General features: G+C 41.3%; 9 protein-coding genes across 14 annotated transcripts; 6 read left to right on the top strand and 3 right to left on the bottom strand.

Annotated features, from left to right (window-relative positions):
• Nucleotides 1-5628: 5628 nt before the first annotated feature.
• On the top strand, nucleotides 5629-14775 carry LOC114570686 (lysozyme C). The gene is made up of 4 exons (XM_028601127.1): nucleotides 5629-5805; nucleotides 13038-13196; nucleotides 14195-14273; nucleotides 14354-14775. The coding sequence occupies exons 1-4, from the start codon at nucleotides 5679-5681 to the stop codon at nucleotides 14418-14420; spliced, it is 432 nt and encodes a 143-aa protein (XP_028456928.1). The 5' UTR covers nucleotides 5629-5678; the 3' UTR covers nucleotides 14421-14775.
• Nucleotides 14776-23269: 8494 nt separating this feature from the next.
• On the bottom strand, nucleotides 23270-93975 carry mbd2 (methyl-CpG binding domain protein 2). 2 transcript variants are annotated; one of them, XM_028602639.1, is made up of 7 exons: nucleotides 93456-93975; nucleotides 76555-76714; nucleotides 61439-61579; nucleotides 56999-57089; nucleotides 56730-56907; nucleotides 45146-45273; nucleotides 23270-24039 (listed from the first exon to the last, which is right to left on the bottom strand). In XM_028602639.1, exons 1-6 carry the CDS (start codon nucleotides 93566-93568, stop codon nucleotides 45156-45158), a joined length of 801 nt encoding a protein of 266 aa, XP_028458440.1. In that variant the 5' UTR covers nucleotides 93569-93975; the 3' UTR covers nucleotides 23270-24039; nucleotides 45146-45155. The 2 variants fall into 2 exon arrangements, with proteins under 2 accessions (XP_028458440.1, XP_028458441.1); XM_028602640.1 differs by having other exon boundaries at nucleotides 45141-45273.
• Nucleotides 93976-99469: 5494 nt separating this feature from the next.
• c16h18orf54 (chromosome 16 C18orf54 homolog) lies at nucleotides 99470-119150 on the top strand. Of its 4 annotated transcripts, XR_003694601.1 has the most exons (16): nucleotides 99571-99739; nucleotides 100837-100963; nucleotides 101880-102036; nucleotides 102127-102294; nucleotides 102410-102560; nucleotides 102675-102744; nucleotides 102968-103208; nucleotides 105086-105150; nucleotides 105309-105417; nucleotides 105513-105593; nucleotides 107834-107924; nucleotides 108014-108074; nucleotides 109117-109302; nucleotides 112510-112565; nucleotides 114198-114400; nucleotides 119046-119150. XR_003694601.1 is itself a non-coding variant. In XM_028601590.1 (15 exons), the coding sequence occupies exons 2-15, from the start codon at nucleotides 100838-100840 to the stop codon at nucleotides 114346-114348; spliced, it is 1713 nt and encodes a 570-aa protein (XP_028457391.1). In that variant the 5' UTR covers nucleotides 99470-99557; nucleotide 100837; the 3' UTR covers nucleotides 114349-115915. The 4 variants fall into 4 exon arrangements, 3 of the variants coding, with proteins under 3 accessions (XP_028457391.1, XP_028457390.1, XP_028457392.1); XM_028601590.1 differs by lacking the exons at nucleotides 99571-99739; nucleotides 119046-119150 and adding an exon at nucleotides 99470-99557 and having other exon boundaries at nucleotides 114198-115915; XM_028601589.1 differs by lacking the exon at nucleotides 119046-119150 and having other exon boundaries at nucleotides 114198-115915.
• Nucleotides 119151-119585: 435 nt separating this feature from the next.
• Nucleotides 119586-123820, bottom strand: spag16 (sperm associated antigen 16). Its single transcript, XM_028602140.1, has 3 exons — nucleotides 122860-123820; nucleotides 122321-122425; nucleotides 119586-120339 (listed from the first exon to the last, which is right to left on the bottom strand). Exons 1-3 carry the CDS (start codon nucleotides 123811-123813, stop codon nucleotides 119692-119694), a joined length of 1707 nt encoding a protein of 568 aa, XP_028457941.1. The 5' UTR covers nucleotides 123814-123820; the 3' UTR covers nucleotides 119586-119691.
• Nucleotides 123821-135151: 11331 nt separating this feature from the next.
• Nucleotides 135152-135896, top strand: LOC114570953 (myosin light chain 1, cardiac muscle-like). Of its 2 annotated transcripts, XM_028601619.1 has the most exons (2): nucleotides 135152-135166; nucleotides 135209-135896. In XM_028601619.1, the coding sequence occupies exons 1-2, from the start codon at nucleotides 135152-135154 to the stop codon at nucleotides 135743-135745; spliced, it is 552 nt and encodes a 183-aa protein (XP_028457420.1). In that variant the 3' UTR covers nucleotides 135746-135896. The 2 variants fall into 2 exon arrangements, with proteins under 2 accessions (XP_028457420.1, XP_028457419.1); XM_028601618.1 differs by having other exon boundaries at nucleotides 135152-135896.
• A 3420-nt stretch (nucleotides 135897-139316) lies between these two features.
• Nucleotides 139317-164827, top strand: wdr91 (WD repeat domain 91). The gene is made up of 18 exons (XM_028601603.1): nucleotides 139317-139568; nucleotides 141219-141355; nucleotides 142726-142905; nucleotides 143749-143956; nucleotides 144896-144978; nucleotides 145386-145495; nucleotides 154797-154968; nucleotides 155314-155511; nucleotides 157350-157543; nucleotides 158576-158630; nucleotides 159050-159145; nucleotides 159362-159456; nucleotides 160194-160341; nucleotides 161738-161846; nucleotides 163214-163326; nucleotides 163608-163715; nucleotides 163969-164058; nucleotides 164485-164827. The coding sequence occupies exons 2-18, from the start codon at nucleotides 141233-141235 to the stop codon at nucleotides 164647-164649; spliced, it is 2247 nt and encodes a 748-aa protein (XP_028457404.1). The 5' UTR covers nucleotides 139317-139568; nucleotides 141219-141232; the 3' UTR covers nucleotides 164650-164827.
• Nucleotides 164828-166159: 1332 nt separating this feature from the next.
• Nucleotides 166160-168520, top strand: ccdc82 (coiled-coil domain containing 82). Its single transcript, XM_028602013.1, has 2 exons — nucleotides 166160-167149; nucleotides 167565-168520. Exons 1-2 carry the CDS (start codon nucleotides 166583-166585, stop codon nucleotides 167766-167768), a joined length of 771 nt encoding a protein of 256 aa, XP_028457814.1. The 5' UTR covers nucleotides 166160-166582; the 3' UTR covers nucleotides 167769-168520.
• An 11783-nt stretch (nucleotides 168521-180303) lies between these two features.
• On the top strand, nucleotides 180304-186952 carry thap1 (THAP domain containing, apoptosis associated protein 1). The gene is made up of 3 exons (XM_028602329.1): nucleotides 180304-180555; nucleotides 181679-181865; nucleotides 186386-186952. Exons 1-3 carry the CDS (start codon nucleotides 180485-180487, stop codon nucleotides 186782-186784), a joined length of 657 nt encoding a protein of 218 aa, XP_028458130.1. The 5' UTR covers nucleotides 180304-180484; the 3' UTR covers nucleotides 186785-186952.
• Nucleotides 186953-203810: 16858 nt separating this feature from the next.
• LOC114571273 (NACHT, LRR and PYD domains-containing protein 12-like) lies at nucleotides 203811-251557 on the bottom strand. The gene is made up of 9 exons (XM_028602150.1): nucleotides 251433-251557; nucleotides 250961-251073; nucleotides 241129-242929; nucleotides 239531-239704; nucleotides 235188-235361; nucleotides 232720-232893; nucleotides 231980-232153; nucleotides 206585-206758; nucleotides 203811-203907 (listed from the first exon to the last, which is right to left on the bottom strand). Exons 1-9 carry the CDS (start codon nucleotides 251555-251557, stop codon nucleotides 203895-203897), a joined length of 2922 nt encoding a protein of 973 aa, XP_028457951.1. The 3' UTR covers nucleotides 203811-203894.
• Nucleotides 251558-288358: the final 36801 nt, after the last annotated feature.

The following is a 288358-nucleotide window of genomic DNA, read 5'->3' on the forward strand; positions in this document are numbered from 1 at the left end:
TCCTGCTGTGACATGAACTACAACGACTACCTTCAAAGTCACTGTTCCACTATCGTTAATGCGACTATTATCGCCATCACACCCCCAACCGGCCCCGTCAGACACCGCCTACCAAGAGTCTGGGTCTGCCGAGGTTTCTTCCTAAAAGGGAGTTTTTCCTTGCCACTGTCGCAATAGACACTGCTAATGCTTGCTCTTGAGGGAATTACTGTAGTTGTTGGGGTTTTGGAATTTATAGAGTGTGGTCTAGACCTACTCTATCTGTAAAGTGTCTCGAGATAACTCTGTTATGATTTGATACTATAAATAAAATTGAATTGAATAGCCATTGAATAACCATCGCTTTGGCGCCCCTATGCACCGCATATAGCGCATACTCACTTTTAGCGCCACTGGTTTGGTTGCTATGTCAATTGTCTTCGACCCAGCACACTTCCTGGGGGTCTGATGTAAATGCGTCTACCACTTTTATTTCTAATCCAAAACTGATTAATTTTCCAAATGGCAGGTTTTTTTGGCGCCCATTTCATTTTTATACCAGATTTGAAGAACGAGCAGCACTCTCCCCCACAGTTTGAGTGGCCAGTTGGTATTCTAAAACCCACTGGATTCCAAACTGAATGAGTAGGTCTTCACTATTTGAAGTGTAACTTATCCAGGCTAACTGATTCCTTCTCTCCTCTATGCTGCCTGTTTATACCGGGTTAGTAAAAAACACAGGCTGGAGTTCAGTGAGCACTTGGCACTGTCCAGTCAGCCCAGTTCAACATCCACACTGGTTTACACAAAAACCCTGTGCTGGCACATCTTGACCCAAATTCAATCTAGCTGACCGTGTTAGGCTCAAAGGGGGCACTAATAAAAATAGTATTTAATAGACCTTCTGTTCAGTTCAAAACTTCACAGAGTGCATGTCAATATTCCTTTTTTACTTATTAGACCAATGTAACCACAATGTCTCTGTTGCATGTTATTTACCATTTCAAGGTTCAAGGTTTGTTGTCATTGCACAGGGTTGCACAACGAAAACCAGTCCTTGTCCCTTAATGCAACAAAAACACTGGTGAAGCTCTTGGCAGAGAGTCTGGATCAACAGAAGAACGTTCCTTCACCTTCTGCTCTCTGTGTGTTCCTGTTCTCAAATTAAAATTCCGTTAACTTATCAAATGGCATGGACACGCAGACTGGCGGTGTTTCAGGATGTCAAACAGTAACGTTACACATCTCACTTTAGTTTATTTCATTTTGTTAACATAAGCGCTATTAATGTTAAATATCAGCCAAAATGAAAAGTATTTCATTAAGAAAGTCTTTCTTTTCAAAGCATACAAAGTCATAAGTTATTTAGAAGCAGTGATGGTGCTACTGTAGGTACGTGTCCTGCGTTGTTTTCTCTACCATTATAACACTTTTACAGTAAGAAAACTATGCTCAGAGTTCTCTATGATGTTTTGCGGTCATTTATGGTTGCACTGGCTTCTCTGTTTTTGACCAAAGCCATGGCTATGCTCTTAATGACTGTTTAACCAATGGATGTAGTCTCTCCATAGGTTTTTAAAGAGCCAAAATATAGCTCAAAGTGGGTGGCTACCAATGACTCCGGCCCTCGCCAACTTGGCAGTGCCTAACGTTGGCTTACTCTTGGATAATAAAATAGGCAACAAGGTGGAGTATGGATGGAGTTGAGCCGAATGAAGCCTACAGTCTGTTTGCCTCCTGTGAACTACAATTTTTTCAAACTGGTCCCTATTTTCCTATATTTTTGTGTTTAAGTGACTGATGGGAACAACAATCCTTGAAATAGGTCCAGTATTAAGTGTGAACGCTGTAACCGGTAGTCACAGACCAGGCTGCAATGTAACCCTATGGGGCAAATTAAATGTTCAGCGTCAGTATAGTCCACTAAAAGTGCCGTTTTTGACACTAAAAAGGCTCAGATTATTATTCGAAGGGTCTGACAACATCATAGAAAGGATCACTACAGAGATAGGCCTTTTTAAAACCTCTTTAAGACCTTTCTGTTTAAACTACATATAGCTCTGAGGTCGCTAGCACTAAACCCACCAGATTCCATTTAAAAAAACAATACTTTTAGCGTGTATAGAGCGAAAATATTTGTAAATGTTAATTGGTTTATTTCAACCAAAACTAGAGTTGTGATGGTTGGAAAGGTGGAAAGACGACCCAAAATGGCTTTTCATAGTTTTATTTTGTTTCTGTCAACTTTGAATGAAATCTATTTTACGTTGCTAAAATTTATTGACCACGCATGTTTTTATGTTTAAAAAAGAAATTGGATCTTACTCTTTAAAGCTTTAGTGCATAACTTTTAGATATTAACAAATGTCTGTAAAATTCCAGCCATTACCAAATGAGTTGCTACAAAGCTAATTAAGACTCCACACAACTCTCTCTGTATTTCTTAGTATGCCTATGTTTAGAAGATTGTGTTGTTATGGAAGTTTCCTTTGCAGCAGGGGGGGAAATTTCAGAGTTTAGTAAATTGAAACAAATAAGACAGACTGAGACTAAAACCAAGTTGGGTTTTTGTATTTTATTAAAAAAGATATATTTGCAAATAGGATCAACATGATTTCACAAAAGGCCGCAGCCCAGTGTGGAGTCAGGTTCTCAAATGAGTGAACAAGAACACCATGCTTATATGCATCTTCAGAGTGACAGCACATACGCACTTGGCTTAGTATGACGCTACAATTTTGACAGGCAATCTGATACACATGAAGACAATCAGAGAAATACAAGAGACATCTTGGAGTCAGCTCACCTCCTCCTCCCTGTATGACTTTCACCCCCCAGTTACATCTTAACTGGCATGAGAAAACTAGAGATAGTTTTAGGGTGACCTTGTACCTTTATCGGTTCAGGTTCACATAATGTTCCAGACTGGATGTCTCACAAAGTTAGAATCAAAATCTGCATGTGGGAATGAGAGACTCTTTCAGCATTTGTGAGAGCAGTAAAGTAGAAATAAAACATAAAAATATAAGGAATTGTGCTTAAATGTAATTTTGCCATTACAGTGTCATCTGGCAACTTTCGCATGCAGAAACTCATGTGAAAATAATTACCTCTTCTGAAGAGTCCATATTTCTTTAATCCTTTGTGTCCTGCTTGGCTACAAGCAACTGCTTGAAGGAGGAGTAGGGGCTGTGCGCAATCACGGAAGGCTTGTATGATGTGGACGCACCAACAGTTTTGTTGTCATTACTTAGAATTCCTCATGGGGGAGACAGAAACTACACACTATAGCTTTAACAGAAAGGTTGACCTCCTTAGAAACCCTTTCCAAAATGTTGTCAGACACTTGGAATAATAATCTGAGTCCGTCAGCGGCAAAAGGAGCACTTTTGTGAACATAAATACAAGCTGCACAATTGCCCTATTAACTTACATTGTAGCTTGTTTCGCCGCTGCAGTGAGCTTAATACTGGACCAATGTCAAAGATTCACTTAAACACAAAAACATAGGAAAATAGGGTACAGGTTGAAAAAAACAGTAGTCACCCTTTAATTATGCACATCTTTAAATCTGAATATAATTTAAACGGATTAGTTAAAAAAAAAAAAAAAAAAAAAACAGGGCTGAAACATGTTTATTTCTATGGAAAAGTTGGGGTCTATGGGGATTGACTCACTTTCTCCCTTTTGAAGCTAGCCTTAGGTAGCCAACATAACTTTACAACCGGTTCACACTTCCTGTCTCCTAAATGGCCGTGGCCTCGTTTAAAAGTGTAGGCCTAGTGAACTTTGTGTGGATGGATACAAAGTAATATTTGTATAATGTATTAATATTTTCTTTTTCCAACATTAAGATATTAACAAAGCTAAAAAGACATATTCAGCATCACAGAGATTAGTTTTGTTAGGGAGCTCACAAACGTGTGTTGGCGTTAGCTTCTGTGTTGCCAGATCTCGCGACAATTGAGTTGATTTTAAGAAAGTGCTGTAATTTGTTCCAGGAGAAACAGAGTTATTATTTTCTCCTGATGTGTCCGTCTGAAAAATGCCATTTTAGTGTCAGAATGTTCAGGAGATATGTGGCTTGTGAAAAATGGCTCCAATATATACTTTGAATATGGGGTCAAAGATAATCGCTCATAATCTGTGTTTAAGTTCACTTTTCCCATTTGAATCAATATACTACTGACCTGGACCTGCTGCTAGTCTCCTAAAGAGGCGTGGTAGTGGAGGAGCCCACGGGACACTGATACAGGACCTCTCTGAGTTGGGGCATCTCGCTTCTAAACCGTCTCTGGTAGTAATTACAGCTCAGGATATATTACATAATATACGTAATATTGATGTATTTGTCACACATATGTAAGGACTTGTGAAGATAATAAAAAAAAAAAATATACAATTTCATTAATTTGTATTATGTACTGTATATGATTCAGATTGCTCAGTTGGCCGGTGGCAATTTGAAATAAAATGAAGCCCATCCACAGCAGACAAAACTACAAATATATTGGCTGCGGATGTTTTTTGGAGTTGCTATGGCAACAAGTGGCAGCTCCCGCTAGCATAGCTTAAGCTCACCGGCCCAACCAATAATCACTTATGTAATTACAATTTGGCACATCTAAACAAAATTAACAATTACTATAAACAGTCCTACCCCTAAGAACCTTAGCTAAGGTTAGCAAACAAGTTGTTACAGAATAGACAAATCACAAAATGGTGGTGTGTGATTTGCTGTCGTGTCGTGTGATTTGTTGTCGTGTCGTGTGATTTGCTGTCGTGGTTTGCACTTTACGCCCACTGTAAAATAGTTTATATTTTGTTTTTCACAACAACAGACAACGGCAAAATACAACAAATGCAAATTTGTCAAACAAGCCATTATGCTGTATTTCTTAACACTGTGACTGAGGTTTTTTATAGCACAAAACAATGATAACATCTAGTGAATAAATGTTGATTAAAGCAGCGGTTATAGTCCTAAAAGTACCAACAACAAAAAAAGCAATACAGTTCCTCTGCTGCAGTCTGACTGACAGAGAAAAAAAATAGGTAGTGCAGACATGGCAGTGTTTCTGTGTGGAGTTTGCATGTTCTCCCCGTGCTTGCGTGGGTTTCCTCTGGGTGCTCCAGTTTCTTCCCACCATAACGACATGCAGGCAACTAGGACTGCAGTTAAAAATTAGCCGACTGGCTAACACTGGCGCATTTACAGAAATGTTGATTAATGTGCATTGTCCTAATCAAATAAATAAATAAATCAATGAAAGATGTTTTCAATTGATATTGGTTTAAAATTTGTGTCCATGTACATAAATCAATAGATTAAAATTCTTTACTATTTAACGAACGGCCGTGAGACTGGGTTGCGAGACTGGGTTGTTATTTAAAAAAAAAAATTAAAACTGTCAAAAAAATTAAAACTGTCAAAAAAAATAATAATTTGTGCCAGAGCTCTACCTGGACTTCACCTTGTCCTTCAGTCACACTGTTAACACTCTGTTTAAAAAAACAGACAGCTGCTCAAAGTTCAAACTGAATGAAAAGTGGAATTTCCACCTCTTTCAACAGATTTGTTGGAATTGGATGACATTCAAAGAAAACAAGGAGTTTGTGTTTGAATAAGCCACAGGGGTGTCAGCTGAGCTGAGAGAAGGACATTTAGCAGCAGCTGTGGAACCAACAGAGAGTCCATCATGAGGTGTCTTGTGTTTCTGCTCTTTGTGGCTTTGGCCAACGCCAAGCTCTACCAGCGCTGTGAATGGGCCCGAGTGCTGAAGGCTAATGGGATGGACGGCTACCGCAGCATAAGCCTGGCTGATTGTGAGTATGAGCCTGTCCGTCTGCAGATACTGTGTCTGGAGCAGAAAATATTAATCATTTACATGCATCTTTATTATTATGGTGCTAAATAACATCAGTTTTAAGGGCTAGGGTTCGAGCCCTTTCCCAATTCCCAGTTTGTGCATCCCTGATTCCTCTCCTCCTTTCCTTTCGTCGTAGTCCCACCCACAGTAAGTAAGTAAGTAAAGCATTGATATATATATATATATATATATATATATATATATATATATATATATATATATATATATATATATATATATATATATAACATATCGGACATTTACAATAACTTCAAATGCACCACGAGACTGTAGTTTACCAGTTTAATTGAACGCACCGTCTGTGTTGTTTTTCCGACGGCAGCTGCAGATTGTTAGCCTAGAAATCTAGACGCATCCTTGTGGCAGTTGGCTTGTCAGGCTAGCAGATTGTTACATAATCCTCTACAGTAAAACACAGTCAAACTTTACATCGTTTAGCGTTAGCTGTCAGCATTTCAACAGTGTTTAATCCAGCTACTAGCTAGCCGTAGGATAACGTTAGCTGCTGTCGAGTATAGTGTTAACTAGTGTCACATGCAGCGGTGTTTGTGTTGCCTGTATCGTCCGTTTCAGAGCATCAGAGAGAAGAGTAGACATATCAGGGGCACCAGATTGCGGTAGCCAGGGTTGGCAGGAAGAAGTAAGTAGTAAGTAGCTAAACATTCTCGTCTCCCTCCATTTTACAGTCGAATGGTGGCTAGAACGGCTCCGGGTCAAACGTCAATATGGAATGGATTAATATTAATATATATATATATATATATATATATATATATATATATATATATATATATATATATATATATATATACACACACACATACACACACACACACACACACACACACACACATACATATACACAGTACAGGCCAAAAGTTTGGACACACCTTCTCATTCAATGTGTTTCTTTATTTTCATGACTATTTACATTGTAGATTCTCACTGAAGGCATCAAAACTATGAATGAACACATATGGAATTATGTACTTAACAAAAAAGTGTAAAATAACTGAAAACATGTCTTATATTCTAGTTTCTTTAAAGTAGCCACCCTTTGCTCTGATTACTGCTTTGCACCCTCTTGGCATTCTCTTGATGAGCTTCAAGAGGTAGTCACCTGAAATGGTTTTCCAACAGTCTTGAAGGAGTTCCCAGAAATGCTTAGCACTTGTTGGCCCTTTTGCCTTCACTCTGCGGTCCAGCTCACCCCAAGGCATCTCGATTGGGTTCAGGTCCGATGACGGTGGAGGCCAGGTCATCTGGTGCAGCACTCCATCACTCTCCTTCTTGGTCAAATAGCCCTTACACAGCCTGGAGGTGTGTTTGGGGTCATTGTCCTGTTGAAAAATAAATGATGGTCCAACTAAACACAAACCGGATGGGATGGCATGTCGCTGCAGGATACTGTGGTAGCCATGCTGGTTCAGTATGCCTTCAATTTTGAATAAATCCCCAACAGTGTCACCAGCAAAGCACCCCCACACCATCACACCTCCTCCTCCATGCTTCACGGTGGGAACCAGGCACGAAGAATCCATCCGTTCACCTTTTCTGCGTCGCACAAAGACACAGCAGTTGGAAGCAAAGATCTCAAATTTGGACTCATAAAACCAAAGCACAGATTTCCACTGGTCTAATGTCCATTCCTTGTGTTTCTTGGCCCAAACAAATCTCTTCTGCTTGTTGCCTCTCCTTAGCAGTGGTTTCCTAGCAGCTACTTGACCATGAAGGCCTGATTTGCGCAGTCTCCTCTTAACAGTTGTTCTAGAGATGTGTCTGCTGCTAGAACTCTGTGTGGCATTCATCTGCTCTCTAATCTGAGCTGCTGTTAATTTGCAATTTCTGAGGCTGGTGACTCGGATGAATTTATCCTCAGCAGCAGAGGTGACTCTTGGTCTTCCTTTCCTGGGGCGGTCCTCATGTGAGCCAGTTTCGTTGTAGCGCTTGATGGTTTTTGCGACTGCACTTGGGGACACATTCAAAGTTTTCGCAATTTTCCTGACTGACTGACCTTCATTTGTTAAAGTAATGATGGCCACTCGTTTCTCTTTACTTAGCTGATTGGTTCTTGCCATAATATGAATTGTCCAATAAGGCTGTCGGCTGTGTATCAACCTGACTTCTGTACAACACAACTGATGGTCCCAACCCCATTAATAAGGGAAAAAATTCCACTAATTAACCCTGACAAGGCACACCTGTGAAGTGAAAACCATTTCAGGTGACTATCTCATGAAGCTCATTGAGAGAACACCAAGGGTTTGCAGTGCTATCAAAAAAGCAAAGGGTGGCTACTTTGAGGAATCTAAAATATAAGACATGTTTTCAGTTATTTCACACTTTTTTGTTAAGTACATAATTCCATTTGTGTTCATTCATAGTTTTGATGCCTTCAGTGAGAATCTACAATGTAAATAGTCATGAAAATAAAGAAAACGCATTGAATGAGAAGGTGTGTCCAAACTTTTGACCTGTACATACACAGTGTATATATATATATATATATATATATATATATATATATATATATATATATATATATAAAAAAAAATATGTCATGTATACTTTTTCGCACATATATTTATGCCATAAATTTGAAAAGCCTGTCGTTCCAACAAAATGTATTGTAGGTTAGAAATTTCAATGTTTTTTCACGTTCAAAGCAAGCCATTGGTTTCCATTCATTTTAATACATTAAGGAAATCAATTAGCAGACTCTTGCTTAAATTGTTAATTCGATCAGAGTAAATTCATTTTGTATATTTGAATTTAGAATTTCCTTTGATTGCGTTATGCTTTATCACATTATGTTTTGTCATGTCTTGTTTTCTGTACTGATTAAACCAACATGATACGTGTTACAGCTTATGCTAAGCTAAATTAGCCAGATGCTGCCAGAGCTTCATATTTAGCATAAAGACATGCGAGTGGTGTCAATCTTTTGATCCAACTCTCACCCATCACTATGCAACAATAATGTGAAGAAAATTTAGTTGATGAGGTCATGAACCAGTTCAAATTCACAACAAAAGAAGGGAACCCACACATAGTTTAGGATTAAATTGAAACCAATTTAAATATTACTATAAAATAGGATAAAACGTGTATTTCAGTTGTGTAGTGAGTGCAGGGGTCTCATTTATAAACATGGCGTACGCACAAAACGGGGCTGAAAATGTGCGTATGCCACTTCCCACGCAAAGGTTGTGATTTATAAAAAAAATTGACGGGAGAATGTGCAGTCCTCCACGTAAACTCTGACCCATGAATACGCACATCTTGGAGACAAAATAGGAATTGGTGACGCGCAGATGGTGAACTGAAGTCAGACTGCAGAAAGTAAATGGGAATAAGATTACTTAGAATATTTTCTAGTATTGTGGCCTCACGCACATTCTTTCACTCCATATAATCCACGTTACCACAAAGATGAAATCCAGCAGTGTTATGTGCACTTGTACTGAGTGATAACTGTTCCATAAACACCTCCAACTCAACTCTTAAATAAAAATTTGTTCTTAATATTTAATCGGCGCTGTCTCACTGTCACATTGTCCGCTACGGAGTGCAGGAGGAGGAGATGGCCCGACTGCATGGCATACAGGATAGCATCAAATACCCTAGAATTAGATAACTGCAGAACACAGTGTAAAAAACTGTGCATATATCATCAAATATCAAAGTCTGAAAATACAGCCGTTAAGCTCTCTCGCAATCGTTACCCTTAATGTCCTCGTTATCAGTCCAAGTTTTATAAATCTGACTTTTTTTCGGCATACACCATTTTGGGCTTTTGGGCGTACGTACACTTATAGTAAAGATCCTCCACACAGTTTTATAAATGAGCCCCCAAAAGGTCTGTACTATGAATCAAGATCAACATGCCCTGGATTTATTTCCGTTTCCGGCTTCACCTACCGCGGTCCCGCATAAGCTGTGTCACAACGTTGGTTAACAACTAGTTCAGTCAACTCAGGGTTTCCCAATCCAGCGGTGTGCACGTTCACATCAAAGAGGCGGGGTTTGCACAGTATGACCAATCACAAACATCTACCAGAGCCGCATGTTTTATATAAGAAGAGCAAATTATAATTCTACATAAATATGAAGAACACAGACTCGGTTTTACAGGGAAAACGCAATACAGTCGCTGCTTCCTTAAAAAGGAAGGAAAGCTGGCAAAAAAAAAAAAAGACGCTGTAGATGTGTAAATCACAACTCTTATCAATATCACTTCCCCATTGGTCAGGACCAAGATCTGACCATATTTACACTTGTGCTTTCCATAAACTGTCGTTGCTTTAGCCTTTTATTTCAGTTGCAACCCTGGCAGTGGGAAGCGATCGTGAGAGCAAATAAAAAATATAAAAACATAATTCAAACTGATGTGCGCATTGGCGACACACGGCTCAAGAAGCCGATATGTAATTCCCTCCCGTTAAAATATATATATTTCATAAAAATACCCATCGGGGAATGTTAACGCGGTTGTCGGTTGACTTTTATGAGCGCACCTCTCTCATGGCGATTGAACCCGATAACAACTTATCCACCTACATACAGAAAATCCTGGGTTGAACCTGAAGTTAGCTCGTTAACACCAAATCTTGCTTCGTAGTACAGGCCTCAGGTCAGGCCCGTATTAAGACAATGTGGTGCCCCTGGGCACTATACCTCAAAGGGCCCCGCCCCCCGTCCACTACCCCCTTTACTCCTGCTGTCCTCCTGGCAAAAATATTAATTTCTCAAATGTAATTTAACAATTTGTCCAACTAAATACATGTAGGCATATGAGCAGTGAGCACTATATTCAAATGTCTCAATTCAAAATGTCAAATTCAAAAAGCATAGCACAAAATCTATATACATCAGTACATCAGCACAGCAGACAAAAACAAAGCATTTTCATTATGCAAAGAGAAACCAACACTTGCTTTCCCCCTGCCCAACATTTACATAGGCTACACAACTGACCTGAGATCAGGTAGTCTTCTGAATCTAGGTCGTGCAGATCTCTGCTATTCCATTACAAAATTCACTTCTGAAACTTTTTTATGCGAGAAATCAACTATGTAAGGCTCAAATATGGGCCGTTTTACAAAAATGGATGGCTAATTGTAAATTTTGTCCGACTGTGTGTCGGAGTTCAGCGCCGGTGCTGCCTGTGTTGTTGCCTCGCCGCCCAGCCTGCCTTCCTTTACACACCCCAGCCTGCTCTGAGGTACTTGGAGCTCCATCATGACTGGCAGCCCACAGCACTCCATACCCGCGCAAAGTCACCGGTTTTAGGATAATGACTACTAAACGCTGGTGCTCTGACAGAGCTCCAGGGCCTGCAGCTCCCCTCTTCCTGCTAGCTAAATGCCCGGTGTGTGTGAGTGAGAGCACGGTCAGCGAGCCAGCAATCTGTTACCACAGGTTCCAGTTAATCTTTTAATGTGTGTAATTATAATGTGTTGAGTTATTTAAACAAACGATTGGGGAAATAAACCACACTTGTCCCTGAGTCTCATTGATAGAGCCTGCGGCTGGATGGAGCTCTATCAATGAGAGCTAGCTCCTCCTAGAATTCCTCTGAAATTCACAAATATTCATTAACTTGAAATCGGACACCGTGTTAGCTTTATAAGACATTTAGGGAGATCTTGTATAAGTGGCGTGATGAAATTCAAACTGTAAATATACAGAAATTACGCCAGCAATGAAGCTAACTATCCCCCAAATTATACATTTGCACGTACCTGTGGACCAACTCAACTTTGACAGATTGGGGAGGGGGAGTGATAGTGGTCATGTAATATTGATTTATTTATAGTTTATTATTATTATTATTGTGAAATTAGTGTTCATAAATGAGTAATGTATGGTCTTTCAACAATTTCAAGTGAATAATATAGCTATTTGCAGAAAATATTGTTAAAGCTTGTGTCTTGTGGTGTCCCCCCACTGGTTGTGAAAGGTTGGTGCCCCTGGTCACTGGCCCAAGTGCCCTTATGGATAATCCGGGCCTGCCTCAGGTGAGTGTGTGGAAACCAAAACAGAACCCAGAACCCAGAACCCAAAAGCCAAACCCAAGCCAAGCCAAGCCCAAACCAACCATAAATAAACCCTGCTGGCTGCGTGGACACAGAGATCTCAACTGCTCAGCTCCAGCCATCTTAAATAGGAAACAGGAGACAATCAGGCAGAGTGAATTCAGGTGTGGCTGATCCTCATTCCACAGCTTGCCACTCGGACTGCCTCCTAATCACCTACAGGGAAGGGGTCATCACAATGTCATGGTGACTGATTACACATCTCTAGCTAGTTTTTAATTTGAAAAATGATCTGCTAATTGAGCGTAAAGGTTTATTTTTGATCTTGGAAAAAGATGAAAGTAGGTAGATAATAATCTTAAAGATTCAACCACATCTCAATCTTTAGTAGCGGACGAGTTGTGATGGAGTTGGCTTGTTTTGATGCCCAACATTGAGTATGTTTACATGTACACCGACATTCCACTATTATTCTGAATATGACAATATTCTGAATTTGATACAACTCACGTAAACATCATATTCCAGTTGGCTATTCCGAATAAGGCCTTTTTCCGATAGCTGATTAAGACATGTGGGATATTCTGGTATTAAAAAAGGTTTTAGAGGCATTCTTTGGACATACATACACAGTGCATTCGGAATATGCGTCTCAATCTGGGTTTTTACTGCAGTTTGTGACAGTTTACGGCCTCTTGCCTGTATATGGCTTATAGTCAGCTCTGTGCATTGCTATGGTTGCTGTACACAAACCAACCAGCCAACAGTTTACAAGGCTGCAGACCCGATAAGAAGGGAAAACACAGCTACTTTTAAACATTGTCAAAGACTTGGATATCAACAAGTTTTTGGATCATCGCTAAGCCGACCTTTTGAAGAAGCTCGTTGAAGGAATGAAAGAGGGACGCTCGAATTTTACACAGCTACGTGTAAACGGGAATATTAGTGGAATATTCACTTTCATTAGCCATGTAAACCGCTTAGTCGGAATATCGTCTTTTTCAGAATAAGGGCAAAAAACGGAATATTATGTGCATGTAAATGTAGTCATTGACCTTCAGACAGGGGATGTCCAATGTTGATCTTTTAAGGGGTCTTTGTGTGTGGGTCTGTTCTGTTACCTCTGCAGGGGTTTGTCTGAGCAAGTGGGAGTCGAGTTACAGCACCACAGCCATCAACCACAACACAGACGGATCCACTGACTATGGCATCTTCCAGATCAACAGCCGCTGGTGGTGTAACGATGGCCTCACGCCCACAAAGAACGCATGCAACATTAATTGCAGAGGTCAGTGATGAACCACCAAAACCTCAACTACCCTATTTTGCCATGTTTATGACACTAGTCCTGTTGTTTCCTGATCAAGCAGCGACTTTCATGCCTGAAAAGTGAAGCCATGGCTTTAACCTGCATTCTATCTAATTTTCAGCAGGGAGCGAAGTTTATTTCTATAGAAGTCTATGGGGAAATGAGCCTACTTCTCACTTGGATCTATTACCTTAGTAAACATTTTCCCAACGAGTTTATGGTCTCAAATGCTAGTTTCAAGTCTTCCTTAAAACAGCATGATGTCCCTTTCGGAAATTATAGTCCCATTAGTCTCGCTTTGCCAGACCGTCTGTCTGGCTAGTCAACATATTATTTCAGGATGGAAGAAAAATGTTCTCTGGTTTATTGGCAGTTCTTTAAGCCAATCACAATCATCTTGGGCGGCGCTAAGCGCCTGACAGGAACGGAGCAGAGACACGCTCAGTGGAAAATGCCTGTTAGTCGTGCAAAACTCAGATTGGACAGATAGTCTAGCTAACACTGTCTGGATTTACCCTGCAGAGATCTGAGGAGCAGTTAACCATAGTCCTCATAAATCCACCAGAGTTTAAAATTCCAACACAAAGAAAGCGGAAGTTAACGGACATCCGGGCGAAAAGAGCACGATTCAGCGGAATTTCCGGCAGCACCGTAGCAATCCCGGAAGTAGAACGTCGTGGATAAAGACTATAGTCCCATTGACGATAAAGTAGGGGATGCTTTAGGAGCATGACTACACACTGACCTGTCAATTATGATAGAGGCTTAGCAAAAGAGGACTTGTGTGGACAGGTGAATGAGAGGCTTTTGAGAAAAGCACTATGCAATTACAGTCCATTTTCTAAGTGAAGCTAATATTACTGAACTTTTGAGAGACCTGATTGTTTACTCATTATGAAGCACGTACTGTACTGTCACATTAATGTCCACTTTTAAAATTACTGTTCATATCCAGATTGTATTTTAATTTTTCACAGAGCTTCTGACCGACAATGTCGGAGTGGCGATAAATTGTGCCAAGCGCGTCGTTAGGGATCCCGCTGGCATCAGCGCCTGGTAAGATCTGATGATGATGTGACTGTTATGTGTTCACGAACCTGTGGAGAGATGGGTAATGTCCCTCTGTCTGGTTTCAGGGTGGGCTGGCGCAACCACTGCCAGAACCGCGACCTGAGCTCCTATTTGGCAGGATGTGGTCTTTAAAGAACAGGTGGAACCAGGACACTGTCATCGGCATAATACAATTCTACAATATTTAGCTGCAGTGGATTGAATCGTTTTGGTTGGTAGCTTGATATGTTTGATCTACCAGGAGTAAAACACAGTTAGTGAAGCTACAGATTAGTTCTTATTAAACCAGGCAATTCTATTGTTTACTTTCACTGTATTTAGTTTATAGTTGACATAATGTAACAGATCAAATCAGTGAAGAGAAATGTGGTGATTTCAGCCAGTATCTGTTGTTGTCTGTTGCTCATTTTAAAACCAAATTAAAATGTTGATTTCCACTAATGACAGTTGTTTATTCATTCATTCATTAAAATTAATGTTAAAACAATCGAGAGGCACTTGAGGTTATTTCTTATTCTGCTATATTTAAAACAAAGTTTTAAACTGATCTGCTGCTTTTAAACAGCTGGGCATGAAGCAGTTAAATTTTTTAAGGCTATGACTTAAGATTATTGTCATTTTTACTATTGATGGTTTCTCGCATTTAGATTCTCAGTCTATTGAAAAGGACCATGAACTGTGAAGATGACCAACCTGTCTCTACTTCATACCACTGTACAAAAGTGAAACCAAAATATTGCGGATACGGGCGCCCCCCACCTTGTAATTTTGGATCCAGAGTCCGTCAATCATGACATTTCACTCAGTTTTTAAAGCATCAAATAAATTAAAACCATCAAATAAATGAAAACCAAACTTATCAAAAAAAATTACACTTGGAAAAACAGCAGCTGTGATCCTAAATGACAGAAACCATCTTTGGGAAAAAATGGACGTTTCTCAATCTGCGTTCTTGTATGGACTTGTGTTCTTGTGTCCCTGTGAAACGTCATCTTCTGTACTGTCCCAATACACAAGTTCGCATTTCACAACAATTATACGGAAATGCTCTTGACACACGCACGCACGCACGCACGCACGCACGCACGCACGCACGCACGCACGCACGCACGCATATTGCCACAGAGTTATTTGCACTCTTGTGATTGAGAAACAGCGGCGCAAACTTTTATTTTTTTTATTTTGACAGGGTAGTGCGAGTGAACTTGGAACGTCTGGCTCTGGCGGAGCTTTTCTGGCACGGCTGTGGAGGTTGGGGGGCATTGAACCCTACTGGGCAAGGTTCAAAGCTTCCATTGCTAAAGCTGAGGTGGGGAGCTGTGGTCTCTGGGTCTTAGGTGCCTCAAGGGGGGCGGTAACCCTCGAACACTGTGGTGGACACCGGTGGTCAGGGATGCCGTGCCACTAAAAAAGGAGTTATGAGTGCATTTAGAGTAAAAATCCATTTCAATATTACGAGACAAAAACGGTGAGTATTCATGTAAAACAAGAAGTAGCAAAAAACATAAAAATATGCATGAAACCAAAGAGGATCTTATGAGCAGGAGCTAAACATGAAACTGTACACTCCCTGCTCAACGGCAAACAGCAGACAGACACTTAAAGACTAGCTGGTGAACATGGTGGAGCATTTAACAGATATTTCCCTCAGGAGTTGGTGGAGACCAAAACAGAGCTAAGAGAGAGAGGATAATGGACTTACATTCATCAAGTGTTGCTCTTTGTCTGTTGGATGTATTGAATAGGTAACGTATTGCTAACAAGCCATAGCAATTTAATCAATTAATGTGTAATACAAAAATAAATAAATACATTACAGTAGCTAGATAGAGGTAGAGGTGGTGGATGGGTCAAACAACACAGGAGACTGGGGTTTGTGTCCCGTTCTTGTTCGGCGTGTCACTTAATTGTACATTTTTTGACCCCACTTATGATCTTACCTAACCCTAACTAAGTGGTTTTGCTCTGCACATTAATTAAAAATGACAGCAAGGGGTCCCAACCCAGAGCGTTAAAACGCGACACCAAGGGGTCCTGATCAAGCGTCAGTATTTGACAAGTTGGAAGAGAGAATGTATTGTGAGGGTAGAAACCAGGGGCTGATGCATAGACTCTAAGTGAAGCCAAAGCATCTTGATCTCTCCCTGGTGGCTGACTGCAGTATAGGTCATAAATCCACCCCCTCTATGTTAGTGAATGGGACATGGACCAACCAAAAGTACACCTCAAATTATTTTTCCTGAAGAGGATTTTTGTCATTTTAGGTAGTTCTTATCACCATGTTCAAGTGTTTCATTCTCTGATAAGTTTGGTTTTTATTAGTTATTTTATGCTATAAAAAACGAGGTGATTGACAGCTGTGATTGACCCGCTATTGGTTGGACAAGTGTATGTGCGGGACTCCACTGCCCCATAACATGACTGGCTCCAAAATTACAACATGGCAGCGCCTGTATCCAGGATATCTTGGCTTCACTTTTGTAGAGTGGGAGGGAAAGTGAGAAACATACAGAATGCACTGGGGTTTAGGTTCCCCAGTAAAGTAGATCCTGGCAGCCTTGACTCTACCCCTGTAGTCCATGGTCATTAAGTCACAACCACTTTTGGGCGATCAAATCAAATCCATGAAGAATCTAATCAATCCAATCCAAACATAGTTACAGTATGCCATGCTCATTCATTCAGATATGTGTCATTACAGATGTCACTCTTGACAGCCATTTCACTGGGACTTTGATTAAACCTAATTCTAACCTTAACCCCAATGCCACCTACACATGATCAGCTGCCAAACCGCGGGTAGGGCACAGAGCAGAGAGGCAAAGCACAGCGTGGGAAAGTTCTGGAAGTGGCTGCGCCTTGAAAGGTCAGCGACAACTAGGTCAAAGTTGAAATCATTAGAACTTTGAGCAGCAATTCCAAGCGATGCGTTGGGCGGCACCTCTCTCCCCATAGAAAAACAATGGGTTTTGGATTTTACCGCGGATCATGTGTAGGCTTAATCCTTGTGTTGTCTTCCCATCAACCATGCACTTGTTGACCCGGTCTGTTTTGCTTTTTTATAAAGCATAAAGTATAAATGATGAACCAATTCTATTTCGCACCTTCTAGCCAACTTTATTCCAACTCATTACTACTAGTTTTACACCTATTTTTGGAATTTATGGTCAATAAATCTCATTTACTGTAGCCTACATTAAATTATACCTAATGTTGGAGTAAAATAAGCAGACATTATGATTTATTTTCACTATAGTGAAGATCAGATGAATATATGTTGATGGATTATCACACAGACCTTGAAAAAAAAGACAACACAAGTCTTAGCAGCTTTTTGAAGTAGTAAGGACCGGTCAACACTTTCAAGGGCTCTCAAGGTCCTACATGTAATTGGAAAAAGAAAAAAAAAACTAACTCAAGGTAGCTTATTTCAGAGCTTTCAACTTCTTATCTTCTCATCTTATGGTCCTTCTCAGCAGATATAGTTTATTACAGTTCAGTTGTCATAAGAATTACATGCATATTCTGTATGGAGAAGGCCCTTTCCGAACAATGCTCCTATATATTACACATTATAAACTGACAATTATCAGAATCAGATTAGATACTGGCCAGGGGTGGACTGGGACCAAAAATCGGCCCTGGCATTTTGGCCCAGACCGCCCCACTATATAAGATCACAAATCCCATCCGTCCTTGTGCTCCCCTGAATATGTATACCAACTACTACTCCTTAAAACTACTAACGCCATGTAATGAGTAAGTAAGAATCAGTGAGAGTTGACACATTAAATATTTCAAAAAAGTGCCATTTATTCATACAATAAAACGATATACTGCTCATGAATCATAAAACAAGCTATATATATATATATATATATATATATATATATATATATATATATATATTATCATTTGACGACTGAAGAGGCCCTGCGCTTTGACTTTAAGAGGTCTAGCATGAGTTTTTGTCTGCCATTGCAGATAGAAAAGCTACAATTCTCATTAAGAAAGTTTGCATGATGTGCAACGTTTATCCAGGCAGTTTTTATCAAGGGGTTAAGTGTTTTAAGTGGAGTTGTGCTTACCGCAGGTTCTACCCTCACTCCCTCATCTCTGTCCCTCTCCTCCATTAGTCTCCTCACTGTGCTAGCCACTACCGCCGGCCCCCGACACCACCACCACTATCATCAGCCACGGGAGCTGATGAAAGTCCTTTTACTGCCGAAAACATGTCTGTCAATTTGATACATTTTGTCGGCCTGTTTCTTTTTCTCACGCAGCGTCCCTGCACCTCCTTTGCGTTTCTTCTCCATGATCTCTAGCACTATTCTAGCCTGGCAGGTGCATGCAGGCAGAAATCCCAAAGAGGGTGCTGTGTAAAGATATGCTGTCCTCTTCACTGTCTTGGTTAACGTTATCCTCACCTAGCGCCACTTCACAACTAGCTGCTGCTGCTGTAGCGACATATTCATCGCTTTGGACTGTTGTTCTTCATGTCTGTATCTCCAACAGTAGCCGTAAAAAAGTTTGTCATCTTTGGCAGCGTTGCCAAATACTTATTGGCGTCTTTTCGCTTTTTTCTTTTATTTGAGCTGCTTGGGTAACTTCATTTAATTTTTTGTCTTGTTCCTGTCGCTGTGTGTTTATCTTTCGCGTTACGGACTAGTCCATTTCATTGTGAAAGTAGGGGGTGTATGTGTAGGGACAGAAAACCTAGCTTATGTGATATTTTTGACTAAAGTGTTTTGGGCCAGCCCAGTGTCAATTGAAAAAACAACGGGCCGCCGATCTAGGCCTACCGCTTTTATGGGCCGGTTCATGGGTCGGCAACAAAAAACAACAAAAGTGTCGGCGGTTGGCCCAAAAAGCATGTCGGCCCACCGGGAAAGTGCCCGGTATGCCAGATGGCCAGTCCGCCCTTGATACTGGCTACTCTTCTGATTGGTCACACCAGCAAAGCAGTTTAACCTTGACCACCCCAATCTCCTACTTATGTATAAGGCGTTTGGTATTTTTGCAGAATTCTCATTGCTCTTTGGACTATAAGCGGAGCCTTTAAAGCACGTAGAACTGCATGATCATTTGTCATAAATTGTCAATTCCGTGATGTAAGTTTCTGTGACTGAGGTGTACCGAATGGGAGCAAATCTCAGCAGCCGGGTTCCAAAAATGTGGTAGAAAGCCTGAGACTTGAAGAGTGGGGGCTGTTATAGCGGCAGATTAATGACACAGTCATGGCGATAATTAATGTAATTTGGGCGTGAATATAAAAGCTTTATCATGACCAACTAAAACATCATTACCGGCAGCAGCTTCGTGTCTCCAGTTTAACCTCAGCCGGTGTTTTCTGATGCAGAGCACGAACAGAGCTGCTGTTACAAGATTGAAACAGGAATCCCTGAGAGAGAGAGAGAGAGAGAGAGAGAGAGAGAGAGAGAGAGAGAGCATCTGGCAATGAAGCAGGAATTTAAATGTGTAGTTGCAGTGATCAGAAACTGGCATCATAGAGCCATTAGCAGATGCAAATGAGGGCAGAGCTGCAGGCTGGTTTGTCTCACTCTGTCTTTAACACACAAAAGCACCGCACACAACACATAGTCACACATTCAGACACAGTCCTGAATGTGGACTGGGAACAGTTTGTGCCAAGTATCTGGCAGAACAAACAACATAGTGATGATTTAGCTATTCTTAGAGTGTAACCAGTTTACTGCAGCTAGAGCTGTAAAGTGTGTCCTAAAGGTGGTGCTGGAGAGAGAGAGAGAGAGAGAGAGAGAGAGAGAGAGAGAGAGACAGACGTGCGCCAAGCTTTCAGGAGAGGAAGAATGTTTTTGAAATGTTTGCAACAAGCAGCTAATCAAACAGTATCATTTGGACAGAGCAGGCATAAAATATAATAAAAATCTAGGCTATATATATATATATATATATATATATATATAGATCCTACACTTAAATTATGACTGAGATGCTTGCTCACTAACGTTTAATCGCAAAACTTTTTTTTACTCTTAAGTCAATTCTTAGCAGTGTTCTTGTGATTCTCAGAGGCTTGATAAATACAGGCCTATGTTAGGATGTTAGGATTTGTGCAGGCTTGGACCCAAAAATGTAGAGAGTTAGGACGAGGAGGCAGTGTAAGGTTTTGAAGGTTTATTAAATTAAAATGGCTACAACAAAAAGTGTCCTGAAGCAAGCAGGTAAAAAACTGGCAAAAGGAAAATCCCAAAACACTAGGAACAAAACTACACAGTTCAGTTCAGTCACTTTATTATCCCAAATGGGAAACTTGATATGCAGTCAGGAGTGCAAGATAAAAAGAAACGCATTCAAACATACAAATACACAAGACAACAATATAAAGACATGAGTACAAAAATGTTTCCTGTATGTAACACACACCCACAACACAATGTATCACCACTGGAGCAATCTCTAAAAAATTCTACATTACATGTGCAAATTAAGCCAAGTTATTGCACATGGGACAAAGGAGTTTTTACTAGTATTGCTCTTGAACCGGGGTACTCTAAATCTGCGACCTGAGGGGAGTGTTAGGAACTCAGAGTGAAGGGGGTGGTTTGTGCAGTCTAATGGTGTTTTTCCATTATATGGTACCTGCTCGCCTCGATTCTACTCACCTTTTTTGGTTTTCTATTATAAAAAAAGGTCCCTGATACCTGCCAACAGGTACTTTGACGTGGAAACCTGCAGACTACTGATCGGTCGGAGAGAATCGTCACTATTCACTGCGTCATCATTGCTGGCGACAGACGGGGGTGTCCTGAACAAATGGCTGCGTTGCTATGACGACCATACAACATCACGCTCTCCTCGCGCACAAGGCGGTACTAAATCTGCAATGGAAAAAGGAGGACGGGGCACCGCGTCAAAGCCGAGCCGAGTAGAGCTGGTACTAGCAGTGGGTAAGGGCCTAAATATATTGCTGGGGGGGGCTAAAACCAATCACCTTGTCAGCCACCTTTACAATATGGCGGAGGTACAAACGTTGCTGTCCCTTCTTACAGACTGCATCACAGATGACTTAAAACTTCAGGTTTTTAAATCAATAACCAGATACTTATACTGTTCAACAAACTCAATTCCAGTTCCTTTAATGAAAGTCTGAGATGGTGGGAGGGATGATTTCCTAAAATCAATTACCACATCCTTGGTTTTTGTGGCGTTTAATTGGACAAACTCATCTACCACTGGCCCACGCTCAGATTCATCTTTACGGAGCAGGCTAATGATGACCATAACTGACTAACTAACTGACTTAGTAATGAAATTGTCAAATGATAATTTAGTTGCTTCTTGTAAATATATATAAATGTTACTGATTGTGTTATATGGGCTTATGGTATTGTCTCGTATCGCAGTTGTTCTTGTGGTACTTTTTCACATCAAGGAACCCTGAACTGACACAAATTAGACTGCAGACCCCCCATCTGATAAGACTTGGTCCCAGGGTCCCCTACCTGATAGACTTTTTAGCTTTTGGATGTTTTATTACAGAAAGTGAATGAAACCCATGTCAAATAGTCATCTTTTTTCACCTGGGTCGAACATTGGGAGAGTTAGCGTAGAGTAGCGTTATCAGCTGATCCAGGTTTGTATCTTTTAAGTTACCCCACTAATAATGCCCAAAATGATACCAAACTTCTACACTATTACAAATAGGTTATGTACTCATAAAACGATGGATTGGAAAGTTTGTAAGTACACCAGAAGTTTATGTAAATAACACTTGCCTGCTGGCTTCTTGTCTCTGCTGCTGTTGCTGCTGCTGTTACTACCAGGCAGTAAGAGTGCTTAGGGCTGTCTACAAATTACAACACCAAAAAGAGATACAGCAAAAATATTTATTAATTTAACTTTTTTTTTTTTTAAGTAAGTGCTGTAGTATATATAGCGGGAGACAAGTAATAATAGAGGTAAGTTTGGAGACATTACCTTATTTAATCATTAAATTAATAAATATTTTTGTTGTATCTCTTTTCGGTGTTGTAATTTGTAGACGGTCCCTAAGCACTCTTACTTCCCAGTAGCAGCAGCAGCAGCAGAGAGCAGAAGCCAACAGGCAAGTGTTATTTACATAAACTTCTGGTGTACTTACAAACTTTCCAATCCATCGTTTTATGAGTACATAACCTATTTGTACTAGTGTAGAAGTTTGGTATCATTTCGGGCATTATTAGTGGGGTCATTTACGAGATACAAACGTGGGTCCATTAGCCCCTGCGCTAATAAGCTATTCAGCTGATAACGCTACTCTACACTAACTCTCCCAATGTTAGACCCAGGTGAAAAAAGCTTCTGGGGGTGTGTTTGGCTCGAGGTCATGGTGCAAAGGACCCTAGGGTGAAATTACTCCGAACCATCACTTTAATTTGCACTTGTTGCCCTGTGTGTGCTGATGAGCTCATCTGTTGACATTTCCGAATGCATTCCTACAGTTGCTAAATAAAAGCTTTCCACACAAACAAACGTACATGTCTCATTAGTATGAGAAAAAAATTTGATTTTAACTGGGTCAGGCTCGGGTCGGGCTCGGACACAAATTTTTTAATGCCTGTCAGGCTCGGGTCTTGTCCGGTCACGGCTCTGGTGGACGCGGGCCGGGCTCGGACAGAAAAATTCGGCCCGATCCGGACTCTATTCTGGATGCTCGCTTACCCTCTTGGTAAATCCTGTTTTTGGTTTACTTCCTGTATTTGGGTCGGATTGCATTCGAGAACCAAGCGGGCCAGAGTTGGGATGAGCCTTCACACCGCCCCAAACCAACAGGACTATCCGACCAAACACTCCAGGGTTAGTTTTAAATGGACCAAACAAGGTAGGTGTGAAAGCTACTTTAAGTGTATTGCCCAAAATGTTGACCTGTCCGCAGTGTGTAGAACACTGATTGTCAACATCATCAGTAACCCAGTCATCTATCAGCAGATTTAAAATTTTAAAAAAGCACCAACGAGCAATTGTGAATATAGTCATTTATTTACTCCAGTCCAAGAAATGTACACGTATGTTCTCTCAAGGTATAAAATTTGTCTTAAATAAGCAATTGTTCTATTTCATATGCACGTACATTCTCATTATTATTCAATTAAAACCCCGTAAGACTTTAAAAGTGACGACAATCTGACACCACAAACAACCAAAACCACCAAAGAGCACAAGAAGAGTTAGCAAAAGCCGTCCAGCAGTTTCTGACTTTAGGTTCGATGAGGGCGTTGCTCTTCAGTATAAAAAAAAAAAAAATATTTCATCAGCTTTTTTTTATCAAAAAGAAAGAAAACTAATACCTAACAAGAAAAGCGCTGGTTGTAAAGTTTGTACGGATGATGAATCCCAAAGGATTAAAGGCTTCGGTTGTTGCTTTGGGCTGGTAGATACCCGACTTATTGCTGGTTCCTATGTTGCCGTTTTGGCTCCGCTGGTGTTGCTGGTGTTTTTGTCATTGCTTGATGCCAGTATTGCTGTGGTCGCTGCTCCCATTGAGGCCGCTGCTGCTGCTGCTCTGGTAAATCCCTTTTCGTTTGCAAATGCTGAGAGATGTCCAGCGTGGTATCATCCTGAAAATAGTTTCCTTAACGGGACGGTTGGCGCAATCGCCCACCGAGACAACGGATCAGTGCAGGAGAGGTTCAGTCTGTGGGTGGTCTGTTGTTGTTGGTTTTTTTTGGTTCGTCGTCTGGATTAAGAGGAAGAGGATTATAAACCTAAAGGTAGGTTGAACAGAGGAACTCTGGAGAGAGACGGAGAGAGATAAAGAGTTATTGTCACTGGTAACAGTTTACAGACTTGGAGTTTGTTGTAGAGCTGGGCAATATGGAGAAAATCAAATATCCCGATATCTTTGACCAAATACCTCGATATTGTGGTGATATTGTAGGGTTGACAATTGGTGCTTTCACAAAATATGCACACAATGACATTTTTTATAAATAATCATCAATTATGTTGATATAATAACTATGTGGGTAAAGGCAAATAATGGAATAGCTAGAACAGCCTGGTAAGTTCAGAAAATGACATCCCTCTACTGTAATGCAGCCTTTAAAACCAGGAAAAGACACCACTTGTCTCATATCAGGATATTACGATATCCAAAATTTAAGACGATATCTAGCCTCATATATCGATGTCTATACAATATCGATATATTGCCCAGCCCTAGTTTGTTGCCACAGAGAACACGGGAGACTGTTAGAACAACTCTATTTCCCCCTCTAACTTCTAACTGAACTGGTTCTTTCAAACAGGTTTCTGTTTTAGTTTGACAAAAAAAAAAAAAAAAAAAAAAAAAAAAACGTAAGATCTTAGCTTGTTCTGGAGCTTTCAACAGTAGCACATGGAGACTGCTCAGCTGTCATTTAGGCTACATTTACATTGCTTTGAATATCTACTGCTGCGTTTACACCTGTCATTCGCCCTGCTCCGGTGTTTCTGAGCCCCTAAACCGGGGACATTTTTAATCCTCCATGTCCTCTTTGGTTAAGTAGCAACCAGAGGTGGAAAGAGTACTATTACTTTTATGAACTTTTACTTAAGTACAAGTCAAAGTCATTTAAAATGTACTCAGAGTCAAAGTTACTAACTTTCTTTTTAACAGCATTAAATATCTGATAATCTTTTTTATCTCAGTAATGATGTGATTTCAACATTGTCGTTACTTAGAATTCCTCATGGGGGCGACACAAACTACGCACTATAGCTTTAAGGTTAGAATAAGGTTCAGGGGCTAGGGAATGGATGATGTGAGAAAGAGCCCTTGCAAGTACCAACACGTGTCCATGTGTTAATGAGCACTCAGGTCCACACTGATCTGTGTCCCACTCACAGATAATGTGTAAAAATAATTGTGAGGCTCCTGGCAGAGACCTTCTGAACAGAACCCCGCCTCCTACCTCCTTCCTCTATTAAACCCAAATTGACTCGTTAAGCTTAACTTAATAAAACCCACTTAATAAAAACTATCTACAAAACAAACGGTCTCTCTGCAGTATTTCCTCTCTCCTGCAGGAACAATAAACATCTGCTTCTGGACAAAAAAATCTAATTAATGTGGAGAGCCTCCATGCTAATCATTAGCTTCTCCATTAACCCCTAGACACCTCCTCCCTACTGCTGCATTAACGAGGAGGGCGGGGCTACAATAATTAGGAGTGCTCGTCTGCCGAGGCCTTTTGCCTACGCAGAAAACATTTTAATTATACATAAAACACCAGAGTGAAGCACTCAAACAGCAGGGGAGCAGGAGTGATATCTTCCTTGTCCTCTCAGCTGTACCGCACATTCTCAGTCCCATATTACTGACCCACTAACTGTGTTTCTATGTTAAATCTGCCTTACAAAGCAAAAAAAAACTACTGTTTTTTTCAACCTGGACCCTATTTTCCTATGTTTTTGTGTGTGAGTGACTGATGGGAACTAGCCTAGAAATCTAGACCACCCTAGCGGCAGCAAATGTAGTTTGCAGCCAGGGTCAGTCTAGCAACTCTCCCTTGGCTTGCGACCTGGAAAACCCAAACTCTAATCAGGCCAATCACATCGTGTATAGAGTCGGTGGGCGGGGCTTAACATAATGACGGCAGAGTTGCGACGGTTCCGCGTGAATTCCCTGCTACTTGAAAACAAAGAAGATGGCTGCTGCTGCTGGCGAACAGCAGTCTTTCGAATCGTCTTTGGCTGCGACTCTGGAGGACTTGGAGTTCAGCTTTTCTTTGAGAAAAGAACAAAGAACGGCACTGAAGTCATTCTTAAAAAAGGAAGATGTGTTTGCCGACTGGATACGGCAAAAGTTGAATCTATCATCTAGCGTTGCTCTGGTTGGTTGTAGAGCTATCCTATTGCGTGCAGAGGGAATTTGAAAGACAACCGTTTATCCCGCCCCTTGGATTGAGCCCTGCCAATAGTGAGTTCCCAGACCCAACATCTGGATGTGGATCTGGCTTGGTCCAGTGTTATGCATGAACTCTGTAATGGGCAGACACAGAACAAGCTGCAATGTAACCCTATGGGGCAAATGTGCATTGTCAATTTTGTCCTTTTTGCCACTGACAGGCTGAGATTATTGTGTCTAACAACATTATGAAAGGATCCCTACAGAGATAGTCCTTTAAAACCTCTTTGAGACCTTTCTGTTTAACCAGAAACAGCTCTGAAGTCGCTAGCGCTCAACCCACCAGACTCCATTTAAAAAAAGCAATACTTTTAGCGTGTCTAGAGCCAACATATTTTCACATGTAAATCGGTAAACTATGTGTTTATTTCAACCAAATATAGTTGTGATGATAATAAAATTGCAGATTTGAAAAAACAAATCTAAGGTTGTGGAAGACTGAGTTTGTCGCGCAACTATTCAAAGGAGGGGAATATTCCCTCAGTGTAAAGAGCTTTCATAGTTTCAACACCATTGCTGTTCCACAATTCAAATGAAGTTGTAAAAGTGGAAAGACACCCCATATGGGCTTTTCATGTATTTTACGATGCTAAAATTACTGTTTATTTACATGGAGTCTGGTGGGTTTAGTGATGTTTTAAAAAAAAGGATCTTACTCTTCAACAGAAAGGTCGACCTCCTTAGAAATCCTTTCCGCTGCTGACTGCAGCAATCTCGCTTAATACTGGACCAATGTCAAAGATTGTTGTTCTCATCAGTCACTTAGACACAAAAACATAGGAACATAGGGTGCAGGAAAAAAAAAACTTTACGATCAAATGCCGGAATGGAGAAAATGAAAAAAAGAGTATGGTTTCCTTCAGTCTACTCGGAAATCCTGGACAGGGTCTGTCCGAGGTTTCTGCCTGTTTATAGGAAGTTTTTCCTTGCCACTGTCGCCCCAAATGCTTGCTCTTTTTAGGGATCCCGACCCCATGCCTAATGCATACTGATGCTGTATGTACATTCAGCAAGGCATCATTCCACCGATCCCAAATCCTTCTCCCAAGCAGATTTTAGAATAACTAGGGACAGTGGCGCTGTCAGGATTCTATTTCATTGTACACACAAAAACCGCCCACCCACTGAAGCGGTTTACTGCGCCAGAAACCAGCTGTTTTCAGATATTTGATGTGTATGAGAGTGTGCTCCTAGCGTACTCTTTACTGAAGCGTTTCGTAAGAGAGAGAGAGACAGAGAGAGAGAGAGAGAGAGAGAGAGAGAGAGAGAGGTGGATGCGCTCAGAGCAGACAGCTGTCGGCGAGCCTGTACAGAGATATGAATAACCTGATTTCTCTGTGTCATGTAAACATATCCCGAATATGATCAACAACGGGACGAGCCTCGTAACCGCAATATTCATGTCCATGTCCATGTCACACACATGATTCAAACGACGTGCTAGAGCTCCATCCGTGGGTCTAGCGATACTCAGCGTCCAGCAACCAGTTTATCTGCGGACCGAGTCATAAACATGAACATTGTGATTAATAGTGGATGGGTTGTTGGTGAAATAATGTATAATTAATGAGAAAACCATTACTGTGAACAGAGCAGAACAGAGCCGCTGTCGGCTGCTGCTCCGGTGCATTGTCATCATGAGATGTGTTGCATGTCTCACAGAAATAAAATGTATGCACAGCGATTGGTTGGGGGACAGAGGAGCAAAAAGAGAATTACTTTGCCATCCAAACTGTTGCCTCATTGCGGACGATATTTAACCCTCCTGTTGTCCTCGGGTCAAATTTGATCCATTTTCTAAAAGTTTCTACATCAGAAATTTGGGTTTCTTTCCACCAAATTGTCCAAAAACATAACATGGATGGTTCCATCCAACCATCACTCTCCACAAGTAAAAATAAATGATCAGTTCACTACTTTCATTGAATTTGGGTTTTGCAGGAGAGTTTTTAATTTTATAGTGTTTTACTTTTTTTTTTTTATTTATCAAAGAACTTTGGAAAAAAGTGACAAAAACATCGGAAATTTGTGACAAAAGTCGAAAAAAAAGTGACAAAAACAATGAAATATTTTGAAAAAAGTGACAAAAACGTCCAAAAATCTTTTTAATTAGAAATTTTGACCCAGAAAAAAAGAAAAAAATGGCATTGACGATGGGAAGACAACACAAGGGTTAAGAGACTGTGCAACAATTGGGTTTTCCTTTGCATAATGTAGAGGCAAAGGTAGCGAAGAATAAATAATGCATCTAATTGTGACATTTTATAATCCATTATTGTGCCATTTGAATCCCTTCTTTTAATTTGAATACACCCGTAATGTGCCATTTTCCTTTGTTGTGCCATTTTTAATCCTTACTCTTTTCCATTTCAAATCTTTGTTGTCATCATTTTTGAATATCCTTTTGTGCCTTTTTTAGATGCTGATTATGCTATTTTGAATCCCTTTTTTCTTCCATTTTGAATCCTTTATTAGGCCATTTTAGTCACCCTCTTTCCATTTAGAATCCCTTCTATTCTGTTTTAAATATTCCATTGTGCAGTGTGAATCCCTTCCATATGTACATTTTGATGACCTCATTCTTTCCATTCTGAATCCTCCATTGTGCCATTGTGAATCCCTAAGTCTTCCACTAGGAGAATGCAGATGTTGCTTAATTCCACCAAACACACTTTATGATAAACTCTTTGTTTCACTGTTTTAGTGTTTGATTGTCTTACTGTTTTCAGTGTATTAACGTGTCGGTATCTGAATGCTTTCTTCCTTCAGTGCTCCAGTGTTTTCATGTTTCAGTCTGATAATCCTCAACTCGGTCTTAATTACTCCCTAATAATTAGAAAATCCTGATAATCTGCTGCATAATCGAGGCAATTCAGCTGACTGACAGTGCCCGCAAGCACACACACACACACACACACACACACACATACACACACACACACACACACGTCATTAACTAATAACACACACTCTAACAACAAGCCCACGCCGAGATTCCCATCAGCATTCACAACAAGTCACACACACACACACACACACACACACACACACACACACACACACACACACACACACACACACACACACACACAGCAATTATCAGCCTTGTGAATGACTTTGAAGCAGATAATTCTCTGTGTCTCAACATCCACTAATTACCAGCAGCTGAAAAATGCCATAGGAGTCTAAATCAGCCTCTCTGGAAATTAAAAGATACACAGCTAATAATCTCACACACACACACACACACACACAGGCTATTATGTTTATGTGTCTGTATCAAACGGCAAGTCTTTTCTCAGTCAGCAGTGTGAATCTTTAGTCTCGATCAGATAAAAACCCCCGCCTGCACATTTAAAGGAACAGCGCAACATTTAGTGAAAGCCTTTTCCCTGTCATCCCCAGAGGCAGATGAGAAGATGGATATCAGTGTCATCTCTGCGCGTGACCTCCACTTATGAATCAGAATAGTGGTGGGGAAAGGTGGAGCTTTTAGGACTGAACCTTTTATTTCCCCTTTTGCACTCGCAGTCAGGTATTCAGCCACGGAATAAAAATGAAAGATGTTCCAAAGTCAGCAGGATTCCTCATCTGGGGACCATTAATGTCTATATAAAATGTCATGGCAATCCATCCAATAAGTGTTCACATATGGACGTCTGGACCAAAGTGGTAAACCAACCAACCCACATTGCCATTCCCAGAGCCATGCTTGTACTTAAAGGGTAACTACCACTAACTTTTTTTTTTTCTATGTTCCTATATTTTTGTGTCTAAGTGACTGATGGGAACAACAATCTTTGACATTGGTCCAATTCAATTCAATTTTATTTATAGTATCAAATCATAACAAGAGTTATCTCGAGACACTTTACAGATAGAGTAGGTCTAGACCACACTCTATAAGTTCCAAAACCCCAACAATTACAGTAATTCCCCCAAGAGCAAACATTATCAGTGGCTGTAGCGACAGCGGCGAGGAAAAACTCCCTTTTAGGAAGAAACCTCGGAAGACCCAGACTCTCGGTAGGCGGTGTCTGACCGGGCCGGTTGGGGGTGTGATGAACAGTGGCAAATAATAATCACATTAGAGATAATGGAACAGTGACTTCGAGGTCGTGTCATAGCAGGGCACATTGTGTCATACTGAGTAGTGCAGTCTCCAGTACCGGATCCTACTGTGTGCGTATGAACATCACAGCAGGGCCTTGCGGGATGTAACGTGGCACTGCAGAGCATGGGTGGGTGCGGCAGATGCAGCAGGACGCATCAGTACGTATTAAGCGAGATCGCTGCAGTCAGCAGCAGCCAAACAAGTCACAATATAAGTTAATAGGGCAATTATCCAACTTGTTTTTACTTTGACAAAAGTGCTTGTTTTGCCGCTGACAGACTCAGATTATGTGTCTGACAACATTATGGAAAGGAATTCTAAGGAGGTCGACCTTTCTGTTAAAGAGTAAGATCCTTTCAATAAAACATCACTAAACCCACCAGACTCCATGTAAATAAACTGTAGTATCGTAAAATAGACTTCATTCAAAGTCGACAGAAACTTTTCCAACCATCACAACTCTAGTGTTGGTTGAAATAAACACATAGTTTACCGATTTACATGTAAAAATATTTTGGCTCTATACATGCTAAATGGAGTCTGGTGGGTTTAGCGCTAGCAAACTCAGAGCTGTTTCTGGTTAAACAGAAAGGTCTCAAAGAGGTTTTAAAGGTCTATCTCTGTAGGGATCCTTTCATAATGTTGTCAGACATTTAGAATAATAATCTGATCCTGGCAGTGGTAAAATAAAGCACTTTTAGTGGACCAAACTGACGCTGAACATTTGAATTGCCCCATAGGGTTACATTGCCACCCAGTCTGTGGCTGGCAGTTACAGCGTTCATGCTTAATACTGGACCAATTCCAAAGGTTGTTGTTCCCATCAGTCACTTAGACACAAAAACATAGGAAAATAGGGTGCAGGTTAAAAAAAAAACGGTAGTTACCCTTTAAGTACTTAAGTACCATTTTGAGGTACTTTAGAATAAGTATTTATAAGTAAGTATATTTTCTTTTTTTGAACTTTAAAATGTCACAATTCAAAAATAACCAAATGTAGCTCAGCGTATATTCTTTCAGGAAGATTTCTAATAACTTCAATCACCTCTCTAAAAAAAATAAATAAAAATAATCAGCTGTTTTGAGGTGTTCACTTTTCAGTAAACCAACCAGAATTGGCCACGAAATTCATGAGCCAATCACAGCATGACATCCTGCTTTAAATGTCTTCTCTGCTGCTTTCAGTTGACATTTCAGGCAAACGTGCAACCCTCCTCCTCCCCTTCCACCTCCAGTCATCCTCACCCACGGCGCCCTGAGCCCCCTTCCGGCAGAAAGCTCCTTCGGTCCGGTATTCGGATTCCTTCGCCACCATCACCAGTGTCTGGACTCCATTGGGGGGGATATGTCTTGGCTTCTCTACCCCTTAAAAAATTATTTTTATAACGATGGAGTGTAATCTCCAAAGACTCTGTACACTTCATATTATGCAGATGTACAATAATCTGCCACGAAGTCTTTCGTGATTGAAATGTAATAGATCTTTATTAAACAATGTTTGTTTATGCTATGTGTTTTTGTAAAAAATTAACATCAACGTACACAACGTATAACATTTTTTAGCATGCCCTTTTTTTACGAGTAATGGAGTATTTCCCGTGGTACTGCTACTTTAGTAAAAGATCTGAGCAAGTCTAGTGGAACTGAAAACTTTTAACAAGATTTTAACAACACAGCAAACATGTTGGACTTGTTTCCCCTTCTCGTTTTAGTTTTGCAGTGTAGAAAAAGCATTGTTGTGTGACTGCAGCCCGCTGTACCCCGTTTCCAAGGAAGAGCCAAAAATGAAGTCAAAGAGGAGAAAGAGAACTCATTTAGCCACTAAAAACAAACAGAAATAAATAAGCAAGAAGCAGCAACAAGAGTCACAGCAGCAGGGAACAAAGTGTACGGTCTTTCGGCAACTATTTTAAATTGTTGTTTCAACAGCTAGAACACAGCCCGGGACACACACACAAACACACACACACACACACACACACACACACACACACACACACGCAGGCTGGCTGGCTGGCTGGCTGGCCGCTGCCCTCTCTCTTTGGTCCAGCTATAAAAACCCATTAGTAATCGCTCCTCGACTCTCGGCGGCTCTTTTCGCCCAAACGACTTCCATCCAGCCAATCTCCATAAATCTGCATTAATGGGCGATTTTCCCTACCCGGAAAACAAATGGGCTTTAAAAAACGTCTCCTTATCTGTCGGCTTTTAGAGGAAACATCAGAGAGAAAGGCACACACACACACACACACACACCATCCATCTCAACACACACACACACACACACACACACACACACACACACACACACACACACACACACACACAGCAGCTTGGACATGACAAACAAATGCTGATATTTAACCATTCTTAGAGCTTACCAGTAGTAGAGCTAATAGCGTGCTTTAGGAAAGGTTAAAGGACCTTAACTGTGTTTGTTTTTTTCAATCAGCCCAGTAAATCCTATATGCATCCTGGTACATTACAGACAACCTGGCGAAAAGACGATTACACTTCCTATGTAACAACTGTTGCCAGTGTTTTCCCCGCTTTGTGGAAGAAAAGCGTCCTTTCCCAAGAAAATGTTAAGATTTTCAATTTTAAAAAATTTAATTTTTCCAGTATATTCTGTGGCTCTTTGTGGGAATTTGTCTCTTTGTGGTGTTTTTGTGTCTCTCTGTGGTCGTGTTGTGTCTCTTTTTGGTCATTTCTGGATTCTTTGGCGTTGTTTTGGGTCTCTGTGGTTATTTGACGTCTCTTTGTAGTCGGTTTGTGCCACTATCCTGGAAAAGCTAGAGCCGATCATAAATAAATAACACTCAAAAAGCTTCAAGACAAAACTTAAAGCTAAAGAAGTCCAACTACAATCATTAGATCTAAGAAAAGTCTTTCAGTTACACTAAGTAACTTAAGTGCTGCCCAAAACGGCTTGGGTGCTGTGCCTAAACCTTACAGTGGCAGGGAAAACCCTGGTTGTGCTGTATCACTTTGAGGCAGAATATACTGAGGAGGAAATAGAGGCAAGCAGAGCGGGACAGTTAATGGACAAGATGAGGGGACACTGCTACCACATCATCTGATTAGAGTGTTTTTGCTGCTAGGAATGGGACATGTTGGAGTTGTTGTTGGAGAAGTCCGTGTGAGGCAGAGATTCAGTGGGTGGACCTACTGTCCGTGTGTGATGTGCCATCCGGATTCCACACTCTGAGCGCTCTCTTGTAACTACACAGTAAGGTTTACATAAGCTGCTTTCCGACCGGAGGGATTTTTGCAGTTCCTGGAACATAACGTTCCTAGAACCCTTTTTTTCTCCTGTTTCGACTGGACCAATTTGGGGATTTTTAAGTTCCTCTGACCGCAGTACCTGTAACTCTTTCAGCTCCTACTTCAGGGCAGGGACTTTTCAGCGATCACGGAAAGCTTGTATCATGTGGACGCGCGACAGTGTTGTTGTCATTACTTAGAATTCCTTATTGGGGCGACAGAAACTACGCACTGTAGATTTAAATGGAATTGTCAATTGGATTTCTTTTGGAGGAAAATGACGTCTAATGTCTAAGTTAATGTGTTAACTGGTAAAATTGTTAATAGATTAATAGATAGGGCTGGGTATCTTTCAAAATATGTCGATACCAGTACTGATGCCAGTATTGTGACTTCGATACCGGTTCCCTAAACTATACTTTTTTCGGGCACAAATCTTTTTATTTATTTTTCAGCTCCTACTAGGTGAGCCCTGACTCTGTGTAACGTATAGTTTTTTCCTGCGTGTCTCTACGACGTGTAACGCTAAAAAGCCAATCAGTAGCATAATTAGATCTCGGTAGAAGCATGCTGCGTGCTTATTGGCTCACTGACGCTGATGAGATTTAATTTCTTTTAACATCCCTGTTCCCCAGAGGATGAACCTGTGTTATTTAATGGCCCCAATGACCTTTCCTGTATCGCCAACCTCAGGACAAACTGCACTCTGCTGTCTCAGCAAATTCTGGAGTCAGACTGATTCAGGCTGTTAGATAACACTTTTTTCCCTTTCTTTAAAAGGTCCTATGGCATGAAAATTTCACTTTGAGGTTTTTTAACATTAATATGAGTTCCCCCAGCCTGCCTATGGTCCCCCAGTGGCTAGAAATGGTGATAGGTGTAAACCGAGCCCACCCATGAGAGAGAGAGACATCATGACTTTCAAACGAGCAAAGTGGCAGTTGGTCAAGGCCACACCCCCACCCTCAACCTTGCCCCCCCTCTCTCCTCCTCAATAGCTACATAACAACAAGCCTACATCACTCCCCATACCCTCAAACGGACCAAGATGGTAGCGAAGCTGATTTAGCCTCTTATTTCACATTAGTGTTACAGTAGTGATAGACACACAAAACAGAAAACACCAACAACTTTTCATGCAACAACAGTAAACTGCAGAGGTGTCAAGTAACGAAGTACAAATACTTCGTTACCTTACTTAAGTAGAAATTTTGGGTATCTATACTTTACTGGAGTAATTATTTTACAGGATACTTTTTAATTCCACTCCTTATATTTTCACGCAATTATCTGTACTTTCTACTCCCTACATTTTAAAAATAGCCTCGTTACTCATATTTCAGTTCGGCTTGTTTTCATTCCAGCTCGTCAGTCATCGTTCAAAAAAACACACACAAAAACCTATCCCAATCGCACCATTGGTAGAGAGTGAATTTGATTGTGGTTGGATGAGAAGAATAAACATAGCTATTCCGACACCCTATTGGTTTGTACGCGATCCATAACACCTGTACAGACCCGGTGCTAATACGCCACCGGTGCCTTAACGACCGTTATCTACCGGACCGAATAGCAACACGGATTTCGGTGCCTTAGGTGCCTGCGCGATGCTCCGAAAACGGACGTTAGAGGGAACTGAACATCGCCGCACGGGACACTAACACTACAGTTGGAAGCAGGTTAGCCTAGCGTTAGCTAGAAGATGGAGTAAACATGATAAAATGCTGAGAGCTAAACGGTGTAAAAGTGTGTCTATATTTCACTGGAGAGGAGTCTGACACCAGACTGTAGCTGCCGTTGTCTGAAAAACACAGAAGAGATGTAGCCTACGTGTCACCTTTTTCAGCCCTTCTGAGTTTGCAGGTATGATTTTAATATACTGTAACATTATTATAGTCATATGATTTTGTCCCCGCGTTTTAGAATTAAGCTGTTGTCCTTAATGGCATTTCCCCCCATTACATCAGGGGTCTTGAACGTTTTTTAAGCCAAGGATCCCTTAACTTAAAGTGAGATGTAGCAGGGACCCCCTACATATTGTATGAAATTAGGTTGCATATTAAACTGGGCCTACAATAACTGTTAGGGTAACCTAAAGCCTTCTTACATACGTTTTTTCATAAGCTATTAAAATATTAATTCTTGGCATGATTTTATAAATCATATTTTAATGTTACATACTGTATGTGACATACTGTATGTGGCACAGTAAATCTAGGATTAACTGTATCTGTGGGCTGATATCTTAGTGACTACCTTACCTATAGGCCAGTAAGCCTATCATAAGTGGGAATTTATATTTGCTAATAATATGTTGGAATTATGTTAAGGCATTTTATTTTTATTTTTTTTAAAGACTCAAAAATGTACAATAATTTGGAGGCCCCCTTGCAATGACTCTGAGGACCCCCTGTTGAAGATCTCTGCCTTACATTACTTTTACTTTTATACTTTAAGTAGTTTTGAAACCAGTACTTTTACACTTTTACTTAAGTAAAAAGCTTGAGTTGATACTTCAACTTCTACAAAAGTCTTTTCAAACCCTAGTATCTATACTTCTACTTGAGTAATGAATGTGAATACTTTTGACACCTCTGGTGAACTGTAATTGGGCCCGTGTACTTTTTCGTTCATTTGATTTACGATTTTGAAACGAAAAGAGTGGCAGGCAGGTTTCTAATTAGCCAATGCTAAAAAGTATGGAAGTACTAGTTTCTCCTGCCTTCTATCAATATTCCTCGGTAATTGTCTCTTGGTGTAGTTTGCTAACGTAGACACGACATGTAAATTAACTGTTTGCCTGCTAGCTAAGTCAACGGTCAACACCTTTTATATTGTAACGTGAAAGCTCAGGCTGCATTAGCTTCAGCTAAGCCACAGCAGCAACTTGCACTGCCCCATTAAAATGCGTAGTGGTTTTACTGTATCTAGACATCTGTATGTGTGTTCGACCTTTGTGTCAAAAGTATTCACAATCATTACTCAAGTAGAAGTATAGATACTAGGGTTTAAAAAGACTTTTGTATAAGTTGAAGTATCAACTCATTTTTTACTCAAGTAAAAGTGTAAAAGTACTGGTTTCAAAACTACTTAAAGTATAAAAGTAAAAGTAATGTAAGGGGGAAAAAATGCCAAAAAGTGCAAAAGCTTAGCAAACCCCACCTCCACAAAAAAGGCCATAATGACTATAAGGTTATATTAAAAACATACGTGCAAACTCAGAAGGGCTGAAAAAGGTGACACATCTCTTTTGTGTTTTTCAGACAACGGCAGCTACAGTCTGGTGTTAGAATCCTCTCCAGTGAAATACAGACACACTTTTACACCGTTTAGCTGTCAGCATTTTAACCGTGTTTACTCCAGCTGCTAGCTAACGGTAGGCTAACGTTACCTGTTGTCGAGTGTAGTGTTTACTAGCATCCCGTGCGGCGATGTTTCAGTTCCCTCTAACGTCCGTTTTCGGAGCATCAGAGAGAAGCGCAGTCATTTAAGTGTCACCTAAATAAGGCACCAAAATCCGCGTTGCTATTCGGTCCGGTAGATAACGGTCGTTAAGGCACCGGAGTCGTCTTAGCACCGGGTCTGTGCAGGTGCGATGGATCGTGTACAAACCAATAGGGTGTCGGAATGGTATATGTTTACACTTCTCATCCAACCACAATCAAATCCACTCTCGTGGATTTTTGGCGTGATTTATCTGGATAGGGTTTTTTTTTTGTGTGTGTTTTTTTGAACGATGACAAAGCGGAATGAAAACAAGCCGAACTGAAATAGGAGTAACGAGGCTATTTTTAAAATGTAAGGAGTAGAAAGTACAGATAATTGCGTGAAAATGTAATGAGTAGAAGTAAAAAGTCTGCTGTAAAATAATTACTCCAGTAAAGTATAGACAGCCAAAATTTATAAAGTATTTGTACTTCGTTACTTGACATCTCTGCCTTTTGAAATACTTAGATTAGGTGTATTACTGTGCAGGTAATATCCGAGGAGCATCTCGCATGATTGTGAATTCTACTGTACCAGACGGAGAGACCATTTAAAGGCTCAGGAACCCTTTGCGGGTGTTTTGGATTAATTAGCTGATTAGAGTGGGACACTTTGAGTCTAATATTGAACCTTTTCACAATATTCAAATTTTCTGAGGGTTTTCATAAACTGTAAGCCATAATCATCAAAATTATAACAAATACAGGCTTGAAATATCTCGCTTTGCATGTAATAAGTCTATATAATATATTAGTTTTACCTTTTATGTTGAATTACTGAAATAAATGAACTTTTGCACGATATTCTAATTTTTTGAGTTTCACCGGATGCTTCTGGTTCACCTGTTAATAAAGCAAAATCGCCCCTTTGTACATTTGGTTGTCATGGAGACTGAATTCTTGCTGTTAGTATGAAAGTCCATAACGAAACAACACACCATTCTGATTTTGAGGGCTAAATTAAATGTAATATGGCTCGTTTTCCGTTTGGACACATTGTCATCAATATTAACAAGCTTTAAAATGACCCGTTTTTCAAATTTGGATATTGTTTCAAAATCGGAAATCTAATGTGAAACAAGAGGCAGCTTCGCTACCAGGCTGGCTTTTTTTTTTCTTCAAAAAACTTAATTATTCAAGTACAGATACATAAACACATTGAATACATTAAATTCATACATACACGAAAAAGGGGCGCATGAAATTACATTAAAGAGGTGTTAATTGTAGATGTTCAGAGTCTGGATGGCTTTCTTATTTGTCAATCATTTTAAAGTTTCAAAATATAATTTCATATAATTTTTAAATTGGTGAATATTCGGTTTTCTTTCAGATCATTTACATTTATGGATATAACATTTTCAAATAAAATTAAAAGATTCAAAATGAAAACATGGCATTTATCCAAATTATTTCCTTCATAGTAAAAAATGCTACCAGGCTGTCTTGGTCCGTTCGAGCGTATGGGGAGTGACGTAAGTAAAGAAAAATGGCTGACTTGGATGCGGAACCACTAAGGTCTATATAAAAGAGACTTCAGATACAGTATTAGGGGACCACTAAGGTCTATATAAAAGAGACTTCAGATACAGTATTAGGGGACCACTAAGGTCTATATAAAAGAGACTTCAGATACAGTATTAGGGGACCACTAAGGTCTATATAAAAGAGACTTCAGATACAGTATTAGGAGACCACTTAGGTCTATATAAAAGAGACTTCAGATACAGTATTAGGGGACCACTAAGGTCTATATAAAAGAGACTTCAGATACAGTATTAGGAGACCACTTAGGTCTATATAAAAGAGACTTCAGATACAGTATTAGAGGACCACTAAGGTCTATATAAAAGAGACTTCAGATACAGTATTAGGGGACCACTAAGGTCTATATAAAAGAGACTTCAGATACAGTATTAGGAGACCACTTAGGTCTATATAAAAGAGACTTCAGATACAGTATTAGAGGACCACTAAGGTCTATATAAAAGAGACTTCAGATACAGTATTAGGGGACCACTAAGGTCTATATAAAAGAGACTTCAGATACAGTATTAGGGGACCACTAAGGCCTATATAAAAGAGACTTCAGATACAGTATTAGGGGACCACTAAGGTCTATATAAAAGAGACTTCAGATACAGTATTAGGGGACCACTAAGGTCTATATAAAAGAGACTTCAGATACAGTATTAGGGGACCACTAAGGTCTATATAAAAGAGACTTCAGATACAGTATTAGGGGACCACTAAGGTCTATATAAAATAGACATCAGATACAGTATTAGGAGACCACTAAGGCCTATGTAAAAGAGACTTCAGATACAGTATTAGAGGACCACTAAGGTCTATATAAAAGATACTTCAGATACAGTATTAGGGGACCACTAAGGTCTATATAAAAGAGACTTCAGAAACAGTATTAGGGGACCACTAAGGTCTATATAAAAGAGACTTCAGAAACAGTATTAGGGGACCACTAAGGTCTATATAAAAGAGACTTCAGATACAGTATTAGGAGACCACTAAGGTCTATATAAAAGAGACTTCAGATACAGTATTAGGGGACCACTAAGGTCTATATAAAAGAGACTTCAGATACAGTATTAGGAGACCACTTAGGTCTATATAAAAGAGACTTCAGATACAGTATTAGGGGACCACTAAGGTCTATATAAAAGAGACTTCAGATACAGTATTAGGAGACCACTTAGGTCTATATAAAAGAGACTTCAGATACAGTATTAGAGGACCACTAAGGTCTATATAAAAGAGACTTCAGATACAGTATTAGGGGACCACTAAGGTCTATATAAAAGAGACTTCAGATACAGTATTAGGAGACCACTTAGGTCTATATAAAAGAGACTTCAGATACAGTATTAGAGGACCACTAAGGTCTATATAAAAGAGACTTCAGATACAGTATTAGGGGACCACTAAGGTCTATATAAAAGAGACTTCAGATACAGTATTAGGGGACCACTAAGGCCTATATAAAAGAGACTTCAGATACAGTATTAGGGGACCACTAAGGTCTATATAAAAGAGACTTCAGATACAGTATTAGGGGACCACTAAGGTCTATATAAAAGAGACTTCAGATACAGTATTAGGGGACCACTAAGGTCTATATAAAAGAGACTTCAGATACAGTATTAGGGGACCACTAAGGTCTATATAAAATAGACATCAGATACAGTATTAGGAGACCACTAAGGCCTATGTAAAAGAGACTTCAGATACAGTATTAGAGGACCACTAAGGTCTATATAAAAGATACTTCAGATACAGTATTAGGGGACCACTAAGGTCTATATAAAAGAGACTTCAGAAACAGTATTAGGGGACCACTAAGGTCTATATAAAAGAGACTTCAGAAACAGTATTAGGGGACCACTAAGGTCTATATAAAAGAGACTTCAGATACAGTATTAGGAGACCACTAAGGTCTATATAAAAGAGACTTCAGATACAGTATTAGGGGACCACTAAGGTCTATATAAAAGAGACTTCAGATACAGTATTAGGGGACCACTAAGGTATATAAAAGAGATTTCAGATACAGTATTAGGGGACCACTTAGGTCTATATAAAAGAGACTTCAGATACAGTATTAGGGGACAACTAAGGCCTATATAAAAGAGACTTCAGATACAGTATTAGGGGACCACTAAGGTCTATAAAAGAGACTTCAGATACAGTATTAGGGGACCACTAAGGTCTATATAAAAGAGACTTCAGAAACAGTATTAGGGGACCACTAAGGTCTATATAAAAGAGACTTCAGAAACAGTATTAGGGGACCACTAAGGTCTATATAAAAGAGACTTCAGATACAGTATTAGGAGACCACTAAGGTCTATATAAAAGAGACTTCAGATACAGTATTAGGGGACCACTAAGGTCTATATAAAAGAGACTTCAGATACAGTATTAGGGGACCACTAAGGTCTATATAAAAGAGACTTCAGATACAGTATTAGGGGACCACTAAGGTATATAAAAGAGATTTCAGATACAGTATTAGGGGACCACTTAGGTCTATATAAAAGATACTTCAGATACAGTATTAGGGGACCACTAAGGTCTATATAAAAGAGACTTCAGATACAGTATTAAGGGACCACTAAGGTCTATATAAAAGAGACTTCAGATACAGTATTAGGGGACCACTAAGGTATATAAAAGAGATTTCAGATACAGTATTAGGGGACCACTTAGGTCTATATAAAAGATACTTCAGATACAGTATTAGGGGACAACTAAGGTCTATATAAAAGAGACTTCAGATACAGTATTAGGGGACCACTAAGGTCTATATAAAAGAGACTTCAGATACAGTATTAGGGGACCACTAAGGTCTATATAAAAGAGACTTCAGAAACAGTATTAGGGGACCACTAAGGTCTATATAAAAGAGACTTCAGATACAGTATTAGGGGACCACTAAGGTCTATATAAAAGAGATTTCAGATACAGTATTAGGGGACCACTTAGGTCTATATAAAAGATACTTCAGATACAGTATTAGGGGACCACTAAGGTCTATATAAAAGAGACTTCAGATACAGTATTAGGGGACCACTAAGGTCTATATAAAAGAGACTTCAGATACAGTATTAGGGGACCACTAAGGTATATAAAAGAGATTTCAGATACAGTATTAGGGGACCACTTAGGTCTATATAAAAGATACTTCAGATACAGTATTAGGGGACAACTAAGGTCTATATAAAAGAGACTTCAGATACAGTATTAGGGGACCACTAAGGTCTATATAAAAGAGACTTCAGATACAGTATTAGGGGACCACTAAGGTCTATATAAAAGAGACTTCAGATACAGTATTAGGGGACCACTAAGGTCTATATAAAAGAGACTTCAGATACAGTATTAGGGGACCACTAAGGTCTATATAAAAGCATCCAAAGAGCCCCATGTCATGGGACCTTTAAAAAAAAGTCTAAAGATATTAAACTCTGCAGTACAACTTATTTACACTGTAAATAAACTGTACTGTGTCTCTGGTCTAGTTTGCTGCTCTGTTGACACAGCAACCCTGACCTGGCTAAACAGCTGGGGAAATAGACAGATGATGGATGGATGTGTGGACTTGTGAAAGTAAATGTTTTTTTAATTTGGTTTTGTTTACAGGCTCTGCACAGTGAAATATAACCAATAACCAAACAAACACACACACACACACACACACACACACACACGTCATTAACCAATAACACACACTCTAACAACAAGCCCACAGACCATCAATCACTCACAAATACAGACACACACACACACACACACACACACACACACAAACACACACACACATACACACAAAAGTCGGCTAGTCTGCTGCATGGCTGAGTTTCAATCAGATGCCGAGAATCCCATCAGCATTCACAACAAGTCACACTCACTCACTCACACACACACACACACACACACACACACACACACACAGGGTTTCTGACAGAGGAGACTGGTTCTGACATCTGAAGCTGCGATCTGTAACTTGCCTCGCGTTTAAACGGCAGCACATAGTCATTAGTCTCTTTCACACAAGGATTCTGCAATAGAGCCCAATGAAGGTCTGCTATTATGCAGGTTTTGTTTACTCGCACAAAACCAAAGCAAAGTGTGTGATTTCACATAGCATGCCGGGAGCAACAGAGGCGCGACGTGTAACACAACAGCGTTGGTGTCTAGTGTGTGTCTGTGTGTGTGTGAGCCGATCAGCTCTGCTATTTAACCACGCGAAACCAACCGGACACATAAACCGCCAACTTTATGCATTATAGTAGCACACACAGCATTACTCAGGAAAGAGAAGGACAAAGATGGCCGCAGCGCCCGCGCGTGTATGTGTGTGTGTTTGAGAGAGGGAGAGAGAAAGAGGAAGAAAAGGTGGACCATTGCACGCAACGTTTCTGTAAATTATGACTCATTTTGGCTGCTCGGAATGCTGCTTTGTCACTATTTGACCTGCCTGTGGCTGTGTCGACTCGGGGATTTGTAGTTATTTATTTTGAGCGTGTGAAATAACAGCAGTTGTTGAAAACATATCCAACAAAATAGAAAAAAAGGGTGAAAAAAGAGAAAGAGATAACATAATTCAATTCATTAGTGAATTTCCTTGATTTGCAATGCGCGAAAAGGAGTAGGAAAAAGTATAAACTCATTTAATCCTACCCCTTAAGGGAAGTGCACGTAAAGCGTTACATCTCTGTGACTACCTCCGCTGTCTGTCACCCCATATAGGGCTGCACATTATGTGGAATATATATATATATATATATATATATATATATATATATAAATATATATATATATATATAAAAAAGTTGTTGAATATTGCGATAACAGTATTACTTGCGATAAATAAACGGATGTTAAAGTGTACTCAGTTCTGCATTTCTGCTGCTTTTAGTATTCTGCTAAAATACAACAATTGCTTCTTGAATTTAAAGCAAATAAAATGAATTTCCAACACTTTTATTTAAAGTGCTCATATTATGCTCACTTTCAGGTTCATAATTGTATTTAGAGGTTGTACCAGAATAGGTTTACGTGGTTTTATTTTCAAAAAACACCATCTTTTTGTTGTACTGCACATTGCTGCAGCTCCTCTTTTCACCCTGTGTGTTGAGCTCTCTGTTTTAGCTACAGAGTGAGGCATCGCACTTCTGTTCCATCTTTGTTGGGAGTCGCACAGGTGCATTACCTAGGTAAGGACTACTAGCCAGTCAGAGCAGAGTATGAGGGCGTGCCATGCAGCAGCTAGGCGAGCATTATAACCCGTCGATATATCGGTCGGGCTCTAATTAGTAGTTCTGTAGTTTTATAGTAAAGTAATTCAGTAGTTTGGATTAGTACTTGTTGTAGTTGGTCAGCAGTGGAAATGTCACTGAACATGCAGCTAACCTGAGGGTAAAAACATAACATCCTAAAGTGAGTTTATACGCTGTAGAGTACCAGTAACTACGTCCACATACAGTACTTATGCACTACAGCGCTGCACACATAAAAAACCAACCCCCCTATGTTTCAAATATCCAGGGACTCAATCTGTCTGAGCCAGAAGCTGCTGTGTGTGGTGGTTAAGGAAACGTGAGTGGTGTGTTGTTAGTTACTGTGATAATGATGTGCACCGCATCTCACCTGAAAGCAGGTTGTGTCACTATGACAACTGGCTTATGTTAGCTGTCATCTCTCTAAACATATATGCACCTCATCTGCACATTTGAGAAGGGATCTTTTACATTTCTTTCACTCTGAGACACTGTAATATGATCATTATTTTTTTTTTTTACTTTTCTTCTAAAGGAGTTAAACTTGCTCAACACGGAAATGTCAAAAATCTTTAGGAACCCCTGTATGCCCTGTGAAGATGCCAGTTGAAGAAGAATAAGCTGCATTAACCCCACCCCCCCAAGCTTCTGAGGTAGGGCTGGGCAATATATCGATATTATATCGATATATGAGGCTAGATCTTGTCTTAGATTTTGGATATTGTAAATCAGAATCAGAAAGGAGTTTATTGCCACAGTAGTAACCCTACGTGGAATTTGCCTTGGTGATTGGTGCATACATACAAACAAACATATTAAACATTAATAAGAATAAACAATAAATGACAAAACAACAAAACAAATATCTACAAAATTGCTGTTTAAGTAGTTTACGCGCTGTGTGCAATGGGCAGACGTATAGTAGTGTTGTCTTTTCCTGGTTTTAAAGGCTACAATGGGATTTTCTGAACTTACCGGATTGTTCCAGCCCTTCTATTATTTGCCTTTACCCACTTAGTTTTTATATGCATGGTACTGATGATTATCTAAAATCTCATTGTGTAAATCTTTGTGAAAGCACCGATAGTCAACCCTATGATATCGCTGCAATATCGGCATCAACGTGTTCAGTCAAAAGCATTGTGATATTTGATTTTCTCCATTTCGCCCGGCCCTGTGCGGAGGTTTGATCTATGAACCTAAACACATAATGAGATTTTTCAGATTGTTTTTCTTTCTGCTGCTTATTTTAGACATGACTTTATGAAAACACAGTTCATCTACCTCACCTGTCTGTCTTCAAACCGTCTTCCCCTGTAACAGCTCTCTGGTGTTTTCGGCGGCCCGCGCCAAACCGTCAGCCATCAGCGCCTCCTCCAGACTTCTCCTGGCCTGGTACACTTTCAGCTCCTGCTCCCTGCACACACAGAGGTGGGAGAGGAGGTCTTATTATGGGTCCTATTCATGCAACTCAAACATCCGATCTTCCTGAACGCAACACGATTGAACAGAAAACTTAAATAACACAAACTACAACCCTTAAACTCCAGAAGAAAATAACATAAACCCCAACAATGACTCCTTTCTTTATTGTATGTAAAGTTTATTCTGAGGGTGGTGCTAGAGGAAAGGGAATGGTGTCATTTAAAGAGCCCCTATTATGCTTTTTTAAATTTTCACTGTCAAGCACTTCCCCAAAGTTGAAGAATAGAATCTGTTTTATGTCTGTGGTACAATCTGAAAGAGACTCAATGACACGAAAGCTGACTGGCTGCAATGCAAGTTGCATGTTGGTCTCATTTGTAGTCATAATACAGCGAAATTATATTTGGAATAGAGAAAGAAAGAACTACAACACCACAGAATAAAAAAGAGAGCATTAGAAGTAGCGTTGCACGGACTTGGGAAAATTAAGACAAGATTTTTCCGACTCTTTTAATTTGAATTTCCCAATAAATGACATACAGCGGAGGCCATGGTGAACGAAGCATAAATAGGACAGTATGTCAATTCCCCTTAGGAATGTCCCTTACCCACCCGCAAAGCAACCCAGATCAGGTCCAAACCAGACGACACAGACACATGCACACCAGTGAGGACATAGGACATCCAAAAGATAAAAATAAAATACATGAACAAATTAAAATAAAGGAAGGGGGGCAGCTGACGTCGAGTGAAGCAGTCTAGAAGGAACTCAGTCCTCCTCCAAGTAAGGAGATAAGCTGAGGGAATCAACGAGTTCTAGGAAAGGGTTTCCATGTCTCTAGGAGTGTCAAGATAGAGCCTTTAAGTGAAAATCTAAGCTTCTGAAGCTTCAAATTGTTGAGCACCTCTTTAATGGGGGAGACGACAGAGATGTTCCCGCCTCAGTGCAACAGGGAGATCCTTTTTAAGAGTTTTTAAGACTCCGCAGAAACCCTGTTTAAAATAACATAAGTGTATTTTGCTTTGGAATAAACTGTCGGTTGGACTGACCACCGGCCTAAGGGCTCACCCTCTGTTTGACCCAAAACAAAAAAAAAGGAAAAAAGAAAGCGGATGTACACATTTTGAGTTGTTAAGAATGTAAGCAGGTTTTTAGACAGACACAGAGAAGATGTCCGATGCCTTAATAAATAAACAGCCAGATATACAACGAGACGCGGTCATACAAAACAACATTTGCCTCTGTATAATAACATAAAAAGGAAAGCATGTAAAGGATAAATACATGAAAAATTAATGCAGTAAAAAGTGTCATCAAAAACTAAAATAGAAAGATTGTAGGGATACTACAAGACAAAACAAAAAATCGAAAGGAAAACGCTAATAAATTGAATGAAATGAGAGATGAGGGCAAAAAAAGAGAGAGAGGGAGAGATGTGTAAGTTTAAAGTAGCAGAGGAAGAGAGAGGAGGGAGAGGAGAGGAATGAGAGCGATTTAGGATGACAAGCACATTTAACCGGAGAGAGGGAGAGGAGAGAAGAGGGAGAGAATTGGAAATTAATGGAGGGGAGAGATAAGAAAAGGAGGAGGAGGAGGAGGAGGAGAGGGGGGAGGAAGGCTGGAGGGAGGGAGGATATAACAGAAAAAGAAGACACCGGTAGGAAGAGGAGGATGGGGATGTAATGGAAAGCGAAAAAGATTGAGACGGAAAAACAAAGGAAGGAGAGAGACAATATTGCATTTTTGGAAGGATGGAGCAATGGCAGAGGGGGTGGGGAAGAGGTGGATGGAAATATTGAAGGAGGCAAGAAATGAGTGAATGAAAGAAAAACATAAGGAGGGAGGAAAGGAAAGAATAGAAGCTAAGGAGAAAAGAAATGACTGAAGGGAGGATGGACAGAGGGGGAGAAGGAAAGCAAGGAAATAATGGGAGAGAAGAACAGAATATAAAAGGAGTTAAGAAAATGCGAAAGAGTAAAAAGGGAAGGAAGGAAAAATCACTGGAGATGAAAAGGGGAGGCAAAGGGAGGGAGAAAGACAGAGTAAAGTAGGAGAGAAAAGAAAAGGAAGGACTGGAGAGGAGAGGAAGGATGTAGTAATGTATTCCAGTGATTCTGCTGTAATGGCTTTGGCCAGCTGTTCTTTGCTACTGGACACACACACACACACACACACACACACACACACACACACACACACACACACACACACACACACACACACACACACACACACACACACACACACAGACAGACAGAGTTGGTGTGTGTCCCCACAGTGCCACCTCCTGTCAGGTCCGTGGTTTACAGGGACTCTGATCTGAGGACTGATCTTCTTCATCGTATCCTTCTTCTTTTATGAAATGTAAGCATTTATTTATCTTTGTTAAAATCTGAAACCTCAGATGCTGAAGAGCCATAGTGAGAAAAGCAACATAACTTTTTCTTCATTGAGAACAAATTGGGAATTAGAGCTTAACAAGAAGTTTAGTGAAAAAGAATGGCTAACTGTGTATGGAATTAACCTCACCTTTAACTATAAACATTAAAGTTAAGGAAACTAATTATAAATTTCTGTATAAATACTATATAACTCCAGTGAAGCTTAATATGCTTGATCATATAAATTCTCCTATGTGTAGGAAATGTGGAACTGAATCAGGAACATTCATGCATTTATTCTGGTTTTGGAAAAGCTGTTTATTCCTTTTGGGAGAAGATTCATAAAGCAATTCAAGATATGTGTAACTGTACTTTTGAGTTATGCCCTATGTTATATTTGTTGAATTATGATGTGGAAAATGTGTGTTTACAATGTTTTCCAATTTTGCCAAAAAATGTATACTTACTACATAGATTTCCCAGTCAGGACCCACATTGGATCAATGGCTGGAGCAGATAATAGACTTGTTGCCCATTGAACAAATTACAAGTAAACGGCATTCAAGACTGCAAGATTTCTTATCCACATGGTCCTTAGTGCTGAATTATATAAAGACTATAAAATGATGAATTCACATTGAATAATGGATAACCCACAGACTGTGGTAGCGTAGGATTATTATTATTTCTTTTTTTTGTCTTTATTGTTTGGTGTGGTTGTATTTTGGAGTATGTCTTGTATGTTTAGTTTTTTTGTGTGTTAGATTGTGAATTAAAAAAGAAAAAGAAACGAAAAGCAACATTGACAGTTTAAAATGATTGAAAATACATTTGAAATTCCTAAACCTGCAAACACAAGCCATATCATCACCTTTTAAGTTAATACGGTGAACTTGTAAGCAAACAGTTGCTTATTTACATCCAGCAGTTACAAAGAAATATTACCATTCATTTGGAGTCATATTTGTGTCCAATATTTCCTTTTCTTTTACCTCTGTTTTTGGTCTCCACCAACTCCTGTGGGAAATAGCTGGCTCTGTAGCTGCTAAATGCTCCACTATGTTCACCAGCTAGCCACTAATGTTATCTGTCTGCTGTTTGGTGCTGAGCAGGTAGTGTATGTATCATTTTTAGAGCTTTTTTGCTAAAAAAAAAAAAAAAAAAAAAAAAAAAAAAAAAAAACATTTTTTGAAATTTTTCTCAATATTTTCAACATTCCTTTACCATGTTTTTTGTTTTTCTTCAAATGCAATAAAATTGAATGAAACACTCAAGTACAATGAAAATAGTGAACTGATCATTTATTTTACTTGTGAAGAGAGTTGTACAGAACCACCCACGTTATTATTTTGACAATTTGGTTGAAAGAAACCCAAATTTCTGATATAGAAATTTTCAAAACGGGTCAAATTTGACCCGAGGACAACAGGAGGGTTAACCCTCGTGTTTCCTCCCATCAGGCCACACTGAGTGAAATCAATGGCTGCCGGGGAAAAAGAGAATCAATCTAGAAGCTGATTGGATGGTGGAGGTAAATGTGATCTGTAGCTAATGCGCTTGTCCTTTAACAGCAAGTGTTACACAAGTGTGTTTAACAGGTGAAATGGATGTATCTGCAGATGGTGATCAGTTTTAGCTGATGACTGATTTAGCGAGCGTTACCTGTCTACCTGGATGTTGTTTTTGAATCACATGTTTGGTTGTTGATTTCCCTGCTTAGGGGGGCTGCTTTTCTTCATCCTCCCCCTCTTCCATGCTTCATTACTCCCCATCTCTCATCGTCTGTCTCCTCTCTCATCATCCTCTCATTCTCCAATCTCTCTGTAGCTTACTACTCCCACTACCCAGCATGCATCAGTCTTTTGCACTCATCTAATCAGTCTGAGGCTGGAGAGGGAGACGCTCGATTTACCCACTTCAAGGTTTTACCAGAGGGTGGAAAAATTAAAATAAAAAATGGCGTTTTAAATGTCTGACATGTTTCTCTGCTATTAAACAGTTTGTGCACACAACATTGCTCAGCACACACACTTCATCACTTTTTAACTGAACAATGATGGAGAGTATTCCTTTAGGTGGACACCCTAAAGGCCCAAACGCACTGAAAGCAATAATTGACGCGCCTCATTTGACGTGCCTCAATTGATGCTTCTATGGCGCACCGCAGGCATCAGATTTGAAGCGCCGGCACCACAGAACCAGCAGTCATTTAGAAAAGGTCGCTATTTAGGCAAATGTTTTGTATGTTACAGATATCCCTATCAGTGGGGGCAGCAGACTTGGCAATCATCACAGATGGACAGGGCAAAACATTATAAATATGTAGTTATAGTGCTTGCTCTTCATCCCCCAACCGCATAAATCGCTCATTATTTCGACTTATTTTTTTGAACGTCATCACAATTATTATCTTAATCTTATCTGGTTCTCCATCCTCCACCCGCATTAATCGCTCATTATTTCAACTTATTTATAAACGCCACCATCATTATCATTGGGCTTTGTAAAGTCACACTCTCAGCTGCCGTGACATTTTACAATGGTGTCGGCCGACGGAATTATGAGCGTGATTCACACGATCATTAACATCCTGTACTCTCGTGTTTCACCGTACAAAAATACATATGAATAGAAGCCAGTTTGTATAGCGGATCTCCGTGGTGTGCTCCACTGTGGCGCTGCGCTCATTAACAATGAACACACCGACCTCAGTCAGTGAGACAGCAGAGAGACAGAAAGATGGACGTGCACAACAGTTTTGGGCTGTAATGCACCTGTACATACATTAATTAATATGAATTTTAATTTGGATCACATCATTACATAGCGTATCACAGTAACTCTCTCAAAACATGCAGTGCGGCTGTAGAAAAAAAAACGCTTTGGTGCTGGATCCTTTTGACGCTCCAAAATTGTTAAAGCCTGAGCAAGAACAATCTTTGCTGAGTTTTGTCGGTGGCCATGATGTTGTGGCCCTCCTCCCCAAGGTGTTCTAGAAAAGTTAGATTTTCCAGCTCTCTTCGTTAGTGGTGAAGGAGTTGGCTAAGGCGAACGCTAGCGATGCTAAGCCGACGTCACGCCCAAATGTTAGCGATTGGTTATGGCAAATCCAGAGTGGCTCTGGGCAGATCCAATAGTTTTAAACTTCAACAGAGTACCCGCCTTCAAGGAAGTTAAGTCTTGTCAATAGAGAGTGGCAAGACACTCTGTACAAATGTACAAGAGTCTGGTAGGACCAGGCTATTGAAAAATAATGATACTAAGTAAAAAAAAAAATAATACAAAAATTCTCCACTTGCCCCAAAGTGGGCAGTCTTTTCTTTCAAAGCTTGGGTTTCTACTAGAGGCAGCAGGATAGCCCACTGACTTTCATTTGGGAGACTAGAAGTCGTATCTCTGTCAGGGCGTGGCAAAATCCAGTTTGTGAGGGAGAATGGGGTTTGAATCCCGGTCAGGGATCATCCAGTGACTGCCTACCTCAACTATGAGCAATAACTCTAGGGGCCATGTATATATTATTTGTTTATTTATAGCTTTCACCTATCATCTTACATAATGTAGGAAGTGGGTTGGTCTGACAATAATCATTGTCTCTTTATGTACCTGTGCACCTGCATGGCAGAAGCTAGAGAGGGTGTGAGTTTGGGTTTTTGCATTTTCTGTTGACTGCCAGTTTCACTGCAATTTCACTGTATCTCACTGCTACTGGATTTTTGTCGTTTTTCTTGTTTTTAAATTGACAATAAACCCATATCCCGAAGTGGAACTGGATTATTCAAATGGCGCATCATACAGATGTTGATTGTTCCCTGACTCAGCCGCTCAGGCGCTTACGGAAGTTTCAAAAAAGTCGCTACACCCCTCAAAGAATCAAACTCGAGAATCGATAACAACCGGAGTCGAAAGAAAGAATTGGGATTGGAATCAAAACAATGCCCCAGCCTAATGATGAGTCGTATTTGGGGTGATCCATACATCTTCATACATGATGCGAATCTGGCAGTGCTGCTGGTGAAGGAGAGATGCAGGCTTGTTAGTAGTTAGTATACGTCCTTGACTGCGGGATGAGTCATCAACATTTTTTTAATTGTTTTCCAGGAAATGACAAAGTCGAAAATTATTTGTGCCTGATACTGGCATATAGGTGATGATCAGTGCAATATATACTGTATGTCATGAAAAAAAACCATAAACATTTATTTTTAGTTCATGGGAACTTTACTTTACGCTTTCAGCCAATGTAAAGTCAGACACCGCTTACCAAGAGTATGGGTCTGTCCGAGGTTTCTTCCCCAGAGGGAGTTTTTCCTCGCCATTGTCGCCATTAATTAATTTTTAAAAAAATATTGCGATTAGACAATTATGTAATAATTGTTACAGGCCTAACTGGATGTACAGTACCCGTCATGTGAGACAGTCTGCTCCCGGATTTCAAAACAGACCATATGGGCGGCTCGTTTGGAATACGATGTCTCATTTTACTAAAATGGTTTACCGAAAATGTGTTTCTGAAAACATTGTAAGCGAGAAACAGACTGCTGAATCTGTCTTCATTTCAGTTTGACGACGGTTAGTTTAAAAGATGTTCCGTGAGCTTTTGAGAGGCTGCGCTCCAAGCTGCCCGCTCGTCATTTGCATAAAGTAGCCTGGATTCGACTTTATGCAAATAAGGAGTGTGCGACCCGAAGCCCCGCCTCTCCAAAGTCCCCGCAACGCAATCAGAATGCATTGCACGGCTGCTCCCATAGAAATGAATGGGACGCGTGGAAATGACGCTGGCAGTGGACACGTACTATTACAAAGCAATATCCACCTAAAGTTTGCTAACATTAACCCTAACATTAGCCACCATAAGCTAATGGCCATACCAGACCAAGTACAGCCTGGGCAACAAACTCCCTGTGTTCTTAATTGAATTGAAAAATACTTGGTCAATAAATCTTTCAAAAGTTACATAGTCTCACTTTAACAGGTTAAAAGTTTAAGAACGTAGCAGCGCCAAAGACATCTGATGCAACATCATGGAATGTATCAACATGAATACTTCCATTTCCCCAAATCACAACACACATTGCAAAGGATCAAAGTTGACCGTAAGAATGTCGAGTAGGAAACATATAAATAAATAACCCTTAAAAAAAAACCAGATACATTCTTTCATGTACAAAGAAAGAAAGACGTATAGAGGAAAAAAAAATTAACCAGTAGTTTCTACCTTCTCTATCTATCTTCTATCTTTCTATATCCAAAGAGTGCCAAGGGGCAGCAGCTGGAACCACATTAGCTAGCTTATAATCAAATTGGCACTGTTACAAGAATGCCAAATTAGCTATTAGTAGCTCCAGATTGCAATGTACCCATCGATGCAGATAACTATTACTGAGACGCTAAAGAGAAAAATTAAAACCCTGATGATTCTCAGGCAAGTTCGGGAGTAGTGTCTTCTTTTCTAGTAATGCTAAGCAGATTTATGGATTATCAAGCTTCAAAGTTATCATCGGAAAGTCATGCTGATCCGGTCATCCGTGAGGAACTCGCAGTTGAGCCACTGCTCCTTTGCATCGAAAGCCAGTCGAGCCCCCTGGGCACCACCCTAGGGTGTTCCAGGCCTCGGGGAAGACCCAGGACTAGGTGGAGGGGATTATATCTCCACCCTGTCCTGGGAATGCGGGTCCCCTGCTGGAGCTGCTGCCCTGCGACCCAACCTTGGAGTCATGCTGCATCTATGATATCCTGTTCAGATGATGATATGTGTAATGTGTATGTTCAGATTTGACTGAGTTATGACTCCAGGAAAGAGTACAAATTCAAACTCAAGTTGAGGCAATTGGACACTGGTTTTAAAGTATTTGAATTACCTCCATGAGCTGTCTCTTTTAGACCTCGCAGAAGCCGAAACAGAAACACTATCTCCTCGTCTTCTTTTCGGTTAAAAATGTTGATCGCAGCAACAATGTACACATCACCTCCTGCTGAATTGTAGGGGTGGGGAATAAATTGAAAATCCTATGTATCGGGATTTGTTTTGGGACAATTTTTGAAATTGATTCTTTTCCCTAGAATCAATATTATTTTGTTCCATTGATTCAACTAAATATTTGTTTCTGTTTATACAGTACTGCTGACGCCGAATACATCATATCTCTTTCCAGCAAAACAGAGCGAAAGCAGAAAATGCAGAAATCCCATGTCACAAATGAAATAAATGTCAGACTGACTGACTGACATGTGATGTGCATTATTCTTAGAAAACAATTCATTTTTTAGAAATGTCTCATGATATATTGTCTCTAAAAGTGTATTATTCAACTTTTGTTTTTGGGAAAGAAGGAAAAGAAAATCGCAATACTCAATACTATCGAATCGCAATAAATTAAAATCGCAATACAAATCAAATTGGCACCCATGTGTGGTGAAAGAATCAAATCAGGACCAAAGCATATTATACCAGCTCTAGTGAATTGAGTGTTGAAGTTACAACAAATAGTTGTACAAATGTAAATCAATACTATTCTAATGCTGAAATTACTATTCAAATGTGACTTTTTTTATGAATATGTTGGCTAACGTTTGCTAATCTCCCTCTTCTCACCTTGGCCTACCCGCATGTGTCACTCATGTCACGTCTTATGAACAATAACTTAGAGGGAGTGAGAAACACATTACTGATCTAACGTTACGTACAGAGTTTAAAATCGACATCCACCGAGCCAAAGTGCTTATGTTAACAATAGTTAGCTCGTTGTTGTTTTCTAACTGCGTCGCGATGTATAGTAACGTTAGCTTAGCTGGGAGCTTCATGGAGACAGCTAAAGTTAATGTTAGCTGCCCTACAGCTGTCAAAGTAATACATGAAGTTTGACTTCATGTATTACCTTCTAACAGCTGTATTCTCAGTAACATGACAATCTGCAAGAAACAGGTTGTTTATAAATCACTAAAATAGTAGTGACAGCACTGTTTGGCTTAGTTATCAATGCCATTAGCATTGTTTGTTACTTACCTAGTTTATGACAAATCGTTTCGGTTGTGCTTTCTAACATGATGACATCGTGCTAACCGAGCACCGTTAGCCTTTACAACAGAGTCGCTTCACTAGCCACACTTGTTAGATAATGTTTCATTATAGAGTTCTGTGTTGATCTGTTGAAAAAGAGTGTAAACAAAGTTGCGTGCAGGACCCCTCAAGGCCAGGCTAATGTTGGAAGTCCCTCTAGTGGACAGAATGTGTAACAACAACCACATGCTTGTAGTGGCATTGGCAATGGATAAGCCGGAATAGTGTAGCACATATAATTTAACAGGCTGCAATTGAGCATTAAATATTCAAATATTATTTGAATATTTAAAAAAATATCAAATGGAATTCAAATGTTATTATAGAGGAAGATTGACAGCTCTAATCGAGACTATCTCCCCACAGAGTTACATATCCATATGTACGGGTAACTGACCCACTAGGGCAGTTGACGTGAATATCTCTTTAAAGGTGCCCTACCACACAAAACCGTTTTTACTTGCATTTTTTGAAATATGTTAGGTCCATATGTGTTTGTGTTATGTTGTGAAAGTGAAAATGAACTGCTACCTCCTCTTTCAGCTCTAGCCACTGAAAAGAAATAAGCGGAGAAATCAGGCCAATTACAAAAGCTAGTCAGCCTGACATCATATTGCCTGAGCACATTACTATTCATGAGCTCGCCCAGTTGCGCTGGGTAAAGGATGCTGATAGCCAGGCTCTCATTGGCTAGCTGTTAACCAATCAGAGTCAAGCAGCTTAGCTCGTTGACTATTAATGAGTCTTCCTGCAGGCTTTCTATACCACGCTAGAATGGCTTGAAACAAGGTAACCAAGGCATTTTTTCCACAAGAAATGTTAAAGAGTCCATGGTAGAACGTCAGACATTACCACAAAGTAATGAAATACGTGTGGCAGGGCACCTTTAAGACACACCACTACTTGGCCCATGCTTGGGCATAAAAGGCCCAGGTGTGCACGGGTTTACCGTTTTACATTTATTGGAATGGCATCCGAGCGGCCTTGCCCTGGAGAGATAGTCTCTTCACTCAGAGAACCAAGGTTACCTTGTAACCAGTGTTGCCACAGTTACTTTGAAAAAGTAACGTAGTTACTTTACAGATTAGTTGATTTTAAAAGTAGTTTAGCTACTTTACAGATTACTTGATTTTAAAAGTAACGAAGTTAGATTACAAGTTACTTTATTAGTTACATGCAGCAGCTGCTGACAACACCCCCACAGCCTCAACATAAAAATGACAACCGGTTTACTGTGAGCCAGCTCGGCATTGCCAGTAGTAGGATCTGGTTTATTATGGCACGAAAGAGAGCGAGTCAACCGTGTTTAAGGGCAGCATTTCCCCTACAACATAGGCCTACTGCCCGACCAACTTCTTCAACTCTCCCCCACTTACTGGTTTTGCACCGAAGTCCAGCTTTTGTTGTTTGGGTGGGTGGGGGGACCTCCTCCTCTCTGCTTCGCTCCACCTGCTGGGACTTGCTCTGTAAGTTTGACTGCAGTGCTGTGAATCCCAATGGTTCTTCAGATTTGACGTAGTGTTTTTGTAGCTAGATAGCACTTTGTCGCCACCAGCACAGAGTTTACGGACCTTAAAATTGCCGTCTTTAGCTGACACAAACTCAAAATAGTGATTGTATTTCCAGCTAGAAAGCGCGCATCTCTTTCCTCCCTCCATTGTTGTTTACGTTTGTGTCGCTGCGTGGTACGCGTGAACTGTCTACATGCTGAAAACGTGACTTGTCGCATACGTGACTTCACTCCCCGAGACACAAGAAGAAAGCAAAAAAATATATATTTTTACTAAGGAAAATGACAAATAGTAACACACAGTGACTTGGATAAGTAACTTTAATCAGATTACTGGTTTGGAAAAAATAACGCGTTAGATTACTCGTTACTGAAAAAAGTGCTCTGATTAGAGTAACGCGTTACTAGTAACGTGTTACATGGCATCACTGCTTGTAACCGAACAAAATAATGACTAGTATGGGACAAAAAATGAAAACATGAAGACCGTGTGTCTCACCGGATGTGTTCGTCAGTGACGGCAAAGGCCTTGCAGAGAGGCTGGGACGTGTTCAGCCAGATGGCCGGGTTCTTCTCGGCAGCCACGGACGTCTGTCCCGTTATCGGAGCAGAGCTCATGTGCAGAGCACTGGCGATGGCCGACAGAAGAGTGTCTTCGCTGGAGTCTGGACCGACACCTGCAGGGAGAGAGAGAGAGAGAGAGGACAGAGGTCAGAGAGTCCGGACTGGAGCAGGGGGTGTGTGTTCATCTTCATGATGGCGACTTACTCTGCAGGCCTTTGGGCAGGTCCATGGTCCGCAGCACTTCCTCTGTGATGTCTGATGACCGCAGACCTTTCAACCTCCTCTCCCAAAACAGCTGCAGGCAGACAGACGGCAGACACAGTTGAATATCTACTGTGGACTGTAGTCTTAGGCGGAATTTATTAACCCATATTCAATGTTTTTGTAGCTTTTTTCCGAGTTTTTTGGTAACACTTTACTTGAAGGTATCAACGTAATCGTGACATGATACTGTCATAACTATGACGTGACACTGAACGTGTCATAAACGTTATAAACAAGTCATGAACATTTATGACTTCTGTCATTAAGTCTTTCGGTTTTTGTCATAACAAGTTGACATTGTTTGGGTTGTCTCGATTATGACAACAGAATGAAGATGACACAGAAGTTGTCTTTGTCATGACAAGTTGACATTAAATTTGTTTGGGATGTCTTTGTAATGACAACTTGACATTAACCTGTTTACTGTCAAGTATAAGAAAGTTGTCATGACAAACACATCTTCTGTTAATGTCATCCTGGTTAATGTCAAGTGGTCACTACAAAGACATCCCAAACAAATTTTATGTCAACTTGTTATGACCAAGACACTGAGTTTTTTTCCGATACTGCTATTGGTGTCGGAGCATCTCTAGACTGTAGGATCTTTGTCGTTTCAGTTTAGTTTCCTTTATATCAGCCTCATTGACACATATATTATTCCAGTGTTCCCTTATTCAAAAAAAAGACAGTTTCCCGACTAAGCTGTTTACATGGCTAATGAAATTAATATTCCAGTTATATTCCTGCTTACTAGCCTAGAAATCTAGACGCACCCTAGCGGCAGCAAATGTAATTTGCAGCCAGGGTTGTCTAGCAACTATCCGTTGGCTTGCAAGCTGAAAAAGCCAAACTCTAGCCGGGCCAATCACTTTGTGTATAGAGTCGGTGGGCGGGGCTTAACATAATGATGGCAGAGTTGTGACGGTTCTGCGTAAATTCCCTGCTACTTGAAAACAAAGAAGATGGCTGCTGCTGGCGAACAGTGGCCTTTCTAATCGGCTTTGGAAGACTCTGGAAGACTTGGAGTTAAGATTTTCTTTGAGAAAAGAAGAAAGAAGTCATTCTTAGAAAAGGAAGATGTGTTCGGAGTATTGACGAACGGATACGGCAAAAGTTGAATCTATCAACTAGCGTTGCTCTGATTGGTTGTAGCGCTATCCTATTGTGTGCAGACGGAATTTGAAAGACATCCGTTTATGCCGCCCTTTGGATTGAGCCCTGCCAATGGTGAGATCCCAGACCCAACATCTGGATGTGGGTCTGGCTTGTCAGGCTACACGCTTACATGTAGCCGTGCAAAATAGGATTTTTCCCAAAGTTTTCCATCGGTTGAGAACTTGCTTTGACCGTGTGAACACAGCGTCCCTTCTTTCATTCCTTCAACCAACCTTGTTGGAAAGGTCGACGTTGCGATGTTTGTGCATATCCAAAAACCTGTTGACCGCGGTTTCTTTGTTTCACTGCAATAAATTGCTAACATTAGCTGAGGTCTTAAGGCGTATGACTGGTAATTGTTGATTTTGTATAGATATGCCAAATTGTAATTAAGTGATTATCCGTTCGGACTAGATATTTTGGATTATCATTTCAATTGTTTGTTGTTGGCACTTGACCCTATACACGTTCAGAGCAACAAAAAATGACAAGGGGGGGAGACAGTTAGTTAGAAAAAATGTTTTATGATAATAAAAAGGCGTTTAATTTAAAGGCTGTGTATTTGTGTTATTACATTATCTGGGTCACATGACATTGATATATAACAAAAGATGAAGTTTTGTTGAAAAAGTAATACATAAATATTTTTACATTTGAGTATGTAAAGATTTTGAATTGTTAAAGCTCCAGGCATGCGTCTCTACCGCAGCCCTGTAAACTGTCGGCTGGTTGGTTTGGGTTCAGCAACCATGGTAACACACAGAGCAGGTAAGAGGCCATAAACCGTCACAAACTGCAGTAAAATCCCTAATTGAGATGGGCTGTGTACATTTCCAAAGAATGCTTCTAAAGCCAGAATAATACCCGAATGTAAAATATATAAAAATATATATGTTTTTATCTGAAAATGATATATTTGGAAACAAGCCTTATTCAGAATATCCAACAGAATATGCTGTTTACATGACCCGTATCAAATTCGGAATACTGTCATATTTGCAATAATAGTGGACTATTAGTGTGCATGTAAACATACTCAATGTTTTCTGATGGGCTCCTGGCCCGAGCTGGAGTCTGCTGCCGTGTTAAGATACTGTTAATGCCAACCAAACACCTCCTGTTGCTGCTTCACATTAAAGTGCCCATATTATATCCATTCTGGGATATGGGGTGTTATTTTGTGTCTCTGGTGCTTCCACACGTATACAAACTTGGAAAAAAATCCATCCATGCTGTTTTGAGTGAGATACGGTTTCTGAATGTGTCCTGCCTTCAGTCTCCTGGTGAGCTGTTCAAAATCTGCAGGGCTTTTCTACGTCACTAGCCGAAACATTTGGTGTGTGCTAACCACTTTAGCTAATACCACATCAGCTAGCTGTTTCTCCAACAGTCAGTACAAAGCAGGATTAGCCGGGAGACTTCTTCTAAAAGAGGGCGCACTTCCAACGTGGCGTGGAATACCTGCAGAACAGGGACATGGAAGTAGTTCTATAGTGTTGTAGCAGTGTTTTGCTATTGAGAACAAGGTGGCTAACTGCTAGCAGTGCTAGCTTCTTACCTAGCTACTGCACATGTGCAACTCCCAACAAAGATGGAGCAGAAGTGCGATGCCTCACTCTGTAGCTAAAACAGAGAGCTCAACACACAGGGTGAAAAGAGGAGCTGCAGCAATGTGATAATTAAACCCTGCAAATATATTCTGGTACAACCTCAAAATACAGTTATGAACCTGAAAATGAGCATAATATGAGCACTTTAAGAGATTTCCAATGGCAACCACTGGAAGGCTTTAACTCTGCAGTAATGAACCCAACCACAACACCTTTATTGCTGATCCTGCCCTACACAACCCAAATCACACAAGGATCCCAACAATACACAATATACTTGCAGGAAATCTAACCTGAGAACTAAAACTTATAGCTTACTCACACGTTAACTTCATTTTTGGGGATTTTGCTTCTTTCATTATCCCCTCCATCTGTTTCTTCCTCCTTCACAACATCCAACTTCCTCCTCCTTCCATCTTCTCGCTTCTAATTTTTCTCTCTCCTCTTATTCTACATTTTCATTCCTCTTCCTCTCCCATTTTCTCCTCGTCTGCATGTCATTACACCATCTTTAAATCCTTTAAAGTGTGTGTGTGTGTGTGTGTGTGTGTCATGCTGCTTTTCCCGTGACACCTTAGCACCCTCTAGTGGTCGCAGTCACCATGACAACCTGGTTTCTTACAGCGTCTCTTGTGTCACAGGCAGCCTGACCTCGCCCTCAGACATTACCATGGCGACACAAGAACGAGTGTGTGTGTGTGTGTGTGCCGAGTTTGTGTGTTTGTATGCGTGCCGTGTGTGTGTGTGTGCTGTGTGCATGCCGTGTGTGCTGTGTGTGTGTGTGCACGCGCGTGTGTGTGCTGTGTGTGTGTATGTGCTGTGTGCGTGCCGTGTGTGTGTGTGTGTGCTGTGTGTGTGTTTGTATGCGTGTGTGTGCGTGTGCGTGCGTGCTGTGTGTGCTGTGTGTGCTGTGTGTGCGTTCCGTTTGTGTGTGTGTGCTATGTTCGTGCCGTTTGTGTATGTGTGTGTGTCTGTGTGTGAGCTGTGTGCATGCCATTTGTGTGTGTGTGTCTGTGTGCTATGTGCGTGCCGTGTGTGTGTGTGTGTGCTGTGTGCGTGCCGTGTGTGTGTGTGCTGTGTGTGCGTGTGTGTGTGCCGTGTGTGTGTGTGCGTGCCGTGTGTGTGTGTGCGTGCTGTGTGCGTGTGCGTGACGTGCGTGACGTGTGTGTGTGTGCATGCTGTGTGTGCGCATGCCGTGTGTGTGTGTGTGTGTGCTATGTGCGTGCCGTGTGTGTGTTGTGTGCTGTGTGCGTGCCGTGTGTGTGTGTGCTGTGTGCGTGCATGTGTCTGTGTATTATGTGCGTGTGTGTGTGTGTGTGTTTGTGTGTGTGTGTGCGTGCCGTGTATGTGTGTGTGTGTACGCTGTGAGCGTGCGTGTGTGTGCGTGTGTGTGCGTGCCGTGTGTCTGTGTGTGTGTGTGCTGTGTGTTTGTGTGCATGCCGTGTGTGTGTGTGTGCATGCCGTGTGTGTGTGTGTGTGTGTGTGTGTGTGTGTGCATGCCGTGTGTGTGTGTGTGTGTGTGTGTGTGCCGTGTGTGTGTGTTGTGTGCGTGCTGTGTGTGTGTGTGTGTGTGTGTGTGTGTGTTTTGTGTGCTGTGTGTCAGCCAGCCTCTCACCTGTCTGGGCTGCTCACTAGCTCTCTGCAGGTCTGTCTTCACCTTGTTGCCGGGGTGACTGGTAACTTTGGTAACGGGCTGTTTAAAGATGGACGCTGTCTGTCTGATAGGCAGGGCCGTGTTCAGGTCCGGTTTACCTCCCTGGATGAGACAGAGACACAGTCTATGTGTTGGGCACATATTTCCTTTCCTCTTTAGCTTCTTTCCTAATTCCTTTCTTTTTTCCTACAGCCCCTCCCACCCTCCCATCCTTCCTTCCTTCCTTGCTTCCTTCCTGTTCTGGTTTACCATGCTGTATTTTGACCTGGTTGTAACATCTGTTCTGTGTTCACACCTGGCAGTAGGTGTCTAAATGCGGCTTTAGTAACCACTTGTGATCGGGTCCCACTTCCCCGCTCTGTATGCAAAAAAGACATACATAGTGTTTGTTTGCATATAGGCCGGTTGTGTGTGAGTGTGTAAATGTAAGTTGTTACTCTCACATAAGGCTTCGTTCACACCCCAAGTCTTGATGCTTAATTTGGCTGTATTGCTCAGATCCGGTTTTTTTGTTTGGCTGTTCACATGACCTTTTAAAATGTGGCCTATATCAGATTCCAGTGTGAACTGTTTGTGGTTTCGAACTGACCCGCATGTGCAAAAGAACAATACCAATGACATCAGACGCAGCACGCTGTTGCGCTAAAGTTAGGGAGGTTATGGAGGAAGTAAGCTTTTTCGCTTTTATTTCAAAATGTTTGTGTAATGGCAGCCGTAACATTAATGAGCAGGTGCTGAGGAGGAGAAGAATGAAGAGAAAGAGAGAGCTAACATTGGCTATTTTGGCCTTTTGTGGGGTTATGGCTGCAAATTCACTACAGCGTTTTGATTGAATTGAAGTATCTCCCTCATACACTAATTAGGTCTAACACCTCCCTCTCCCTCCATTGACTGGCTCCATCACTGTTCTCCATTGTGTAGGCCTAGTCTAGTTTTTAATGTTACTGTCTGTGTCTAGGGCTAACTCCTGCCGGCGCATCATTGTGTCAAATATCAATGTAGATTGACGTAAAAGTCGCATCAAAGTCTGATTCAGGACCACATAGGGAAGTGGTCTAAATCTGATTTGAAAAAAAATCAGATCTGGGCAAGATTTGAGTGTTGACCTGGTCACTTGACCCCAAAAAAAAAATCTGATTTGGGCCACTTTTGCCTGCAGTCTGAACGTAGCCTAAATCATACATTAGAAATGACTAAAGTAAATGAAAAGCACTGCCTACAATTTTTGTCTGTGTGTTGGGCTCTCTGAATCTCTGTGGTTTGAAGTTTAGTTTCTATATCTGCTTTTTATCATTTCTTTTTCATTTTAGACATTTATTTACTATTGTATTCATATATTACACTACTTTTGTGAACCCAATACTTGTGTAAATTAATTTCAAGCACCAAAACAATTTAATGTAGGTTTGTTTTCACAAGAGATTTGAGGAAATTTCAAAAAGCAAACATAAACTTTTCCGCTTTAGCACCAAACTATCTCTTTACACGTTGCTCTGGAACAATATGGGGCGTCACTAGACAGAAAGCTGACTTTATTCTCAACGTTTTGATATGAAACACATGAGGATCAGGTTATATACAATAGGGGTGCACGATTCAGAAAATGTCACGATTCAAAAACGATTCTCGATTCAAAAAACGATTCACAGCACATAAATGTAGTTACTTTTCCCACGTGACTGCAGTAGACATACAATTTAAAATATGAATTGATTTTTGGAATTCTATGAATCGATTTTGAATCGGTAGAGCTTGAATCACGATTCGAATATGAATTGATTTTTTTGCACACCCCTAATTTACAAATACCCTTAAAAGGTGAATTTAAAAAGACCTCAGAAGGTCAAATAACAAAAATAACCACACAAAAAAACAACTTATTTATATGACATTAAACCTCGTTTTTGAGTTAAAGAAAAAAAACAAATATGATGAGGTATTTGGACTAATAGTTAAGATCAGAGCATGTTGAGTGAATCCCAGACGGGCTCATGTCAAAGTTTACTTTTCGGTTTTGAAACCATTTCAAATTTTTTTTTAATTGCTATAAAAATTGTATAAAACACCCCAAATTCGTTCAAATTAATCATTAATTTGACCTGCAAAGAGCATTGTGTGTACAACGTTCCTCCATGCATCGTTGTTATATTTGGTTGAAAGAAACCCATACTTCTGATATTTAAAAAAGACTCTGAAAACAGGACCTGTTTTCACCAGGAGTCAAACAAGGGTTAACAGACAGAAAGCTCAGGCAGCCCTCGTCTCTTGGTAAGTGGAAGAACTTATAGGAAATGAAACCGTCCACCCGTTTACAGCCGCTGCTCCAGCCACTCGGGCTTGCCGGCTTCTAAATAGTTACTCGGGCGCTGACACAGCACTGTGGAGATAGGTCAGCCAACGCAAGACTCATGAATAACGAAATGAGAAGTTGCGACGTGAGAGGAGGAATGTCTGTAGTAATACCCCACGTATTTGTGAAATCAAGGACGTTTTGTAAAAACCAAAAATAAGGATATTGTACTCCCAGCGGCTGCCTTTTCCATGCAACCGTGCTACTAGGCCTGGGCGATGTGGAGAAAATCAGATATCATGATATTCTTGACCAAATACCTCAATGTCGATAATGCAGCGATATTCTAGGGTTGACAATTGGTGCTTAACAAAATATCTTAACACTTAGATTTTAGATAAATAATCATCACTAATGTGGATATAATGTCTAAGTGGGGAAAAGGCAAATAATAGAACAGCTAGAACAGTCTGGTGACTTCAGAAAAGTACATCACTCTACTGTAATGCAGCCTTTAAAACCAACACTTATGTCATATATATTACGATATCCAAAAATCGAAGACGATATCCAGTCTCATATCATAATATCAATATATTGCCCAGCCCTACGTGCTACACAGAGCTCCACACAGCCCAGAGCAGGGAGCACAGGAACAAAAGACAGCGACACATCAGCTGGTAGTATGATGATGAGATCAGAAACACATGACACACTCTCAGTGGTTTCTGTGACATGAAAAATCCTTTGAATGAGTACGTAGCCTCGCTCAAAGTCGAGTAGGCGGTTCTTAATGTGGTTCCCGTACGCCTAGGCCGCCTCCGAATTTGGTTCCATTCACACCTGTATTTAGAGCTGTCCACTTGAGATCGTATATCATTTAGATCGGATTTTAATACCGATCTAAATGTAATGAGAATGTAACCTCTATAACCTCTGTATCCTGTGTGTGTGTGTGTGTGTGTGTGTGTGTGTGTGTGCCTGCTTGCGTGACAGTTGAGCTTAAAGGGTTAACTCGGTTAAGGTTTCACAGACAACAACAGGAAGTGTGTGTATCTGTACTCCCAAGTAATGATGTGTGAAGAGCTGCAGCAGAAAGTCATAACCGTGTCAATACACACCACACACACACACACACACACACACACACACACACACATACATTATTTCTGCCCTGCTGAAGGATGTTGATGTTGGTTGCTTGTAGGGCTGTTCGATTATGGGAAAAAAATCATAATTCCGATTGATAATTCGTAACGGTCATTTTGGAGCACCAAAGGGCAGCCCAGGCATTTAAGTGGCACCGAAATGAGGAAGCAAAATCCTCTTCAGTCCAGTAGATACTGGTCGTTTTGGTACCCAGCCCTACTCCCCAGAGGATGATCCCTTCACATATTAATGACCACATGACCTTTCCTTCTAGCACCAGCATCACAACAAACTTTACATCTTCAGCTGATAGCTTTAGCTTAACTACCGGTAAGACTCTATACTTTCATACTGTGGTTGTAATGAACACTGCAGCCTCTATTGGGACCAAAGACTTCCCATTGGTTTTCCAGGTTACTTTAGGACATGAGGGTCCTATGAGTGTCTTTTACAGAAAACCTAGTCTCGCATTGCCAGACCTTCCTCCACAGCGCTGCGGGGGAGGGTCTGGCTAGTCCACACAGCATTCTGGGATGGGAGAATAACGTGCTCTGGTTTATTGGCATTTCTTTAAAGGTCCCATGACATGGTGCTCTTTGGATGCTTTTATATAGACCTTAGTGGTCCCCTAATACTGTATCTGAAATCTCTTTTATATAGACCTTAGTGGTCCCCTAATACTGTATCTGAAGTCTCTTTTATATAGACCTTAGTGGTCCCCTAATACTGTATCTGAAATCTCTTTTATATAGACCTTAGTGGTCCCCTAATACTGTATCTGAAGTCTCTTTTATATAGACCTTAGTGGTCCCCTAATACTGTATCTGAAGTCTCTTTTATATAGACCTTAGTGGTCCCCTAATACTGTATCTGAAATCTCTTTTATATAGACCTTAGTGGTCCCCTAATACTGTATCTGAAGTCTCTTTCCTGAAATTCAGCTTTGGTGCAGAATTACAGCCACTAGAGTCAGTCCCACAATGAGCTTTCTTTAGGATGTGCCATTTCTGTGTCTGAAGCTATTGAGGAGGAGAGAGGGGGGAGCAAGGTGGAGGGTGGGGGTGGGGCCTTGACCAACTGCCACTTTTCTTGTTTGAAAGCCATGATGTCTCTCTCTCATGGGTTGGCCAAATTCTCTGGGCAGGCAAAGCAGAGAAAGGGGAGGTAACCTTGCTTGTTATGACCTCATAACAAGCAGATTCCAAAACGGCCCATCTGAGCTTTCATTTTCTCAAAGGCAGAGCAGGATACCCAGGGCTCGGTTTACACCTATCACCATTTCTAGCCACTGGGGGACCATAGGCAGGCTGGGGGAACTCATATTAATGTTAAAAAACCTCAAAGTGAAATTTTCATGCCATGGGACCTTTAACCCCGTGACGCCTGAATTTATTCACAATTATATAAAAAAATTTATTATGTGTGTTTCTGGCTCCAAGCTGATGCTAAATTAAGTTGAGATTGTAAATTTTTCTATAGCATATAGAATAGATATAAATTTAGGTATGATGCAAATTAGCAACAACAGGCATTCATGGTAAAATGGTAATAAAAGACATTTTCCCATCTCAGATATGTAGATTTTATTCATGTCACAAAGTAATTGACAAATAAATGAATCTTGACAACAGCAAGAAAGAAAACACTCTCCTACTCCCTAACATTGACAGTAGTCTTTTTAGGGTTAGGGTTAGGGGTCAGGGTTAGGGTTAATTTCGCTTCCGTGAACCGGATGTACGAGAAACCAGTGCGTGCAAAAGGTTCCTAGGTATGTATCGAATGTAAACAAACCGGCATTGGGGGAATACACACGCTATCTCGCCTGCAGTCAGAATGGAAGGGGTTTGATGCAGTCGGCGTTAAGGGGTTAAAGAGAGCACGTAAGCTTTTTTGTCCTCTTTGCATGCTGACAGAGAGCGAGGCTCCAACACACACACACACATACACACACACACACACACACACACACACACAGATGCGGACGGAGCTAACTCGAGCAACTAGTCATCTCTGCAGTTTTGTTGAAGTCACAATGAGTCACGGCGATGCCGATAAAGCGGTTCCATGTGTGGTAACATTTTTCAAAACTCCACGCAGACACCGTTCACTACGACATGATAATAATGGCGAGGCGGAAGCCCTCGCGTGCTGTTGACGTTACACTTGCTCTGAGACAAGCAGGCACAACGGTGTTCTCTATGCCCTGGTGACTGACTGACAGGCTGAGGTGGAAAGGCAAGACAACTTTATGTCTGTAGCACATTTTAGTAACAAGACAATTCAAAGTGCTTGACATAAAACATTAAAGAGCAGTAAAAAACGGTAATTAAAATTAAAACAGGCTTAAAGAGAATAATATACAAATACAAGAACAAAAGTTACAGTGTAAGAAATGAATAATTATTTGATTTAATAGGGAGAGGTGGGACGAGAGCTCGTGGGGACGAGCTCTCGTCCCACCTCTCCCACCTATTAAACGTGACGAGAGTTCTCGTCGAGGTGAAAGGTGTCTGGTGATATCAGTACACCAGTGCAGAGCAGCAGCCTTGAAACTACAATAGAAGCCCCCCCCCACTCGTTGTCCAAAGTTGACTCAGAGTTTACTTTTGCAGAGCGATAGCAGAAGAAAAAAACTCAAGCAAAACCCAGCGTTAGAACGTTAGAGTACTGCTGCTCTCTCTGTCTCCCTCTCTCTCTCCCGCTCTCTTTCTCTCCCTCTCTCTCTCTCTCTCTCTGTCCCTCTCTCTCTCTCCCTCCCTCTCTCTTTCTCTCTCTCTCCCTCTCTCTCCCCTCCCTCTCTCTCTCCCTCTTTCTCTCTCCCTCTTTCTCTCTATCTCTCTCTCTCCCCCTCCCTCTCTCTCTCCCTCTTTCTCTCTCCCTCTTTCTCTCTCTCTCTCAGCAAAAGCTATCTTTACTTTTAATGATATTAAACAAAGAGAAATGTTCTCCGTTCGTCCTATAATGGTCATAGATTGATACTAGAATAGCCTACTTCTTTGTTTACTGCTGCAATTAATAAAATGCAGAGGAGGAGGAAAGAGCATCGGTCTTTACAAAAATCATTTGTTGAGTGTCTGATGGTCATTTATTTGTGCTTTAGAACGTAATCAATCTGAACCAATAGTAAAATAAGCTTGATTTCTCTCGGTCTACTGTACAATGACAAATTCAAGTACAAAACATTTGGTCTCAACTGCTGCCAGAAACATTTAGTTACGTTGTAACCTTGGTTCTCTGAGTGAAGAGACTCTCTCTCCACCGTACATATGGAATAAGTAAGATCTATTCAAATCTCGTCTCGATCTCGTGAACCCAATCTCGTGTCTCGTCTCATCTCGTCTCGTGAGCTGGGTGTCTCGTCACACCCCTAGTTGTAGGGACAGGTTTCGGAGTGGAGAGGGAGGGTTTTATTTTTATTATGTTCTAAGTAAAAAAGGATAAATATGTTTGCCATTATTTTTACAATTGAAATTATTATTTTTACAGAGGGAAACTACCGAAAAAGGTAATGTTGGAAATGATTTCCATTTCCTTTCCCTAGGTCAAACCTTCCTTCCTCATAATTTAAATTCCTCCTTTCCTCACTGCTTATGTTCCTACTTTCTTGTTGCTGTGTGTGTGTGTGTGTGATTATATTTGAAAAGAAAATTTTTTGTTCCACACACTGCTGTGTGGGTGGAGTCAGTTCTGTTGTTATCTTTGGTACTGCACCACACAGACACAAAACACACAGATATGCATCCATGCGTTGAGGCATGCCAGCACACACGCTTGACCCCTCACACACACACACACACACACACACACAAATGCTAAATGTGATGCAGTGGATTGGACAAATGGCAGATAGCCGCGTAGTGCCGTGAAGCACCACGAAGTGCTGTGAAGCGGAGCTATTTTCACTTCAGCGCCCATGTACAGTAATTCAATCTGTCCGGCCACACCGGCTGCAATCAGGCGCGGAGAGGCCGCACCCAACGCGCTTGCTTCAGCGATCGTTTCGGTGTCTCCTCTATTTCTTCGGCAAGCGAATGTGTCAAGCCAGGCAGATAAAAAACATACAGGAAGGCCTCAGTGCAGCCGGATACTTTACACAATAAACCAAATTTCAAAATAAAACACCCAGGTCTAAGGCTGTCTTGACTTCTCAGCTGTGTCTACAGCAGGACACACGATCAGGCACACGGAGAGAGAGACCAGCGGGCCGATGGACAGACAGACACACACACACACAGGTTATTCCTGCATAGAGAAAGTTTTGCCCACCCCCCACCTCCCCCAAAGAGGTTTATAGCCAGCGCCAAAGAAAAATCACCAGCGCCAAAACGTCTGATTTTCAGCAGCCAGCCCCCCTCTCATCCACAGCTGATATATTTTATACATGATAAGACCGCTAAACTGCATCGTTTTCAATGGAACTAAATGCTCCGCTGTGAAGCTAGCGCTAACTGGATCTCCGTTTGCAGAGTTCGGGCTGTACCGGACTCTCCTGGTGATCATGTTGCTCTGGGGGGACCCAGCGAGAAGCCGCTACTAACAGGCCAGAGCTCTGCCGGAGCTCCGACTGCTGTCTGTCCGCGCGGCCGTCTGACGGCATCAGTATTAAAGCGCCCATATTCTGCTCATTTTCAGGTTCATAATTGTATTTAGAGGTTGTAGCAGAATAGGTTTACATGGTTTAACTTCAAAAAACACCATATTTTTGTTGTACAGCACATTGTTGCAGCTCCTCTTTTCACCCTGTGTGTTGAGCTCTCTGTTTTAGCAACAGGGAAACCAAAACCCAAAGTAGGCTATAGTATGAAACCATTCATAATGAAACTAATTGCATATTTGCCTCAGTGGCAAAGTTGGCAGCCTTGCTGTGTGCATCTGATTTTTCTTGGCTTTTGGAAAAATAACTCCAAGGCTTGGTTATAGGGGAATTCAGAAAGAGGTGGCCCATTAATGCTGAGTAGCATACATGCTGCTAGATGGTCCCCTTGTGGCCTGTTCCTTAACATTAGAATGGCCAGGACGGTTTTGAAATTGATATGTGTAATAACTTTGCTAAATAAAAAAATACAATCCTGCTGGTATCTGACTTTTCCTAAAAAAGTCTGTATTTTCATTTAAAATTGTTTTTATATACTGTACATAACTCAAAATGCAAAGAAAATACAATCACTTTTACCTATTTTGGTCATACACGATCCGCTCGGATTTCCACCATTTTGTTTTTAATCTTTTGCGTGGTTGAAGATGCATCTTGGTTACTTAGTAATAACCATAGTGTCTGTCAGAGAAACGTAACTAGCGGTCTTGAGTAACAAGTGTGGGCATCACCGATGGGCCGAAGGCAAAGCCAGACTCGGTAACGTAGGCTACGGCGTGCAGAGATGGGAGTAAGTCACACATGGGCAAGTCGCAAGCAAGTCTCAAGTCTTAACCTTCAAGTCTCAAGCAAGTCCAAGTCATTTTTTGTGACAATCAAGCAAGTCAAGTCAAGTCATAGCTTTGGTCAAGCAAGTCACAAGTCAAGTCATACAAAAGTTTCCATTTTTAAACAAGCTAAAGACAGTGATTATGAACTGCTGGAGTTTTATTTGCATTTTTTACTCAAAAGACATTGCGTCCACATACATTGAAGAGTTTAAATTAACACAGATAAAAAAATCACAGCCTAAAACTGATATTAGGCCAACAATAAATCAACATTGTTCAAAGTCAAATAATATTCTTCAAACATGCCTCACTTTTATGAGACAGAAACACATCCTTTAACCTTTCCTTCTCTTAAAGAACAAAACATATTCTTTAGGAGGAGCTGAATCCCACCACCTTTGCTTATCACATGGAATGGAAAGTATATGTTGATATTTGACAGTGTATTTGTGAGTGAATGTGTGCGTGTTTGAGAAAGAGAGAGTGAAAAGTTATTAATATTGGTGAGTGAATGTGCGTGTGTGAGAGTGCAGAGTGCGTTGTATGTGTGCCTAGCTTTATTCACATACTTACGTCTGCATGTGTGTGTGTTTATGAGAGAGAGAGAGAGAGAGAGAGAGAGAGAGAGAGAGAGAGAGAGAGAGAGAGAGTTTGTGTTGTGTGTGTGTGTATGTCTGCCTAGTTTTATTCGCTCAACAAAGAGGGGAGGGTGTGCTTATTCATGGCCCAAAACTGAAGGGAGTTCTGTCCATCACAAATGTCCAAATAGTGGTTCAACTGAATATGGGGACTGGAACCCGAATCTCTCCCGATTTGAAGTGTCTGATGAAATTCGACGTCGGAAATAACTGTAGACCTTGCAAACTGCCATATGTTTTCTCTTTGCCTGGTCAGATGTGTGATCCTTATAGCCAAACTTTATTATTTTCTGTGCAGAGGGACATATGCGCCGATTTATGTTTTCCTCCGTGGGTGCTCACACGCGCACACGCTTTACAAAAAAAGTGTTTGCATTTCAGAACCTTAGGAAACGGACAGCGGCCGACACAAACACACACGCCGTAATAAAGGCAGGACAGCGCCACTTCTCACAAATACAGACAGGATTGGAGATGAAGAGTTTAACTGGCACGTAACCGCGATCAGCTTCGTGGGAAATTAAGAATCAATGCCACCGACATAACCAATCACACTATGACAGACGCTCCACAACTGCAGTGTTTAATTTTAGATTTACGTTAAAATGAACCGGCAGTCTGACACTCGTGGGCGGTCAGTATTTTCCGTGGGTGCTCCGGAGCTCGAGCACCCACGGTATCGGCGCCCATGAGAGGGATCCATGACGTTAAGTTAGCCTACCAGCCATAGCCGGTGTTGTTTACTGACGGTCTGCCGCCGCGCGCCGCGTCATCATATCAACGGTTCCTGCGCATGCAATAGCACTAAAATCGTAAAATTAACTCCTCCTCAATATCAGAAGGGAAAAATATATTTATTAAACAGAAAATCAAGTCATTTCAAGTAATTTGACTCAAGTCTAAGTCAAGTCTCAAGTCATGAATATCAAGTCAAAGTCAAGTCGAGTCGTAAAATTTGCGACTCGAGTCTAACTCGAGTCAAGTCATGTGACTCGAGTCCCCCATGTCTGACGGCGTGGATGGATTCGGTTCTGAAACAGAAGAAAAGCACCGGGCCCTCACTCTGTGAAAGGCGCAGTGCACGTAGATGGCCGGTGGCTGTCTACGTGTTCATATAACTTTATACATGCTACAACTGGCTGGAAGCATTGCACACATCCTCTCCAAGGAGTGCGTCAGTAGTAAAATTGCCCGGAGGAAGTTCATAATGCAAATGGCAGAGGAGCTGAGAGCCGAGTTTATGGAGGGAAAAAAGGGAAGAAAGGGAAGCGAAAACCAAAACAAAGGCAGTGCCAGGTTAGGTTAGGTTATAAATGTTCAAATAACATACTTTTAATTGTTATTTGGCTGTTAATTATGTTGAATGAATTTCTCCCAATATGTTTCATGAATGTATGAAATAATCACGGTTTAGCCTACTATGCCATGATATGATATCAAGGGCGTTGTATTGAATCAACAGGCACGTGCAATTTAGCTAGCAGGTGAAGGTGAAACTAAAATGTTCAAGAACTAGGCTATAGACTAATACAGGCTTAAATGAACTGACAAAATAAGTTATACGACTTACAGTTCTCAAGGATGCACACATGCCATCTCAACCCTCCGGACAGCCGGTCTCTTTTTTCTTCCTCCCTTTTCTCCGAGAGGCACGCGTGCCTACTTGCATTGTGAAGCGTGTGTCCGCACTATTCTCCGCCGACATGCTCTCAATCACTGCTGATAGACGGCTTTTTCTGATACCGGGGTGGGAGAAATCTAACCGTGGCGGACCGCCACTTGCCAATCAACATAGAGGAAACACTGCATTATAACGTGTGTTCCAAAGAGACCCACGTTTGTCTCTGAAGTAAAGGCTACAACAGAGCTGTTTGGAGCAGTTTGTGAACAGTGTTTTCTTTTGGAGATGGTAAGTCCATTTGGGGGGGACTTTGGGCTTTTTCACTTTGTAAACCTATAACGTGCTCCAAAAGATATATAACACAATAAAGGAAAGGGAAAAAGCCAAAACGCATAATATGAGCACTTTAAACTGAGACAGTTCCATGACCGGTTAAAATGGTCCGTTACACTGTAGGCTCAACATTACTGATAATTTTTTGATCAATATAATGTAGAAAACATTACACTTCATAACGTTTTGTATCCATAACGTGATTGTATTATTGTACAATTTAGCAGTAAAAGCAGTTGCCTATGTAAGTCAAACCTACATTTTGTAACTTGGGAGCAAAACGTGCTCCTTGGGGGGAAAAAGTGACCATAAGCCCTGTTCATGGGCTTACTGATTAAACAACCGGACTTTGGGGACAAGTGTAGTCTATCCGGGCCCATGTCCCGGATGGGGAAGCCCCCTTACTGGAATACTGAATATAATGATATTCCATTATATTTTGTATTTTGAATTGTTACCTGCCACCAGTATTTTGTGATTTCCTTGCCATAAATATAGCCGTTTCTACAATAAATTGGTGCCTAAAAATGTATCAGAATGCAGGAATTGAAGTCTTTTACTCTCAAAATTTCCTGGGGGAGGATCCCCCCCCAGACCCCGCCTACTTAATGTGTCCCCCCACCCCCAAAGGCCCATTCTGAGCCAGGAAAAACCCTGTGGTGGAGAGATTATATCTCCACCCTGGCCTGGGAAAGCCTCGGGATCCCCCAGTCAGAGCTGGCTCATGGGAAAGGGAAATTTGGGATCCCCTGCTGCCCCCAGTGACCCGACCCCGGATATGGGAATGACGACGGATGGATAGATGGATGGTTGTTTCTCCGTCATCTTAGACTCCGGCAGTGGTCATGGGGTCTGCAAAAGTGCAGCTGCAGGCTAACCAGTAAACTACGCTGTGACGCCTTTGAAGAAGGGCTGCAACAACAAATCGATAAAATTCGATTACTAAAAAAGTTGGCAACAAATTTAATTATCGATTCGTTGTGTCGCGCAACTATTACGCCACCTAGTTGCGGAGATAAAAAAAAAAATTGAGTTGAGCGCAGAGCGGAGCGAAAGAAAAGAAAAAAGAGCAGAGCGGGGGTAGAGGAAATACGGAGAGAGACCCGTAACGTTGTTCTGAAACACTCGGCGGAGGCAGAGAAATCAGTACGACCTAAGTCATGCAAGGTGTGGGAGCATTTCACACTAAATAAATCAAAAACGTGTTACTTGCAAAAGCGACACGGCATGGCACGGGCGCACCACGGTGATGAGTCAGCACCTAAAACGTAAACATGTTGGAGTCCTTGATGAGGAGGAAGGGAGTTCAACAGCAGGGTAAAGTCACTACACTATCCTCCTTCTGTTCCGGTCTGAAGGGAGGAACGTACCGTCCCTCCAGCAGCTCTTCTGGTGCTGCTGTTTACTCGTTATCCAGCTGACTAGCATGACAAGCTAGCGTTAGCTCGGTAATAACAGTAATAAAGCAGGGGGGGTATACTTTGCAAGACTAAAGACACGGTTTTATTCACTCGCCGTTTTTGGCCCATTAATTTTTCAATCTGTTGTCATGTATATATTATGTGCTTTGTCCCATATCAGTTATTGTTGACAAATATATTTGTGTGTGGTGTATAAATCAGGGCTTGACATTAACTTTTTGAGGCACTTGTCCTTTGGACAAGTACATTTACGTTTCACTTGTCCATGCACAAAAGTCACTTGTCCGGGTAAAGATTCATCATTTTATAAAAAAAATTTTTTTATTAGTTTTGCTAATGCAGAATTCGAACAAACCGTTGAAAGCATCCAAACACTATCAGCATTAATAAAATTCAGTTGAAACAGTAGAAATAAACGTGTCCCAACAATAGATTTCCCCTTCAACAAGAAAAAAGGATCTCCAGACTCCATAATACAAAGTAATATGTTGCACGCCAGTGTGCAGAAGTTAATATATTGAGATTCTAAGTCAGTTTTTTAAAGTTTGTCATTACTTTCAGATTCCCAGTCAATATTCTAAGTTACTAAGTCAATATATTGAGATACTAAGTTGATACTTTGAGATGTTGAGTCAATTTATTAAGATTGTAAGTCAATATTTTAAATGTTCTCATTGGTTTGAGATTCTTAGTCAATATTCTGAGTTACTAAATCAGTATATTGAGATACTAAGTCAATATTTTGGGATAAGACAATATATTGAGATACTAAGTCAATATTTTAAGATAAGTCAATATATTGAGATTCTAAAGCAATATTTTACATTTTCTCAATACTTTGAGATTTTTAGTTTATATTCTGAGATACTAAGTCAATATTTTGACCAGACATAGTGGTGACTTAAACTTGAACTTATACTATATCTAAAATAATTTTGTAGACATAACAATGGATTTTGCCACTTAATGTTGGTGTTAACTATTTTTTTTTTTATACAATAATTTCTACCCAGCAGAGGCTGATTTAGAGATCCTTTAAAAGCTGTAGCTACTTTACAGTTGATTATTACCTGATATTTAATCAGCATGTTATTTATTTATTTGTTTCAAAAAGGAGCACAAAAAAACGACATTCTAGAACGGCAAAAACAACCTCTGGATGGGAAAAGGGTATTTTACAACAGCTTTGAATGCAGCACGAGTATGGCGAGGCCAATTTCAAGTGAACGCAACATCTGTGTTTTTCCGACAACAGCAGCTACAACGTCATACGTTCCTCTCCAGTGAAATACTGACAGACTTTATCACCGTTTAGCTGTCAGCATTTTAACCGTGTTTACTCTAGCTGCTAGTTAACGGTAGGCTAACGTTACCTGCTGCCAAGTGTAATGTTAACTAGCGTGACATGCGGCGATGTTTAGGTTCCCTCGTCCGTTTTCGGAGCATCAGAGAGAAGCGCTGGCATTTCAGTGGCACCGAAATCTGCATTGCAATTCGGTCCGGTAGATAACGGTCATTAAGGCACCGGTGCCGTATTAGCACCGGGTCTCTCGTTTTCTGTCAACGATGTGGCGACGAGGTAACGTTAAGGCGGAGTTAGCAAGCTAACGTTAGCTAACTAACACCGGCAGGTTCGCCGTGCTTTCATGCTGCATCGCTTACAGAGAACAAGCTGAACAGCGGGCTGGGTCTAACGTTAGCGGCCCGCTGACCGACTACCGCTGGGTCCGCTGCCCGGGATTGCGGGGGGGAAAAATTTATCGTTTCAAATCGGTAACATAGACGTAATGAGTGGCACATAACGTGAACTAACATGGCATTTTATTTTGTTTGAGTTTTAACTTGTCCAGTGGGACAAGTACATTTTTCTTCCACTTGCCCTACAAAAAATCCACTTGTCCCGGACAAGCGGACAAGCCTTAATGTCGAGCCCTCGATTAATCGAAAAAATAATCAACAGATTAATCGATTATTAAAATAATCGTTAGTTGCAGCCCTACTTTGAAGTGGTTATTTTATTTTGATTTTTTATTTCCCTTAGCGCGGGGGTGGAGAGAAATTAAAATACTTGTAGAATAATGATTCTGCTTTTGATTTTGATTTTCAAAATGCAGGTAGATCTCTGTTAATCTGATGATCTGATAACCCAGACACAACACAGCCACAGCCCTGTCCCACAGTTAGTGCTCCTTCGCTGTTACCTTGCCCAAGCTGAGCAGGTCATGTCGGAGCCTCTGTTTGTTCTTCTGCAGTTTCCCAGGCATCATCTTTCCCGTCCGGAAGTCGAAACATCCCAGATCCACACTGTTTCCAAGGTAACGGGACAACTGAGGCTTACTCCTGAACTTCTTTCCTGAAGGACTGAAGGGAGAAAGAATGGAAATAGGAGAGAGTCAGACAGATATAGAGTGTGATTAAAGATGACATGTTTGTCTTTACTGGATATTCAGAAAAGATTTTTAATTGCCAGGAATTAAAGGTATTTTAACTGACATTGTGAGTAGTAAGAACTAAAGTGTAGCTATGGGGTAGCAGTAGCTCAGTCAGTAGGGAGTTCAAGTCCCCGTACGGACCAAAGTATGGTGGTGGACTGGTAGCTGGAGAGGTGCCAGTTCACCTCCATGGCACTGCCAAGGTGCCCTTGAGCAAGGCACCGAACCCCCACCTGCTCGGGGCGCCTTTCCATGGTCAGCCCCCTCACTCTGACATCTCTCCATTAGAGCATGTAGAGGTACTGAGCATGTGTGTGTAATTCAGGCCTGTGTGTAATGTGTATAATAACAACAACAGAGTGAAAACATTGTAATTTCCTTTCCAGGATTAATAGAGTATAAATTATTATTATTATTATGATTATATCTTGAATTTGAGACAGAATTTGACAGGATGGATTTGTAGTATTATCAGTGGAGATATCTGGACAAACTCTTCATCCAGCCTGAAGATTACCGTACATTCCTCATTATCAACGATGGCAGCGGACATCTTCGCTTATCGGATGGGGTAACAAGGGCTGGGTACCGAATTCGATACTTGTTAGGCACCCACCGAATTGTCTCCAGGGTTCAACGCTAAGGTGTTTTTTCACTTGTCCAGTTGGGCAAGTAAAAACAAGTTCTACTCTACGAGTTCTACGTCGGGGAAAAAAAAAGTCACAAAAATATTGAAAACTTCCAGAAAAATAGCATCAAAAATGCATCAAAAAAAAAACATGTAAACATTTTTTTTTTAAACACATCAAAAGTGTAAAGAAAAAAACTTTGAAAACGTCAAAAATAAAATGTCAAAAATGTAAACAAACTTCAAGAAAAAAAGTCAACCATTGAAAGCATCAAAAGTGTAATTTTTTTTCGAAAAAAATAAAAAAACATCTAAAGCATCAAGCTCCATTCTTGCCAACGGCACATTGAAATCAAATGATTATGGTACCATGAGGCCCGAATGGGAAAGTTGGTTGTTATATTTACTTGGCCGACATGGCATTTTACTTGCCCTCGGCATTCGGGCAATCCTTATTGTTGAACCCTGGCCTCTAAGGTATCGAGTATCTAAAAATGACTCGTCATCCAAGATCCAATTTCAATACCTAAGGAGTACATCTCATCAGATTCAGTGAGCCAATAAGCACGCAGCATTCTTCTACCCAGATCTAATAATGTCTGTGATTGGCTGTCTAACGTTATATGTCGTAGAGACACGCAGGAAAAACTCTACATTACACAGAGTAGGAGCTGAAAAATTTATAAAAAGATTTGTGGCGTAATATTGTACTTTCTTTTTGTTTTATAAAATTGGTATCGAAAAAAAGTATGGTTTAGGAACCGGTATCGAAGTCTATAATACTCTAATAGTATTGGTATCGGTATAGAAAATGTTTGAACAATACCCAATTCTATATGCAACCATATATATATATATGACCTGTCTCTCTTAGTTACGCTGTTATAGTTACGCTGTAATAGTTTCCTGACTGAGTCCTTATGTTTTTTCCCCCAGCGTATTTCCTTGGAGAACGTTGGCACCAAGATCCTGGTTCCAGCTGTCGCCGTGGTCCTGCTGCACTCCCTGCTGAGCTCAGCGGTGCCCTGCAATGTCATGCTGCTTCCTGCTGAACCCTGCAGCTCCCCGCTACATCCAGTCACTGTTCCATTATTAATGTGACTATTATTGCCACTGTTCATCACACCCCTAACCGGCCCGTCAGACACCGCCTACCAAGAGCCTGGGTCTGTCAGAGGTTTCTTCCCAAGAGGGAGTTTTTCCTCGCCACCGTCGCACTGCTTGCTCTTGAGGGAATTACTGTAATTGTTGGGGCTTTGTAAATTATAGTGTGGTCTAGACCTACTCTATCTGTAAAGTGTCTCGAGATAACCTATGTTATGATTTGATACTATAAATAAAATTGAATTGAATTGAATTGAATAGAAAACCCTCCCACCCACAGGACCTGACCACAGCTCAAAGACATTAGGCCCCCAGGAGGCGGGCTTTGAAGCAAATTGAACATAGTGGCCAAACGGTGGCCCGTCATTTATTGCACTCTCTGTCCCAAAAATACTCCAAAAAGATAGGCCTGTAAATCAGTGGAAATTTTTTTTGGAGCGTCACAACCCCCGCGCAATGACTTGTTTCCCTATCAGAATTTGATCCATTCGGTCCGATCAAACATTTGGAAAGTCTAGAAGAGCCGCACGATTAAATCATTTGATCCCCATTCAAGTCAGCTGAGTGCTAAACCGGAAGCACCCGGCTCGCCCAGCGGAGTTCTTTAGTGCGCCTGCTCTATGGGCCGCACAGTGAGGAAGCACTGGCAATCATCCAGGTAATTTATGGCTCCGTGATAGCTTCGTGCTCCACTCCGCAACTCTCAAAGGAATAATAATAATAACTAGAGAATGCAATTTCTGAAGAAATTGCGGTGTGAATGTTGTATGCTGAAAGGCTGACGCTACCCAGAATGTATGAAAGAGGTGGACCATTTTAAAGTTTGAATGGTGTTACTTGGTGAATGTATGAATGAGTAGATAGCAGTTGAAATGTATGAATATATTGTATTAAATTTGAAAATTCTGTCCATTCAGTTGAATGGGGAAAATCTTCCCAAAAACATTTCGGAAATTATGAAAAGGATATGGAAATTCTGTATAGAAGCAGGAATGTCCTAATTGTGCTAACGTTTTCCTGTTTGAATTAAGTTTCTCTGTTGAAAAATGTGCCCCAAAAAATAAGTGTACAGAAAAAATAATAATAAATACGTAGAAGAACACAGGTTGTGAATGCATTCAGCATTCACACAAATAATAACTTTATTTGTGTAGCACTTTTCAAGCATTCAGCACAGTGCTGAATGTGTGCTTTCCAGATTAAAAGATTTACAGGATATAAATGACATGAGAGCGAATTTCAAGCAGCACTTCATAAAACAGTGAAAGTGCAAGATAGAATGTCGATAAAGGAAACGTGTATGGAAATTCATCTAAAAATACTAAAATGATAATACAAATCATCAAGCATAATTTAAATAGGTAATGACAGTGAAGTTCAAATAAAACCATAAAAAAAGTAGCGAAAGGAGGAAATATGCAGTGTTGCGATAACGGAGAAGAAGACATGGTTGTAGGCCATCTTGTATAAATGAGTTTAAACCATCCGTGGTTAGGCCTTTCTTAATCTGCATTCTTGTCTGTACTTGTATGTGTTCAACTGTGTTGTATAACAGGTGTGGCCTACTCACTTTGGCCCGCCTTATTTTCACGAGTGGCTTAATCCAAATACTTATACGGTTCCTGCTTGAAAACCATTCAACTGATCAGTTTAACTAGAGGATGAAACTCCTGATATTGACGTGAAGCAACTGGCGAGAGGGAAGGCCTAACACTCAGTTGATGGAATGTTGGATTGTACAGTGGTGTCGAGTACAGACACCTGCTCGCAGAATGCACACAAACCTGACCTCGGACAAGCCTGATAGTGGCCTGACATAAAGTTACCCACAGAGCCAACAGTAATTAGTGACAGCTGATGTGACCTGCTGCCACTGGCTGCCACCAGGCTAGAAGGGAGGCATGGGTTGGCACTGCCCCCGCCCCCTGAAATATGATTGGGGCTAGAGTGCTGTCAATCTGACTATGGACCTTTTTCACAGCAGACATTTTGACTTGTCTTAGTAGGAAAAGCACAGCTGAAATTGATAACCTTAAAGTGTTCATATTATGCTCATTTTCAGGTTCATAATTGTAATTTGAGATTGTATCAGAATAGGTTTACATGGTATCATTTTCAAAAAACACCATATTTTGCTGCAGCTCCTCTTTTCACCCTGTGTCAGGTCTCTGTTTTAGCTACAGAGTGAGACCTCTCAACTTCTGTAACATCTTTGTTGGCAGTCGCACATGCTCAGTAGCTAGGTAAGGACTACATGAGCTAGCTAGCTGTTTCTCCAACTTCGGCCTGTACAAGGCAGGATTAGCCGGGAGATTACTGCGTGGAATACCTGCAGAACAGGGACATGGAAGTAGGTCTATACTATTTATTTTGTAGATTAGGGTGAATTTGTGTGTGTTGTAGCAGTGTTTTCCCATTGAGAATGATCGTGTAATGTATGCGGAACCGTTTGAATAAGTTTGTAGGGAAAAAGAAGAAGAAGAATCCGCGCCAGGGTTGAGGTGGGTCAGAGTGGGCGATTCTTATTTATATATTTATGTATCTTTTAACCGGCTACCCTTGCAGCGCACACACGGCGTAGGATTGTGTGAGTCACAGGCGAGACGGAGAGCTTTATCTCTGTTGTTTCTTCAGTTTTTTTGGAGCCGGCACAGAGCTGTGAAAACGTCAATCTACTATCAGCTGTTATCAGGGGACGTGGGGTGGGAGGAACAAGAAATAAAAACATAAAACTCTCAAAATGAAACTGCCAACACGCTCAATGACAGTCATCAAGTCATTTCCTGTATGTCGGTAGGTTGGTCTTTTTTTAGGTGGCTAAAATACATTTAGCTGCTGCCCCCGCTCACCGCAGGACATTTGCGTAGCGACTGCTATCTACTGCAGGTAGTGTGCCGACTATGGAGAACTACCTCATGGCACCCCACTTCAAAATATCCAAACTATCCCTTTGACCTAAGTCTTATTCTAACGTTAACCCTAAAAACCAAGCCTTGAACCCCATACAGCACCTTGAAGAAGAAATGTCTTTACTTTATAAAAATGTCCTCACTTTCCAAAAATGTCCTTAATGTCTCTGAAGGTCTAAAAGGGGAATTGGTCCTCACAAAGATGGAAGTACAGGAGCAGACACACGGTCAGTCAGCTGTGTCTGACATGTAGGTCAGCAGCAACACAGCAAAGATCAGAGGCTGTGTGTGTGTGTGTGTGTGTGTGTGTGTGTGTGTGTGTGTGTGTGTGTGTGTGTGTGTGTGTTTCATCTGGCTCCAGCTCTTAACTGAAGCTATATGGTGATTGCACTGAGTCTAATATTCAAACGGACTATGTACCTCAGTGTCACTGTAAATAAAAATGTGGGTTTGAATAGTTTCCTGATACACAGATGGAGCCATCAGAGGCCCCAGCAGGGTGTGACTGCTCTTCCAGTAAGTCGACCTGCTGACTGGTTTTTTTACTGGAACTGATGAGTCACATTACAAAGTAAACTGAAAGTTAAAGCCAAGCCGCGGCTCTGAGCTGCTGATCTCCTTCGTGTTGAAGGTTCAGGATGTGACGGAGGTCCGAGTGTTTCTGACTCTGACTGGCGAACCTGATCGAGCGGCGCCTCCGCCCTTGATCAACAGGAAGTGAACAGCCGGCGGCTTTTGCAGTGTCACAGCCTCTCCTCAGACCTGCACTAGCAGTGAGATCTTTCACCTCTGCAATTTTATGCAGCAGTTATTTGTTGTGTTTATTGTGATATTTTCCTCTATTTATCTATTAATGGATAAGTAGACATGATAAATAATTTTTATGTGCATTCATTCATTCATTATACAAAAATCGACATACATCTACTATAGATTGCTCTGGTATGATATATATATACAGTGAGGAAAATAAGTATTTGAACACCCTGCTATTTTGCAAGTTCTCCCACTTGGAAATCATGGAGGGGTCTGAAATTGTCATCGTAGGTGCATGTCCACTGTGAGAGACATAATCTAAAAAGAAAATCCAGAAATCACAATGTATGATTTTTTAACTATTTATTTGTATGATACAGCTGCAAATAAGTATTTGAACACCTGTCTATCAGCTAGAATTCTGACCCTCAAAGACCTTTTAGTCTGCCTTTAAAATGTCCACCTCCACTCCATTTATTATCCTAAATTAGAGGCACCTGTTTGAGGTCGTTAGCTGCATAAAGACACCTGTCCACCCCATACAATCAGTAAGAATCCAACTACTAACATGGCCAAGACCAAAGAGCTGTCCAAAGACACTAAAGACAAAATTGTACACCTCCACAAGGCTGGAAAGGGCTACGGGGAAATTGCCAAGCAGCTTGGTGAAAAAAGGTCCACTGTTGGAGCAATTATTAGAAAATGGAAGAAGCTAAACATGACTGTCAATCTCCCTCGGACTGGGGCTCCATGCAAGATTTCACCTCGTGGGGTCTCAATGATCCTAAGAAAGGTGAGAAATCAGTCCAGAACTACACGGGAGGAGCTGGTCAATGACCTGAAAAGAGCTGGGACCACCGTTTCCAAGGTTACTGTTGGTAATACACTAAGACGTCATGGTTTGAAATCATGCATGGCACGGAAGGTTCCCCTGCTTAAACCAGCACATGTCAAGGACCATGTTTGGAGGAAGAAGAATGATAAGTACCATCCCAAGAACACCATCCCTACTGTGAAGCATGGGGGTGGTAGCATCATGCTTTGGGGGTTTTTTTCTGCACATGGGACAGGGCAACTGCACTGTATTAAGGAGAGGATGACCGGGGCCATGTATTGCGAGATTTTGGGGAACAACCTCCTTCCCTCAGTTAGAGCATTGAAGATGGGTCGAGGCTGAGTCTTCCAACATGACAATGACCCAAAGCACACAGCCAGGATAACCAAGGAGTGGCTCTGTAAGAAGCATATCAAGTTTCTGGCGTGGCCTAGCCAGTCTCCAGACCTAAACCCAATAGAGAATCTTTGGAGGGAGCTCAAACTCCGTGTTTCTCAGCAACAGCCCAGAAACCTGACTGATCTAGAGAAGATCTGTGTGGAGGAGTGGGCCAAAATCCCTCCTGCAGTGTGTGCAAACCTGGTGAAAAACTACAGGAAACGTTTGACCTCTGTACTTGCAAACAAAGGCTACTGTACCAAATATTAACATTGATTTTCTCAGGTGTTCAAATACTTATTTGCAGCTGTATCATACAAATAAATTGTTAAAAAATCATACATTGTGATTTCTGGATTTTTTTGTTTTGTTTTAGATTATATCTCTCACAGTGGACATGCACCTACGATGACAATTTCAGACCCCTCCATGATTTCTAAGTGGGAGAACTTGCAAAATAGAAGGGTGTTCAAATACTTATTTTCCTCACCGTGTGTGTGTGTGTGTGTGTGTGTATATATATATATATATATATATATATATATATATATATATATATTATATATATATTTATATATATATATATATATATAATTTTAGACATTTTTTAGGGGTGCAGTAGGGTGCATACCTAAACTTGATCCCGGCACCCCTAAAAAAAAAATAAAGTCTGTGTTAACCTCACCTTTATAGTAATGGCCCTGTGCTCAGCATTAAAGGACATTTTCTCAGAATTGTTGGTGTCTTTCTAGTTACATAACTCAATGTTTCCTCTATCATGATGGTCCAAACTTATGTTAAAATGCACAGTTAGCACTAGAGCCCGACCGATAAAAGATTTTTAAGGCCAATATCGATACAAATATTTGGTGATTTAAAAATCCGATATTCCGATATATGTTTTTAAAAAAGAATCCAGAAATGCCTAACAAAACATAAACACATTTCCCTAACATTAATTATTTGTAATTTATAACTAAAATATGATAATGCAGTTTGAAAACAATCTTGTTTTATTGTCACAACAGAACAGAGGAACATCCAAAATATATTAAAATAAAATGTATAAAAATACAAACTTAATATATGAAACTTAAAGTCCTTTGAACAAAAACACAATAACAAAAAAAAGCTTGGTAAGCTTCATAAATATAACTTTAAGACTGGACATTTTTTTTAAATTCATTTATCGGCCATTATAAATGCCGATACCGATAGTTTGGAAAATGCCTAATATCGGCCGATAATATCATATAGTTAGCACGGTAGAATAACGTTTAAAAAATGTCTGTTAAAAGGGTGCCAGGCAGCCCTAAAGCTCTGATCCTAAAATCGCCCCTGGTAAGCTCTATCTATAATATGTGATATGTGAATGAATGTTATGTATTTATGCCTGATTTCATGTGGAAGTTGTTGATTGGTGCACAAAAGATGGCTTCTCAGGGATGTAAGTACCGAAGTGTTACCTACTATTAAACTTTATATTTTTTCCAAGTTAGACAGTGTGCAGGAGTTTGTTTCCAACGAATGCAGCAGTTAGTGAAAATATGTTATAAAAAAAAAAAAAAATAATTTAAACTTTGTGCCTGACTTTGGTCTGCTTTAGAGATGGATTGAGCTGAAATGTGATGGCTATAGAGGCCGAGAAAAAGACCGGCAGACGGTAGTTAAACGCCGAGTTGCTGCTGCCTAGCTCTTGGTCCTACGGTATGGAATCTGAACGCACGTATTCTAAGTGTCGTAGGACGAAATGTCGTGCAGGAAAAAAGGCATAGAGAATGAAACAGAGCTGATGCTGCAACTTACTCATTATTGATTTTCTTTTCTTTTTTTTGATTGCACTTCCATAGAGTTGGGGGTCTTGTGAGAGAGGGATTGAAAAAAAAAAAGGTCAGAATCCGAGCAGGAGTGATGGTATGCTGACTTTTAGCGTGTAGGGTGGCTACATGTTTTCTTCTTCTTCTTTTTGTAATACATTATTTCAAGAGTGTGAAAGTGAGAATGCTGTCTTACAATATTCATATATTATATTAAGATATTTTTGCGTCATTATTATATATGAATTATATATATGATAAGATAAGATATACTTCATTGTCCCCAAAGGGAAATTTGCCAAAACAACAAAAAATACAGAAAATAAGCATCTCTCAACATATACTCTCATGCAACACAAAACATGCTCTCATATACATTAGACAGGTCCCTATACAGTAAGCACATTAACTCCTCCTTTCAGTGGCCGTTTTTAATTGAACAACCCTGCATGTATTGCACAAAATGACACAATGCACAACCCAAATAGCCTATGTATTGCACAACATATTGCACAACCCCAATAGCCTACGTATTGCACAAATTACATAATGCACAACACAAATAGCCTACGTATTGCACAAATGACACATTTCCACATAACCTATGCAGTACACATTTCTATGGGGTCAGGAAAAATGATAGAAACACATAAACTCAGTAATACACAATACAATTCAACAGCACCACAAACCCCTCTAAAATGAACATGAAGTTGAATCAACACCTCTAGAATTTATTGCAGTTAACTGTTGTGTTAAGCCCAATTCAGACCAAAGATTTGCGATGGGACGAGTTGAAACTTGCAACTTCTTGCAACGCGTCGGTCTGCAGCGTTCTGAAAGCTGCCAGTTCACACCAATGAGACGAGACGGTGTATCTATGGATAACGTCAGTGATTGTGAGATGCTTGCTACAGTTACATTGCTAGTGTAAGGATTGTGGTTTTTTTAAGACCATTAATTTATATTTTAATGTGTTTTCAAATTAAAATCTTTTTTTCAAACAATAACTCTGCTTCCCTGGTAACAACTGAGGGTTTGACTAATTCCCGGAACAATCATGCCAATCCCATTTGGTTCTTATGCAATGCAAACGTTGTTCACTGCTCCAGCAAATAGGATGGGCCTTGGATACGACTTGCCACGCTTAGCAATGGGAGATATTTATATAGCCCGCTCGGCTCATAGAACAGCTATGAGTCAGAAAGCTAATGTTATGCTGGCTGCCAATAACTCCCCAGAGGATGCCGATTGGTCGGAACCACTTGGGGGTTCGGACATAAACACATAATAAACACATAATACTACAATTCCCTTGACAAAAAGCCAGTGGGATTATGTTTTTGCAGAAAATAAGCTCTGTGGCAAACAACAGTTTGATACTTAGAAGTTTTGTTTAGCAAGATAATCTTCACTTTCAATGAATTTTTTCAATGAAAACCACTTTTATGATTTTTGTAACGTAAATGCAATTGCCGGATGTAAGAAGCTAACATTGGGCTATAAGTGAACTACACCAACCTCTGTAGTCTTGTTAGCAACTGCCTTTTTTAAGACGTGTAATAGCTTACAAACTTCCTGAGTGGGGTATTTTCCAGCACTCTTTATGTCATAGACCAAATGTGAAAGTCTCTGAAGCTTGTGTTAACCACAGACCTTGTTCCAGGCATCTGACCAAAAACCTATTCAAAAGAACTCAATGACTTTGTGACAAGGGAACCTGAAGTGCAAAAATGCTTACTCATTTCAGGAATTTAGGACTCATTTCTGCAGTACTCTATTGCTTGAAGCCTGACAAGATAGATTTTCATGTGATCTTGTAGGCCTGCAATTCTGTTTGGTGTACAGAACTAATATGTAGCTACAGCCACCCCCACTAACTTTGCAACCATTTGATTTTGATGAAGATTTGATGAAAAGTTGTATCTGTCAGTGGAGCGTTATTATGGATCCCACGTAACTTCTAGGCAAGTCCCGCCCTACAAAGCAGCCCGATTGGTTGGGGTTAGGCATTGACCTTGAGTGGTTAAGGTTAGGATAGCCGATTGGTCAGGGGATAGGACCTGAACAAATCGGGTTACGTTATCTAGCGTAAGCATGGATGCCTGGCCAATAGTAGCATATGAATGCTATTGAAGGGCGGGTCCCTCCTAGAAGTTGCGTGGGTTCCATAATAACGCATCACTGAAACATAAGTGGTATGCCATTTTTATGTGGCATGCAGAAGTGGCACATGACAGTAAAGCCTGATTTATAGCAGTAAAGGCTCTACGCAGAGCCTACGGCGTAGCCTATGTTAGTGGCCAATGGCGTTGTGAGGATTTATACTTGTGCGCTGGTGTTTCTGCGTCAATCTAGCGTATCTCTTTAAGAGAATAGCAGAGCTGGTAGCATACGTGTGTGCCATGGATGTGTATGTGTGCGACGGGAGAGTTGGGTAGAGCGTGTGAGCTAGGCGGGGATTAGCTTCAGAGCGAGTACAGATTCCGGCGGTGTAATTTCTGACCATTGTCAAAAATAGAGCTGGGACCATGTGTTTTTGTCCCATTTCGATTCTCTCACGGTACATGGGTGCCGATTCGATTTGTATTGCGATTTTCATTTATTGCAATTGTAGAAGCAGTGTTTCCTCTATGTTGATTTTATTGTGGCGGTGAGCCATGGCAAAATTCACAATTCATAATGCACAATAATGGATAATGTTGGCTGCCTCTCACATTGCAATTTAACAACAAGTAGAACTATTCAGACGTTATTGGGCCCGTCCAGTTTAACTCCACATACTGTTGTGTTGATGAAGTTTAATTGAAAAAAACAAGTTGACTATTAAACGACCAGCTCCACCAAAAACGTCACCGCGGGAGATGGCTTTGAAACGCGGACACCAAAATCAAGGTAAGAAATAAATAACTATGGCTAACATTACAAGAAACATAAACAGGCTAGCTAGCTAACGGTTATCGATCTCACGACGTGACTTTTTGCCCGAAGACAGCGTTGTGGAGAGTGAAATGGGAGACTATAAAAAAGGTGTTCAGGTAGTGTGTTGTTAGGATGGCTACAGTAAATCATATAGGCTCCTGTTATCTAAAAGATTTTTAATGTAATGGCTCAATATCTAAATGATTTTGACAGCGTGGATGAAGGCGTTATAATTGGATGGCCTGCAGCTTCAAGCACAATTTGTTTGGATACAAGCGTTACATTTTGGAAGATAGACTGGATTCTGAATAGCGATGACCGCGATGCGCGCGCACACACACACACACACACACACACACACACACACACACACACAGCAGAGATGTGTTACAAAAAGGACTAGGTATGATGTAAGTAAATTTGCACAATTATATGGTATTAAGCCAAGGCCCATTTTTTTAGGAATACCAGTTGAACCATAAAATAGGATGAGAAATAATATTGTTTCATTACAATTATATACAACAATATTGAATAGGGTAATAAAATGGGGGGGGGGGGGGTGTTGCTGTTCGGACAGACCTGCCCCCACTGCTAAAAACAAAATCCTAAAAGGAAACACTGTAGAAGCATTGCAATTTGACAGCATTGAGTACTGCGGTATTTTTTTCCTTCTTTAACAAAAACAAAAAAATGTATTATGAGACATCTCTAAGAACTAATTCTTTTCTAAGAAGTCAGTCAGATATTTATTTTTGCTTTCGCTCTGTTTTGCACAAAACGGATATGATACCATATAAACAGAAAATATTTAGTTGGAAAGCTGTAGCATGAAAAGTTACCGCCTCCTTGATTTTATGTCGTTCATGGAAAAGGACAACCTAGAAATGAGTCGGGGGAAATGTGACGCTACCAAGCAACGGCCAAGCGGACCAATCGCAGTTGTTGCGGTCTGCGTTACCGTGACGTGTAGTTTAATTTCTGGGGAGGTGTAGGGTGTAAGGTACGCCGTTGGGGCCTGTATCTACCCATACCTATGTATGTACACTGCAGCGTAGATTTACCGTAGAGCCATGAATCAGGCTCAAGAATAGGGCAATTTTATAAAACAAAAAGAAAGTACAACATTGCGCCACCAATCCATTTATTTATTTTTCAGCTCCTACTACGTGAGCCCGGTCCCTGTTCGCATGGCTCAACATTAAGGCTTGTCCGGGACAAGTGGATTTTTTGTAGGGCAAGTGGAATGCCATGTTACTTAACGTTATACTCATTACGTCTACGTTACCGTTTTGAAACAAATACATTTTTTCCCCACAATCTGGGTCAGCGGACCGGTAACGTCAGCGGACCGGTAACGTCAGACCCCGCGGCAGCGGGTCAGCGGACCGCTAACGTCAGACCCAGCGGCAGTGGGTCAGCGGACCGCTAACGTCAGACCCAGCGGCAGTGGGTCAGCGGACCGCTAACGTCAGACCCAGCGGCAGTGGGTCAGCGGACCGCTAACGTCAGACCCCGCGGCAGTGGGTCAGCGGACCGCTAACGTCAGACCCAGCGGCAGTGGGTCAGCGGACCGCTAACGTCAGACCCAGCGGCAGTGGGTCAGCGGACCGCTAACGTCAGACCCAGCGGCAGTGGGTCAGCGGACCGACCCAACGTCAGACCCACGCGACCCAGTGGGTCAGCGGACCGCTAACGTCAGACCCAGCGGCAGTGGGTCAGCGGACCGCTAACGTCAGACCCAGCGGCAGTGTGTCAGCGGACCGCTAACGTCAGACCCAGCGGCAGTGGGTCAGCGGACCGCTAACGTCAGACCCCGCGGCAGTGGGTCAGCGGACCGCTAACGTCAGACCCAGCGGCAGTGGGTCAGCGGACCGCTAACGTCAGACCCAGCGGCAGTGTGTCAGCGGACCGCTAACGTCAGACCCAGCGGCAGTGGGTCAGCGGACCGCTAACGTCAGACCCAGCGGCAGTGGGTCAGCGGACCGCTAACGTCAGACCCAGCGGCAGTGGGTCAGCGGACCGCTAACGCCAGACCCAGCGGCAGTGGGTCAGCGGACCGCTAACGCCAGACCCAGCGGCAGTGGGTCAGCGGACCCCGCGGCAGTGGGTCAACGCCAGACCCCGCGGCAGTGGGTCAGCGGACCGCTAACGTCAGACCCAGCGGCAGTGGGTCAGCGGACCGCTAACGTCAGACCCAGCGGCAGTGGGTCAGCGGACCGCTAACGTTAGACCCAGCGGCAGTGGGTCAGCGGACCGCTAACGTTAGACCCAGCGGCAGTGGGTCAGCGGACCGCTAACGTCGGACGGACTGCTAGCTAGCTGTTCAGCTCATTCTCTGTAAGCAATGCAGCATAGAATCACGGCGGAACCAGCAAGCCAACCAGCCGGTGTAAGTTAGCTAACGTTAGCTTGCTAACTCCGCCTTACTGTTACCCCATCGCCACAATGTTCACAGAAAACGAGCCGAATAAAGCTGTCACTTGTGGCGATAGCAGTGTGCTTTGTGTGGAAGAAGCATGAATTGATTAATTTGACTCATTTAGCGGCTAGCTCTCTGCCTCGTAACGTTACTACTCCACTGCACGTTTTTCCGTCAGTTATTGTAAAACCTCAGCTCCGTGACTTGCCGGATTAAATATCAGGTAATAATCAACTGTAAAGTAGCTACAACTTTTAAAGGATCCCTTGGTAAATCAGCCTTTGCTGGGTAGAAAGTGAAATTGTTTCAACTGAATTTTATTAATGTTGATAGTGTTTGGATGCTTTCAACGGTTTGTTTGAATTTTGCATTAGCAAAACACACAACAAAATTATAAAATGACATGAGATGTACTCCTTTAGCTATTGAAATTGGGCCGTGTATGACAAGGCATTTTTCTATACTCGATACTTTAAAGGCAATTCGGTCGGTGCATAAAAAGTATGGAATTCGGTACCCAGCCCTACTTACGAATAGTCCAAGTGAATTTCCCCACTGTGGGATGAATAAAGTATCATCGAATCTAATGTAGTCATGCCGGCAAAGCGTTGTATGCATAGGCAGTAGGGGTGGAATGGTACGACCGAAGTCACGGTTTGGTTCATACCTCGGTTCAGACATCACGGTTTGGTATGAGTTTGGGACAATGGAGGGAAAAGCAAGTGCATGTCTCAGGCTGTACCACCTAGTATCACACAGTCACTTCCCTGAGCTAGCTGCAACAGCCTGAAGTGTGTCAACATTACGATGTCAACATTATGGCGTTTTTCCATTACATGGTACCTGCTCGACTCGCCTCGACTCTACTCGACTCGCTGTGCGTCCGTTTTCCATTGCAGATTTTAGTATCGCCTCAGCGTGGCTGGTCGTCATAGCAACTGCCGTGGGCGTGGCTTAGTAGCTTGCTTTCCCATTGACATATCCCCGACGCATTTCCTGGTTCTCCGTCTCAGTAAACAACATGATATCAAAGAGATAGTTAACGTTTACTGCTCCAGATTTCCCACCTGTTAGGCGAGTAGAGTCGAGGCGAGGCGAGTAGGTACCATGTAATGGAAAAGCGCCTTTAGTGGTGTAGCCTTGTAGGCCTCGGGGATGTCTGTGTACACCTTGGGCCGACATTTAACAGACAGATATTCCAGGTTCTCAGAACAGTGACTCCCGGTCATGACTGCGTTCGTACACCATGCATTGTTGACATAAATGCACAAACCACCGCCTCTGGTCTCACCGGAGTCTTCAGTTGTTCTGTCAGCACTGAACATAGTCCGCCCCTCCAGTTTGAATGCAACATCCGGAACACGGCCGTTCAACCAGGTTTCAGTGAACATCATGATATTACAGTCCATAATCCGTCTGTGAGAGGTAATCCAGAGTCGTATTTCATCCAGTTTATTCGCCAGTGACCGCACATTGGCTAGGAATAAGCTTGGTAGTGGTAGCTTATGTGGGGTTTGTTTACGGTCTTGACGCCGCCTCCGGGCCCTTCTTCCCGGGAGAGCTGATAAGCTAGACCCCGGCGTCCTGGCTGTCTCCGGTGGAAGTTGAAGATTTGGAAAAACGTTGCTCGTGGAGAGTGCATGGATGTCCAAAAGTTCTTAGTCTACTGTACAATATATTCCCATGGTTGTATCGAGGGAAAAGCGCTGCCAATAATAAACATTCACTAATTCGCAAAAACTGGGGAGACGCAGAGCCTTGCGCTGTACTCGCGACATTAATTAATTTGCACGCGAGTTTTATTTATTTTTATACCGTGTATTCTCCGTGTAAATTAATGCACCGAACCATGACACCCGTACCATTCCAGTTCAATACGAATACATTTACCGTTTATCTGATCATTCGTTAGCTGCACATCATCAGCCACTTTTCAATCAGCTTATCTCATTATCAGGCTGATAAAGAAATAAGTGGATGATGGAAAATAGACACACAGCTGGGGCTGGGCGATACGGAGAAAATCCGTTATCACAATATTCTTGACCAAATACATCAATATCAATATTGCAAATATATTGTAGGGTTGCTTTCACTAAATGTTTTACAATGAGATCTTTTAGATAAATAATCAATAATGTGGTAAACAGTTTGAAGTGAAATGATAGAGAAAAAAAAAATTTTAAATCCCCAGCCAACTGACTGTTTACATGCACGCACAAAAAATAGTGTGACAACAAATCCGCAATTCTTCAAAAGATATAACCTCAAAATGTTTCACAACAGATATTCTTAGAAAATAGAGTTAGTATGAACTTGTTATTATCAATTTATACAAAAGGATTGTACATCACGATATCTCGATATGATTTCATCACCATATGATTCCATTGAAAGACGATACATTATCTATAGAATTATTGCCCAGCCCTATGTATATACACCCTACATTTACACTCAAATAAAACTTACAAATATAAAAAAATACAGTTTATTTGCTGGATGGCTGGGACTCATTGACCCCTGCATTAGGCTAACCGTCAGCGTCAGTAGCCTACACAGCGTGTCCACACAGAGTCGATATATAAACCCCTGCGGCAATATTGTTTAAATATTCAGGGAATGTTATAGTGTTGTTATTACAAAAATCATCTGCGTTTATGTTTGACGCTGACACCGTGACAGGCACAGAGCGCCGTAGAAAGTACGCTACATTATAACTACTCTGACAGCTACATGTATCACTTTCTGAACAACTTTGATTAGCAGAAGTGCGTTCAGAACCGAGGGTGACAGCCAGAGCTAGGAGCATTAGAACCACTGGTTGACTGATCGGTCCCCCGGTTCGCTGTGGGGGACCGGGACTGGTCAGTGACCGATGTGACGGAGGAACTGGTACCTGTAGTAGTAGACGTCGCTCTTTCCAGCGCTCAGTCCGGACTTCCTGATCACTTCTTCTTTCTTCCAGCCGGGCGGCAGAGCGGGACAGTCCGTCCTCTTCTTCTCCATCATTCACAAACTTCTATCTATCCTATGGCTACAGGCTCCGAGCGTAACCGATACCGACCGCTCCGTAAACACAGATAAGGAGCCTTCAGACAAAAACAGCGTGGTAGTAAAACCCAGCGCAGCAGCAGCAGCCCTGGCGGACCGACGTCACGGACGTTACGCTAACGGAGGCTCTCCCAACCTCCGCCCCGGCTGTTTTGACTGGTTATTTCGGGTTATGTAAAAAAATAAAAAGTGTCCCGGTTCAGAGTGTGAGACGGTTTCCCGGGTTAAATTGCCTTCGGGTCGGTATATTTAGTTCAGTTTACGTCCGGGGAGAACCAACGGCACATCTGAATTGAACTGAACTGAACTGGACCAACGGCAGGCTGTGACGTCTGCGATAACACACTCGCACACACACACGTACTCACTCGCGCGCACACGCCCACGCATGCGCTCTCAAAGATCGTCTATTTGTGACAGATGAACGACAATGTATATCAACATATCTGCCAATGTTGGTGCTTTTGTCACATAATGTAGGCTACAATTGTTACAGTTTGATGAGCTATGCCGCCCCACTATCAGTTGTGGTCTTAAGACTTTCCCATCATAAATTACAGTTAGGCCTCAAGGTTCTAATTTGATGTTGAAATTGTCCAAAGGCGTAGGTTTTGTTTCAACATCAGAGGGGGGAGGGGGCTCTGTCTGGGGGTCTTTTAATTTCCTAAACTCTAAAAAAGAAATACGTAAAATAACAATAACAGTTCTGGCATCTCATCATTTTACCCCCTAATTAATTAAATTTTTTTTTTTTAAATGATGTGTCACTACAGTATAATACAGAACATTTTCTGTTAGGCCTTTATACAATGCTTTCACAGACTTGGTCAGCATTACTGGGAATGCCGACTAAAACGTCATTCCTGTCTATGCCGTGGGGGAAAACAAGCCATTAGAATTAATGCGCGTAGACCTGGTTAGCAGTTAATGTTAACCTTAACTCTTTGTCATATTTACATTGTTTTTTGTGCTTTGAACAATGCTGAAAAGTTGCTGTGCCCCCACGGCAACTCCGCCACAAGCCACGCTCCCCCAGCTATGACGGGTCATCGACCAAGTGTATACAAAGCTGGTCAGTTAGTAAACTTCTAAAAACGTTGAAAAAAACTTCGGAAAAAGCATCACAATGGTCAGGAAAAAAAACGTGACAAAAAATTCTGAAAATAATTCTAAAATGTTGTGAAAAAGCGAAAACTAAATCTCATTTTTTTGAGGTAGGCAAATCTACCTCTTCTAATACATATCCCCTGCAACCCAATCAATTGCATAGGCTCTAAATCCATAAATAAAGATTTTTTTGAATTTAAAACTATCAGCTAGGAACAAGGGGGTAATCCCAGCCTCCGCAAAGTGTACCTACTATGGAGCCATTTTGATGCTAACAAGCCATCACCCCCCCGTTAGCATTCCATTGACTGCCATTCATTTTGGCGTCACTTTGACAGCGAATAACTTTACATCTGAAGTGTTTAAAGACTCTATTTGTCCATTGTTTATTTCTAAAGAAACACGACAATGTATAAAAGGCTCCATTACCTTGTACCTCACGTTATGGCTCCGTAGCAGACGCTTTTGTAAACATAGGCTAATGATTTTATCATAACCACGAGACTTACTGTCTCGCAGTAGAGTAATTATAATACAGGAGAAGCTTGCAGGCAGTTTGACTTACATTAGCTGTTTAAGTTTAATTACTGATGTTAACTAGCATGTTAGTGATCAATAATTAGCCTGTGTCTATGTTATCTCCTTACATATACCTACACTCTCCGTCTCTGTAAGATTGGGAATGATTGAGATTTCTCTCGGCACAGCTACCAGAAGACTTCCATCTTTCAGACACGTTGCTCACGTCACATCTACGTCTTCAAGCTCAGTTGGAGGCTGCTCAGTAACACTCAGCCAGCACCGGGAAAGAGACTTCTGATATCCTTCACTGGTCTCAGACCAGAGACACAGGATCTGTTGGTCCATTTCTTTAACTGTCTGTGGTTAGGAATAATCTTAAAGGACCAAAGAAATTAATTGTTGATTAATAATTTTATAATAATAATACATTTTTTATTTGTATTGCACTTTACACATGAAGGATACATCTCAAAGTGCTACAGGTGCACAGATAAAAACAGTAAACGTTTAAAACAGTTAAAAACAGCAAGAAAACAGCAAGAAAACAGCAAGAAAACAGCAAGAAAACAATAATTATATTAAGAAAATGCAATACAAAATAAGTGGGTCTTTAATTTATTTTTAAAAACCTCTATAGACTGTGGTTCCCTCAGGTTGTTTGGGAGGGCATTCCACAGTCGAGGCGCAGCCGCCTGGAAGGCCCTATCTCCCATAGTGCGGAGTTTGGACTTGGGGACCTGGAGTTTGTGGCTGTCAGAGGAATGGAGATGTCGGGTTGGGTTATGTCTATTGGTAAGTTCTTTAAGGTACAGAGGTGCGCTGCTTTAGATACACTGATGGGCCAGGAGACAGATCTGGTACTCAATCCTGGACCTAACAGGATAATAAAAAAATAGTATATACACAAACTAGAGCTAGACATGTCACGAAAAAAAGCGCTCACGTACCCCTTGCAGTCCTCCAAAGTACCCCTTGGGGTACACGTACCCCCATTTGAGAAACACTGGTTTGATGAACACATTATGGCTGATAATCAAAATCCTCATGGAGAAAATCCATGGGATTTGTAGTTCTGGAACCACACCGTTGAGCTCTATGGTGAGTCTGCTCTGACAGAAAACTTCCTGTGACAGTGTCTGTTCTGGTGCCTGGGCTTTGAAGCAGAGTGATCACTCGCTGCTTCCTTCCCTCACACCTCTATGTTTCAATCCCCCACCCCCTCCCCCCCAGTGATGTCACAGGCTCTTGGTTAAAGGGGCCTGCAGCACCCATGAACGCTGGAGGGAGGCACCTCCCTGGAAGTTCTGAAACGTTATCTGTCGCTGTGCTGGTTTTTGATAAATTTTTTTGATTGATTAAACCACTTTGAATCTGAATTTGTGGATATGGGGATAGCTAGGATAAAGGACTACACTCAAAGAAATATCAGTGTATTAACAGTTGGATACGACTGTATATTTGAACAGAAATTGTCCGTGATTCCCAGTTGTTTTTTTACATTTCGAACTGCATAATTTGTCCTCCGAAAAAAGCCGCACAGGTTGGTTTTGGGAGATTAGAGAAGTCCATTGTCACTTTTTTCTACTTTTCTCCCTTCTTTTTTTTTTAGAGTTGTTTTTTTCAGATGTTTTCGAAGTTTTTTTTTCAACGTTTTCAGAAGTTTACTTACTGAGCAGCTTTGTATGAGAGCATTTTTTACAGGCCTAACAGAAAACGTTGCCACACACATAATTTCTGTTTTTTAAATTAAGGAGCTGCCAGAACCTTTTCTGTTATTTTGCAGATTTATTTCTTAGAGCAGGGGTCTTCAACGTTTTATTAAACCAAGGACCCCTTAACTGAAAGAGAGACAGAGCAGGGACCCCCTACTACATATATTGTATAAAATGAAGTTGCATAATAAACTAGGCCTACAATAATGTTTAGGGCGGCCTAAAACCGATATACATTTTTGTCTAGAATACTAAAGCTATTAAAATAGCCTACTAATTGTTGGCATGATTTTATAAATCATGTTTTCATGCAGCACAGTGAACCCTTAGGATGAACTGTGGATGTGGATGACCCTTAGTGACTTCCTTACCTGTAGGCCAGTAAGCAGTGGGGATTTATGTTCGCTAAAAATATGTTGGATTTATGTTAAGACTTTTTAATTTCTGAAAAACTTTCAAAAATGTACAATAATTTGGAGGCCCCACTGCACTGACTCTGAGGACCCCCTAGGGGCACCGGACCCTCTGTTGAAGATCCCTGTCTTAAAGTGTAGGTATTAGAAAAAAAACATTGGGCAGAGATATGGACCGACAGCCTGTATAGGCCTGTAAGTATTGGTATAAGGACATTCTTGCTTATAAACTCTTTGTTCTCTTTGACAGATGGGGACAGCAACACCATGGAGTTTAGTGGGAAGTGATGAGGGGGAGTGGGAAGAGGTGGTGAGAGGAAGATCCAGGAAGACGAGCGGCTAAAGAGGGCATATTAGTGTCTAAAGGTCTAGACAAGTAGTAAGAGTGAGGGAGCAGAAGTTCAGCTGTTGCAAGGGGGTGATTTCATGAGAACTTCTCATTGGTAGCTCAGTCCGTAGGAGTTGGTTTGGGAACCAGAGGGACACTGGTTCAAATCCCTGTATGACCCCGAAGTACGGAACATGGACTAGTAGCTGGAGAGGTGCCTGGTGCCCAAGGAAAAAAGAGGCTGAATGGGTTGAGTGACAGTGACAGTGGGGGGACCGGGGCCTTGTTGGTAAGGCTGACTGCGCATCACACCCCTCCTCACTCAGCTCTACTGGATTCCTGTGGCCCCACCGGATCAACTACAAAATTCTTCTGCTAACCTTCAAAGCCCTCCACAACCTTGTCCCCCCCACAACTGTTTGGGGCACCTGGGTAGCTCACCTGGTAGAGTGCGCACCACAGCCTGTAAATATTAATATTAGCAGTCTATGGTGCGCTCCCATATACAAAGGCTCGGTCCTCCACGTAGCGGCCAGAGGTTGGCCCTTTGCTGCATGCCATTCCCCCCCTCTCTCTCCCCTTTCATGTCTAAGCTGTCCTGACATAATAAAGGCCTATAAATGGCTCCATGGTGTTTTAAGCCCCGAATATTGACTTCAAGGCAGCGCTGTGACCGTCGACTTCAAGGCACCTAACCCTAAGGCCGGCTTCACACTGGGTGCGTGGCGTGAGCGTGGCATGAGCATGTCAGTTGCGTGGCGTGTCCATTTTTATTTGGGCTCCAATGTTGACAGGTTAGAGCTTGCACTGTGCCTGCGTGACACGCACGTCTCAGGTCCGGCTCGAGCCGCACCAAAAACGCATGCATGCTAGAAATAGAACCCACACCTATTTTTCACGCGACACGCAAGCGTGTTGGAAGTTTTTACAGGCAAACTAGAATAGGAAAAGATGTTTATATGTCATTTTGACACAAATACATATTAATAAATGACATGTTGACGTTTGAAAGTCTCTAGGTTTTGACATAAATGCAGATATAATGTAATTAAAAATTATTTTTTAAAAATTATCGATTTTCAAATATTGCACCTGTCAATGCAGAACAAAATATTCTGTAGCCTATTTTTCCGTCAATACTGCTGGCGTTGTATTTGCTGTAATCATATCAGTATATATTTATGTTTAACATGAAGCATACTACTGCTTGAGTGCAGTAAATCAATTGGAAACATCCAGACAAGGCTAGCAGCAGCAGCCCCGCGTCAGACACGTTTCTGGTGTGCAAAGACATAGAAAACGCCACGCAGCCGCCACGCAGCTGACACGCAACAGAAACGCCACGCTCACGCCACGCTAACCTTAACCCTAACCCTAACCATTGCCTAATCCTAGTGCATTCCAGGCAGCGCTGCCTGGAAGACAGCGTTGGGGGCTTAAAGCACCAAACACCCTAAAAATGCCAGAAAAAAAAAATCCCACATCTGTTTAGATTATCATACCCTACATAACTTTCACCATGCCCACTATGATTTTATTGATTTAACTAGTTGAACACCTTGATATTACTTACTACTTGATTTTGCTGTTGATCAAATTGCTGTAATGTTTTTATTAATGTTTGTAAGGTATCCTTGGGAGTCTTGAAGGGCACCAACAAATAAAATGTATTATTATTATTAATAATATTTTAATACATTACATTACATTATAATTTAATTTTATATAATGTGTACAATAATGCCATTTTTACTTGATATATCAAATGTGACAAAATATTGCTGAAATACGGTTCCATCTCCTCCTTTTTGGCTGCACCAAGCATCCGTACCGTAATACCACTTAAAGAAGAGCATTTACCTCATGTAAGCTATCCTATATGTCAATGCATCTAAGTGGTGGCTTTCGCAGATGGCTTAGCTTTAACGTTACCCGGGAGCCTTGAATTTTCTGTTATGAACAACAGTAAAGTTATGCAGATACACGCGAGATGTAACGTTAGCTAGCTAACAACGTTAGTAAAAAGTAAACATTCTGGAGTAAAAATGTAAGTGTGCTATTTTGGTTGGATACAGATTCGCGGGTTTAATTGGAACATTTGGATTCTAATTCCTGTTTTTCCCCTGGGAGTGCTAACGTTAACTTAACGTTACTAACATCTAGCGATAACTAGCTAGCTAACGTCTGTGATGTTGTCAATATGTTAGCTTGCGTTAAGTAGCACAGTTGTAAAAGTTCGTATAAACAGTGTATTTACACTAAACTACCGTTAGCTAGGTAAAACGGTTACTCATGTCTGAATTCGTGTTAACGGTATGCCTTTTACGGTATTTTTTTGCTTTGTGTTTTGGTTGTTGTTTAACGTTAGCTAACGCTAGCTAGCTAAAGCCAGTCTGCAAACTCACGTCACTCAGTTTTTCTAACATTAAAACAACACAAGCTCGATACTGACAGCTTTTTTGTAAAGGCAAGACAATCAAACGGGACCAAATCACTCGACACACTGACTCGTATTCTTCTGAGGGGTTGTCAGTTCATGTTTAACGTTAGCTGACTTAGCTAGGTTAAGACCAGTGTTTGTGTCTGAATTTCAACCTAAACATCCAAGTTACTAATGGAAAAACCTGACAAATGCCTTTCACTGGTAGCTGTCTGGCTATACAGAATGTACTATACTTACCGGATTTAGATATAAATTTGGATAGTTGTTATCAAAAAGTTGTGACCCAATAGACCCATAGGTCACTACAGTTGCCTAACACGCAAGGAAATTAAGTTGCTTAACTATGCTCATGGTACCTTGCACATGTGATTATGTATCTTTTAAGGCATACTGTTTCTGCCTTCCCTGTTCTACCTGTAAAGCACTTTGGGTCAACTGTTCGTTTTAAATGTGCTATACAAATAAAATGACTTGACTTATGATCTAATTTGTTATGTTTATGTTATGTTTTATTTCTAAATAAGCTTCTGCTTGTGGACAGGGTATGCATAGCCACTAATAGATTTAGATTGTAAACACATCCTCCTGAATTTTACATTTTACACTTCTCTCTAGCATCACACCGTCTTTTCATTTGGGATTTGGGGATTTATAGAATCAGAATATATAATCTCAGAATGTCCTTTTCTTGTTTTTGTCAGCATGGAGTCTAGCATTGACTTTCTGTCTCCTGAGTCGACCGTGACCTCCCTGCTGTCTAGCTCAGGTCACCTGAGGAGCAGCCTTCTGGCTCCTGAACACAACACCACCTTCAGATACAGAGACAAGGTTCACTCTGCTTCTACTGTTTCTACTGGGGATCTGTTTCCTACGACAAATAATGGGGCACTGTGGATGTCTTTAACCTATGTCCTGTTACGATAACTGAGCCAATTTCGGCAGCCATTTATCCCACCTGACAAACGATGATGTCACTGTTTTTGTACATCAACGTGGAGTTCAAATGAATGATTGTAGATGGAAGTTCCCACTGGGTTTAAGATAAAGAAAATGAACCTCATAAAGATCAGAGGAGGATGTTACCATTAAACATTTGTTAAAGGGTAACTTTTTTTTTTTTTTTTTTTTTTTTTTTAACCAATCTTTGAAATTGGTCCAGTATTAAGCAAGCTCCCCGCATTGAGCAGCGGTGAAACAAGCTACAAAGTTATTGGGCAATTGCGCACCTTCAATTTACATCCACTTAAAGTTCTTGTTTTGCCACTGACAGGCTCAGATTATTATTGTAAGTGTCTGATAACATTATGGAAATGATCCCTACAGAGAGAGACCTTCGTGTTCAAGAGTAAGATCCTTTTTGTTTATCATAAAACATCCCAGAAATTGCTATCGCCAAACCCACCAGAAGTCACTGTTCCAACAATCACCACTCTGGTTTGGTTGAAATAAACCCTTAATTCACCCATTTACATGTAAAAATATGCTTGCTCTATACAATGATTTTTAATGTTTCCAGATGTTTGATATCAGGACGATTAGCTGACAGAACTGACAAGTTGAACGTTGTCCAATTAGAATGGACCCACCGCGGTGACGTTTTTGGTGGAGCTATTCGTTTAGTAGTCGACTCGGAAGAAAGTGAACGTTTTGACAATAAACTACATTAACACAACAGTATGTGGAGTTAAACTGGACGGGCCCTAAACTTAGCACTCATGCTTATTGATTGGTTGATTTATTGCAGATCTATGACTCGGCCTCAGCCGCGTTGGACGCCTACATCACAGACTTTGAGAGGAGTCGTCAGAACAGCGGGTCGTTGACAGGAAGTCTGGTTCTGCCGCGCAGTCCGCCCTCCACGCCGAGCAGACCCAGAGCGAGTACGCTCAGAAATAAAGATGGTAGGTCACCACATTCGTCAAGTAATCGAGTTAACAGTCTGCAACAGTTTATCTGTATATTATTGTTCTTTTTGTGTTTCTGTCTCACAGTTCTCAGGGAGCGTTTGACCGAGAGGGAGCTGGACTTCTTGAACCTCCCCGTCAGCTCTCTACATCACCGTGGCAACCGGGACCGACTCTCAATGACGACTGACGAGCTGCTGTCTATCCCTTACGATGGCTCAATGCCTGTCACTCACACCTCCGCCTTCATCCATGGTCTTTAAATGCATCATCCTTAACTCTGCCCTCACCAAAAAATGTAAACAGATTGCACAATATTAAAAGTTTGCGTGCCTCAGTTCTTCTGACTTGTCTCGTCTGCTGCATCCAGGTCTCGTTTCCCAGTCCGGAGCCTCCCAGCCTTTCTCCTCTTCCTTCAGACCCGCACACAGAACCTGGGACAGACCTAGCAGCAGCCACGCTACCCCCCACCTGAACCACCACCACCACCCTCATCCAACCAGGACGCCCCGGAGCTCTAGGTTCGTGCTGTTGACACTCATCTGTCTCATTTGGGATGTTTTCTGAAAGATCTCTGTTCTGTCCCGTCAAGTCTACCTCACATTCTACCTTTCGTGACTTTCTTTTCTCTCCAGGTGCAGAGAAAGACCAGGGGCAGTCATGTTTAATCCAGATGTTGACATCTCCTCAGTCAGCTACTATAGGGTGACTACCATTCACATATTTTTGATGTACTTTTTTTTTCTGGGCTTTTTTGCCTTTATTGGATAGGACAGCTTAAGACAGGACAGTGGGAGAGTACATGGGGCGCACGCTCAACCAGATGAGCTACCATGGCGCCCCATACCATTTTATTTTATTTCATTTTCTGGCTCAGATTCTGAGCAGGACTGTATTGAATCTCATCGTTCCCTCTTTCTGTCTCCAGCAGTCCGCACCCAGAGCGGGAAGGTCCGATTGGGCAGAGCCGTCTTCGTCCTTCCACCTCCCCCGCTGGTTCACCAGTAACAAGAGTGACATGGACTGTTCTGGAATCACCAGTGTGCCCGACCTGAAGTACCCAGCCTGGGTCCAATGCTGTGATCTCAGCGAGCCGCCACCGGCCTCAGAGTCAGAGCTGTGGGATGACCACGGCACAACACCCCCTGCACGCCGCCAACACTGCCAAGGTCCACTGTTCAGTTCCCTCAATAACACATCGTACATGTTCCTCCATGTTACTGAAGCCACTTGGCACTCCATCATCACTCCTTCATCTATTTGACAAAAAAAAGGATAAACACTGTTTATCTGCCCTGATGTAAGCTGCTGTTGTTTGCATATCTGGCTAAAAAACTCAGTATTTACTGAGCTTAATTTTAAGGCCAAGGCTTAATTAACTGCATTAGTAACTGCATTAGTTTGTGGGGTTTTATAGGAGTCAACTGGAAACCTTTAACATTTAAGAGTTTTTAACCAATTCTTAGTTGAGCTACCTAGCTACATCTGATCATGATGCATTTCAGCGGTGTTGAAATGTCCTCTGTTTGCACTATTAAAGGCTGCAAATCAGTCAGTGCGACCCTGACTTTTTTTTCCGTGGAAGTTTGCAGTCTTCAGTATTATTAGCACCTTATTCACCTGCATGCGGGTAGATGCACGGACAATCCCTTTTTCATCTGATAAAATCTTCAAGGACAGTTGTCATTTCAGGCGGCAAGATTGATGATCGCACACTAGAAATGAGAAGCTGCCTTTGTCTTATTTGTAAAATCAATAATTGAATAGACTTGAAAGTTTTTTTTAAATTTATTTTTATAAATACTGTGAGTAGTAAGTAGGGATGGTCCCATATCATGTTTTGCTTTCCAAAACTGATTCCAATACCTGAACTTGCGTATCAGCCAATACCGAGTACTGATCCAATACCAGTGTGTCATATATTTAATTATGATTTTACAGCTGTTTACTGCTAGCCTGGTCCTACCAGACTCTGGTGCATTTCATTTGTCCAGAGAGTCTGGCCACTGATCCATCCATCCAAGTGTTAACTTCCTTGAAGGCGGGTACTCTGTTGAAGTTTAAAACTATTGGATCTGCCCAGAGCCACTCTGGATCTGCCAGAACCAATCGCTAACGTTTAGTCGTGACGTCGGCTTAGAATCGCTAGCATTTGCCTTAGCCAACTCCTTTACCACTAACGGAGCGAGCTGGAAAATCAAACTGTTCTCGAACCCCGTGGGGAGGAGGACCACAACATCATGGCCACCAACACAACTCAGCAAAGATTGTTCTTGCTCGGGCTTTAACTTCTGGATATTCATCAGCGTTGCCACAACGGACCGAATGGCTTCGCTTGCCTCTTTCTCTGCCGCAATTATGGAACTACAACTCAAACTAGTGCACAACCTCAACGTCATCGTTCTCAGCCACTCCATCTGTTCGCTGATTGGCTGGAGAAAACCCACGAATACACCGCAAAGCCAGACAGAGTAATGAAGGAAAATGAAAATTGAGCGGAAGTACGTAGGAAGGAGGAGCCAGGCTAGTTTGCTACTATACCTGTATGAATGTGATATGATTTCTATATTTGTTGTACAGCCTGGCTCAGGTTAAACTTTTTGTAAAACATGAACAATCACAAAAAATGGAATGCCATAGAACTTTTATTATCCAGTTTGACAGTCAGTCATAACGGGAAAAGAAGATTTAAAGAAAATAATACTTAAAAGTAAATTTTGTTCAGGGCTAAATTAGGTGGTATCGGCTCGGTGCATAAACTCCAGGACTTACCAATACCAGCCTTTCAGGCAGAATCGGAGGCCTTTCCGATACTGCTATCAGTGTGGAAGAATTGAAAATCTTGACAGTCGTAACAGGAACTAATGGGAAAAGGTCTCAACATACAGTCATTGTATTATTATTCATCATCATCATCATCAAATGTGTTTTTCTTAACAAACCATGATCATAATTTTACGAGGGAAAAAAATGATAAAAAGTCTGATGTGGAATTTTTCTAGCATCCAACAAATGATTATGGTTTTTGGTGTTCTTCCACCTGCAGCTCCCAGAACTCCGTCCTGGGTAGCAGAGCTAGAGGATGATGATCCCGACCACAAACCTAAACAGGTGAGAGAACCGGATCAAACTGATTTGGAACATTCAATTTGATCAGCTGGTCAGCAGCTCATATTGTCTGGTGAACTGTTATCTGACCTAATAAAAAAAAAAAAAAAATGCAGAATGGTCCAAGTCAAATAAGTGATTGTGTGTTTTTGTGTTATTAGGTTGACAGCCAGCAGACTCTCAGAGATCTGAGGCTTCAGTTCGCTGAACAGATTTCTCTACTGGCTGCAGAGAGAAACAGCTCTGACATCATGGAACCACTGTTCAGAGGTGAAAAGACAAAACCTGTTGATGTAAAACTTCAGCAAATGTGTGTTACAGACTAATAATGGTGTTTTTGCTGTTTGTGTTTGTCCTCCTGTCAGACAACCGGATCGAGTCTCTAATCCAGAAGGCGGATCAGGTGTTGAATTCTCTGTCTCAGACTTCTGGAGAAGCAGATCCAGGTGAGTGCAGGACTCAACCCATGACTCAAGGTTTCAGACCACTGTTATTCAGGACAAGATGAGTTTTTGGTTGTAGTTTGTTCTCTACCAGATTTTCATCTGGTAGGATTTTATTACTGAAGTCATCTATTGATAATAATAATAATACAATAATAACAGTGTTGCCACAGGAAACCATATCAGTCCCCAAAGAAACTACAGGGTTTGTTCCCAATCTCCTATCAACTTGATGTGTCTCTTTGCAGTGGTAGAATTTTCAGAAAAGCTGCTTTAAATTGACTGGTTCTCTCTAAAGCAAAACAACAAATACATGTCTACGTCCAAGACCAGTACAATGGTGCTCATAAGTTTATGAACCCATGCCAAAGTTGACTAAAAAAGGAATAAAAAAAATCATCTTTTGGAAATTGATCTTAATGCCATAATTAAAAAAAGGAGGAAAAATCCAACCTTTAAGGACACAAATTTTCTTTGTGAATGAATAATGTATCGTAAATAAAATAAATATTCTTCCTTAAAATAGAGAGGGCATAAGTAAGTACACCCCTATGTTAAATTCCCATAGAGGCAGGCATTTTTATTTTTAAAGGCCAGTTATATCATGGATCCGGGATACTATGCATCCTGATAAAGTTCCCTTGGACTTTGGAATTAAAATAGCCCCCCCACATCATCACATACCCTTCACCATACATAGAGATTGGCATGGGGTACTTTCCTTAAGATCCTACCATAGTGCAGGCGGGGTTCTCAGCTGATCACCATAGCAACATTCTAAAGTGCCTTGACATCATCTTACATTTTAAAGGTCCCATGGCATGAAAATTTCACTTTGAGGTTTTTTAACATTAATATGAGTTCCCCCAGCCTGCCTATGGTCCCCCAGTGGCTAGAAATGGTGATAGGTGTAAACCGAGCCCTGGGTATCCTGCTCTGCCTTTGAGAAAATGAAAGCTCAGATGGGCCGTTTTGGAATCTGCTTGTTATGAGGTCATAACAAGCAAGGTTACCTCCCCTTTCTCTGCTTTGCCTGCCCAGAAAATTTGGCCAACCCATGAGAGAGAGACATCATGGCTTTCAAACGAGAAAAGTGGCAGTTGGTCAAGGCCACACCCCCCACCCTCCACTTTGCCCCTCCCACTCTCCTCCTCAATAGCTTCAGACACAGAAATGGCACATCCTAAGGAAAGCTCATTGTGGGACTGGCTCTAGTGGCTGTAATTCTGCACCAAAGCTGAATTTCGGGAAAGAGACTTCGGATACAGTATTAGGGGACCACTAAGGTCTATATAAAAGAGACTTCAGATACAGTATTAGGGGACCACTAAGGTCTATATAAAAGAGACTTCAGATACAGTATTAGGGGACCACTAAGGTCTATATAAAAGAGACTTCAGATACAGTATTAGGGGACCACTAAGGTCTATATAAAAGAGACTTCAGATACAGTATTAGGGGACCACTAAGGTCTATATAAAAGAGACTTAAGATACAGTATTAGGGGACCACTAAGGTCTATATAAAAGAGACTTCAGATACAGTATTAGGGGACCACTAAGGCCTATATAAAAGAGACTTCAGATACAGTATTAGGGGACCACTAAGGTCTATATAAAAGAGACTTCAGATACAGTATTAGGGGACCACTAAGGCCTATATAAAAGAGACTTCAGATACAGTATTAGGAGACCACTAAGGCCTATATAAAAGCATCCAAAGAGCACCATGTCATGGGATCTTTAAATCTTGGTCAAGTGAATAAAACAATTGCGGTCACTTGACTTTTTTGAAAATGCGGGTTTATGCAAGGTGCCCCTTGTAGCACAAGTGACCGTTCTCTCTGACCAATCCGTGGTCTGCAGTGTTTTAACACCACCTTCTAGTATTGACTCAGCTGGCTTGGAACCTCGACCGAGGTGGTACCAAAAAAAGTACCAGCTACTCTCCACAACTTTTGCTAATGGGGGAAAAAAAACAGAAAAGAGGAGGAGGAAAGCTGTGCCGTACCATGCAGTGGAAATGCAGCAATACGCAGATGTTACCCTTGTGTCTTGTTGCTTATTGCAGGTTTTTGTGTCTAAATGTGACAGTTGTTATCTGACACAATCACAGAGACAGTTAACCGTGAAATCTTTAGCTTACAACGCCATCACTGCATTAAAGAGGTTTTTCACATATGTTGTCCACACGGTGATGCCTTGTTCTTAAAAAAACTAAATGTTGACTAACTGTTGTTGTAGGCAATCCAGCTGATTGTATTGAAGAAGCTGTCAGTCCAGCGAACACCGAGGAGCTGCTCTGTTCTTCCTCACGCTGTCGTCCATTCACTCGGTAAGACTTATTTACACTCCCTTTTTTACCTAGCTCTGATGCACCATGAATAAAGCCACTGAGTAACAAGTGACATGTTGAACCTGCAGGGACTTTGCAACAGCAGCAGGAGGGGTCATCACAGAGGCTCTGACTGACATTAAAGCTCAGGTAGGTGTTCATCATGTCCTACTTCACTCCTCAGAGCCATCTGCCGCCGCCGCTGCTGCTGTACTCCACATGCAGGAGACACACACTCGTGTATACACACACGCACAGAGGTTCCTCAATTTATAGTTCGATGTGAAGTTGCGGGTCATTAAGTTCTTGCATTGTTAGTGGAATAGGCCTATTCATCACTTGTCTATATCCTTCTACTTCTTACTTCCTACTTCTGGGATTGGTCCGGTGCCGCGGGAAATTCCGCCGGATGCATGTCTTTTCGCCGATGTCTGTTTCCTTCTGCTTTCTTTGTATTGGAATTTTAAACTCTGGTAGACTGAGGTTAACTGCTCCTCAGATCTCTGCAGGTTAAATCCAGACAGCTAGCTAGACTATCTGTCCAATCTGAGTTTTCTCTCAAACGACTAAAACAACTTTTGAATGTACAAGTGTTACACCAAAAGTTCCTTTCCGAGGCTAAAAGTTCAGCCCGACAAGGCCCGAGCCAGACAGAATTCGGCCCGAGCCTGACAAGTACATTTTGATTGACAGCTTTTTAAAAGCCTGAACCAATTTTAGAGCTTGTGTAAAATGATAGAAATTAAGACCGCCAGTCGGGTTCGGGCAAAGATCTTCAGTTCTATTTCACAGCGGCTCCGTGCGTTGATGCCCATATCCGTGCCCATGACGATTGTGATTGGTTTACAGAAATGCCAATACACCAGGGCATGTTTCTCTCCCATCCTGGAATGCTTTGTGGACTAGCCAGACCCTCCTCCGCAGCGCTGTGGAGGATGGCCTTGGCAAAGCGAGACTAATTCATCACCACCGATAGGAGAGGTGGACATTTTTCTCTTTCCCAGATTATTAAAGAAGCTGCAGGGCCATGGGTAGCCTGTTCAGTAGCATAATCCACGTTTTGTGTTCAGATATACGATAGTGAATGGGGACCTCAGCTGGGTTTCCCATGTGGTTCCTATGACACAGAAGTCTACGATCCTCTGACATATCCAGGATCACAGTGCCCCCTTTTGTCTGCTGTCTCTCCCAGGCTCAGGGCTCCGGTCTCCATAGAAACAGCATCTTAAAGCAGCCTGGTCCAGTGGAGGCTCTGAAACAGATGCTGTTCAGACTGCAGGCAGTGGAGGCAGAGGTTCAGCGGAAAACACAGGCATCGGTAGCTCCAACATTCTCCAACAAGGACGGGCAGCAGACAGAGAAGACTCCAGAGAAGCAGGTATGAAAAGTCACTCTGCATCGATTATTATATTAGAAACAACATTTAGCCTTCCCCGTGAGTTATGTAAACAAACAACCAACGGTAAAGTGTTTGAGGTCTGACAGGACTTCATGGTGCATTCAGGTACAGCTTGTTAAACTCACGATGCTTTCAAGTGCACCTTGTCAACTCTGAAAACCTCAAACAGTTGTTGTAAAGTACCCGCCTGCCATCTCAGTGTTTCCCCCATGAAACGGTCCTGACACTTTGCTACAACACAAACTAATCTATTTATTCACCTCTATTCACACACACAATGAGGCATATTTTCAGTTGTGACTGAACTGTATTTTTTGAGTTACTATCTAGGCCAACTTTGATCTTTACATATAGGCTAAGCATTCTGTAGCAAATAACATTAAACCCACTATTAATTACATTATCTTAATGCAGTGTAACTACTTCAGCATGTAAATAATGCACCTCAAATACAAACGTGAGCAAGGAGCAATCGCTATTATATTGAGTCAACAGCCACGTGCAATTTAACTCGCAGGTGAAGAATACAAACAATGAAACTTACCAGTTAACTTAATTTAAATTTGTAAGACCAGGCTTAAATGAACTGACAACATAGGTTATACCACTTACAGTTCTCAAGGACGTACACACACCATCTCAACCCAACTTATCATCTGGACAGCGTCTCTTTTTCCTTTCTGCCGAGTGACGTGCGTGCCTGCTCGCGGTGTGAAGCGTGTGTCCGCGCTATTCTCCGACATGCACTCTAACAATTCAGCCCTATTTCTGATACCATGGGGGGCCGAAATGTTGCCGTGGGGGGGCCGCCATGGTCAAATCAACATAGGAAATGCTGCATCTAGTGGCTCTAATTGTGGCATTGCTTTCACTGCTAAAAAAATCTTGACCTTTTTATGATCCAAAAACAAATGAAATTGTGGATTTGGAGAAATGTGACACTCTCTAGGTTTATTACCCACGTGGAAACTCTGCTGTCAACATTCAATAATAACACCTACATCAGAATGCTAGTTGATTTCAGCTCAGCGTTCAGCACAGTCTCTGCCATTACACTCTCCCAGTACCACACTCTGAGTACCACACTCTGCAACAGGATATTGGACTTCTTCACAAACAGACCCCAGTCATGGCAGTCGCACCTCCTCCACTGTAGTATAGATTCTGTAGGATTGATATTTTTAAACATGTATAAAATTACAAAAGTTATGGGAAAACGCATTAAAATAAATTCATAACAAAACAAGTTTTCCAACAAACAAGGTTTATTTCAAATGACAGTCATATTGGACTTGTCCAACATGAATATATAAATAAGGACCATGTCTACAGAACAGGACATGTTCTACTGGTTGGACAGTATCAAATAAATAAAGAGAACAGGACACAACTTTTCTTTTGCTTTTCTGATTCGTTCCATTTAGTTCTCTATCTATTTCTTCACTTACACTGTCACTCTGTCCAAATATACACACACGTGGTACGCTCCATAGGGTTTTTCACGTAGTGGACCTGTGTGCTGACGTGCACTAACATGTGCAAGTGGCACGGTAACTGGCCAATGAAACATGATCATTAGCCTCTTTCTGACCAAGTAGTTATAGGAACGTATTTATAGAAACAGTCCACTTCTAAACAGTTCTTTTAACTACTCTCCCCCAAAACCATTTTTTCCATTTGCATTCACACTGGCCAAGTGGCCATAGGAACTGACCTGTTATTATAACACAGCCCTGAAGTAGGAGCTGAAAGAGTTAGAGGACCTGCGGTCAGATGAATTTAATAATCCCCAAATTGGTCCAGTCGGAACAGGAGAAAAAAAGGGTTCTAGGAACGTTATGTTCTAGGAACTGCAAAAATCCCTCCGGTCGGAAAGCGGCTATTATAGCGTTTCAAGCAGGCTCTAAATCAAGCACAACTAAGCCACACAGCCAACGGACGGGACGCAGCGCTCCACAATGTAAACAAAATATTACAAATGTTGCAACCACTTTCGATTAGGGGTGCATGATTCAGAAAATGTCACGATTCAATATCGATTTTTAGGCTCAAGAATCGAATCAAAATCAATTTTCAATTTCAAAAACAATTCTTGATTTAATAAAAAAGATTCACAGTATGTAGTTACTTTTCCCATGTGATTGCAGTAGACACAATATACAAGAAAAATTTAAAAGAAAAGCAACAACAAATTAAATGTAGTTTGATATTAGATATATTATTAAATTGTACTTTCAAATACATTTAATTAAAGTATAAAATAAAACGGTTAAATAAAAAGAGCTTTTGTTTCAGAGTTGGGTGGCGGTTTACAGCATTGAAAGAGTGTGTTGGTTGACTGACATGTTAGGTACTTTAGGTTGTTGTGCGTCCAACCTCTTTAATGTTGATCTCTGGGTGATGGCGTACCATGGGAGTTCTCAAGTTTGTGGTATTTCCAAAATACTTAACCACCACTTTGCAAAGCCTGCATATAGCATGATTCCTATCAAGTTCCGTCTTCCCCTCGAGGTTATAAAAGCCGAAATGTGTCCAAACTCTTGCCTTCAGTGCGGATGGAGCAGGTTGAATAATTCTTTCTGTGAGGTTTGTCATTGTTTGCACCAACTAAAGTTCTTCTGCTGCACTCGTTCTTCTTCTGATTATAACAAGAGTGCCCAGGCGTCAGTGTGAATTTGATGCCGCGCCATCTATGGGAATGGTGAGCTAAACTCATTTCAGGACAATAGTATACACGGCACTACAAAACGGAAAAAAAATAAAAAATAATTCTATGAATCAATTTTGAATTGGTAGAGCTTCAATCGCGATACTAATGTCAACAGATTTTTTTGCAAACCTCTACTTTCGATATAATATTGCTTAGCGTGATATTGCCATAACGATAGTGAGTCAATATATCATGCACCCCTAATCAAAACCGGCCAGAACATCGTTTGTTTTTATCTACCGAGCATCCATGTATTGGTGAGTTGACAGGCCTGTGCACTACCACAGCAAAAACTTGTTTACCTCAGGCTGTGGCACTCCTAAACCCATCCTCTGTACTCCTCATTAAAAAAAATACTTTCTTGTGTAATATAAGGGACTACAACTCACATTTGGTTGTGCAATCTTGTGTACTTTGTAATATAGTGTTTTTTTTTTTTTTTTTTTTTTGGCATTGTTAATGTGTTTGTGTTGCAGAGGCCTGAGAGTGAAGCCGAGCTGGAGAATTTTCCTGGTGGACCGTCACTACAGAGGTAACTGACACTGAACACATTATGAACCTGAGAGTTTCTGTGTTGTTGTCACTTCTCCTGTGAAATATCTCAACATCTTTTTTAAAATGTATTGGCACCAACATACAGCTTCCGCTGTACTTTGCTGTGTTCTGCTGTACTAAAATAAGATGGTGAAAATGATAAACATTATACCTGCCAAACATCAGCCTTCTAGCATTGTTGTGAGGAAGTAAGCATGCTAAAGTTAGCATTCAGCTCAATGACCAGCTCTCCCGAAGTACAACCTAAGGCAATGGTCACACTTGGTCTTTTTTTTTTAAGCTGCCAGCGTCTGTTTTACATTATAATCCTATGGAGTAAACCGTGTTTCATAAAAGTCCTGAACACTTTCTAAAATTCCACCGCAGAATATTTTTTTTCTGAAAAAAGTTGAACTTTTCTGAAAAAATGCCTTAGGTCACACATTTTTCTGACAGTTAACCAATGACAAGCGGAGTACCAAGACCTGTTGTTTCCATAACAACAAGAAAAAATGGTAAAGGTGACGATCTATAGACTTGTGCTATTGTCAGAGTACAGCGAGTTATATGATATGACTGGATGCTCCCTGTTCAGGAAACTCTCTTAGTTTTGTCTAACATTAGTAGCACTGCTCCTTCTCTCTGTTCTTTTTCTATCTCGCTCCACTGCTTTATTTTATCCAGCACCGTTCCACATGTCACTCTTGGATACTGTAGCAGTAGCTGTTGTCTTCTCTCTCGGCTGCATTTTGAAACCAAAACACTGCCAGCTTTTTTTTGTTAATAGAAAAGCGCCCTATTTTGTCAAAACAGATGCCAAGTGTGATCATGGCCTCATAGTACGCCATAGTAACTTATGTTAGCCTCGGTCACAAAATACTTTACCTCCGCTAACAAAGCTATTCAAATCCAACTTCAAAATGAGCCCAAACGCTTTCCTTCTTTGAAGATGAACTAAAAGGTAACTCTTCTGTGTTTGTAGTGTATTTTGTCCAGATCCTGAACATGTACTTTACATGTAGTTTGTAACGGAACTGTTTGCATCAAATCACACCTAGGGCTGTTTTATGCTTCTGCGTCAACTCCGTCGTGACCCTTTTGGAGTTTTGCGTCGGGGGTTGCTTTGCATCGTGGTGCATTTCACCGCCATAACGCTAGTGGTAATAAGTCTGAGGTTATTTGCGAGGTGTCAGTTTGTTATGTTAGCAAGCTAACTTTAGCACAACTGCCCACTAAGTACTGCTTGCTGGCGAAGTGCTAATTTCAAAACGTAACTTTCCAAAGGGATAACTCCATCATTGTAACCAAAATATGTCTGCGTTTATTTGCAAAGCTTTTGTCCGTGAACTAGCATGTTGCTACTCCCCACAGTAGGCTGCTTGAAACACCCGCTATCAACACACAGGACCAGGTGACCAATCACAGTCCTTGCGGTCTGCATCGCCTCGACGCAAAGTTAACATTTTTTGGAGGTGCACGTCGAGCTACGGCGGAGGAGATAGAGAGGGGTTCACATCGACGCGGAGGGGTCTGCGGGGGTACGCCGTCGATTCGATGCAGAAGCATAAAACAGCCTTTACACCGTTGTGAGTTCAGAGCCACATATTTTGATGAATATTTCCATCCTCAGAGCTATGCACCACCTGAGCCGTCTGAAAGTGCTGGTGGAAGAAAGAGAGAAGAAACACACAGAGAAAGAAGAGGAGAAGGACGAAGATGAAGGACGCTACTCCTCTTCTTCTGCTGAAGGACTCAACTGTGCTCAGCAGAGCCCCACCTGAAGCTAGATGCCGGTTTGCCGGAGCAAGGCCCTTCCAGTCAGTGTCTCCGTCGGTCAGTGTTCTCACTGGGCTCTCACTCGCATCCAGCAGCAACAAACGGCAGAAACGATGTTTCTGCATAAATTCTGCTCTGGATTAGTATTTGAGATGAAAAAGGTGCAATACACAGTACAGGGACCAAACCACTAACATTTAGAAATTCATCAAATGTGTGTTGAAGTTGTGTGAACAGTGTGTTACAGTGAAGGAAGCTGGGAAAGTTTGAGCTCATCCTTTTCCAAGTCTAAACTGTCACTATATCCTGAATCAGATCATCTGTAAAAATGAACATTCTTGTGCCTCCTCCTGGTGCTTCTAATGGCATAAGACCAAACAACCAATCGGAGCCGAGGAGTCTCTGCAGTAACAGAATCTTGATTCCGATAAAAGAAATCATCGCTGTCTAGTTTTACAGTTTGTCTGCAGTTCATGAGCTGAGTCATAAGCTATGTTCGAAACCGCTTCCTCATTCACTCACTCACTATTCTCTATATAGTGTTTATTAAATAGTGAACTATAGAGGGAACAACCAAACCAGATTTCGGACACTACACTGAAAACATCGTAGATGTGCCCGTTGTGGTGTGATGGAGGCTGGCGCGCCCAGCACCATGTAAACGAGCCGAAACCAAAATACTTCTAATACATCCCTGAAACAAACCGAGCGCTCAGATTAGTAAACTGTTGTATATTATATACGTTACATTTTTACTGTTAAGAAATCCAAGCCCGCTCCATTTTTCCTATTCCTCCAGGAAAACACAGATGCGTTGCATTGTGGAATACAGGAGTAAAATGTAGGGTACATCGTATGTACACTCAAATTAGCAGTGCATTGTGGGTGAATGAAATCAACGCAGAGAATTGGAACACCGCTACAGAATGGCGAACACACTATACAGTATAGTGCTCTATTTCCATAATGGGGAACAGTTTCCAACACAACTATTGGCACTCAGTCTTCTCGGCTCTGATTGGTTGTTTTCCTTACGGGCGCATTGGAAACATGCAAATGCCATTAGGAAAACTATGGGGATTATTATTATTTTCACAGTGAATCTGTCACATGTAATACTGTCAGGATATAGTGACAGTTTTCAGCAAATATGACAAACTATCTACTGCACCTTTTTAAAGAAACCCACTGACCTGCAGAGGACTCAGCCTACATGGGGCGCACGCTCTTACTGGGTGAGCTAGAGGTCGCCCCCACATTGTTGCTCTTTAAATACCGGATGAGTTTGAAGCTCCGCAGTCTCTCAGTGACTACGTTAACATGCACATAATATTCCGCTTTTTGCCCTTATTCCGAAAAAGACGATATTCTGACTAAGCTGTTTCCTTGGCTAATGGAAGAGAATATTCCATTAATGTTCTCGTTTACATGTAGCCGTGCAAAACACAATTTTTTCATCCTAAAGTTTACCAGTGGTGGTGGACTTGTTGGAACGTGTGAAAACAGCGTCCCTCTTTCATTCCTTCAACCAGCTTCTTGAAAACGTCGGCTTAGCGGTGATCCAAAAACCTGTTGATATCAAAGTCTTTGTAACATTGTAATGTTTAAAAGTAGCGGTGTTTCTCCTTCTTATCTGTTCTGCAGTAACCTGACTCCGCCAGATGGATCGCTTCGCATTTGCTCGGCATGTCCATCTGGGAGCTTTCCATTGGAGAACTTTTGGGAAGGGGCGGAAATCCTGGTTAGCTGATTGGATGAACCATCTGTCTATCACCACCTATGTTGGTGATAGAAAGGGCCAAATCAACCAATCGGATCCACAAAGCGTATGAAATTACAACCACAAGCCCGCCCCTGCTGCTGCAGGCAAAGCATAGCTCGTTAGCTCAGCAAGCAAGCAACATGTCGGTAAAGGAGATTTGCCGTTTGTGTAACGAGAATTTAGGAATAAAAGACACCATTTCAGGTTCCCGGACCATATTCCAAAAGAAGGATCCAAGAGAAAAAAATCATTAGTGAGCGGCTAACAGAATTAGGGCTACTGCTGTCTGAAAATACTGGTTAGCTGATTGGATAAACCATCTGTCTATCACCACCTAACCCACCTCAAAACCAACGCTGATTGGCCCGGTCGTTTGGCGAACGGCTCCAAATGTTCTCTATTTCAAGATATCAGATCTGCGAGTGGAAAACTGGAGCTCGCCAGATCAGGACGGTCTCACGAGGCTAGTTCTGCAGCCCTGTAAACTGTTGGCTGGTTGGTTTGTGTACAGCAACCATAGCAACGCACTGAGCGTAAGCCATAAACAAGCCGTAAACTGTGGTTAAAAACACTGAATGAGAAGCATATTCCAAATGGGCTGTGTACATATCCAAAAAATGCCTCTAAAACCAGAATATCCCACATGTCTTAATTGGAAAACGCTATATTCAGAAAAAGGCCTTATTCGGAATATCCAACCGGAATGTGCTGTTTACATGACCCGTATCAAATTCGGAATAAACCAAATGATTCATATTCTGAATTGTAGTGAAATGTTCGTGTGCATGTAAACATACTCACTGATAAGTAACTATATAATCTCGTCCTAAATCCTGCAAGCATCTGTTCAGCTGTTGAGACACTAAAAGTGTCAAAATGATCGGTGAATGTGCCAATATGACTGGGTATATATATAATGTCTAGTTATTGCACTGAAAATGTTTTGATGATAAATCTTTCTATGTCATAGCGACTGTAAACGTAGCCAAATCACCATGCTAACATTGCCATATTATAATGCTAAATGTTACATGCTCAGTATTTCCATGCTAAAAACTGAAATGTTACATGTTTAACCTCACACGTGATGCTAAACCTCAACAACAAGGGTGTTGTGAGGAGAAGAAAACTTTTGTAACTATATACTATTATTTATTGAGGCAACATTGTTTGTTTAACACTGATGTAATGAGCAGTTTGGCAGATTTTGTGATAGTATTTAAAAAAACTCTTTTAATTCCCCAGACTAAGATAGAGAAATACTTTTAGTTTTTTTACTATTTGTACAGAAATTCTGTTATTGTACTGGTGCCAATATTGAAATTTCAAACGATACCCAGCCTTACTGAGTGTTGGCGTGCCATTACTGCGCTATAATTAGCACCTTAGCATTAAGCTCAAAGCAGAGCTGGGAGTCCAGCTTAGGCCTAAAGCGAAGGGCGTGAATCGCATGACGTAGGTGCGTTCAGGGCGTGTCCAAATCCACTTTTGCTAGTTTGAGGGAAAAAGGGTCTGTGCGCCAGGCGCATGGTTCTAAAGTATTGTACTTAGTGTCTTCATTAATCAGAGGTGTGTTTAGGGCGTAACATGCAATCTACCAATCAGAGATCATCTCCCATTCCCTTTAAAAGCCAGGCGCATTGCATTGATATTATGATGGTGGATTTGCACAATAATATTTGTATTTGTAATCTTCTGTGTGTGTGTGTGTGTGTGTGTGTGTGTGTGTGTGTGTGTGTGTGTGTGTGTGTGTGTGTGTGTGTGTGTGTGTGTGTGTGTGTGTGTGTGTGTGTGTGTGTGTGTGTGTGTGTGTGTGTGTGTGTGTGTGTGTGTGTGTGTAACGAGCATAAGCCTAAGAGCATTTTACTAATGCTCTGTTAAAGTAACATTGAAATGCTGCGTTATTGACTTTAGACCAGGTTTTTGTTGGTCAATGGCGCCATCACTTTCCCGCTGCCGTAGCAAACACACCTCCCTGTAAGACCAGCATGCCCAGAATGCACCTGAACACACCTCCCAGTAAGTAAATTGTCAACCCTACAATATATTTGTAATATCGATGTATTTGGTCAAGAATATTGTGATATGATTTTCTCCGTATCCCCCAGCGCTATTAATAATATAAAAAAAAGCAAACAAATGTGGACGCCTCTTGTCAACCAAAGCCTTTCGTTTGCATTCAGCCTAAATTGAATGGATATAGTGCTGTATTAAATGTGCAGTGTTATTTATTACTTTATTATCTCACAAGATGGGATCTTTCCCATCTCTACCATCCATCCCATATGATATTTGATTAAGAAAATGTTCTCTTTTGGCTCCATCCTCAACAAGTCAACATTTGTATTTGCTGGTGTGCTAAGATCATTGCAGCCTCACTTTAGTTCCTGAATGATTTGAGTCAGTATGATTTTTTGACATGATTCAGAAAATCAGATTATTGATCTATTAGTATTTTTATTCACTTTTTTGGGGCTTTTCAGCTGATGAAAACCGACCGTCCGTGTTTCCTCTCGTGCTTCACAGTCAGAACCATTAAAGTGCCAAATCAGCGTTGAGACAGACCGGAGACCTGAACATGAAAAGAGATTTATTTTCTAACAGATGCGATTTGAATGATTAACACAAAGTGCTTATATTTCCAGTTCACAATAAAACCTATCTTAGTTTACTACTCTTGGTGTCCGCTCATTTTTAATGTTATTAAAGATCATTTTGAAGTTATTTGGAGTTGGACCTCTTTCACGGCTTCCCTTTTGAAACATTCCAAATAGAGATGCAAAGATGAATCGATTAGTTGTCAACTATTAAATAATTGCCAATTATTTTTATAAATTGATTTATCTGTCCTTTTTTATCAAAAATCTAATTTGAGGATGTCATCTTGGGCTTCTGACATTTTCTGTCTTTTTTTTTAAGATTATTTTTTGGCTATTTTAGGCCTTTATAGGACCGCTGAAGACTTGAAACGGGAGAGAGAGGGGGAATGACATGCAGCAAAGGGCCACAGGTTGGAGTTGAACCCGAGGCCGCCGCGTTGAGGACTAAACCTCTATGTATGGGTGTGCACTCTACCAGGTGAGCTACCCAGGAACGCCACCATTTTCTAGACCAAACAACTAATCAATTAATCGACAATAAAAAAATTATTCCTAAACCAAATGATTTTTTTCAAATCTCATTGAAGGTTTTGTGTCATATTAGAGTCCAAAGAAGACATATTTAGTAGTTTCTATAAAGTTGGGAGACTTGTGAAAGATATAAGATATTGGCAGTGTCAACCTCCAAAAAAACTGGATCCTACATTTTCCGAATTTTTGTTAGAACCTCCCTGCTTGGTAAAAAAACAAACCGCTTGTTTGTAACGCAGACTTTCTGACCTGTGTGTGTGTGTGTGTGTGTGTGTGTGTGTGTGTGTGTGTGTGTGTGTGTGTGTGTGTGTGTGTGTGTGTGTGTGTGTGTGTGTGTGTGAGAGAGAGAGATGTATCTGTACTAGTAGTGAGAGAACTTTTCCATTACCACAAGAAAACCTTTTAAAGATCAACAGCTGGTTTCACTTCCAAGTTTTTGCATCATTCCCGTGATGTCACGCCCAGATGTTAATCAGCCCATCACTCCCTGCTGACATCACAGTCTCCCCCGTGTGATCGAACGTCACGCTCTGCACGCCATCCCTGTGTCCCGAGAGGTTGCTCGCCGCGCGCGAACCCACCTCCACCACTCTGACCAGACTGTCGCCGCTGGCGACGGCCAGCATCTTCCCCGAGGGGCTGAACTCCACCTGGTTGGCGGCCGACGGCCCGGCGTCTACCGTGGCCGTTGGCGCCGCAGGTTTCCTGATGTCCCACAGGTGAACGACGCCGCGGGAGTCGCAGGAGGCCAGGACGTTGCCCGCCGGGCTGGAGGAGGCGTGGTTGCAGGGGTGCTGGTGTCGGCGGAAGGTGGAGCCGCAGACACCCAGTCTGGCGTCCCACACGGCGAGGCTTTTGTCGGCCGAACAGGTGAGGAGGAGGTTGGAGGAGGGCAGGAAGCAGACGCTGTTGACGGAGGCGGTGTGGCGTCGCAGCGTGAGGCGGCAACGCTGGCTGTTCAGGTCCCACAGCTTGGCGGTTCTGTCAGCCGAGCAGGAAGCCAGGAAATGGCCGCACGAGTGGAAGGAGCAGCCCCAGGAGGGGTGGCTGTGACCGGGCAGCGTCAACACGCAGCGGCCACGGGAGAAATCCCAGAGACGCACCTGCAGGAAAGACCAATCCAAGAGGGGAATGAAATCTTTATTTCCTCCAGGGGGAAGTTGCACAAGAGCTTAAGCACATCATACCCACTGCTATGATTATTTAAAGGTCCTATGACATGGTTGTTTTTGGATGCTTTTATATAGACCTTAGTGGTCCCCTAATACTGTATCTGAAGTCTCTTTTATATAGACCTTAGTGGTCCCCTAATACTGTATCTGAAGTCTCTTTTATATAGACCTTAGTGGTCCCCTAATACTGTATCTGAAGTCTCTTTTATATAGACCTTAGTGGTCCCATAATACTGTATCTGAAGTCTCTTTTATATAGACCTTAGTGGTCCCCTAATACTGTATCTGAAGTCTCTTTTATATAGTCCTTAGTGGTCCCCTAATACTGTATCTGAAGTCTCTTTTATATAGGCCTTAGTGGTCCCCTAATACTGTATCTGAAGTCTCTTTTATATAGACCTTAGTGGTCCACTAATACTGTATCTGAAGTCTCTTTTATATAGACCTTAGTGGTCCCCTAATACTGTATCTGAAGTCTCTTTTATATAGACCTTAGTGGTCCCCTAATACTGTATCTGAAGTCTCTTTTATATAGACCTTAGTGGTCCACTAATACTGTATCTGAAGTCTCTTTTATATAGATATTATGGAAAGGATCCCTACAGAGATAGACCTTTGAGATATAGAGTAAGATCCTAGAAACGGCGCCGAAATCGCCATCGCCAAACCCACCAGACACCATTTAGGTAAACAATACTGTAATAAAAAACTATAAAGGTCTATCTCTGTAGGGATCCTTTCCATAATGTTGTCATCAGACTTAGAATATTAATCAGAGCCTGTCAGTGACAAAACAAGCACTTTTTTGTGGACGTAACTTGAAGGTGTGTAATTGCCCAATAATGTTACGTTGCGCTGCCGACTGCAGCGATCTTGCTTAATACCCAGTGTTCGAATTACGTGGGAGCCAGAGGGAGCCGAGCTCCCATAGAGTGAGGACTGGCTCCCATGAAAGCACCAAAGTCAAAAATCTGAGGGGTTCTCTCATATTTGAAGGTGTCTGCCATATGTGGCATTGTAATTTAATGTTAATCAACGCTCATTAATCCATCCCTGTGCGATCTCTTACCATTAAAGATGTTAAATTAAAATATAGGCTACTATGGACGTAGACCTGAGCCTACCCTACGCTCATGAACGCAGCATGACTGCACTTCACCACCACACCAAATGTGGCGGTGCTGCGGTGCAAATTCAACTCATGTTTAGTAGGCTACATGTTAACTCAAAGATTCGTAGAAAAAATATAAACGTTGGAGGCCATTAATCGGCGCACAAAGTTCTTGAAATCCATTCTGCAGTGAGCATTATGGCAAAACGAAAACAAGGCAGTTTAATTAATTTTGGTTTTACTAAGAAACTGTGTAGTGATGACATTAATAGCACGAATAATTCACCTGTTGCAAGCCCTGTTAGCACACCTCCCCCCGGGGTGACAACGCAAGAAGAAGCTGAAGAAATAATGTCCTCTCTGGCTGAAGATGATCCTAACCCCTCTTGCTCCTCTCTCCCGTTAAACTGGAACAGCCAGCAGTGGAGAGACTGGAAGAGCCCGTATACATGGCTGTTTGTTAAGGATGGAAGCTTGGGGTGCGTCGCTAAGGTCTAATTGAACGGAGGAATTATGTTATTCTTCGGTAGCCTGAGTAACGTTAACCGTTGTTCATGTGAAATCTCAAAGACAGCCTGATGCTTTGTTTATAGACTATTTGTGGCTGGCTGTTTGCTATTTATCTATTCCTGTTGATAAAGTATAACAGGGTAAATCCTGTATAGTGCATACACTTGTAGCTGTTATGTATCTTTGTAAGTCATTGTCAGTCGCAAGCGCACGACATGCGCAAGTTACCCTTTAACGTGTCACCCACCTGTACACTGTTGCAGTAGTGTTTTCTAATAAAGATGAACTCACCATAGAGTCTCCACTGGTTGTTGCCAGTTTTGTCCCATCGGGGTGAAAGCTGCAGCCAGACAGCCAATCAGAGTGACCCTCGCCTGTCAGCACCATCTCACCAACCTGGCAACACACATACAGTACATGTCAACATTTAGTTTTGTCTATCATTTAACTTCACAGTATCCAATTTGCGAATTCATGACATAGAGTATGTCATCCTGCTTTATCACCGTTTGTTTATTTGTGATGTGTAATAGGGGGAGGCCCCACGATATGATATTATCACGATACTTATGTCCCGATACAATATTATCGCGATTTTTAACACATTACAGCCTTTTCTGCGGATATCACAGTTAAGTTTAGGCACTGAAACGACTAGTTAAGTTGAGGAAAAAGATTGTGGTTTGTATTAAAACCTTAAAAATAAAATGGAAAATAGAGAGCTAGGTGACCGTGAGGAGATATTCGCTGAATTTGACAAAGTGTACTGGAATAACATCACTTACTATACCTTTTTAATATGTAAAATAGTATCTGTAATGTTGTCTCACCTTATCTCCGTTGGCTTGCAGCGCCCACAGCCTCCAGCTGCGGTCATCGCTGGCGGTGGCCAGGATCAGTTTCCGCGGGTGGAGGTCTATGCAGCTGACGGGGAGCGTGTGGGCTCTGATGGAGTAGGACAGGCTGAAGGAACCGGGGCTTTTACATTTCTCAAATCCCACCTGAGCCAGTTGAGGGTTCACTGGGCGGCCGCAGGCGGCGGGAAACTCTGTATCCTTCGGATGTCTGCTGCTTGTTATGGGGCTCTTTGCTGTCGACTTATCGGCGCTGTCGCTCTTTCTCATGCTTTTCTCTTTCGCGGTTCTGGATTTTTCCTCCGTGGTGTTTAGAACTCGGTCCTTTTTTAAACCGATGAGCATTTTGTGCCTCAGGGCTGCTTGATATTTGTCCTCCAGCTGCCTCAGCGCCGGCTCGTAGGACTCCAGGTGTTTCTTCAGCTCTTTAAAGTCCTCTATCAGCCGGTTTTTGTCCCCCGCGACTCGTCGGTACTGTAGCCGGTGGAAATCCCTCTCCCTCTGCGTCCTGACCAGCGCCTCCCCCGCCGCCAGCACCTCCTGCCGGAGCAGCTCCGTGTCTCTGCGGACCGTCTCCAGCTCGCTCCGGAGGAGCTGCCCGTGCGTGAGGGCATCCGGGACGAACGAGAAGCACGTCGCTGCCGCCGGCAGGAGTCTCTGCGCCGAGCCGTACCACTCGGCCTCAAAGCGGTTCAGAGTTCGGCTCAGGCCGGCCCTGCGGAGGAAGTTCCTCAGGAAGTCGTCCACCGTCTCCGGGATTTCGGCGACGCTTTGTCGTTCGGGTGGTCCGGGTTTACTTCTAGAAGCGGTGGAGGGGGCAGCCTCCTTCGTTGCCTCTTCAAAGTCTTCCTCCTCGATGCTCCTCTCCTCCTCCTCTGAGAAGACCTCCTTGTTCTCCTCCTCTGCTCTCTCTTTTCTTCTTGCCGACATTTTCTCTCTTGTCTGTCTCCTAGCTTCTTGTTTACCCGTTGCCATGGTTACTGTTACTGAGTTCTATCCTTTCTTTAATTATCTATGGTTCTATCCTTTCTTTAAATGTCTATGGTTCTATCCTTTCTTTAAATGTCTGTGGTTCTATCTCAGAGGTTCTCAAGCTTTTTTCAATAATGTTCCCCCTTTGAACAGTTTTAATACATCCATGCATGTACCCCCTAACCAGCGCGAATCATTTTTGGTAGAAAAAAAAAAGTCTCTGGAAAACAGTTAAATGGCGATGGAGAAAGGAGACAAAAAAAAAAAAACACAGTAATAATAATAATTTATATGTTTCACTAAAACAGTGAAATCACTACACACAGGCCTGAAATACACACACATGCTCAGGACCTATTCATGCACAAATGGAGAGATGTCAGAGTGAGTGGGGGGGGGGGGGGGTACAGTGCCATGCTCAAGAGCACCTGGCAGTGCCCAGGAGGTGAACTGGGAACTCTCCAGCTACCAATCCACAAATCTTTTTGGTCTGTGCTGGGACTTGAAGCAGCGACCCTCCGGTTCAGACTGAGCTACTACCGCCCCAAGAGATGGAGAAGAAGGAAGGCAACAGCCCTCGCTACCATCTATGGTCAGTGTAACACGTGCACAGAGAGACACCTTTACAGAGCCAAGTTCCACTGTAGTAAGTAATTGTTTCCATGGAGCATACAATACAACTTAAAGGTACAGTAGGTACGGCTTATAAAACTAAATTTCTGTCATTGCTGAAAACAGTGTTGCCAGATCTCGCGAGACAAATAAGCAACCAGGCCTGTGAAAACAAACCCAAAACAAGCGACTTTTTTACGGAGCCCCCCCTAGGTTCCGGGAAGAGAAAAATGAATAAACTGTGTGCACGGTTTTACAATCCGTGGGTACAGATTGTCAATTTACATCCATGTGGACAGATTGGTAAACTGTGCGCAGTTTTGCAAAACTGTACACACGGTACTTTATTTATTTTTCTCCCCCCAGAGCTTCAGGACAATGATCACAAGAGTTAGTTAAACCACCTTTTAACATTATTTAACATTAGAAAACTGATGTTATCTAAAATATAGACTGATGTACCAAGTACATTATATACACAGTAAACTTCTGATAATTAAAATTTGCACACACAAATAAATATCCTGAATTCACAAATTCTTTATTTATTATTGTAAGGACTGCAGAAGATCCCATTTTTAAATAACTATAACCCAGAAACAGGAGAAATTATTAATTCAACCCGCGACGGGTTGAATCTATTCTTTTACTCCTTTCTCTTTCTCCTAGTCTTTGTTATATTTCTTCCTGTATTTCGCCCACTTTGCCCGGCCATTTGTTCCTCCAAAAACTCTCCTACAGTCCAGTCACTCACCATCAGAGCCATAGAGATATATGTCTTTCTCTATCACTCTGCTCACCATCAGTCGCGACTCGCGCGTATTTTCATTTAAATGTCACTTACTGACATTTTCCTAAACAGAAAATAACAGATCGGCCTGCCTATGGACTACTTTAGACTCTGTTGCTCCACTCAAAAAGAAGATGAAGCAAAGGAAACTAGCACCTTGGTATAACTCCCAAACTCGTAAATTAAAGCAAAACTCACGAAAACTTGAAAGCAAATGGCGCTCCACCAAAATGGAAGAGTCTCGTTTGGACTGGCAAGACAGTTTGAAAACCTATAGGACGGCCCTCAGACATGCCAGATCAGACTATTACTCAGCATTAATAGAAGAAAACAAGAACAACCCAAGGTTTCTTTTCAGCACTGTAGCCAGGCTGACAGAGCCATCTATTCCTCTAGCTCTGAGTAGTGATGACTTCATGAGCTTCTTTAATGATAAAATTATAACAATTAGAGATAAGATTCATCACCTTTTGCCCTCAACTTCTAATGGTTCACCTTTCAACGCAGGACTGCTAGAAAGAATGACTAGACCTGACATATACTTAGACTGTTTTTATCCTATAGACCTTCAACAACTAATGGTAAATGTATCTTCAGCAAAGCCATCTACCTGTCTTAGACCCCATCCCAACGAGGCTACTCAAAGAAGCATTACCCGTAGTTAACACCTCTCTACTAGATATGATCAATATGTCTCTATTAACAGGTCATGTACCGCAGTCATTTAAAGTAGCTGTGATAAAACCTCTTCTGAAAAAACCCACCCTCGATCCTGAGGTCTTAGCAAACTATAGACCTATATCTAACCTTCCCTTTCTCTCCAAGATCCTTGAGAAAGTAGTTGCTAATCAGTTATGTGATTTTCTCCATAGCAACAGTTTATTTGAAGACTTTCAATCAGGATTTAGAAAGCATCATAGCACAGAGACGGCACTGGTGAAAATTACTAACAACGTTCTAACTGCTGCAGACAAAGGACTTGTCTCCATACTTGTTTTTTTATATCTTAGTGCTGCTTTTGACACTATTGACCATACAATCCTGTTACAGAGATTGGAACACTTAGTCGGAATTAAAGGAATTGCACTAAGCTGGTTTAAGTCTTATTTTTCTGATCGATCTCAATTTGTTAATGTTAATGATAAATCCTCTAAGTACGCAAAAGTTAAACATGGCGTTCCACAAGGCTCAGTGCTTGGACCAATTTTATTCTCCTTATATATGCTTCCTCTTGGTAATATCATTAGGAAACCCCTAACCCTGGCCTCCAGCACTACTGTCAGAAATCTAGGAGTTATTTTTGATCAGGATATATCCTTTAACGCCCATCTAAAACAATCATCGAGAACAGCCTTTTTTCATCTTCGTAACATTGCCAAAATTAGGAATATCCTGTCTCAAAACAATGCTGAAAAACTAGTCCATGCATTCGTTACTTCCAGGCTGGACTATTGTAATTCCTTACTATCAGGTTGCTCAAATAAGTCCCTTAAGACTCTCCAGCTGATCCAGAATGCTGCAGCACGTGTTCTGACGAGAACTAAGAAAAGAGATCATATTTCTCCTGTTTTAGCTTCTCTGCATTGGCTTCCTGTAAATTACAGGATTGACTTTAAAGTCCTTCTTCTGACCTACAAAGCCCTAAATGGTCAAGCACCATCCTATCTAGAACAGCTCTTAGTACCTTATTGTCCCACTAGAGCACTGCGCTCCCAGAATGCAGAGCTACTTGTGGTTCCTAGAGTCTCCAAAAGTAGACTGGGAGCAAGAGCCTTCAGCTACCAGGCTCCTTTCCTGTAGAACCAGCTCCCAGTCTGGGTTAGGGGGGCAGACACCATCACCTCATTTAAGAATAAACTGAAAACTCTCCTCTTTGATAAAGCTTATAGTTAAGAAGTGAGGAGTTGCAGCGTCCACCTAACCGGGCCCACCTGCTTCTCTTCATAGTCATCAGATTTATTGATCATATAATCAATAATATAGTGTGAGTAGAGGGAGGTAGGTCAGTACAGCCTCTCATCAATGTTTTCATTTGTTTCCTTTTGTATGCATCCTGTCCCAGAACTGCTTGTTACTAACCTAGCTCTGGGGAGTTTACTCCCCGGAGTCCTTATGTTTCTTCTTCGCAGAGCTATGCTCTGCGATTCCCTTCAACGCCCGGCCGCGTCCTGCTGCGTCTGCTGCACCCACCCGTGCTCTGCAGCGCCACGTTTCATCCCACAACGTCCTGCTGTGACATGAACTACGACTACCTTCAAAGTCACTGTTCCACTATCTTCAATGTGACTATTATCGCCATCACACCCCCAACCGGCCCCGTCAGACACCGCCTATCAAGAGACTGGGTCTGCCGAGGTTTCTTCCTAAAAGGGAGTTTTTCCTCGCCACTGTCGCAATAGCCACTGCTAATGCTTGCTCTTGAAGGAATTACTGTAATTGTTGGGGCTTTGTAAATTATAGAGTGTGGTCTAGACCTACTCTATCTGTAAAGTGTCTCGAGATAACTCTGTTATGATTTGATACTATAAATAAAATTGAATTGAATTGAAATTGACCTGCTCTGCCTCTGATTGGCTAGTACTCGTTGCCATCTGGGTCAGAGCCAATTAGAAGCAGGATGTGGGTGGGAAAAAACTCTGCTGTCTCCTGTGTGTATGGGGAAAGGGGAAGGACAGAAGGAACAGGCAAGACAAACTCCTACGTTTAAATAACATAGAAAATATCTGCTTGACAACTTATTATGGAGCTGGGAACAAGCACAAATAAGCAACTACACTTTAGAAACAAGCCCAAAAAAAACGCAACCCGCGACTACCAATATTTGTAAGCGACTTTACAGAAAAACAAGCCCAAAGTTGCTTATAATAAGCGGACTTGGCAACACTGGCTGAAAACTACATAAAGCAGGTCATTAAAAAAATAGAATCCAGCTGCTCTGGCACCACCTACAGCTTGTAGTGCGATTTGCAAAAAACCCACAGCTCTCTGTTAAGATGCACCATTCAGGGCCAGGGGGGGTGTATAACTGTGTGTCAATCACTGCACATGCACACGCATTCATTCTCCCTTGTGGGAGGAGGGGCTAGGAGACCGTTTTTGGGCTTTAGTGAAAAAGGGGGGAGGGACTGAGAAGTTGTTGATGTTCACATTTTTTAAGTCCTGGATCTTCACAATCCTACAGTACCTACGGCACCTTTAAAGGGTCATTTTTGGGTTTTTCAACCTGGATCCTATTTACTCCTGCATTGGTGCCTAAGTGACTAATATAAACAAATAACTTGATCTTGGTCCTGTATTGAGCAAGAACGCTGTTTTTGCCACTGACAGGCTAAGATTCTAAGTGTCTGACAACATTATGGAAAGGATTCCTACAGAGACAGATCTTTTTGTTAAAGAGTAAGATCCTTTTTGTTTAGCCAGAAACAGCTCATAAATCACTATTGCCAAACCCACCAGACTCCATTTAAATAAACGTTTAGCGTCTATAGAGCTAGTTAGGGTTTATTTTAACCAAACCAGAGTGATGATTGTTGGAACTATGGAAAGATAAACGGCTTTTGATAGTTTTATTTTGTTTCTGCCGACTTTGAATTAAGTTTATTTTACACTAATAAAATCATTGGTTACTGATTGGTTGGTCGTTACATGTTTAAAACAAATCAAAAAAAAGTATGTTGCTCTTTTACAAATGGTCAACCTCTGAAGGGATCCTTTCTATAATGTTGTCAGACACTTAGAATAATAATCTGAGCCTGTCAGAGGCAAAAGAGCACTTTTTGTGGATGTAAAAGTTGAAGGTGCGCAATTGCCCAATAACTTAGTTTGCAGCGTATTGCTGTGCCAACTGCGGCGGTCTTACTTAATACTGGACCAGTGTCAAAGATTGTTGTTCCCATCGGTCACTTAGACACAAAAACATTTGAAAATAGGGTCCATCTTGAAAAAAAAAAAAACAGAAGTTTTCCTTTAACAAAGGTCAGTGCTAATGAAAGTTGAGAGAAACATAATGTAAATTGTATTTCTTTTTGAACAGACTTCTTCCCTGCAGCCCATTGATGAGATGTTCGTGTTTCTCAACTACCTGGCGCTGGGTTTAAAACCGCTTGACCTGGCTGACCGGTACGGAGACTCCGTACTGTCCACCAGTCCACAGTCAGTCGGATCATCACAGCGTGGAGCAACTCTCTGTACACTGTGCTCGGCTCTGTGAGGATCTGGATACCAGAGGAGAAAATAAGGGCACATCTGCCAGCTGAGTTCAAGGACTACGCACACACTGTAGTCATCCTGGACTGCATGGAGCTGAGGTGCCAGTACCCTTCATCCCCTCTTCGCCAAAGTAATGTTTTCTCCACGCACGAGTCCCACTGTACTTTCAAAGGGCTGCTTGGAGTGGCTCCTCATGGGCCGATCACATTTATCTCGCCACTCTACACTGAATCCATCAGTGACAAACAGACGATGCGGGGGTCTGGAATTCTCTCCCTTTTGAGACCCGGGGGGGCCATCATGGTCAACTGAGGTTTCCTTGTTGATTACTTTTTGCCTTTACAAGCCAGCATCTCTGTCTGGGAGATCCCAGATGACTGCATGTGAGGCCAGGGAGACCCACGCCGCCATACAGCCTCAGGGTACATGTCGAGCGCCTCATAGGCCGGGTTGGGGAGCACAAGTTCTTTGACACAGTGGTTCCACTGCGGCTTTTTGGCGACGTCAATCAGCTGTATACTGTTGCATGTCTCCTGACAAACTATGAAAGCGGGCCTCTTGTAAAGGACTGGGCAAAGAAGCCAGAGTGTGTTTTTTTGGCAAGTGTATTCAGATCCATTACTAGAGTTAAAGTGTCAATACAACACTATGAAACTACTCCCTACCACTATGAAACCTAGACCCTATCTTCCTATGTTTTTGTGCCTAATAAGTCTATATCCACGACATACCACTTCCGGGTATGCTCCGATGCCACCCGAAATTCTGCTGGATGTCTGTAACCTTCCTCTTTCTTTGTGTTGGCGTTCTAACCTCCGGTGGATTTGTGAGGACTATGGTTAAAATTTGTTTCTGAGAAGTAAGGGAGAAGATGTATCCATTGGGATAATACAGTCTTGAGTGAAATCTACTAGTGCCTTTTTAAATATGGAAGAGATTTTTTTTATTTATTTGTTTATTTGTCAGGTACAATGCAGCGCACATTATTACATACATAACAATATGTGTAGATGTGTTGCATTAAAGGTTTCTAGCCAAAAGGCTAATTTGCAACCCCAGTCCATGGTAAAGCCTTTCTAAAAAGATAATCCAAATATAATTTTTAAAAGAACTACATAGTGTGAGTTACACAGTCATGCAGCAGATACATTGTATACTATTATATTACATCAACATTTCACAGAGTCGTGACCACAATACACAAAACAGGACATCACGTAACAACACAAACCCCAAGCACCCGGCCGCTCACACTTGTTCACCTACCATCTTTGCCCCCAAAAAAGTTTGGATGTCTAGGGGAGGGGTTGTCTTGGGTCCCTGGCGCAAGTATGTTTGGTAAAATTATTAGTTTTATATTTCAAATTCTAAACCATGTTTCTCAAACTGTCTGTCTGTCTGCAAGTGACTCCAAAGCCCAATAGTTAGGAGCATTGATGGAGCGTTCAATGTTGAATACCCATATGTAAATTCAAACATTTTTATTACAATCGGCTGTTTTGCCGTGTTGCCGGACCGTTTTGCAACGATGCCTCCAATTAACGTCACAAATGATCAGCGTGATGTTTGAAGAAAATAGGAACAAAGTTCACTGTTACTGTCAACTGACCAGATGGATGGGGTTCAGACAGAGTAAAGGCTGATTGATGCTTCTGCGTCGAATTGACGGCGTACCCCCGCAGACCTCTCTGCGTTGCCGCGAACCCTTCTCTGTCCCCTCCGCCGTAGCTCGACGTGCACCTCCAAAAATGTGCAACTTTGCGTTGAGGCGACGCAGACCACAAGGACTGTGAGAGGTCAACTGGTCCTGTGTGTTGATAGTCAGTGTTTCAAGCAGCCTACTGTGGGGAGTAGCAACATGCTAGTTCACTGACATCAGCTTAGCAAATAAACTCAGACATATTTTGGTTACAATGATGGGGTCATCCGTTTGGAAAGTGTCTATATGTCAGTAACGTTTAGAAATTAGCAACATATTTTCGATATTCTGCAATATATTGCAATGTATCACCATTTTTATAACTATTCTTCCCAATTTAAAATAATGTCACCAAAAGGAAACTTTGTCAACATCTGTTTTATCTAAAAAGATCAATTTCTCTGTTTGTTCATCTCATTTCAGTCTTGAGCAAATGCGAAATGGGATTGTCAAGCAGACAAACTGACCAAAACATACAGTATATAATAATACATCAATACTTGTGCGTATGTGTGTCAGTACAGTATTGCCATGGGAAATATCGCGATACTATGCTGTATTGATTTTTCCCCCAAGTGGTCCTTGGTCTGAGAAAGTTTGAGAAACACTGGTCTAAAGGAAAAAAAATGTAATTCTTGTAAATAGTAATTGTGTGTACAACATGAAATGTCTTTTATATTGTGAACATTGAATGGATATTGGTTCATTGAAATACATCCAGTTTGTTCAGTTGAACTTGCACTTTGATTTTTGTTGCTCACCTACATTTCTATAACCATTACGTAACTTTACAAAAAAAAAACTCACACTTACTCATTTATCTTTATTATAATTGTTTGCCATAGCATGATGATGAGAAAATGACATTAAAATATACGATTTTTGGTTAATGATGAATAATAAGATAATATAAGATAGACTTTATTAATCCCACACTGGGGAAATTCCTTTGTTACAGCATCTCAAAAGAAAAATTCACACATATCAGAATAACAGAAATACACATTACATAGACATAGGAAAAAAATATAGTGTTATAAGAAATTAAAAAATTAGAATTAGTTATAATAATAATAGTAATAATACAAACGTGTTTACACTTACACCCTTATTGTAGTGTAATATATATATATATATATATATATATATATATATATATATATATATATATACACACAGATATACAGATGAGCATATCAACACATGGGCATAGCAGTATAAGGCAATAGAAAGCCCTGCAAACAGATCAGAGAAGCCTATCAGAAGCTAATTATTGAGGGAAGCACACAGGTAACAATACAAAAAGAAATAATCCTTTTTTTCTTTCATTGCTTTGTTGATTACATTGTCTCTAGGAATCCTCTCAACGGACAGGTCTTCCTGTGTGTAGATAATCAAGTCACACCAGTCCACACCAGGAACCAACATCTGGTACTGGATCTGCCAAAAGTATGGCTGAGATTTCCTAAGTGAATGTGTACTGTACTGATCTTAAAGTGCTTATATTATGCTCATTTTCAGGTTCATAATTGTATTTAGAGGTTGTAGCAGAATAGGTTTATGTGGTTAATTTTCAAAAAAACACCATATTTTTGTTGTACTACACATTGCTGCAGCTCCTCTTTTCACCCTGTGTGTTGAGCTCTCTGTTTTAGCTACAGAGTGACATTTCACTTCTGTTCCATCCTTGTTGGGAGTCGCACATGCTCAGTAGCTAGGTAAGGACTACTAGCCAGTCAGAAGCAGAGTATGAGGGCGTGTCCTGACAGTACCTAGGTAAGGACTACTAGCCAGTCAGAAGCAGAGTATGAGGGCGTGTCCTGACAGTACCTAGGTAAGGACTACTAGCCAGTCAGAGGCAGAGTATGAGGGCGTGCCACACTAGCAGCTAGGCGAGCATTATAACGTGTGTTAGAAAGTGACCACGTTTGTCTCTGAAGTAAAGGCTGGACTACAATAGAGCTGTTTGGAGCAGTTTGGTAAGTCCCTTTGGGGGGGACTTTAGGCTTTTTCACATTGTAAACCTATTACGTGCACAAAAATTATATATTACACAATAAAGGAAAGGGAAAAAGCCAAAAACCATAATATGAGCACTTTAAAGGTTAAAGCTTTAGTGCGTAGTTTCTGTCGCCCCTATGAGGAATTTGAAGTAATTTACAACAAAACTGTCGGCGCGTCCACATGATACAAGCCTTCTGTGATCGCGTAACAAAAGGTTTTATTGCCATTCTAACCATTTTATTTCTATGATCAAAGTACTATATTAGAAAAATGAGTTACCATGGTTCTTGGCCTATGCCAGTTGTGTTCAGTCTCTGTGCAGCTGTATGTGGGGGTGATCTTCAGCTCTGAATAATGTGCAGTGTGCACTACCATATATAACAATGACGGTGTGAACAACTAAATATAAGCTACAATCAACATTAAAGCTAGGAAAATCATCTTTGGGTATTATGCTATGATACTATGCTAGGAGTATTTCTTAAATCCAGGCTTTGAGCCTGTTACGTTTTAAAAAGATGCTCTAATAAAAAAATCAGTTGAGCCAAATCTTTGAAAAAAGTTTGAGTTTGATCTGCTGGTCAAACTGTTTTTTATTCTAACTTAAAGTGAAACCCTGTTCAGGTCTGGACTCTGTCATCACTGGTATTTAAGACTGAAGGGCACACAGAGCATTATGGGTAAGAACCGCCCTTATCACAGCAGGGAATGTTAATGAAACACAGATAGTTTCCATATCTGACAACACCTCAGGAGATACAGAGACTCAAATAGACTGTAGGGAGAGACAGACCTATCAGACTATTTTTAACTGCAATGGCTATGGAAGCAAATAAGAGACATCAGTATTTGAATTTTAACAGCCACTGAATAGTCAGTATTTGATATCTATATCATTCTAAATTCAGTAATTTAGAGGTCACCTATTTTTTTATTTGCAATTTTAAAAGCTTAATTTAAATGAATAATTAATGTATATTTTTCAATGGTCACATATTCAGATTCAAAAATCCAATTTTCAAGGATGTCTGGAATTTGGCCAATTGAATTTTTTTTTTTATTCTGAAGCAGAATCCTGAATTTGTGACCACTGAGGAAAAACATATTCAAATTCAGCTTTTGAAATTGCAAATCAAGAAATTTTATATTTTAATTTCAAAGAGGTGTATTCAGAAACATGTTTTTTTTCAAAGTAAAATATTTCAATATTAAGTATTCAGTAGCTGTTAAAATTCAAATACTTATGTCTCTTATTTGCTTCCATAGATGTCCACACTTTTATCTTTACTTATCTGTATATATACAACTATATATATGTATTTTTCAAGAGAAAATTCGCAATTCTTCTAGTAGTAGTAAGTAGTAAGTAAAACAATTCATTTTCATTTATATATTTAATTACAATGTAACAATGTTACGCAGCTCTGTTTACACTTGATTCTAGTAGATATTTACTTTTTATTTTTTTATTTTACACCTTTGGCAATGTAAATGTCTGTTTCAATGTTTACATTTGAAATGAACTGAGGCAGAGACACAGAGACAGCACATTGTGATTGATAGATTGTTGTCATTGTAACAGGCCGGATGTAAAACTCCTAATAGCCACAAATTCATTCATGTTTTCTTTCGACCATTTCCTGGAAATTCAGTTAAAATGTGTAAACTAGACTGAAGAAAGTTGTTCCTGCTGGTTCCTGCAGCTCTGACTTGGACCTTTGAGCCGGAGCCTTAACAGGTTCAGACTGGTTCATTTTCGTCTGGAAGCTTTTTATCTATTGTCTCTTATCTTCTCTTTAAGTGCTTCTATTCCAGTTTTGTTCCATCTTTGGTCGGCTCTTCTCTCTCTCTCTCTCTCTCTCTCTCTCTCTCTCTCTCTCTCTCTCTCTCTCTCTCTCTCAGTCATTCTGTCCTGCCCCCCTCCCCCTGCCTCTGGATGTTATAAAACGCCTCCATCTCCGTCCATCCTCTCTGCACGCAGTATGGCACCGAAGAAAGTGGAACCCAAGAAGACGGAGGTGAAGAAGGTGGAGGCGAAGAAGGAAGAGCCTCCTCCGCCCCCCAAACCTGTGGAGCCTGAATCCAAGCCTCCCGAGGTGGACCTGAAGAGCATCGTGGTGGAGTTCACCCCCGACCAGATCGAAGAGTTCCGGGACGCCTTCACGCTGTTCGACGAGACGCCCGCCGGTGAGATGAAGATCACTTTCGCCCAGTGCGGCGACGTCATGCGAGCGCTCGGCCACAACCCCACCAACGGCGAGGTGCTGAAGCTGCTGGGGAGGCCAAAGGCGGAGGAGATGAATGTCAAGCTGCTGGACTTTGACACCTTCCTGCCAATGCTCCAGCACGTGGCGCGCTCCAAAGAGCAGGGCACCTTTGAGGACTTCGTGGAGGGTCTGAGGGTGTTCGACAAGGAGGGCAACGGCACGGTGATGGGGGCCGAGCTCCGCCACGTCCTGGCCACGCTGGGAGAGAAGATGACGGAGAATGAGGTCGACCGGCTGATGGTGGGACAGGAGGACGCCAACGGTCTCATCAACTACACCGAGTTCGTCAAACACATTCTGGCCGGGTAAAAACCACCTGCCGGGTTCTCGATGGACTGAGGTTCGGTCGTTCTCTGACGGACTCAGTTTCAGTCGGTTTTGTAGATTATTATATGCTAAAAAATTGGTGTGATACTCCATTTCCATAAGAGATTAACAGATTAACAGTCCCGGTGCTGGACAAGAAGACAACGCCCCAGAGCGAGAGGGGGGGGGAGGGTGGTATAGGAGTTTAGGGAAAGGATAGAACGGGGCTCACTCGGTGGAAGAGATTTGTGGACCGACTCCGACTATTTGTGTGTTGCTAGGGAAACTTAGTCTCTGCTTTGTGATCCCACAGATCTGTTTCTGTAACTCTCATGCTTGACTAATTAAAACTTACTCGTCTGAAATAGTACTATCGTCTCAGTGACTCTTGTGTAGGATCGGTGTAAAACCAATTTAAGAATACACGTTGAAGAATAATTGGAGTCAGGTTTTGGTACCTTTTATAGGGGCACACGGAGGCAGTCTCTAACAAACTGAGTCTGTCTTTGAAGGACTGATGTTCCATCTATCTATGTCTTACGGACTGAGGTTCAGTCTGTCTCTGAAGGACAGAGGTTCCATCTGTCTCTGAAGTCAAGTCTCTGCTGTATTCAATGTTGCTCTGTCTCTCTAATAAAACATCTTCAGTCCGTCTCAGTTATGAACTGTGCTTGTTGGAAAGTCAAAAGAGCCCAGGATGAACGGATCGACTTTTAGGAGATTTACTGCAGATGTATTTATCCTTATTTGTATTGTTTACAGCCAGTGGTGTTGTTTCTGTGTATTTGTGAGAGTATATATGTATTTGGGTGCAATAACAGGAGACCTGCTAACAGAGATGTTGCTGAGGCTCAGATAAAAGCAAAGTGGTCGTGATAAAAGAAATGTGGATTTAATACAAGATTTTTAATAACTCAAAAATGGATCATTTAAAATTCAAGCAATAGGCTTTTTATTAACTCATGATCTGATTACAGTAACATAAACCATGTAAAGAAATATATAGTGTGCCAAAACAGATTTGTGTCAACATCAGGACAAGGTATTGTCTGTGTGTGGATAGTCTCACATTGCCAGACCTTTCATCACAGCGCTGTGTCAGTGCTACACCGCTTATCTATTCTGGGATAAGGGGGAAAAAACACTGGCTTGTGTGGGAGAAAAAGTTCTCTCAGGTCCAACTCTGTGGTTGGTTCAGATGACTTTTATTCACTACGCAGTGGAGACACAAGTTTACAAGAAGTTGTAGGATTCTCTCTGAGCAGAATGAGTTTCTGGCCAGGGTTTTAAACAAATGTAGGAAACAACAGAATAAACAAAAGCTGAGAAGACAACTTACTTAACCCTCCTGTTGTCCTCGGGTCAAATTTGAGCCATTTTTAAAAAGTTTCCATTTCTAAAATTTGGGGTTCTTTCAACAAAGTTGTCAAAGAAACTAATGTGGATGGTTCCATACAACTATTACTCGTCACAGGTAAAATAAATCAGTTCACTACTTTTATTGAATTAGTGTGTTTTATTTAATTGTATAGCATTTGAAAAAAAAAAATTACAAGAGAACGTTGAAAAAAGTGACAAAAATGTTGGAAAACGCTTTAAAAACGTGGGGGGAAAAATTGACAAAAACATCAAAAAAAATCGCTGAAAGAAATGACTGTGACAAAAAAACTGGAAAAGAATCAGCAAAAACATTGGGAAAGGTGTCGAAAAAGAACAACAGAAGGTTGAAAAAACAGCCTTCGTTTAAAATTTTGACCCAGAAAAAACAAAAAGTCGACGGGAAGACAACACAAGGGTTAAGTCTGTCTGAGTAGACTCTATACCGTCTGCTGCATCGAAGCAAAGCTGCTTTTTCAACTCACGATTCTATACAATTCATGATTTTAAGTTCACGATACGATTTTCTCAAGATTTTTATCAACACAATGAGCTACAGACAAATGACTGAAATATATGTATTTATTTATTCACACAACAAAAACACGCCCTCTTATCCAAAGTGCAACTGAAATTGTGTTTTGTATTTAACACAAATGAAATAAAAAAAGATTTGATTTTTATAAACAAATCCCACATCAAAATAACTAAATAAATTGAAAGAAAATCTCGTAGTGATTCGGTTAAAAATAGATATAAATGTATATTATATATATATATATATATATATATATATATATATATATATATATATATAAAAACAATACTGGAAGTGGAATGTAAATCAAACACCGCCCATGATGAGTGTGATTGGTTTAAAGAAATGCCAATAAACCAGAGCAGGTTTTTCTCCCATCCAGGAATGCTGTGTGGACTAACCAGACCCTCCTCCACAGCGCTGTGAAGGAAGGTCTGGCAATGCGAGACTAGTCGATTCAAAACTCCACAAAGATAAAAGTAGCCAGTGTGATCTAAATCTAGTTCTAAAAGAATTCAAGAAATGATCAAGTACAATTTCAGTATCTTAGGCAAATTAATATGATTGACAATATACACCACCGGTCAAAAGTTTGGGGTCACTTAGAAATTTCCATTCCACTCCATTCCAGACACAATACCTGCTGAGATCAGTTGTATTGTTTTTTTTAACCAGGGCAGCAGTTTTCAGATTACATTATTTGCTTACATAATTGCAAAAGGGTTCTCAACTGTTGTAGAAAGAAGTGGCTGAAGAAATGCTTGAAATCCATGTTTTTTGGTCTAAACGTCATACCCAAATTAAAAGTGGTACAGCTCCCATATACTTTGACACTCAGGGGTGTGCCTGATATCATTGGAAAGGTGATTGATGTGGGTTTGTTTGTGTATTTGAGAAGTGTTGTATTTTGTAGTTTTTTGCTTTTTATTTGCACTTTTCAAATAGAAATAAAAAAAACGCACAGACATATTTTGTAGAAAAGAATTCATATAAAATCCATTTTTGAGTCTTTTAGCTTCTGAATTTTTTTTCTGTAGTAAGCTGAGACGTGGCTAATGCTGTGTTGTCTGTCACCTGTCAGATGTGTTTACAGCAGTGTATTTTAATAATTTTACAGATTTATAACTTGGACAGAAATAAAAAATCTCCATTCTAGCCTCTGTAACTCTGTGTCAGTAAGGCCTAGAATCACCCTGACACAACTTGAGTGTTTCCTTTCCAATGATATCAGGCACACCCCTAAGTGTCAAAGTATATGGGAGCTGTACTACTTTTAATTTGGGTATGACGTTTAGACCAAAAAGCATGAATTTCAAGCATTTCTTCATCCACTTCTGTCTACAACAGTCGAGAACCATTTTGCAATTATGTAAGCACATAATGTAATCTGAAAACTGCTGCCCTGATTAAAAAAAACAATACAACTGATCTCTGCTGGTATTCTGTCTGGAATGGAAACTTTTGACCGGTAGTGTATATATATATATATATATAAGTTTATTTATTTATTTTTATTTATTATTATTTCTTTATTTTTTTTGTGTGTGAATGTTGTCCATAGGCTAATAGATATATGTCCACACTCCTTACCAGTTGGGGGCGGTAATGCACCAAGTCGTTGTTTGCGAACCGCCAACAAACCCAAAAAGAAGTTGCCTGCGTCACATGTCTTGAATTCGTCACATGACTGTACCAGGGGGCAAACACAACAGGAAGAGGTTTCTCTTCGTTGTTATTGTTGTGTACATCTTATTACATTCAGAATATGACAGACAGCACACTGGACTTAAATTAAGTTGACCGTTCTCGCGGGTTGAAGGTTTTGTTTCACGGCGGCACGCGCTGTTGTCTTTTACCCCGAACTCCAGAACAAATTCTCCCAGTTGAAGATAATCTCGATTATTCACCGAGGTATGTAGACATTTAGACACGACTTAAGGCCTTTCTTGTATAAACGAAATCCACGTTGTTTCGGCGTACCTGTAACCTTTCAAGTATTATACAAATTCGTCAGAATACAAAAAAAGTATGACGAAATCGTTAGTTATGGTGGGGACGTTAACGTTGCACGTCGTTGTGGAAAATAGGAGCCAACGTCAACTGGAGCTTCTGGGACACCGATATCTTCGATTTATCAAATTTGGCGACGTTACCAATGTTTGCTGTTTGCTACACGTATTTATACGTGTCCAGTTTTATGATATTTTTGAATAGAGTTTGGCTTTGATGTTTTTAAGCAAATGCAGAGCGGAAGGAATCCAAACTAACGTGTCTGACTACAGAAACCGTTACGTTCAGATAGACAGCATTTTATTTGATGCTTACGTTACGCGTTTAACACATAGGTCTAGTTAAAAGTCGATATATAGCATACTGTACCTGGTATTACCATACCAGTGTTATACCCCTTCAGAAGCATTTAGATAGATAGATAGATAGATGTTGATACATAGCTAGATGTTGATAGATATGTTTGATGCATTTTAGGATTCACTGTTTAAAAACCGTGTTTTTATAGTAGGCTAATGCTGCAACCTGCCTTGTCAAAAAAAAATGAAGCCTTAAACCTGAGATATCTGCAGATTCCCTATGTTGATATATATTAATTAATATCAGGTTAGAAAAAGTTGAATTATAGCATACCTTAATTACTACTTTTCTACATATGTTTTCCCAAAACATCTAGATTTTTTCCACATGACCAAAAAATGTCGGAATCTCCCATCATATTAAGTCATTTCTATTGATAACATCCTAAAAGCCTACATTTCCTAAAACAGTGAAATCTGCCAATACAGAAATGCTTAGTTTCTATCCATGTTTTGAAACAAGAATAAGTAAGACAGGTCACTGCATTAGAATATGGAAACAAAATGAAGGATATACTTAAAATAAGTAATGATAACAAAACTGTACAAGCCCCCCCTCCTCCACGCAGTTGCTAGTAGCCAAGGAGGACACGGAGGATTAAAAAAAACACGATGCACTCTTCAGAAGAGGTCATTATCTTCACTCAAGTTTTTGCGTGGGAAAGTCGCCGGACGCCACAATCTTCTGAACATAGTCATACTGAGAAATCCAGAGAGAGTTGTGTGGAGCTGATAGTCTTCATTAGCTTTGTAGCAGCTCATTTGGTAATGGCTTGAATGTAACGGACGTTCATTAATATCAAAATATTACGCACTAAAGCGGTACAACAAGTCCGCCACCACTGGTAAACTTTGAAAACATCGTATTTTGTCCGGCTGCATGTAAACAGGAATATTAGTCATGTTTAAAGTTTATTGTTATTCTTATACTGTATTTTTTTCTATACTGTATTTTTTTATACCTCTTTATTTAAAGAGTGTTTTGTAAGCTGCTAAAATCTGCTGCTGGAAATCTAAATTCCTTGTGGGAGTCATCCCAAAAGGATCAATAAAGAGAAGTCTAAGTCTATGTAAACGTTGTCAACGTCACAGACATTTATATGTCAGAACAGTTTTAGCCGAAGGATTACACATGACTCAGACCAACGCTTGTACACGTTACAGAAGACTGTATTATGTTGTACCTTGGCAGGGTCGGAGGTCACCATGGGCTCGGCAGTCGAGAGGACAGACGAACACGTGAGAGAGTACCTGATGTACCGCGGCTTCACCAGCACCATGAAGCACCTGGACACCGAGATCAAAGCCGACAAGGAGAAAGGCTTCAGGGTACGACTGATGGAAACACGGACGGATCATTTGTCTGAAGAATTAGTTTAACCGTTGTTTTAGAGACCGACTCTTTTTCTTCTTCTTTTTTTTTTGTAAAGATACATTTTTTGGGCATTTCTGTATTTAATCATCAGGACAGGTTAGATGTGAAAGGGGAGAGAGAGGGGGAAGACATGCAGGAAATGGCCCCTGCTTCGAGGAATAATAGTGCATTCCATTTGCCTCGGTGCTCGGAAGCCGAAGCTGGGAGTCAACTGCGGTCCATTTACAAGTCAGATTTTCATTGTTTTCATCAGCTCTAGCCCGGTTAGCCTTTGGTAGCAATACCAGTAGATAACAACAGATTAGGCTGTTTTTGTGCATACAAACAGCGTAACAACACGTCCACAGATAGAAGATGGACAGGACTGTGTGTACGACTGATTTAGCGAGACAGAAATAAGACCGAAGTGCTTATACAGTAACTGTATGTTACTACAGCTTTCACCACTGTTGATGCACGGAGCAGCCATGTTGGATATTTAGCTCGGGGTACTCGGTGGTTGCTCGGAAATCCGAGTTCCAAGTAACTGGACCGCACTATAAACCTCTACACATGGGCGTGCGCTATACCAACTGAGCTACCTGGGCACCCAGAGACAGACTCTTTTAAAAAGGGATGACTTTCAGGTTTTTAAGATTAGATAGCTTTGGGCGCCTGGGTAGCTCACCTGGTAGAGCGCGCACCGATATATAGAGATTTACTCCTCGACCTCGGCCACAGGTTCGACTCCGCCCTGCGGCCCTTCACTGCATGTCATTCCCCTTTCATGTCTCCAGTTGTCCAATATAAATAAAGGCCGAAAAAGCCCAAAAAAAGAATCTTTAAAAAATAAAATAAAAAAAAAAATAGATAATGAAACGATAGCCTTTATTGTCATTGTACGTTACGGTTGGAAATCAGTAGATGCCTCGCAATACGATATCATCACAATACGATATTATCCAATTTTAAAAATATTGCAATATTCTGCGATATATTGCAATTTATTACCTTTTTCTCCAACTTCAAATTTTTCCCAATTTCAAATGATGTTTATAGTTTATCTCAAAAGATACATTTCTCTTTTTGTTCATCTCACTTCAATGTTATTGCTGCAAATGGGATTGTCAAAGCAGACACACACACACACACACACACTCTCCTATTGTACATTGTAACATACGATGACATTTGGTAGAGCTCTTCTGTTCAGTGAAAGGCAGTTAAAAACAAAAAAGACAACAAAAAAAGATAAGATTTAAGAATAAAAGAATAAATAGCCACAGGAGAGCGGGGCATTGATGAGATAAAGATGTCTTTAATCTCAAACTTCTTCCATCTGCAGGTGGATAAGATCATCGATCAGCTGCAGCACTTTGTCCTGAACTTTGACCTGTTTGGTCTGAAGGAGTACTGGCTCTACCTGGACAGACGTCTGTTCTGCAGACTGGAGGACGTTTACCGGTCCACGGTCAACAAACTGAGAACCAGCCTGTACAGATACTACGTCATCAACACCATCCAGGTAACACCCTGTAGGGCAGGGGGCTTCAACGTTTTTTAAGCCAAGGACCCCTTCTCTGAGAGAGAGAGAGAGAGACGGAGCAGGGACCCCTTACTACATGTTGTATAAAATCAAGTTGCATATTAAACTGGGCCTACAGTAATGTGTGGGGTGGCCTAAAGCCTTTATACATACCATACTTTAGTGCATAGAATACTAAGAGATTAAAATAATTGTTGGTATGATTTTATAAATCATGTTTTAATGTTAAAAATACATAATGGCACAGTGAATCCTTAGGATATACTTGATCTGTGGATGGCTAACTTACCTTTACCTATAAGTCAGTAAGCCTATCATCAGTATGTTTTTTTCACAAAAAGGGTGATTATATTTGCGAATAATATGTTAAGACATGTAAAAAAAAATTTTAAGATTATTTTTTGGGCTTTTCCGCGTTTAATTGATAGGACAGCTAGGTGAGAAAGGGGGGAGAGAGAGAGGGGGAAGACATGCAGGAAATCGTCACAGGTCGGACTCGAAGCCTGGACCTCTGCGTCGAGGCATAAGCCTCTCAGTATACGTGCGCCTGCTCTAACCACTGAACCAACCCGGCCACGACATTTACATTTTTGAAAAAATTTGCAAAGAAACTCCCTTCATCCATTTTGCCTGATAATGGTCTAATTACGAAACGTCGCCTATTGTCACATTTATTTTTTTGACGCACCTGTCTCATGTTATCTGGGCACCCCTTATGGAAGATCTCTATTGTAAAGATATTTAAAAAAAAAACACACACACTGTAAAAACAGTTCAGAATGTCTCTTCTGCTCCCATTTATCTGTCCTTTATTCCTTCTAGAAAGGAAACCTGGAGAAGACTCAGGAGTTTTTCCAGAAGCAGGCGTCGGAGCTGCAGAGTCAGGTCGAGTGGCGGGATTGGTTCATCCTGCCGTTTATCCCCACCCCCGAACAGAACCCGGCCTTCTCGCCGTACTTCTCCCGCCAGTGGTCTGACACCTTCCTGGTTTCACTGCACAACTTCCTGTCAGTGCTCTTCCAGTGCATGCATATCCTTTGGCTGAATCCTCAGCCGCAATGTTACAGGTTTGCAGTTTTAGTGATAAGTGATAGTGAAGAAGTTCTAACACATGGCCAAAAGTTTAAAGGGCACTACACTAGTGCACAGGGGCGATTCTAGGATCAGACCTTTAGGGGGGCTCAGCCCCCTAATGAGAATGTGACAGCCCCCTGCTAAATCAGTAATTTCATTAGCCGATAATCACTGAACGTCAGCTAATGTTTTTTGACACTATTAACACTACGATGGAACTAAACCTGACACTTTATAAGTCACAGTAATAACGACTAATTTGACACAATGTTCTAACATTCAGTAATTTCAGTGGCGGGAGTCTGGCACAAAGACCTCCGATTGGCCCAAATCTTTCTGTTAACCCTTTCCTTGACTGGGTTACAGGTGCATAGCATTAGCAACAGACACACAGGATATTAAACCTGTTTCAACCCCTTTGAACCTGTAATTATTTGTCCTCTGTCACTAACAGACAAGTTAGCAAACTCTAACTTGAAACACTAAATTTTAAAAGCTTCTCGCGGGCAGTTAAATACTTCCTTTTAGAACATCAGACCTGCTCTCACTAACGCTTTTTATTCCATTGTTGTGTATATTTGTGTATTGCACCTTCGGTGTAAATAGTCTATTTATATTGTCTTAACTGTCTTGTTGTATTGTTTTTGTCATGAACTCAACTCTGTTATGTCATTATAATTGTGGAGGACTACAGATGGAAAGTAGCATAATGCTAAATCTGGTGCAGCCATCTTTTTAATGTAACTGCACATTGTCCTGCTAAATAAACTAAACTAAAATTGACTTGGCTTGAGCCCCCCTAAAAAGGGTCTAAAATCGCCAATGCTGGTGCACTGTGTCTGGGTGTCATTTAAACTCTGGATTAGCTGGTTTCCAGTCCTTAACTGGTTGTCACCCCAGCCGGTCCTGCTGAGTTTTGATGCTGAAGTCCAGAAGATGACGATCCTGACAGAAGAGAACGAACAGCTCCGCCAGCTGGTGAGAATAAAATGACTGTTTTTTTTTTTTTTAAGGCTTGTTTTCCAAGTCCCAAAGATAAATGCATATTATACATGCTGCCTCCTGTTAACCCAGGCACGCACATGCCCAGCATATGTTCAGAGAATGTTCAGGAGTTATGCGGTTTGGGCGCATTAGTTTAAACAGAGATTAGTTCTTCTGGAATTAAGTTGTGCACAGAGTTCACTTTTGACTCAAAACTCTGCTTAAAAACTAAAACTAAACTTAGCAATGTAAATGTAGCCTCAGTGTGCGGGCATTCCTTTTTTCATGGATGGGACATTTGATCTCTCTTGTTAAATGGTTTTCTTTGGCTCAATGTTATTGGGGTATATTTTTTTCTTGTTGCTGTATCTAACCTGTGTGTCTTTTCTTATCTCGTCCAGCTTTTCGCCCTGCAGACAGAGAGTCGGGACCAGAGAGAGGGAGACGTGATGGTCCACCACAAGCTGCCGGTCTACGTCCAAAACATGGACCGTCTGGGAGACACTGAGCTGTGAGACACTAACACCTCTGTCTTTACTGATGACTGACTGCAACTAAGATGGCTGCCATCCTGTCAGGTTTTGTTTTTTATGTTCATTGTGTTGATTTAAAAGACAGTGGACAACAGTATGCGCTTAACCAAAGTTATTTATTGGACAAGGAGTCAATGCGTTTCTAACACGGCTGGTTCCACTGACCCAGAGGGGCTTTGCAATCCTTTGGGGCACCCAAGATGGCTGCCATGCTTTAAATGAAATGGAAGTATAATTTTTTGGATGTGTTACGCTACATTTACATCGCTACGTTTTAGTTTTTAAGGGGAATTTTGAGGCAAAAGCGATCTCCGTGCACACACGAGTGTTTTTAGCTCCAATAGAAAAACTAATCTCTGTTTAAAGTAACACGGCCAAACCGCACATCTCATCGACATTCTCGTAAACTGGGCATACACCGGGGTAAACAGGAGGCTGCGTGTATACTTTGCCCATTGCCGGTAGTTGCCATGGTAACGTTAGTAGCTTAGTCTCAGAATGAGACGTCATGACCCAATCAGGCGGTGAAACCTTGGCGTCAGTGTCTGTGTTGCCAAAGGTCTCCGTTTGCCGCCGTTGAGACGGCAACACAACCTCGGAGATACCAAACCAAAACGGGTCAGAAGAGTTTTCAAATGTCTCCGGTCTAGTGGCTCTGAAACGCAAGAGCAGTGTGATTGCAAGGTGTAAATGTAGCAAAAGATTTTAGTTTTTAAACCAAAATGTAGCAGTGTAAATGTAGCCTTGGAATCTCTGGATATCAACTGTTTAAAAGATATCAGATCAAAACAAAGTTCTGCTTGTATGTCAGTTTAATGCTTAAATGAAAAACTAAAACTGTATTACGCGCCGTTACAGATGGCAGCCATCTTCTCTCTAAATGGTCTTTCCATCCATTGCGGTTTTGTGTTTTTCACGCTGATGTTTTTTATTTATTAAAAAGCAAAAAATTGCCGGTGCAACACGGATGTCTTCTACTTGATGAATTGAAGTGAAGACATCCGTGAGTAGAAGACATCCGTGTTGCACCGGCAATTTTTTGCTTTTTATTCTGTTGTGTCCTGCCTTGGTTGCACCGGATTGTTGTGGTCTGCAGAAGCGCAGAGAACTCCCTCTTTTTTTGTTTTTTATTTATTGTTTCATTTCGTACCGCCAAACACAGGACAGACACATGAAATGTTTCTGGTGTTTGAACTTTAGCATGCTGGCTTGTTTAATTTTACCTCAGTGCATTGACTGACTGCATTTGTTTTACTGGTATTTAATTTTAAAAGTTTGGTTACACTTTACTTGCAGGTATCTACATAAGAGTGACATGACACTGTCATAAATGTTTATGACATAATGCTTCTTTTAGTAAGTGTCATTCGGTTTTTGTCACGACAAGTTATGGTTAGGGTTATGAAGTCCAGAGCCCAGTTCAGACCAAAGATTTGTGACGAGACGAGTTAAAACTTGCAACCAATTGCGGTTGCAACGTTCTGAAACCTGTGTGTTTACAACAATTTATCTAGACGGCACGGTGTATCGTCTCCATAGCAACACCTCTCTGTACTTCCGTTCTAACTTCCAGCTTTTATGGCTTCTTTGCGACTGGATATAATTTGTAGTGTCTTAAAACATGAATGAGGATAGAGATAGTGAGATACTTGCTACAGTTGCATTTCTAGTGATGAAACGGTAGAAATGTTTTATTCCTCTGGTTCACTGCTTGGTTCGCACCCCCCTCTCTTCATTTCCTCTCAAGCTCACCCTTCACAGCCTCTGTCCAAAACTCTGCCATTTCGACCAGCTGGTAGTTTGTAACCGACTTGACCAGCTGTGTTCGCTACGCGCTGATTGGCTGTTAAAACAGGTGACGTCTTTCATGTTCTAAAACCAGCAGTGGTGGGAGAAGTAGTCAGATCCTTTACTTAAGTAAAATACTAATACACCACGGTAAAAATACTCCTGCATTGAAAATGTTACTTCAGGAAAATGTACTTAACCCTTGTATTGTCCTTGGTGTCATGGGGACTTGGTTAGTTTATTTACATTTTGTATTAGCCTGTCCAAACGACCCCCACCATGCCGGTTGACGTGAAATGACGTCACATAGTACGCAAGGGTCACCGGGGGACCCAAAGCTCAACGCGAGGCCAATGCAAAAACGTCAAATAAACTGAACAGGTCCCAGGGACCCGAAGGACAACACAAGGGTTTTAAAGTATTAAAAGTAAAAGTACTCAATGCAGAAAAATCCTCACATTTTAGAAACTGGAAATGATCCAAACAGTTCTGTCAATCATCTAATGCCGACCTTACACCAAACGACTTTTCAAGTGATTTCACTGTCGCAGACTATTTTCCAATTTCGGAATAAAACCCTGAGAGTCTTGCTAAAGTTGGGCCAAACTCCCGTCGTCTCCATCGTTTGGTGTAATGTGGTCATAAAAGTCAGTCCCAGTCTTTTTCCTCGTCTTGACGTTCCGACAAAATCAAACAAAATCTTAACTTTGAAGTCTTGGTAGTGAAGTTAAATCACGTGAACATTGTCAACAACCAATGGGTGCGCTCCCTTCAGCACCAAACAGGAAGCAGCAACAGCTAGAGCCAGTGGTGTTTATGGTTGCTATGGCACTAAGGAGGGAAAGTTTCCAATTTTCCACCCTTCTGAAGCGTGTCATCCAACAGTTGTTTTACCGGCGGATAAACGCGGACCTCCGGGTACTGGAGACATTCATCTGCATGTACGGTAGAACAGGAAAATCTGCAAACTTTCCCTAAAGTTACCAGCTAACGCTAGTGGTAGCTAGCTAGCTTGGTTACATTTTTCAAAACAAATCTAGTTGTAGTCTTGCAATGTGTGACCCTGCAAGATCCCCAGTCTTTACATATAATGACAATCTTTAACGTTAGACGTGAGATGATTGTCTTTTTTAATGTGAGATGGTGTCAGACTGTAGTCTGTTCAAAGTCTGTTCAGAGTCTTCTAGTTTATGGTAGGCATAAGTGTTAATCGGCTAATCATTTTAGCTGTACTTGTAGGCCTATATATTGTTGGGTAGTTTGATTTATAATAAAACATTGTATTTCCTAAATTACATGTGCTTTGTTTGCCAAATTCTTAATTTGTAAAGTAACTAGTAACTAAAGCGGTCAGATGAATGTAGTGGAGTAAACAGTACAATATTTCTCTCTGAAATGTAGTGGAGTAGAAGTAGAAAGTGGCATGAAAAGAAAAGACTCAGGTAAAGTACAAGTACCTGATATTTGTACTTATGTTCAGTACTTGAGTAAATGCACTTAGTTACATTCCAACACTGAAAACCAGCTACTGGGGACTTGACAAGCTGAGTCGCAGCGACACCATCAGAGGGCTTGAGTCGAGCTGAGACGGGACAGTTTACACTGCTGCAATGTTTTAAAATGGTTTTGTCTTGTTGCAACTTTTTGGTTTGAACTGGGCTTAATATGTCAATTGTACACATTGTAACCCTTTGCTGAATTTTAGAACATAACATGGCCGACCTCCTGCTAAATGAAGCGTGCTAATGAAGTACAGAGTATGATTTGCGTTATGAGATTTATCTCTGATTTCTCAGGATGAAGTAAATATTTTTAGAAGAAATTCTGAGTAATGATAGAGATGTCAGATGTGTGAGACTAAAATAAGAATTCTGATTCAGTTTTAAGAATTTCTTAAAGTTACGTCATTTCTAATGGTTTTGTTGTTAATCATCTTCCCTAGAAACGGCGGTATTATGAGAGGAATGTGATGAGGAGGGAGGAATGTGAGGAAGTTTTAGTTTTTTTCAGAGTGAAGTTGTAACAAGTTGTCCTTCAGAAACCTTGTATATCTTCATCACTTTAAAAGAACTTTGAGGCACTTTAAAAAGACAAAACTGCGGAATTATTTTCTGTTTATTCATATAAAATATATATTTAAAAAACTTTTTAACTAACTTATTGTTAATGATACAGTATTTAAACTGTTTTACACTGTGTGCTGTGATGCAGTTGATGTTGACAAATAAACAATTCAAGTGATGAATTGTTGTTTTTTTTGTCCGTACGATACATTTTTTGTATTTTCCCTCACATGCTGACTGAAGACAAATAAAGTACATTTCAAAAAAAGAATTCTTTTGGGCATTTTAGGCCTTTAATTCCACAGGACAGATAAATACATGAAAGGGGAGAGAGAGGGGGAATGACATACAGCAAAGGGCCGCAGCTCGGAGTCGAACCCGCGGCCGCTGCGTAGAGGAGCAATACATCTATAAATGTGCGCCTGCTCTACAAACTGAGCTAACCCGGCAACAATAGTACGGTTTTAAAAATGTTGGTATGCCAGTAGATAAATAGTAAAGAAGTGATTTAAAGGCACAGTACGGTAGTGATTTGGAGAGCCTTAGTACCTCAGACAGGTCATTCCAGAGCCGAGGAGTCCTGACACCAAAGGCAACATGCTCCTATTGTCAGAAATCAGGTTTTAGTCTTGAATCTAGTCACAGGAACAGCCTGCAGGTTTGTGTCTGAGTCTGAGGACCTCAGGCTGTTGAGGGTAGATCAACTCTGAGATATATTCTGAAGACCGGTCAAAGAGTGCAGTAAAATTAAACTTAAAATTGCACCCTTGGAAAATCAAAACTGGTCCAATCTTGAAGATATTTCTCAAACAGAACAGACAGATACAGAGCAGCTGTGCAAGCCATAGCAGCCACTTTGTACAACAAAATGTCAGCTCCACTGAACTTTGACCCCAAATACGCTGAGCCCACAACACGTGTCCAATGAGATTCATGCCTTAGCAGGAGGTAGGCGTTATGAGGGTTAAAATGTTAGTGTGGACAAAAATGATTAAGAGGTTAAATTTGAATTGTTAACCCGCTGATTATACCAGGACTTTACTAGAGCGGACAAGGATGCAAGAATAAAAATAATATTAAGATTGTATACATTTCAGTGTAGCATTGTTTTCTGCGCTTCATTCTATCCAACTATTCGCTCTTGCGCATTTGATCTGAAACATCCTAACTGGAAGCCAATATAGCATTCTGTATCGGTTATAGGGCCCTATCTTGCACTCAGCGCAATTGCCTTTGTACACCGACGCATTTATCATTCCTATTTTGCACCCGACGCACAGACGCACGTCGGTAAATTAGGGAATGTATTTGCGCTGCAGGGGGCAGTTCAGTGAAAAGAGGAGGCGTGTTCCGGCTCAAACGCACCCTGGTACTATTTTGCAGTTTCAGAAAACAATTCCGCCACTGACCAGGAAAAACCTGGTCTAAAGTCAGTGGTGCTAGTCTAAAGTCAGTGGTGCTAGTCTAAAGTCAGTGGTGCTAGTCTAAAGTCAGTGGTGCTAGTCTAAAGTCAGTAGCGCGTTATTCAGATGCTATTTTAGGGGCGCATGCTTGGCCATAATGTAGCGTGTGCACAACGTGCATACACTTCTCTCATCTAAACGGACGCAGCAGTTCCCATTTTTGCAAACCATACATAAATACAAAGAAAAATATTACTGAAAATGCGCATCAGGTGTTTGGATAGATCAGGAGGCACTTTACAGTATGTTCCTCAAAACGTTGCAGCATTCTTTGTGGCTTGTTGTGTTTTACACAACATTTCCATGAATCATGGATGTGTTGACATAAATGAGGAAATATTAGAGACGTGATGTTGAACTACAGTGGGATTGGACACTCCGGCAGAATCTGGTCCGGGAGTAATGTGCGATGTGCTCCTGGTGGAGCGGTTGGATGGAGATGGAGTGGGGGAGGAGGAAGGAGCAGGTGGTGCGTTTGGAGGCCCATGCTCCATGGCTGCAGCAATCCTCTCCAGACTTGAGGAGATGCGCCCGAGAGGAGCAGCAACATCGCCACCCGGCCAAGACGGGAATGTATTACTTTGGCGCATCCCGTTCAGCTCCCGCTGGCGTGCGCCAGGCAAATCCGCCGTTATAATAGCAATCCGCCATGGAACAAGCGCGCCTGCTCTTAAAGGGAATGAGAGATGACGCTCTGATTGGTTATTTTCACGTTACACCCAAACCACACCTAGCTACTTCAGACCAACTCATTCTAGATTTGCGTCGGGCGCAAAAGTCATTTATCTCGCCGTTATAATAGCAACAGCGCCCGAGATACGCCCACAAAGCTACTTGCGTTTTGCGTTTCATACTTGCGTTTCAGATCGTTAAAATAGGGCCCATAGACTCTTTTTGGAAGACCTGAGACTAATGTATTGCAGTATCTGATCCTACCCTGTGTATGGTAGAAAGAATAGCATCCTTAGGATCAACCCCTATATAGAATTTGGTGCCATCTGCATAGCAATTAAACAAATAATATGCTCGTAAATTATGACCACTAGTGGTAACATTTACAGGCTATTTTTTCAAAGAAGCCTTCATAGCATCCTAAGAAATCATGACTGCAAATGTTTCTCAGAAGACATAAGAAGAAAAGTCACAAAGTGCTTTTTCTTTCCGCAGCAGTGACCTTAAACATACATGTGTAACATACACAACATATGTAATATTGTAATAAGCAGATAATCACAACGTGTATTTTCCACTTGAAGTACATAAAAGCAACTCACAGCTTAGCATGCAACTGCATCAAACATGCAGCTCTTAGTTCAGATAAATGATATTTGGCAGTATTAAAACTGTGATCTGGACACCAGCTTCTGTTGAACAAGACTAAAAGAAACTAGATGGCCCAACAACGTGAGGTTCCATGTGTCACAGTACTTGGCTGAATGCATTTCAAAGTTTGCACTATTGTCGTCCACTGTTTAGGCTGCAATAAGACTAGGCGTCCCTACAGCTAGCCAAGCAATTCCATGAGGCTGTAATGTTAATTGTTAAGAAGGTTACAAACTGTTAGATAAACCAAAGTATTGAACAACCCTAAATGTTGACCTGCTGGTGGCACTAGTTAAAACAATCAAGATAGACAGTTGGCTTCATGTACCAACCGACATTGTCTTTCCTAGGGCCGCACAGCTAGCTTAGCTAAAACAACTGTTTATGTGTTTGCTTTGTCATCATGGCTTTTCAACCCACTACGAAAAATCTCATCTGCTTTGCTGATCATCTTCGTTCTCATCTTTTTGTGCTTTTGGGTTGGCTGTTATCTTTGAACTGATTCACGCTTATTACTGCTGTAATATAATGCATAGCGCTGGGTTGAGCTTTTTTCTCTAATCTCAACCAAACTCGTTTACTGTATCCTCTGACAGCATCCCTGGCAACAGTAGGGTAAAGGTTTTTGTCAGTGCAAACATTACTTTTTCTGTTGCTGCTTCCTGTGGCCATAGTCAGCAACTTCAGCCACTGCTAATTCCTCTGTGCGTTAAAATATGTCACCTGTTACCTGTTAGTCCTGTTGTATGTAAAACCACCGCTGGGCTTCGTCACAGGTTCATAGCTTCATGCACAAATTTGCACCATTGACCAATAGCAAACTGTTGACCGAACTGACCTTTGCTAACTTGAAGAGCTACAATGACTGACTAGCACTAGCATGTTTCTGGCTGGCTAGTGTGTTGGATATTAGCTTTCCAGCTACAGCAGGTAAGCAATAACATCATTAGGTAAGTTTCCGTCCACCTGGTTTTAATGTGCGTGGTAACAGGTGGACTTAAATGCCAGAAATAAAATAAAAATGCTCTGGGTTGTTTTTATTTCATTAAACCAATCACAATCGTCTTGGGCGGTGCTAAGCTCTGGACGCAGCGACGGTGGCTCTGCAAAATAGTCTCAGGAAGGAACTTGTTCTGTAGGAACATTTGCGCCCTGATAAAAGAAAACGTCACTAACGATATTAAATGCAGTTAACTTTTCACACAATACAGTAACTTGAGACATTTAAATTAGTTGGATACATGGTTAAACGATTTACCAGTCCATACTTTGTCCACAGCAATCCTGCCACAATCGGTCCCAAAACGTCCCAGTTAGAGAGATAAAGGTGCTCTAAGCGATGTCACGTGTTTTTTTAGACTACAACATTTTTTTGTCACATACAGCAAACATCTCCTCACTATCCGCGAGCTGCCTGTCCCCTGAACACACTGTAAAAAACTGCGGCCTCTGTAAACAGCCCAGGGTCCACACACGCCAACAAAAACAATATGTGCCAACCTGCACCAAAAAGCATACACAAACAGTGTTCCAGCGTTCCAGCCAATAACTGACAAGAAGGATTTGGGGGTGGAGGTTGGGGGGATTAGTGCACGGAAGCACGGAAGGGAGGGGTATGGGATGAGGAGGAGGTATGGGCGAGCTAGTCTCGTTTTCTTTGAAAATACATCGAACATCAACAAGAAGTAACGTCACCCAACATCGCTTAGAGCACCTTTTAATGCCGTAAACATGTTCTTTATAAATCTTTACAATCATTCCCTGAAAGAACCAAGCAGGCCTGCCTTGTTGCATGATCCAAATTTTCTTCAAAACTTGCCTTTTTTAAGCGTGCAGCTTGCTTGCTCGAAGTTTGTTGTTTTTTCCTGAAGCGAACATCACTGGACATCACCGCAATTATCCTGGAAACGTACCGTCGTTCCAGATTACCACTGAAGCCTCAACCTCTAGGTAGTAAAAATAGCAGCAGACCAAAACAGCAGATTTGTATGGAGCAATGAGGAGACTATAACCTTTCTCACATTAATATATGAAACAAACAGAAATGCCATATTTCCATCATGTTTTATACATCGTTTGCCATCGTTTGAGGTTTGACCGGCAAAGTTGTGTCATCTTGTTGCAGCCTCTACTTCTGCAAAGATTTAATGTTTCCTGACTGGAGAATCAGCTCCACCAGCTGTTTATGCCAACTCCTTATGTTCACATAACAGCAGTGGATGGAACGTGTATTCATTCGGAATTTCTTTTGCCAATTTTCTGGAAATTTGGTCAAAATTGTCGCTATATTTGAATGGAAACCTAGCTAATGGCGAGGCAAATGCACAACATGTGGTCTTTATCCTAAAATGTAGGCAATAGTAAAACAAAAGCAAATGTACCATATAAAGTCTGCATCAATGACACACATGGAGCCTGATATTTAATGATGTTCAAGTCATCTTAGGATACTATAGGAAAATGAGAGGACATGTTAATGGATAGAACTGGGCCATGTTTTTTTTCTGCTCTTACCAGTAAATCTCTGCATGCTCTTAAATCCTAACAAAATTACAGCGTGGATTAATTTTTTTACTCATTCAGTGCCTTCAACTTTGTTGTTAAACTTTGTCCGTTTTTGCTCTCTCCCCTCGCCCTCTTAGGGACTTGGTGTCGAGCCAGCGCCCTGTCAGCACCACCACCACTTCTTCCAGAAACTTCTTCTCTACATTCCTGCCGCAGGGCAAACGCACTCCGGGTAAAGGGCCTCAGGTCACCACCGGGTCCTCGCCAAGCCAGTTAGCAGTGGGCAGGAAGGACCCACCAACCAACCCGGTAAGAGTGGGGCATGTTTTCAAAAGATTAAAATCTCAGCGGGATTGATTGGAGATATTGAAAATGACCATCCGTTCATTATCGATCATTCAGAGGCATGGAACTCTAAACCCAAACTGACCATCTCTCATCGGCTATCCTGATCTTAAAATCTCAGTCTATCACACTATCAACAAAGCCAGGCTTTAAAACGTCTCTTCGGAGACCTGTAGGGAGCAACACAGGTGTTCCAGTTATGCTCCAAGTTATAGCTGTAATCTCTGGTGGTTCCCAACATTATGAGTGGCTGATAGATTTCTGACCTGAGATCCTCTTCTGTATCTAAAAGTAATTTGTCTTTTCTAGCCTGCAAAGTGCAAAGAGGCGGTCCAAGCTAAGGAGGTGAAGCCAGTTTCCAGTCAGGCATCAACCAGTGAACCTGCAAGCTCCCAGTCCCAACAGTTAACAAACCAGTCAACAAACCAGCCGTCACATCCCAGACACAAGAGAATTCAGGAACATGAGAAAGAGAGGAAGGAGCTTTTCTCTAAACCACCATCACAGGTACCCTAAGGGCGGGACTGGGGGAAGTTTGGCATTCAAACTGTAATCACAGCAGTTTGGTGCACTTTTACAAAATCAGCTTTCTTTGTTCAGTCAGTTTTTATTAAAGGAATAGTTTAACTCTTTGGGAAAATAAGTGTGCTTTCTTGCCAGGCAGAAGATGATATTGCTGTCATGTCTGTACGCTAAGTATGTAACTAGAACCAGGAAGTGCTTAGCTTAGCTTAGCATTAAGACTGGAAGCAGGAGGAAACCGCTACCCTTGCTCTCTCCAAAGTTTTAAAATGCACCTGCCAACACCTCTGAACTGCACCAATTAACAACTTCTATATTTTTTGTTTAACTTGTACACAAACAGAAACGTAAAATGAAAAATTGGGGTTTTGACAGGTAGTGGAACTAATTGTGGGCGAGCAAGCAATCCTACGAATACATTCCCTTGAATAAACTGTTTTAACTTATTGTCTGATTGTGACAGAACTAGCCAGCTAGCAAATTGGTTATTAGTTAGAGGTAGAAAGCCAGCTAGTTGGGCGAACAGTTTTGGCTGAAAAGTGCCAGCATGTTACCAGCTAGCTGGCATGCTACCGGCTAACAACTGTAGCACCTTCACCTAACCCGTAGGCAGTCACTCGCACGCCAAGTTTCCAGCACCGACACCGCAGTCTGAGGACAAACAAATACATGTTTGGTTACAAAGAAATGTATGTAGGTCCTCCCTTGCTAGTCAGTGAGGATAACCATACAGTAGCACATTGGCTTTAATATTAACACATAGCACTGGTAGAAATAACTTCTCTCATTGACCAGGATGAAAGAGCTGCTAATGCTGGTTGATTGATGTTAACATTACTGTAGCTAGCTAGCTAGCCTAGCAAAAAAGTCAGATGACTGCTAACTTTATAACAACATTGTGTAACTGTAATTCAATGCTGCAACAAAGACTACATGATGCCTTTTAAAAGCAACATGCAAACAAATGATGAACATTGACTTAAATACTAGCTTGTTTAAGTGACAGTATAGCTGTGTTGGAATTCTCCGCGGTTAATTTTGTTCACTATATAGTCCACTATAAAATACCCACAATGCACAGATAATTTGAGTGTACATAAGATGCACCCTACATTTTGCTCTCGTATACCACAATGCAACGCAGTCGTGTTTTCCCGCAGGTGAAGAAGAAGCAGAAGCACCCGCGGAAACTAAAAAGAAAAATGGAGCGGGATTTCGTTTCTAAACAGTGGAAATGTAACTTGCAACTCATATACAACATTTTACTATTATCCTGAGTGAACGGTTTGTTTCAGGGATGTATTAGAAGTGATGCCCGCCTCCGTCACACACATAACTGGCGCATCTACTGACGCAACGATACTTTCTGTAAGAGTCTGAAATCCGGTTTGGTCGTTCCCTCTTTAGTTCACTATTTAATAAACACTATATAGAGAATAGTGAGTGAGTGAATGAGGGAACGGTTTCGAACACAGCTTATGTGAGCACACAGCCAGACCCACTGAGCAGCAGATATGCCAAGTTTAATTTATATGGACTCTGAATGGGCCGAGCGGAATGGATTTGAGGAAGCAGCAGCGTGGAAGTCGAGGCTGTAGCCGAAACCCAGAATGGAGTTTAATTTATTAGGGCATTCCTCAAGTGGGAAGGATTTGACTGACGCCACTCTGAAAAGCGAGCAGACAAATGCGATTAGAGAATTTACTTAGGCATGATCAGCTGTTCCATTCAAATGAACTGCATTATGTGTGAAGTATAGCTTTCGGGGACTGGAAGTTGATTCCATTTACACTGACAACATGATTCCACATGTATTCTTTTAGACACCAGAGAAGAAGGGGGAGGCAGGAGAGGTAGAGCCTCTGGGCGAGGCCTCCAGCGATTCTCTCGACTCCCGCTCAAACAGCAGGAGCGGAGGAGGAGCAGCGGAGGGAGGAGGTCTTTCAGTGGAACAGCCTTTCATCAAACTCAGCCAGGAGGAATACGGAGAACACCACTCCTCCATCATGCACTGCAGGTCTGCCTTCCAAACCCTTCCAGTTTGGTTTAAGTGACCCCACCCCTTCCTACTCACAGGATCTCACACATCTGTGAGCCTGCTTGGTTTCTGAACAAAGTAACACCATCTGAAGAAATTAAGATTTTAACCACAGGTGGACCTGACTGGCTTTTAAAGTCACATAAAAGATAAATCTCGCATTGCCAGACCTTCTCCACAGCGCTGCGGAGGAGGGTCTGTCAACACAGGATTCCAGGATAGAAAAAAAAAAAGTGCTCTGGTTTATTGGCATTTCTTTTAACCAATCTTAAAAAGTCAAGAATTTCAAAAGCAAAATTTTAGGCCTTAAGTTTTAAATTCCCTGAAGTATTGTGTTCTATATATGTCTTAAATAATTTTAAACAGGTCTTAATTTTCCTACGTCCATGCAACACTACCTCTAATGTTCTTTTTTTATTTATTCTGTGGTGTTGTAGTTCTTTCTTTCTCTAGTCCAAATATAATTTTGCTTTATTATGACTACAAATGAGACCAACATGCCACTACATTGCAGCCAATCAGCTTCCGTGTCATTGGAGCGAGTCTCTTTCAGATTGTACCACAGACATAAAACAGATGTTATTCTTCGGCCTTGGCGAAGTGCAAGTTTAGCGATACTTGGCTTAACAAAACAGAATTTAGGGCTCAGTTGATGTTGTGATAAAGGTCTTAAAAAGTCTTAAATTTGACTTGATGAAACCTGCAGAAACTCCGTGGGCGGCGCTAAGTGCCGGACAGAGCAACAGTGCCTCTGCAAAATAGCCTCGGGAAAGAACTTGTTTTGGTGGAACGTGTACGATCTGAGGAGCAGATAAACATAATCCTCATAAATCCACGGAGTTTGGAATGCCAACACAAAGAAAGAGGAAGGTGAGGGACATCCGGCGGAATTTCCGGCGGCACCGGAGCAATCCCGGAAGTGGAACGTCGTCGATGTAGACAACCTAAAAGATAATAACAAAACCGAAAACACTCATTCTTCTCTCTTTCTTGCATTTCTCCTTCTTCCAGGGTCGACTGTTCTGGTCGCCGGGTTGCCAGTTTGGACGTAGATGGAGTCATCAAGGTAAATCTGCATCATTTATCTTTTGGGGTTGTACAAACATCCCCTAGTAAACAAAAAAACAGTTGGTTATAGAGCATTCTCCGACCGTGTCCCTCATCTTTGGAATGGCCTCCCACTACATAATAAAGAAGCATACTCAGTTGACATTTTTAAATTTATATTGAAACCCCACCTCTACTCATTATACTACAGCCAACCATTACACACCATCCTTTTTGCGTCCTTCACAAAAAAAACTTTTTCACTTATTGTTTTATGTTGCTGGTTTTGTATTGTTTATTATTACTGTTTTAATGCTGTTCAATTGTTTTCTTGCTGTCTGTTATTTCTGTGTTCCTTGTAATTGTAAAGTGCACTGAGACCACGTTTAATGGTGATGTTACACTTTAAATACAATTTGATTGATTGATTTTCCTCAGGTGTGGTCATTCAACCCCATCATGCAGACCAAAGCAACCATCATGTCCAAGTCTCCTCTGCTGTCTCTGGAGTGGGCCACCAAACCAGACAGACTGGTACGAAAAACAAACGGACATAAGCTGAGTACAGTGACACTAGTCTCGCATTGCCAGACCTTCCTCCACAGCGCTGCGGAGGAGGGTCTGGCTAGTCCAAACAGCATTCCGGGATATAGTAGGTTATAGTAAAGGTTAGCATCTCAGGTTAATGTATGTAGGTCAATGAAAGGGCCCTCTAAGTAACAAAAACTCTGTGTGTGTGTGTGTGGTCAGTTGTTACTAGGCAGCGGTGTTGGCACAGTGCGGCTGTATGATACGGACGCCAAGAAGAATCTTTATGAGATGAACATCGATGAAACTCATCCACGGTAAACCTGCTCTGTCCACGATACAGAATTTAATTTTTTTAATTTATTTATTTATAAGTGAGTGAGTTAAACTGGTTTAAATTCCGTTGACAACTGATGATGATGATGCTATATGTAAATGTATGTGTACCAAGACATTGGACTAAACACCAAAGGTTTGCTGTTTTAGGGGGAGTTTAGTCTTGCATTGCCAGACCTTCCCCCACAGAGCTGCGGAGGAGGGATCCCATTCTGGGATGGGAGAAAAATGGGCTCTGGTTTGTTGGCATTTCTTTAAACCAATCACAATCGGTACGGTGGCTATGCAAAATAGTCTCAGGAAGGAACTTGTTTTGGTGGAACGTGCATTTAGGGAGGCGAGCTTTGGAATGAAAATGGCTGTCGAGTTTGAGAATTTTACTCAATAAAAAGATAAATATAATTTGTAGTCGGTCTAGCTTGGAGGATGTTTCCCAAATCGACCAGAGTTTAGGATTCCAACTCTAAGAAAATGGAAGGTGAGGGACATCCGGCTGATAATGAGGGACATTTGGTGGAACCCTCAGGCGGCACCGGAACAATCCCGTAAATGGAACTTTGTCGATAAAGACTAGGGGGAGTTAAATGCTGGAACATTTACTTGACCAAATAGACTAAATCTGAGACTTGGAGTATTGCATTTTGTCAAGTAGCGATGAATAATGCTTGTTGTTTAAGTACACATTGTGATAGTAATATGTCCCTCCACTGTCTCCCAGGATCTTGTCTTTAGCCTGCAGTCCCAGTGGTTCGTCGTTTGTCTGCTCAGCTGCTGCTCGATCCGGAAATGTCGACTCTGCACCTCGACTCCCGATACCGGTGTCTGGACAGCTGCTTCTCTGGGACACCAAGACTGTCAAACAACAGGTAAAAAACAAGCTAGTTCAGGAATAGTTTTGTAGCTAATGGACTGTTTCAAAAATGATTTAAAAACAGATGGGAAACATGTTTTTCAAACTTGGGAACGTTCAAGTCATCAGACAAATCATGATAGTTGTAAAATTGGTCAAGTGAGGGTTTGAACTAATTGCATTGACTATGTAGATCCATTACATTTAGGTTAATTTACTGTGAATGACGGACTTTGGCTGATGTGAAGCATCCGTGTTTGTTTGCGTTTTCAGCCATCACCATATTATTTAGCGCCAAGAAATATCTGAAGAGTTTTCAGAAAACATTTTTGTCATAATATACAACTTGGATGTTGACAAGAAAGTTATTTACAAGTCACACAATCATTAATGCTATTATGTAAGCATGCTCACAGCTGCCATGTAAACACATTTGTTTGCTTGCCACTATCATGCTAATATGCTAACATTGAGTATGTAACAATCAGCTCTATGGTAATGTTTAGCATGTAATGTTTATGCACGCTAACATGATCAACGTTACACGGTAACACTAATACCTGCATGTGTACCCTAATGTTATTAGGACCAATGATTTGTATGTTTAGCATACAGTACCTGGCTTTGTGGAAGACTTAGGTAGGCGTATTCGGTTGGGGGATTTAGGTGCCATTCCTCAAGAAAATGTGACGTTTTTCAATAATAATTGAATAACATTTTGTGTCTAAGTGTTTTTTTGCATCTCATTGTAGTCGTGTTTTATCGCTTTTTGGTCATTTTTGTTTTCTTTGGGGGTGTGGTCTTTGTAGTCAGTTTGTGTCCCTTTGTGGTAGTTTTGCATCTCTTTTTTCACATCATTTTGGCCCGTTCTTATCACCATATCTGTGTCTAAAACGTTGGAAAAGCTAGAGATCATAAATAAATAACACTCAAAAAGCTTAAAGATAAAACTTAAGCAAAAGAATGTAAATGGACTGTATTTATAAAATGCTTTTCTAGTGTTAACGACTACTCAAAGCGCCTTTACATAGTACAGGAACCTTTCACACACTGTGGCCGAAGCTGCCACTTGCTCATCACATAAACACTCACACGCCTTTACGCTCCGGGGCAACTTGGGGTGCCCAAGGACACTTCAACATGGGACTGCAGGGCCAGGGATCGAACCCCCTGATTGGCAGGCGACCGCTCTACCACTGAGCCACAGCTGCACCGTGAAGGTCCAACTACAATCATCTAAAGAAAGAAAAAATCTTTTCGTTAGTTTTAGTACATTCATTTAGCTTTGGTGCTGCCTAAAACAGGTCGGGTGCTGCGCCTAAACCTTATAATAGCAGGGAAAACCCTGCATAAGGTTAAGTGTATTTAATTCCTGTGACTGTAGTATAATCAGTGTGCTTTCTGTCTCTCAGCTCCAGTTCTCTTTAGAACCTGAACCAGTAGCCATTAACTGCACAGCCTTCAACCACAATGGAAACCTGCTGGTGACCGGAGCTGCTGACGGAGTCATCAGACTGTTTGGTCAGTGTTTATCAGGAATACAACTGATGATTATTTTCATTGTAGATGAATTATTGAATCATTATTTTCCTCTGCCGACTATTTACGATCACTCTCAGAAATGATGACAGATAGCTTCAAGAGCTCAAAGTGACTAGCAGTCAACAATCTGATTCTATAATAGTTAATTGATTACATTCTTATCTAACAAATCTATATCTCTTTGAAACTGCAAATGTGTTTAATACATGTCTAATATCTTTCAAATATATTTCTCTTGTGTTGTTCTTTCACATAACTAAGACTTTAAAAGTGTATAAAAAAAATAGGCTAAGTTAAATTATTTCAAGGGACATTAATGATGAGGGGGTCCCCAGTATATATCTTGTGCTGTTGTCAGGTTGTATGTGGAAAGATTGTGGAGTAGCTCAACTAATGGGATCAATCTTTAATGAAAAGATTTAAATTATGATATAAAAAAATATATATATATCAGTTGTAGTGCCTGAACACTACATGTTGCAGTTATGTAACAGTGTGCGTAAACTAGTTAGCAAGTGAGCACAGAAGTATAAACAGGTAAGAGTCACAGATACAAGTATATGAATAAATAAATAAAATAAGTAGCTGAAAGTATTGCATGAGAGGCTAAAATGGTTAGTTAAAAGTACTGACTAAACAGTTGAAATAGTTAGCTAAAAGTAGACTAAACAGTTGAAATAGTTAGCTAAAAGTAGACTAAACCGTTGAAATAGTTAGCTAAAAGTAGACTAAACCGTTGAAATAGTTAGCTAAAAGTAGACTAAACCGTTGAAATAGTTAGCTAAAAGTAGACTAAACCGTTGAAATAGTTAGCTAAAAGTAGACTAAACCGTTGAAATAGTTGGCTAAATGTATTGACTAAACAGTTGAAATAGATAAATGCACTGACTAAATAGTTGAAATAGTTATAGTAATGGAACAATGGTTAGGATTAGAAACATTCAGCTTCACTTTAAGTTGTAGTAGTAGTAGTAACTAACCAAACCAACCTAAATAAATACAGTTCAACAAGTATGAAAATAATTAACAATATCCGCTTTTATATAATGAATAGTGTTGTACATTTGGTAAATATATAGGGAATTGATGAAGGTGTATGTAAGTTCATTTAACAGGGCTGTGGGGTACCTCAGACCCTAAAGTTTGGGAACCATTGCTGTAAGCGGTCCTTGGCTGAAAATGATTGCAAACATCTGCATTTAACAGCACATTGTGCAGTACAGTACATTAATGTGTAGCTACATTCAGTTGTTGTGTGTAAACCTAGTTCTACTTTTTTTGATTTTGGAGTACTTTCTGTAGCATTTACATATGAATCACACAGTACTCTGAATTCTCTGCTGTAGATATGCAGCGGTACGAGAGCGCTATGAGCTGGAGAGCTCACGACGGGGAAGTTTATAGTGTAGAGTTCAGCTACGATGAAAACACCGTCTTCAGCATCGGAGAAGATGGCAAGGTGTGTGTTTATTTTGTAGAAAACCTATCATGATAACAGAATTTCTACAGATCATAATAATGTCTTTTAAATCTTGGACTTTAAAAAACATCTTACAGAGCAAGTTTCATGTCTGGAACTGCCACAACAGTTATGAGTATACTGTGTGTGTGTGTGTGTGTGTGTGTGTGTGTGTGTGTGTGTGTGTGTGTGTGTGTGTGCGTGTGCGTGTGCGTGTGCGTGTGCGTGTGCGTGTGCGTGCGCGTGTGCGTGCGTGCGTGCGTGCGTGCGTGCGTGCGTAGTTCATCCAGTGGAACATCCATCGGTGTGGGGTGAAGCAGTCGGATCAGGTTTTACCTCAGGACGCCACCGGGCCCTTCGTCCTGTCAGGATACAGCGGATACAAACAGGTAGTTAGTGTTTCCATGGAAACAGGTTTACTTTACAGATAGCAATAGCTTTTTATGTTTGTTTATTTTTCATCATTTACTTCTCTTTTACTAAAGCACTAGCCAAGCAGAATTATATCACAGTTTTTAATAAATAAGGTCACAGGAAAACAAATGTTGCTGATGAAATATTAGGTCAAAGAATGAAACCAATCAAATAAAATGAAGGCAATGACGCATTGATGTCTCAACTTGCGAATGAACTCTTGTTCAGGTTCAGGTTCCTCGAGGTCGACTCTTTGCCTTCGACTCTGAAGGCCAACACATCCTGACCTGTTCCAGCACCGGGGGACTCATATACAGAGTAAATCCACCTTCATTAGACAAGATACATCCTTATTTACCCTGAGGGAAATTGCTGTGCAGCAGTTGCAATTCATCATCGTTTGTGCAAATCTTGTTCACACTCAAGTGTTCTGAACAAACTCTAAATTATCGTGAATATATTTTTTTCAGCTTCTTATATGGCTCTTTTAAAATGTGTATTTTATTTTGTATGATTTTGATTTTATTTCAGCTTTTTTTTTAAATAAGTAAGATGAACATAAGTAATTGTAAATAGTTATTGTAAAGTTTTTACTGGTTAAACCAACATGAACATTTTAATTTTAATTACTTTTTTTGTGTGTTTTGTTTTCCCTTGCTGAATCAAAATGAATATTTTCTTTTAAACTGTTTTATATTTAGATTTTATATAACATGTCTCCTTTTCACCTCCCTCTCTTCCCAGTTGACCAATGGGGAGCCGGCTCTGGAGAGCGTACTGTCACTGGGTGGGCACAAAGCGCCAGTGGTGACAGTTGATTGGTGCTCGGCGGTGGACTGTGGCACCTGCCTGACCGCTTCCATGGACGGGAAGATTAAACTGAGCACGCTCCTGGCGCAGAAGTCCTGAGTGATGACCTGATACACTTGAGGGGGGTCACAGGGTTTATGATAAACTGATACACTTTGTCACTGATGGAGATTATTCCATAATCTGATAAATACAGGATATCATCTGTTTCATGATGTGAAAACTCACCAACCTGTTATTAATTCATATTAACATTAAAATCCCACTGAAAGTTCAATCTGAGGGCAGGTTTCTTTCTGAAAGCTACATCCAATAATTTTTCTATGGCCGCTATATGGGACAATAGTACTACAATAAAACCCTGACACCTTATAAGGTTGTTGTGGCTAACTAGTTAGCAAAGCGCTGTGACTATAAAAATCACAACATGTAAATAGGAAAATGTTGGCATTATTTTGTCACTTATTGGGAGCGGTAGGCTAGATGGAGCCGGTTACCTCCAGGATCTGTGCTAAGCTAGGCTAGATGGAGCCGGTAACCTCCAGGATCTGTGCTAAGCTAGGCTAGATGGAGCTGGTAACCTCCAGGATCTGTGCTAAGCTAGGCTAGCGGTGGGTGCGTCAGACAGAGTTACGACACACACAGAGATGAGAAGGGTATGCATGGACTTATCTAAGTCTGGGGGATACGCTGAACAAGCCGAAGTCCCAATAAGTCGGCGTGTTCCTTTTAAGGGCACCTTGGCAGCTACCAGTCCACAATCTGTACTTGGTCCGCATGGGGATTTGAACCAGCGGTTCCCAGAGCCAAGTCCCTACAGACTGAGCTACTGCTCAGTCTGTTGAAATAGTAGCCAAATAGAAACCAAAGCTCACCAAAGCAGAGCATCTAGACTGAAGCAGAGGTTAAACTGTTGAGTGTGCATCCTGCAAAACTGTGCCCATCTGGGTAAAATACCAAGTTTTTAGATAATTCCAAGGGGAAACCAGCAACTCCTGTCTTCTGCAAGTTGAAATGAGTATTTTTGTCAGTGGTTTACATATACTTAGATAGTTTGTGTTATTGTTTGATGGCGGTCACAGCAGTACATTGCTTAGCTTACGGTCTGCTTTTTCAAACATTGGGCCGTGCCGACTGCCATCCAAGTTACTGTACTGTACGGTATGGACCTTTTTCACAGCAGACATGTTGACTTGTCATAGTAGGTAAAGCACAGCTGAAATTGATAACCTTAACGATGGCTCAATTCCATCAAGTGTCCCAACAAGCTATTTCAGTAAGTCAGCATGCACAATACCAGGACCTCTCCTAAGTGGAATGCAGCCATCAGTAATGGTTTAATACCAGGACCTCTCCTAAGTGGAATACAGCCATCAGTAATGGTTTAATACCAGGACCATCAAGTAATACAGCCATCAGTAATGGTTTAATACCAGGACCTCTCCTCAGCAATCAGTAATGGTTTAATACCAGGACCTCTCCTAAGTGGAATACAGCCATCAGTAATGGTTTAATACCAGGACCTCTCCTAAGTGGAATACAGCCATCAGTAATGGTTTAATACCAGGACCTCTCCTAAGTGGAATGCAGCAATCAGTAATGGTTTAATACCAGGACCTCTCCTAAGTGGAATGCAGCCATCGTTAATGGTTTTGAGCAGCAGTGGCTGCTCTACGCCGCGGGGGGAGCCCTAACAGCCTCTGCTGTAATTCCTTAAACCGAAGAAGAAGTGGCAGCCACAACAATAACACACAGCTAGCTACACTGAAAAGAACATCTACGAATGTCCCGTTTTTAGCTCGGAAATACTATTTTGACACATTTAGGCAGAACGTTTCCGCGAATAAACCAAATCAAATCTGCACGGGAGGTCAAGTCAGGCGCCATGTTGTGTTATTAAAAGGAAATAACATGCTGTCGTTGTTGTGACGCGCAACCAATAGAAGCTAACTAGCTAGCTGCATCGTTAGCTTGTTTCCAACCAGCTCGGTTTTCTCTTTAATGTCACTGGTCTCTGGCACCGCGCGCAAACATGGAGAGCTTGTACAAGCGGAAAATGTTCGCGTCGATGCGGAAAACCAAGGTGGACGCATCAAAGAAAAGAAAAGTAATCGGCTTGCCGGCCTCCATCCTAGACGACAGTGACGAAGGCTCCTTCACCTCGTCCTCCTCCGGATCCCAATCCGACTTCCAGAGCTCCGCGGAGGAGGACAGCGGGCAGGAGGACCGCGGCCGGAGCGATTCCGGGGCGACTTCTAGCGACGACAGCCGCTCCGTGACCCGCAAAAAGCGCTCGTTCCTGGGAGGCGACAACAGCTCTTCGTCTTCCAGTCCCGGGGAGGAGGACACGACAGATGATGAGAAGGGGGACAGGAGCCAGCCAAAGAGGATGGTGCAGCCTAAAAAGCGGAGCAGGCTGCAGCGACAGGACGAGTCGGACTCGGACCACGCGGAGGAGAAGCGGAGAGAGAAGGCGGAGGAGAAGCGGAGAGAGGAGGAGGAGAAGGAGAAGAAGAGGCAGAGACACAACAAGCTGCTGGCGCTGTCCCGGAGGATGAAGGCCCGGGTCCCGAGCCGGAGGAGGAGCCGCCTGAAGGAGGTATGGTTACACCTTTGGACACCCCCCCCCAATCACACACAGTCCCTTTTACCTGAAAACAACTATGAATAAGCAGGACTGTCAAATCAAAGGCCCTCAACATAGAGCTGCTAAATTATGAAGAAAAAAAAATCATAATCGCGATTATTTTTGCTCAATATTGGAATCACGATTATTTAACTCATTGCCTTTTGGAAAGATGTTCCAATTATTAAACTTGTAGAAAGGTTAAACAAATCAACAGTGAAAACACCAAGAGCTGTGAAATCTTTCTCAATACTTTTCCTGTTTTCACTTTTTTCTTCCATTCAGAACACAAGACAAAATCAGAGTTTACTCGCAGAACGTAATGTGCAAAATAGTTAGTACAATTTCCATTAATTGCACAGCCCTAGTCTGACGTTTGTATTTTCAGGGTGCGGGCGATGAGGAAGAGTCCAAAGACGGTGAGGATGAGGCTGGCGGTGATGAAGATGGAGGCGGAGGAGAAAACGGCAACGATAAACAGGCTGCAGAAAGTGAAAAAGGAGGCAGAGGGAAGGAGAAAGAAACTAAAGAGGAGAAAGAAGATGAGGATGATGATGAAGAGGAGGAGGAGGAGGAGGAGGAGGAGAAGTAAATCCACTCCGTGATGGAGAACAGAGGACTTTGAATGTGACAAACTAAACACTTAAACCGTCTGAAACTGACTCATAATAACTCTGTTTGTACAGTTTTCCCTTCTCCTGCAGCATTTAAATTGGAAAACAAAACCCCCCTAGAGCTGGAGTTACAAGGTTTTCACTGTATGCTACAGACACAGACACTGGCGACATGCAACAAAAAAGATGTGCAGATGATTTGGAAAGTCTTGTGGACTTGTTATGACATGTATTTTGTGAAGGAGGCGGAGCCTGAAAGTGGCACACAGCTTTAGAGCGATGCTGAGGAAAAGTGGCTGATGGATATGTCCCTCCTAGTGCAGTGTCATATGATCATTTTAAGTGGTCACACCTGCTGAGATCTCCTGATATATGCCATGCCAGTTTTATTTATACGTATAACCCAAAGTCACTTATCCCAGATGGATAACACTGACAGTTGCAACTTAAACCGGCAGCTGTTGTGTAGAACTGGTGATAATTTGAAGGTGGTATTAGCTGGTGGGGCTTTGCCCTAGCTACATATTATCCCTGTTCGGACATTGTTTTAATGCGAAACCATGACAATTTTTACTTGTGTTTTTTGACAATAAGTAGCAGCAGTGTTAAATGTGCAGCATGTAAGCAATTGTATCATTTATGCCAGCTAGATGCCAGTGCATTATGTAAAATATGCATGGTTTTTATTTTATTCTAATATTATTGTTTTAAAAAGAAATTCTGTTAAAGGTGCCCGGCCACACGTATTTCATTACTTTTTGGTAATGTCTGAAGTTCTACTATGGACTTTTTGTGGAAAAAAATGCCTTGGTTACCTTGTTTCAAGCCATTCTAGTGTGGTATAAAAAGCCTGCAGGAAGACTCAGCTCGATTTGTGCCAGTTCTCATTAATATTCAACGAGATAAGCTGCTTGACTCTGATTGGTTAACAGCTAGCCAATGAGAGCCTGGCTATCAGCATCCTTTACCCAGCGCAAATGGGCGGGCTCGTGAATAGTAATGAACTCAGGCAACACCACGTCAGACTGACCAGCTTTAGTAATTGGTCTGATTTCTCTGCTTATTTCTTTTCAGTAGCTAGAGCTGTAGAGGAGGTAGCAGTTCATTTTCACATTCACAACATAACACAAATACATATGGACTTGACATATTTCAAAAAATGCAAGTAAAAACGTTTTTTGTGTGGCAGGGCACCTTTTAAGATGAGTCATTTCTCTATCGTTCAGATGCCCTGAGACAAAATCATTTTAGCTCAAAGTCCACTCACGGGCTTTTTCCAGAGCTTTAAACCTTGTGTTATTGTTTTTTTTTGTTTTTTTAGAGACCATTAGAACAGCAAAAAAAAAGCGTTGTGGCTGAAAACTCCACAAACCGCTATAATTGGACCTTGAGTTAAGATGACTTTGTCGCACTACTAATCCCAAGGACAAGAATTAACTTTCACGCTCATATGAGCGGAATAATCAACAGTGGCGTACCACTCCGAATTGGCAGATGATACTCAAATAAGAGTGGCATGACAGTCACTTTTTTAAATGTCAGGGCGGTTGAAGCTTCAGTGTGGATTTGAGCAGATTTGAGCTTGCTTTATGGTCCTGCGGAGGCTCCACGCAGAGCTAACGTAGCCTACGCAAGTGGCCTGAAGTTTATACCTGTGCGCTGGTGTGTGGGTCGAGCCGCCGTGTGTGTTTGGGGAGTGGGCGATAGCGAGGGAGAAAGTGAGAGAGTGACGGCGATTAGCTTCAGAGCGAGTAGTGACTCTAGAGTCCTAGTGAGAGAACCAAAGTGTCTCCCCTGTTCTTTTTGACCACGGTGGGAAATCTGGAGCAGGAAAAGTTAACCCTCTCCTTGATTCCATGTTGTTCATGGAGAAGGAGAACCAGGAAATAAGTCGCCGTGACGTGTAGTTATACTTTTCGAGAGATCCGCGTCAGGTTACGGCGTAGGGTCCGGCCTATGTTTGTGTCTCCGCGTACCTACGTACGTAGCCACGGCGTAGATTTTACGCATTTTAAGCATAAATCGAGCTTTAGGGTGTGCTCCAGAGGCTTTCCATTTAGTGTGTCTTGTGTTTCTGCCGGAGAAGGGAACCGCAGGCAGGAGGCGGGGGTCTCACCTGACTGAAACATCAGCACAAAATGCTGAGGACACCGAGGTGAAGAAATGTTCCTTTATTGTTTAAAAAAACAAACAATCCAAGGCTTTAAGTTGTTTAGTTCTCGCCTGCAGTGACAAAGCAACTGAATGTGACGGAACTGGTTTCACAGGTTCTGGATGGACAACTGCAGTATTCAGAGACATTGAACTCACCCAGCTGACAGCGCCTCACATTCTTCTTTTTTTGTTGCACTTCTCTTTTCATTTACTTTTCGTTAAAAAATGTGAGATTGTGACTCTTTTTTTTTTTTTTTTTTTTGTTTTTGCGTTTGTGATGAAAACCCCCGTCTGACCGGCTCCTTCCCGATGTCAGCAGACGATCTAGACTGAATGATTTCAGTCACAAACCTGAACACTCCACATTTTATTGTACAGTAGCCTTTTATTTGTTACAGTTTAAAGGCAATGTTTGCAGGAATGTCTGCATCTTTTTTTTGGTAGTTTTAGTCCATCTTTTCCGTGAGCTTCTCCAATAGGAGGATTTCCCTCCGTTTGATATTATTGTAAATTGAATATTGTTGGGGGTTTGGACTGTTGGTTGGACCAAAGAAGACTTTTGAAGATTTTTTTTTTTTTACTTTTTGACACTTTACAGCAAAAACAATTCATTGAAATGTATAGATGACTTGATAATGAGGCTAATCCTTTGTTGCAGGCCTAGGTTATCACCCAAACTGTCCGAAAACGCCCAGAGTGTTTGTTTGACTGGAGCTCCGATAAACCCAGCCAGTGAGCACAGATGTGCTCAATTTTTCTCTGGGAACGGTGTATTGTAAAGACGATTTCGAGCTTCTCACACTCTCGAATGAATGGAGCTGGTTTAGTTGTTACTGCGTGATGCCAATCTGTACGTATGGGAGTTTGCTCGTTGGTTCAAAGGTGGTCTCTAACGTTGGATGTGAATGTCTGCCGCCTCGCGGTCGATGGCCTTTGACTGCTTACCAGTTGATGCTGTGACGGGTTCTAAAGGGTTGTACTTGGTGTCTTCATTAATCACAGGTGTGTTTCGGGCGTAACATGCAGTAAACCAATCAGAGAGTCATCTACAATTCCCTTTAAAAGCCAGGCGCGTTTGGACCTTGGAGCATTGCTGTTATGATGGAGGATTTGCACCGTAATATTTTTGTTTGTAATTTTCTGCATGTGTGTGTGCTGCTGTGTGTCCCTGTGTGTGTAACGAGCATAGTGTGCGCGCGCTGTGCATAAGCCTAAGAGCATTTCACTAATGCTCTGTTAAAGTAGCGATGTTTAGACCAGGTTTTTGTTGGTCAATGGTGCGATCACTTCCCGCTGCCTCAAGTTAGCAATACGCCCAGAATGCACCTGAACACACCTCCCTGTAAGACCAGCACACCCATGGGCCACAGATTTGTGGCCCATGGGTTGTTCTATAAACGACACGGGCGCTGGACGGAAAAACCGACAACTGCGTCGGTCTTAAACTAGCAAAGACACTTGGTTTGGGCTTTGCGCTGCGCCGGGTGTGAGACAGGGCCCTTAGGCTGCATTTACATTGCTGTGTTTAGGTTTAAAAAACAATATCTTTGGCTACGTTTCCACCTGGCATTCCCACTGCTCTAAAGCCCCTTCTGACCCCGTTTTGGTTTGGAATCTCCGAGGTTGTGTTTCAGTCTCAACGGGGACAAACGGAGACATTAGGCACCACCGGCACTGACGCCAACGTTTCACCTCCTGATTGGGTCACGACCATAGACTGTTAATATTAATGGACAAAGCATCCGGTTCGGCGAAGTGCTGCAAATGCGGAAGTGCCTTAAACCTGCATTCTATCTGAATTCCAGCGGGGGGGCGACACGTGCGGTTGCATAAAGGAGGTCTATGAGAAAGTGACCCACTTCTCACTTGATTTATTACCTCAGTAACCCTTTTCATAATGAGTTTATGGTATCAATCGCTAGTTTTAAGTCTTCTGCAACACAGAATGATGTTCATGTTTTGAATTATGGTCTCGTTGATTTTAAAATCGTCAATAAAGCAGGGGGGGTTTTAGGGCGTGGCTATGATGTGATTGACAGTGAAAGTGTGTAACGTAACGTAGCTCCTCCCTCTCTCCTCCCTCTCGTCTAAAATAGTCACATCCGCAACCAGGATGGCTGCGCCCGTAACGCCAAACTCGACGACTCATATCAGATCTCCACAAACCAATGGGTGACGTCACACATGCTCTGTCCATTAATATTAACGGTCTCTGGTCACGACGTCTCATTCTCCTGTTTATGTCCAGTATACCAGAATGTTGATGAGATATGCTGCTTGGGCGTGTTAGTTTAAACCAAGATTAGATGTTCTACTGCAGCTAAAAACACGCACAGAGATCGCTTTTGGCTCAAAACTGAACTACATTTACATCGCTACGTTTTGGTTTTTAATCGGTCGGTCATATGAAATCCGATCCGGTTCCATTCTGTGAATGAGGACTGTGAGATGCAACTGACAGCTCTGGGGAAAAAGGCGGTGTGTTTATTGCAAAAATATATATATAAAAGTAACTGAAAGATTTTTTTTTTTTTTTTGAGGCATATTTGTTTAACCAACCTCACAGACCCCAAAAATTGTATCACTGAATTGAATGTTTGCCGCTAAAATGTTATCATAGCTGACAGGAAAGATGGACTGAACTATCAAAATAAGATTCAGACTTCAAGAAAAAAAAAAAAAGTGATTTTTGGTACATCAGAGGTTCTAGACATTTCTCCTAAATGCAGGAAACAGGTTTTTTGCCGTTTTTTTGGTGCACTTGCTGAAAGCATTTATGTTCATATAAGCAGAGAAGGAATCCAGTGTTTCCTGTATATAGAGTTTGTTGGGGCAGTCCTCCTTAAAACTTTCTTTGCACTTTTCTATGTATTTATTTCTCTCTGAAGTCTGTTTACGGTACTGTATTACAGTACTGTGTACAGTATTCACATTTTTAAATATTCCCTTAATTCGTTGTTGCCTTCACCTCCTTTTTCCCTTCCTTCAATGTTTTCCTCCTTACTTTTGTCCTTCCTTCTTCTATAATGGTGTGTTTAAGTGCAGTCATTTAGATGGGGGAAAAAAATGACTTTCCTAATCATAAGCCCAGTCTGTTTTGCATATTTCTGAGTTTTGACAGATGTAAATAAGCTACCAGCTGGTGAGAAACTGAGCTGTAAAGATTTTTTTATTTTTTAACCAGTTTTCAGTCTGCGGCTGTTTAAACTGAACTTACAGAGGGGTTAAGAGCCTTATGGCCTTTTTATGCTTTTCACTTAACTACTGGACTCAGTATATTCTACAGAATAGTGATGGAAAACACTCACACATCATAGTTGTCGCGGTCTTTTGTTGCTGTATGTAGCCCCTCAGACCATCCTCGCCTGTTGAAACCACCTCTTTTATTAATAAAGTTTCTTTTTCTGAGCGACCTATTTTGGTGTTGGAAATCATCAAGGTGTTTAACTACATTTCCCATGATTCAGCCTGCCCTAGCTGTGAAATATTGCTCGTTTATTTTTCTATGTAAAACGGAACGATAAACCCGAGCGCCGACGTGTCAGGACAGTAACTGTATCTGAACACCTCATTTTAACAAATGCATGGCAACGTTTGGATTGGCTTTCACAACTACATCTCCCATGATGCTTTGACAAAGCTTTCATACAGGGATTTCATACAGAAGCAACCAAAAATATAACCTTTTGCACTTTTAAAAGAAAGAATGGTGCAACATTTGTTTTTGCTTTCGGGAAAAGTTGTTGAAATTCATGTTTCATGTGCATTTCTTCCACTTTGCACATTCACACTTCCTCTACGTTAGTGCTAGTTAGCTTAAAGAGCAACACGCCTCTTCATGATGTCAAACAATGTAGAAATATTGATAACTACAGTATACTGTATATAACGCATGATATCGGCCTTTGTTTTCACACTTGTCTCCGGTACCAGTTAGCAAACATGCAACAAAGATATTTTTCCAGAGCAGATCTTTATAAACAAACAGCTACAACGTTCGGCATCCAACCATTTTTTTTGTACAAAATACTGAGCAGAAACTAACGAGGATTATTTGAAGTGATTTTAATAGAATATTACATCACACTTAACAAAAACATCTTATGAAAAGGTTTTTTTTTTTTTTTAAATGAAGGAAAAAGTTAGAAATAAAACATTTTCTTTCACAGCTGAGTCTTGTGTATTTATTTTTTGCCATAAAATTAATGCATAATAAATAATTATTAGAATTTCTGGTGAATTTTTTATGCAACAATTTATGGTGCAAAATGTCTATTTATCTTGGGTCTTTCGAACTACCCAAACCCCAGGGTCGCCAGGTCTGTATGACAAAACCTGCCCAACACCAGAACTCTAAATATTCCCCTGCCAAAACATATTTCACCAACCTTGACACTGCTTTTTAAAGTTCAACAGCATTCCTATAATGGCCAAATGTATTGTAATATCGACAAAGTCACACAATACATGTTTAGTGTACCAGCTAAACAAGCTTTTTCCCAAAAGTTATATCACCTAGGTCCTACATTTGCCTTGTGTAAATAGATACATTATATTCTCATCAATAAATAAATCTCAGTGAATGTACACCAATTCACTGATGAACAAACTAACTAAAAAAGTAGCCCAATTCCGCGAGAAAACTATGGACCTGGCAACACTGCCTTCTAAACGCAACTATCAGCCACACAACGTGTTCTGTACAGAATAAGCCTTTAAATCAGACAAATAGTAGTTAAAATCCCTCCAATTGAAAATCAATAAAAAGTTTATATAAATCGTCATCATGTTGAGTCTATTCTGAACCAATCAGCTGTTAGATCAGCTGAGAGGCAGGCATTTCCCAGCGTGCCCTGGGTCTTGGGGTCTTGCTTTTTTTTCGCAGCATGTTACAACATCTTCAGATCTGGTCTAGATTAAACAAAAAATTTGCCTAGAAATCTAGACGCCACCTAGCAGCAGCAAATGTATGCAGCCAGGGTCGTCTAGCAACTCTCCCTTGGCTTGCGAGCTGGAAAAACCCAAACTCTAGTCAGGCCAATCACATCGTGTATAGAGTCGGTGGGCGGGCTTAACATAATGACGACAGAGTTGCGACGGTTCCACATGAATTCCCTGCTACTCAGAAACAAAGAAGATGGCTGCTGCTGCTGGCGAACAGTGGCCTTTGGAATCGTCTTTGGCCGCGACTCTGGAAGACTTGGAGTTCAGCTTTTCTTTGAGAAAAGAACAAAGAACGGCACTGAAGTCATTCTTAAAAAAGGAAGATGTGTGGAGTTTTGCCGACCGGATACGGGAAGTTTAATCTATCGACTAGCGTTGCTCTGACTGGTTGTAGCGCTATCCTATTGCGTGCAGAGGGAATTTGAAAGACAACCTTTTATCCCGCCCCTCAGATTGAGCCTTGCCAATAGTGAGATCCCAGACCCAACATCTGGAAGTGGGTCTGGCTTGTCAGGCTAACTAAAAGTGTCATCATCAGCAAATTACACTAAATTGTGTTCCTTTGTCACGCCCATGGGTGTATTAAGAGAACGGTCACGCCCCAACATTTACATAGGCTACACAACTGACCTGAGATCAGGTAGTCTTCTGAATCTAGGTCACGCAGATCTCTGCTATTCCATTACTAAAATTCACTTCTGAAACCTTTATGCGAGAAATCAACTATGTAAAGCTCAAATATGGGCCGTTTTACAAAAATGTATGTCTAATTGCAAATTTTGTCCGACTGTGTGTCAGAGTTCAGCGCCGGTGCTGCCTGTGTTGCTGCCTCGCGGCCCGGCCTGCCTTCCTTCACAGACCCCGGCCTGCTGTGAGCTCGATTGAGCTCCGTTACGGCTGGCAGCTGGTACTTCATACCCGCGCAAAGTCACCGTTTTGTGGGCTAATGGACTACCAAACGCCGCTGCCTGGACAGAGCTCCAGGGCCTGCATAAGGGCCAATAAAATATCAACCAGGCCATTTTCAGCCCAACCAATGTTACATACCCCATTAGGAGACCATACGGAACAGTGTGAAATACCCTATTATAATCATTCTATCACCCCTTTAACACGTTGATGTGTTACATGAAATAGAGTCATATGTCATGTTTTCATACTTGTTGTCTGTGACTGAGGGACTTGTCTTGTAAGTGTTGTTGCTTCATAATTATTCTTTTTTTAATTTGTGAAATAAACTCTCATTACACAGGTCATGCTTTGACAAAAGGGGAAACTTGACCAAAAAAACCAAAGCATCCCAGTTTAGCGTTCCAGACCTTTTCACCAAAGAGAGCAATGTTTTTAGGCCAAGGGAGGGCCTAAAAAAGATTTACGGGGAACAGAATGAAAATATGAGGACACTGCTGGATAACAGGAGCACAAGAACCCACACAAAAAAATAAAAAAAGCCAAAGATGGCCGTTACTTCTGGTCTGACACAGAGAGAAATGAACCTCCAGATAAAGCATCAGTAGGCTACATGCAGCGCGTTGCCGCGTGCCACAACACTCGGAGCCAACCAGCTTTTTCGATTAAGCCAAACTAAACAGACATCTCCAGGATCCTAATATCGCCAACAACTAGACTAATCACTGTTAGTTAAACGTTGACTGCAGGCTCAAAGTGGTGCGAGCGGAAGATCTTGCACTGTCTTTTTCCCCACTGAAGCCTGTTTTTTTCATCTCCTCCAAAGTAATTACTTAGGCAAGTTAGGCTGCCCTAATTTTAAACTGTTTAGACATGAAGTGTAAAATCTTTAATCATGTGCTGATGGTGAGGTGGGCTGTAAGCTAAATCACATTTCCTTTAGCCTCAGCTGCATCTGTAGTACTGTTTAGTTGTTCTGTTTGATGGAAATACGAGCCCATCATGTTTTGTTGTTTTGTTATTTTTAATGTGGCCACTCCTCGCGTGGATTCGAACCCGCGTCTAACACGACACAAGGCAGAGGGAAATAAACTACATTACCATTTTCGGCCACAGCAAGGGGGTCTATAGGCAACATTTAGACTAGCACCCTTTATATAGAGAGTGTGGTCAACTAGGGAATTGAATGTTCTGAGCTATCCCGTTATGCGATTGGTTCCGAGGTGGTCACATGTTTCATGGACTCCATGTTGGATACCAACATTCATCTGATTCCCATTGACATAGTGCAGGGAACAGTGGAAACATTTAAGAAATTATTTAAAAAATGTCATAAATCACTGAAAAAATGCCCAACTGGTGATGAAAGACAGGGAAGCAGCAAAAGATTTCACAAGTTCCCCTGTGAATCAAAAAGGCAAAAAGTATGGGACAGTTTGGTTTAATGAAGCGCGAGGTGTCAGGCTTTGGCTACACATCAGCAGCCTGGAGAGAGCAGGGGGGGGGGGGGGTGACACCGTTGCAAATGCGATGATGATTGGCTGGGTGGGTGGATGCCCTGCTCACGCTGTCTCACTGCACGCTCTGACTACCACTAAACACAAGACAGCCACAATGGCGACGAGCCAGGGACATTCAAAGGTAGCGTTCTCCAACTGGAAGTACCGGCACTACTTCTCGCTCATTGAAATTAAAGGCAAGAATGTTTATGTAACATGCACGCTATGCCCAGGAAAAAAGACTTTTATTTATTTATTTTTTATATGTTTTTATTTCTATGCATATCATATGGCAGGCTGCAATCTATTGAGTTCAAATAAATACCAAAATGTTCTAAAATACTGTATATAGTGTTTTTATTCTTCAATCAGTTAATATAAACATCTTTAAAGATGTTATAGAACGTAATAGCGTTATAGAACATAAAAAATAACGTCACAGTTACTTTGCTGAGTAACTAATTACTTTTACAATGTGGTAACTGAGTTACTAACTCAGTTACTTTTTGGGAGAAGTAATTTGTAACTGTAACTAATTACTTTTTTAAAGTAAGATGACCAACACTGGTCACGTGGCTCTGGCTTCTCCGGAAATTCAAAGCCAGACTGTCATGGCGGCACGTTCAGAATACGATCTCATATTGTACAAAAATAGTTCACTGAAACGGGTTTCTGAAAACGTTTTAAGCGAGAAATAGGCTGTGCAGTTGCTGAATCTGTCTTCATTTCAGATCAACAAAGGTCAGTTTAAAAGATTTTCGTCAGATTTTGAGAGACTCTAGTCACGCTCATTCCGCTCCCCATTTCCGGGTTAGCTCTCCACCAATCAGATGGGTCATTTGAGTCCGACTGCCGGCAGTGCCCGCCCCGCCAATTATATGTGTCAAATCGGTCAAAATGAAGGCTGACGGCCCCTCGGACGGACGACGGCACGGAACACACCGAACAGACTCGAGTCACCGACCTCGCCAGACTGTCCGACGGCCGATTATCGACTCTATGTGTCCGGGCCTTAAGTCTCTCAAAAAGACAACAGAGCATTAGGCAATGCAGATAAAAGGCTACCCAGCCTAATGCTCTGTTGTCTGTTTGAAGACTTAGGGTTTTAATAAAGTAAAATTCCTTCAGGAGTAGTTTAAGAAACATTGTTGAAAAGCTTAAAAAGAGTATCTAAAAATATAGGTAGCTACAAGCTGGCTTACAGTCTCAGTGCTGACAGACATGCACAGCTTTAAGATTGGAAAATAGATAGAGGTAGAATCAAATCATACAGCTCTCTATGGATGCCCATCTCTATGCATATTTACGTCATTTCGCTCCGAGTCTCACAGCTGCACCACAACCTACTGCAGAAAACAGTTTTCAGATTTGAAATTGCTTAAGTTTTCAAATGATTGGCTTTGATTTGGCTGAGGACGCCCATTGGAATTGTGGGTAACACCTGACACATGCCATGTAAAATTAATGTAGACGAATTCTCATGACTCATCCATAAAATAGGAACTTTAATCAGGTATATGGTCACGGGGAGTTGGGCTCAAGCTAAATCAAATTTCCTCTAGCCACGGCTTCCACTGTAGTACTTTTTCAGTTATTTTGTGTGCTGAAAATACAAGCCCATTAGATTGTGTTGTCGTTTTCTTATTTTTTTAATGTGGCCTCTACTCGCTTAGAATCAAACCCTCATCTAAGCGTCATGAGGCCGGGAGAAATAGGCTGCATTACCATGTTCGGCCACAACAAGGTGTCAATGGGCAGGTGGCGCTCTTTCCCAATGACTCACAGATCTGAGATCATGAGAAAGTGAGAGACATCATGGCTTTCAAACGAGCAAAGTGGCAGTTGGTCAAGCCCCCCTCAATAGCTACAGACACAGAAATGGCACATAGTAAGGAAAGCACATTGTGGGACTGGCTCTAGTGGCTGTAATTCTGCACCAAGGCTGAATTATGGGAAAGAGACTTCAGATACAGTATTAGGGGACCACTAAGGTCTATATAAAAGAGACTTCAGATACAGTATTAGGGGACCACTAAGGTCTATATAAAAGAGACTTCAGATACAGTATTAGGGGACCACTAAGGTCTATATAAAAGAGACTTCAGATACAGTATTAGGGGACCACTAAGGTCTATATAAAAGAGACTTCAGATACAGTATTAGGGGACCACTAAGGTCTATATAAAAGAGACTTCAGATACAGTATTAGGGGACCACTAAGGCCTATATAAAAGAGACTTCAGATACAGTATTAGGGGACCACTAAGGTCTATATAAAAGAGACCTCAGATACAGTATTAGGGGACCACTAAGGTCTATATAAAAGAGACTTCAGATACAGTATTTGGGGACCACTAAGGCCTATATAAAAGAGACTTCAGATACAGTATTAGGGGACCACTAAGGTCTATATAAAAGAGACTTCAGATACAGTATCCTTCAGGTTTCTGGGATCCACTCTATCCCAGGACCTAAAGTTGGAACCCAACACTGACACCATCACCAAGAAGGCCCAGCAGAGGATGTACTTCCTGTGCCAGCTCAGGAAGCTCAACCTGCCCAAGGAGCTGCTGATCCATTTCCACACAGCCCATGCACGTCCTAACAATCCGGCAGGGAATGGATGTCAGATCAGGGCTTATGAAGTGGTGAGGTGATGATCAGGACCAGGTGTGCAGATAGCCTATTTATTCCAGCATCCTTTGCACTATGCTTCACAATTAACATAATAGCCTAATAATTTATCATAAAAATAATTTACTCCTGCACGCTCTTCACTCTTCATTGCACTACTGCCTCAACCTGTCTATATTGTTTCTGTTTATAGTGTGTATATTGTTTGTTTTTGTTGTTTGTTTTGTATGAGTAGGCACATTGTGAGCATTGTATAATCCAAAGCAACATTCCCCGTATGTGTCCTCATACCTGGCATATAAAGCTGATTCTGATTCTGATATCAACTGATAACCGTAGGATAATGAATCTGTGTCCTCCTGGTGCACATTGTCAGATGTTACGGTAAGGTGTAGGAAGCGAGTTCTGCCGATCAGATCCGAAAGCAGCCGAGTTCGCGTAACCCCCATCTCCGCCGGCGCCGCCATGATTGTTAGTGGCAGTGAAGCCTGAAGAAGGGCAAGGAAGAGCACCACCTGAGTTTCGCAAGTATCAGTTCAGTCCGGGCAGCAGCCATGGTTCAGACGTGCTCGGCGTACGGCTGTAAGAACCGCTACAATAAGGACAAAGACATTTCCTTCCACAAGTAAGGTTATTTAAATGATTTGTTTGAGCTAGTTAGCGTTAGCTGTCCAGACGTGGTAGAAAAACAGTGTTGTACTGCTGAGGACTACAAAGAAAGGAATACACCAGCCTGCGTTTACTATTCTGCTTTATTAAAGCTTAACTGCTCGTTGTCAACAGCACAAGGGTGCTATAATTCGACAAAAGACATTTCTTGGGTCGGTGGATGTATCCAATCAAATCGGCTCAAATACAATTCACCAAGCACCATTTTACTACGATAAATTGAAAGTCCTCTATCACGTTCGCCGGCCAATCGCACAGTCCCCCGTCTCCAAAGTAACAAGTCAACCTACGTCGTGTTTACAACGGCGATACCCAACCATTTCAGTTTCGATGCTATTCAAACTTAACTGAATAGCTTTTCAATAAATGCCTTAATGCCGAATTTGCCAGGACATAATACATGTTCGTAAAAACACTTACCAGCATAGTCTCCAACGTGTTTTTCTTACCAGAAATACGGGAATAGTAAACTCCATGTATTCTGATTGGAGTCCTGAGTAAGTCACTGGCATTCATGTGACAGTTAATAGACTAAAAAAGTTTGTTTTTTTAGGTGCTGCTTTATTGAACTGTGTTCTGCGTGTATGATCAGATACCCCTTATGAGTGTTTACCAAAAAAAGGATTTCTTACAGCACCAGGCTGTAGCAATTTGGACATACAGTTTATTTCCTAAATAAAACTAAATGTATTATCAATAATCAGACTAGGAACTAATACATATCTCTTTGATGATGATAAAATAAACCTTACAGAAGGAATAAATCCTGAGGTAGTCAAAGTAGATTAGTTTTTATATTGCACAATGAAACAATCATAATGTACAGTTCAGGGAGAGGCGAAAAAAACAACCCATGGGCTTAATTGAAGCCTCCTCCTAAATAATGTTAGCATTTTACAATATTATAAAGAACACAAAATTATATTACAACAATGACTACACAATAGTGATGAAAAAGTAATAACAAAATATAGAAAATAATAAAAAAAAATAAGAACAATAGTATCCAAAAATAAAAACTGTGTGTGTGTTCACTGTACTAGAAGTACACTTAGATACATTTCTTATTTATTTGCCAGGTTTCCTCTGGCCCGGCCAGATGTTTGTGGTAAATGGGTGGCAGCGATGAGGAGAAACAACTTCAAGCCGACAAAGTACAGCAACATCTGCTCGCACCACTTCACCAAAGACTGCTTCAAGAGGGACTGCAACAACCGAGTGCTGAAGGAGAACGCCGTGCCGTCGCTCTTCACCTTCAACCTCAAGGTGAAGCAGCTCGGTGCACTTCCATCGCAGAGTCGCTCGGTTATTGTAGGAAAAGCACAGGTGCTCCTAATAACATTAACGATGGGTCTGTATTAGCTCTAGGCATGGCCCGGTTACCGGTTTCACGGTATTCAGCGTTTTTTTTTTAAGGAATTTCTCCCATCTAGCGGTGAAATTGGATTTTGCATTCAAACGAATAGCGCTCTCTAGCGCCTCGCTTTTTCAATGGAAGCCTCCTTGGACTTACCCGTCCAATGTAAATTCAGATAAGAAATTCTTGGCTTACGAGGATAAGTCAGATCATTGGCAGAGGTCATTTTACACCAATGAGGACATATTTATGAATGAAGACATTGATTTTAGCTGATAAAATACTTAAAACACTACACAGTGTACCTTTTTAAAAAAAGTCAGTCGTTTTAAAACGACTGAAAAAAGTCTTCCAGGACAGAAAGTGCAGTTTAGAAATCCCTCTCCCTGCCAGTGTGCAATGTGTTTTTTTGTTTTTGTTTTACCCAGACATTTCAAAATAATACATTTTAAAGCTGTATTTGCAATACCATGAAACCGGGATATCTTTTGCCGAAGGCTATCTTACTGTCAGAATTGCGTTATTATTATTAGGGCTTTCAGCATTAACGCGTTAATTGCGTTGTGATTAAGGGCCGAGCATAACGCGTTAATTTCTTTTAATCACATGCTGCCATTTATTAATTTATTTGACACTTCACTCGGCTTTGCGTCGTGTCTAACAGGCTACTATTTGGACCCTTTGCAGCACCTTTACTTATCATGAAGCTGTCATACTTCCTCGTAACAACTCCTGCTGCAGGCTGCAGGCATGATGGAGAAATGCAGCAGCAACACATTTCTGAATGGAGCTTTTTATTTTCCAAAATTCCCGGACGGCTCGTAGACAAGTCGAAAGCCATATGCACATTGTGTAAAGCCGAATTAAAATATCACCGAAGCACGTCAAGCTTGAGCTACCAGCTACGAGCTAAGCATAGTCCAGTTAACGTGACTCAGGTTGATGCTAGTGGGCTCAGGCAAAGCACTATTTTGGAGAGTGCTACTCACCGACCTGTTGACCAAATCCCCAAAAATTACTACAGCTCTTGTGAAATGGGTGGCAACTAACACAGCATCGTAGAAGACTCGGGTCTTAAAGACGTACTACGGTTGGCGTGTTCTGACCCGTCTTATACATTGCCGTCGAAGGGGGCCAGCAGCCCCACGCACACACAGCCTGTACTCCACGGAGAAAGCAGCCACACTGGAACTGCTGCAGAGTGCAAACGCTCATCAACCGGTGATCACTGAACATCAGTGAGTAATCAAAATGATTTAGGAGTTACTGCACACTATATTGACTTTGGTAAGGATAGGGATTTTTAGTTTATACGTATGTACTTGGAGGAATTGTGCAATAATGACAGATTCACACATTTTTCTTTTGTTAATATTAATAATTTCTTTTGTTGTAAATAATTAATAAACAAATACAAATTTTAAAGTCAAGTTCATAAAGTAACTTCCCTTGCATTCATTTGATTCCCAATCACGATACACTGGTAAGAATTGCTTTCCATTGTTAATATGTACTTAAAAACAGTTCTGAAATGCAAAATAGAATTTTAATCATGTGATGAAACGTGCGATTAATTGCAATTAACTATAGAAATTCAGCGATTACATTTTTTTTATTGTTTGACAGCCCTAGTTATTATGGATCCCACGTAACTTCTAGGCAAGTCCCGCCCTACGAAGCAGGCCGATTGGTTGGGGTTAGGCACTGACCTTGAGTGGTTAAGGTTATAGCCGATTGGTCAGGGGATAGGACCTGAACCAATCCATTACCTTGCGTAGGATGGAGGCCTGGCCAATAGTAGCGTGTGAATGCTATTGAAGGGCGTGATTGCCTAGAAGTTGCGTGGGTTCCATAATAACGCGTCAGAATCTCATACCGGCCCATGCCTAATTAGCAAATATGTTCATATCACACGAACTGCCGAGGGGGGGGAAGTGGTTCACGTCTGCCAATAGGTCTAGTTGTATTTCAGGGTCTGTTATATCAGGGATTTCTGAAAATGTGATATCTATCCAGGGTTTGCCCTTCTATTTAGCACATTATGTCCATAAGATGACAATCGTACGAGATACGTAACTACTTGTATAGGTGAATTTATTTAAACATGTCTTTAAAAGATCTACATAACTATATATTACAAAATAAACCAATACATTTTTTTTCTCTCCTATAAAACTTAAAGCCCCAGTGCGTAATGTTTGTAGTTGTTCATTATCAAAATCGGTGTTGCCCGTTCACAAACTTGTCCTTTTTCATGAATATTTACCACCACCATCAATTTCAAGTATTCCTATTAGCTTGGAATTTGACATTTGCGCTTGCGTGAACTGGGGTAGACGCTCCATATTCATGCGCCATCTTGAAATACGTTAGCCGGTAAGGGACATACAGGACATACTGCTCCGCCTTTCACGTTTTCGACTCACAGCTGCTGCTAATGGGTATCGTAGCTTCCCGGCCCCGGCAAGTTTGAAGAAGGAATCGTGGAGGACCACACGTATTCAACAACCAAATTTCAGGAACAGGAGTCTTCTCAGAAAAAGAAAAAGGATGTTGAAAAGAGCAAGAGACCGGAGTGAACATTGGAGCTGCTTTGGATGCACACACCAAATCCCAACTACCGTATTTTTCGGACTATAAGTCGCTCCGGAGTAGAAGTCGCATCAGTCAAAAAATGCGTCATGAAGAGAAAAAAAACATATATAAGTCGCACCGGACTATAAGTCGCATTTATTTAGATTATAAATACAAGAGTTATTCAACTACACAATAGCACACAGAACAATACGCTGAATACGGTAGGTGTCCGGTATGTTAACGTAACACATTAACAGTTATTGAACTATACAATAGCACACAGAACAACTAGCTACCAGGGCGTGGAGCATGGAGGTATTAAAAGGCGTGGAGACGAAGCTGCACCGTGAACGAGCCCCTCCCGACTCCTTCCTCCAGCTCTGGCCGTCTCGCTTTCAGCCCGCGATTAGCCGATTAGCTTTCTTTGTTTTCTTTGTTTTCTTCATTGCAGTAAGAGTCACCTTTTCGCCAGTCTCCCTCATAAGTTTCTCCCTCATTTCAAACTCTCTTTCTGCTGCTCGATTACCGTTTTCGGCTGCATATTTTACTACCTGCAGTTTGTTATCTCTTTTCTTTCTCAGTTGTCTTTAGGAGGAGCGTATAGTTGTCACAAGCCTAGAGCGCCCTCTCGCGGCTGTAGACGGTAATGTTTTCAGTATGAATTAACATGTAAAAACATGTTAAATTATATATATTTTGATATATAAGTCGCACCTGACTATAAGTCGCAGGACCAGCCAAAGTAGGAAAAAAGTGCGACTTATAGTCCGGAAAATACGGTAGTTAATTATCCTCCGGACCGCTGCGGTCTCCTTTTCTTTCTCTCTCCTTTCCGTCGGGTGGTGCGCCGAGTGCCGGCTCGTGGTGTCCACGCCACTCTCCGACATGAACTCATGGATGTATTAAGAGAACGCATGAACGCCAACAATGACGGTGGTAGACGGCCTTTTGTACACCTTCACTTTTTGAAGCGTGAAGGCTACCGTAGTTGCAATACTGCGTGGCGAGAGTTGATTGCGATATATGATCTCAACGCTAGATGGAAGAAATTCTTACACAATGTAGCTTTAATATAAAGACTGTAGACCTCTCTGCTCTTCTGGTTGGGGCTTGACTAGTCTCGCATAGCCAGACGTCCCTCCACAGCGCTGCGGAGGAGGGTCTGGCTAGTCCACACAGCATTCTGGGATGGGTGAAAAACGTGCTCTGGTTTATTGGCATTTCTTTAAACCAATCACAATCATCTTGGGCGGTGCTGAAATCCGGACGTAGCAACGGCTTCTTCTGCAAAATAGCCCCGGGAAGGAACTTGTTTTGGTGGAACGTGTGTACGTTCAAAAGTAGTTTTAGTCGTGCAACAGAAAACTCAGATTGGACAGATAGTCTAGCTAGCTGTCTGGATTTACCCTGCAGAGATCTGAGGAGCAGTTAACCATAGTCCTCACAAATCCACCGGAGGTTAGAACGCCAACACAAAGAAAAAGGAAGGTAACACACAGTCGGCCTAAAAAGAGGGACATCCGGCGGTACCTGAACAATCCTAGAAATGAAACGTCGTCGATATAGACCAGTGCTTGACTGACAACGGAGCCCCTTAGCAGGCAAACTAGCGTACTAGCCGGCCGGCCACCAAATTAGTAAATTTAACAACTTACATTGCAGCCCGGTCTGTGGCTGCCGGTTACAGCGTTCACACTTAATACTGGATCAGTTTCAAAGATTGTTGTTCCTATTAGTCACTCACAGACAAAAACAAAGGAAAATTTGGTCCAGGTTGAACTTAAACTCAATTTAGTCCTGGATTAGTTCCAAAAGCAGCATTGTAACTCTTGTGTGTTTTTCTGTCTGACAGTCGGAGTCCCTGGAGGATCCCTTCCCCTCAGAGATCCACTTCCCTCTCTCTCTACCTCTGACCTCTGACCCAGCGATGGAGGAGGAGGAGGAGGAGCCCGAGAGGAGGCTGCCCGAGATCCGGGGTGACATGGTGGCGGTCTCCTGCGACCACAACTACACAGCGGAAGACTCTGCCCGGCAGAAGAAGCGCATCGAGCAGCTGGTGGAGCAGTTGGGGAGTCTGAAGAAGAGGCTGAAGACGATGCAGCAGAAGTGTCGGCGGCAGGAGAGGCAGCTGAAGAGGCTGAAGGCGACAGGTGGGACACGCGGGACTGGCCGCGAGCTGCCAGCAGCGTCTGGAGAGGGATACGTGATTTTACCGAGACACCTCTACCACACACTCAAAGGCACTGAGTAACGAGGAATAGAGAAAGGAGACACGATTGTGGTCAAACTGAGTGGCAGATTAAAATCTGCTGCAGTTTCAATCTCCCATCTGTCAGCAGCAGCCAGGCAGACTGTTAAAGTGCTCATATTATGCTCATTTTCAGGTTCATAATTGTATTTAAAGGTTGTACCAGAATAGGTTTACATGGTTTCATTTTCAAAAAACACCATATTTTTGTTGTACTGCACATTGCTGCAGCTCCTCTTTTCACCCTGTGTGTTGAGCTCTCTGTTTTAGCTACAGAGTGAGACATCTCACCTCTGTTCCATCTTTGTTGGGAGTCGCACATGCTCAGTACCTAGGTAAGGACTACTAGCCAGTCAGAAGCAGAGTATGAGGGCGTGCCCTGACAGTACCTAGGTAAGGACTACTAGCCAGTCAGAAGCAGAGTATGAGGGCGTGCCATGCTAGCAGCTAGGCGAGCATTATAACGTGTGTTCCAAAGTGACCACGTTGGTCTCTGAAGTAAAGGCTGGACTACAATAGAGCTGTTTGGAGCAGTTGGTGAACAGTGTTTTCTGTTGGGGATGGTAAGTCCCTTTGGGGGGGGACTTTGGGCTTTTTCACTTTGTAAACCTGTAACGTGCACAAAAAAGATATATAACACAATAAAGGAAAAGGAAGAAGCCAAACAGCATAATAAGAGCACTTTAAAAGAGCTGCTGATCAAGGCAGCAAACGCCAGAGCTGAGAGCTGGACTCAGTTGTTGGGGAACGCAAATGCAAGACCCTGTGGAAAACTTCAATCTGATTTGGTGGATACAACAACACTCTTTACATATCCATGTTTGGGCTGCACTGAAATGACTTAAGACACGTAGTCCCACTTTAAATGAATAGTTCAACATTTTGGGTTGGGTTTTGGCAGTTCTGCGCTGAAACCATTTCTTGACAAAACAGACGGGTGATGTGACTTTCTGGAGACTTGTTGTCACATTGAGGTTGCTAGGCAACCAGTGGAGACGCTGCTCAGAAGTACTGGGCGGATGGATACACTTTTGTTCTTCAAGAAATAGTTCCAAAATGTGTCTCCCTCCTTAAATCCCAACCTCCAGTTAACGGTTTGCTTCCAGGCTTTAAGGCAACCCAGGCTAACCATCCTGACTGTGTACTTAACACACAAACATGACGGTTTACATTACACTACATGTCATTTAGCTGACGCTTTTATCCAAATAGACTTCCAATTGCTATATGCTGTATGTCAGAGGTCACACGCCTGGGCTGGAGCAACTAGGGCTTAAGTGTCTTGCTCAGGGACACATTGGTTGATGCATCGCAGTGGGAATAGCGTAATCACGTTTTTCTGGAGGGACTGTATCAATACTCTAATTTCAGTCTCTTATAACAAAACAAATACATTTTCCCCAAAATGTTGAACTGGTCCTTTTAAAGATCCTGGTTTGGGATTTGGGACAATTGGCCACTATAAAAAGTCAAAAAAACAAATATCAAGTGTGACTTCAAAGAGGAACTATGCAGGTTGTTTTTTTTTTTTTTTAGCTTAATTTACCTTAACTGAACAGCTTCGGAGTCATTGGATTGGTTATAGGACTTTTTTTCGTGTTGATTGGTGGTTGTCTCGCTCCCCCCTAGCGCCTGTGAGCGGAAAAACCACCCTTGCAACTTTTGCCCGGCAACTTTCGGCCTCAGCGTCAGGAAGTATCGTGTGAAATCAGGTTTCGCAATGTAACAAATTGCTTTACGCCACTGCACACAGCCAGGAACCGGCTAGCTATAAGAACAAGGTAGCGATGGAGTTTTTCACACTATCGTCATGGCTGAGCCGGCAAAAAAGAAGCAGGAAGCTAGGAAAGCATTGTAGAGGAACAGAGGAAGAGGAAACGGCAGACTGAGCGAGAGAGGAGTCAGACACAAGTGAACATTGGAGCTGCCAAATATCTATTCTGAAGCTGTAGGGGGAGCTCTATAGAGAAACCTGCCAGCAAAAAGTGTAGCATAGCGCCTCTTTAACCTCTATCTATTTATGTTTGTCTTTTGATGATTTCTTCCTAAAATTGAAGTGGTACATTTGTTTTCAGTAGTTTTGTTCACATAAACGTGATGCAAACAGGTTAAATTTGTGTGTGTGTGTGTGTGTGTGTGTGTGTGTGTGTGTGTGTGTGTGTGTGTGTGTGTGTGTGTGTGTGTGTGTGTGTGTGTGTGTGTGTGTGTGTGTGTGTGTGTGTGTGTGTGTGTGTGTGTGTGTGTGTGTGTGTGTGTGTGTGTGTGTGTGTGTGCGCGCGCGCTAGAACGTGACTCATAGATAGAACCATGCGTCCGGAAAAGAATGGCGTGTGATGCTACCTCATAAGCTATGGTTGCAACCTACCATAGAAGAGGAAGTGTTGACCACATACACATAATATTACGGTTTTTGCCCTTATTCCCGAAAAAGAAAAAAAAATTCCGACTAAGCTGTTTACACAAAGTGAATATTCCATTAAAGGTCCTGTGACATGCTGCTTTTTGGATGCTTTTATATAGACCTTAGTGGTCCCCTAATACTGTATCTGAAGTCTCTTTTATATAGACCTTAGTGGTCCCCTGAAAGTCTCTTTTATATAGACCTTAGTGGTCCCCTAATACTGTATCTGAAGTCTCTTTTATATAGACCTTAGTGGTCCCCTAATACTGTATCTGAAGTCTCTTTTATATAGACCTTAGTGGTCCCCTAATACTGTATCTGAAGTCTCTTTTATATAGGCCTTAGTGGTCCCCTAATACTGTATCTGAAGTCTCTTTTATATAGACCTTAGTGGTCCCCTAATACTGTATCTGAAGTCTCTTTTATATAGACCTTACTTATATAGACCTAGTATTGTGGTCCCCTAATACTGTATCTGAAGTCTCTTTTATATAGACCTTAGTGGTCCCCTAATACTGTATCTGAAGTCTCTTTTATATAGACCTTAGTGGTCCCCTAATACTGTATCTGAAGTCTCTTTTATATAGACCTTAGTGGTCCCCTAATACTGTATCTGAAGTCTCTTTTATATAGGCCTTAGTGGTCCCCTAATACTGTATCAGAAGTCTCTTTTATATAGACCTTAGTGGTCCACTAATACTGTATCTGAAGTCTCTTTTATATAGACCTTAGTGGTCCACTAATACTGTATCTGAAGTCTCTTTTACATTGACCTTAGTGGTCCCCTAATACTGTATCTGAAGTCTCTTTTATATAGGCCTTAGTGGTCCCCTAATACTGTATCTGAAGTCTCTTTTATATAGACCTTAGTGGTCCCCTAATACTGTATCTGAAGTCTCTTTTATATAGACCTTAGTGGTCCCCTAATACTGTATCTGAAGTCTCTTTTATATAGACCTTAGTGGTCCCCTAATACTGTATCTGAAGTCTCTTTTATATAGACCTTACTTATATAGACCTAGTATTGTGGTCCCCTAATACTGTATCAGAAGTCTCTTTTATATAGACCTTAGTGGTCCCCTAATACTGTATCTGAAGTCTCTTTTATATAGACCTTAGTGGTCCCCTAATACTGTATCTGAAGTCTCTTTTATATAGACCTTAGTGGTCCCCTAATACTGTATCTGAAGTCTCTTTTATATAGGCCTTAGTGGTCCCCTAATACTGTATCAGAAGTCTCTTTATATAGACCTTAGTGGTCCACTAATACTGTATCTGAAGTCTCTTTTATATAGACCTTAGTGGTCCACTAATACTGTATCTGAAGTCTCTTTTACATTGACCTTAGTGGTCCCCTAATACTGTATCTGAAGTCTCTTTTATATAGGCCTTAGTGGTCCCCTAATACTGTATCTGAAGTCTCTTTTATATAGACCTTAGTGGTCCCCTAATACTGTATCTGAAGTCTCTTTTATATAGACCTTAGTGGTCCCCTAATACTGTATCTGAAGTCTCTTTTATATAGACCTTAGTGGTCCCCTAATACTGTATCTGAAGTCTCTTTTATATAGACCTTAGTGGTCCCCTAATACTGTATCTGAAGTCTCTTTCCCAAAATTCAGCCTTGGTGCAGAATTACAGCCACTAGAGCCAGGTGTTTCTGTCATTATTTTTAATAATTCATTCAATGTTTCCACTATTCCCTGCACTGTGTCAATGGGAATCAGATGAATGTTGGTATCCAACATGGAGTCCACGAAACACGTGACCACCTCGGAACCAATCGCATAACCGGATAGCTCAGAACATTCAATTCCCTAGTTGACCACACTCTCTATATAAAGGGGCACTAAGGTGGAGGGTGGGGGTGTGGCCTTGACCAACTGCCACCTTGCTTTTTTGCAAGCCATGATGTCTCTCTCTTTCTCATGGGTGGGCCAAATTCTCTGGGCAGGCAAAGCAGAGAAAGGGGAGGTAACCTTGCTCCTTATGACCTCATAAGGAGAAGATTCCTGATTGGCTCATCTGAGCTTTCATTTTCTCAAAGGCAGAGCAGGATACCCAGGGCTTGGTTTACACCTATCACCATTTCTAGCCACTGGGGGACCATAGACAGGCTGGGGGAACGCATATTAATGTTAAAGAAACCTCATAAAGTGAAATTGTCATGCCATGGGACCTTTTAATATTCCCATTTTGCATGTAGCCGTGATTTTTTTAAAGTTTACCAGTAGAGGTGTGATGAAATTAAACGTGACAAGAGTTCTCGTCGAGGTAAAAAGTGTCTGGTGATATCAGTACAACAGTGCAGAGCAGCAGCCTTGAAACTACAATAGAAGACCCCCCCCCTCCACCCCCCAGTCATTGTCCAAAGTTGACTCTGAGTTTACTTTTGCAGAGCAATAGCAGAAGAACAAAAATGCCTGTAAAACCCAGCGTTGGAATGTTAGAGTACTGCTGCTCTCTCTCTCTCTCTCTCTCTCTCTCTCTTGGTTCGAGACACACACTCGTCTGCAGTGTGTAGTTGACTGTGGTGCTGTCTCGAGCAGACAACTCTCTCTTTCTGTTAAAATGAGTCGGGAAGCGGACAGCAAAAGCTATCTTTACTTTTAATGATATTAAACAAAGAGAAATGTTCTCCGTTCGTCCTATAATGGTCATAGATTGATACTAGAATAGCCTACTTCTTTGTTTACTGCTGCAATTAATAAAATGCAGAGGAGGAGAAAAGAGCATCGGTCTTTACAAAAATCATCTGTTGAGTGTTTAATGGTCATTTATTTGTGCTTTAGAACGTAATCAGTGTGAACCAATAGTAAAATAAGCTTGATTTCTCTCGGTCTACTGTACAATGACAAATTCAAGTACAAAACATTTGGTCTCAACTGCTGCCAGAAACATTTAGTTACGTTGTAACCTTGGTTCTCTGAGTGAAGAGACTCTCTCTCCACCGTACATATGGAATAAGTAACAGTGGAACTGTTGGTTCTACAGGAGGGAAGCCATTTGAAGTCATCTGAGTTTGTGGCAAAACCTTTCAGTGCTGGTTTTCATTTTGGGACTTGTAGTTGAATAAAGGACTATTTTTCCAGTCTTATTTCTTCATTGTAGTTTTCTGTAAAATAGTGTTCAAATCTCGTCTCGATCTCGTGAACCCAATCTCGTGTCTCGTCTCGTGAGCTGGGTGTCTCGTCACACCCCTATTTTCCAGCGGTGGAGGACTTGTCGGACCGTGTGAACACAGCGTCCCTCTTTCATTCCTTCAACCAGCTTCTTGAAAAGGTCGGCATAGCGAAGTGTACGTATATCCAAAAACCTGTTGATATCCAAGTCTTTGATAATGTTTAAAAGTAGTTGTGTTTCTCCTTCTTGTCGGGTCAGCAGCCCTGCAAACTGTTGGACAGAAACCATAGCAACGCACAGAGCTGACCATAAGCCGTAAACAGGCAAGAGGCCGTAAACTGCAGTCAAAACCCCTGAAGGAGACACATATTCCGAATGTGCTGTGTACATTTCCAAAGAATGCTTCTAAAACCAGAATAATACCAGAATATCCCACATCTTAATCCGAAAATGCTATATTCGGAAAAAGGCCTTATTCGGAATATCCAACCGGAATATGCGGTTTACATGACCTGTATAACATTCGGAATATTGTCATATTCGGAATAACAGTGAAATGTTAGTGTGCATGTAAACATACTCATAGTGCATGGAGAGCTGTCTGCTGCAGCGGGGGAAGGACTGGAGTAAACTCTGCAAATCAGGCGCATATTAGTACAAGAATAAAATCAACCAAAAAGCAATTTTAGTCCGTCAACTATGACTAAGTATTAGGGCTAAAAAAGGTTTTCAAGAATGAAGTCATAATATTTCGAGAATAAAGTCATAATAGAATAGGTTGCTTTAAGTCAGATGTACGTGTTTTAGGACTGGCTCGGGGCTCGAGAGTGTGCACGCATGTGAGAAGTGTTCAAAAACAGCACAGCCAAAAAATCTGAAAATCCAACAGTTTTCTGTTGAAAATGAGTTAAATAAGTCCTGATGTTGAGATAATGTGTCTAAAAATAATAGTTATCAATCCCTACACACTTGAGTACAAAAGATGAGCTGTGGTGAACATGATGTGAAGACAGAATTGAGGCTGGGAAATAGGGGTGGGCGATTCAGAAAATGTCACGATTCAATATCAATTTTTAGGCTCACGATTCGATTCAAAATCGATTTTCGATTCAAAAACGATTCTCGATTAAAAAAAACAATTCACAGTATGTAAATGTAGTTAGTTTTCCCATGTGATTGCAGTAGACATACAATAAAAATTTTTTTTTCTATGAATCGATTTTGAATCGGTAGAGCTTAAATCGCGATTACAATATGAATCGATTTTTTTGCACACCCCTACTGGGAAACATAAGAACTTTTAGAAATAAATAAACAGGGCATATTATTTTAAGACATCCCAAATGTCCAAGAAAGTAATTTTGGAGTCTTAAACATGTCCTTAAATGTTCAGTTTGCCCTGAACCCAATTTAATTGAAATGTTAATAATTCACTCTCATCTTGGACTGAGCTCAAAATGTTGTCCAAAGGGTTTTCATTTTCATCAGAAATTGATTTTCGATGTGGATTAAACAAATTTAAACTGGTCAAGTTTTATTAAATCAGAAAAAAAACCTAGGGAATATTAAACATTTTCAAAACTTTACACTTTATTTTTTGCCTATTCACATTTAGACTGCAAGTAATTTTTCTTTTTTTTTCTCATTACAACCACCACCTTTATTTTTCTAAAGCCTCCCCAGGGTTGGATTTGTAGACATGCTGACATCATAACTAACATACTTAAGTTACAATGTATAAATCTTTAGAATATATCACATACATTAAATAAATTTAATATATAAATATTTATTTTTAACTCAACACACAGATTCTTTTCAAAATAAGAGCCCTCTGGTGTTATTTACGACTGAGCATACGTGTCTCAACATTTTTGTCTGAGTTAAATAAAATTGACATTTATAATGAAAGTAAATGAAGCATTATGTTTTTGATGATCATTATAAAACGCAAATTCAATGTAGCTGGCAGCAACTCTGTCTATGTGTACACCACACACGTGCAAGCCTCAGTAGCCCAGGTAAGGGGTAGACCATGGTTTTATAAGATACAGCGTTCGATGCGTGGCCCCATTCATTCCTATGAGAGTTGTTTGGTGGGGCGCCTGGTTAGCTCACCTGGTATGGATGCATAGAGGTTTACTCCTCGACCCAGCGGCCGGGGGTTCAGCTCCAACCGCCGCACTTTGCTACATGTCATTACCCCTCTCTCTCCCCTTTCAAGTCTAAACTGTCCTATACAAATAAAGGCCTAAAATGCCCAAAACATGATCTTTAAAAAAAGAGTTGTTTAATGGCCCATGAAAACAAAAAATGTTCAACTTCAGCATATAACATTATATAGATGATCATCGCTGATCTGCACTATGGGGCCCATAGAGCAGGCACACTAGAGACCTCCACCGGCCAAATCGGCTACTTCCGGTGACACTATCTGCTAACCTGAATGGGGTTTCAATGGTTTAATCGTACGGCTTTCAGAAAAAGATTTATTGCCACAATAATCACAAGGAATTTGCTTGGATGAATGGTGCCAACATAAACAAAATGTATCAAACATTAATATGAAATAAACAATAAATACAGAAAACAAATATATACACACAAAATAACTGTTGCATAAGAAAAGAAAGAAGGGCTCCAGATCAAATTGTGAAAGTGAAACAAAAAAATGTATCCACTTATTTACAGATGTCTTTTTCCATGTAAGTCTTTTTTTTTTTTTTAAGATGACTTTTTGGGGCTTTTCTCTTCATTTGATTAGCATACTGACCGTTATAAAAAAATTATATAAAATGACAGATTCAGCATCTGCAGCTTATTTCTCACATCAAATTATTTCATAAACACATTTTGGGTGAACTATTTTTTGTAAGATAAGAGAAATTTTCCCAACGATGTGGTGTGGCTTGTTTTCTTTGCTTGTCAGTGGTCATTGAGGAGATATTGATAACTGCTAGTGGCAAGCCCATCAAGCATCCAAGTGGGGCGATCCCTGCTGTCATAAAAAGCCCCTGTGGTGAGTGAGACAGAAGCAGCTTCCTGGAGGAAGAGAGGCTTTACCAGGTCAGGCTCAGAGATAACTGAGCTCTGCCCTCTGCTTACAAGTGGTACATTTACTTGTCATAGCCATGTAATATGATATAGTGTTTGTCTAGTGCTGGCAAGAAATGCTGCCATAAACAGAAGTAATCTGTAGAGTGTGGATGAGTCTCAGTGTGTGTGCAGCAACTGTGTAGAAGGATCAGAGGAACACAGGGATGATGGTGGGCTTGACATTGTGTCTGACAGTGGAGCTGATCTCAGAGCAGTTTAGACTGCAGCACTGAGAGCCATCCCAATAACAAGGCCCAGTCAGAGCTGATGCTGCTGCTTCAACCTGGATCATCAGGAATCAGCTGATCCTCTCAATACATCTACTTTTCTGATGCTCACACTGACGGAGATCACCACTCCCGTCTATTAAGAGAAGAAGACAACAGAAATATCGGTCAGTGATGCAATATAAAGACCAGCAGGGACTTTAGTCCTATTCAGACCACAAGTGGAGCGGCTGTGTAGTGCAGCCTGCTTCCTTACAGCTCTCATGTTAACGTACTGGAGTGAACAAAAGACTGTAAAAAAAATAATGGACGAAGCTTCTGGGTCTGAAAAGTAAAGCCAATGTGGATTTGCCTAAAACTTACATTCTATCTATAGATCCATGTCATGGAAGTCGGAAGAGAGTTACTACTTAGTTTGGCTCTATTTTACTGGGGCACGTTCAGCCCCGACAAAATGTAGCAAAACGTTTACTTTTAAACGATCTCTGACAAACTGCAACACCTTAATCTAAATAAAGAAGAATGTAACTTTAGAAGACAATTTTCCCGCTTGAATTATTCAATGTTTAATAAACTGTTCATAGCTGAAGGTTTAGAATGTGGAAGTTTAGAAGTGAGCGATAAATAATGTGTGATTAGTTTGTGATTAATTGCGATTACATATTTTAATTAAGGGGCGACCTCTAGCTTATCTAGGTGTCCAAGTTCAAATTCAACCTATGGTCTTTTATCACATGTAATAATCTCTCTGTCTCTCTCACGCATTTCCTGTGTATCTACTATAACTATCACAATAAAAAAATTGAAATTTACAGAAACCAAAGAAATATTTCTACTTCAGCAAGTAAACTAGCAATTTAAAACCAATATTATTTCACTGGATCTTCTGTAAACAGATGTGGCCATTTATCAACAATTATAAATTTCCTTTAAAGGGGTGATAGAATGATTATATTGGGTATTTTACACTGTTCCTTAAGGTCTCCTTATGGGGTATGTAACATTGGTTGGGCTGAAAATTGCCTGAATGCTATTTTATTAGGCCCTTAACTACCCTGTGAATATGGCTCTATTTGGAACAAGAGCTTGTCTTCCAAATATGGTATGCTCATGAATATTTAGAATGAGCTGCGCGCTGATTGGTTTGAGCAAACTACATAGAAACACATGGGAGACTTGACAGCAGGTCTCATATTTCAGACACTGCAAAGTGATACATTGTTTGTCGGGCTATTTCGTTATTAAATTCACTTCTGAGACTTTTTTAAGCGAGAAGTCAACTATATAAAGCTCAAATATGGGCCGTTGCAAATTTGGTAAGACTGTGTGTCGGAGTTCAGCGGTCGGTGCTGCCTGTGTTGCTGCCTCGCCGCCCGGCCTGCCTTCCTTCACAGACCCCAGCCTGCTGTGAGGTAGATAGAGCTCCGTCACATCTGGCAGCCCACAGCACTCCATACCCGCGCAATGTCACCGTTTTTTGGGCTAATGGACTACCAAACACAGCTGCCCTGACAGAGCTCCAGAGTAACTATATTTAGGGCCCGAGCGCCGACAGCCCTATTGAAACTGAAGGAATTATTATTTCTTTTTCCCGGCAAATTAATTGGCTTTTTGAGGGACTTGTCATATTCATAAACTCACCAAATTTGGCACTAGCATCAAGTCTGGTGAAAATTTACGTATTTTAAGGGTTTCGGGAATAGGCACGAAAAAATGGCTCGCTGGCGCACCCTAGAAAGTTACAAAAATTGAGCCCCTGCAGTGCGTTCAACGTAGACTCACGAAACTTGGTACACATATGTAACATGTCAAAATGTACAAAAAACCTAATTGCGGCCATACCCTACACCCAACAGGAAGTCCGCCATTTTGATTTCAAAGTTCAAAATTTGTGCGATTTTGGCCATTTCCACATATCGTACTTTAACTCCTCCTAGAGATTTCATCCGATCAACTTCAAACTCGGTCTATGCCATATTAAGACATTACAGATGAAAAGTTGTTAAAAGAAAAACATTTGAGTGTACATTGTCTGATTACCTCAAAACCTTTCAGGATTCATAAGAGTCCAACCCTGAGGACAAATAAAGGCCGATATTTACTTAAAGTCATAGTGCCCCCTAGTGGCAACAGGAAGTAGGCCTAAAAGTCAAGGTGCTATACTTTAACGAACTCCTGCTAGAGATTTCATCCGATGGATTTCAAACTTGGTCTGTACCATCCCAACACCTTAAAGATGAAAAGTTATTAAAAGAAAAAAATTTGTCAGACGGTGTGGACGTGGCGTGTTGGCCATTTTGAGTGTTTAGCGATGAACAAAGAAGTTGTTGTGACTTGAGTGTACGTTGTCGTATCTGCCCGAAATTTCTCACGATTGACAAGGGTTCAGGGCCGAGGACACCTACAGGCCAAAATTGACTTTTGGTCATAGCGCCCCCCGCTTCCCTCCATCCATCTTCTTCCGCTTATCCGGTGTCGGGGCGCGGGGGGAGCAGCTCCAGCAGGGGACCCCAAACTTCCCTTTCCCAAGCCACATTAACTAGCTCTGACTGGGGGATCCCAAGGCGTTCCCAGGCCAGGTTGGAGATATAATCCCTCCACCTAGTCCTGGGTCTTCCCCGAGGCCTCCTCCCAGCTGGATGTGCCTCGAACACCTCCCTAGGGAGCCGCCCAGGGGGCATCCTTACCAGATGCCCGAACCACCTCAACTGGCTCCTTTCGACGCGAAGGAGCAGCGGCTCTACTCCGAGCTCCTCACGGATGGACCCTGGATCTCGTTCTTTCGGTCATGACCCAGCCTTCATGACCATAGGTGAGGGTAGGAACGAAAACTGACCATTAGATCAAGAGCTTTGCCTTCTGGCTCCGCTCTCTTTTTGTTACAACGGTGCGATAGATTGAATGTAATACCGCACCCGCTGCGCCGATTCTCCGACCAATCTCCTGCTCCATTGTCCCCTCACTCGCAAACAAAACCCCAAGGTACTTGAACTCCTTCACTTGGGGCAAGGACTCATTCCCTACCTGGAGAAGGCATTCCATCGGTTTCCTGCTGAGAACCATGGGCTCAGATTTAGAGGTGCTGATCCTCATCCCAGCCGCTTCACACTCTGTGATCCAGTGAGTGCTGAAGGTCACAGGCCGATGATGCCATCAGGACCACGTTATCTGCAAAGAGCAGCGATGAGATACCCAGCCCACCGAACTGCAACCCCTCCCCACCACTACGCCTTGATATCCTTTCCATAAATACTACAAACAGGATTGGTGACAAAGCGCAGCCCTGGCGGAGGCCAGCCCCCACCATAAACGAGTCCGACTTACTGCCGAGAACCCGGACACAGCTCTCACTTTGGTCGTACAGAGATTGGATGGCCCTGAGGAGAGACCCCCTTACCCCATACTCCCGCAGCACCTCGGGACCCCGACGCGCGCAGAGGCGCAAGGGCCCATCCATCGCTGCTCGCAGCTTTAATTACAGTTTGAATTTCGCCACGCCACTTATACAACATCTACCTAAATGTCTTATAAAGCTAACAACGGTGTCCGATTTCAAGTTAATGAATATTTGTGAAGATTAGGGGTTTTGTTAGCTGCGACTGTCCCTTCAATCCTAGCTATGTGTAGCTACAAATCACAGATAGTTATAGTTAGCTTTATTTTCGACGTAATTCTAGTATATTTACAGTTTGAATGTTGTCACGCCAATTATACAACATCTACCTAAACGTCTTATAAAGCTAACAACGGTGTCCGATTTCAAGTTAATTCATTTTTGGGAATTTCAGAGGAATTCTAAGAGGAGGCTAGCTAGCTCTCATTGATAGAGCTCCATCCAGCCGCAGGCTCTATCAATGAGACTCGCGGACAAGAGGCGTTTATTTCCCCAATAGTTTGTTTAAATAACTCAACACATTATAATTGCACACATTATAAGATTAACTGGAACCTGTGGTAAGAGATTGCTGGTGTAACAAGCTCGCTGACCGCGCTCTCACTCACACGTACGGGCCATTTAGTTAGCAGGAAGAGGGGAGTTGCAGGCCCCCTGGAGCTCTGTCAGAGCAGCGGCGTTTGGTAGTCCATTCAGCCATAAAACGGTGACTTTGCACAGGTATGGCGTGCCGTGGGCTGCCAGCCGTGACGGAGCTCCATTTACCTCACAGCAGGCCGGGGTCTGTGAAGGAAGGCAGGCCGGGCGGCAAGGCAGCAACACAGGCAGCACCGGCCGCTGAACTCCTTGAGATCTGCGCAATCTATTCAGAAGACTAAGCTGACCTCAGATCAGTTGTGTAGCCTATGCAAATGTTGGGGCGTGACAAACATAGAGACTATAGCCAAATGAGGAGGAGCTGCTGAGTTGACGTCAACTAGGCGGCTTGTTGAGATTTGCCCGTTTTCAGAGGCAGTTTCAAATTGTGAGATTTGCTGAGGAAAGATTCGGATTTTGAGGTTCTATGTATGTCCTAGTTACCCACTAAATTATTATTATTATGTCATTATTCAACTATGACATGGTAAAATTGGTTTTGCATTCTATCACCCCTTAAACAACTAACATTTTCCAAAGTCCCTTTGAAGAACACAACTCTTTTGAGACTGTTGACTAAATTTAGGACAAGAAACTTGAAAATATGAACAAAAGCAAATGTACAACTTTATGGATGTAAGTTATGTTTGTACATATTAAACATATAAGATCCAAAATAGTAACAGAGGCAGTGAACTGACCTCAGAGTCTACAGTCTACAGTGTGGACTCTCCAGAAAATCAGACAGCAGTTTTACTCCTGAATCTCGCAGCTTGTTGTAACTCAGCTGCAGCTCTCTCAGATGGGACGGGTTGGACTTCAGAGCTGTGGCCAGAGAAGCCCAGCTGATCTCTGACAAATTGCAGCTCTTCAATCTGAATAAAGAATACATGTTTTATCCTTAGAAGACAATGTTCCTGCTTTACATGCACAGCAGTAACCAGAGTATGGTCTTACCCCGGTTAAATTAATAACTGGGTTATGCCAGGTCTCCCCGTATACATGAGCGGGGAAGAATGACACCTCTGGTACAGTAGGTGGCACTCTGCTAACACAAAACGCTTTTTCTTCCAATTGACCTTTGTCAAAATTATACAGACCGATGACAAAATTTGTAAAATTTAACAACTTCATGTTTAATTTACATATCTCAGTGTAGGACAGATCAGTGTTCCCGCCAGATGACTGAGAACTTGTTCGGCTCATTATAACGTTATCTGTAACCAGTATCGGGTGGAAATAGCAAGCTAACTTGGTTAGCTAGCTAACTAACATTAATGTTAGCCGGGGGCTGCATGGTCCCTCCACTTTTTTTTGATGAACACCGTGCAACGTGCATTCAGTTCAACTCACGTTGCAAAGCGTTCGTCGTTCGACTGGTCGTGACTGTTTTCCCTAGACTGTTTTCCCTGTTTTGCATACGTGAAAGGTACTGTCTTTCTAAACTATCTTTTTAAGATACTTCTTTTTACATGTAGGCACCCTCATTATGCTACCATGGAAGTGTGGTGCTTTTTTGAGCCTTGTTAGTGGTATAGAAATAGCGATTTCTTTTTACTTTATCTGTGGCCCCACGACTAGCGTTATAAGCTAATTAGCGGTTTGCGATAAAACTAGTCACATTCGATTAGCATGAAAACAAATCCCAGAGAACGGTGAACTTGGTTCACGTGTTATTAACCCCTAGGTTCATTTTGCGCCAGATTTGTCCTTTAAAGGTGCACTATGAGTTCCTGCATGGTTTCAGTGCAATTACATTTTTGTCTCAAATCGTAGGCATCTCTCCTTCATCCGCTAGCTGCCTGTCCCCTGAATAAGAAAAAGCCTGGTCTGGACAACACAGGGGTCGTAAACGTCAAACAAACATTAGGGGCACAGGCTGTTGTTTGGTATTTACTTGGAACGTCAACAGAAGTGACATCATGCAGGAACTCATAGTGCACCTTTGACCCAAATATAATCGTTTTTTAAACTGCATGTAAACACACATGTTAATTTGATCAGAGCTGAATAAGGTTTAGAATTAGGGATGCAAGATATATCTATGAATGTTAATCATTTTGTTACACAGTGGCATTGGTCTGATGAGCAAAACTGGCCCAATGTGAACAACCGATGATTATTTACGTGTCATGGCGGCGCTGGTGTGTGTGTTTTTTGTTTGGACATGCAAGAGTTTGTGACACACTGAAAGAGGACAGGATTTACATGCTGAAGAATAAGCAATGTCCGCGGTCTGGACATTTTTCATTGTAAAAATAGAAGACACAAATTGTAGTATGGCATACTAAGTATGCAATACTTGCATGATCAGATCAGATCCTTCAATACCACCAAAAGTGTCTGTGTGTGTGTCGGTGAGTATGAAGTTAGCAGTAGCTGTGAACATGTGAACATAGCATTCAGGGCCGGTTCTAGCCCTTTGGTTGCCCTAGGCAAGATTGAGTTTTGCCCAAAGGCCAGTGTTTTGTTTCCAAATTTGTGTGCATGGTGACTTATGATGGAGGGGTCTGGGGGTCCACCCCCTGAAAATTTTGAGCATTAAATACTTTTTCTGCATTCTGGTGAATTTTTATGCACTTATTTTTGTTTACCTTTTTCTGAAACAATTTATACTGGAAATATCTTTATCTAAAAGGAAACATAACAATCCAAATATAAAAACATAATGGAATATATTGCAGTAAGGCTCTCAGGCATTCTGTATTGCTTTTAACTATTTATTCTCCTGTAGATCGACTTTTCTAAATATATCCGAGTCACAACACATGTAGCCTAGGCATCATTTACTCCTCCTACTTTTGCTTCTTTTGTTGAGGAAGTAACCTCCTTAAATGTACATATTAAAATTATTCACCTGAATGATATATGAATTCATTTTAATGAATTAATAAACTCCTGGACTGTAATATTTCAGATGTGTTTGAGCAAGATTTCTGCTCATGTTCAAAACTTTGTGCACATTCAAAATATAACTCATCTCATCTGTGTTCTCTGAGGTTTGGAGGAGTCGTGATATTTTGAGAAAAATAAAGTGATAATACAATAAGCTATTACAAGAATAAAGTCACTATATTTCAGAAAATAATCCTGCACCATAGTCTGCTGTGCAGTACGTGATATCTCTGCTGAGACGGTAGAGCTCAGACCTCCTGACAGACTCAGACCCTTGTTTGGGACACTGGTCTCTGAATGAGACAGTTTAGGGAAGTGGCTGTACGCTGCTACACATCGGAGGTGGAAACACAAAACTACGCAGAAATAGGGACACATCTGCTGCAGCATGCCCACACCAGAGCGCGTCCATAGTCCTGTATCCTCTGGCAAAAACTGGTCTGCACTGCTCTGCCTACTTTCCAGTTCCTCAGCTCTCATTTCCACACTGTGCTCAGAACTCCCTACTGTCACTCCCATCATCCTCAATCACATCTTCTCCATCATCTTTCTCTATGAAGGATACATCTGATATTAACCTAATATAATAAAACACACTAACATGTTAGTGTTACTAAACACTTTTCAGTCAAAATGGCTAAACATGGTTTGCTTTAATTTTGATATAAGCTCACCTTGTCTCAAATCCAAAGAGGATGATGAGGGGTCTGTTGCTACTCCACTCCCTGGTGGGACAGTTTCTGAAACTGAGGGCCATGTGTTCCACAATGTTAACATCTGTTTCTACTAAATCTGACATAACTATAATTAGAGGTCTACCGATATGGGTTTTCTCAGGCCGATGCCAATGCCGATCTTTTAAAATCAGGGTTGGCCCATGGCCGATATATGCTGCAGATTATTTTTGGCCGATAATTGGCCAATATTTGCTTGTTTTTAACCTCTATTTAAAAGATAAAATTTAACACTAATAAGTACTTAAGATACACAAAATTTCTCAACAAAAACATTTATTGAACACTTGAACACCAGTCTGCACTTGTATACTTACATTAAACATGTATAATGTAAAAACATATATTGTATAAATAAACAAAATGGTTAAGAAAAAAGAAAGAAAGAAAGAAAGAAAATAAACTTAACTTTGTCAAATAAACTTTTCAATGAAAAGATAAAGTTTAGTGCACTTAGCAGCATTTATCAAACATCTGAAAACAATAAAATAAATCAACCATTTTAACAATAGTAGTGCTGACACACAGTAGCAACCAGCAGCATTTCTTTGTTTTGGTGTTGGCTGGGTGAAGCGCTGCCATAAGGTGGTGGTTTTCTTTTCAGCCATCAGACGTAATGACTAAAAAAGGGGGAAAATACAAGGTTAAGTTAGTATTTTTGTATAGTATCTTCTTCAAGTCATTTTATAGATAGGTATAGATATAAAATCTAACATTTGTTTTAAAAATCAGCTAATAATTCAGGGCATTGTAAGTGATACAAGGCTAAAAACGTTTCTATCATCTTCCCAAAAACTGTCCTGAAACATGTATTTTTGGTTTGTTTTGTTTGTTGACAGACAAAGCCAAATGGACAAAACCTAATTATCGCAAAAGGGGGGAAAACAACTTTAGGCCATATGGTCAGAATTAAATGATTTAATAATAATGTAATAACTATAACTTATAATAATAATGTATTTCACTAGTAAATTGCTGTTGAACGACAAAAACAACCACCATGGCAAAAGGGTATTTTACAACAACTTTGAATGCACCCCGACGCACCGTCTGTGTTGTTCTTCAGACAAGTAGACAACGGCAACATTAACTGCTGTTGGATCCTATACGGTGAAATAAATCACACTTTACACCGTTTAGCTGTCAGCATTTTAATCGTGTTTAATCCATTTGCTAGCTAACGGTAGGCTAACATTAGCTGCTGACAAGTGTAATGTTAACTAGCGTCACATGCTGCAATGTTTCTGTTATTCTAACATTCGTTTTCAAGCATCAGAGAGCAACGCAGGCATATCAGTACACCGATCAGTATACCGAAATGACTCACAGAAATCTGCGTTGCTATTCGGTCCGGTAGATACGGGTCGTTAAGGCACAGGGGCCATATTAGCAGCGGGTCTACTCTGTACCAACCCTAGCAACAACGCTAGCAAAGCAAAGCCAGTCCTTCACTAGCCTATGGTGCGGTGGTGTCTTTTAACTGCAACTTCTTTCTCTGCATTGAGTTGACAACCCTCTCAAATATAGACACACAAACAGAACAAATAATAAAAGTCTCAGATCCAAATTCTAGCTTAATTATTGTGACATGACAGCATGACATGACAGCTATCAATATCCAAAGTAGCCAAACGTCATGTCGCCTATTCATGTTTTTTTCTCGAAGTTGGCAGTAACATGTCATACGTTTTTCATTAAATATATAGGACTTGAAAAAGAATTGAATCCTCCGAGGAACAGCTCCTTCCTTAGGCACTGGGTGAGGTCTGCTCACTCTGCTGGTAATTGACTCTAGAGGCAGTGTGCGTCGAACACGTGTTCCACAACAACAACACCAGGCTGCCCGCAGATGCGCCTGCCTATTAATCGGCTTGATATTGGCCGATGCCGATTATGTAAAAAATGCCAAAAAATCGGCCTACCGATTAATCGGTCGAACTCTAACTATAATGTTGACATGATATGTATCTACCGATGAGCTACCAAGCTACCTATGACACTGATTAGCCTATTACTGCTAATTATAGACATTATAGCCTATTAATTTAAAATTAAACATGTTTTAAATGAGGCTATTACAATGGTGTGTTGTATGCAAACAGCATTGTTAGTGTTTATGTATTTAGTCTTTACCTCAGATTACATGTATAACCAAATGATCAAGTGCATGTTCTGCTCTTTATAAGGGTTGTCTCAGTTTGTTTTTAGCACTAACAGTCACGGAGATATTCAAGCAGTTTAGCACCATGGATTTGGTTTTCTAGTTAGTGCTCACCTTTCTTTGAAAATAAGTCAGTTACCAATTGTTTCCACTCATTCTGTTTTCTATCCTCCTCCTGTCTTTCCTTTCTTTTTGGTAGCCTGATTTGGCTTTCTTTGAGAAAGGGGGGGGGTGAGACCTTTTTGTATACAAAATGTAGTGGGTCAATCAAACAACTTATTCAGCCAATACACTAACTTTACATTTCATCTGATATGCATTATAAAATGTTATTAGGAAATAAAAATATCCAGGTAAAATAAAATATATTCTAGACTTTTCAAGGGCCCTCTCTCCCCTTGGGCCCTGGTAATCAGTATTGGTTTTACCCCCGGTCCGATGCCCCTGGTGTCTGTGCCGCTGCTCGTCTCTATTTATCCAGAGAGAGTGAACGCACAGTTCTGCTTCAGAGCTCCGTGTGTTTGAGTCTGACCTGAGACGGGAAACGTTGTGTAATGAAAGGTTGACAAGTAAACGTGTGGCTGAGGGGGTGCCCTAGGATGATCATGTTTAATAAACACATTTTATTTTGCTTGTCGTTCTAATTCTATTATTAATGGGAAGTAGACCTAAGGGCGACACGGCACCCCCAACACATTGACGCCCTAGGCAATCGCCTTGGTCGCCTATAGCAATCGCCGGCCCTGATAGCAGTGCAGAGTGTGCACAGCTTATTTGTTGGAATTGGATGACTTGCTTCAAGGGTTGAAAATGGAAAAACTTAAGATACTTCAAAACACCTGCATTTGTAAATATGTTTCACGTTCTCCCCCTTTAAAGTTAGTTTGAGTGTGTGTGTGTGTTAGGCAAAGAGGGATAAATTCACAAAGTTTTCAATGTGTTAGTCCCTTTTGATTATAGATGAAATTTACAGTCAAACCCACTGTTTAGGCATCTAGACAAACTTTGACAAATTTGGTTTAAAATTTGTGCTCAGACAAGTAAGAAAAACAATGAACCAAATTAAATTTGAAACTACAGTTATGGATTCAAACTTGGTAAATATATACTGTATATTGCACAACACATGAACTTACCTCAGAGTCTCCAGTCTACAGTGGGGACTATCTAGTCCAGCAGACAGATGCTTCACTCCTAAATCCTGCAGCTTGTTGTTATACAGGTCCAGCTCTCTCAGAGGGGAGGGGTTAGACTTCAGAGCTGAGGCCACAACTTTACAGTGAGTCTCTGAGATTCGACAGCCAGTAAGTCTGTGATTACAGATAAAACACTTAAAATAAAATAACATCTGACTATTTTATCATAAAAATAGACTATGCATTTTAAGAATTTTAGTAAATTCTAAATTACCTCTTTGGACAAACGTGTCTGACAATTCACTGTAATGTACTGTAAAATGTGTTATACTGAGATACACAGTGTGCTGTGATTTGTGTTTGTTAAATTTTATTTTAATATGATGTTAAGTGATTTTTAAGGCTATATCTACAATACTACCAATCATACCTCTCAGAACACCACCAATTTATCAGCATCAACAAATCCATATCCAAGTCAAATCCCCAGTCTTGCAGGGAGTCCCCCAAAGTTCGGTGCTTGGTCCCCTCCTTTTTGTCCTCTACAAGCTCCCCCTTGGTCACATCATATGCCACCATGGACTACATTATCATTGTTATGCCGATGACACCCAGCTTTACATCCCCACCAAATCCATCACAGCTCCCACCTGCTCCACACTCACAAAACAGAAATAAAAGCATGGATGCAAGCTAACTTCCTCAAATTCAACTGTGACAAATCGGAAATCTTCATCCTCGACCGAAAATCCCTCATCAAATCCTGCCAAAACTTCTCTGTCTGCATCGATGGTTCTTCTATTCCAGCATCCACAAAAATCTGCAACCTTGGGGTGAAACCCTCCCCTTTGAGCACCACATCACCAAATCTGCATTCTTCCATCTCAAAAACATTTCCCATCTTCGTCCCTCCCTTTCCTTCTCGGCCACTGAAACTCTCATCCATGCTTTCATCACCTCACGACTGGACTACTGTAGCTGGCACGCCCACCGCTACTCACTCACTCCAGTACCAGAGACCACATCACTCCAGTCCTCCGAGACCTCCACTGGCTCCCCATCCAACACAAAATCCAGTTAAAAATCCTCCTCATCACCTGCAAAGCTCTCAATAACCTTGCCCCCTCCTACCTCACTCACCTCCTTCACCGTCATACCCCCACCCTAACCTCAGTTCCACAGATGCCAACATCCTTTCCCCTCTCACTCGCATCAAGCACCGAACCTGGGGCGACAGGGCCTTTTCTGTTGCTGCCCCCTCTCACTGGAATTCTTTCCCCAAAGACGTGAGACTTTCCACATCACTTGCTCACTTCAAAACTGCACTCAAAACCCTCTTTTAAGCAGCTTTTAACTTGTAACTAAATTAGTTTTTTTCCATTTTTTTATCCCTTTTATATGCTGTTTTGCTGCACCTTTTAAAATGTATCTCTAGTTGTTATTGTTGTTGTTGGTGAACTGATCCTGTTACCGATCAATTACTGTTTTTTGTTGTTGTTGTTGACCTTGTTAAGTGCCTTTGAGTACCTGGAACATGCCGAGTTACTGGGACATAGCTTAGTAACTGTAACCCTCAGAGTTAGATGAATCCATACATACCCTTCTCATCTCCGTGTGTGTTGTAACTCTGTCTGATGGCTCTACCGGTAGCTTAGCCTAGCACAGATCCTGGAGGTAATTGGTTCCATCTAGCCTGCTGCTCCAAATAAGTGACAAAATAACGCCAACATGTTCCTATTTACATGTTGTGATTTGTATAGTCACATACACTAACAGTATGTAAACTGGGAACTATAGTCTCAGAAAGGCGAAGCTGCTCTGGGCTTCTCAGGTGCTGCAAGCATATCACCCCGCCCAAGTAGCAGAAGTAGCAGTGCTTCTCCCTTTCTGAGAATATAGTTCCTAATATACGGTTAGAAGATGGCTGTGTCTCATGTGACCTTGTTATTTGTACACCCTGTGACAAATCACAACATGTAAATAGGAAAATGTTGGCGTTATTTTGTCACTTATTCGGAGCAGTAGGCTAGTTGGAGCCGGTTACCTCCAGGATCTGTGCTAGGCTAAGCTACCGGCTATAAAAATTTATGTATTATTATTATTATTACATTGTTTTTTTAATAATAAATATCTTTTGCCAAATGTATGCCTCGTCTCCACACTACTCTCTATGCCTCCAAGCCCCTAAAAGAGAGACATTTGGAAACACTGCTGCCCCAGATTTGAAAACTCTGGGGTTGCTTTGTAGTCTGGATTGTCTGACGTTAATCTGCAGCTAAAAATCACGGATGTATAAATTGAAAATACTGAAAATAATTTGGAGAAAGACTTACACAGCCTTTCTGCAGTTCCTCACAGCTGGAATCAGTCTCAGTCGTCCCTCCTCAGATGTGTTGTATTTATTCAGGTCCAATTCATCCAGAACCTCCTTTGACATCTGCAGCATGTAGGCCAGAGCTGAGTAGTGGTAGTGGTGGTTCTTCTCTGATTTATTCTCTGACTTCAGGAACTCCTGGATCTCCTGGTGGACTGAGTGGTCATAAATCTCTATCAGACAGTGGAAGATGTTGATGCTTCTGTCAGGAGAAATCCCATAACTGTTCATCCACTTCAGGTTGTTGATGGCTCTCCGGATGATTTCTGGACTGTTGTCTGTCTGATCCAGCAGGCCTCCTACGAGTCTCTGGTTGGACTCCAGAGAGAGGCCATGAAGGAAGTGAACAAACAGGTCCAGGTGGCCATTTTTACTTTTGAGGGACAAACTCCTGAGTACACCGAGGCCTCTGTGACATCAAGACCACATCGCTCTAGGTCTTCTTGGTAGAACATGATGTTTCCTTTATCCAGCTGTTCAAACGCCAGCCTTCCCAGCTTCAGAAGAACTTCCCTGTCAGCCTCCGTCAGTTCCTGTGGACTTGTCTCATGTCCCTCGGCATACTTGAGCTTCTTCTTTTTTGTCTGAACCAGCAGGAAGTGTGAGTACATGTCTGTCAGGGTCTTGGGCAACTCTCCTCTCTGGTCTGTAGTCAACATGTGGTCCAGAACTGTAGCAGTTATCCAGCAGAAGACTGGGAGCAGACACATGATGTGGAGGCTCCTGGATGTCTTGATGTGTGAGAGGATTCTGCTGGACAGCTTTTCATCACTGACTTTCTTCTTGAAGTACTCCTCCTTCTGGGCATCAGTAAAGCCTTGTACTTCTGTTCCCCTGTCAAGACATGCAGGAGGGATCTAAATGGCTGCTGCAGGTCTGGAAGTTATCCAGATGAGAGCTGAGGGAAGCAGCTTCCCTTTGATCAGGTTAGTCAACAGCAGGTTGACTGATGACTTCGTTGTAACATCAGACAACCTCATTGTTTTGAAAATCCAGTGAAAGTCTGCTTTCATCCAGGTGAACAGAACTTTAGAGCCAGTGAGCTGTGCTGTGACCTTCTGTAATGTTGGATGGAAAACATGGAGTAGCTCGAGTAGACTGTACTGCTCATCTCTGATCAAGTTCAGCTCCCTGAACAAAAGCGGAATCACCAGACTGACATCTTGGTTTTCCAAACCCTCGAAGCAGTCCAGAGTGAACTTCTGCACTGAGAAGGTTTTTCCATTGCTGATGCCAATCATCAGGACGACTCTGATGTGTTTCTGTTGGCCAGTTAAGGCTTTCAAGATGTCGCTGCACTCGATTGGGTTGGTTTCATGCATCTTGGAAGCTGTCTCGAGCTGCCTCACCTCATGTTGGGTAGGGGTGTCACGGTTCTCCAAATCCTTGATTCGATTAAATTTTTGGATTTTAAGGTCACAGTTCGATTCTCGATTTTTTTCTTTTTTTTACACTTTTATGCAATATAATATCTGACCTTTGTTCGCAATGTACCACACTACATTGTTAAATTTAAACCATTTATTAACAACATAATGTAACAATAACTTATATCTTCAGTCAATTGGAAACTTGACAATTTGTCAATAAAGTAAAAAGAAAAAAAAAGTTGGCTAACAATGCTGAGGGCAGACACTTCACAACACAGCTGTGTTTGAAGTCCCCAACGTCGTCTTCCAGGCAACGCTGCCTGGAAGGCACTAGGATTAGGCAGTGGTTATGGTTAGGGTTAGGTGCTTTGAAGACAATGGTCGCAGCACTGCCTTGAAGGCTTGGTTGGGGGTAAAACACTACCGAGCCAGCACAGCGTTCTTAGCAGACAGAGAGCAGAGAGGGCGACTCGGCAGTCCGCTAAATTGTTGCTCTCTCTAATAGCTACAAAACGTGCATGCAGGCTGAAATTCAACCGTGTGGTTTTGTCGGGATTCAACTAGAAGCAGAAGGAATATCCGCAAGCTGCTAGGCTAATGTGCAATGGTAAACACACAGAATATGATACACGCACATAGCAGAGCTTGCAAAATGTGGCTTTTTTGTCGACAACGCGAACATTGTCAACATAACTCACTGGAAATCCAAAATACTTCCACACCGGCAACTTCAGTGAAAGAGGAGGGATACTGGCTGTAGCTACGTTACAGGAGGTTGACTTGCAGCACTTCAACACGTGTATTTTTTTCTGCTTGACAAGCCAACCGGACGTGGCGTGGGGTCGTGGCAGCATCAACGATTCCACTTTTTTATTTGAAATTCGAGATTGTGACTTCATTTCGGTTGATTTTGATTTAAAATTGTGACACCCTTATTGTTGTTATTCACTCTGCACATCTGTGATGTAGACCGCAGTGTAGATCCTTTTAAGGGATGTTTCACTTCCTTTAGAGTTGAGGGTTCCATTTCCTGTTTCATCACTTCCTTCAGCCACACGGTTACATGTCTTCTTCAGACTGATCTTATATTCATGCTGACCACCAATAACTAAAAAATTAAAAATGAAAAGTTTACAATCTGGTGAATTTTTTATAACCAATATGAAAACGGTTAACATAAGGACATATGTTTATACAGTGTTTCTACTACAACATCTTTACCAGCTTTAATGTAAAAATAAATAAATATTTTCCTTATGATGAAGTTTCAGGGCCTGAGAAGTGAAGCCAATGCGGAAGTGCCTTATACAAGCTTTATATCTAATTTCCAGCAAAAGGGCGACTCCACTGGTTGCAAAAAGACGTCTGTTTCTATAGGTCTATGGGAAAATAACCCTACTTCTAATTTTGATTTATTACCTCAGTAAACATTTTCATAATGAGTTTCATGGCCTCAGTCGCTAGTTTCAAGTCTTCTGCTTTGCCCCTCTCACTCTGTGTTTTCACTTCATCAAAAATAATTTGGTTGCCTAGAAATGTCTTATTCAGCATTCTGCTAACTAAGCTAGCTAGCTACAGCTAGCATTAGCTGGTAACTTAAGGGAAAGTTTGCTCATTTTCTGTACTGGCGTACATGCAGATGAATGGTGCCAGGACCAGTAAATGTCCGCTGGATGATTCGCTTCAGAAGGATTGAAAATTAGCAACTTTCCTCTTTAGCATTTAGCTAAATCATAAACTACCCTCTCATCAAAAATCGTCAAATGTGGTTGCAAAAACCAAGATGGCGAAGCCCGTATCGCTAAACTCAGGGCTTCAAAACAGCAGTCCACAAACCAACGGGTGACGTCACAGATGCACACATTGTTGAGTTATTATGGATCCCGCGCAACTTCTAGGCAAGTGCCGCCCTACGAAGCAGCCTGATTGGTTGCGGTTAGGCATTGACCTCGAGTAGTTAAGGTTAAGCAGTCGTTTTTGTAAAAATAGGCTATCGATTGTGTCATAACCACGCGACTTACTGTCGCACAGTAGAGGAATTACCGTATAGTAGAGGAGAAGCTCACAGGCAGTTTTGACTTACACTACCGGTCAAAAGTTTGGGGTCACTTAGAAATTTCCATTCCACTCCATTCCAGACAGAATACCAGCTGAGATCAGAACAGCAGTTTTCAGATTACATTATGTGCTTACATAATTGCTAAAGGCTTCTCAACTGTTGTAGAAAGAAGTGGCTGAAGAAATGCTTGAAATCCATGTTTTTTGGTCTAAACGTCATACTCAAATTAGAAGTGGTACAGCTCCCATATACTTTGACACTCAGGGGTGTGCCTGATATCATTGGAAAGGAAACATTCTCAAGTTTTTGTTACAAGTGTCAGGGCGATTCTAGGCCTTACTGACACAGAGTTACAGAGGCTAGAATGGAGGTGTTTTATTTCCGTCCAAGTCATACATCTGTAAAGTGATTAGAATACACTGCTGTAAACACATCTGACAGGTGACAGACAACACAGCATTAGCCACATGTCTCAGCTTACTACAGAAACAATCCAGACACCAAAAGACTCAAAAATGGATTTTATATGAATTATTTTCTACAAATATGTCTGTGCGTTTTTTATTTCTATTTGAAAAGTGCAAATAAAAAAGCCAAAAAACTACAAAATACAACACTTCTCAAATACACAAACAAACCCACATCAATCACCTTTCCAATGATATCAGGCACACCCCTGAGTGTCAAAGTATATGGGAGCTGTACCACCTTTAATTTGGGTATGACGTTTAGACCAAAAAACATGGATTTCAAGTGTTTCTTCAGCCACTTCTTTCTACAACAGTCGAGAACCCTTTTGCAATTATGTAAGCACATAATGTAATCTGAAAACTGCTGCCCTGGTTAAAAAAAACAATGCAACTGATCTCAGCAGGTATTCTGTCTGGAATGAGTGGAATGGAAATTTCTAAGTGACCCCAAACTTTTGACCGGTAGTGTACATTAGCTGTTTAAAGCGTAACTCGCGTCAAAATGCAACCTAGGATCTTTTTGTGATTGTACCCAAGTCAATCTTTCGTTTAAAAGCATATTTAGGACGGAAGCGCCACTTTTAAGATTTACCGTATTTTTGTTTTCCGGTCAAATGGCCTTTTGAATGGGAGTGATAGGGGCACTTTTATGCTAGCCTCAAAATAGCTATTTTTTAAAACACTAAGAAGGCTCGGCACAACATGAAACTTTGCTCGAAGTATCACCAGGGGCTCTACATCTTAACAAAAGCGTTGAGAACATTGTTTGTGTACCCAGAGTTTACTAAAAAAGGTTTTAAATAACTCACCATAGCGCTTGTTGTTTCCGGCCGCAGCCATTTTATCAGTCAAAAACAATCAATTCCCGAATGCAACGTAACAGGGAGGAGAGTAAAGACGGAAAGCTCCTAAAGCTTAGTTTCATATAAATGCACGGATAATTCGTTGTTTTGTCGTTACAATATTGACCTTGTAGTTGAAAAAGGAGCCTCATATGGAGTCCGTTCATTCGCATTCGGATATCGACTCGTTTTGACTGCTGAGGTGGTAGCGGCCTGAAAGATCTACGGTGAGTTGTTGAAAACCTGTCTTTTTAGTAAACTCTGGGTACACAAACAATGTTGTCAACGCTTTCGTTAAGGTGTAGAGCCCCTGGTGATACTTTGAGCAAAAGTTTCATGTTGTGTCGAGCCTTCTTAGTGTTTTAAAAAGCTATTTTGTGTGCCCCTATCACTCCCATTCAAAAGGCCATTTGACCAAAAAACAAAAATATGGTAAATCTTAAAAGTGGCGCTTCCGTCCTAAATATGCCTTTAAACGAAAGATTGACTCGGGTACATTCATAAAAAGACCCTAGGTTGCATTTTGGCGAGATTTAGGCTTTAAGTTTAATTATTAATGTTAACTATCATTTTAGCAATAATTATCCTGTGCCCATGTTATCTCCTACCTACACTCTCTGTCTCTGCAAGGTTTGGAATGGTTGAGATTTCTCTTGGTACAGCTACCAGAAGACTTACAACTTTCAGACAGGTTGCTCACGTCACATTTACGTCGTCTTTCTCAGTTGGAGGCTGTGCAGTAACGTTCAGCCAGCACCGGAAAAGTGCTTCTAATATCCTTCACTGGTCTCCGTCCAGAGACACGGGGTCTGGTGGTCCAGTTTATATACTGTCTATGGTTGTAAGTGTGACTGTCTGTCTATGATAAAACTGACATTACTGCTCTACACTCGGTTAGCTCACATTGCCAAACCTTCCAACACAGCGCTGCGGAGGAGGGTCTGGCTAGTCCACACAACAATCCGGGATGGGAGAAAAACGTGCTCTCGTTTATCGGCATTTCTTTAAAACAATCACAATCAGTGTTGGTCATCTTACTTTAAAAAAGTAATTAGTTACAGTTACAAATTACTTCTCCCAAGAAGTAATTGAGTTAGTAACTCAGTTACCACATTGTAAAAGTAATCAGTTACTCAGCAAAGTAACTGTGACGTTATTGTTTATGTTCTATAACGCTATTATGTTCTATAACATCTTTAACGTCAAAGATGTTTATATTAACTGATGTGTTCAGCTCGGCCTTGGTCACCTGTTGCTGACCCGAAAAATCGAGCGTTGCTTGTTTTAACAGACAAACAAACAATGTTTGCTGGAGCGGAAAACAAATGCAGTTAAATTTGAGGTGGACTAATGATCTTAAACTGTTCTGTCTGATCTGTACGACACAACAAATGTGACTGTAAAACAACAGACAGCAGCAGACAGATGTACAGACTTACTTTGTACAGTGCAGGTCTGATCGTCTGTCTGCAGTCCAGGTCTGGTTCTGGAACTGGACGGCTGCTCCTCCAAAGAAACATCACTTCTCTTTCTGTGAAGACATGTCTTTATAACTAAAATGATTTGTTGATTGTAGTTTCAAAATATTAAGACCTGGCTGACACTGTCTCACGCCTGAGGTGTCCAAATTTACACCAGGAACAACACCGTAGGCGTAACTCGGGAAATCACCATGAACTTAGATGTTTTATTCTGAAATGTGCTTTATTTTTGTGAAGCATCCAGCTGCACTTTGGTCTTCCTACGTGATTACCTGCCTGGCTTGACACATTCGCATTCACATTCGTATCGCATAACGGATGGTATGAACAGACCAACCCAGTCTCACGTCAGTTTGTGACGGCATCACAGATTTAAGTGTTGGGGTCACATTTTTTAAACTAATGTATTTCAATGGGAAGCATCTTACGTGATCACAGCACAAATCTTTCTGCCAGTCGGGCTGCAGCAGAGAAGCTGGATACAGCTTTGCTATTATTGGTATTTTTAGCCCAATAATCGCTGTTTTAATCAACATTTATTCACCAGATCTTAACACGGTTTATATGTATTTCTTTTAATGTTATTATATCTGTCTATTTCGGCCAGGGAAGCTGGATTGCTTTGTTGTTTATTAATATTTTTAAAACTATAACGCTACATCTATCAACATTTATTTAGCTGTTATCATTACATATTATAATATATATTACAGTAAATAAGACAGAACAGTAGGCTACGATATGAGCCGAGCTGGCGCATTCAAAACCGATGTCCCACAATCCAATGCGGGTATCCATCCTCCTAACATCAACCAAGACAACAATGTCTTTGATATGACAACTTCATATTAAGCAAGACAATATAACCTGTCAATGTCTTTGTTATAACAACTTCACATTAACCTAGACAAAATAACAAATGACATAAATATGTCATAGCAGGCCTAATTATTAAACTCAAAGAAACTATTAAGCTTTATGTGTTAACATATACAGTCATAAGTGGTTGGTTTTGACATTGGCTGTCATGGGACCATTATAATTGTGTCATGAACAATTCCCTTGACCTCAAGTGAAGTGAAACCATTTAAAACCATTTTCACAGAACATGTTGCCTTCATCCTCAAGGCATTATCTGCCAACAGGACAGCTGATGGTAAAAACATCCTCTTACTTTGTGCCTGAGGGTCCAGGATCATTATTGAAGTCCAGAGGATAAGGTTTGGACTGGTCACTCTTCATAGACAGACAGCTGGATACTACAGACTCTGCTCTCTGCGTGTTGTCTTGACCTCTGGAAACACCATGATGTTTATGTTTATCACTTGAACCATTGATACATTTTCTATTTTAGGAAGCTCTAAATACCAAAACTGTTGCTACTGTTAACAATTAGGAGGACTCAAAGTCTGTATTAGTGTGTACTAGTCTTAGATTAGATTACAGTTTTTTCTAGGTGACTGATAGCTATCAAAGACATGAGGAGGAAGGTGGCACAAATGCTTTCCCTTTGTTCAATTTTAGTTATCAATAACATTTTAGTATTCATTTATTTTACAAACACAAAATCAATGAAAAACTTAACAAACACTGCAGTGGTAGAGGAAAGTGAGAATGAGTTATATAAATGAGCTAGTAGCAGTTCTCTTACTTTGTGTCCGAGGGTCCAGGCTCATTACCGAAGTCTGGAGGAGTCTTGGAGAGGTCACTCTTCATAGACAGACAGCCGGATACTAGAGACCCTGCTCCGTCCTCTTCCTCCACACAGTCACTCATCTTTAAAGAGGTTTATTAAAGAGTCACATGCAAGACAGAAAGAACAGGAAGTACCACACACACACACACACACACACACACACACACACACACACACACACACACTGAATTGAATTTTCTGACATTTTACACACTCAAGAAAGCAGCAGCAGCCCTACTTCAGCCTGATGGAATGATTATTCTTGTGTAATGAGTAAGTGAGGAGATAAAAGTTCTCTGTTCTCTACAGTACACTCGCGCGCACACACACACACACACACACACACACACACACACACACACACACAGTACAACAATAAAACCATGTCAGTTGTCTTTAAACTGGTTTTCTTGCTTTACCGCAGGTTTAATGTGTATTATTCAGCCAATCACGACTTTGTGTCCACAAATAAATTAAACTTCATGTTCATTCTAACATTTCTTTCCTTTACAGTCCACAAGGAGAAGAGAAACAGTTGGAGACTTTGACAGTAAAACAATAAATATTGGTTTGATACTCACCCTGTCTCAGCCTTCAGTCTCTCTGAAAACAGTGTCTTACTCTTTCTCTTTCTCTTTCTGTGTTTATGTACCTGGATCACCTGGTCAGTGCTCCTCCCCTCTCCATTTACAGGAAATCAGGTGAAGGAATCAGCTAAGTCTTTCAGAAGAGTGTGTGTGTGTGTGTGTGTGTGTGTGTGTGTGTGTGTGTGTGTGTGTGTGTGTGTGTGTGTGTGTGTGTGAAGGTGTGTTTAGGATCACCTCTCTTGGCTTGAACAGATTGAATTAAAACGAGTTTTGCTTATTTTCTCTCTACATACTAATAAACAGTATTCTGTCTGTGCACAATTAAAAAACGGTTTTAAGCTTGTCTGAGTTGCAACTCTATGTCAACTCTACGTAAATGAATTGATATCTGATAATCAAATTGATCTATTCTGGCTGGGCCATGAAGAATATGTTAGTCTAAATGAAGCCACCCCTCCCAGTCATATTAATACTCAAATTCCTAGAGGCTCAGGCCGAGGAGGGGGAGTTGCAGCCATATTTGATTCAAGCCTGTTAATTAACCCTAAACCCAAACTAAATTATAACTCTTTTGAAAGCCTTGTTCTTAATCTTCAACATCCAACACGGAAATCAGTACAGTCAATTATATTTGTTGTTGTCTACCGAGCTCCAGGTCCATACTCTGAATTTTTATCTGAATTCTCAGAGTTTTTATCATGTGTAGTCCTTAAATCAGACAAAGTACTTATTGTTGGTGATTTTAATATCCATGTGGACGTTGACAGCAATAGCCTTACTACTGCTTTCAACTCATTACTGGATTCTATCGGTTTCAGTCAGAGTGTGCACAAGGCCACGCACTGTTTTAACCACACCCTCGACCTTGTGCTGGCATATGGTATTGAAATTGAGGATTTAATAATATTTCCGCAGAATCTGGTATTATCAGATCATTTTTTAATTACTTTTGAATTCTTGCTACCTGACCATACTAAACCAGATAGCAGCTTCTACACTAGATGCCTATCTGACAGTGCTATAGCTAAATTTAAGGAAAATATTCCTACAGCATTCCAGTCTATGTCTTGCCTTAACATAACAGAGGACCTCTATGTTAACCTCAGTCCCTCTCAAATTGATACATTTGTAGACGGTGCTACGACTTGCCTACGGACGACCTTAGACTCTGTCGCTCCTCTCACAAAGAAGACGATAAAGCAAAGGAAATTAGCTCCTTGGTATAACTCCCAAACTCGCAAATTAAAACAAATCTCACGAAACATCGAAAGTAAGTGGCGCTCCACCAAAGTGGAGGAATCCCGTTTGGAATGGCAAGACAGTCTGAAAACCTATAGGAAGGCCCTAAGAAAGGCCAGATCAGACTATTACTCATCATTAATAGAAGAAAATAAGAACAACCCAAGGTTTCTTTTCAGCACTGTAGCCAGGCTGACAGATAGTCACAGCTCTACTGAGCCATCTATTCCTCTAGCTCTGAGTAGTGATGACTTCATGAGCTTCTTTAATGATAAAATTATAACAATTAGAGATAAAATTCATCATCTTTTGCCCTTAACTTCTAACAGTTCATCTTTAAATGCAGGACCGCTAGAAAGAACGACGACTCCCGACATTTACTTGGACTGTTTTTATCCTATAGACCTTCAACAATTAATGTTAAAGATATCCTCAGCTAAGCCGTCTACCTGTCTCTTAGACCCCATCCCAACGAGGCTACTCAAAGAAGCGTTACCCGTGGTAAACACTTCATTATTAGATATGATCAACATGTCCTTACTAACAGGTTATGTACCGCAGTCATTTAAAATTGCTGTGATAAGACCTCTTCTGAAAAAACCCACCCTAGATCCTGAGGTCTTAGCAAACTATAGACCTATATCTAACCTTCCCTTTCTATCCAAGATCCTTGAGAAGGTGGTTGCTAATCAGTTATGTGATTTTCTACATAGCAACAGTCTATTCGATGATTTTCAATCAGGATTTAGAAAGAATCATAGCACAGAGACGGCACTGGTGAAAATTACTAACGACCTTCTAACTGCTGCAGACAAAGGACTTGTCTCCATTCTTGTTCTACTAGATCTTAGTGCTGCATTTGACACTATTGACCATACTATCCTGTTACAGAGACTGGAACACTTAGTTGGCATTAAAGGAATCGCACTAAGCTGGTTTAAGTCCTATTTCTCTGAACGATCCCAGTTTGTTAATGTTAATGATAAACCCTCCAAGCACGCTAAAGTTAGCCATGGCGTTCCTCAAGGCTCAGTGCTTGGACCAATTCTATTTTCCTTATATATGCTTCCTCTAGGTAATATTATTAGGAAACACTCGATTAACTATCACTGTTACGCAGACGATACCCAATTATATCTGTCAATTAAGCCAGATGAAAGTGGTCAGTTAGCAAGACTTCAAACGTGTATTGAGGATATAAAATCCTGGATGACCGACAATTTCCTGATGTTAAACTCAGACAAAACTGAAGTTATTGTGATAGGACCAACGCACCGCCGAACTTCGTTTTCAAAAGATATAGTTACTCTGGATGGTATTACCCTGGCCTCCAGCACTGCTGTCAGAAATCTAGGAGTTATTTTTGATCAGGATATATCCTTCAACGCCCACTTAAAACAAACCTCAAGAATAGCCTTTTTCCATCTTCGTAACATTGCCAAAATTAGGAATATCCTGTCTCAAAACGATGCTGAAAAACTAGTCCATGCATTCGTTACTTCTAGACTAGATTACTGCAATTCCTTATTATCAGGTTGCCCAAATAAGTCCATTAAGACTCTCCAACTGATCCAGAATGCTGCAGCACGTGTTCTGACGAGAACTAAGAGAAGAGATCATATTTCTCCTGTATTAGCTTCTCTGCATTGGCTTCCAGTGAAATATAGGATTGAATTTAAAATCCTCCTCCTGACTTACAAAGCTCTAAATGGTCAAGCACCATCATACTTAGAAGAGCTCATAGTACCTTATTGTCCCACTAGAGCACTGCGCTCCCAGAATGCGGGGCTACTTATGGTTCCTAGAGTCTCTGGAAGTAGACTGGGGGCCAGGGCCTTCAGCTATCAGGCTCCAGTATTATGGAACCAGCTCCCAGTCGGGGTTCGAGAGGCAGACACCGTCACCACATTTAAGAGTAAACTGAAAACCCTCCTCTTTGATAAAGCTTATAGTTAGGGACGAGGAGTTGAAGCGTCCACCTAACCCGGCCCACTGCTTCTCCTCGTAGTCATCAGTTTTTTCTATACTGTATAATTAATAATATAGCGAGAGTAGAGGGAGGCAGGCCAGTACAGCCCGATCCGGTTGGGGGGAGTTCTAGCCCGACCAGGCACCTCTCTTTAACCTGCCTCTCTTAAGTTATGCTATTACAATTCTAGACTGCCGGGGAGGCTGTTCCTCCCTAAGACACACTGAGCTGCTCTCTCATCTCTACTTGTTACTTTTGTATGCATCCTGTCCCAGAAATGCTTGTTACTAATCTAGCTCTGGGAGTTTACTCCCGGAGTCCTTATGTTTCTTCTTCGCAGAGCTATGCTCTGCGATTCTCTGCATTTCCCGGCCGCATCCTGCTGCGTCCTGCTGCATCCGCAGCATCCACCCGTGCTCTGCAGCGCCACGCTACATCCCGCAACGCCCTGCTGTGATGTTCCTATGCACAGAGTAGTCAGGATCCGGTATAGGAGACTGCACTACTCAGTATGACACGATGTGCCCTGCTATGACATGAACTTCCACGATAACCTTCGAAGTCAATGTGACTTCTAATGTGACTGTTATCACCACTGTTCATCACGCCCCCAACCGGCCCGTCAGACACCGCCTACCAAGAGTCTGGGTCTGCTGAGGTTTCTTCCTAAAAGGGAGTTTTTTCTTGCCACTGTCGCAATAGCCACTGCTAATGCTTGCTCTTGAGGGAATTACTGTAATTGTTGGGGTTTTGGAATTTATAGAGTGTGGTCTAGACCTACTCTATCTGTAAAGTGTCTCGAGATAACTTTTGTTATGATTTGATACTATAAATAAAATTGAATTGAATTGAATTGAATGTCATAATCCAAACATAGATGTAGCTAAAACTGACACACCCTCTTGCTCAATTAGTAAGATTCTTCCAATATAAAATTCCAATATCATACCTACAGTATAGGTGTGAATATTTATTTATTGCCTTGTTGCATACGGACTTTGTGCGTGTGTGTGTGTGTGTGTCTGTGTGTGTTTGTGTGTTTTAAAGATCACCAGAAGACATGCTGCTTAGCTCTGTGACTTGAATTTAAAGTAAATCTAAACAGGAGAGGCACAGACTGGGACACTAAAATACACGAGAATATAGGCCTAACCCTGGACTGCATCATGTTTGTGAACATGCAGTTTCCTCTCAATACTGAGCGCACCCCGGTGCCACAAGAAGGCAAAAAGGGGGCTTTGCCCCAATTTTTGGTATTTCGTGCCCCCCCAAAAAAAACACAACAGCAATGTCTCTTTAGTGTCTTTATCGCAGGGGGCTTTCAACTAATTCCAAAGTAATCCCATCTGCAGCAATATTTGACACAGAGAACGAGTGCTCCAGCCGTCATCTCACTTCATTAACCAACCGCGGCGCTTAAAGGTGCTCTAAGCGATGTCACACGTTTTTTAGGCTACATTTTTTGTCACATACAGCAAACATCTCACTATCCTTGAGCTGCCTGCCCCCAGAACACACTGTAAAAAAAACGGTCTCTGTAGACAGCCCAGGCTCCACAAACACCAACAAAAATAAATTGTTTATATTCAAACTCAACTGCCAAACAAATAAAACCCCCCTTTAGAAGTCCCACCCCCCCATACATACTAGGAAACCAGTTCTGCTAGTATCTCTGCTGACTAAAATTAAATATGGCAGAATCGACAGCATCTGCTGGCCGAGGAACAAACATCTTCAAATGAACTACTTGCAAGCAGAACAGAGTAAAAAACTAGCGAGTTATTTGAAATTGTTTTACAAAAAATACAGTGACTGATGAGAGGACGATACGTTTGTATCAGATAGTACAGCGTATCATATTATGAATGAACCCAAATTATCCCACTTTCCTACCAAAACGTGTATTTAGATCTTTTATGGCCATAAAACCCTTTGCAAACTTTTACAGACAAATACTATCATAATGTTAGATCGAACAAAAACAACAAGTAATGTACCTATCTTGGCTAGGTTGTGGATTAGCAAACTGTCGCTAATTTACTGCTGCGGCAACGCTAACCAGTTGGGAGCAGCGCACAAACAATGGACCTTTTTTCACAGCAGACATGTTAACTTGTCATATTAGGAAAAGCACAGCTGAAATGTATCACCTTAGCAATGGCTCAATTCCATCAAGTGTCCCTGTAAGCTATTTCAATGAGTCAGCATGCACAATACCAGGACCTCTCATAGTGGAATGCAGCCATCATTAAAGGTCCCATGGCATGAAAATGTCACTTTATGAGTTTTTTTAACATTAATATGAGTTCCCCCAGCCTGCCTATGGTCCCCCAGTGGCTAGAAATGGCGATAGGTGTAAACCGAGCCCTGGGTATCCTGCTCTGCCTTTGAGAAAATGAAAGCTCAGATGGGCCGATCTGGAATCTTCTCCTTATGAGGTCATAAGGGGAAAAGTTACCTCCCCTTTCTCTACTTTGTCCGCCCAGAGAATTTAGCCAAACCATGAGAGAGAGACATCATGGCTTGCAAAAAAAGCAAAGTGGCAGTTGGTCAAGGCCACACCCCCACCCTACACTTGCCCCCCCTCTCTCCTCCTCAATATCTACAGACACAGAAATGGCACATCCTAAGGAAAGCTCATTGTGGGACTGGCTCTAGTGGCTGTAATTCTGCACCAAGGCTGAATTTCGGGTAAGAGTCTTCAGATACAGTATTAGGGGACCACTAAGGTCTATATAAAAGAGACATCAGATACAGTATTAGGGGACCACTAAGGTCTATATAAAAGAGACTTCAGATACAGTATTAGGGGACCACTAAGGTCTATATAAAAGAGACTTCAGATACAGTATTAGGGGACCACTAAGGTCTATATAAAAGAGACTTCAGATACAGTATTAGGGACCACTAAGGTCTATATAAAAGAGACTTCAGATACAGTATTAGGGGACCACTAAGGCCTATATAAAAGAGACTTCAGATACAGTATTAGGGGACCACTAAGGTCTATATAAAAGAGACTTCAGATACAGCATTTTTGTCTCAGTGCACATTGTCTTAATCACTTCATTTCGACATGGCATTTATATAACACATACTCTATGCTCTTACAAAGCTAACGTTTTTGACCGATTAAAATTTAATCAATGTTTGTGAGCTGGAGAGCTCTCTTATGAGAAGCTAACTATAGCTCTGTTTGCCATTCATTTCAATGGGGAAACATCGCGGCTAGACTTTTGACATGCATTCAAGTGGCGTATTCCTTTTGTTTGTATATAACTGCTGACTTAAATAAAACATGATTTTAGTAGCATCTGTTTGTCGGTCTTTAATTTTGCAGTGTTACTGTGATATATATGTATGGCTATAATTATCATTTTAGGCTAATGTAATAGCCTGTGTTAGCAGCAGGGTTACTCCTGAGTGTACCCTTATGGTTGGTTTATGCCTTAAAATAATGGCCAGGATTTCTGGGAAAAGGTACTGTACGATATATTTGCTTCAAAACATCACTGCAGTTTGATTGTTTTTAGCAGCAGAGGTTGATTGTGGGCGAGAGGGCGACAACACTGTCTTGGTTAGCTCGCCGAAGCTCTACTGCCACTGTCTCGGCAACGTTAGCTAATGTCCACTAGTTGGCAGCATGGTGGCTCAGTGGTTAGCACTTCTGCCTCACAGCAAGAAGATTCTGTGTTCAAACCCAGGTCATCCCAGGCTTTTCTGTGTGGAGTTTGCATGTTCTCCCTGTGCTTGCATGGGTTTCCTCCAGGTGCTCCGGTTTCTTCCCACCATAAAGACATGCATGCAACTAGGACTACAGTTGAAAATTAGCCGACTGGCTAACACTGGCGCATTTACAGAAATGTTGATTAATGTGCATTGTCCTAATATAAATAAATAAATCTTCTTCTAATGTAGGCTAACTATAGCCAGTTAGCTTTGTATGTAACGTAACAAAAACCCACCCATCTCAGAGGAGCGAAGCTTAATATTTCATTCAATAAAGTTATGTACAAAAGGAGCACTAACGCCACAGGTCTTATGTTGGCAACGTGGACGCAGATATAGTAAACTCCGAAGGTAGTTGTAATATGTACCTAGTAGGCTAGGCTAACTAGCTAACGCTGTTGCGCTAACCTTAGCAAAACATCGGCGTAGCTTTAGCTAGCTGTCTAAACTCGTCTTGAGTCCGGATCTTTAACGGTCTATGGTCCGGACTCGAGTACCACAGCCCTGACAGGTAGATATCACTGAGCTGAACAACAACAAGCTGCAACTTTTCTGATCGATACAATGGGAGCCTGACTCTTGCATATGACCCCAATCTGCCCATCTTATGGCTTGAAGCCATAACCTCTGCCGGTTTTTGGCAAAAGCATGCTTCCCCCTAGGTGTGTTAAACATCAGGCACCCATCACTGGCTTTGTACAATTAACTACGCAACAACTCCTTGGCATTTTGACTTACGCTATGCCGCTACTACTACCTAGCTACACAAAAGCACAAAACACGTCTTCTTTCTGCCACCCGGTTGCATGCGCAAGCAGTGATGACGTTGCCGAGAAACCCATGTATATAAAAGAGACTTCATATACAGTATTAGGGGACCACTAAGGTCTATATAAAAGAGACTTCAGATACAGTATTAGGGGACCACTCTTTTATATAGACCTTAGTGGTCCCCTAATACTGTATCTGAAGTCTCTTTTATATAGACCTTAGTGGTCCCCTAATACTGTATCTGAAGTCTCTTTTATATAGACCTTAGTGGTCTCCTAATACTGTATCTGAAGTCTCTTTTATATAGACCTTAGTGGTCTCCTAATACTGTATCTGAAGTCTCTTTTATATAGGCCTTAGTGGTCCCCTAATACTGTATAGTATTGTAAGGTGGAGTAGTGCCCTTTATATAGAGAGTGTGGCCAACTCAAATCATGGGCGCCATATTGGAGACCAACGTCAGATGACTCTACAGTGTAACCCTATGGGGTGGATATGCTATCTTGAAATAAATCGCTTATTTTCACCATAAACGGGCATATACATGTTATTATTAATGTTTGTCAATAAGTAAAAGGCCCTAACAGAAATATTTCAGTGTATATTTACCTTCTATATTGTAAATGGGCCTCTAAAAAATGCCCATTGTAGTGAGTGACCACATCGCCTAATAAGTCTCTGAGCAGTGTTTACCTTTCTAATGTCCGCTAGCATACAGGCTAACTTTAGCCATTTAGCTTTGTGTGTAACGTAACAAAAACCCACCCAACTCAGAGGAGCAAAGCTTTTCATTAAATAAAATGATGGTATAAAAGGAGCACTAACGCCACAAGTCTTATGTTGACAACGTGGACACAGATATAGGAAACTCCATGGCATGGCTAACGTTAGCAAAAGTCGGCGTAGCGTTAGCTGTCTAAACTTGTGAAAAGCCGAACAACATCCCCGTCCAAACTGTGTTTCACTTTCCCTCCAATATTATTATGAACATAATACAGACACCTGTCTTTCATTGCAGCCAAACGTGCAACAGTTGGGCATTTTTTCAGTGATTTCTGTCATTGTTTTTAATAATTCATTAAATGTTTCCACTATTCCCTGCACTGTGTCAATGGGAATCAGATGAATGTTGGTATCCAACATGGAGTCAACGAAACACGTGACCACCTCGGAACCAATCGCATAACGGGATGGCTCAGAACATTCAATTCCCTAGTTGACCACACTCTCTATATAAAGGGGCACTAAGGTGGAGGGTGGGGGTGTGGCCTTGACCAACTGCCACCTTGCTTTTTTGCAAGCCATGATGTCTCTCTCTTTCTCATGGGTGGGCCAAATTCTCTGGGCAGGCAAAGCAGAGAAAGGGGAGGTAACCTTTCCCCTTATGACCTCATAAGGAGAAGATTCCTGATTGGCTCATCTGAACTTTCATTTTCTCAAAGGCAGAGCAGGATACCCAGGGCTCGGTTTACACCTATCACCATTTCTAGCCACTGGGGGACCATAGACAGGCTGGGGGAACTCATATTAATGTTAAAAAACCTCATAAAGTGAAATTGTCATGCCATGGGACCTTTTAATATTCACATTTGCATGTAGCTGTGATTTTTTTAAAGTTTACCAGTAGAGGTGTGATGAAATTAAACGTGACGAGAGTTCTTGTCGAGGTAAAAAGTGTCTGGTGATATCAGTACACCAGTGCAGAGCAGCAGCCTTGAAACTACAATAGAATGATATTAAACAAAGAGAAATGTTCTCCGTTCGTCCAATAATGGTCATAGATTGATACTAGAATAGCCTACTTCTTTGTTTACTGCTGCAATTAATAAAATGCAGAGGAGGAGAAAAGAGCATCTGTCTTTACAAAAATCATCTGTTGAGTGTCTGATGGTCATTTATTTGTGCTTTAGAACGTAATCAATGTGAACCAATAGTAAAATAAGCTTGATTTCTCTCGGTCTACTGTACAATGACAAATTCAAGTACAAAACATTTGGTCTCAACTGCCAACACAGTCTCACTCCCTACTCGTCAAATGTATGACGCATGGTCAAGGACCCTGGCGTCAAGTTTCAACGAAATAGGGGTACCCTTTTTTTTCGACGAGGGGGTCCGTCAGATAGATATTCATGTTATTCCCTCACCGTCGGATATCGACGGATATGATCCTGCTCGGATCATATCGTAATGTTCTGTATTAGCCTATACTGTAATATTTCACCGGTAATAAGACCGAAATAATATTATTAAAGTAAAGAAATGAATACAATGATAACATCTAAATAAATGTTGATAGATGTAGCATTATAGTTTAAAAAATATAAATCAACAAAAAAGCAATCCAGCTTACCTGGCCGAAATATACCAAAATAATAACATAAAAAGAAATACATATAAACCATGATAATATCTCGTGAATAATTTTGATTAAAACAGCGGTTATTGGGCTAAAAATACCAATAACTGTCACAGATTTCGAGTTAAGGGGCGGGGGGCGTGTTTTTTTCTTTTGTCGATATCCAACGGTGAGGGAATAACATGAATGTCTATCTGACGGACCCCCTCGTCGAAAAAAAAGGGTACCCCTATTTCGTTGAAACTTGACGCCAGGGTCCTTGACCATGCGTCATACATTTGACGAGTAGGGAGTGAGACTGTGTTGCAACTGCTGCCAGAAAAATTTAGTTCTCTGAGGGAAGAGACTCTCTCTCCACCGTACATATGGAATAAGTAACAGTGGAACTGTTGGTTCTACAGGAGAGAAGCTATTTGAAGTCATCTGAGTTTGTGGCAAAACCTTTCAGTGCTGGTTTTCATTTTGGGACTTGTAGTTGAATAAAGGACTATTTTTCCAGTCTTCTTTCTTCATTGTAGTTTTCTGTAAAATAGTGTTAAAATCTCGTCTCGATCTCGTGAACCCAATCTTGTGTCTCGTCTCGTGAGCTGGGTGTCTCGTCACACCCCTATTTTCCAGCGGTGGAGGACTTGTCGGACCGTGTGAACACAGCGTCCCTCTTTCATTCCTTCAACCAGCTTCTTGAAAAGGTCGGCATAGCGATGTGTACGTGTATCCAAAAACCTGTTGATATCCAAGTCTTTGATAATGTTTAAAAGTAGTTGTGTTTCTCCTTCTTGTCGGGTCTGCAGCCCTGCAAACTGTTGGACAGAAACCATAGCAACGCACAGAGCTGACCATAAGCCGTAAACAGGCAAGAGGCCGTAAACTGCAGTCAAAACCCCTGAAGGAGACACATATTCCTAATGTGCTGTGTACATTTCCAAAGAATGCTTCTAAAACCAGAATAATACCAGAATATCCCACATCTTAATCCGAAAATGCTATATTCGGAAAAAGGCCTTATTCGGAATATCCAACCGGAATATGCGGTTTACATGACCTGTATAACATTCGGAATATTGTCATATTCGGAATAATAGTGAAATGTTAGTGTGCATGTAAACATACTCATAGTGCATGGAGAGCTGTCTGCTGCAGCGGGGGAAGGACTGGAGTAAACTCTGCAAATCAGGCGCATATTAGTACGAGAATAAAATCAACCAAAAAGCAATTTTAGTCTGTCAACTATGACTAAGTATTAGGGCAAAAAAAAAAAAAATTGTTTTCAAGAATGAAGTTATAATATTTTGAGAATAAAGTCATAATAGAATAGGTTGCTTTAAGTCAGATGTACGTGTTTTAGGACTGGCTCGGGGCTCGAGAGTGTACACGCATGTGAGAAGTGTTCAAAAACAGCACAGCCAAAAAATCTGAAAATCCAACAGTTTTCTGTTGAAAATGAGTTAAATAAGTCCTGATGTTGAGATAATGTGTCTAAAAATAATAGTTATCAATCCCTACACACTTGAGTACAAAAGATGAGCTGTGGTGAACATGATGTGAAGACAGAATTGAGGCTGGGAAATAGGGGTGGGCGATTCAGAAAATGTCACGATTCAATATCAATTTTTAGGCTCACGATTCGTTCAAAATCGATTTTCGATTCAAAAACGATTCTCGATAAAAAAAAAAATGATTCAGAGTATGTAAATGTAGTTACTTTTCCCATGTGATTGCAGTAGACATACAATCAAAAGCATTTTTTTTTTCTATGAATCGATTTTGAATCGGTAGAGCTTAAATCGAATATCCAATATCCAATATGAATCGATTTTTTTGCACACCCCTACTGGGAAACATAAGATATTTTAGAAATAAATAAACCGGGCCGATAAATATTATTTTAAGACATCCCAAATGTCCAAGAAAGTAATTTTGGAGTCTTAAACATGTCCTTAAATGTTCAGTTTGCCCTGAACCCAATTTAATTGAAATGTTAATAATTCACTCTCATCTTGGACTGAGCTCAAAATGTTGTCCAAAGGGTTTTCATTTTCATCAGAAATTGATTTTCGATGTGGATTAAACAAATTTAAACTGGTCAAGTTTTATTAAGTCAGAAAAAAACCTAGGGAATATTAAACATTTGCAAAACATTACACTTTATTTTTTGCCTATTCACATTTAGACTGCAAGTAATTTTCCATTTTTTTTCTCATTACAACCACAACCTTAACTTTATTTTTCTAAAGTCTCCCCAGGGGTGGATTCGTAGACATGCTGACATCATAACTAACATACTTAAGTTACAATGTATACATCTGTAGAATATATCACATACATTAAATAAATATATTTATTTTTAACTCAACAAACAGATTCTTTTCAAAATAAGAGCCCTCTGGCGTTATTTACCACTGAGCATACGTGTCTCAACCTTTTTGTCTGAGTTAAATAACATTGACATTTATAATGAAAGTAAATGAAGCATTATGTTTTTGATGATCATTATAAAACGCAAATTCAATGTAGCTGGCAGCAACTCTGTCTATGTGTACACCACACACGTGCAAGCCTCAGTAGCCCAGGTAAGGGGTTGACCATGGTTTTATAAGATACAGCGTTCGATGCGTGGCCCCATTCATTCCTATGTGAGTTCTTTGGTGGGGCGCCTGGTTAGCTCACCTGGTATGGATGCATAGAGGTTTACTCCTCGACCCAGCGGTGGCGGGTTCAACTCCATCCGCGGCACTTTGCTACATGTCATTACCCCTCTCTCTCCCCTTTCAAGTCTAAACTGTCCTATACAAATAAAGGCCTAAAATGCCCAAAACATGATCTTTAAAAAAAGAGTTGTTTAATGGCCCATGAAGCCAAAAAATGTTCAACTTCGGCATATAACATTACATAGATGATCATCGCTGATCTGCACTATGGGGCCCATAGAGCAGGCACACTAGAGACCGGCCAAATCGGCTACTTCCGGTGACACTTTCCGCTAACTTGAATGGGGTTTCAATGGTTTAATCGTACGGCTTTCTAGACTTTCCATATGTTATCAGCATCAGAAAAAGATTTATTGCCACAATAATCACACTTACAAGGAATTTGCCTGGGTGAATGGTGCAAACATAAACAAAATGTATCAAACATTAATATAAATACAGAAAACAAATATATACACCCAAAATAACTGTTGCATAAGAAAAGAAAAAAGGGGCCCAGATCAAATTCTGAAAGTGAAACAAAATGTATCCACTTATTTACAGATGTGTCTTTTTCCATGTAAGTCTTTTTTTTTTTTAAGATGACTTTTGGGGGCTTTTCTCTTCATTTGATTAGCATACTGACTGTTATAAAAAAAATTATATAAAATGACAGATTCAGCATCTGCAGCTTATTTCTCACATCAAATTATTTCAGAAACACATTTTGGGTGAACTATTTTTTGTAAGATCAGAGAAATTTTCCCAACAATGTGGTGTGGCTTGTTTTCTTTGCTTGTCAGTGGTCATTGAGGAGATATTGATAACTGCTAGTGGCAAGCCCATCAAGCATCCAAGTGGGGCGATCCCTGCTGTCATAAAAAGCCCCTGTGGTGAGTGAGACAGAAGCAGCTTCCTGGAGGAAGAGAGGCTTTACCAGGTCAGGCTCAGAGATAACTGAGCTCTGCCCTCTGCTTACAAGTGGTAAATTTACTTGTCATAGCCATGTAATACGATATAGTGTTTGTCTAGTGCTGGCAAGAAATGCTGCCATAAACAGAAGTAATCTGTAGAGTGTGGATGAGTCTCAGTGTGTGTGCAGCAACTGTGTAGAAGGATCAGAGGAACACAGGGATGATGGTGGGCTTGACATTGTGTCTGACAGTGGAGCTGATCTCAGAGCAGTTTAGACTGCAGCACTGAGAGCCATCCCAATAACAAGGCCCAGTCAGAGCTGATGCTGCTGCTTCAACCTGGATCATCAGGAATCAGCTGATCCTCTCAATACATCTACTTTTCTGATGCTCACACTGACGGAGATCACCACTCCCGTCTATTAATAGAAGAAGACAACAGAAATATCGGTCAGTGATGCAATATAAAGACCAGCAGGGACTTTAGTCCTATTCAGACCACAAGTGGAGCGGCTGTGTAGTGCAGTCTGCTTCCTTACAGCTCTCATGTTAACGTACTGGAGTGAACAAACGACTGTAAAAAAAATAATTATAATAAGCTTCTGGGTCTGAAAAGTAAAGCCAATGTGGATTTGCCTAAAACTTACATTCTATCTATAGATCCATGCCATGGAAGTCGGAAGAGGGTTACTACTTAGTTTGGCTCTATTTTACTGGGGCACGTTCGGTCCCGACAAAATGTAGCAAAACGTTTACGTTTAAACATTGATTTAAACTGACTTGCTTTGATACTGTCTGTTTAGTTAAATACTGCTGAAAGCAGCATGGACTGACTCCAACCCTCTACTGACCTCAGAGTCTCGAGTCTACAATTCGGACTCTCCACAAGATCACAGAGCAGCTTCACGTCTGAATCCTTCAGGTTGTTGAGACTCAGGTTCACCTCCCTCAGATGGGAGGGGTTGGTCTTCAGAGCTGAGGCCAGAGAAGCACAGCTGATCTCTGATAAACTGCAACACCTTAATCTAAATAAAGAAGAATGTTGTAACTTTAGAAGACAATGTTCCTGCTTTAATCATTCAATGTTTAATAATCTGTTCATAGATGAAGGTTTAGAATGTGGAAGTTTAGAAGTGAGCGATAAATAATGTGTGATTGGTTTGTGATTAATTGCGATTACATATTTTAATTAAGGGGCGACCTCTAGCTTATCTAGGTGTCCATGGCAGCAGTTCAAGTTCAAATTCAACCTATGGTCTTTTATCACATGTAATCATCTCTCTGTCTATCTCACGCATTTCCTGTGTATCTACTATAACTATCACAATAAAAAACAATTGAGTGTTTAAGTGTTTAAAAGGTTTAGATTGAATTATCCAGTGAAGGAATTATCTTGCTACATTAAGGTTTTAAACGTGAAGCTCAACATTGCTATTTCAATGGACTAAAACACTTAAGAAGAAAAATAGACTTCAGCATTAAGAAACTCAGTGTGAATCATTATAATATCAGCCTTATGTCATCAGTTTATTGTCTCCCCAACTTCCACATCATTTTAATCTCAGAACAGAAGTAAAAAATGGTGTCTGACCCCAGACTTTCCAGTCTACAGTGTGGACTCTCCAGAAAACCACAGAGCAGCTTCACTCCTGAATCCTGCAGCCTGTTGTCACTCAGATCGAGCTCTCTCAGATGGGAGGGGTTGGACTTCAGAGCTGAGACCAGAGAAGCACAGGTGACCTCTGACAAACCAGAGCTCCGTAATCTGAATAATGAATAAATGTTGTAGATAAAAAAGTAAACAATAACATGCTGCTGACCTCAGTCAGGTCTGTGATTAGAGGATCAACACTATATTGATCCTTTAAACAGCTGTGTTTGTTCTTAAGGATCAATATCAATGATCAGACAGTATTTGTGAAATCACATAGAAATTTACAGAAACAAAAGAAATATTTCAACTTCAGCAAGTAAACTTTAGCAATTTAAAACCAATATTATTTCACTGGATCTTCTGTAAACAGATGTGGCCCTTTATCAATAATTATACATTACTTTAAAGGGGTGATAGAATGATTATATAGGGTATTTTACACTGTTCCTTAAGGTCTCCTAATGGGGTATGTAACATTGGTTGGGCTGAAAATTGCCTGTAGGCTATTTTATTAGGCCCTTAACTACCCTGTGAATATGGCTCTATTTGGAAGAGCTTTTCCTCCAAATATGGTATGCTCATGAATATTTAGAATGAGCTGTGCGCTGATTGGTTTGAGCAAACTACATAGAAACACATGGGAGACTTGACAGCAGGTCTCATATTTCAGACGCTGCAAAGTTATACATTGTTTGTCGGGCTATTTCGTTATTAAATTCACTTCTGAGACTTTTTTAAGCGAGAAATCAACTATATAAAGCTCAAATATGGGCCGTTGCAAATTTGGTAAGACTGTGTGTCGGAGTTCAGCGGCCAGTGCTGCCTGTGTTGCTGCCTCGCCGCCCGGCCTGCCTTCCTTCATAGACCCCAGCCTGCTGTGAGGTAGATAGAGCTCCGTCACGTCTGGCAGCCCACAGCACTACATAGCCGCGCAATGTCACCGTCTTTTGGGCTAATGGACTACCAAACGCAACTGCCCTGACAGAGTTCCAGGGCCTGCAACTCCCCTCTTACTGCTAGCTTAATGGCCCGTGTGTGAGAGTGAAAGCACGGTCAGCGCTGTTACACCAGCAATCTCTTACCACAGGTTTCAGTTAATCTTAGCTGGACACACAACGGTGTCCAATTTCAAGTTAATGAATATTTGTGAAAATTACGGGTTTCGTTAGCTGTGACTGTCCCTTCAATCCTAGCTATGTGTAGCTACAAATCACGGGTAGTTAGCTTCATTTTCGGTGTAATTTGAGTATATTTACAGTTTGAATTTTGTCACGCCACTCATACAACATCTACCTAAACGTCTTATAAAGCTATCAACAGTGTCCGATTTCAAGTTAATGAATATTTGTGAAGATTAGGGGTTTCGTTAGCTGCGACTGTCCCTTCAATCCTGGCTATGTGTAGCTACAAATCACGTATAGTTAACTTCATTTTCGGCGTAATTCAAGTACATTTTTGTGAATTTCAGAGGAATTCTAAGAGGAGGCTAGCTAGCTCTCATTGTTAGAGCTCCATCCAGCTGCAGGCTCTATCAATGAGACTCGCGGACAAGACGCGTTTATTTCCTCAATAGTTTGTTTAAATAACTCAACACATTATAATTACACACATTATAAGATTAACTGGAACCTGTGGTAAGAGATTGCTGGCGTAACAAGCTTGCTGACCGCGCTCTCACTCACACACACCGGGCATTTAGCTAGCAGGAAGAGGGGAGTTGCAGGCCCTGGAGCTCTGTCAGAGCAGCGCCGTTTGGTAGTCCATTCACCCATAAAACGGTGACTTTGGACGGGTATGGAGTGCCGTGGGCTGCCAGCCGTGACGGAGCTCCATTTACCTCACAGCAGGCCGGGGTCTATGAAGGAAGGCAGGCCGGGCGGCGAGGCAGCAACACAGGCAGCACCGGCCGCTGAACTCCTTGAGATCTGCGCGATCTATTCAGAAGACTAAGCTGACCTCAGATCAGTTGTGTAGCCTATGCAAATGTTGGGGCGTGACAAACATAGAGACTAGAGCCAAATGCGGAGGAGCCGCTGAGTTGACGTCAACTAGGCGGCTTGTTGAGATTTGCCCGTTTTCAGAGGCAGTTTCAAATTGTGAGATTTGCTGAGGAAAGAGGTGTAATTGGGATTTTGAGGTTCTATGTATGTCGTAGTTACCCACTAAACTGTCATTATTCAACTATAACATGGTAAAATCGTTTTTGCATTCTATCACCCCTTTAACAACTAACATTTTTCACAGTCCCTTTGAAGAACACAACTCTTTTGAGACTGTTGACTAAATATAGTACAAGAAACTTGAAAATATGAACAAAAGCAAATGTACAACTTTATGGATGTAAGTTATGTTTGTACATATTAAACATATAAGATCCAAAATAGTAACAGAGGCAGTGAACTGACCTCAGAGTCTCAAGTCTACAGTGTGGACTCTCCAGAAAATCAGACAGCAGTTTTACTCCTGAATCTCGCAGCTTGTTGTAACTCAGCTGCAGCTCTCTCAGATGGGACGGGTTGGACTTCAGAGCTGTGGCCAGAGAAGCCCAGCTGATCTCTGACAAACTGCAGCTCTTCAATCTAAATAAAGAATACATGTTTCATCCTTATAAGACAATGTTCCTGCTTAAAATGATTCAATCATTGTGTTTACATGCAGAACAGTAACCAGAGTATGGTATTACCCCGGTTAAGTGAATAACTGGGTTATGCCAGGTCCTTTGTCAAAATTATACAGACCGATGACAAAATTTGTAAAATTTAACAACTTCATGTTTAATTTACATATTATCTCAGTGTAGGAGAGCACAGTGTTCCCGCCAGATGAATGACAACTTGTTCGGCTCATTATAACGTTATCTGTAACCAGCAGAGATGGGGACTCAAGTTTGAGACTCGGACTCGAGTGCGACTTAAGTCGCGCACACAGTGACTTCAGACTCGACTTGAGACTCGTCCTCGAAAGACTTCAGACTCGACTCGGACTTGAGCTGCGGGACTCGTGAACAATGTTTATTTTTAGGAAATGTCTGACGAGCTCGCTCTACCCCTCCCTCCATTACCTATAACCTGCCTACTTAACACGTACGTATTGCTGGCTGGAGGAAACAAACAAACATGTCAAATTCACCGGCTGCTGCTGTGCTATTCATTGTAAGTTTTGCGTTCAAAAACTTTAAACAAGACGGCCCAAACAAAAGAATAAAAGATTCTGGCTCAACCCCATCTAATTTTATCAGGCATCTGAAAACGCACCCTGATAGGTGAGTAAACATGTTACGCTCAGCATTGACCATCTACCGTTAGCTTGCTTTAGCTACGACCTAATGTTACGGGAGGTTAACTCCGACTGTCTTCCTTATCAAATATAGATGAGCGTTTGTTTAATTGCCAAACTTGTGGTGGTCGATTAACATTACGTTAATCATTTACGTGTCGCTGTCTGCCATCACGTTAATTATTAACGTTGTCTGCAAACAGGTTACAGGATTATTGTTGATCATATAATGTTACAGTTTCCATCCATCCATCCATCTTCGTCCGCTTATCCGGTGTCGGGTCGCGGGGGGAGCAGCTCCAGCAGGGGACCCCAAACTTCCCTTTCCCGAGCAACATTAACCAGCTCCGACTGGGGGATCCCGAGGCGTTCCCAGGCCAGGTTGGAGATATAATCCCTCCACCTAGTCCTGGGTCTTCCCCGAGGCCTCCTCCCAGCTGGACGTGCCTGGAACACCTCCCTAGGGAGGCGCCCAGGGGGCATCCTTACCAGATGCCCGAACCACCTCAACTGGCTCCTTTCGACGCAAAGGAGCAGCGGCTCTACTCCGAGCTCCTCACGGATGACTGAGCTTCTCACCCTATCTCTAAGGGAGACGCCAGCCACCCTCCTGAGGAAACCCATTTCGGCCGCTTGTACCCTGGATCTCGTTCTTTCGGTCATGACCCAGCCTTCATGACCATAGGTGAGGGTAGGAACGAAAACTGACCGGTAGATCGAGAGCTTTGCCTTCTGGCTCAGCTCTCTTTTTTTCGTCCAACGGTGCGATAGATTGAATGCAATACCGCACCCGCTGCGCCGATTCTCCGACCAATCTCCCGCTCCATTGTCCCCTCACTCGCGAACAAAACCCCAAGGTACTTGAACTCCTTCACTTGGGGTAAGGACTCATTCCCTACCTGGAGAAGGCATTCCATCGGTTTCCTGTTACAGTTTCATTTAGTTATAACGTTACACTGGTTTGAGAGTCTGGGATGTGTTGACTTACAGTAGTTTATAAGGTATGATTAGTTGCATAGGCAGTGCACATTACATGGATCTGCCACTATGTTAATAACAAATAATTGAGGATTCTCTATCATAAGGAAGTGCACTGTAGTGTGTTAAAAATTTAATTTGGTTGCAATGGTGTTTTGCATTTAGCTATACTGTGATGTTTTGCAGCTTTGAACTAAATAGGAGTATGTCAATTTTAGTGTTGTGAATTATAACATTTTCTATATTTGGTCTTATGGCCCCACAGAGCCAGCACAATAAGAGCCAAGGCATTTCATTATAATTCATCGACAGACAAGGGAGGCCTTTTTCTTCAGAACCTCAATTTTTGGTCTGTACTGTACTGTATGTTACACAAGCTACAAGGCAACACACAGATATTAACTTAAAAGTAAAGCATTCTTGGTGTTTTTATCATGTTGCAATAGTCTGTTTACACTGATTATATACCAATAGCTGATACTGTATGCTGATAGATAAAGGAGTCATAATAACATATTGCATGCTTTGAATTCCTTATATATAGCTATGCAGTGTTCTAAGCAGCCTGGATGGGTCGCTGTACGTGATGCAACACTTATTATAACCACAAGAGACTTGAGACTTGAATTGGACTCTAGCTCAGAGACGTGAGACTTGACTTGGACTCTAGCTCAGAGACTTCAGACTTGACTTGGACTCTAGCTCAAAGACTTGAGACTTGACTTGGACTCTAGCTCAGAGACTTGTGAGCATCTCTGGTAACCAGTATCGGGTGGAAATAGCTAGCTAACTTGGTTAGCTAGCTAACTAACATTAATGTTAGCCGGGGGCTGCATGGTCCCTCCACTTTTTTTTGATGAACACCGTGCAACGTGCATTCAGTTCAGCTCCCGTTGCAAAGCGTTAGTCGTTCGACTGGTCGTGACTGTATTCCCTAGATGGCGCCCGCTTGCATACGTGAAAGGTACTGTCTTTCTAAACTATCTTTTTAATAAACTGTCTGTACACTTACAAAGTTATCAATGCTTCGGTTTACATGTAGGCACCCTCATTATGCTACCATGGAAGTGTGGTGCTATTTTGAGCCTTGTTAGTGGTATAGAAATAGCGATTTCTTTTTACTTTATCTGTGGCCCCACGACTAGCGTTATAAGCTAATTAGCGGTTTGCGATAAAACTAGTCACATTCGATTAGCATGACAACAAATCCCAGAGAACGGTGAACTTGGTTCACGTGTTATTAACCCCTAGGTTCATTTTGCGCCCGATTTGTCCTGTAAAGGTGCACTATGAGTTCCTGCATAGTTTCAGCGCAATTTCATTTTTGTCTCAAATTGTAGGAATCTCTCCTTGATCCGCTAGCTGCCTGTCCCCTGAATACACTGTGAAAAAGCCTGGTCTGGACAACACAGGGGTCGTAAACGTCAAACAAACATGAGGGGCACAGGCTGTTGTTTATGTATTTACCTGGAACTTCCAACAGAAGTGACATCATGCAGGAACTCATAGTGCACCTTTATCCCGAATATAATCGTTTTTTAAACTGCATGTAAACGCACTGAATGTTAATCTGATCAGAGCTGAATAAGGTTTAGAATTAGGGATGCAAGATATATCTATGAATGTTAGTCATTTTGTTACACAGTGGCATTGGTCTGATGAGCAAAACTGGCCCGATGTGAACAACCGATGATTATTTGCGTGTCATGGAGGCGCTGGTGTGTGTGTTTTTTGTTTGGACATGCAAGAGTTTGTGACACACTCAGGATTTACATGCTGAAGACTAAGCAATTTACATGCTGAAGACTAAGCAATGTCCACGGTCTGGACATTTTTCATTGTAAAAAAAAAAGACACAAATTGTAGTATGGCATACTAAGTATGCAATACTTGCATGGTCAGATCAGATCCTTCAACACCACCAATTTGATCAATTCTGAAGAACCGCCATCCAGAATTTCACAAACAATATCAGGAGCAAGCAGCCTAAACACAAGCAGCAGCAGCCGCAGCCCACACGTTAGCGGGTGTGCGGTGGAGAGAGAGAGAGAGAGAGAGAAAGGGAGGGGAGGTGTGTGTATGTGTTGGTGAGTATAAAGATAGCAGTAGCTGTGAACATAGCAGTGCAGAGTGTGCACAGCTTCAAGGGTTGAAAATGGAAAAACTTAAGATACTTCAAAACACCTGCATTTGTAAATATGTTTCACGCTCTCCCCCTTTAAAGTTAGTTTGAGTGTGTGTGTGTGTGTGTGTGTGTGTTAGGCAAAGAGGGATAAATTCACAAAGTTTTCAATGTGTTAGTCCCTTTTGATTATATATGGAATTTACAGTCAAACCCACTGTTCAGGCATCTAGACAAACTTTGACAAATTTGGTTCAAAATTTGTGCTCAGACAAGTAAGAAAAACAATGAACCAAATTAAATATGAAACTACAGTTATGGATTGAAACTTGGTAAATATATACTGTATGTTAGCACAATACATGAACTGACCTCAGAGTCTCCAGTCTACAGTGGGGACTATCTAGTCCAGCAGACAGATGCTTCACTCCTGAATCCTGCAGCTTGTTGTTATACAGGTCCAGCTCTCTCAGAGGGGAGGGGTTAGACTTCAGAGCTGAGGCCACAACTTTACAGTGAGTCTCTGAGATTCGACAGCCAGTAAGTCTGTGATTACAGATAAAACACTTAAAATAAAATAACATCTTACTATTTTATCATAAAAATAGACTATGCATTTTGATCATAAAGTACATGAACATGAACAGCTGATTGCTCATTGATCACAAGGTGTGGTGTTTGAACCTTGAGCTCGTCAGGTCCACATGATGAAGTGTCCTTGAGCATCATAATAAACCTAAATTACATCTTTGAACAAACATGTCTGACAAATCACTGTAATGTACTGTAAAATTTGTCATACTGAGATACACAGTGTGCTGTGATTTGTTTGTTAAATTTTATTTTAATATGATGTTCAGTGATTTTTAAGGCTATATCTACACTACTACCCTACCCTTGCCCTCTCCTGGTTCAAATCATACCTCTAAGACCACCACCAATTTATCAGCATCACCAAATCCATATCCAACACTGCCCCAGACTTGCAGGGAGTCCACCAAAGTTTGGTGCTTGGTCCCCTCCTCTTCGCTCTTTACATCCTCCCCCTTGGTCACATCATATGCCACCATGGACTACATTATCACTGTTATGCCGATGACACCCAGCTTTACATCCCCACCAAATCCATTACAGCTCCCACCCGCTCCACACTCACAAAACAGAAATAAAAGCATGGATGCAAGCTAACTTCCTCAAACTCAACTGTGACAAATCGGAAATCCTCATCATCGCCGAAAATCCCTCATCAAATCCTGCCAAAACTTCTCTGTCTGCATCGATGGTTCTTCTATTCCAGCATCCACAAAAATCTGCAACCTCTGGGTGAAACCCTCCCCTTTGAGCGTGTACAAATAACATGACCATATGAGACACAGCCATCTTCTTACTGTATGTAAACTGGGAACTATAGTCTCAGAAAGGTGAAGCTGCTCTGGGCTTCTCAGGTGCTGCAAGCATATGACTCCACCCAAGCAGCAGAAGTAGCAGTGCTTAGCCCTTTCTGGGAATATAGTTCCTAGTTTATATACGGTTAGAAGATGGCTGTGTCTCATGTGACCTTGTTATTTGTACACCCTGTGACTATACAAATCACAACATGTAAATAGGAAAATGTTGGTGTTATTTTGTCACTTATTCGGAGCAGTAGGCTAGTTGGAGCGGGTTACCTCCAGGATCTGTGCTAGGATAAGCTACCGGCTATAAAAATGAATGTATTATTATTATGATTACGTTTTTTTTTATAATAAACATCTTTTGCTAAATTTATGCCTCGTCTCCACACTACTCTCTATGCCTCCAAGCCCCTAAAAGAGAGACATTTGGAAAAACTGCTGCCTCATTTGATTTGAAAACTCTGGGGTTGCTTTGTAGTCTGGATTGTCTGACGTTACTCTGCAGCTAAAAATCACGGATGTATAAATTGAAAATACTGAAAATAATTTGGAGAAAGAACAACAATGGGGACTTACACAGCCTTTCTGCAGTTCCTCACAGCTGGAATCAGTCTCAGTCGTCCCTCCTCAGATGTGTTGTATTTATTCAGGTCCAATTCATCCAGAACCTCCTTTGACATCTGCAGCATGTAGGCCAGAGCTGAGCAGTGGATCACAGAGAGGTTCTTCTCTGATTTCTTCTCTGACTTCAGGAACTCCTGGATCTCTTGGTGGACTGAGTGGTCATTAATCTCTATCAGACAGTGGAAGATGTTGATGCTTCTGTCAGGAGAAATCCCATAACTGTTCATCCACTTCAGGTTGTTGATGGCTCTCTGGATGATTTCTGGACTGTTGTCTGTCTGACCCAGCAGGCCTCCTACAAGTCTCTGGTTGGACTCCAGAGAGAGGCCATGAAGGAAGCGAACAAACAGGTCCAGGTGGCCATTTTTACTTTTGAGGGATTTCTCCATGGTTTTACTCAGGAAGACATCCAGGGATGAATCAACGTAGACCTCTCCCAGGAAGTCCTCCAGTACCTCTGTGTTCCTGTTGGTGTAACAGTGGAACAGGTAGACTGCAGCCAGAAACTCCTGAATGCTCAGATGAACGAAGCAGTAGACTTTTTTCTGAAAGATCACACTCTCTCTTTTGAAGATCTGTGTACAAACTCCTGAGTACACCGAGGCCTCTGTGACATCAAGACCACATCGCTCTAGGTCTTCTTGGTAGAACATGATGTTTCCTTTATCCAGCTGTTCAAACGCCAGCCTTCCCAGCTTCAGAAGAACTTCCCTGTCAGTCTCCGTCAGTTCCTGTGGACTTGTCTCATGTCCCTCGGCATACTTGAGCTTCTTCTTCTTTGTCTGAACCAGCAGGAAGTGTGAGTACATGTCAGTCAGGGTCTTGGGCAGCTCTCCTCTCTGGTCTGTAGTCAACATGTGGTCCAGAACTGTAGCAGTGATCCAGCAGAAGACTGGGAGCAGACACATGATGTGGAGGCTCCTGGATGTCTTGATGTGTGAGAGGATTCTGCTGGACAGCTTTTCATCACTGACTTTCTTCTTGAAGTACTCCTCCTTCTGGGCGTCAGTAAAGCCTCGTACTTCTGTTACCCTGTCAACACATGCAGGAGGAATCTGATTGGCTGCTGCAGGTCTGGAAGTTATCCAGATGAGAGCTGAGGGAAGCAGCTTCCCTTTGATCAGGTTAGTCAACAGCACGTTGACTGATGACTTTGTTGTGACATCAGACACAACCTCATTGTTTTGAAAATCCAGTGAAAGTCTGCTTTCATCCAGGCCATCAAAGATGAACAGAACATTACATCCAGCAAGCTGTTCTGCTGTGGCCTTCTGTAATGTTGGATGGAAAACATGGAGTAGCTCGAGTAGACTGTACTGCTCATCTTTGATCAAGTTCAGCTCCCTGAACGAAAGCGGAATCACCAAACTGACATCTTGGTTTTCCAAACCCTCGGCCCAGTCCAGGGTGAACTTCTGCACTGAGAACGTTTTTCCAACGCCAGCAACGCCGATCATCAGGATGACTCTGATGTGTTTCTGTTGGCCAGGTAAGGCTTTAAAGATGTCGCTGCAATCGATTGGGTTGGTTTCATTAATCTTGGAAGCTGTCTCAAGCTGCCTCACCTCATGTTGGGTATTAACCTCTTCACTCTGCCCATCTGTGATGTAGACCGCAGTGTAGATCCTTTTAAGGGATGTTTCACTTCCTTTAGCGTTGAGGCGGGTTCCATTTCCTGTTTGATCACTTCCTTCAGTGACACGGTCACATGTCTTCTTCAGACTGATCTTATATTCATGCTGACCACCAATAACTAAAAAGGACAAATGTGAGAGAAAATATGAAAAATAAAAAGTTTACAATCTGGTGAATTTTTTTTATAACCAATATGAAAACGATTAACATAAGAACACATACAGACGTACTTGTATTTAGTGTTTCTACTAGAACATCTTTACCTGCTTTAATGTTATGTATTATATATATACATATATATTCCTTATAATGAAGCTTCAGGGCCTGAGAAGTAAAGCCAATGCTGAAGTGCCTTAAACCGGCTTTATGTCTAATTTCCAGCAGTGGGCGACTCCACTGGTTGCAAAAGAAGTCTGTTTCTATAGGTCTATGGGAAAATAGCCCCACTTCTACTTTTGATTCATTACCTCAGTAAACATTTTCATAATGAGTTTCATGGCCTCAATTGCTAGTTTCAAGTCTTCTGCTTTGCCCCTCTCACTCTGTGTTTTCACTTCATCAAAAATAATTTGGTTGCCTAGAAATGTCTTATTCAGCATTCTGCTAACTAAGCTAGCTAGCTACAGCTAGCATTAGCTGGTAACTTAAGGGAAAGTTTGCAAATTTTTTTGTACTGGCGTACATGCAGAGGAATGGTGGTGATGCCGCAATGAATATGACACATGTCTTTGATGTGGGAGACCTTGGTTTGATTCCTACTGCGACACATCAACCAATGTGTCCCTGATAAGACACTTAACCCCTAGTTGCTCCAGAGGCGTGCGACCTCTGACATATATAGCAATTGTAAGTCGCTTTGGATAAAAGCGTCAGCTAAATGACATGTAATGTAATGTCTCCACTGGATGACTCACTTCAGAAGGTTTGAAAATTAGCACCTTTCCTCTTTAGCATTTAGCTAAATCATAAACTACACTCTCATCAAAAATCGTCAAATGTGGTTGCAAAAAACCAAGATGGCGAAGCCCGTATTGCTAAACTCAGGGCTTCAAAACAACAATCCACAAACCAATGGCTGACGTCACAGATGCAACATCATTGTCGAGTTATTATGGATCCCACGCAATTTCTGGGTAAGATCTGCCCTATGAAGCAGTCTGATTGGTTGGGGTTAGGCATTGACCTTGAGTAGTTAAGGTTAGGATAGCCGACCGCTCAGGGGATAGGACTTGAACAAATGATAGAACATTGACATTACTGCTCTACACTTGGTTAGCTCACATTGCCAGAAGTTCCTCCACAGCTCTGCGGAGGAGGGTCTGGCCAGTCCACCAGCAATCCGGGATGGGAGAAAAACGTGCTCTTGTTTATCGGCACTTCTTTAAACCGATCATAATCATCTTGGTCGGGCTAAACCCTGAGTGGAGCCACGGTGCCGCTGCAAAATAGCCCCGGGAAGGAACTTGTTTTGGTGGAACGTGATTGTTCAAAGGTTGTTTTAGTCGTGCAACAGAAAACTCCGATTGGATAGATAGTCTAGCTAGTCTGGATTTACCCTGCAGAGATCTGAGGAGCAGTTAACCAAGGAGTTTAAAATTACAACACAAAGAAAGCGGAAGGTAATGGACATCCGGCGGAATTTCAGGCATAACGAGAGCAATCCCGGAAGTGGAACGTCGTGGATATAGACTAAAACTTGGTTAATGCAAGCCTGCAGACAAGGGGCACCATCATAAAAGTAAAATCTAGTTTTGTATTTTGGGTTGTTTATTTCTCAAAGGAGAACAAAGGAGGAGTGAAAACGAGCAGATATGAGTGTAAAAAAATGCAGTTAAATTTCAGGTGGAGTGTAATGTTCTTAAACCGTTGTGCTGTATGACAGTGTGCTTTTGATTTCTGAAGGAACTGACTATTGGACTATTAGATATTAAGCTAAGTACTTACTTTATTTGGGTTTTTGCTGCTTCTACTTTTCTGCTTTCTACTGCTGCTGTGTGTTTTCTGCTGGACTGGTTGTTAGGCCAAATTTAGTGGCTCTTGTTAAAGTGAAACTAGTTAGTGTGAAGTGTGAATCTTGGGAGTGGAGGTTAACGGCTCTCAGGTGCTTTGACTGATTAGCCAGGGTGTTGCCTCCCCACCTGTACCAAACACTGATCTCCTCCTTGTATTTAACATTGGCATTTGCGTGACGCGGCAGCTTCAGCGGCAGCCTCTTTGGACGAAGACTCGGAGGACAAAGACAAAGGAGTCTTCACGGGAGGCTAAGTGGTAAGATAAGTGGACCCGATATCTCATATCTCACTCACATTGCTCAGGTTCTTCATCCGGAAATGTGCTGCTTTTCCATTCCTATCCGTGTTTCCTCTCGGAGATACTACAAACCACGCACTAGCTTGCAACATTTCTGCAATCCCTCCTCTCTTACCTATCCCACCCGTTCCACACACACCCAACACCTTGTTGCAGGTGGCCTATGGAATTGCCAGTCTGCCACTCGCAAGACTGAGTTCATCTCTGGCCTTGCCAGCCTGAAATCCCTTGACTTCCTTGCTCTCACTGAGACCTGGATTACACCAACCAACACATCCACCCCTGGTGCTCTCTCTTCTGCCTACTCTTTCACCCACACACCCAGACCCACTGGGAGAGGTGGGGGGACAGGCCTACTCATTAAACCCAAGTGGAGATTTTCTTTCTATCCACTGCCACAGTTTACTCCACTCTCTTTTGAACTTCATGCTGTCACCCAACCTGGTCTCACACCAGGTCGTTATATAGTTACGTTATTTTGATTTATTAATTTGTGTACAGGTTACGATTTTGAGGTTTTTTTCGTGTACATGCAACGATTTTTGAACGTGTACAGGTCACGCTTTTCGAACCTGCTCTGGGGGACGCAACAACGGGGAAATGAGGCGCCACATGCCGGCCACAACAACGGGACGGGGCCGCTTACTCGCGGGACGCAACAACAGGGAAATGAGGCGCCGCACGCCGGCCGCAACAACAGGGAAACGAGGCGCCGCACGCCGGCCACAACAACGGGACGGGGCCGCCTACTTGCGGGAAGCAACAACGGGGAAATGAGGCGCCACACGCCGGCCACAACAACGGGACGGGGCCGCCTACTCGCGGGACGCAACAACGGGGAAATGAGGCGCTGCACGCCGGCCACAACAACGGGGGCGCCTACTCGCGGGACGCGACAACGGGGAAATAAAACGCCACAATAACGGGACGGTTATGGTTAGGAAAAAAGAAGAACGGGGAAAGGAACCGTCACACGCGGGACACGCCGATAAAGGAACTGCAACACGCGGGACGCGATCCCCGGTCTCCCGGGTGAAAGTCCTGTGTTTTCTGACCCATCCACCACCCCAACCAACCTCCTTGCACGGCCTTTCGCCTTATCAATACTACTCGCTACCATCAGCGTTCTGGGATCACGAAATATGCTTCGCCACACGAAAAAAAAGGCATTTACGTAACCTGTCCACGACTTAATAGATTACATAACGTAACTATATAACGAACTGCCATGAGACCTGGCTGTGTCACCATAACACATCCGGTACAACTAGTAATCATTGTTATCTACCGCCCACCAGGTCCTCTGGGGGAATTTCTGGAGGAGCTGGATGTCTTTCTTTCAAACATCCCTGAAACTGGTCCCCCGCTGGTACTTCTTGGCGACTTTAACATTCAGACAGAGAAGTTGGCTACCTTTCTTCACCTTCTCTCTTCTTTTGCCCTTTCACTCTCTCCTTCACCACCCACTCACAAAGCTGGCAACCACATAGATCTCATATTCACCAGAAACTGCTCTACATCAAACCTCACTGTTACTCCACTCCATACCTCAGACCATTTCTTCATCTCTTACTCTCTCCCACTCTCCCAAGCTCACAACAATATCTCAAGAGACACCGTACCTGTCCGCCGTAATATTCGTTCATTCTCTCCTTCTTCTCTGGCGGCATGTACTCTATCTACCCTCCCTCCATCTGACTCTTTCTTACTCATGCCTCCTAATGCTGCCAACTCTACTCTCTACTCTATCCTCCTCTCTTGACTCTCTCTACCCTCTTACTTCACGACCGGCTCGTAAGTCCTCCCCAGCGCCGTGGTTATCTGACTCAGTACGTGCTGAAAGATCAACTATACGGGCAGCGGAAAGGAAATGGCGGAAATCTGCTTACCTATCAGTCTCTTCTGTCCTCCTTCACTGCCTCCATTTCTGCAGAAAAAAGCTCTTTTTATCAAACCAAAATTGAATCCTCTTTCTCAAACCCCAAAAAACCTTTTTCTATCTTCTCTAACCTGCTAGATACCCCCAGTCCACCTCCTCCCTCCTCCCTCCTACCAACCCACTTTGTCAACTACTTTGTAAAAAAGATAGATGACATATGCTCTTCCTTCTCCAACACACCTCCTGAAATCACCTTACCATCCATCACATCCAGTACTCTTTGCTCTTTCACCCCTATATCTCCAAATCAAATTCTTACTTTGATTACCTCTGCCCGTCCAACTACCTGCCCCCTGGATCCTATCCCTTCACACCTTCTCCACTCTATCGCTCCTGCCCTCCTTGCTGTCACTGAGCAGCTTCACATCACTAGAACAACCTCTCTCTCTTCCATCATCATCTTTCTGGACCTTTCTGCTGCCTTCGACACAGTTTACCACCAGATCCTCATTTCGACACTCCAGGATCTGGGTGTTTCAGGCTCTGCGCTCTCTTTGCTGACATCTTACCTGGCAGACCGAACCTACCGGGTAACTTGGAGAGGATCTAGCTCAGAACCTTGCCCACTCAAAACTGGGGTTCCTCAGGGATCAGTCCTGGGTCCCCTCCTCTTTTCTCTGTACACAAACTCTCTTGGATCTGTCATTCAGTCGCACGGCTTTTCTTATCACAGCTACGCAGATGACACCCAACTATTTCTTTCCTTTCCTGGGTCTGAAACTCAAGTAGCGGCACGTATCTCAGCCTGTATGACTGACATCTCTTCTTGGATGTCCGCACACCATCTGAAACTCAACCATGACAAGACTGAGCTACCCAAGACCTGACTATAACAATTGACAACTCTGTGGTAGTCCCCACCCAGACTGCTAAAAACCTGAGTGTGACACTTGACGACCAACTCTCCTTCACTGCTAACATTGCTGCAACCACCCGATTGTGTAGATACATGCTGCATAACATCAGAAGGATACGTCCCCTTCTAACACAGAAGGCGGCTCAGGTTCTGGTTCAGGCTCTAGTCATCTCACGTCTAGACTACTGCAATTCCCTCCTGATTGGCCTGCCTGCATGTGCCATCCGACCTCTGCAGCTCATTCAGAACGCAGTAGCTCGACTTGTCTTCAACCTCCCCGAGCTCTCTCACACTACACCGCTCCTCCGCTCTCTTCACTAGCTACCAATTGCAGCCCGCATCCGCTTCAAGACACTAGTACTTACATACAGGGCCATGAACGGATCAGCCCCAGCTTACATCCAGGACATGGTCAAACCATATACCCCAACCCGCTCACTTCGCTCTGCATCAGCCAAACTGCTTGCTGCCCCCTCACAGCGAGGGAGAACTAATCACTCAACGAAATCCAGACTGTTCACTGTCCTGGCTCCCAAATGGTGGAACGAGCTCCCCATTGACATCAGGATGGCTGACAGCCTACACATCTTCCGCCGAAGGCTAAAAACCTATCTCTTCTGACTACACCTCCGATAAAAAACAAAAAACAAAAAAACTCTTGAACCTGCACTTTCATGTCTGTTTGTAGCTTTGCTTATTTAAAGCTAATGCATTTGCACTTACTACTTGTTGTCTCGAGTTTGTACCTTCAAAGTTGAAAACACTTAATTGTAAGTTGCTTTGGATAAAGCGTCAGCTAAATGACATGTAATGTAAAAATAATGTAAACACAACACATGTGACTGTATAACAACAGACAGCAGCAGACAGATGTACAGACTTACTTTGTACAGTGCAGGTCTGATCGTCTGTCTGCAGTCCAGGTCTGGTTCTGGATCTGGACGGCTGCTCCTCCAAAGAAACATCACTCATCACTTCATCACGCCTATGGTGTGTTCCCGGTGTTACTTTTCTGTCTGAATTCGGTCTGTAATGAAAATGTTCTTTTAACTGTTTTTCCTATGTGGCTGTATAATTAAACTTTTAGGGATCTGCCTGTAGTTTAAAGGAAAACGTTGACACCACTTATATGCATATACCACACACACTGCAGTACATGGGCGATTTTAGACCCTTTTTTCCATCTCAGCCCCCTAAAAATTATAATATTAAAAAACTTTTTTTTTTAATCAATTTGGGTGTTTCAAGTGAGAGTTTGCAAACTTGTCTGTTAGTGACAGAGGACAAACAATCACAGGTTCAAAGGGCTTAAAACAGGTTTAATATCCTTTGTCGCTGTCGCCAATGCTATGCACCCGTAACCCAGTCAAGGAAAGGGTTAACAGAAACGTAGTGTTGACCAATCATTGGAGGTTGTGCCAGACTCCCGCCTTTGGCTGAGTCTCTATCTGATCTGTCAGAGGGAGAGCAGGAGACGGTTGTGAAGTTTACCAAACCAGTCTCATGGCAGTTTGTGAAATGGTCACATTATTTAATCTATTGATTTGTGTACACGGACACGTTTATCTCGTTTTTTTCGTGGTGGTCAGCACATTTTTTAAACTAATGTATTGGGAAGCATCTTTCGTGATCACAGCACGACTACGGTAGTGAGTAGTATGAAATGCCGAAAATCCGCGCAGGAGGTTGGTTGGTTGGGGTGGTGGATGGGTCAAACAACACAGAACACAGAACATTTCCCCGTTCTTCTTTTCCTAAACCCAACCTCCGTATAGATGCTTCCCATTATGTGCCGGCCACCACGAAAAAAAACTAGATAAACGTGTCCGTGTACACAAATCAATAGATAAAAATTGCGTGACACTTTCACAAACTTCCGTGAGACCGTGTTGGATTATGGGCTAATGAAATTACTGATTTAGCATTTAAGCGTAAAAGGAGATTTGGATGGCGTCAGAGCTGATCCATAGAAACACGCGCACAAACATTTTCACATAATGTTCGATAACATTTAATTTGAAGGGCTGTGCATAAGACTGACATGTCACCGTCACAACCATGACATGACACGTCGTGAACATGAAGGAATCTTTATGAATATTTATGCCTGTTATCAGGTGTCATTCAGTAAATTGTGACACTTTTAATGCAAAGCGAGCATTTTTTGGGATGTTTGTGTTGACATTAGAGTGCGGATCGGGCCGCATTTTTCTGTCCGAGCCCGGCCCGTGTCCGACAGAGCAGTCACCGAACCCGGCCCGTGCCAGACAGGCTCTTATTTATGTCCGAGCCCGACCCGAGTCTGACCCAGTTAAAATCTTGTTTTTTTTCTCATACTAATGACACATGTACGTTTGTTTGTGTGGAAAGCTTTTATTAAGCAACTGTAAGACGGCATTCGGAAATGTCAACAGATGAGCACATCAGCACACACGGGGCAACAAGTGCACGTTAACACAGGTGCGCACCTTTTTTAAATTTAAAATGTTCAATGCCTTATCGTGCTGACGTGACCGAGCCTGACCCGAACCCGGACCAGCCTGTTGGGTACCATCGGATCCCGTCGGGTTCCGACGGGCTCGGTTTGGGTATCCATCCTTAGTTAACATCAACCAAGGCAACAGTGTCTTTGATATGACAACTTCATATTAAGCAAGACAATATAACCTGTCAATGTAAACAAAATAACAAATGACATAAATATGTCATAGCAGGCCTATTTATTAAACTCAAAGAAACTATTAAGTTTTATGTGTTAACATTACATTATAAGGACTTAAAACCTGTTTTAAGCCCTTTGGACCTGTAATAAGTGGGACCATTATAATTATGTCATGAATATTATCCTTGACTTTAAGTAAAGTGAAACAATTTGGACTTGTCATAAAGTTTATTTACACTGTCAAATGCTTTTTTTAACGGTGCCATGAAAAATTAAAAAAAAAGTGAAGTGAAACCATTTTCACAGAACATGTTGCCTTCATCCTCAAGGCATTATCTGCCAACAGGACAGCTGATGGTAAAAACATCCTCTTACTTTGTGCCTGAGGGTCCAGGATCATTTCTGAAGTCCAGAGGATAAGGTTTGGACTGGTCACTCTTCATAGACAGACAGCTGGATACTACAGACTCTGCTCTCTGCGTGTTGTCTTGACCTCTGGAAACACCATGATGTTTTTGTTTATATTGCTTGCATCATTGATAAGTTCTCTATTTTAGGATTCTCCAAATACCAAAATTCTTGCTACTGTTAACAATTAGGAGGACTCAAAGTCTGTATTAGTGTGTACTAGTCTTAGATGAGATTACAGTTTTTTCTAGGTGACTGATAGCTATCAAAGACATGAGGAGGAAGGTGGCACAAATGCTTTCCCTTTGTTCAATTTTAGTTATCAATAACATTTTAATATTAATTTATTATACAAACACAAAATCAACAAAAAACATAACAAACATTGCAGTGGTAGAGGAAAGTGAGAATGAGTTATATAAATGAGCTAGTAGCAGTTCTCTTACTTTGTGTCCGAGGGTCCAGGCTCATTACCGAAGTCTGGAGGAGTCTTGGAGAGGTCACTCTTCATAGACAGACAGCCGGATACTAGAGACCCTGCTCCGTCCTCTTCCTCCACACAGTCACTCATCTTTAAAGAGGTTTATTAAAGAGTCACATGCAAGACAGAAAGAACAGGAAGTAGGCCTACCACACACACACACACACACACACACACACACACACACACACACACACACACACACACACACACACACATACACATACACACACACACTTATAGTACAATAAAACCATGTCAGTTGTCTTTAAACTGGTTTTCTTGCTTTACCGCAGGTTTAATGTGTATTATTCAGCCAATCACGACTTTGTGTCCACAAATAAATTAAACTTCATGTTCATTCTAACATTTCTTTCCTTTACAGTCCACAGGGAGAAAAGAAACGGTCAAAGACTTTGACAGTAAAACAATAAATATTGGTTTGACACTCACCCTGTCTCAGCCTTTAGTCTCCCTCTTTCTGCTCTGTCCTGTCGATTCCAAATGGATTCCGACTAAAAACAGTTTCTCTTCCTGTGTTTATGTACCTGGATCACCTAGTCAGTGTTGCTCCTCCCCTCTCCATTTACAGGAAATCAGGTGAGGGAATCAGCTGAGTGTGTGTGTTTGTGTGTGTGTGTGTGTGTGTGTGTGTTGTGTGTGTGTGTGTGTGTGTGTGTGTGTGTGTGTGTGTGTGTGTGTGTGTGTGTGTGTGAAGGTGTGTTTAGTATCACCTCTCTTGGCTTGAACAGATTGAATTAAAATGAGTTTTGCTTAAAGGTTGTTTTCTCTCTACATACTAATAAACAGTATTCTGTCTGTGCACGATTAAAAAACGGTTTTAAGCTTGTCTGAGTTGCAACTCTATGTCATAATCCAAACATAGATGTAGCTAAAACTGACACACCCTCTTGCTCAATTAGTAAGATTCTTCCAATATAAAATTCCAATATCATACCTACAGTATAGGTGTGAATATTTTGCTTGCGTTTTACAAAAAGAACAAGGACGCGTCATTTCCAGCAACCTGGATTTGGAAATACAGTCACAAGTTCAGAAACAACAGAAGGAATATTTTTTTATCCAGATGTTCGGAACTCTGTGGACTCTGGAAATACCTTGCCTTGTTGCACAAGGACTGTGTGTGTGTGTGTGTGTTTTTTGAAGATCACCAGAAGACATGCTGCTTAGCTCTGTGACTTGAATCAGTTAAAACAGGAGAGGCACAGACTGGGACACTAAAATACACGAGAATATAGGCCTAACCCTGGACTGCATCATGTTTGTGAACATGCAGTTTCCTCTCAATGCTGAGTGCACCTCGGTGCCACGAGAGGGCAAAAAGGGGGCTTTGCCCCAATTTTTTTGTATTCCGTGCCCCCCCCGTTTGAGCATTATACATCCATGAAAAGTACAAAAAAACACAATAGTCTCTTTAGTGTCTTTATTCCAGGCGGCTTCCAACTAACTCCAAAGTAATCTCATCTGCAGCAATATTTGACACAGAGAACGAGTGCTCCAGCCGTCATCTCACTTCATTAACCGACCGCGGCGCTTAAAGGTGCCCTAAGCGATGTCACACGTTTTTTAGGCTACAAAATTTTTTGTCACATACAGCAAACATCTCACTATCCGTGAGCTGCCTGTCCCCTGAACACACTAAAAAAACGTCTCTGTAGACAGCCCAGGCTCCACAAACACCAACAAAAATAAACTGTGCCAACCTGCACCATGAAAACATAACAGTCTTCCAGCGTTCCAGCCAATAACCGACAAGAAGGATTTGGGGGTGGGGGTTGGGGAGGGGGGTTAATACGCTGAAGCACTGAAGGGAGGGGGAGGGGACGGGATGAGGAGGAGGGAAGGGCGAGCAAGCCTCGTTTTGTTTGAAAATACTTTGAACGTCAACAAGAAGTGCCGTCACCCAACATCGCTTAGACAACGGAGGACCTTGACACCTGGAAGTTTTCTCCTTACTGTCAGTTTTTACATTAAGGTGATTTTAAAATGACATCTGATACATTTCTCAACACAAAGACACCAGTGTGCCCATGTTAATTACACATCATGAATGGATGAAGGTTATGGACAGTTATGTTTTCCCTTATCCATTCCTTTTAGGGCTGGGCGATATATCGATATTAAAAATATATCGATATATTTTTAAATGAGATATGGAATTAGACCATATCGCATATATCGATATAGTTCAAATGTGATCCTTGCTCCCATAGATATATACACAGATGTCGCCTTGAGGTTCTAAACATACGTCAAAACCGCCGCCATCTTGGAACAGGGGTCCGAAGCATTCCGATCAACGCTAAAGATGCCAGACTTTTGTACTGCTTAATTATGTTCGATAGAGGAAATGAAAAGAACAAACAGCAATGAATAACATTTAACAGGTGACAATGTGTTTTATGATTATGTATGCCGCCTTCGACCAGCAATCTGAGCTCCGGCGGCAGCGGGAGGCTGAGAGCTCCGTGGCCGGCCGCAGCGTCTCTTCCCCCGGGAAAAACACAGCTTTGCCTCGCTGCTGCGCCGGTCCCCGCTGATCCAAATCGGACCAGCCAAAGACAGAGTGGTGATCGGTAGGATCTTACACGTAGTCCAGGACGACCTGTATGTCGATATCGGCGGAAAGTTCCACTAAGTTTGCCGGCGGCAGGCGGACGGAGAGAAGCTACAGCGGGGCAGCAGAGAGCTTCTGCGGCTGCAGGATCTGGAGCTCAGTGCCCGTTAAAATGACATGTAACGCATAAATACATACAGAAATAAATAGTGGAGGAATGAGCCTGGACATTTCAGTCTGTTTTAAACTTCACCTTGAAGCAGAAACTCTTAGTTCAGAAGGGTGAAGTTTCCGTTTGGACTCAGATCTGTGAACCGATCATAATAAATATTCTTTGTATTAACACATTAATTAGTTTCTTTGTTTTGTAGTCGATAGTTCATCTTTTAGTTTACTTAAGTGGAAGCAGTATCAAGTGGAAGAATGGGACTATAAACCTAGGCTTACAGGCATGAGGCATTACATTTTGAACAAAGTAGATTATATTAATATCAAAAGCTTAATTGACCTTTGGAACGAATCACAAATATGGAGCTTTGATTTCAAAAAAGGTACTCTTGTTATACAGTATTTAGGTTTACATTTTATTGTTATTTGAACAGCTGAGCATTTAATCATGAACCAGGTGAAGAAACCGGTTTATTATTTATTTGATTTTGCAACTGTCTCTATGAAACTACTTGTGACATGTCATATTTGATTTTGGCTTTGACTGAACATTTGCTCTCACTTTGCGGAAAAAAATATCGGGATATATATCGTATATCGATATTCAGCCAAAATATATCGGGATATGACTTTTGGTCCATATCGCCCAGCCCTAATTCCTTTATCCATTCTTAGAAACAAGGAGTTTTTTTGTCAGTTTTGGATAGCTGAAGATGCATCACTGAAGTTAAAAGCTATAATCAAACTGTAATCATATTTCTGCGGCAATTCACTCTAACAAAAAAAGAAGAGCAACAAAGACAATTTATTTGTTGTAGATTATTATTTGGGCCGTAGGGCCTTTAATTGATAGGAAGAGCTGTAGACAGGAAAGGGAGGGCGCCCCAACCAAGGGGGTAAGCCTCTCTACACAACGAGTACCTCCTATGGAGCCATTTTGATGCTAACAAGCCATCACCTGCCGTTAGCATTTCATTGACTACCATTCATTTTGACGTCACTTTGACAGTGAATAACTTTACATCTAAAGAGTTTAAAAGACTCTATTTGTCCATTGTTTATTTCTAAAGAAACACAACAATGTATAAAAGGCTCCATTACCTTGTATCTCACGTTATGGCTCCGTAGCAGACGTTTTTGTGTCATAACCACGCAACTTACTGTAGAGGAATTACCGTATAGTACAGGAGAAGCTCGCAGGCAGTTTGACTTACATTAGCTGTTTAGGTTTAATTACTAATGTTAACTAGCATTTTAGTGATCAATAATCAGCTTGTGCCTATGTTATCTCCTTACATATGCCTACGCTCTCCGTCTCTGTAAGATTGGGAATGATTGAGATTTCTCTCGGCACAGCTACCAGAAGACTTCACACTTTCAGACAGGTTGCTCATGTCACATCTACGTCTTCAAGCTCAGTTGGAGGCTGCTCAGTAACACTCAGCCAGCACCGGGAAAGTGGTTCTAATATCCTTCACTGGTCTCAGACCAGAGACACAGGATCTGTTGGTCCATTATTTAACTGTCTATGGCCCCAACAGAGACTATTCCTATTCCTCACTGTTTAGTCAGCCAGCCAACTTAAAGGGATAGTAAGCGATGCTGCTTAAAGATTATTGATATTTAAACTCAACTGCCAAACAAATAAAAAACCCCTTCAGAAGTCCCACCCCCCATATTCATGTCGCATTGCCATAGCGACCATTTCTGCTAGTATCTCTGCTGACTAAAATCAAATATGGCAGAATCGACAGCATCTGCTGGCCGAGGAACAAACATCCTCAAATGAACTACTTGCAAGTAGAACAGAGTAAAAAACTAGCGAGTTATTTGAAATTGTTTTACAAAAAATACAGTGACTGATGAGAGGACGATACGTTTGTATCAGATGATAAGCGAACAGGGAATGTCCCCGGTAAGCTGCTAGTACAGCATATTATGTATATATTCATATTATGAATGAACCCAAATCATCCCACTTTCCTACCAAAACGTGTATTTAGGTCTTTTATGGCCATAAAACCCTTTGCAAACTTTTACAGACAAATACTATCATAATGTTAGAGCGAACAAAAACAACAAGTAATGTACCTATCTTGGCTAGGTTGTGGATTAGCAAACTGTCGCTAATTTAAAAACAGCAGACCTTTTTCACAGCAGACATGTTGACTTGTCATAGTAGGAAAAACACAGCTGAAATTGATAACCTTAACGATGGCTCAATTCCATCAAGTTTCCCAATAAGCTATTTCAGTGAGTCAGCATGCACAATACCAGGACCTCTCCTAAGTGGAATGCAGCCATCAGTAATGGTTTAATACCAGGACCTCTCCTAAGTGGAATGCAGCCATCATTAATGGTTTAATACCAGGACCTCTCCTAAGTGGAATGCAGCCATCAGTAATGGTTTAATACCAGGACCTCTCCTAAGTGGAATGCAGCCATCAGTAATGGTTTAATACCAGGACCTCTCCTAAGTGGAATGCAGCCATCAGTAATGGTTTAATACCAGGACCTCTCCTAAGTGACATTCTGTTGAAACTATCATAGATTCATGTCCCCCAGGTATTGATCTTGATAGCACTATACAAGTGGATGAATCTGAAAATGTTTTCTGCAGGATAACATGTAGTACTAGTATTATTCCAGTAACATGTAGTACTAGTACTATTCCAGTAACATGTAGTACTAGTACTATTCCAATTATAATCAACAACAGACCATACAAAGTGGTGAAGCCCCTAAGTAATAAGAAGTTGACTGCAAACATAGTCAATTTAGCATCCAGTTCACGTCAGCCACAGCCTGTCCCAAAAGAAAATGAGACGGTGTCTGTTCCTCGACTAAGATCAGTTAGAGAGTAAGTAAGAGAGGGGCAATACTTAACAACCTAATTGGAATTAAAACTACCACTGCAATGATAGAAAAGGATAGGAAAATTAGATGTGGATTACTAAATATCAGATCTCTGTCTTCTAAAACAGTACTAATAAATTAATTGATATCTGATAATCAAATTGATCTATTCTGTCTTACTGAAACCTGGCTGGCCATGAAGAATATATTAGTCTAAATGAAGCGACCCCTCCCAGTCATATTAATACTCAAATTCCTAGAGGCTCAGGCCGAGGAGGGGGAGTTGCAGCCATATTTGATTCAAGCCTGTTAATTAACCCTAAACCCAAACTAAATTATAACTCTTTTGAAAGCCTTGTTCTTAATCTTCAACATCCAACACGGAAATCAGTACAGCCAATTATATTTGTTGTCTACCGAGCTCCAGGTCCGTATTCTGAATTTTTATCTGAATTCTCAGAGTTTTTATCATGTGTAGTACTTAAATCAGACAAAGTACTTATTGTTGGTGATTTTAATATCTATGTGGACGTTGACAGCAATAGCCTTACTACTGCTTTCAACTCACTTCTAGATTCTATTGGCTTCAGTCAGAGTGTGCATGAGGCCACGCACTGTTTTAACCACACCCTCGACCTCGTGCTGGCATATGGTATCAAAATTGAAGATGTATTAGTATTCCCGCAAAATCCTTTATTATCAGACCACTTCCTAATTACTTTCGAATTCTTAATACCCGATTATACGAAATTAGATAAAAGCTTCTATACTAGATGCCTATCTGACAGTGCTATAGCTAAATTTAAGGAAGACATTCCAACAGCACTAAACTCATTACCTTGTTTTAATACAACAGAGGACCTTTATGTAAAGTTTAGTCCCACTCAAAATGACAATTGTGTAGATGGTGTTACGGCCTGCCTACGGACTACTTTAGACTCTGTTGCTCCACTCAAAAAGAAGAAGATGAAGCAAAGGAAACTAGCACCTTGGTATAACTCCCAAACTCGTAAATTAAAGCAAAACTCGCGAAAACTTGAAAGTAAATGGCGCTCTACCAAAATGAAAGAGTCTCGTTTGGACTGACAAGACAGTCTGAAAACCTATAGGACGGCCCTCAGACATGCCAGATCAGACTATTACTCATCATTAATAGAAGAAAACAAGAACAACCCAAGGTTTCTTTTCAGCACTGTAGCCAGGCTGACAGATAGTCACAGCTCTACTGAGCCATCTATTCCTCTAGCTCTGAGTAGTGATGACTTCATGAGCTCCTTTAATAATAAAAGTATAACAATTAGAGATAAAATTCATCACCTTTTGCCCTCAACTTCTAATGGCTCACCTTTCAACGCAGGACTGCTAGAAAGAACGACTAGACCTGACATATACTTAGACTGTTTTTATCCTATAGACCTTCAACAACTAATGGTAAAGGTATCTTCAGCAAAGCCATCTACCTGTCTCTTAGACCCCATCCCAACGAGGCTACTCAAAGAAGCATTACCCGTGGTTAACACCTCTCTACTAGATATGATCAATATGTCTCTATTAACAGGTCATGTACCGCAGTCATTTAAAGTAGCTGTGATAAAACCTCTTCTGAAAAAACCCACCCTCGATCCTGAGGTCTTAGCAAACTATAGACCTATATCTAACCTTCCCTTTTTCTCCAAGATCCTTGAGAAAGTAGTTGCTAATCAGTTATGTGATTTTCTCCATAGCAACAGTTTATTTGAAGACTTTCAATCAGGATTTAGAAAGAATCATAGCACAGAGACGGCACTGGTGAAAATTACTAACGACGTTCTAACTGCTGCAGACAAAGGACTTGTCTCCATACTTGTTTTATTAGATCTTAGTGCTGCTTTTGACACTATTGACCATACAATCCTGTTACAGAGATTAGAACACTTAATCGGAATTAAAGGAATTGCACTAAACTGGTTTAAGTCCTATTTCTCTGATCGATCTCAATTTGTTAATGTTAATGATAAATCCTCTTAGTACGCGAAAGTTAAACATGGCGTTCCACAAGGCTCAGTGCTTGGACCAATTTTACTCTCCTTATATATGCTTCCTCTTGGTAATATCATTAGGAAACACTCAATTAACTATCACTGCTATGCGGATGACACCCAATTATACTTGTCAATCAAACCAGACGAAACAAGTCAGTTAGCTAAACTTCAAGCATGTATTAAAGATATAAAATCCTGGATGACCTATAATTTTCTGATGTTAAACTGTAACAAAACTGAAGTTATTGTGCTGGGCCCTAAACACCTCCGAAATATATCTAAAGATATAACTACTCTGGATGGTGTTGTCCTGGCTTCCAGCACTACTGTCAGAAATCTAGGAGTTATTTTTGATCAGGATATATCCTTTAACGCCCATCTAAAACAATCATCGAGAACAGCCTTTTTTCATCTTCGTAACATTTCCAAAATTAGGAATATCCTGTCTCAAAACGATGCTGAAAAACTAGTCCATGCATTCGTTACTGCCAGGCTGGACTATTGTAATTCCCTACTGTCAGGTTGCTCAAATAAGTCCCTTAAGACTCTCCAGCTGATCCAGAATGCTGCAGCACGTGTTCTGACGAGAACTAAGAAAAGAGATCATATTTCTCCTGTTTTAACTTCTCTGCATTGGCTTCCTGTAAAATACAGGATTGACTTTAAAGTCCTTCCCCTGACCTACAAAGCTCTAAATGGTCAAGCACCATCCTATCTAGAACAGCTCTTAGTTCCTTATTGTCCCACTAGAGCACTGCGCTCCCAGAATGCAGAGTTACTGGTGGTTCCTAGAGTCTCCAAAAGTAGACTGGGAGCAAGAGCCTTCAGCTACCAGGCTCCTTTCCTGTGGAACCAGCTCCCAGTCTGGGTTAGGGGGGCAGACACCATCACCTCATTTAAGAATAAACTGAAAACTCTCCTCTTTGATAAAGCTTATAGTTAAGAAGTGAGGAGTTGCAGCGTCCACCTAACCGGGCCCACCTGCTTCTCTTCATAGTCATCAGATTTATTGATCATATAATCAATAATATAGTGTGAGTAGAGGGGGGCAGGCCAGTACAGCCTCTCATCAATGTTTTCATTAATTTCCTTTTGTATGCATCCTGTCCCAGAACTGCTTGTTACTAACCTAGCTCTGGGGAGTTTACTCCCCGGAGTCCTTATGTTTCTTCTTCGCAGAGCTATGCTCTGCGATTCCCTTCAACGCCCGGCCGCGTCCTGCTGCGTCTGCTGCACCCACCCATGCTCTGCAGCGCCACGTTTCATCCAGCAACGTCCTGCTGTGACATGAACTACAACGACTACCTTCAAAGTCACTGTTCCACTATCTTTAATGCGACTATTATCGCCATCACACCCCCAACCGGCCCCGTCAGACACCGCCTACCAAGAGACTGGGTCTGCCGAGACTGGGTTTTTCCTCGCCACTGTCGCAATAGCCACTGCTAATGCTTGCTCTTGAGGGTATTACTCTAATTGTTGGGGCTTTGTAAATTATAGAGTGTTGTCTAGACCTACTCTATCTGTAAAGTGTCTCGAGATAACTCTGTTATGATTTGATACTATAAATAAAATTGTATTGAAATTGAATTTAAGTGGACTGCAGCCATCAGTAATGGTTTTGAATACACCTGTGCTTTTTCTACTATGACATGTCTGCCGTGAAAAAGGTCTATAGCAACGGGCAATGTAAATTGACTTACCTGTATTTGTGTGAAACAAACACAGCGAGTGAGGTAACAAATCGTAGCTAGTGTTTCAATAAGCCTTTGTTAATGCTTATAATAATGACAAACCCTGTCGTGAACTCAAGTACTTTACTCATCAATCTTCATCCAGTCACATACATGTACTCAGTACGAGCTCCGGGTGTAACACTCAAAACTCCCCCCAGTCCCTCACACAATAATGTCCCATGGGCAACAGCTAGGTTATGGATAGGCAAGCAGAACTTTTTCCTGTTTAAAAACTACAGAAATATGCTTTCAAATGTATCATAATGAACTAGCTGACAATAAGTGGTTTGGGTATCTAATTTATAGTGCTTGTCTTACCTATTAGGGATTGGATTTTGACATCACTTTTCTTTTTTGGGGGTAAAGTTTTTAACATTGGGGCAAGGCTCAAGAGAAATCAATCTGAATTATGTTCTCAGCACAGACATTAAATCTTCATAGGAGTTGTCTGGACTTTTTTTTCCTAAAGAGCCAAGGGGTTGGCAAGGTGTCTGTGAAGGCTGAGCTGCCTGCTGGGGTGCTGCTTGGGAGGAATGGGTGGATGTCGAACCTTGTGTTTGGCAGAGTTCCACAAAGGGCTGCAGGGGGGGGGACCTGCTGTTCTAATGAAAGGGTTTGAAATTCTTGGAGTGAGGATGGTGCAGAGCATGAGGGCTAAGCTGGGGTGTTTGCTACAGTGGGCCCTATCTTTCACCTGGCGCAGTGCAACGCAAAGCCCGACGCAAGTGTCGCTATGATGTGATATTTTAAGACCGTCCAGTGACCACGCCGTTTAAATAGCAAATGCACCTGCTCCCATCTGTTCGCCCATGGTCTTACAGGGAGGTGTGTTCAGGTGCATTCTGGGCGTATTGCTATCTTGAGGCAGCGGGAAGTGATCGCGCCATTGACCAACAAAAACCTGGTCTAAAGTCAATAACGCAGCATTTCATTGTTATTTTAACAGCGCATTAGTAAAATGCGCCTAGGCTCGTGCACACACTCGCGCACACTATGCTTGTTACTCACACAGGGACGCGCAACAGAAAACAAACGCAAAAGATTACAAATAAAAAATTACAAATAAAAATATTACGGTGAAAATCCTCCATCATAACAACAATGCTCCAAGGTCCAAACGCGCCTGGCTTTTAAAGGGAATGGGAGATGATCTCTGATTGGTTTATTGCATGTTACGCCCAAAACACACCTATGAATTAATGAAGACACTAAGTACAACCCTTTTGAGCCATGCGTCCGGCGCATGGACCCTGGTTTCCGCCGTCAAACTAGCAAAAGTGGATTTGGACACGCCCTAAACGCACCTGCGCCAGGCGCTTCACGCCGTGCACTTAGATTGTTCAAACAGGGCCCAGTGTATCATATCTGTGTCGCGTCTGGCTACGTCACATACAGCTGTTATCTCATTGGTTGCGCTTTGAAAGGTCAGCAGCACCCGAGGTCAAAGTTAAAATAATTGCACTCTCGGGACAATACTGGCGTCTGTCTTCTACAGAAAGTCTCATAGGCTCTAGGGATGTAGCAACTCCTTGTCCCCGCTTCTGTACTGCACGTATGGGAGACACACACACACACACACACACACACACATGCACAGATATTCCTTGATTTATAGTTTGATTCATGCAGTTTCAGGCCTTGGTCAATCACTGTGTTGCCATTTTTAAGCAAAGACGAGCGATGCACTTTTTTTCACACGTGGAAGATCCAGGGGGAATTTGTAGCTGGACTTAAAATCAGCGCTGCAGCATGTTGAGAGGCCTGGGTGGCATCAGTGACAGCAGCCGCAGTCCGATCTTCCTAGCAGGAATCAAGCCTTCCATTGTCTCAGTGAGTCTAAATCACGAGACTGACTGCATCTATTTGTTTTTTTCTAGTAAAGTCAGTAAAGTCATGTAACCATGCAACTTTGTCATTTGAGGGAAAAGAAAAACAGCAGTGATACCTTTGGCCAGCAGGTGGTGGTACAGAGCTGTATGCCAAGAACAGTGGCTTTGTTCCAGTATCTCTCTCTTGATTTCTGATCACACAGTGCACTGGGTGAGTAGAAAGTGTGTGCCCCCCCCCTTATTAACAGGTACACTTAAACCCACACTGGATACACACTTAACTGTGAATATGGCCTCAAAGTGCACTTTGAATTACATCAACCTGCATGTAATGTTCTACACAGAAGTTGGTTGGTGGTTGGTGTTCTAGGTTTGGTCCTGGTGTAATTTTATTTTGTTGAGTGCAATGGTGATTTTGTAACTGTATTATTTGCTGTTGTGTCCCCAACCATTATGGCTAGTGTTAGAGGCCTGAACATGTGAAAGTATCCAGGTTTTGATTTGATAGTTTTATATGTTCCATCCATTTGATCACCGTGTGACCCCTTGGGAATCTTTAAGGGGTCCCAACTCCCAGGTTGGGAGCAACTGATGTAGTTTATACAGTGTTATATACTCGTGGTGATTTTGGGTGGGTGGGTTAACATGCCTTATACCCACCAATAGTTTGCACTGCAGCAACAGCAGTATCACATCCAAGATACCGAGTTACAGAAATGCCAGTATTTGTCTTGTTACCTAGCTCTAACACTCTAAAACACTATAGAGACGTACCCACAAAATGGCCTAATGCAGAAACTTACTCTTTACCTCTCTTCTCTTTCACTCTCAGTGGTTTCTGTGACATGAGAAAGATTTTCAAAGTACATATATTTACAGTTTTTCTCAATCACACCACGTGGTACATTCAGCACATCCCTCTATGCGACCTGCAAAAGGTGATAACTCCATCAAAATAATTAACTCCTGTTGCAAATGTAAATAAAACCAATCAATGAATAAATAATTTCCATGAAAAACAAAAGGTTCCTTTATCAAATGTATCATTATCATCAACACAGTCAAAATGCAAAGACATCTTGTCAAATGACAGTGTATTCTGAAAGTATAATAGTTAAACACTCTGTAATATTGTCGAGTTGCTAACATTGTGTGGCAGCTGAATAGTATTGATGTCAGCCATGGCACACACTATACTTTCGCAATGAATCTACACACCAGCCAACCGCAAATACATAAAGAAAGCTTGTACAGAAGGTATTCAACAGCAAAATGATAAGGAACTGTTGTACAAGATGTGCGAGGAAAAAAGAAAATATGCGGCAAATGTATCAACCTTAATCTCTCCTCTCTGTCTGGCCACAACATTTTATCGACATCGCACCTGATATCCTCCCTTGCAGTGCAACGAGGGAACATTTTTGGCATGATGCAGCCCCCCCACAACAATCTGCTGTGATATCATCACCTGTCACCTGTTTACGTTTGGTTCCTCTAAATTGTGAGGAAGTTTATTGTTCCCAATATAGCCTACGTCTATCCATCTGACAACTTTTACAACAAAACCACATAACTATTATGTATCTAATGTATGTGTTACAGATTATTGTGATTGTTGGTTGTTCTATTTTGCATGTAGGGATTTACACGATGGACATGTGTATAATTGCATTTGAGAGTAATATGATTCAATAGTAAATGAATGCAAACTTTTTTGATCTGTAAGGCTTACTCGATGCATTTTGTCCCAAAGCACTTATAAATGACTATAGTCATGTGAAAAACTGACCGAATGTTCATATAAATAGTCTAATATATAGTTTGACGAAGTTTAATAGTCATTCAACGATTGTGCTAAAGCGATTGACAAAAACTGTAAAAAATATACAGGCCTAGGCACCTGGGTAACTCACCCGGTAGAGCATCCACCCACATACAGAGGCTCAGTCCTCACCGCAGCGGCCACGGGTTCAATTCCAACCTGCGGGCCTTCGCTGCATGTAATTCCTCATCTCTCTCCCATTTCCTGTCTAAGCTGTCCTATCTAATAAAGGCCTAAAATGCCCAAAAAAATCATCTTTAAAAAGACACAGACCTGAAAGGATCGTAGTAGCCCAGCTGAGGGGGAAAGTCACACCACGCCACTGACCATCTGTGTGAAACTAATCTGTCCGTAGTGTCTCTCTCCGCCGTGCCATGTTGTTAACACAGATGGATTTTGATTGGCTGTCAGTGGTTCTGTCGTTCATAAAATCGCTATGAAAGTGATCCCAAAGATATCGTTCTCCACTGTCGTTGTCATTACAGTTGTGGTGTGGACTCCACCATACCATCCACTGGAGTTAGAACGATCTTTACAACTATATATCCATAGTTATCGTTACAGTTATCATTCTTGATGCGGAGGGCCCTTTAGAGTGGAGATTGGATTGGGCCTGGGAGAAACATAACAAAGACACCAAAGGGTCCAATCAGGATGACTTTGCAAAGTGTGAAAATTGCAGAGAAGTAATTAATTCCAATTCCAAATTAACCACTTTGATCTCAGAGAATATCTGAGTTCTTTTTCCATTCATTTCTGACTTTTATTTCTCAAAAATCCCTCTTCCTTCATTTTTTTTCTTCCTGCAATGGCCTATGAATGCTGTCATAGCAGAAGCAACTTGCTTTTGCCAACGGTTTCTGATCTTTCTGGAGTGGTTTACTGGTCCAGTCCACTTGAGATCAAATTAGGCTGTATGTGGCCCATGAACTTAAAGTGCTCATATTATGCTCATTTTCATGTTCATAATTGTATTTAGAGATTATATAAGAATAGGTTTACATGGTTTAATTTTCAGAAAACACCATATTTTTGTTGTACTGCACATTGCTGCAGCTCCTCTTTTCACCCTGTGTGTTGAGCTCTCTGTTTTAGCTACAGAGTGAGGCATCTCACTTCTGTTCCATCTTTGTTGGGAGTCGCACATGTGCAGTACCTAGGTAAGGACTACTAGCCAGTCAGAAGCAGAGTATGAGGGCGTGCCATGCTAGCAGCTAGGCTAGCATTATAACGTGTGTTACAAAGTGACAACGTTTGTCTCTGAAGTAAAGGCTGGACTACAATAGAGCTGTTTGGAGCAGTTTGTGAACAATGTTTTCTGTTGGAGATGGTAAGTCCCTTTGGGGGGGACTTTGGGCTTTTTCACGTTGTAAACCTATGATGTGCACAAAAAAGATATATAACAAAATAAAGGGAAATGAAAAAGCCAAACAGCATAATATGAGCACTTTAAAAGAGTTTGACACCTCTGAGTTAAATCATATAGACGGTGTTCTAAAAGTCTTTCATATTGTGACTGTAATGAACACTGCAGCCTGCGGGGGGAGGACAGCAGGCTTCACCTTCTCGTTGACCTCAACATTCCTCAGGTAAACAGACCTCTGCGGGGCTGAACCTGATCCAGATGAACGTGTTTGGGCTGAAGCCCCCCCTCCCAGGCGTATCATCAAGGTCGTCCTGTCTGAACCGTAACGCTCCTCAGGCTGCAGTCTGACCGCTCTGATTATACAACACCTGGATGACCTGCTGCTGCTGCCACCAGCACCAAAAACAAAGGTAATGTTGGCTTTTATACAGTAGTCACATGGAGAAAAAAACAACAACACATGAATACAAAACAAAATGTAACTTAAATAAATATATGTATTTTATTTTTTATATGCACATTTAAATATGAATCATGCTTAAATAGGCTACATGTATATGCCAAACATTATTGACATACAGAATAACTTTTAATTTAAATTCTATTGTAGATCCCAATTTTTCAATGACATTAAATGTGTCCATATAGTATAATTTAATAATGTGTCTAAAATAATGCACAAGCTATGTAAAATGTTTTAACTTGATGAAATGTTGAAGCCATTAAAAGCATGGAGTCTTGGGTTTGTAGAAAACTTGAAGTCTCAATGAAGAGCTGAGACAAGGTCATACATAATACCCGTACAAAAAACTTCTTGGCAGACAAATATCCCAACACATGGATTTAAACTGCATCAGGTTCCAAACTTTTTCTTCCTTTACCCCTGTATAATAGAAAAATGATTAGAAAGATCTTAGATAATATTTTTCATCATTCTTAGGGGGTTGTCACTAGCCTGGCCCCGCCCTTCTACGTACTTCCGCTCAATTTCCATTTTCATTCAGTACTCCGTCTGGGTTTGCGGTATATTCTTGGGTTTTCTCCGGTCAAATCTTTACCGGTCCAATCAGCGAACAGAGGGAGTGGCTAAGAACGATGACGTCGAGGTTGCGCGCCAGTTTGAGTTGTAGTTCCATAATGGCGGTGGAGAAAGATGCAAGAACAATCTTTGCTGAGTTGTGTTGGTGGCCATGATGTCGCTTTCCCCCTCCCCACGGGGTTTGGGAAAAGTTAGATTTTCCAGCTTGCTCCGTTAGTGGTGAAGGAGTTAGCTAAGGCAAACGCTAGCGATGCTAAGCTGACATCACGACCAAACGTTAGCGATTGGTTATGGCAGATCCAGAGCGGCTCTGGGCAGATCCAATAGTTTTAAACTTCAACAGAGTACCCGCCTTCAAGGAAGTTAACACTTGTTAATGGATCAGTGGCCAGACTCTCTGGACAAATGAAATGGACCAGAGTCTGGTAGGACCAGGCTAATGGACCAGAGTCTGGTAGGACCAGGCTAGTCTGTCACACCTTCCTCATTTAGTTTAGTTGAATTGCACTAGAGTTGGTTTTTCCTCTTGGTGCTTGGTCCTTATTGAAGAGTTGGTCTCGGTATGCTGCCAAAAGAACTCTGGAGTGGTTCGTTTGTGGTGAGAACGGGATTCCGACAGACCCGAGACCCGAGCAGCCCCAACTGCTGGAAGGACTGCACATTTTTGGACTAAAGTAGCTGCCATAGTCCACTGCGCTGTGCAGTATAGGATGATGAGAGGTTTGCACTTCAGCAACATAGCCCCATTTGCACCTTGCGGACAAACCTGGAGTTGCGAGGAGGTGCGGAGCCTCATTTGGTCTGATGCCACATATTATTATCCAAACTTCCAAAACACACAAGAACAGGGAAACCTATGTATTATTTAGCAAACAGCTTAGAGAAAGGGGGTTCATAGATCTTTTGAACAGTGCTGGGTTAAGGCACTGTAGAAAGATCTACAAAACCCCGATGTTTTTAGGAAATACGTTTGAAGAAACATCTGGCCAATGATGTTAAAGTTGTCAAAGGACTTGTGGTGCTGCATTTTGGTTCATTTCACCAACTCTACTGATTAGGACCAGAGCAAACAGTGTGGTGTGAAAAGGAACCGAAACGATAGAAAAATTCTACAATGTACTGTATCATTTTTTGCCCTTGGCGCAAACCAAATGAACTGAACTACAGATGTAATAGCACCCTTATATTTTTTTGGCTAAATAAACTGAGTACACATATGTACATATGTATATGTCAAATACATACATTTACTAAATGGTTACATGTTGCGCATGCATATTATATTAGATATCAGATCAGTTTATGTTTGTATCTAAACATATAGTCTGTTAATTAATGCTGTGTGTTCACACTGTCAATGTGTAAATAAGACCACTAAAATCCACTGAATGGGGAAATCAGGGTCTCAGAGGTTAAAGATGAACATTGCATGCACAGCGGAGTCCCTTCTTCTATCAGATCTTTTTGTTTCTGTGCTCATATGAATCTGCTGCTGATGAATATGTTCATCCTCTGACCCAGATAGAAACTACGCAGCTTCACGTTTTATTCTCTTCAGTCTGGACCCACAGCATTCAGCCTGGAGCACCGAGCTGAGGACTTGGACTAAATTGAGGTTAGCGGGACGAACATGATGATAATGATGATGATATGTAAATGTAAATACTGCCATATATCTAAAAACCTGCCTTGCAGCATCTATCAGATCTATAATAATGTCTGATCTCTCTGGCAATAATCTGCTGTTTCCTCTAAAGAAACGCCTCAGGGGATGAAACAGAGCAGGGGAGGAAGACAAGCGAGAAAGAGCGTGGAAACATCTTTAACTGTGAGCAGAGAGCTGTCAGCTCAAATCCCAGAGCGAAGGAAGAGACCAAAGGAGGGAGAGGGTTAACACTGATGCTGCTGCTGAGGTGCTGCTGAGCAAAGCAGCTGGCCCAGGATGACAAAACCAGATGTCAAACTATAATATGACTCAAGTAAAAGTAAAAAGTAGTCATCCAAATAATTACTTGAGTAAGAGTAAAAAAGTGCTTGGTGAAAAAAACTACTCAAGTACTGAGTAACTGTTGAGAAATGTCTGATTTATGTTTTAACACAAGCATTCAATCAGACAGACAAAAATACACAATAATCATCTTTAGGCAAATTATAGTTCATCCAATCAATAAAATGAATTAAAATGAATGAATTAATTACAAAATAGCTTAAACTAAAATAATCCAGGTAAATTCAAGTACTTAAAAAATAAAATCAATAAAATAATAATAAATAAAAAATAAAAAATCAATAAGGACAAGTAACACAAATTTCCAAACCTTTATACTTTTTTTACCAGGCAGAACTAGAACAAGGTAATGGAGCTGCTGTTTGGCACTTTTACTCATACTTTATATATATATATATATATATATATATATATATATATATATATATATATATATATATATATATATATGTATATAAGGTAAACATGTAAACAGTTTCTTCTTCACAAATCTACTCAAGAAAAAGTAAAAAGTATAGTGATTTAAAACTACTCCTAGAAGTATAATCTTTTCAAAAACTTACTCAAGTAAATGTAACGGAGTAAATGTAACTCGTTACTACCCTCCTCTGTATATTAGATATGTTATTCCTTTTTTTTGAGTTAAATTCTCATCACACACTCCACAGCTATTTACATTCATGTTCCATGTTCATGTTGATAAAAACAACCCAAACACCCATTCTTATGTCCCATTCACTTTTTAAAATCCTTGGTACAGTTTCAGGTTGTTTTCCTCACTATATTATCTCTCAATAAAACGATTGCTTTTTGAACTCAGCACCCAAACAAATACACCCTTCCCTCAGTGCTCCTTCAGAACGTAAGCATGTGCCAGATTTAATGTCCGTCTCGCTCACACTGCTTCTCTTTATGCATCCATAAACAATATTGTGTCCCGTGCACGCGTACCAGCACAATAGTGTCGTGTGCCTCCCTGTTTACAGAGCAAGGGCTGCGTATGAACCCCGTTTTTTTTTTCAGCATACACAAAATGGACAGCCATTTGACTAAAAGTCTATTGGATTAGAATGGCAGACTCCACCTGAGAAGGACTGCCCTATCACAGTCATTACCATGTTCGCAACGAGCAGCCTTCCCTCAGGCTACATACAACGTTGAATGTGGAGGTTGTCTCCATATTCCGGTAAAATAAAAAAAATAAAAAAGTAAATTTGTCATATTTATATTGGCATACAATATACTCTCAACTGAGCATGAATCAAATCAGTCAAGCAATGTGTTCTTGGTAGCAAAGAATCATATACAAAGTCTAGAACACTAAACACAATTGTATGTTCAGTATAGAGTTTAACAATACATAGGTCTTCATCTGCTAGCCTGAAAATTTGGATTGTAAATGCTTTTAGTTTAGAGTTCACAAACCCATGACTTCCCAGTGTTCAGTGTGTGTCAGTGGATTTATCAGCTCAGTAAACAGAAACCTGTTATTGTGTCGAGGTTTCCGTCTGTCAGTGTCATAATGACGCATGCCTGGGTGGCGACCATGTGACATCACTCCTCCGGAGTTACAGGGCGTTGCTGTTACACAGCGTAACCATAACGACTTGGTTTCACCTCCTGTGTGTGTGTGTGTGTGTGTGTGTGTGTGTGTGTGTGTGTGTGTGTGTGTGTGTGTGTGTGTGTGTGTGTGTGTGGTTCAGCATTAACGCAGCAGAGGTGTGTTGGCTTGAGTCACGTCTGACAATTTAATTCCTGCCTGATGTCATGAGAAAGTTTGTCTGTAAGGAAGCAGGCAGCAAAATGTGACTCGAACACACCGACTAAATGTCATAGAACTCCACAACACACTGCTCCACAGTCTGTCACTCATATTTCATATATGTTTTAGTTTGGCAGATCACTTTGTGTTCTGATCATAGCTGCTGTGTTCATCACCAAACATGACTGAAGTTGTTTTGAGACATGCACCTGGTTCCATTTCTGTAATGGTCTGGTCATTTTACATGGTCTCATGTCTGAATAAATCATTTTTACATAGAAGTCAAGTCATGACAGAAATCTGACGAGGTCGGACATTAAACAAATATGAACTGAATCATGCTAAAATAAAGGCTTCAGCAGCACAATGTTTAAAATGAATGCACATCTTGTTCATATATATATATATATATATATATATATATATATATATATATATGCAGTACAGGCCAAAAGTTTGGACACACCTTTTCATTCAATGCGTTTCCTTTTTTATTTTCATGACTATTTACATTGTAGATTCTCACTGAAGGCATCAAAACTATGAATGAACACATATGGAATTATGTACTTAACAAAAAAGTGTGAAATAACTGAAAACATGTCTTATATTTTAGATTCCTCAAAGTAGCCACCCTTTGCTTTTTTTGATAACTCTGCAAACCCTTGGTGTTCTCTCAATGAGCTTCATGAGGTAGTCACCTGAAATGGTTTTACCTTCACAGGTGTGCTTTGTCAGGGTTAATTAGTGGAATTTTTTCACTTATTAATAAAAAAGCAAAGGGTGGCTACTTTGAAGAATCTAAAATATAAGACATGTTTTCAGTTATTTCACACTTTTTTATTAAGTACATAATTCCATATGTGTTCATTCATAGTTTTGATGCCTTCAGTGAGAATCTACAATGTAAATAGTCATGAAAATAAAAAGGAAACGCATTAAATGAGAAGGTGTGTCCAAACCTTTGGCCTGTACTGTATATATATATATATATATATATATATATATATATATATATATATATATATATATATATAGTCTATCTATATGTGTGTATGTATGTTTTATATATAAATATATACATATAAAAAAGCTGGCTAGAAACCATATATAAAATCTAAAAATATCTAAAATCTAAATTATTTAAGGCAAATATAGACAAGAAGAACCCAAAACGGGGATCTAACTAATGTTCAGTTTGTTTATGTATCTTTTTTTAATGATTAATGTAAATGTGTGTGTGTGTGTGTGTGTGTGTGTGTGTGTGTGTGTGTGTGTGTGTGTGTGTGTGTGTGTGTGCCTTATGGCTAACAATAAGCCTGAAGGTAATAATACTCTGAAAATCACAAACACACACACACACACACACACACACACACACACACACAACCACACATCTGTGTCAGTCAGTCATTTGTTTGGGATTTGTCAGCTTTAATTTAGGAACATTAATCTCCTACAGGACAAGCTCTACAAACTAAAGTAACTGTAAAGGTGATACAAAGTATGTGTTGTTGACTGTTGCTGGATGAAAGAAATGGCCTGATAGGCAGATAGAAAGAAAGTTTTTATTTTTTTATTTTAGGCAAGTGTGGAGGAATTATACACCGACTGTGACTTCTCTGCTGGGCATCCTCACAGCCAGAAGTTATAGAAGTTGTTCGGTGAGCTGTCGCGTGCCTGCGTCGGTGTCCAGCGGGGTTGTCGTGTCCTTTCGCTGAGACTCGGCTGGATCCTGGAGTACCGGTGCGGTGTGTGCCGATCTGGTGGCCACCTTCTGCTTAATGAGGAATCACGCACAAGTTGATGGGATAACATTTCACCGGAATTGTACCTCGTGCGATCATGATTGATTGATTTCAGCATGCTGGATCCGGTGTAGCAAGCAGATACCGGGATAACTGATATACGGGCCAATACATAAATAGGAAATAGCAATAAGCACTTTCATCTACTCATGCTGCTACACACCTGCACTTTATGTAATAATGTGCAATACGAGTACATTTTTTTACAAAATAATTTCACTATTTAGTTTACTGGAATTTCCAGAAACACCATGTAGTGGTATGATGAGACTAAAGGGAAAGCTTAGACATCAGGTCATCATAGGTCACAGGGGCAGGGGACAAGAGGATTCATCCAGTCTCTGATATATCCAAACCTGTTCTGTCCTTGCCTCCCTGTCTCATTCCTAGGTAGCCTAGGGAGCCTAGGTAGACAGCAGCCATAATAAAAGAATGTTTGGTTTCAGGACTATCTCCTTTTTAGAGGTAAGTGTAAGCAGTGTAACAAGGTGACATAGTTTCTCATGCATCACAGAACTATGCTCAAAGTGACTATCTTTTCTTTGGCGCCATCAATATGTTGAGATATGACATATTTGATTGTTGAGGCTAGGGATATAAGCATCAGGAAAAGGTACGGGACCTCAGAGTTGGGGACGACGCTCCAGAATAGCCCATCGTGGTTGAACTGTACTGTCTTCCAAAATCTCGAATCTTCGAGATCAATAAATGCTTGTGTGTAAGACATCAAAGTCTCCTGAACCTTAATGAAAAAAGCTGCTACTGAGTTTTTCCTTAACAGTTGCCTTTAGATTCTTTATTCATATGCAAATGTCTGTTTCTAGAGATCAGTTGTTTCTCTGTCTCTCTCAGCTCTGCGTCATCCCCGTTTCCTTCTGAACTTTATTGACGTGTTGTCATCATGATTTTGTTTGATCTGACCTCATTAATGATGATGAGCAGCTATTTGTTTTTGGCTTTTGGCCTGAAGTATTTCTCTAAATATAATTTTCAACCTTGACTGACTAATTGGAGCTAAGCGGGCCGAGCCGCTCCGTAATGACCTTTGAACTCCAGAATGAAACACATGAGCATGAAAACAGCTTTCCATTATGAATATTAAAAAGAAATTAGATTGAAACATGAATGTATGAAAATAGAGATTAAAATAAGTGGGCATTATAAGAAGAAAGTCAATATAAAATTAAATTAAACTATCTGCACAACCGAATACAATGAAAAAAGTCAGCAGTTGGAATGTTAACTTAATGTCAAATTAAAACATAGGGAAAAATTCTTAACCAAATGTTGGACAGCTCCTATAAAGAACTGAACGCTGATTCTGACCTCCAGTTTGTAGATAAAACATGTGAGGCATTATTATTTTTAGACATGCTGAGACCACGACTCTGGATGAAATTAGTTTATGGCTATGTGAATGTGCCCCCCCCCCCCAACCCCTCTCCCAAACACACACACACACACTCGTCCTGAACGTGGCTCTGATCAGATCTGATCAGTTTCCGCTCAGCTTGCTCTCTCGCAGCGTGAACACAAAGCGGCAGCAGCATAAATTTCCTCGTCGTGTTTTTCCTCTGTAATGTCATGCAGCAGAGCAGCTGCGGGGCCTTTTTCCTCCAACATCCGTCCGTCTCACTGTCCGACCACGCTTCCAGTCCCAGCTGAGCAGGTCGCAAAATGAACGTCGAGAGGTTTATCCAAAGTGAAGCTCAAGCCAACCCAAACTGACATCAAATGAAATAAATAACCCTGCATTTAAATCACATGATGAGACTTGCTTGGAAGATAAAAAAAAAAATGAAAATAAAAGATTTAGCAGCTAAAGGCTTCTAGTGTGTTGGGAAATATAAACTTTGAACACTCTTTTAATGTAGAGCATTTTTTAATAATATAATGATAGTATAATATGATAAGCACTCTATAGATACATTTAACTTACTTACTCTCTTTTTAATTTAATTTTAAACAACTACTTCTGTCACGGTTTGTGTAGCCTTGCGTTGCCATGACCTATCTCCGCAGCGCTGCAGAGTAAGGTCTGGCTCTTGGGCGGTGCTAAGTTCCAGATGCAGAGACGGTGGCTCGGCAAAATAGTCTCTGGAAGGAACTTGTTTTGGTGGAACATTTGCACCACGCAAAAAGAAAACGCCACATACAATATCAAATGAAGTTAACTGTTCACACAATACAGTGACATGAGCTATATAAATTAGCTGGATACATGGTTAAACTGAATTTGCTCTTACCAGTGTATTGACATGTGTACTTTGACCACAGCAATCCCCATCAAGCGGTCCCAAAATGTCCCAGTTAGAGATGAAATGCCGTAAACCTATTCTTTGTAAATCTTTACAATCATTCCCCCCAAAAAAACATATAGGCCTGCCTTGTTGCACAATTAAAATTTTCTCCCAAACTCAGCATATAGCTTGCTAGCTTGAAGTTTGTTGATTTAATCATACGGCTCTTCTAGACTTTCCAAATGTCATCGGACCGATACATCTTCCTCAAGAAATCCTACGTTGACACGGAGAGAACCCCACACAGATGGGGCTTGAACATCTTGTGCCAGTGCCAACCACGACATAATCGTGCCACCCCATGATTGTAATGTTTTACCTTAATAACCAGCATCATCAAAGTGATAAGTTAGCGACAAAGCTCTTGTAAATGTTCACCATCGAATCAGCTGCTGCAACACACATTAAGCTAGATGAGCTATCTTAGATGTAGTAGCACTAGCACAAAAGATTGTCTTTTTCATCTGCTACATGTGGTAGATGTGGTGTTGTCAGGCCTTATGGCCAACTCATGAATGTGGACCTGTGTTCAGTTTTGAAAAATGAATAGTAGGCTGTCTGAACCAATCAGAACTTTTAACTTGTTTTGCTATAAACAGTAATAGCAACCGTAGCTAAGAGATAAACCACTAAATGGTAAAAAAATGGGTCAATACTGCATTATTTTAGATCCAACTGCAGTTCTAGGCAAGTCCCACCCTAAGAAGCAGCAGTTGGTTAAAGGAATACGCCACAATTTGTTGAAATAGGGCTTATCACGGTCTACCCTGGCTGTAGATAGGTGGGCCAACGCATTTTTTGTCTCAATGCAAGTAATTAGGTTGTTTTTTTGTCTTTTGTTGGCTCACTTTGACTCACAATATGCTAACCGGCAACATAGGATTCCATTCATTACGCTAAGCTAACTAGCGGCGGAGCAGCCTATGTTGCACCGGACTAAAACAACGCATGCACAAAAAATGCGTTGGCCCACCTATCTACAGCTAGGGGAGAACGTGATAAGCCCTATTTCAACAAACGGTGGCGTATCACTTCAAGGTTAGGATAGCCGATTTGTTGGGGGATGATATTAGACCTAAACAAATCGGGTTTGGTTACCTCCTGTGAGAATGGACGCCTGGCCAATCGTAGCACGGAAATGCTACTGAAGAGCGGTTCCATAATAATGCGTCAATACCGTGTTATTATGGAACCCACGCAACTTATAGGCAAGACCCGCCCTTTAATAGCATTCACACACTACTATTGTCCAGGCGTCCGTACTTATGCAATGTACCGTAACCCGATTTGTTCAGGTCCTATCCCCTGACCAATCAGCTATCCTAACCTTAACCACTCAAGGTCAATGCCTAACCCCAACCAATCCATTACAACGCGTCAATACCAGCTGTAGAAGGAAGTAAAAAGTCAGCAAGCAGAACGTTTGTAGAACAACCATGTCTCCAAGACATTACAGAAAGTATTTCAGCAATCACCGTCTAAAGCTTGTCTAACAGAACAGATACGCTTCTATTTTAATCAATCCAGCGCTCTACACAGGACACGTAACGGTTTGCGGTTCACTCTACTTCACTATGCATGCAGAAACGCGACCCAAAGTGTATTTCTACACTTTAAGTCAGTTTTATTCCATTTTACACGCAGAACTACAGTAATTGTGCTTGTGTGACAAGCTCTGAGCACTGCCAAAATGTAAGTGAGGTACACTCAATACTGTGCCTGAACACACCCTGTGTAGACCGATGGCGGACTGAGGCTGCTGCTAACGTGCTGCTTATGCTACCCCTCCTGTGTAGACACAGTGTTAGGCAACAGGGTTCTGTTGTCTAAACCTAACTACAGATTGGAGTCTGGATATGAAAACTGGACTCTGGAATCACAGTCCTGTCCTTTGTATGACTGCAATCCACCCCGCCCACCTCACTGGAACTCATTGCAGTTTGTACATCGAGCACTACATTTATAAACAAAAAAAAAAAAAAAAAAAAAAAACATACAATCCCTGCTTTGCTTCTGTTATTCCATTTGTTCCATGTTTCTTTCTCTTCTTCTCTACATATTTATTCTATTTTTTTCTTTGATTCTCTCTTTATCTTTGGTTTTGTTTTATTTCCATTCTTTTGTCTAGTCTTTCACTCCAATTCCCTTCTACTTTTCTGTACTTTATTCCCTTTTACTTTCTGAATCATTCATTCATTTTAAATGCTTTATATACTTTTGGAAAGTTAAATCTATGACACAGCATCATATCTGATATACTGTTTACATGTTTTGTTTGTAAAATCTTAATCTGAGAGTAACTATAGCTGGTAAATAAATGTAGTGGAGTAGAAATATAAAGTAGCATGAGAGTATCCAAGTACAAGTAGCTCAAATGACTGTACTTGAGTAAATATATTTAGTTACATTTCACCACTGGTTGGTGGTTAAGTGCCTTGCTCCAGGGCTTCTGTGCTACCATTGGTGTTTCTATTCCACTTTTCTTCAGTCACAAGAGTTTCCAGCCGGTGTTTGGCTCGGCTGCATGGATTTATTTAGTGTCTGCAGATTGATCACACTGGTTTGTATTTAACCTACTTAGGCAGAGAGTGAGCGCGCTAAGCTGAGCCCCCTGCAGGATTTAACATTTCCAACTGTCAGGACGAATTAACCGGCACTAATACCACTTTCATCCCTCGCTGGGTTCCTTCAGTGGAGTGACTCACAGCTCTGTAACGCCGAGCAGGAGGATGTTGAAGCGTTTCTGAGAGTGATTCTTTTAAACATCCATGTTGATTAGACTCTGATCTGCTCCCAGGGGCTTCAAGAAGAAGAAAAAGCACCAGGATTTGATATATAAAACAATCTTTTAGGAGAAGATGGTAATTAACCTGAAGTGTTTTTAATTAAAGGATCCAGGGGGTAAAAGTATCTATTTTCTACGGTAGCCCTGGAAGTGCAAAACAAAACGGCAAAAGATAAAACACAACCGCATTTGGTAAAACTCAAATCAGAACAGGTAGGTATTTACGTTCTGACAGTCTGCGAGAAACCAAAGCTATAATAATAATAATAATAATAATAATAATTAATAACACACTTTACATTTAAAACAAATCTCAAAGTGCTACAGGCTAAAAGCATCAGTATAAAAGACAGATAAAAGTACTTCTTACTCTTTGGATTTCTGGAATACTGACATATTGTTGCCTATTACAGGTTGGGTTATATTGCAGTTTGGAGTGTACAACAAATTAAAGTAGTTGCCACCCAGGAGACTGGGGTTCTTGTCCTGTTTAAAAAATAACATGTATTTGATGGTCATTGTTTCTGCTCAAGTTCACTTAGGCTGTCCTTTAAGGTGGGCCAGCCATACAGACTTAACTATAATGCTGCTGCTGCTGCCATTTTGATAGTTATTTTGAATTCACGAACATAATAACTAGGATTCTTAACTTGGAAAATCCCTAAGTTTGGACAGCTCTGTAATAGCTAAATTCCTATAATAAGATAAGATTTTTTTTCGCCTAAATGCAGTTAGGAAATATGTTTCTGTTATACCAAAAATCCTGAATGTCATTGTAAACAAAGTTTTTGGAATGAGGCCACTGGAGTAAATGTCCAGCAGTTAACCAGCACAAATGAACAGTGTATGTCGGATGATCTGCAACTATATAAAAAAGTTAATCCAGGGTAAATGTCCAGCAGTCGACCAGCTCAAATGCAGTGTCTCCAGAAGCCAGACTGCCAGCAACTCCACAGAAAGTTCCTTAACATCTGCAGCAGATCACAGATCAGGAGAAATGGGCCATGCAGCAGCCAAAAAAACACGAACCTGCAGCCCTTTAGGTAGAGAGCAGCAGCTGCCAAAAACAACCAACTGCTACCACGGCCAAATACAGCATGGTCTTTAAAGTAACTATATGTAACTTTTTAATGTTTCTGAAACTGTGTAATTTTATATCTAATGATCATAAACAACCTGTAACAGGAAATGAGACTAACAGTGAAAAGAACACTATTTTTATATAGTTTTTAATAATGCCTTTGCCTGGGTCCGATTTTTCCCACAAAGTCACAAAATGATTAACTAGTAGATGGCGCTACAGAGCACACATTCTGATGGGTCACAGATTTCTTTGTAACACCGGAAAAGCCTGTGCAGCCAGGTAAAAGGAAGATATTTCTTCATATAGGCCTAATTGTATTTTAATGTTATTTTAGAAGTTATCTGCTGTAGTTATGGATGATACTGGGGCAGGGCCATCACAGAAAAGAAGGAAATTAAACAAAGCACTAAAAGTTAAAACGGAAAGTGAAAGAGGACGAGTGAAACCGAGTCACACTCGGTCGGGCTTTCAACAGATTTGGTTGTACGCCAGTAGCCTACATTAAATTACACCCCCTTTTAATTTGCACCCAGTTTTTTATTTATTTTCAGTTTGTGTTTGGCCTACTATTTTCTTTTCCCTTGTCCCCCTGTACTTGTGTAAAGCGTCCGTGGGTTTCATGAAATGCGCTATATTAATCTAAGTTATTACATTGGTTGCTACAACAATCTCTTAATGCTTTGGCTCGTGACACAGTAACAGGTTTAGCTCACGATACATTGAAAGTAGGTTAAAGGTGCAATATGTAATATTGTATGTAATACTGGCAGGTTAAAACTGGTTAAAATAGTTACTGCACTACCAAATAGTTACTGCACTACCAATTCAAAATACTGGAGAGTCGTCTCCCCCGCCCCCTCCTGCCCAGACTCGAAGTTCACGGGGGTTGCCAGGCTGAGACCGCAGCATTCACAACAATGTTGCTAGACGCTTTTCTCACATAGCCAGACGTTACTCCACAGCACAGCGGAGTAGCTAACGGTAGATGCTGGCTATATTGACAGTCATAAAAGCCCGTGCTCACGCGGAGCTCTGTAACCAACTGACAGACACACTTTTTCGGCTTAAAATTACAGTATGAACCGCTAAAAACACAACATCCTCACTGTCCTCTCCACACGTCAGTCAGGCACACTTCCTCGGCTTAGAATTACAATGCGAAACGCTAAAGATACCACTACCTTGCCGACGGAACACACTTCATTGGCTTAGAATTACGGCAACAATCGCTAAACACACTGCAAACTCACAGTCCTCTCTTTCCGATTTACAGCCCCCCTCTCGTGGCTTAAAATAACTCACCGTTGTCGGCTCCAGCCGCTAAACTACACGTTGTAAACAGCCATGGGCTGCATGCCTGGTCCTCCCGGTAACGTTAACAGTTAGCAGGGTTAGCATGGCGCCGTTAGCCAGGACCAGTCGGGATCACTTTACTGGCTGTCTCAATTGTTTTTGCGAGTAACCAACTCGGGTACTCTAGCTATATAATTTAATGTGAGTACACAAATGTTTCAAATGACAAAAAATGCCCGTCCCTAGTAGACATGATAAATAAGCCTGAAGCTAATGCTAACCTGTTCAGGACAAAATAAGCCAACTCTGCATCCTTTTGGGATCTAAGCTGTCTCCATCTTTCAAATACATCTCCAATATTTACCAGGGGGTTGTTACGTCTCTGGTCACGCAACTGTTAGAAACATGCTGTTTTCTTTTTTTATGTCATGTTGAATCTATCTCGGTTGATCCTGTTCGTTTGTTTGCTGCTTTCATGGCTGTACTACCGTTACAGCTGTAGCGTGCTGGGTTTGGGCCGTTGATAACAACACACAGATCAAAACATAAACATAAATTCCGTCACGGAATGTAAATTTCAAAAAGAAAAAATACTGACATTAGCATTGTCAGAAAAGATAGTATTTCAGTTTAACATGTTTCCTTAATATCTGATGAGGCATTTGTGTCATTTTTGGATTTATTACAGTACAAATATTACATATTGGACCTTTAATATCTGATGAGGCATTGGTGTCATTTTTTGATTTATTACAGTACAAATATTACATATTGGACCTGTAAGTTACCGTATGCTACACTATAAATGGAACAATGCATCTGTAACTTATTCTTTTAATGTAAATTAATGATTTTCTGTCCGAGCAAAACATTCATCACAACTACATGACCTCCCGGTAACACTAACTCCTAATTCTTTATGATAGCAGGTGTGGTAAAAACACTACCGCTTTAGTCCAAAGCGGCAGCTAGAATCAACACAAACTGAAAGTTACATATAGACACGTTAAGAGCCTTGTTAAAAATAAGGACTTAAAATCGACTTGAAGCAGTGAAGATTTGAATATTTAATCAACATAAACAAACACAGGACTTTCACCCAGGAAACCGGGTACACATCCCTTTCGAAATTTAAACTAATTTGTTTTTTTGGTTTTTTTAACTTTATGAGACAAACTGAGCTAAGGCAAAAACACAAGTCTGGTCCCAAAAGATGATATTTTTTAAATCTTAGATATTAGGTCAAATTATTTTGGTCAGAAATTATCTCGTGCAAATAATATATTAGATCTACAGTATTTGGGAAATACAGTATAAAGTCTACTTGTGCTACATTGGGGGGTTAATGAACACAATTGGGCCATCTCTGTGGCAAATCGTTTGAATGTGCCCTAAAAGATTGCACACTGAAAGATTGTGAACATGGTAAACATTATACCTGCTAAACATCAACATGTTGCAAAGAAAACTCCTGCACACTGTCTAAACTTGCAAAAAATATATAAAGTTCAAAAGTGGGGTAACGTTCCGGTACTAGACCATCTTCAGCAAATGGTGTTAGATCTGGAGAAGCCATCTTTTTCGTAGGAGGTGACAACTTCCACATGAAATGAGGCATAAATACATAACAATCATTCAAATATCCATTATTATAAATAGAGCTTAAAGGTCCCATGGCATGAAAATTTTCATGAGGTTTTTTAACATTAATATGAGTTCCCCCAGCCTGCCTATGGTCCCCCAGTGGCTAGAAATGGTGATAGGTGTAAACCGAGCCCTGGGTATCCTGCTCTGCCTTTGAGAAAATGAAAGCTCAGATGGGCCAATCAGGAATCTTCTCCTTATGAGGTCATAAGGGGAAAAGTTACCTCCCCTTTCTCTGCTTTGCCCGCCCAGAGAATTTTGCCCACCCATGAGAGAGAGACATCATGGCTTTCAAACGAGCAAAGTGGCAGTTGGTCAAGGCCACACCCCCACCCTCCACCTTGCCCCCCCTCTCTCCTCCTCAATAGCATTTAAAGCTACAGACACAGAAATGGCACATCCTAAGGAAAGCTCATTGTGGGACTGGCTCTAGTGGCTGTAATTCTGCACCAAGGCTGAATATCGGGAAAGAGACTTCAGATACAGTATTAGGGGACCACTAAGGTCTATATAAAAGAGACTTCAGATACAGTATTAGGGGACCACTAAGGTCTATATAAAAGAGACTTCAGATACAGTATTAGGGGACCACTAAGGTCTATATAAAAGAGACTTCAGATACAGTATTAGGGGACCACTAAGGGTTATATAAAAGAAACTTCAGATACAGTATTAGGGGACCACTAAGGTCTATATAAAAGAGACTTCAGATACAGTATTAGGGGACCACTAAGGTCTATATAAAAGAGACTTCAGATACAGTATTAGGGAACCACTAAGGTCTATATAAAAGAGACTTCAGATACAGTATTAGGGGACCACTAAGGTCTATATAAAAGAGACTTCAGATACAGTATTAGGGGACCACTAAGGTCTATATAAAAGAGACTTCAGATACAGTATTAGGGCCAATATAAAAGCATCCAAAAAGAAGCATGTCATGGGACTTTTAAACTTCAATGCAACCCCTATATAGTAACCATAATAATATATATAATAGGTGTGGCGGGGAAAAATCGATACAGCATAGTATTGCAATATTTTCCATGGCAATATCGATACACAGACATAGTATCGATGTATAATTATGTGTTGGTCAGTTTGTCTGCTTGACAATCCCATTTTGCACCAATAAAATTGAAGTGAAATGAACAAACAGAAAAAATTAGAAGTTGGAAAAAAAGGTAATAAATTACAATATATCGCAGAATATTGCAATATGTTTAAAATTGCAATAATAGCGTATCGTGACATAAGTATTGTGAGGCCTCTGTTGATTCCCACCCCTAACATATATAATACCAATCATTTCAGAGGCAACTTTTGACCAGAGATTTAAAAGGCTCCCAACAGTAGGAGGGAAAGTTAAAAAAAGCTCAACTTTATACTGTTATGAGCAGCTCACAGGCCACTACAAAGGAAGGAGATGCACGCCAAACTCTGTGGTAACCAACTAACATTCATTACACTAAAAAGCAAACATAATGACAATGGGGTGTGAAGTTTAGGATCACTGGTTTATTAAGGATGCATGAATGCAATGACCAATATGATGTGCACGTTGACAATGTTAACAAAAGGAGCAAAGCAACAAAAGAAAACTCGGGTTGGTGCAGGGTGGAGGGACTGCCACTGCCACACACAGACACACAAAGACAGACACACACACACACACACACACACACACACACACACACAGTACACATAACCAAGGCAACAAGCGACAGGCAACTGCTTTCATTTGAATGCCTGCAGAAACTGAAGCTCAGAGTTGTTCACTGCTCCGCTCCACAGATGCAGGACTGCAATATCGATCTGTAGGTATCATTGATGTATGTTTGAAACTGTCAACAACGTGTACTGCGTTAAATAAAGACAAATAAAGAAAAAAAGAAAATAACCCTATTCTGTACTTGGGGAAACAAATTGCAGAGGAAAAACAACTTCGCTGGCTAGTCAGAAAACAATTTTCAGTCAGTTCGTTGTTTAAATGTTATGTGCAGTAAATTATGTGCTCCGTGCAACACACGGACGCACACACACACACACACACACACACACACACACACACACACACACGCAGTATGTTGTTTCCACTTGTTTTAAGAAAGTGAAACTTAAGTTACCGACAAAATGACTTCATAAGGATTTTTTTTGCAATGCACAGTTTGGATTTGACATGTTTTATTCTGAAAAAAGCTGATCACACCCTATACTGGACATTAGTCCAGTATAGGGTGTGATCAGCTGTGCACAAAGACTCGAAACAGAACGGAAAACTGCCTAGCTCCACCAAAAGGTTTGCATTTATTTTTTTGCATTACATTGTATATTAAACAGATTTAGTTCTCTTAAATCCTGAAGCTTCATTTTACAGTCAAATCTCGATATCAGTCGGTCAGATTCTGTTATTTTGAGTTGGACAGATTTTTTACTGGTTTTCTGTATTCTAGAGGCAATCATTTTCCCACACAGGCCAGACACGTGCAGTGTGTGTGTGTGTGTGTGTGTGGGGGGGGGGGGGGGGGGGACATTAAGATAAAAAAAAAAAAAAATTTAACTGAAATTACAGTGACAGAGCCCCCCTCCCCCCCCACACACACACAACCACCTTATTTTCATCAAACTGTGTAACATTTAAATAAACTCCTCTCTCTCTTCCAAATCCAAGAAGAAAAAAAAACACCTCCATGAATTATAGATGAGCGTGAAGAGGATTAATTATAGCGCAGTAAAACCTGTAGCTAATGTGCTGCGTTCAGACCGACACTAATGCTAATGACAGAGTCAGAAACCTCATATCTCCACACAGGAGAATCTGTTAATATTTCGCTCTGCAGGGATTTGATCTGTTTATATCGGACTCTCAAACTGACCTTACAGCTCCATAGTACAGACATTTAATTATAAAATAAAATGTATACAGTAGACTTTATGGGAAACAGTGTCTCCACTTCCCTACCACTATACTGACATGGAGACAATCTCCCCGTAAATATAGCAAAACATTAAAGCTTTAGTGCATAACTTTTTGATATTAATGAACGTCCGTTACATTTAAGCCACTGCCAAATGAGTTGCTACAAAGCTAATTAAGACGATCAGCTCCACACAACTCTCTCTGGATTTCTCAGTATGACTATGTTCAGAAGATTGGGTCATTATTTTCCCGCGCAGAAACTCAAGCAGAGATATTCACAAGTAATTTTTTGGAAGTCCAAGTCGAGTCTCAAGTCTTTGAGGGGCAAGTTCAAGTCAGCTGTAGGCTAACTTTATGGGGTCTACTTAACACATCCCTCTAGCCCTCGGACCTGGAGAAATATTAACCTAAGAATGTCACATCATATGGAAACAACTATAAAGATACAATTTGCTTGTTCCCAGGCAATCCCAGCATTAGCACAACACTTTGCGATGGTTAGCTTGTTACCTGTGACGATATATGCTAAATGTAACGTCTCTTTCACGCAAAAAATCTAAAGTCAAAGTGGAAATCAAGAGAATAGTGGCAGCGCCACACCAGTTACAGAACAACTTGCATCTCAGTGTCAGTCCAAATTATGCACAATAAACAGTTTGAACTCACTGATGAAATTTATTTACAATTTACAATATATTTATTTTGTACGCTCAGTGAAACTGAGTCTAGCGGCAGGGAGACCCGACTCCGCTGCGCCACGCATGGATGAAATAATGAAATAGTAAATAGGACTACAGTAACAGAAATCTGTGCAGAATTAAGAACGTCAAGACGGCCCAGCGTTTGGTGGTACCTTGTACACTTAATAGCCTACAAATCATCCACGGGATCAATTACGCTTCACATGAGTTTGCCCCCGACGCAGCGTTTGTTCCTGGGGAGATGGATCCGTGCGTCTCGCCTCCTGTGCGCCATGGATGTCTTAGCCTCAGCAACTTCTAACTATAAAGATACAATCTGCCTGTTTGGGAACATTGCACAACACTTTGCGATGGTTAGCTTGTTACCTGTGACGATATATGCTAAATGTAACGTTACACATTATGGCGAAGGGCAGGGGACATGCAGCTCGTCATACGTTTCCCCAACGTATATGCGCCAATAAAAGAAAATAGAAATACTTGAATAAATTTAGATTTAAAAAGCAATAATTGCAGACTTCAGTCTCGAAGCTCGAGTCTGAAGTCTTTTGGGTCGAGTCTGAGTCAAGTCTGAAGTCAGCTGTTTGTGCGACTTAAGTGCGACTCGAGTCCGAGTCTCAGACTCGAGTCCCCATCTCTGAACTTGAGTAAAAATAATGTCCTCTTCTGAGGAGTCCATCATGTTTTTTTAATCCTCCGTGTCCTCCTTGGCTACTAGTAACTGCGTGGAGGAAGGCATAATACTTGTATCATGTGGAAACACCGACAGTGTTGTTTTATGCACTATAGCTTTATACCTCATCGTTGGTTCTCTTTTCTGCTTCAACACCACAAGCAGGCCGCTGTGCGTGCTCTGCTCTCCAATATCCCCCAGAGCTCCGTTCAGCGCGCGCACCCTGCATGGTGTGTTTGGCAATAGTTGCGCTTGTTGCAGAAAAACATTTTGACAGAGGTTTGTAAAAGAAGTAGACGACAACTGTCTGTTTAAAAAAAATAATCCAGCCAGCTGCTGACTCCGCTTGAGTGACACCTGAGCGCACGCTCCAAACCACTTTCAATTAATCTTCTACACCCCTGGACTCGTTTTATGTCTGTCTTTATCGGTTGCACGTTTTCATACAAAAGGAGCTGTGCAAACAACCTCATCAGAGCTTAATATTTGACTGTAGTATTAGGCCTATTATGTAGTCTTGATTTGGGAGGTCATTTACATTTAAAGAGTTGTAAATCTGGTTCTTCAAGTAAATTATAGCACACCAAATAAAACCTAATTTCTCACAGAATTGTGGCTAGTGAAAAGGCGTGAGTGGCTAGTATCTTTGGAAAATAACTAGCCAGGGGCGGCTGGTGAGCAAAAAAGTTAATGTCAAGCCCCGGACACCAACTAGTTCACGTTATTATCACCATCTTTGAAAATGATAAGTTATATAATTTATCTGAAGGTTACCAATGCTTATGGCAAAATGCTTTGTTAAATGTAAATAGACTGCATTTATCTAGCACCTTTCTGGTCTTAACGACTACCCAAAGTGCTTTTACAGTACAGGCAGCATTCACCATTTACACACACATTCATACACCGGCGGCCAAGGCTGACCATACAATGTGCCACCTGCTCATCAGATAAACATTCACACACCGATGGCGCAGCGTTGAGAGCAATTTGGTGTTCAGTGTGTTGCCCAAGAACACTTTGACATGGGACTGCAGGGCCAGGGATCGAACTACTGATCTTCCAATTGGTAGACAGCTGTCTGCTGTCTTATATTTTTTTGGACCATTTAGTCACCAGTGATGGGGGTACTCGAATCCTGGACTCAGGTCCGACTTGAGTTGGTGCCTCTCCTGGACTCTTCTTTGGTAAGTCAGACTTGGACTGCTGGTGACTCGACTGCAACACTGTCATCCACTCTGACTTTGTAGCTCTATAACAACATCACACTACTTCTTCCTTTGCTCCCAACAGACATGAGTCGTAATTCTTACTGCTGCTAGAGGTCGGTTATGTTTCTTGGGAGGGCAATCTCTTCTGAGATAATGATATAAGACAATATGAAACAATGTGCATTTCATTTTCTATTTCATTTAACTTAAGTAACTGACACCTCTTCATAATCCTGTTAAAGGTATAGTGCATAGTTTCTATCGCCCCCATGAGGAATTAAAAGTAATGACAACAAAACTGTCGGTGCGTCCACACGATACAAGCCTTCCATGACCGCTCAACGCCCCCCCCCTCCACGCAGTTGCTAGTAGCCAAGGAGGAGACGGAGGATTAAAAAAACATGATGGACTCTTCAGAAGAGGTCATTAGCTTCACTCGAGTTTCTGCACGGGAAAGTCACCGAACGCCACAATCTTCTGAACATAGTCATACTGAGAATACTTAATTAATTAGCTTTGTAGCAACTCATTTGGCAATGGCTTAAATGTAATGGACGTTCATTAATATCAAAAAGTTATGCACTAAATGCTTTAATCAATACCACTTTCCAGACGTAATGGTAAAGTGCTCCAGATGAGCACACAAAGACCTATTCCTCCTCTGCGTGTTAAATTTCACATGAACCACATGTTCTATGTTTTGACTTATTCTTATTATATTATATAGTAAAATATCAAATGGAGAGTCTGACTTATAATTATTAAATTCTTTTTTACATAATAATTACACTACTGCTCAAAAAGGTTAATTGCTGGCAGTAACAATCCTGTGGGTCCAAATGTTTTACATTTTTTGTTTGGTTCGACTCTCCAGCAAAAAAAAAGCTTTTTTTCCTGTCTGTAGTTGTGTCTTTCAACAGTGTGCTGCATGTCACGTTGTGTAATATCCGTTGTGTAATATCACCATTTTACTAACTTGTATCTACATCTTTAAACATTTTTATAAAGATCTCCATCATTATTGTTGTATTGTATTATATTTATTGCTGTTACGCATGTTTTTATGTGTCAAAAATGGCTATAATCAATTCTGCTTGGCTGTGTTTTGTTGCTTTATATGGCAATACTGTATCGATACACAGACGCCAAGTATCAATCTTTTATTATATATGTGTTAGTCAGTTTGTCTACTTGACAATCCCATTTTGCAGCAATAACATTGAAGTGAGATGAACAAACAGATGTTGATAAAGTTTCCTTTTGGGGACATCATTTGAAATTGGGAAA

This window comes from Perca flavescens, chromosome 16 (genome assembly GCF_004354835.1).
Source record: "Perca flavescens isolate YP-PL-M2 chromosome 16, PFLA_1.0, whole genome shotgun sequence".
Classification (NCBI taxonomy): Eukaryota; Metazoa; Chordata; class Actinopteri; order Perciformes; family Percidae; genus Perca; species Perca flavescens.

Excerpts from the sequence above, each read along its gene's own strand:
- LOC114570686 (XM_028601127.1), top strand. The coding sequence starts at position 5,679 with ATGAGGTGTCTTGTGTTTCTGCTCTTTGTGGCTTTGGCCAACGCCAAG. Across the intron at positions 13,197-14,194 it reads ATGCAACATTAATTGCAGAG|AGCTTCTGACCGACAATGTC; the intron begins GTCAGTGATGAA and ends AATTTTTCACAG. Across the intron at positions 14,274-14,353 it reads CCCGCTGGCATCAGCGCCTG|GGTGGGCTGGCGCAACCACT; the intron begins GTAAGATCTGAT and ends GTCTGGTTTCAG.
- mbd2 (XM_028602639.1), bottom strand. The coding sequence starts at position 93,568 with ATGATGGAGAAGAAGAGGACGGACTGTCCCGCTCTGCCGCCCGGCTGG. Across the intron at positions 61,580-76,554 it reads ACCTGCTCAGCTTGGGCAAG|GGAGGTAAACCGGACCTGAA; the intron begins GTAACAGCGAAG and ends TGTCTCATCCAG. Across the intron at positions 57,090-61,438 it reads CTAGTGAGCAGCCCAGACAG|CTGTTTTGGGAGAGGAGGTT; the intron begins GTGAGAGGCTGG and ends GTCTGCCTGCAG.
- c16h18orf54 (XM_028601590.1), top strand. The coding sequence starts at position 100,838 with ATGGAGTCTAGCATTGACTTTCTGTCTCCTGAGTCGACCGTGACCTCC. Across the intron at positions 100,964-101,879 it reads CCTTCAGATACAGAGACAAG|ATCTATGACTCGGCCTCAGC; the intron begins GTTCACTCTGCT and ends GATTTATTGCAG. Across the intron at positions 112,566-114,197 it reads GGTGGACCGTCACTACAGAG|AGCTATGCACCACCTGAGCC; the intron begins GTAACTGACACT and ends TTCCATCCTCAG.
- spag16 (XM_028602140.1), bottom strand. The coding sequence starts at position 123,813 with ATGTCGGCAAGAAGAAAAGAGAGAGCAGAGGAGGAGAACAAGGAGGTC. Across the intron at positions 122,426-122,859 it reads TGCAAGCCAACGGAGATAAG|GTTGGTGAGATGGTGCTGAC; the intron begins GTGAGACAACAT and ends GTGTGTTGCCAG. Across the intron at positions 120,340-122,320 it reads CAACCAGTGGAGACTCTATG|GTGCGTCTCTGGGATTTCTC; the intron begins GTGAGTTCATCT and ends TCTTTCCTGCAG.
- LOC114570953 (XM_028601618.1), top strand. The coding sequence starts at position 135,152 with ATGGCACCGAAGAAAGTGGAACCCAAGAAGACGGAGGTGAAGAAGGTG.
- wdr91 (XM_028601603.1), top strand. The coding sequence starts at position 141,233 with ATGGGCTCGGCAGTCGAGAGGACAGACGAACACGTGAGAGAGTACCTG. Across the intron at positions 157,544-158,575 it reads TCCTCCATCATGCACTGCAG|GGTCGACTGTTCTGGTCGCC; the intron begins GTCTGCCTTCCA and ends TCCTTCTTCCAG. Across the intron at positions 158,631-159,049 it reads ACGTAGATGGAGTCATCAAG|GTGTGGTCATTCAACCCCAT; the intron begins GTAAATCTGCAT and ends GATTTTCCTCAG.
- ccdc82 (XM_028602013.1), top strand. The coding sequence starts at position 166,583 with ATGGAGAGCTTGTACAAGCGGAAAATGTTCGCGTCGATGCGGAAAACC. Across the intron at positions 167,150-167,564 it reads GGAGGAGCCGCCTGAAGGAG|GGTGCGGGCGATGAGGAAGA; the intron begins GTATGGTTACAC and ends TTGTATTTTCAG.
- thap1 (XM_028602329.1), top strand. The coding sequence starts at position 180,485 with ATGGTTCAGACGTGCTCGGCGTACGGCTGTAAGAACCGCTACAATAAG. Across the intron at positions 180,556-181,678 it reads AAAGACATTTCCTTCCACAA|GTTTCCTCTGGCCCGGCCAG; the intron begins GTAAGGTTATTT and ends TTTATTTGCCAG. Across the intron at positions 181,866-186,385 it reads TCTTCACCTTCAACCTCAAG|TCGGAGTCCCTGGAGGATCC; the intron begins GTGAAGCAGCTC and ends TCTGTCTGACAG.
- LOC114571273 (XM_028602150.1), bottom strand. The coding sequence starts at position 251,557 with ATGAGTGACTGTGTGGAGGAAGAGGACGGAGCAGGGTCTCTAGTATCC. Across the intron at positions 232,894-235,187 it reads TGTAGACTTGAGACTCTGAG|ATTACGGAGCTCTGGTTTGT; the intron begins GTCAGTTCACTG and ends TTCATTATTCAG. Across the intron at positions 206,759-231,979 it reads TGTAGACTCGAGACTCTGAG|ACTTACTGGCTGTCGAATCT; the intron begins GTCAGTAGAGGG and ends CTGTAATCACAG.